Genomic DNA, 265,959 nt, shown 5'->3' on the forward strand with positions numbered 1-265,959 from the left:
GCAATGCAAATCCGCACTACAAAGTACTCTCACTTCCCACCAGTCAAAAGGGACATCCGAAAAATGTGTAAAAACCAGAAAGGCAGGACAGGCAGTGGAGAACAGGGAGCGTTGTTACGCTGATGGGCGGGATGTAAATTGCCAACAGCCACTCCGGAGAAGTGCATGGTGTTTCCTAAAACAGCTAAACATCAGAGCTACAGAGCCTAGGGCACTTCCACTCATGGGCGTATACTTTGGGAAAACTGAAACTCCACAAAACACAGCCACCCCAAAGTTTAGGGCTGCTCTGTTTACAAGAACCTCGACTTCGGTACACTTTACATATCCCAGGAAACAGAAAAGTGGATAAAGAAGTTGTGGCACAATGGAATATCACTCAGCCTTGAAATCAATGTCATAAGGCCAGTAGCAGCAGAATGAGTTGATTTAGGTTCGATGATTCTAAATGAAATAAGTCACACAGAAAAAGAAACTATTCATAAGGTATCACTTATAAAGGGAATGTAAACATGGCTACACATGAACTGAAATACAAAACAGGACAGAGTCTCACATTTAGAAAACACACATATCTGCTTAAGGGGAAAGGTGGAGTGGGGTTATGCATACAACCAGAGTTTGAAATTAGAACAGGTACCGTTCCATAAACCAAATATGTAATAGACAAGACGTACTTCTTGCTCAATGAACTGGACTCAACACCCCCTATTCACCGCAGAAGAATATATCTCACTAGTGAGTATCTTAAAACCTATGTATTGATACGTCTCCGTAAGGGAAACAACTGTGTGTAGAGTGGCATAAACACGGCAGTGAAAATCAGCTAAACCCAATTATAAAAATAAATTTCAAAAACAAAGCACAAACACAGCGAAATTCTTACAAAATTCGTTCAGGGGCTCTAATGAAACCTTCATTGACGTCATCTACATCCACAGCTGGATGAGACATAAGGCTGGACACTTGGGGCTGAGAGGATTGGTGAGGTTGCGTGAGCAAATGCAGACCCTTTAAAGCAATACTGCGTGCTACCCATTCCATGGGTCCCAACTCTCCAGGTTTAAGGGAATCTTACTACAGCTAAAACATGCGTGGCCACCCAGTGGATGGTACACCGTGTGATCGGGAAAGGTTTCTAAAACGCACCTTAGTTTTCCTCTCCTGGTGCTTGGGTTCATCATTGCAGCCTCCTTAATCTCAATCTCCCCACTTGGGGAGTCAGAGCCTTTAACTTCCTGTTTCGCACCGTTTGCAAATTCTGCAGAGGATGAACGGGAAGAGGGGGAACCAACGAGAGACCAGCTGTTGGCATTTGGACGGGTACATGTCACTCTAATTTCCCACCAGGAAGAAGAATTAATCAAAGGCTAAGCCTGGCGCCCCGGAACAAGAATAGGGCCTGAAGCAATCCTGCGGTTTTGTGGACAGCTCACAAAAAAGCGAGTTGAGAAATGAAGCTCAGGGCCACTGCAATTCACAAACCTGCAGAGTTATAAAGGACAACTAACGTCCAAAAATATATTGAGGGAAGGCAAGGAGGAGGACTTGGAACGAGGCAGAATTGCAAGAAACAGATTTGAACACGTAGATTGAAGTCGCCTTTAAAGCACATGAAAAGGGGCAGAACTTCGAGAATGATGCACTTGGCTAAAAAGGGCGTATGCGTTTTTTCCTGAATATATTCAGGAATAAACGCATACGCACTTTTTGCCCAACCAAGCAAGCAGGCAATGCAAATCCGCACTACAAACAAGTCTCACTTGCCACCGGTACAAAGGGACATCCGAAAAAAGTGTAAAAACTAGAAAGGCAGGACAGGCCGTGGAGAACAGGGAGCCTTGTTATGCTGATAGGCGGGATGTAAATTACCAAGTCACTCGGGAGAACTGCATGATGTTTCCTAAAACATCTAAACAACAGAACTACAGAGCCCAGGACACTTCCACTCATAGGCGTATACCTTTGGAAAACTGAAAATCAACAAGAAACAGCCACCTCAAAATTTAGGGCTGATCTGTTCACAAGAACCTCAACTTCAGTACACCTTAAATATCCCAGGAAACAGAAAAGTGGATAAAGAAGTAGTGGTACTTACGTACGATGGAATATCACTCAGCCATGAAATCCATGTCATAAGGCCAGTAGCAGCAGAATGAGTTGATATAGGTACGCTGATTCTAAGTGAAATAAGTCACACAGAAGAAGAAACTTACCATAAATAACACTTATAAAGGGAATGTAAACATGGCTACACATGAACTGAATCACAAAACAGGACAGAGTCTCACATTTAGAAAACACTCTTCTGCCTTCTTAAGGGGAAAGGTGAGGTGGGGTGATGCATAAAACCAGAGTTTGAAATTTTTCCTGAATATATTCAGGAAAAAACGCATACGCCCTTTTTGTCCAAGTGCATCATTGTCGAAGTTCTACAGCTTTTCATGTGCTTTAAAGGCGATTCCAATCTTCCTCTTGAAATCTGATTCCTGCAATTCTGCCTCGCTTTCAAGTCCTCCTCGTTGCCTTACCTCAATATATTTTTGGACGTTAGTTGTTCTTTATAACTCTGCAGGCTTGTGAATTGCAGTGCCCCTGAGCTCCATTTCTCAACTCGTTTTTTTGTGAGCTTGCCGCAAAACCGCAGGATTGCTTCAGTCCCTCTTCTGGTTCCAGGGCAGCAGGCTGTGCCTTTGATTAATTCTTCTTCCTGATGGGAAATTAAAGTGACATGTGCCTGTCCAAATGCAAACAGGTAGTCTCTCATTTGTTACCCCTCTTCCCGTGCATCCTCTGCACAAATTGCAAACTGTGCGAAACTGGAGGTTAAAGGCACTGACTCCCCAAGTGGGGAGATTGATAATAAAGCGGCTGCAATGGTGAACCCGAGCACCAGGAGAGGAAAAATGAGGTGCGTTTTAGAAACCTTTCCCGATCACACGGTGTACCATCCACTGGGTTTCCCACGCATGTTTTAGCTGTAGTAAGATTCCCTTAAACCTGGAGAGTTGGGACCCATGGAATGGGTAGCACACAGTATTGCTTTAAAGGGTCTGCATTTGCTCACGCAACCTCACCAATCCTCTCAGCCCCAAGTGTCCAGTCTTATGTCTCATCCAGCTGTGGGTGTAGATGTGGTCAATCCAGGTTGCATCAGAGCCCCTGAACAAATTTTGTAAGATTTTCAATATTTTTGTGCTTTGTTTTTGAAGTTTATTTTTATAATGGGGTTTAGCTGATTTTCACTGCTGTGTTTATGCCGCTCTACACACACTTGATTCCCTTACAGATACATATCAATACGTAGGTTTTCAGATTCTTATTAGTCAGATATGTTCCTCTGCGGTGAATAGGGGTGTTGAGTCCAGTTCATTGAGCAAGGAGTAGGTCTTGTGTATTACATATTTGGTTTATGGAACGGTACCTGTGCTCATTTCAAACTTTTTTTTTCTTTTTTTTTTACATCTTGATTCGAGTATAATTGCTTAACCATGGTGAGTTAGTTTCTGCTTTATAACAAAGTGAATCAGTTATACATATACATATATTCCTATATCCCCTCCCTCCTGCATCTCCCTCCCACCCTCCCTATGACACCCCTCCAGGCGGGCACAAAGCCCCGATCTGATCTCCGTGTGCTATGCGGCTGCTTCCCACTAGCTATCTACCTTACATTTGGTAGTGTATATATGTCCATGCCTCTCTCTCGCTTTGTCACAGCTTACCATTCCCCCTTCCCCATATCCTCAAGTCCATTCTTTAGTAGGTCTGTGTCTTTATTCCTGTCTTACCCCTAGGTTCTTCATGACATTTTTTTTCTTTAATTCCATATATATGTGTTAGCATACGGTATTTGTCTTTCTCTTTCTGACTTCACTCTGTATGACAGACTCTAGATCTATCCACCTCATTATAGCTCAATTTCGTTTCTTTTTATGGCTGAGTAATATTCCATTGTATATACGTGCCACATCTTCTTTATCCATTCATCCGATGGTGAACACTTTGCTTGCTTCCATGTCCTGGCTATTGTAAATAGGGCTGCAATGAACATTTTGGTACATGACTCTTTTTGAATTATGGTTTTCTCAGGGTATATGCCCAGTAGTGGGATTGCTGGGTCATATGGTAGTTCTATTTTTAGTTTTTTAAGGAACCTCCATACTGTTCTCCAGTGGCTGTACCAATTCACATTCCCACCAGCAGTGCAAGAGTGTTCCCCTTTCTCCACACCCTCTCCAGCATTTATTGTTTCTAGATTTTTTGATGATGGCCATTCTGACTGGTGTGAGATGATATCTCATTCTAGTTTTGATTTGCATTTCTCTAATGATTAAACATGTTGAACATTCTTTCATGTGTTTGTTGGCAGTCTGTATATCTTCTGTGGAGAAATGTCTATTTAGGTCTTCTGCCCATTTTTGGATTGGGTTGTTTGTTTTTTTGTTATTGAGCTGCATATGCTGCTTATAAATATTGGAGATTAATCCTTTGTCATTTGCTTCATTTGAAAATATTTTCTCCCATTCTGAGGGTTGTCTTTTGGTCTTGTTTATGGTTTCCTTTGCTGTGCAAAAGCTTTTAAGTTTCATTAGGTCCCATGTGTTTATTTTTGCCTTTATTTCCATTTCTCTAGGAGGTGGGTCAAAAAGGATCTTGCTGTGATTTATGTCATAGAGTGTTCTGCCTATGTTTTCCTCTAAGAGTTTGATAGTTTCTGGCCTTACATTTAGGTCTTTAATCCATTTTGAGCTTATTTTTGTGTATGGTGTTAGGGAGTGATCTAATCTCATACTTTTACATGTCCCTGTCCAGTTTTCCCAGCACCACTTATTGAAGAGGTTGTCCTTTCTCCACTGTACATTCCTGCCTCCTTTATCAAAGATAAGGTGACCACATGTGCGTGGGTTTATCTCTGGACTTTCTATCCTGTTACATTGATCTATCTTTCTGTATTTGTGCCAGTACCATACTGCTTTGATCACTGTAGCTTTGTAGTATAGTCTGAAGTCAGGGAGCCTGATTCCTCCAGCTCCATTTTACGTTCTCAAGATTGCTTCGTCTATTCGGGGTCTTTTGTGTTACCATACAAATTGTGAAAATTTTCTATTTCTGTGAAAAATGCCAGTGTTAGTTTGATAGGGATTGCATTGAATCTGTAGATTGCTCTGGGTAGTAGAGTCATTTTCACAATGTTGATTCTTCCAATCCAAGAACATGGTGTATCTCTCCATCTATTTGTATCATCTTTGATTTCTTTCATCAGTGTCTTATAATTTTCTGCATACAGGTCTTTTGTCTCCTTAGGTAGGTTTATTCCTAGATAATTTATTCTTTTTGTTGCAGTGGTAAATGGGAGTGTTTTCTTGATTTCACTTTCAGATTTTTCATCATTAGTATATAGAAATGCCAGAGATTTCTGTGCATTAATTTTGTATCCAGCTACTTTACCAAATTCATTGATTAGCTCTAGTAGTTTTCTGGTAGCATCTTTAGGATTCTCTATGTATAGTATCATGTCATCTGCAAACAGTGACAGCTTTACTTCTTCTTTTCCAATTTGGATTCCTTTTATTTCCTTTTCTTCTCTGATTGCTGTGGCTAAAACTTCCAAAACTAGGTTGAATAAGAGTGGTGAGAGTGGGCAACCTTGTCTTGTTCCTGATCTTAGTGGAAATGGTTTCAGTTTTTCACCATTGAGGATGATGTTGGCTGTGGGTTTGTCATATATGGCCTTTATTATGTTGAGGAAAGTTCCCTCTATGCCTACTTTCTGCAGGGTTTTTATCATAAATGGGTGTTGAATTTTGTCAAAAGCTTTCTCTGCATCTATTGAGATTATCATATGGTTTTTCTCCTTCAATTTGTTAATATGGTGTATCACACTGATTGATTTGTGTATATAGAAGAATCCTTGCATTCCTGGAATAAACCCCACTTGATCATGGTGTATGATCCTTTTAATGTGTTGTTGGATTCTGTTTGCTAGTATTTTGTTGGGGATTTTTCATCTATGTTCATCAGTGATATTGGCCTGTAGTTTTCTTTCTTTGTGACATCCTTGTCTGGTTTTGGTATCAAGGTGATGGTGACCTCGTAGAATGAGTTTGGGAGTGTTCCTCCCTCTGCTATATTTGGAAGAGTTTGAGAAGGATAGGTGTTAACTCTTCTCTCAGTGTTTGATAGAATTCACCTGTGAAGCCATCTGGTCCTGGGCTTTTGTTTGTTGGAAGATTTTTTTATCACAGTTTCAATTTCAGTGCTTGTGATTGGTCTGTTCATATTTTCTATTTCTTCCTGGTTCAGTCTTGGGAAGTTGTGCATTTCTAAGAATTTGTCCATTTCTTCCAGGTTGTCCATTTTATTGGCATAGAGTTGCTTGTAGTAATCTCTTGTGACCTTTTGTATTTCTGCAGTGTCAGTTGTTACTTCTCCTTTTTCATTTCTAATTCTATTGATTTGAGTCTTCTCCCTTTTTTTCTTGATGAGTCTGGCTAATGGTTTATCAATTTTGTTTATCTTCTCAAAGAACCAGCTTTTAGTTTTATTGATCTTTGCTATCGTTTCCTTCATTTCTTTTTCATTTATTTCTGATCTGATTTTTATGATTTCTTTCCTTCTGCTAACTTTGGGATGTTTTTGTTCTTCTCTCTCTAATTGCTTTAGGTGCAAGGTTAGGTTGTTTATTCGAGATGTTTCCTGTTTCTTAAGGTGGGATTGTATTGCCATAAACTTCCCTCTTAGAACTGCTTTTGCTGCATCCCATAGGTTTTGGGTCGTCGTGTCTCCATTGTCATTTGTTTCTAGGTATTTTTTGATTTCCTCTTTGATTTCTTCAGTGATCACTTTGTTATTAAGTAGTGTATTGTGTAGCCTCCATGTGTTTGTATTTTTTACAGCTCTTTTCCTGTAATTGATATCTAGTCTCATAGCATTGTGGTCGGAAAAGATACTTGATACAATTTCAATTTTCTTAAATTTACCAAGGCTTGATTTGTGACCCAGGATATGATCTATCCTGGAGAATGTTCCATGAGCACTTGAGAAAAATGTGTATTCTGTTGTTTTTGGATGGAATGTCCTATAAATATCAATTAAGTCCATCTTGTTTAATGTATCATTTAAAGCTTGTGTTTCCTTATTTATTTCCATTTTGGATGATCTGTCTGTTGGTGAAAGTGGGGCGTTAAAGTCCCTTACTATGAATGTGTTATTGTCGATTTCCCCTTCTATGGCTGTTAGTATTTGCCTTATGTATTGAGGTGCTCCTATGTTGGGTGCATAAATATTTACAATTGTTATATCTTCTTCTTGGATTGATCCCTTGATCATTATGTAGTGACATTCTTTGTCTCTTCTAGTAGTCTTTATTTTAAAGTATATTTTGTCTGATATGAGAATTGCGACTCCAGCTTTCTTTTGGTTTCCATTTGTATGGAATATCTTTTTCCATCCCCTTACTTTCAGTCTGTATGTGTCTCTAGGTCTGAAGTAGGTCTCTTGTAGACAGCATATATATGGGTCTTGTTTTTGTATCCATTCAGCCAATCTGTGTCTTTTGGTGGGATCATTTACTCCATTTGCATTTAAGGTAATTATTGATATGTATGTTCCTATTTCCATTTTCTTAATTGTTTTGTGTTCGTTATTGTAGGTCTTTTCCTTCCGTTGTGTTTCTTGCCTAGAGAAGTTCCTTTAGCATTTGTTGTAAAGCTGGTTTGGTGGTGCTAACTCTCTCAGCTTTTGCTTGTCTGTAAAGGTTTTAATTTCTCCATTAAGTCTGAATGAGATCCTTGCTGGGTAGAGTAATCTTGGTTGCAGGTTTTTCTCCTTCATCACTTTAAATATGTCCTACCAGTCCCTTCTGCCTTGCAGAGTTTCTGCTGAAAGGTCAGCTCTTAACCTTATGGGGATTCCCTTGTATGTTATTTGTTGTTTTTCCCTTGATGCTTTTAATATTTTTCTTTGTATTTAATTTTTGATAGTTTGATTAATATGTGTCTTGGTGTGTTGCTCCTTGGATTTATGCCATATGGAACTCTCTGTGCTTCCTGGACTTGATGGACTATTTCCTTTCCCATGTTGGGGAACTTTTTAACTATAATCTCTTCAGATATTTTCTCAGTCCTTTTGTTTTCCTCTTCTTCTTCTGGGACCCCTATAATTCAAATTTTATTGCGTTTAATATTGTTCCAGAGGTCTCTGAAACTGTCCTCAATTCTTTTCATTCTTTTTTCTTTATTCTGCTCTGTGGTAGTTATTTCCACTATTTTATCTTCCAGGTCACTTATCCGTTCTTCTGCCTCAGTTATTCTGCTATTGATTGCATCTAGAGTATTTTTAATTGCATTTATTTTGTTGTTCATCATTGCTTGTTTCATCTTTAGTTCTTCTAGGTCCTTGTTAACTGTTTCTTGCATTTTGTCTATTCTATTTCCAAGATTTTGGATCATCTTTACTATCATTATTCTGAATTCTTTTTCAGGTAGACTGCCTATTTCCTCTTCATTTGTTAGGTCTGGTGGATTTTTATCTTGCTCCTTCACCTGCTGTGTGTTTTTCTGTCTTCTCATTTTGCTTATCTTACTGTGTTTGGGGTCTCCTTTTTGCAGGCTGCAGGTTCGTCGTTCCCGTTGTTTTTGGTGTCTGTCCCCAGTGGCTAAGGTTGGTTCAGTGGGTTGTGTAGGCTTCCTGGTGGAGGGGACTAGTGCCTGTGTTCTGGTGGATGAGGCTGGATCTTGTCTTTCTGGTGGGCAGGTCCACGTCTGGTGGTGTGTTTTGGGGTGTCTGTAGACTTTTTATGATTTTAGGCAGCCTCTCTGCTAATGGGTGGGGTTGTGTTCCAGTCTTGCTAGTTGTTTGGCATAGGGTGTCCAGCACTGTAGCTTGCTGGTCGTTGAGAGAAGTTGGGTGCTGGTGTTGAGATGGAGATCTTTGGAAGATTTTCACTGTTTGATATTATGTGGAGCTGGGAGGTCTCTTGTGGACCAGTGTCCTGAAGTTGGCTCTCCCACCTCAGAGGCACAGCACTGACTCCTGGCTGCAGCACCAAGAGCCTTTCATCCACTAGGCTCAGAATAAAAAGGAGAAAAAGTAGAAAGAAAGAATTAGTAGAAGTAGAAAGAGAAAGAAAGAATGAATTAAGGGAGGGAGGAATGGAGGGAGGGAGGAAGGAGGGACAGAAGGAGGGAAGAAAAGAATAAAGAAGATAAAGTAAAATAAAATAAAGTATGATAAAATATAATAAATTTATTAAAATAAAAAATAATTATTAAGAAAGAAAAACGGACAGATAGAATCCTGGGACAAATGGTGGAAGCAAAGCTATACAGACAAAATCTCACACAGAAGCATACACATACACACTCAGAAAAAGTGGGAAAGGGGAAAAATATCATAAATCTTGCTCTCAAAGTCCACCTCCTCAATTTGGGATGATTTGTTGTCTAAAGGAGGGAAGGAAGGAAAGAAAGAAAGAAAGAAGATAAAGTAAAGTAAGATGGAATAAAATAAAGTTATTAAAATAATAAATAATTATTAAGAGAAAAAATAAACCAAAAAACGGACAGACAGAAGCCTAGGACAAATGCTGGAAGCAAAGCTGTACAGACAAAAATCTCACACAGAAGCATACACATACACACAAAAAGAGGAAAAGGGGAAAAAAATCATAAATCTTGCTCATAAAGCCCACCTTCTCAATTTGGGATGATTTGTTGTCTATTCATGTATTCCACAGATGCAGGGTACATCAAGTTGATTCTGAAGCTTTAATCCGCTGTGTCTGAGCCTGCTGGGAGAGATTTCCCTTTCTCTTCTTTGTTCTCACAGCTCCCGGGTCCCAACTTTGGATTTGGCCCCGCCTCTGCGTGTAGGTCGCTGGAGGGCGTCTGTTCTCCGATCAGACAGGACAGGATTAAAGAAGCAGCCACTTCGGGGACTCTGGCTCACTCAGGCCAGGGGGGAGGAAGGGGCACAGAATGCGGGGCGAGCCTGCTGTGGCAGAGGCCGGCCTGACGTTGCACCAGCCCGAGGCGTGCCGTGCGCTCTCCCGGGGAAGCCGTCCCTGGATCCTGGGATCCCGGCAGTGGCGGGCTGCACAGGCTCCCCGGAAGGAGGGCATGGACAGTGACCTGCGCTCGTACACAGTCCTCTTGGTGGCGGCAGCAGCAGCCCCAGCGTCCCACACCCGTCTCTGGGGTCCGCACTTTCAGCCGTGGCTCGTGCCCGTCTCTGGAGCTCCCTTAAGCAGCATTCTTAATCCCCTCTCCTCGCGCACCAGGAAACAAAGAGGGAAGAAAAACGTCTCCTGCCTCTTCGGCAGGTCCACACTTTTTACCAGACTCCCTCCCGGCTAGCTGTGGCGCATTAGCCCCTTCAGGCTGTGTTCATGCTGCCAGCCCCAGTCCTCTCCCTGCGCTTGGACTGAAGCCTGAGCCTCGCCCCAGCAGGCGAGCAGACAAGCCTCTCGGGCTGGTGAGTGCTGGTTGGCACTGATCCTCTGTGCGAGAATCTCTCCGCTTTGCCCTCTGCAACCCTGTTGCTGTGCTCTCCTCCACGACTCGGAAGCTTTCCCCCTCCACCACCTGCAGTCTCTGCCCGTGAAGGGGTTTCCTAGTGTGTGGAAACATTTCCTCCTTCACAGCTCCCTCCCACTGGTGCAGGTCCTGTCCCTATCCTTTTGTCTCCGTTTATTCTTTTTTCTTTTGCCCTACCCAGGTACGTGGGGAGTTTCTTTCCTTTTGGGAGGTCTGAGGTCTTCTGCCAGCGTTCAGTAGGTGTTCTGTAGGAGGTGTTCCACGTGTAGATGTATTTCTGGTGTATCTGTGGGGAGGAAGGTGATCTCCGCGTCTTACTCTTCCGCCATCTTCGAGAATCGTCCCAAACTCTGGTTTTATGCATCACCCCACCTCACCTTTCCCCTTAAGCAGGCAGAAGAGTGTTTTCTAAATGTGAGACTCTGTCCTGTTTTGTAATGCTGTTCATGTGTAGCCATGTTTACATTCCCTTTATAAGTGATATCTTATGATCAGTTTCTTTTTCTGTGTGACTTATTTCACTTAGAATCATTGTACCTAAATCAACTCATTATGTTGCTACTGGCCTTATGACACTGATTTCATGGCTGAGTGATATTCCATCGTACGTAAGTACCACAACTTCTTTATCCACTTTTGTTTCCTGGGATATGTAAGGTGTACCGAAGTCGAGGTTCTTGTAAACAGATCAGCCCTAAATTTTGGGGTGGCTGTGTCTTGTTGATTTTCAGTTTTCCAAAGGTATACGCCCATGAGTGGAAGTGCCCTAGGCTCTGTAGCTCTGTTGTTTAGATGTTTTAGGAAACACCATGCACTTCTTCAGAGTGGCTGTTGGCAATTTACATCCCACCTATCACATTCCTGTGAGGATGCTTAGCATACACAGTGCTATTTTCCCCTCCCTGTTGGCTTCATCTGTTCTCTCTGCTGCTGTAACAATAAGAGCCCAGTGTTGTTAGCACGCGAAGAACTTTGTCTCTGAAAGGCTCTGTTGGCATGGACAAATGAGTGCCAATTTTCGAGTCGTTTAATCCTGAATCCCAAGTTTGAACCTGAGCCTGTTTCATCAAGTGAACATGAGATAGTGCCCATCCCCGCCACCGTAAGGCTGCCATAAGGATTAACTATGTAGGAAGTCCTCAGTAGTGCAAAAGGTGCTAACAAGCTTTCTTATAACATTAGTCCTAGCTATGGAGGAATTCAAAGTACAAGGGCAAAATATTCTTTGTTCACCTTCAGGCAAGGTCCCATTGACAACCCAGCCTTAAAGAAAAGCATTGGCCCAGAGGAGGCAGGTGACCTAGGCAGAGCTGGGAAAGGGCTGCTGGGACCAGACAGGAAACAAAACATACGAGCCCTATTTTCCTACTGTTAGATGGAGCCTGAATGTGCTTCTGCAGGCGATGCTGCACTGCTGTACTGTGGGATGTAGGAGAAAAGGGCAAATGTGAACTGTGGGTGGGGTTGGGCTGAAAATACCGTTTGTTGCCAAGAAAACATCAGGAAGAATTCATAAGGCTACGGTACTGATTTCAGGAACTCTGAGAATGAAGCCTGTTCTCTCCTTGAGTTTCCTACGGCCTCCACTGTGCTTAGACTATTCATTACACACCAGCACCACCAATACAGAAGAAAACTTGTGCACATGTGTCAATGCCACTCACTGTAAACAAGCAAGGAGGATACAAGCCATGTGGCTTCCAACCATGCAATGCTGCAACACTGTGATTTTATCTGCTGAATAAAGAAACCTAGAAAGTTTGGCCACCCAAGGAAGAGATGTTACAAGAGTGGCAGCCACAGATACCACTTCTCTTTGAAAAGCTCAGTGCTCAAACAGAAGGCTGCCAGCATTCAACAGTAGTCTTAGAACACTGATGAAGATGAGCAGACACCTCTAATCCTAATCAGTAAGACTAGAAGAGTAAAATCCTCAGCTGACATGGCTTCTATACACAACTCATTCATAACCCTTGGAGTCAGAGGGGTTTCTTCCATTAACTTTAGGCTTGGATATTCCTAAAGCCAATTTAAACCAAAAATCAGGTTTGATTTTACCACAGTATTTTTAGGTAGAAAGACTCCATTTCCTTAGAGATAATAAAGCAGAAAAATACAAATTGACCACAAAGAATGCAGCCCTGAAGAGTGACCCATAATGTGTGGTAAAGCTAAGTGTTCAATTTGGTGGTGGCTGATTTTGAAATAATTTATTTGTTCTTTTACCACATACACTATTATAGCTCTAACTTTTAAAGTGAACAGAAAGTCTGTTAAAATAAAAAGTGAAGACACACACACACACACACAGACACACACACACACTTTGCTGTGTCTCTTGGAAATCCAACAGCCTGGAGTGGGTCCTTGGGTTACTCAGTAAACCTTTTGGAATAAAGGCCAAGCGACTGCCTTTTTTGTAGGTAGCTAACCCCAGGAGGAAGCCCTTTTGTGGCATGGGGGTTAAAGACTCACCTGACAAAGTGGGTCTCTATGGAGCCTTGACAAATCAGGAATCTAATGAGATTCCAGACATAGCCCAACAGAAATGGAGCTATGTGTTTCTCCAGACTGCATTCCACTATGAAAAAGACCATATTTAATACCAAATAAATGTGCTAACCCAGGGACAGCAGATTCATTTTACGTAAGTTATAAAATTATAAAATTGGGTAAAGGTTTTCCATGTCTCGGGGCATTTGTCTTGAATGGATTTTCAAGGTTTAACAAGGGTACTTGTCTTTAGCTTAGGAGAATTCTCATGGGAACAAAATCCTCTATTAACCACACAATAAAACCCCTTGAAATGAAAGCCTTTGAAAGCTGGTACAAAGTTGAGGATCCAAGGCACAATCGTAATACAGAAATGTGTGTAAAATAATTGAGGATTTTGTTCATTTTAGCATTTCACAGGACCCCCAACAGCAAACATTTTTACCTGAATTCATCATGAAGACGTCTCCTCTAAGAAACATGCTTTGACTTATGGAATATAGATCAAGGATATAGATCATTCCTTCTTCTAGCCTTGACTTCCAAGAAGTTCAAGAATCAAATTTTATACTAACAGCAATTTGTTCACCCTTCCTTCCAGTTTCATTGTTCTTGCTTTTCTCCCCTTAAAGTTCAAATTTTGTTAACATTATAGGGTATGTCTTTTCTGGGTATGCTGCTTCGAATTCTCTGGGGAAAGAGCCCAGGTATAAATACACTGCGAATACAGACCAAAAAAAGCAAGCAACTATTGCACTTACTTTTAGGATATAAAAGGAGTATCTTTGCCCTCATAGCACACCTCAACCAAAAGCAGTATTTCAGCATTACCTTAAGGAAGAAAATATACACCTAGATTTGACAGTAGCAGGCTAAATCTCACTATTTTAAGAAGTCCCCAGTACCTCAATTTTATCAAGGACATATTCCCTGAATATAATCTTAGTTATCTTTATCTTCATTACTTTCCACTCTAGTGGAAAAACCCTGGGCTAAGAGATTAGAAATTGTGTGTGTTTTGCTCTTGACCCTAGGTAAGTCATTACCATCTGATTACCTTAGTGTCCTCCTTCCTAATAGGAGAGCAAATACTATTCCCCGACACTACAAAACCCATTATGATTAGGTAGGTAAATGCTGACTTGCTCTTAGAAGTAAAATTGCAATATAAACACAACGTATTACCATCATACACATTAGAAACCTAAGTGATTCTCTCTCAAGAGCTTAAAAACTTCTTTACATTCATGGCAAAAATTTATCTTTCCAAATTCATAGTTTCTTTGGCAACAACATGATAAGAGGCAGGGAAGTTGTATAAACACTGAGAGATGCAGGCACCAAATAATGAAAGAAAGCATTTCTATACATAAAACATTATTTATACCTGTTTTCATTTTTTACATTAAAATGTAAACATCCCCTTATCCAAAATAGCTGGTGAAAAGGCAAAAAAATGCAAAAAACAAATTAAGCCTTTAAAGATAGCTGGTGAGTTTTCAAGTGTCCTTGCTCAATGTATCCAAATACCAAATATTACAATTCAATAATAAGGAGAACCAAATTGGTAAAAGAGCTATAAAATATCAATATACAGCAAAATCACAATGACCAGAATACTCCAATCTCCTGGTTAATTAACTACTTACAAGGAAACTCTTCTTGCTTTAACCATTAGTTTAGAAAAAAAACTTTCTAAATTGAACCACTTTACTTTCCTGGCTCAGTAACTACAAAACGCCAAACATAAATCAATTTTATTTTGATGATATAGGATCATGTGGTACCTTGGGATATCTCTCAGAATATTCATAATTTCTGTGTAGTTTTGTTAGAGGCAGAAAATTGGAGGGAACTTGAGTTTCTTGCATTAAATAAATCCTAGAAATCGTTAAGCTTACTGTCTTCTTTTGTCTCATTCTCCTGAAAGAAGAGTGTAGCAAAAAGGTTCTAGTTAAGCAAGATTTCTCACTGTAGACATACCTATGTATACTGGTTCTGGAAACAGTGCAGTTCAGTGACTTTATCTCTCTGGACAATTTCTTCTGCAAAATTAATATATCCAGAACATGAATTATATGTAATGGGTCCACTGTTTTTCTGGATATAAAATTTCAGTACCTATGAATTCCTTAATTGGAATCTTTTCTCAAGAAAATCACTCATGAAGATGACTTCAAAACCAGAAGAGCTGTAGATTTTGCTAATGGAAACAAACTATGCTTCCTCTATTATTAATTCAAAGCTGCTTAAACAATCTTTATAAAGTTATCAAAAAGCAAGCAAGTTCTCTAAGATAGTAGGTGCTTAGCTCCTCAAAGCCATAAAATAATAAGAGGAATAATAAGAAGTGCTGAGAGAAGAGTCACCTGATTCTTTTAGAACAGCTCAGTGTCTCCATAGTGCAGGACGCATGCCACTTGGTGGCATGCAAGATGATTTTAGGTGATACACAACACAGAATTAAATAATGCTGAATCACAGTGAGAATGGCATTCCCTTTATAATTTTCTTTTAAACTTCTGATAATTCCACAGAGAGAGCGAGCCCCATTTTGGTGCTGGGTAACATCTCTCTCACTGCTACAAAGAAAGAACAGGCTTTTTGGATTCAGAGCCTTGGCAGGCATTAGTATCCAGCTAGAATTTAATAACATCTTTGTTTTATTTTTATTTATTTTGTAGTTATCTTTTTTTATGGCAAACTGATGCTGGTTTTCTACTTGGAATAGAGGTTAGTTTCTTTTTAAATATTTTAAAATTTAAAAGATAAATATTAAGTAAATAATAGCATATGTAATACTCAAGTGATTGAAGTTTGGCAAACAATGGCTATAGCCTAACAAATATTTTTAAAAAGTGATTTCAAAAGAAAGTATAAACATGGCCTAGGAAAGAAACATGTGTCACTGTGTTTTCAATACTTGCGATGCTCCAGGGATGAGCTCACCAGAGCCTTCTCCTACATCGGGTGATTTCCAGAGTTAAGATTCAAGCAAAAATATAAAAGGAAAAAGAACCCATTCCACACCAATCTGGATTTCACAAACTCATGGTACCATAAATGTGCAAAATCTAATATTTAGTAAGTAATTTGTTTTACACATAAACTTCCCAATTCACTGCAGCATCTTTTTATTTGGTCTACACTAATGCCTCACAAAGGCAAACCCAGGTTGTAGAGCTACTGCTTAGTTCTCAGAGCAAATACCACACATAATTTTTGACTGAACTCTCCAGCCAGGATTCAGGGCTGCTGGCCAAGTCTTGCAACGGCATCTGACTGTTCTTCCACTGCCATGGACCTGCAGAGAGGGTTCCTCATCTTCTTCTGATTGATCATCTCATGGCCAACATTCTGCTGAGAGGAGTTTGTGTAGCAGGTATGGCATGCTCATAGGCATGCCACGCTGACTTAAAACGAAAAGGACAGCTGGAGAGAAAGACAGCAGAGCTTCTCATTTGTGGTGAACAGTTTCTTCATCACAGTGGTAGTTAAGATATGGTCCCTCCTTTTTCCCCTGAAGCCAAGGCAACAAGTCTGAAGGATGGTGTCAGACATCGTAATCAGGAGCCTTGCCCTGGGCTTGCCTCAGCCAAATCTGGAGTGTAACAAATGCTCCCACAGTCACGTGAAAGAAAAGTTGCCAGAGGTTGCGCAGTTCATAGAGATACATGTTGCATAGACAGATTAAGCCAAACGTCAAAAAAGATTTGACATTCCGCCAGCCGGTGTAGTAGACAAATAAATAACACTGTTGAAAATATAAAAATGAAAGATGATTAGGGTTACAGGAAAAGAAATAGATGTTTCTACTATAAAGCTGTAACAGGTCACAGGGTAAAATGTGAGAGTGGAAAATGGTATTTTTCAACTACGGCTAAGACAGTGTAATATCTTTAATACACTCAGCTATACACTCAATGTATCTTTAACACACTCCCTATTTAAAAGGGAAATAGGTTTAAGAAATAGGTTTGCATAATCTGGAATCAGAGGAAAAGAGCTATAGAGAACATTTTGGAGACAACACAATCTGAATATGAATCCTCTATTAGATAATACTGTATCAATGTTAAATTTCTTGGGTGTGATAAAGGTATCATGGCTATGTAGAACGATGTCTTTGTTCTCAAAAGACACATGTTCAAGTTTTTAGAGGTGAAATATCTTGATGTTTGTAACTTATTTTAAAAACAACTGTGCAGGAACTTCTGCTTCTGGGATGATGGAGTTGATGCACTTTCCTCTATTCTTCCCACTAAGTACAACTAAAAGCCCTGGACATTATATATCAAGCAAAAGATGACTCTGGATGATGAAGAGAAGAAGGCAGAGAGGCTAAGGACCTTGAGACCCAGGGAATGACACAGTGGTAAATTACCTTTTTTTTTTTTTTTTTTGCCTCATATATCCCAAACTTGGAGCTGAAGCAGCTGGCAACTAGAAACACCAATGGATGCACACAAACAAAACAAACAAAAAAACACTCAGTAAAATCTTGTTCTCTCTAGCCAAAAGACCATGAGAGGGGCACCTTTCCAAGACAGAGAACTTTTACATAATAACTATTCTACTCCAGCCAAACACCACCAAAAGCAAAACAAAACAAAACAAAACAAAAAAACCCACAAAAAAACTGTGACCACCCACACCTACTCCATCAAAGCCTATGTGGGGAGCCTATAATGCTCTAAGGAGGTGTTCTAACACTCCAGGGCTTCAGAGAAGGCAAGTGGGAAGCCAGAACTTTGACTCCCACCCCGTGGTGTCAGTGGAGACCGAGTGGGACTCTGGACATTCACCTCCACTTGGCATTAGCAGGGCAATGGATTTCTCATCAGAAACCATAAAGTTCAGGTAAGAGTGGGACAACATTTTTCAAGTGCTGAAAGAAAAGAGTTGTCAATCCAGAATCCTATACTCAACAAAAATATCCTTTAGGAATTAAGGGAAAATAAAGACATTTATATAAAAATAAAGACATGAGAGAAGACTAAGAGAATTTGTCACCAACAAATGTACTCTAAAAGAATGGCTAAAGGAAGCTCTCTAGATAGAAAGGAAACAACAGAAGAAGGAACCTTGGAATAATGGATACAAAGTGAACTCAGCAAAAATACAGGTTAATGTAATAGGCTTGCCTTTTTAAGAACTTTCTAAATTATGTTTGATGGTTGAAGTAAAAATTGTAACACTGCCTGATGTGGTTCTCAATATATGTAGAGGAAATATTTAAGACAATTATATTATAAATAGAGAAGGACAAAGGGACATAAAGGGAGGTACAGTTCCTATGCTTCACCTGAACTGGTAAAATTGTAACACCAAAAAACTGAGATAAGAAGGTGAAATGCAATACCTAGAGCAATATTTAAAGCTATACAAAGAGACATACTCAAAAACATTAGAGATAAGCCAAAATAGAGTTCTAAAAGAATGTTGAAGTGATCCACAGGAAGACAAGAAAAAGAAAAGAGAAAAATGAAAAACAAAAAATAAGATGGCAGACTTAAGCCGTAACATATCAATAATTATACTGAATATAAATGGCTTAAATATAGCAATTAAAACATAGAGATTGGCAGGGTATATTAAAAAACATAAATGAACTCCATATTGTCTACCAGAAAATCAATCCAAATGACATAGGCAAGTTAAAAGTAAAAGGATGGAAAAAGATATAGCATGCAAACATTAATCAAAGGCAAGCAGGAGTAGCTATCTTCCTATTAGGTAAATATAAAAATATTTCGGGACTTCCCCGGTGGTCCAGTGGTTAAGACTCCGGGCTTCCACTGCAGGGGGCATGGGTTCTATCCCTGATCAGGGAACTAAGATCCCACATGCTGCACGGCACCACCAAAAAATAAAAACTTTAAATAAATAAATAAAAATATTTCAAAGAAAGTAAAAAAAAAAACAGGGACAGAGAGGGATATAATGATAGATTGGAGAGAGACCTTCAAGACAGTGGAAGAGTAAGACGGGGAGGTCACCTTCCCCCCCCACAAATACATCAAAAATACATCTACATGTGGAACAACTCCTACAGAACACTTACTGAACGCTGGAAGAAGACCTCAGACTTCCCAAAAGGCAAGAAACTCCCCACGTACCTGGGTAGGGCAAAAGAAAAAAGAAAAAACAGAGACAAAAAATAGGGACAGAACCTGCACATATGGGAGGGAGCTGTGAAGGAGGAAAAGTTTCCACACGCTAGCAAGCCCCTTCACCCCCCAGAGATGGGGGGTGGCGGGGAGGAAGCTTCAGAGCCACAGAGAAGAGCGCAGCAATAGGGGTGCAGAGGGCAAAGCAGAGAGATTCCCGCACAGAGGATGGGTGCCGACCAGCACTCACCAGCCCAAGAGGCTTGTCTGCTCACCCCTTGGGACAGGGAGAAGCTGGGAGCTGAGGCTTGGGCTTCGGAGGTCAGAGCCCAGGGAGAGGACTGGGGTTGGATGCGTGAACACAGCCTGAAGGGGGCTAGTGCGCCACAGCTAGCCAGGAGGGAGTCCAGGAAAATGTCTGGAACTGCATAAGAGTCAAGAGACCACTGTTTCGGGGTGTGCAAGGAGAGGGGAGTCAGAGCACTGCCTAAACGAGATCCAGAGACAGAAGCGAGATGCGGCTATCAGCGCGGACCCCAGAGATGGGCATGAGACGCTAAGGCTGCTGCTGCAGCCACCAAGAAACCTATGTGCAAGCACAGGTCACTATCCACACCACCCCTCCCGGGAGCCTGTGCAGCCCACCCCTGCCAGGGTCCCGTGATCCAGGGACAACTTCCCTGGGAGAACACATGGTGCGCCTCAGGCTGTTGCAATGTCATGCTGGCCTCTGCTACCGCAGGCTGGCCCTGCATTCCATACCCCTCCCTCTCCCCAGCCTGAGTGAGCCAGAGCCCCCTAATCAGCTGCTCCTTTAACCCTGTCTTGTCTGAGCAAAGAACAGACACCATAAGGTGACCTACATGCAGAGGCAGGGACAAATCCAAAGCTGAACCCCAGGAGATATGCGAACAAAGAAGAGAAAGGGAAATCTCTCCCAGCAGCCTCAGGAGCAGTGGATTAAATTTTCACAATCAACTTGATGCACCCTGCACCTCTGGAATACCTGTATAGACAACGAATCATCGCAAAATTGAGGCAGTGGACTTTGGGAGCAACTACAGACTTGGGGTTTGCTTTCTGCATCTATTTTGTTTCTGGTCTTATGTTTATCTTAGTTTAGAATTTAGAGTTTATGATCATTGGTAGATTTCTTTATTGATTTGGTTGCTCTCGTCCTTTTTTTATATATAGATATATATACTTTTTTCCTTTTTCTCTTTTTGTGTGTATGTGTATGCTTCTTTGTGTGATTCTGTCTGTATAGCTTTGCTTTTACCATTTGTCCTAGGGTTCTGTCTGTCTTTTTTTTTTTACTTTTAATATAGTTTTTAGTTCTTGTTATCATTGGTGGCTTTGTTTTTTGGTTTGGTTGCGCTCTTATTTCTTCCTTTTTCTTTTCATTATTTTAACTTTTAAAATTTTCAATAATTTTTTTATTTTAATAATTTAAGTTTTTCCTTTCTTTCTTTTTTCTCCATTTTCTTGAGCCATGTGGCTGACAGGGTCTTTGTGCTCTGGCCAGGTGTCAGGACTATGTCTCTTGAGGTGGGAGAGCCGAGTTCAGGACCCTGGTCCACCAGAGACCTCCCCGCTCCACGTAACATCAAATGGCGAAAGCTCTCCCAGAGATCCTCGTCTCAACACTAAGACCCAGCTCCACTCAACGACCAGCAAGCTACAGTGCTGGACACCCTATGCCAAACAACTAGCAAGACTGGAACACAACCCCACCCATTAGCAGAGAGGCTGCCTAAAATCATAATAAGGTCACAGACACCCCAAACACACCACCGGACATGATCCTGCCCAGCAGAAAGACAAGATCAAGCCTCATTCACCAGAAGACAGGCACCAGTCACCTCCACCAGGAAGCCTAAACAACCCACTGAACCAACCTCACCCACTGGGGGCAGACACCAAAAACAACGGGAACTACGTACCCGCAGCTTGCGAAAAGGAGACCCCAAACACAGCAAGTTAAGCAAAATGAGAAGACAGAGAAACACACAGCAGATGAAGGAGCAAGGCAAAAACCCACCAGACCAAACAAATGAAGAGGAAATAGGCAGACTATCTGAAAAAGAATTCAGAGTAATGACAGTAAAGATGATCCAAAATCTTGGAAACAGAATGGAGAAAATACAAGAAACGTTTAACAAGGACCTAGAAGAAAGAACTAAAGAGCAAACAAACAATGATGAACAACACAATAAATGAAATTTAAAATTCTCTAGAAGGAAGCAATAGCAGAATAACTGAAGCAGAAGAACGGATAAGTGACCTGGAAGATAAAATAGTGGAAATAACTACCGCAGAACAGAATAAAGAAAAAAGAATGAAAAGAATTGAGGACAGTTTCAGAGACCTCTGGAACAACATTAAACACACCAAAATTTGAATTATAGGGGTCCCAGAAGAAGAAGGGGAAAACAAAAGGACTGAGAAAATATCTGAAGAGATTATAGTTAAAAACTTCCCCAACATGGGAAAGGAAATAGTCCATCAAGTCCAGGAAGCACAGAGAGTTCCATACAGCATAAATCCAAGGAGAAACATGCCAAGACACATATTAATCAAACTACCAAAAATTAAATACAAAGAAAAATATTAAAAGCAGCAAGGGAAAAACAACAAATAACATACAAGGGAATCCCCATAAGGTTAAGAGCTGACCTTTCAGCAGAAACTCTGCAAGCCAAAAGGGAGTGGCAGGACATATTTACAGTGATGAAAGGGAAAAACCTACAACCAAGATTACTCTATCCAGCAAGGATCTCATTCAGATTCAGTGGAGAAATTAAAACCTTTACAGACAAGCAAAAGCTAAGAGAATTCAGCACCACCAAACCAGCTTTACAACAAGTGCTAAAGGAACTTCTCTAGGCAGGAAACACAAGAGAAGGAAAAGACCTACAGTAACAAACCCAAAACAATTAAGAAAATGGTAATGGGAACATATATATCGATAACTACCTTAAATGTAAATGGATTAAATGCTCCCACCAAAACATACAGACTGATTGAATGGATACAAAAACAAAACCCGTACATATGCTGTCTACAAGAGACCCACTTCAGACCTAGGGACACATACAGAATGAAAGTGAGGGGATGGAAAAAGGTATTCCATGCAAAAGGAAATCAAAAGAAAGCTGGAGTAGCAATTCTCATATCAGACAAAATAGACTTTAAAATAAAGACTATTACAAGAGACAAAGAAGGATACTGCATAATGGTCAAGAGATTAATCCAAGAAGAAGATATAACAATTGTAAATATTTATGCACCCAACACAGGGGCACCTCAATACATAAGGCAAATGCTAACAGCCATAAAAGGGGAAATCGACAGTAACACAATCATAGTAGGGGACTTTAACACCCCACTTTCACCAACACACAGATCATCCAAAATGAAAATAAATAAGAAAACACAAGCTTTAAATGATACATTAAACAAGATGGACGTAACTGATATTTATAGGACATTTCGTACAAAAACAACAGAATACACTTTCTTCTCAAGTGCTCATGGAACATTCTCCAGGATAGATCATATGTTGGGTCAAAAATCAAGCCTTGGTAAAGTTAAGAAAATTGAAATCGTATCATGTATCTTTTCCGACCACAAAGCTATGAGACTAGATATCAATTACAGGAAAAAATCTGTAAAAAATACAAATACAAGGAGGCTAAACAATACACTACTAAATAACCAAGAGATCACTGTAGAAATCTAAGAGGAAATAAAAAATACCTAGAAACAAATGACAATGAAAACACGACGACCCAAAACCTACAGGATGCAGCAGAAGCAGTTCTAAGAGGGAAGTTTATAGCAATACAATCCTACCTCAAAAAACAAGAAACATGGGCTTCCCTGGTGGCGCAGTGGTTGAGAGTCCGCCTGCCAGTGCAGGGGACATGGGTTCGTGCCCCAGTCTGGGAAGATCCCACATGCTGCGGAGCAGCTGGGCCCGTGAGCCATGGCCGTTAAGCCTGCACGTCCGGAGCCTGTGCTCCGCAATGGGAGAGGCCAAAACAGTGAGAGGCCCACATACCGCAAAAAAAAAAACAAAAAAAACAAAAAAAAAAAACAAGAAACATCTCAAATAAACAACCTAAACTTACACCTAAAGCAATCAGGGAAAGAAGAACAAAAAACCCCCCAAAGTTAGCAGAAGGAAAGAAATCATAAAGATTAACTAGATCAGAAATAAATGAAAAAGAAATGAAGTAAACAATAGCAAAGATCAATAACTCTAAAAGCTGGTTCCTTGAGAAGATAGACATTAATTGATAAACCATTAGCCAGACTCATCAAGAAAAAAAGGGAGGGGGCTTCCCTGGTGGCACAGTGGTTGAGAGTCTGCCTGCCGATGCAGGGGACACGGGTTCGTGCCCCAGTCCGGGAAGATCCCACATGCTGCGGAGTGGCTGGGCCAGTGAGCCATGGCCGGTGAGCCTGCGCGTCCGGAGCCTGTGCCCCGCAACGGGAGAGGCCACAACAGTGAAAGGCTCGCATACCGCAAAAAAAAAAAAAGGGGGTGAAGACTCAAATCAATAGAATTAGAAATGAAAAAGGAGAAGTAACAACTGACACTGCAGGAATACAAAGGATAATGAGAGATTACTACAAGCAACTATTTGCCAATAAAATGGACAACCTGGAAGAAATGGACACATTCTTAGAAAAGCACAACCTTCCCAGACTGAATGAGGAAGAAATAGAAAATATAAACAGACCAATCACAAGCACTGAAATTGAGACTGTGATTAAAAATCTTCCAACAAACAAAAGCCCAGGACCAGATGGCTTCACAGGCGAATTCTATCAAACATTTAGAGAAGAGCTAACACCTATCCTTCTCAAACTCTTCCAAAATATAAGGGAGGAACATTCCCAAACTCATTCTACGAGGCCACCATCACCCTGATATCAAAACCAGACAAAGATGTCACAAAGAATATCACTGATGAACACAGATGCAAAAATCCTCAACAAAAATACTAGCAAACAGAATCCAACAGTACATTACAAGGATCATACACCATGATCAAGTGGGGTTTATTCCAGGAATGCAAGGATTCTTCAATATATGCAAATCAATCAATGTGATACACCATATTAACTAACTGAAGGAGAAAAACCATACGATCATCTCAATAGATGCAGAGAAAGCTTTCGACAAAATTCAACACCCGTTTATGATAAAAACCCTCCAGAAAGTAAGCATAGAGGGAATTTACCTCAACATAATAAAGGCCATATATGACAAACCCACAGCCAACATCATTCCCAATGTTGAAAAAATGAAACCATGTCCTCTAAGATCAGGAACAAGACAAGGTTGTGCACTCTCACCACTATTATTCAACATAGCTTTAGAAGTTTTAGCCACAACAGTCAGAGAAGAAAAAGAAATAAAAGGAATCCAAATCGGAAAAGAAGAAGCAAAGCTGCCACTGTTTGAAGGTGACATGATACTATACATAGAGAATCCTAAAGATGCTCCCAGAAAACTACTAGAGCTAATCAATGAATTTGGTAAAGCAGCAAGATAAAAAATTAATGCACAGAAATCTCTTGCATTCCTATACACTAATGATGAAAAATCTGAAAGAGAAATTAAGGAAACACTCCGATCTACCACTGCAACAAAAAGAATAAAATACCTAGGGGTAAACCTACCTAAGGAGACAAAAGACTTGTATGCAGAAAACTATAAGACACTGATGAAAGAAATTAAAGATGATACAAACAGATGGAGAGATATACCATGTTCTTGGATTGGAAGAATCAACATTGTGAAAATGACTCTACTAACCAAAGCAATGTACAGATTTAATGCAATCCCTATCAAATTACCAATGGCATTTTTCACAGAATTAGAAAAAAAATTTCACAATTTGTATGGAAACACAAAAGACCCCGAATAGCCAAAGCAATCTTGAGAACGAAAAATGGAGCTGGAGGAATCAGGCTCCCTGACTTCAGACTATACTACAAAGCTACAGTAACCAAGACTATATGGTACTGGCACAAAAACGGAAAGATAGATCAATGGAACAGGATAGAAAGTCCAGAGATAAACCCACGCACATATGGTCACCTTATCTTTGATAAAGGAGGCAGGAATGTACAGTGGAGAAAGGACAGCCTCTTCAATAAGTGGTGCTGGGAAAACTGGACAGGGACATGTAAAAGTATGAGATTACAACACTCCCTAACACCATACACAAAAATAAACTCAAAATGGGTTAAAGACCTAAATGTAAGGCCAGACAGTATCAAATTCTTAGAGTAAAACATAGGCAGAACACTCTGTAGCATAAATCACAGCAAGATCCTTTTTGACCCACCTCTTAGAGTAATGGAAATAAAAACAAAAATAAACAAATGGGACCTAGTGAAACTTAAAAGCTTTTGCACAGCAAAGGAAACCATAAACAAGACGAAAAGACAGCCCTCAGAATGGGAGAAGATATTTGCAAATGAAGCAACTGACAAAGGATTAATCTCCAAAATTTACAAGCAGCTCATGCAGCTCAATATCAAAAAAACAAACAACCCAATCCAAAAATGGGCAGAAGACCTAAATAGACATTTCTCCAAAGAGTATATACAGATTGCCAACAAACACATGAAAGAACACTCAACATCATTAATCATTAGAGAAATGCAAATCAAAACTACAATGAGATAACATCTCACACCGGTCAGAATGGCCATCATCAAAAAATCTAGAAACAATAAATGCTGGAGAGGGTGTGGAGAAAAGGGAACCCTCCTGCACTGTTGGTGGGAATGTAAATTGATACAGCCACTATGGAGAACAGTATGGAGGTTCCTTAAAAAACTAAAAATAGAACTATCATATGACCCAGCAATCCCACTACTGGGCATATACCCTGAGAAAGCCATAATTCAAAAGATATATATGTACCACAACGTTCACTGCAGCACTATTTACAATAGCCAGGACATGAAAGCAACCTAAATGTCCATCAAGAGATGAATGGATAAAGAAGATGTAGCACATATATACAATGGAATATTACTCAGCCATCAAAAGAAATGAAATTGAGTTATTTGTAGTGAGGTGGATGGACCTAGAGTCTGTCATAGAGTAAAGTAAGTCAGAAAGAGAAAAACAAATACTGTATGCTAACACATATATATGGAATCTAAAAAAAATGGTTATGAAGAACCTAGGGGCAGGGCAGGAATAAAGACGCAGACACAGAGAATGGACTTGAGGACACAGGGTGGGGGAAGGGTAAGCTGGGACTAAGTGAGAGAGTGTCATGGACATATATACACTACCAAATGTAAAACAGATAGCTAGTAGGAAGCAGCTGCGTAGTACAGGGAGATCAGCTTGGTGCTTTGTGACCACCTAGAGGGATGGGATAGGGAGGAAGGGAGGGATACACAAGAGGGAGGAGATCTGGGGATATATGTATATGTATAGCTGAGTCACTTTGTTATAAAACAGAAACTAACACACCATTGTAAAGCAATTATACTGCAATAAAGATGTTTAAAAAATGATAAATGGATCAATCAACCAAGAAGATACAGCAATCCTTTATGTCTATGAACCAAACAACAGAACTGCAAAAACTGATAGAACTCAAATGAGAAATACACAATTACAGTTGAAAAATTCAATACTCCTCTCTCAAAAATTGACAGAACTAGCCAGAAAATCAGCAAGGATACAAAAAAACTGAACAACGCCATCAACCAACAGAACCTAATCAAAATTTATAGAACACCCACTCAAAAATAGCAGAATACACATTCTGTTCAAGTGCCCAAGGAACATATACCAAGACAGACCATATTCTGGGCCACAGAACAAACCTCAACAAATGTAAAATAACTGAAATCACACAGAATATGTTCTCAAACTACAATGGAATCAAACTAGAAATCAATAATGGAAAGAAAACCAGAAAATATCCAAACACTTGGAAACTAAGCAACACAATTCTAAATAATCCATAGGCCAAAGAGGAAATCCCAGGGAAAAATTTTTTAAATACACTGAATTAAATGAAAATGAAAATACAGCAGCTCAAAATTTATGGAACACAGCTAATGAAGTGCTAAGAGGGAAATTTTTAACACTAAATGTATACATTACAAAAGAGAAAATTCTCAAATCAAATCATCTAAGCTCCCATCTCAAGAACCTAGAAAAAGAGCCAAATAGACGCAAAGCAAGCATGAGGAAAGAAATAATAAAATAAAATAGAAAATAGGAAAAAAACAATAAAAACAAAGAGCAGGCTCTATGAAAAGATCAATGAAATTAACAAGAAAGACCGATAAAGAAAAAGAGAAGATACAAATGATGAATATGAGGACTGAAACAGGAAATATCACTACATAGCCTACAGACATCAAAAGGATAGTAAGGGAATACTATAACCATTCGACACACAAATTTGATAACGTAAGTGAAATGGACCACTTCTTCATAAAACACAAACCACCATAATTCACCCATTATAAAACATTATTTGAATAGCTCTATAACTATTAAGAAAATTGAATTTAAGACTTATTAAATAGCTGAAGTAATCAAAACTATATGGTACTGGCAGAGGGACAGACACATAGATCAATGGAACAGATACACAGCCCAGAAGAAGATCCACATAAACATGCCCAACCGATTTTTTTTAATGCAAAATCAATTCAGTACAGAAAAAAAAAGGAATAACTGAAAAATTAAACTTCATAAAAATTTTAAATGCTTGTTCTGCGGAAGACTGTTAAAAGGATGAAAAGACAAGCTAAGACTGGGAGAAGATATTTGCAAACTACGTATCTGACAAAGGACTAATATCTGGAATATATAAAGAACTCTCAAACTCAACAGTTTAAGACAAACAATCTCATTAGAAAATAGGCAAAAGACATGAACAGACATTTCACCCAAGATGATACAAAGATGACAAATAAGCACATAAAATTATTTTCAACATCATTAGCCACTAGGAAAATGCAAATTAAAACCACAATGAGATATCATTACACATCTATCAGAATGGATGAAGTATTAATAAAAAATAGAGACGACACCAAATGCCGATAAGGATGCAGAAAAACTGGATCACTCACACAATCCTGGTGGGAATGTAAAATGGTACACTATTCTGGAAGACAGTTTGTCTCTTAATAAGCATGCAACTACTATGCACTACCACATGACCCAGCAACTGCACTCCTGGGCATTTATCTCAGAGAAATGAATACTTTTTTGTTCACACAAAAGCCTGTGCATGAAGGTTTATAGCAGCTTTATTTGTAACAGCCAAAAACTAGAAACAACTCAGATGTCCTTCAAATGAGTGACTGATCAAACTGTGGTACAGCCATACCATGGAATATAATTCAGCAATAAAAAGGAACAAACAATTGATACATCCAACAACTTGGATAAATCTCCAGAGAATTATGCTGAGTAAAAAATGCCAATCACAAAAGGTTACATACTATATGATTCCATTCATATAACATACTCAAAATGAGAAAATTATATCAATGGAGAACACACTAGTTGTTGCCAGAGATTAAGGAGGGGTTAGGGCAGGAGGGAACTACAAAAGGCAACATGAGGAGTCTTTATGGTGATAGGACTGTTATATATCTTAACTGCATCAATATCCATATCCTGTTGTGACATTGTATTATAGCTTTGCAAGATGGAAGGAACATTGCGGGGAAGCAGGTAAACATTATACAGGCGCTCTCTTATGACTCCACATGAGTCTAATTATCTCAAAATTAAAAGTTTAGTAAGAAAAACAACTTTATACATTCATTTTATCTGCAACTTACATTATAAACAACAAATATACACACTATATGCACAAACATACAAAGAGAGAATGAGATAAAGCAAGTGCTGCAAAATGTTAACAATTGGTGATTCTAGGTATACCAGTTTCTCAACTTTTCTGTAAGTCTGAAGGTTTTCAAAATAAAACACTGAAGGAAAATAGTCTCTAGTTTCTTCAGACTTCCTCTGATTTCCTATATTATCTTTTTTTTTTAGGTCATGCCACGTGGCTTGCAGGATGCTGGTTTCCCGACCAGGGATCGAATCCATGCCCCCTGCAGTGGAAGCGTGGAGTCCTAACCACTGGACCACCAGGGAATTCCCTGAATTTCCTATTTTAAATGCTCCATATCAAGATTATCTCTATCTGGCTGAACACTGTGATTCCCTAAATACCCATGGCCTGGAGGAAAAGGCAACAAACCATGTAGTAGTGGCCTTTGAGGTCTGATCTGACGGAGATGAAAAAATATCCTGACAATTGGAGATAGATAGAGCATGTTATATGGTAAAATGTAATCACTTAGTTTTTACTGTGGGAAAAACAACATTATTATCACTCTGCTCAGCATATTTGGAAAGCATGCAGTTTCATGCCTGTCAATATGAAGGAAATTGGTTTTTTGATTTTCTTTTTTAAAGCATGAATTTGTTTATTTTTCTCAAGTTAAAAGGTCACCTGGGTGACACTGCTCCACCATGAGGCAACTCTAAAAACTACTTTTAGCTGTTCTGAGAAAGGTAACAGAGGTGTGCCTATCTATAGGCAAGAGCACTGGTTCTGGAGTCGCCTGGGTTCAAGTCACTGACTGGCTGTAAGAACTGTCTGGGCCTCAGTGAAAAATGGTGATAATAATAGGATTAGTGTGGGGCTTTCCTTGAGGATTTAATGGTACAAGGAAAGCAAAGGGCTTAGCACAAAGCAAGAGCTCAACATATTTTTGAATTATTATTAGAATTTAAAATTATTTCACTAAGGCAAAACAGCTAAAAGTATATTTTATAAAAACAACCATTCAGGAAATTTTAAAGTTAATATTTACCTCACACTGTTTTAGAATCATATGAAATAATGCATATAAAAGTTATTAAATTATAACATTATAGCATTATAAAAATCATGTAAATATAGGAATTTTGCTTAGAGGCAGCATGATATAGTGGAATGAATATGACACTGAAAATCAGAAGACTCAGAGTTCTGACTCTACCACTTACTGGCTTGTAACCTCAGGATAGTACTGAAACTGTCTCAGATTTTTCCTTTTCAAAAATGAGGATATATACCCTGCGTGATAGGACTGTAGAGATTAAAGTAGAAAATCTACATAAGAATATTTCATAAAATTAAAGTACTTGTGACATCAACAAATACAAGCTTTCACATTTCCTGCATGAAATGTCATTAATTAAATTCAATCTGCCAAATTTACAGGAAAAATTTCTGAAGCTAATATAAGTGATTAAGAAAAATTAGGGGAGATTGAAAAAAAAATGGTGCTGGGACTTCTCCGGCAGCCCAGTGGTTAAGACTCTGAGCTCCCAATGCAGGGGGCCCAGGTTCAATCCTTGGTCAGGGAACTAGATCCCGCATGCTGCAACTAAGAGACAGCATGCTGCAACTTTAAAGAGCCTGCATGCCGCAATTAAGACCTGGAGCAGCCAATAAATAAATAAATAAATTATTTTTAAATGTGGCCACTGAAACTAAAATTTCTAATATGTCTTTACATAAAAGTCAAATGCATATATTTAAAATATTTCCCAGGACTTCCCTGGTGGTCCAGTGGTTAAGAAAGACTCTGCGCTCCCAACGCAGGGGCCATGTGTTCGATCCCTGGTCGGGAAAGTAAGATCCTGCATGCCGCACAGCGTGGTCAAAAAAAAGTGTACATGTATTTTATATATATATATATATATATATATATATATATATATATATATATATATACACATATATTTATTTCCCTAAAGACTTCTACCGAGTTTTAGGTAGCCTTTTATTTGCAGTCCTGAATCTTTCTAATGTTTTTCTATGCAAGACAGAGAAATGTGTCACTTATAAAAGTTAAGTCAAAATGCCTTGCTTGCTCTAACGTGTTTTAGCAAAGACATTCTTGAATCTGGGTAATTGGCATGGTTACCTCTCCCTTCCCTAACACATCTGTGCTTCCTCTGTTCTTGGAAATGGGAGTACGTATCTCCCTATCACTCAGGTACAAAACCTCCTCCCTCCTAAAGTCTCAGATCTATTCTGTCTTTCAGTCCTAGTGAGTCTTCCTTCTCAGCGTCCTTCCTTTTCTTATCCCTACTGCCATTACCATTAGTTTAGGCTTTCATTACGTTCTGCCTCTCAACTCATTTCCTTGCTTCTAGTCTCTCCGCTCTGACAATCCATCCTACTCATCAGTGCTAAATTAAATATCCTAAAAGCCTGCTTTTACTGTTCCCTCTTCAAAGACTTTCCCTAAAGTACAAAATCCTCAACCTGGAGTAAAAGCAGAGCCTGGAAGCTGAATAATATGTCACCAGAATATCTAGAAGTATAGGCTTTACTGCCATAGGCTGAGGACCTGCCACCAATGAAGCCCCAGCACAGGAGAGGGCTAACACTGAGTTCACTGGGATCTATGTCCGTTCAAAAGGGTCACAAAGCTAACAGAGGCTCAAATTTTAAAAAGGGGCAAAGAACTCAGACATTATTTTTATTTATTTAAAGTGCACAAGAAATTTTTAGAATTGATGCCTGAAACAAGCAATAATGGGAAAGTGTTTCTTAAAATCGGAGAGAACCTACCTGGTAAAGGCAGGCTGCTGTTCCAAGGAAAAATGCAACAATGTAATTAAAATCCTCACCATCACTCTGCAAAAACAAAATAAAAATTACTTTTTTTTCCCAGTGCAAGCCCATTTCCAAAACAATCCATTGGGATAGGATATGACAACATTTACGCACAATGGTCAAAATTTTCAAAAGTGGCAAATAAAAATTCTCAAGAGTCTTAAAATAGTAACATAAAATACATTATAAGAACCAGGGAGTGTGAGGTAGAGGAAGGCTACCAGTCTTCCTCTATGTCTGGGCCTCCCCATCAATTATATCTTATCCAAGAGAAGATGAAAGCCAATGGAAAACAAATTTCCATGTAATGTAAAAAGCGTCTCTTCTTGCTACTAAAGAAACCAAATAAAAATGTACAACACCCCAGGGACTTCCCTGGTGGGGCAGTGGTTTAAGAATCCGCCTGCCAGTGCAGGGGACATGGGTTTGATCCCTGGTCCGGGAAGATCCCACATGCTGCGGAGCAACTAAGCCCATATGCCACAACTACTGAGCCTGTGCTCTAGAGCCTGTGAGCCACGACTATTGAGCCCACGTGCCACAACTACTGAAGCCCGTGTGCCTACAGCCCGTGCTCCGCAACAAAAGAAGCCACTGCAATGAGAAGCCCATGCACCACAATGAAGAGTAGTCCCCGCTCGCCACAGCTGGAAAAAGCCTGCATGCAGCAACAGAGACCCAACACAGCCAAAAATAAATAAATTAATTTTTTAAAAAAGTACAACACCCCAGTAGCCTATAAAGTTAAGCCTGCTTGCTAGGATTACTATTTGGCTCAAATAAATATTGACAAACTTTACCATCTAGTAAGCACATTACTGAACTGTCCAATAAAGTCTTTGGCATGATTTAAAAAAAAATTTTTTTTAAAAAGACAACCAAAACTGAAAAGCTACTGTCCACTAGAGTGTGCTAAATCCCAATGAGGAAATTCAGTTGTACACGCTATGCTAGAAAAAAAAACCACCCAGAGGAAAAACAGAGATAGATTATTCATAGAATATTTCTTTTAAAAGAAAACGAATAGAGACATGTAACAAACCCTTTTCTTCTATTCCTTTCTGATTCCTCTTATATATCTATATTTATCATTTCTTTCAATGTTTTTATGAAGTAGAACATAAAGCCCAGGCAGGAGCATCAAATTTCTTTCTTCTAGGTAGAAATATTAAATTTGGCCCTTATTTTAGAAAAAAAATCTCTTTATACAATAAAAATTTCCAGAAGACATGGGAGTGTCTCTCACGACCATGTCTTCAGGAAATAATATAAAGAGAAAATTGCTTTTCCATTTGCTATTGGACAACAGAAGTGCCTGTAAGGCAGAGGGAGAGGGGCTTATCCTAGTGAGAGGATCTTAAAATAGAAACCATTAATCTGTCCGGGATGGTTAGGCCAGTTCAATCCCAAAGGCAGGGAAGGTCAACACAAAACCCTTCTACTTTAATAATTCTAAGACTTTTAAATAAGTTGTTTGATTGTTTTTTTCTTCAGTCCATTAAATGATCTTTTTTGATTATAAAAGTTCATGTTCACTGTAGAGAATCTGAAACAGAATGTTTCAAATAAGAAACTCGTATAATCCATAATATTACAACTTTGGGAGAATTACTGTTAACATTTAGGTACTTCCTTCCAATCCTTTCTGTACAAAAATATATGTACATTAAAAAAATGGAATCATACTTTTACATACTGCTTTCTAGTACTTCACACTATATCATAAACATGTTCTCAAGATACTAAATATTTCTCAACTACTTAGTTTGTAATAATTATATAACCTTTAATTGTGGGACTATATAATAATTTAATTACTGCCTTACAATTGAATACTGTATTTTCCCTAAATTTACACTATCACTTTATAACTCTCTTAATTGCCTTTGGAACACTTAAAAGCATGTTTCTGGACTCAATCAGATCTGGGTTCAAATCTTATTAGCTGTATGATCATGGACTATTTATTTAACTTCAATTCCCTTTTTTGAAAATAAAAGTTGTAGAGATTCAATGAAATAACATTGGCAAAAATATAGAACAGTAACTGACACACAGTAAGTATTCAAAAACATTCTCTAACTTCTCTTTCCCAGAGGTTACTGTCTGCATCATTCATCAGATAATTAGGATTACCTCTCAATATTGTTTAAATGTCTAATGTACTGGCCTTCTCTTCTCAATGAGATCCTAACCTTCCTTCAGGGCAGAAACTAAATCTTACTACTTGCATGAAACCGTGCACATAGTAGGAATTCAACAAACCCATGCCAAATTGAGTTCAGCTTTGAAAAATCTTTATTTCCCCTTGCTAAAGAGAATATCTATAAACATATTCTTCCATTCAATAAATAGTCATTCATTAAACACTTATGGGCCAAGTACTGTGTTACTAGACCAAGGACAGAAAACAAGTTAACACCAACTCAAGAAGCTCAACTCTAAACAGGAAGGCAGATACAAAGAGCAACAATTCCCACCTGAAGTGGTAACTGATGGGATAGGAGTGTGTACAGGGTACTAAGGGAGCCTACTGGAGACACATTTAATTCTACCTGGAGAAAAAAAGGATCAGGGAAGGTTTGGCACAGAAAATAAAGCTTAATTTGCATCTTGAAGGATGGACTGGTAGACAAGGTAGGAAGAGAATTCCAGGCAAAGGGAGTAGCTTGTGCAGTTTCAAGAAGGAAGAGGCTAGGATGACTCCAAGCTCTCCCATTCAGGCAACATTTAAATGATACCATTCACCAAGTTGGGGATATAGGAGGAAAAGTAGGTCTGAGAGCAGAAAAAACTTGAGTTCATTTTGGACAAGGTATTTTGGAGTTGCTAGTGACATATCCAAATAATTATGTTTAATAGACATTTAAGTCAGCTTCAGGGAACAGTTTAACCTAGAGCTCTAGTTTAGTTGTCATATATTTAAATAGTAGTTAAATGAAATAAAGGACTATGACAACAGAATGCAAAGCTTAATTCTTGATTGGCTGATAGACTGGAGAGAGAAAAAAGTATATATAAAGGATATTCGGGGTCAATTTTTAATTGCGAAATTTGAATACAGATTTTATATTAGCTAATACTGCACTGGTCTTCAACGTCTTTGGTGTAAGAATGGTATTGTGATTATGCAGGAGAATGTCCTAGTCCTTAAGACAGACATATTGAATAATTTTGGAATAAAATGTCATAATACCTACAATTTTACTTTCCAATGATTCAGAAAAAAAAGAAAATAAAGAGATAAAAGGAGAAAGAAAGGTAGGTATGTGTACAGGTGGATGTTAATTGTATTGTTTTTTTTAAACCTTTCTATAGGCTTAAATTCTTTCAAAATAAAATGTTGTGTGGTGGGGGAAAACAGGGATACAAATGAAAATAAAAATGCTATGCAGTCACTAAAAAGAATCTCTATATACTGCTATGAAATGATCTACACATTGTCAGGTGGAAAAAGATGCAAATCACTATGAACAGTATACTGCCATTTATAAAGGAATAATTTTATAAGTAAATATAGAAATACATATGTATTAGCATATGTACATAATCGCTCTAGAAGGATACACCAGTGGTTGATTGACTCTGGGGAGGAGAAATGGGAAGAGAATTACTTACTGTGAAAATTAAAGGCTTTGAAATTTACCATCTACACATTTTACTGTGTGTATGCGTGACTGTGGATATTTGTGGATATACATGTATTAACTCTTTAAGTTATGAAAATATCCAAGGAGAAGGTATAGAGTTAGAAGAATATAAAGCCCAGGACATGACACAAACGCTACTATTTAAAGGAGAGGTGGAGGAAGAAAGTTTACCAAATAAACTGAGGAACAAGAAGAGATAGGAAAAAAATACAACAGGAGAAAATTCTGTCACAGAACTGAAGGAATGAGATAATGTCGAGAAGAATAAAGTAACACATCAAACTATTAACAGTGATGTTTCATTTGCTTCTAAGTTTTCTAAAATAAACATTATTTTTGAATTTAAACAATGAGTTATTTTCAAAAGGAAGAACTGAACAGTGTGTGAGATGAGACAGAGAGGACACATCAAACAAGGCCTCAAGAGTGGCTGCAATATTTGGCAACCAGAAGGACACTGGTGAACTTAATGGTGGATGTTTGAAAGAATTATGAGGGCGGAAAGAGATCACAGTAAACTAAGAGAACAGAGGTAAGGGAACGGGGGCAACAGGCATAGTCTATGCTTTCAAAATATTAGAAGGGAACATTTATCAAGAGGTTTTTTGTTCATTTTTTAAAGATCAGCAGGCTATAACATATTTATGAGCTGAGAGAACAGAGCCAGTAGAGAGGAAGCAGATGAAAAACAGATGAATAGCTAGAGGTTGAGGAAACATGGGGCAGAGGTTTAGAGAATGGACAGAAGTCAGAGTGGGGTGGGTGCAGGGTGGACACGAGAAGGGATAAAGGTGGGGTGGGGAAGAAAGGGCTGAGGTAAGGAGTTCAAATCTTTAAAAATCACATTCACCTTCAGAGGATGCTAGATTACCAACATTGCTTGAAAAATAACAGATAAAGGGAAAGAATTTTTTTTAAGGCGATGATAAAGAGGTAAGCAGAAGCTTCATATAATAGCCATAAATATGTACTAGAATGATACTATTTAAATGTTTGTAATAATTGGGAAAAATTCACTTTTTAATCTTAGGTGAAAAAAAAGGACACAAAGTTACATAATGGATATGATATGTATATATATGGTATATATTAATAAAATAAGAAAATTTGGGATTTTTCTTTTCTTCTTTATACATTTTCCCCCAATTCTTTAACAATGAGCATAGAACTCAGGAAAAATACATTAGTTTTTTTAGAAGAAAGCAAGCAATGCATCTTAGCACAGATATTACGCTACTAAATAAATCCAAACTTCCAGTGAGCTTTAATAGGTATGTAATTTCTTTAAAAGGTAGTAACAAATCTACTGGAAATAAAGAACTCAAGGAATAAAAGCAAGTTGATTACTTTAAGTTGTAGTATCCATTACAAACAATTTTAGAATCGGAGAGTCTTAGCACCTTAGTACTGAAGTGGTCCTTGAGCCTATGTAGTCTAAAACTTTCCTCTTGCAGAATAGGAAAATGAGATCCAAGAAGGTAAAATAACCAATCCAAGGTCACAAAGTTAGTTAACTGGCAGATGGGATCCAGGTATTCTGACTTCCAGGTCAGCATTTCTACTGCTGTATCAGAATACTCATATTTTTTCCTAATGTACCACATGCGAATTACTTCTAGGTTGGCATCAGCTTAATTAAATCATTGCTTCAAGGCTGATCCTCAAAGGAACACAGGAAAAATAAACCCAATGTGATAAAAGCTCATACATTTGTGAGGTGTCAATTCACAATAAACTTATTAACATCTCTAAACTCAGAACAAAGTATGGAAAAGAGTGAAAATAATCTAATTTACACATTACTGTGAACACTAAATCAAATTCACCAACTTAATAAAAAAAACCTGTATTCATCCTAAACCTCCTCAGTCTGAACTCAAGATACCAAAGAAAAACTTCAGTACTACACATTTTAATAAATCCCTCCTTATCACCCTAAGAGGCAGTTATTAATCTAGAGGAAACAAACTTGTGCTGAATCTTCAAACAACGTTATACAGGAATGTTGGTTCACAGTGGGTTCTGAAATTTAAATGTGCCTCAGGCACCAAGCTACATACTAGAAGATAAACGGGGCAATCATTTTTAGCATTCAAGAAGAGTATTTAGAATTCACAGCCTTAAGAAAGCAAACTTTAAATTAGTATGATATATTGCTCACACTCAGGAAATACACTACACATTTTCAGCTAGATCTAAAAATATGATCCCCAAATAAATCCTTTGCTCTTAAATCAAGTATTAAAGAAATGTTGAGGCCACTTAATTTAGGTACTGTCTTTCCGCCTCCTCTATCACCACCCTGATCTATCTGAGTTAACACCAATACAGGTAACTTCAGAACAGATAAAAGTTTAAGCCCCATGTCCTGGATTTTGCATTCAACTCTACACAGCAGACTACCTCAAAAAGATCTACTTTACTGACCAAAAATTATCTATAGGTCTAGAGATTATTCCTAACACAAAGCACAATGATGAACCAGAGAGAAGGCTAAGAGTATGTCTTAAGTTCAATGTCTTTAGTGAGACTAAAAAGGACCTTTTAACCAGTACAAGTCATGAACAATGATAAAATAGGTGCTAATGCGGGAAAATTAAAAGGGAGAGAACTCAGGTCCCTAATTTTGTGTATATTTTTTTTCAGGTTAATTCAAGCTATAAAGGATGTACTCACTGAAATTAATCTAGTTTGCACCCCTAATCCTATCCTGCTAAGAGGTCTAAGTTTATCACAGTGCCCTCTGCATTCTGACATTCATCTCCATTTGTTTGCCTATGGTCCATTCCATCTTTTAGGACACGGAATCCAACACTACATAGTACTCCCTCATTATTCTCATAACAAGACAAGGAAACATATCTCCAAGCACCAGTCACTTACCAGAACATTCTCTCTATGCAGATGTAAAATCCCCAATAACTGGAACAATGGGATCTCTACTTTTGGTCCAGTGAATTTCCAAAAGCAGTATTTCTCATTTAGGTGAGAGGATCAGAATTTGCCGGAAAATACCTTAAAACTACCTATGAGTGACAAAGGACCTGTGGACTACATTCCCCCAACTTTGCACTCTTGTTTCCTCACTGCTCTCTTAAAGCATCACTGTTTTAGGAACCTCAACTGTTGATGAGTTGATGAGTGTATGTGGGTTATGGCAGAACAAAGATTTAAAACAATGCTAAGAGAACAGCATAACCAGGTGTCCCTAGTTCCCAGATAGCTAAAAATCCCATATGGACCAATTTACAGTTCCCTGGGTCAAGTGAGAAAGCAGTGCTGTTGGGGTGAATTTAGTCTAGGACGACAGTGAAAAAGAAAGAATTCCGTATCAACCATCAGAAAGACACATCTTCAAAGATACAAGCATCCAGAGAGTGCCCAAATTATAAATGATCTACTACTTTTACTATGAAAAAGACCACTCTAACCTCTTCCCCATTCATAATGTACCCCATGCTGCTTTCATGCCCTACCACCACAGTTTTAAGGAACTATTTAAAACAAACAAAAAAACGCTTGAAGCTTCTAGAGAAATTGTAGACTCTAAGACAGAGGCAAGAAGCATGTGTGTGTGTGTGTGTGTGTGTGTACGTACATACGTGTGAATAGACTGTTATCTTTAGAGCAGTTTTAGGTTTACAGAAAATGAAGCAGATAGTACAGAGTTCCCATATAACCATTTTTTCCCCTACCCAGTTTCCTCTATCATTAACATCTTGCATTAAGGGGGTACAACTGATGAGCCAATAGTGACATACTATTATTAATTAAAGTCCATGGTTTACATTAGGGCCCACTCTTTGTGTTGTACATTCTATCGGTTTTGACAAATGTATAATGACATAACCATCATTACAGTAACGTACAGAACAGATCCACTGCCCTAAAAATCTCATGCTCCTACTGTATTTATCCCTTTCTCTCTCCCTCCAAATCTTTTCATTTACTGTCTTTAGAGCTTTGCCTTTTTCAAAACGTCATACAGTTGGAATCATATAGCATATAGTTTTTTCAAACTGGCTTCTTTCATTAAGCAATATGAACTTACGGTTTAGCCATGTCTTTTTCTGGCTTGATAGCTCACTTCTTTTTATATATTACTGAATAATATTCCATTGTATGGATTGCTGAAGTTTGTTTATCCATTCACTTTTTTTTTTAATGATGGATTTATTTGGGTGTATTCTGCCTTTTTTTTTTTCTGGCCACACCACACGGAGTGTGGGACCTTAGTTCCCCGACCAGGGATTGAACCCATGCCCCCTACATTGGAAGCACAGAGTCTTAACCACTGGACCATCAGGGAAGTCCCTATCCATTCACCTTTTAAGGGCACCTTAATTGCGTCCAGCTTTTTGAAATTACAAATAAAGCTGATATAAACATTCATGCACAAGTTTTTGTGTGGATTTAAGTTTTCTACTCGTTTGGGTATATAATACCTAGAAGCATGACTGCTAGATCATATGATAAGTCTATGTTCAGCTTTGTGTGAAACAGCCAAACTGTCTTCCAAAGTGACTGTACCATTTTGATTTCCCATCAGCAATGAATGAGAGTTCCTATTGTTCCATTTCCTCATCAGCATTTGGTATTGTCAGTTTTTTGGATTTTGCCATCCTAATAGATGTTTAGTGGTATGCCACTGCTGTTTCGATGTTCATTTTCTTTTTTTTTTTCCTAGTTATTCTGGGCTTTTATTTTATTTTTTTTTATTTTTTATTTTTTTACAAAGAAACATTTTATTTTTTGATGTCGTACAATTCAAGCCTAAATGACAATTGGAAATTGTCTCTTTTCTCATATTGGTACAGCAATCAAATTATTTATTTATTTATTTATTTATTTATTTTTCTTTTTTTTTTATTAGTTTCTGCTTTATAACAAAGTGAATCAGTCATACATATACATCTGTTCCCACATCCCTTCCCTCATGCTCGATGTTCATTTTCTTAATGACATATGATGTTGAGCATTTTTGTATATGCTTATTTGCCTCTTGTATATCTACTTTATTAAGGTGTCTGTTCAGTTCTTTAGCCCATTTTTTAATTGGGTTGTTTGCTTTCTTCAGTTTTAGAGTTCTTTGTATATTTTAGATACAAGCCCTTGTCAGATGTGTTTTGCAAATATTTTAATATTTTCTTCTAGCTTATGGCTTATCTTTTTCATTCCCTTAAAAATGTCTTTTGCAGTTTTAAAATTGAGTCCAACTTACCAATTTTTTCTCTCATGGATCATGCTTTTGTTATTGATCTAAAAATTCATCACCACACCCATGGTCACCTAGGTTTTCTCCTGTTACCTTTTATAAGTTTTATACTTTTGGGCTTCCCTGGTGGCGCAGTGGTTGAGAGTCCGCCTGCCGATGCAGGGGACACGGGTTCGTGCCCCGGTCCGGGAAGATCCCACATGCCGTGGAGTGGCTGGGCCCGCGACCCATGGCCGCTGAGCCTGCGCGTCCGGAGCCTGTGCTCCACAATGGGAGAGGCCACAACAGTGAGAGGCCCGCATACCACACACACACAAAAAAAGTAAGTTTTATAGTTTTGTGGTTTTTTTGTTTGTTTGTTTTTTGTTTTTTTGTGGTTTTTTTTTTGCGGTACGCAGGCCTCTTAACAGTAAGTCTTGAGATTGGATGGCATCAGTCCTCTTGTTTTCTTCAGTATTGTGTTGGTTATTCTGGGTCTTTTGCCTTTCCATATAAACTTTAAAATCACTTTGTCAATATCCACAAAATAAATTGCTGGGATTTTGATTGGGATTGTGTTGAATCTACAGATCAAGTTGAGAAGAACCAACAGCCTAACAATTTTGAGTCTTCCTATCCATGAACATGGTAGACCTTCTTTTATTTCTTTTATCAGAGTTTCATGGTTTCCCCATATAGATCTTCTATGTATTTTGCTAGATTTATTCTTAAGTGTCTCATTTGGGGAGGGGGGTGCCAATATAAATGGAATTGTAATTTTAATTTCAAATTTCAATTGTTCCTTGCTGATATATAAGAAAGCAATTGACATTTATGCATTAACTTTGGATCCTGTGGCCTTGCTACAATCACTTATTAGTTCTAGGAGTTTGTTGATTCTTTGGGGATTTTCTGTATAAATAATCATGCCATCTATGAATAAAGGCAGCTGTATTTCCTCCTTCCCAAACTGTATACTTTTTGTTTTCTTTGTCTTATTGCATTCACTAGGTCTTCCAATGTTGAATAGGAATGGTGATAGGGGACATCCTTGTCTTGTTCCTGATCTTAAGAAGACAACATGTACTTTCTCATCATTCATGATGTTAGCTGTAGGGTTTCTGTAGATATTCCTTACCAAGTTAAGGAAGTTCCCCCTTATTCCTAGTTTGCTGTGAGTTTTATCATGATTTTGTCAAATGCTTTTTCTTTTTTTTTAAATTTATTTTATTTTATTTATTTATTTTTGGCTGCATTGGGTCTTCGTTGCTGCGTGTGGGCCTTCTCCAGTTGCAGTGAGCGGGGTCCACTCCTCGCTGTGGTGCGCAGGCCTCTCACTGTGGCAGCCTCTCTTGCTGCAGAGCACAGGCTCCAGGAGCACGGGCCTCAGTAGCTGTGGCATGCGGGCTCCAGAGGACAGGCTCAGTAGTTATGGTGCATGGACTTAGTTGCTCTGCGGCATGTGGGAATCCTCCTGGACCAAGGCCCGAACCCGTGTCTCCTGCATTGGCAGGCGGATTTTTAACCACTGCGCCACCGGGGAAGCCCCCAAATGTTTTTTCTGACAAAAAAGCATGATATGACCATATGATTTTTCTTCTTTAGCCTGTTGATGTGATAGGTTGTATTAACTGATTTTCAAATGTTGAATCAGCCTTGCAAAACTGGAACAAAACCCACTTGGTTGTAGTGTATAATACTTTTTACACATTGTTGGATTCAATGTGCTAATATTTTGTTGAGGGTTTTTGCATCTATGTTCATGAGAGATACTGGTTTGTAACGTTGCCTTTTTAAAATATAAGTAGGCTGAGAAATCTCAGAGCTATCAGTCAGTTACACATAAGCAGTAGTTTAATCAGATTACTATTCTTCTGAAAACCTCAACTGTGATGAGGCAAAGACATTACTGATCAGAGGGAGAACATGAAACACTTAGGAATCAAGGCAGGCATTAGTCGGGGATAGCAGCTCAAAAGCCATGAAAAGCTGTAGTTTATATTACTTGCTTAGTTTTTTTTAAAATTTATTTTACTGAAGTATAGTTGATTTACCATGTTGCATTAATTTCTGCTGTACAGCTAAGTGATTCAGATATACATATACATACATTTTAAAAATATTCTTTTCCACTATGGTTTATCACAGGATATTGAATATAGTTCCCTGTGCTATACAGTAGGACCTTGTTGTTCATCCGTTCTATACTACTTGCTTAGTTTTGAAGTTGTGAATCAGAGGAAAGACTCAGTCCAGGAAGAGGAGGGATAGGATATGAGTGCCTGAAAAAATTATGAGATATGACAGCCTTGCCTGAATTTTAACTTAAAAATCATGAGGACTAAACCCCAGGTTCTGCAACTTATGTACTGTCTTCTAAGTCAGGGATGGTAAGGCTCTCCTTTCCTCTACCCAGGCCTGCTCCCTCCCTTTATTAGTTTGCCAATTTCAAACAACTAGAGAATTATTTTAACAATAAAATTTTAACCTCACAGAACCACCTTCATAATTTTTGGCAACTCTAAACACTAATTATACCATTATTTATTAAGATATGTCATAAAGATGACTTTTATTAAAATTAATTTCTTTTAAAAGGAAATTTTCATATCTCTACCATTAACAGAAACTAGTATCCCTTACCAAACACAGACACTATACATTAATATACATTAAATACATAACTCTTAAAATTAAAAATGTTTACCTCTCTACCACTTAAAGTCATCTATTGTGTAACCAGGTGTAAATGTGTCCTATACTTAGAGAAATACTCATCAAATCCACCTTTCTCCTTCATTTTATAAGCAATAAAACTGAGGACCAGAAAGTAAGGTGAGCTACTCAAGGTCACGGAGCTGATCAGTAGCTCAGCTGGAGCCAACCCTCTCTCTCGCTCTCTCTCTTCCACAAACAAAAATCAACTCTTCACACTCCTATGCTACTGTTCTTTCCACTACATCAAGTTAAAAAAAAAAAGGCAAGAGAGGATCTTATTTATTAGTATTTTCAGTCAGCAGTCTCCAAATTGCCTTTGTTTCTTTTTGGCAGGTTGTTTAACTAGCTCGAAATTGAAATACTGCTGGAATAAAGCTAACTGGCTAAGGAACAGGGGCAGGAATGACAAGAGACAATAGCCAGCTGTCCTGTGCCTGAAAGGGAAGAGGGACTTTACCTGCAGGCCCAGGATGTTTGGGAGAGGAATTCGGAAGTCATGAAAAGACCCCCAACCCCCTGGAGGCAAAGCTCAGCTGTCTGGAACCTGTGATGTCCTCTGCTATTGGCTTCATATGGCTGAGGACGTTCAGAAGGTACTCAAAATGGCACTCTCTTGAGTATTCCCCCAAACTAACAGCTATTTAAAAACAGAATAGAAGGTGTCTTGATTGGATTTTTACAAATGATATTCTTGGCTTAATACTGGCCACAGAAAGAGAACTAATTTACAACGTGAGAGTGTCAAAAAAATCTTCAGGGAAAGTGAGTAGAAACAGGGAAAGGAAGGCTGAGATGTGCTTAACTTTAAGAAAAGGAGTTTCAGAAGTTTACAAAAAGAATAAGAGAAAAAGTATACTCTGATACCTTTAATCTCTGGAAGAAACTCCTCTGGAAAACAAAATAGTTGGCAATATCTCAAGAAATTAGTGATTTCACAGGCAGCCACCAGTAAAAAAGGAAAAGGAGCAGATAACTAGGTAGGAATACCCTGCGGTAGGACAAAAACCTGCCCATGAATGCCCTCTTTTTTCTACTACTCCTCTCTGTCCACTCAGATCCTTCTAGGTCCCGCTCACCCCTCCCAGAGTTTCCCTCACAACAGAGCTTCCTTCTCCTAACCTGACTCACATTGACCACTCCTCTTCCAAACTTTCTGTACTTGACATTTGTTTGTGGACTTCTTTGCCTCCCCAATTCAACTCTAGGGTCTGAGACTGCAGGGCCCTCGTCACACGTATCTTGGTGTCCCCAGAATACCTCTAAACAGTACCTCCTGGGAGAGTAGATAATAAATAGATATGTGTTAATTAGGTCAAAGAAGTCAACTAGAAATCAGTGTTTTTAGAGGAAGGGGAAACTAGAGTAGGTATGAAGAATACAAAATCTGAGCATGCATTTTAAGTTGTACTAATACCCAGATCAATTTAAATCAATTGTGTAACAAGTAGAATCAAAAGGCATAGTCACCTGAAATTGCAAAAATAGCACAGTACCTGCAGGAGACTTTCTATGGCATGAAAGCCTCGAATTAAATTCAGAGCTGCGCATAAAAGACTAAGGATAAATGCCACAATCCCTGACAGAGTTGCTGGTTCCAGTCGCTGGTGAGCTGGAAAATAAAAGAAATGATTAGGAATAAACATCAATATCTCACGTCAATACCTACACGTATGTAAAATGAAATTCACTGCTCAATTTAAAGGGGTCAAATACTGATGAATCTTCATAAAATTATTTAATAATGCACCTTAGAAATTAAATATATTTTAAAATGCAAAATGTCTGACATGACAGCTTAATTTCCCTGAACTCAAATTAACTTCTTTTTCTCTACACTTTTAACAAAGACACCTAATTTGCATTTGGGGTATACAGTGCTAAGGTATCCTCATATCTGGCAGTAAATCATATAGGAAAAACCCTTATGCCTAAATATGTCTACCATTTACAAGGAGCTGCAAATATTTGCAAAGGTGAGTCTGCTCAGAAATTCACTACATAATTCCTACTTTTTCTGAAAATGCTTAGAAAACATTTTTAAGGACAAACATAGCTTGCTTTTAAGCAAAGCTCTTCCTTATTTGGGTTCCAGGTCTATAAATACCACAGGATATATGCGAAAGCTCATCTATAATCACCTATCTGAACTCTACAGTAGAATGGATTCTTACAGTTATGAGGTTCCTGGTCTCTGAAGACCACTTGAAAGTAAAAAAGCTAAAACAACAGTTGAAGAAGTTGCAGCATAAGATATTTAGATATACAATAGCTTTCCTTCATCATCTTGCAGTTAACAGAATTAACTATAGAGTCTAAATGAAAACACAAAACTAAATAATCATCTAGACCTCAAAAGGGAGAGAGAAAGAGAGGACAACAGAACTACATTTAGACCATTTTATTTAAATCACTGAAGTGTAAAAGCCCTAACAATGAAGTTAATGAGGTGGAACATTAATATAAGGAAGGGCTTAAATCTTTGCAACTTATATTCAGCCATTACAGCAGAAAAGCTTCCCTAAACAATTCATAAAAACACAAAAACCCACATGTCCCAAAAAAGTATTTATTCCTCAGGTTCAGCAGAAAATCCACCTAATACAGGATGAGTTTTCTTAAATTTCTTCTGTGCCCAAGCTGACTGCTTGGTCTCCCAATCAATTTCCTTGAGATTTTAATATGAAAACAAGAAACTAAATGCCTTTGTAAAGTATTGATACTAAATTTTCTATCACTACAGAAAAAAATCTCGCAATTTGAAAATCTATCCAGCTGGTCTATCAATTAGTCATGTTTTACATCCCTCCCTCCATGCTTCCTCACTCCCTCTGAGTAGTAATGGGGAACTGGGCTCTAAGTAAAAAAGAGATCCTTAACAAGGGCCTCAAGCATAAAGCCACCTGATAACTAAATAGATTATAGAAATAATATTTCTAAAGTATACAAAGCAAGTTTACCTTACAAAAAAACCAAACAATATTCTGTATTGTAATTAAGAACCATAGCTTTTTTTTTTTTTTTTTCTTTTTGCGGTACACAGGCCTCTCACTGCCACGGCCTCTCCCGTCGCGGAGCACAGGCTCCGGAGGCGCAGGCTCAGTGGCCATGGCTCACAGGCCCAGCCGCTCCGCGGCATGTGGGATCTTCCCGGACCGGGGCATGAACCCATGTCCCCTGCATCGGCAGGAGGACTCTCAACCACTGTGCCACCAGGGAAGCCCCCATACCTTTTTTAAAAAAAAAATTTTAATGAGAATTCAGATAGCACTCCATCCTTATCGTTCTTTAATATAACTTGGAAGTTAACCATAGTTTTCATTTGCATTTTCATTACAATTAATGTAGTTATCATGAGTTTTTTTTTAAACATACTTATTTATAGTATATATATTTGTGTGTATGGTATAATGTCACTTTTATATGTATATAAACACACATACATGCATACATAGAAACAGACAAAAAACTGAACAGATATACATCAAGATGTAAAACACTATTACAATAAAGCTGCAATAAAGTTTCAATCAAAAATTTTTTCATACCAAAAACTGAGATATGAATAACATATAACACTGTGTAGTTTAAGGTGTACAATGTGTTTTGATACATTTGTATATTACAATATGACCATCATAGTGTTAGCTAACACCTCTATCATGTCACATAATTATAATTTTTGTTTTGTTTTTTAACATCTTTATTAGAGTATAATTGCTTTACAATGGTGTGTCAGTTTCTGCTCTATAACAAAGTGAATCAGTTATACATATACATATGTCCCCATATCTCTTCCCTCTTGCATCTCCCTCCCTCCCACCATCCCTATGCCACCCCTCTAGGTGGTCACAAAGCACAGAGCTGATCTCCCTGTGCTCTGTGGCTGCTTCCCACTAGTTATCTATTTTACATTTGAAGAACCATAGCCTTTTGTGGTCAAGTAAGGAATGGCCATTCTTTTTTTTTTTTTTTACATCTTTATTGGAGTATAATTGCTTTACAATGGTGTGTTAGTTTCTGCTTTATAACAAAGTGAATCAGTTATACATATACATATGTTCCCATATCTCTTCCCTCTTGCGTCTCCCTCCCTCCCACCCTCCCTATCGCACCCCTCTAGGTGGTCACAAAGCACCGAGCTGATCTCCCTGTGCTATGCGGCTGCTTCCCACTAGCTATCTATTTTACGTTTGGTAGTGTATATATGTCCATGCCACTCTCTCGCTTTGTCACAGCTTACCCTTCCCCCTCCCCATATCCTCAAGTCCATTCTCTAGTAGGTCTGTGTCTTTATTCCTGTCTTACCCCTAGGTTCTTCATGACATTTTTTTTTCTTAAATTCCATATATATGTGTCAGCATACGGTATTTGTCTTTCTCTTTCTGACTTACTTTACTCTGTATGACAGACTCTAGGTGGCCATTCTTGAACAGAAAAATATTACCATTGTAATGTGTTGATCAATACCTATTTAAAAAATAAATAATATGTCTATACAAATTAAATATTTACTCAGTTGCTAACACTTGCCTCTTGCCCTTGGAGCATTCTCTTTATAATGATAGTATACCATTTATAAATTAATTATTTCAAATGACCAGAAATATTTTTAAAGACATGAAAGCAAATGACAAGCCTCCTTTAACAAGGACAAGGCACACATCATGATGAAGGATAGGCTGGAGAAGCGCCAAATCACCGTGAGAAAGGAAATCCTCAAGTGGAGATTCCCCCACTCTCACCCTACCCCCTTCCTAAGACCCGTGGGAATGCTTACTAAGAAAAAACTCCATCTGCACAGAATGTGAGGGTGACACTTTCTCATTTTAACAAATTGAACAAGATATTTAATCACATTTTAATGTATTGTTGAATGATATTCTTTATTTCATAAAACAGATTTTATATCAATTGTTATCCACAAATGCTTACTTCACACCTCAATCTGGCACCATGATAGGTACAGAGCAGATTTGGAACAGTAAGAAATGAAGAAATAAGAGGCGATGTAGAAAAAAATAATTTTGTTGAATTCAAAAGAGTGTCACCTGGTCAGTTTTTGTTTTGTTTTGCTATTATTGTCTTCTGCTACAATGCTTTTTCTTTAATTAGTCTCCTTGAGCCCAATAATTGCATTTTCATGACAAAATTAAAATTTTTATGTACCAACGATTAATGGAGAGTTTACAAAAATTCCTAAAGAAATAAGAGTAAATCCTTTGGAACAAAAGGGCTATTGGTTATAGTGAATTAATATATTTATTAAGCAAATACTTTTTGTCATGATTCTGTGTAAGATGCTGTGTTTTAGAGGATAAAAGAAATGAATTACACAATCTGCCCTCATGGCACTTCTAGTCTTTTAAAGGGAAATGGACTGATAAGCACATGAAAGTAATAAGTATTCTAAACTAAAAGAGTTAAAGAATTCTGAAAAGGAAAGATAACTAGGGGAAAGGTGGTGACACAAGACTGGTAAGAGAACCAAGGGAGATCTTTAAAGATGGTTAAAATTTAGACAGGTACAAATGGGAAGAACTGCATTCCATGCAGAGAAAAGAATATGAGGAGCCTGGAGATGGAAATGGGAGAAGCAAATAATAACAGCATCAACAAAAACTATTGCTGCTACTCCTTCTACTAATCCTTCTAAAAGTGGCTGCTTTCAATGTGCCAGGCACCAACTGCTTTATATACATAATCTCATTTTATCCTTCCAAGAACCCAATGCAGTAGGCAGGATAGTTATCCTAGTTTTTTCAGACAGGAGACTAAGGTTTAGGGAAATTGAGAAATGTGCCCAAATTGGGTAAAGGAACTGGGATTTAAATCCAGGTAGCCTGACTCTAGAACTCATGCTCTTAACCACTTTGCTATTGGGCATTGCTACTGGTTTTGCTTTGCTCAAAAAGATGTTTATAAGAGTAGGAAGAGGGGCTTCCCTGGTGGCGCAGTGGTTGAGAGTCCACTTGCCAATGCAGGGGACACGGGTTCGTGCCCCAGTTCGGGAAGATCCCACATGCCGCGGAGCGGCTGCGCCCGTGAGCCATGGCCGCTGAGCCTGCGCGTGCGGAGCCTGTGCTCCGCAACGGGAGAGGCCACAACAGTGAGAGGCCCGCGTACTGCAAAAAAAAAAAAAAAAAAAAAAAAGAGTAGGAAGAAATAAGGTCAGAAAGGGAGGCTGAAGCAAATTAACAGTCTGAAACACTAGGCTAAAAATTATGGGCAAATTAGACAATGGGGAAACACCGAAGAGCAAGAGATTGATGATTAAAGCTGTGCTTAAAGAATATTAATCTGTTAATGGGTTGTAAAGAGATTAAAAGTAGGGAGAGATAAATAATATTTTTTTAGTGCCTTCTCACTAGGTATACACTATCCCATTTATCCTTCAAAACAGAGTACTTCATGAGGTTAAGAATGACTAACTTCTCTGTGTCTGAATCTTCTCATCTATAAATTGAGGTTAAATAATTTGCTCTAAGCCAGACAGCTAGTAAGTGCCATCTTCAAAATTAGCACAATTAGCACTTGCTAATTGTGAAGATGGGTCTGAAAAGCCCATGCTCTTTCTACAAGTTTGTATTAGGAAATTCATGAGAGAGTCACTGCAAAAGACTTACTGAAATGAGGACCTAAATTAGGATAGTGACAGTAGAAGTGGAGAAGAAAGAGGGGAGAGAGATCACAGAGGCTAAAACTATTAGGCTTGGCAACTAACTAGATGTGGGAAACAAATGAGAAAAAATCAAGGAAAATGCCAAGGTTTGAAGTGTGGGTGATTGGAAAGATAAGGGTGCTATTAACAGACCCAGTGGAAGAAACTCAGGTTTGATCAAGTATGGAGACATTTTAAACATATCAAACTTGAAGTGATGGTGAGGCATGTTTAATAAGCAACTGAAGAATGTAAAAGCAGTGAGCTGGAGAAACAGATGAGGTCTGCGTATGATGGGATGGGTTTGGATGAGATTACCAATGAAAGAAGTGGGCCAAGGGCAAATCCTTGGTAAACACTACCTTTACAGGGAGGAAGAGGAGGCAGGGAAGACAGATGTAGAACAACCGGAAGAGGAAAGAGCCACAGAAGCCTAAGAAGGGGAGACCATCAAGAAGAAAGACATGGCTTACAAAGCCTGTAGACAGGCCAAAGACAATCTGAACTGAAAAAGAAAAAAAAAAAAAAAGATTAGATTTATTGACTAAGAGATGGTTTCGACCCTTCATAAAATAGTTTCAGAAGAGTGGCTGAAGGCAAAATTCAGACAGCAAAAGGTTAAATAACTGGTGAAGGTAAGAGATAGAAGCAGTAAGTGAACACTTCTGCAGTTACAGGAGAGGAAAACAGGATGACAGCTTGACAGATACAATAGGATTGAAAAATAGTTATTTTTCCCCTGTAATGGTGTGGAGGAGGGAGATTTTAATACATTTATAGGTGTAACAACAAAATTCAGTGAAGATGAAATAGAAGAATCAAGAGAAAGGAAAAATAACTGGTGAAACAGAGTACCAGAACAGTGAGAATGAGGATTCAAAAAGATGGTACCATTCTAACCCTCAAACCTCATCCTAATAACAGTGTCTATGCTCTGAGTCAAAGATAAAGTTCAGAAGGTGCAGTTATTCAGTGATGCCCAAAATATCTGGAGAAAAAGGTTTTTGAACATTAGAGAGAGATTTCAAGTCAGTTCTATCTAAATGAACATAATTTATTACTATATTATGACTAAATGGACTAATTGTATGGTACAAAAACACACTATTCTTTTCACTATGAGGCCCTTTCTTATCATCACCACCTGTCAAAACCTGCATGTCCTTCAAGGCTCCAAGGTCTAAAAGTGTTACTTCCTTTTTATCTCTTTTAGAGCATGTATTGCATTCTACCTTGTATTTTACTTATTGACTTTTAGTTGCTTTTTCCATCTTGAAAGCAGATAATGTGCTTATTATCTTTATAAAATGCCCTACAATACTTAGTATAATACTTTGGAGAAAATTAAGCAATAAATACTTGTTAGATAAATACTTGTTAGGGGTGTGTGTGTGTGTGTGTGTAAGAGAAAGAGATTGGGAAATCTACTTGCCTTGTGGGGTACCAGCCAAATACAGCAGCATTTGCAGGCAATTGACAAATTGTCTAGAAAATTATATAGATTGAAAAAAAGACTGATTAACCAAGTATTTATCTTAAAAATAGAGGTGTCAAAGAAACTGAGAAAAGTGTATTAAGTTTAGGGTTTCAGGAAGTGTTTTTTTTTTAATTTTAAAGGATATAAAATTTAAAAGAATAACAACATTAAATGTTGATGAGGATACAGGGCAATCAAAACTCTCATACGTTGCTTGTGGGAATGTAAAATGGCACAACTATTTCAAAAAACTGGCAGTTTCATAAAGAGTTAAAACATGCACCGAACCCCTGACCTAGCAATTCCACTCCTAATACTTACTCAAGAGAAATGAAAACATATGTCAACAAAAGATGAATGTTTATAACAGGTTTATTTACAATAACCAAAAACTGGAAACAAGCTAACGTCCAATGTTTATCCACTCTGGATAAACAAATTGTAGTATGTTCACACAGTGACTACTACTCAGCAATAAAGAGCAACAAACTATAGAGACAAGCAACATATACATATGATGTGTTGAGCAAAAGCAGCGGAACACAAGAATTACATGATATAATCTTGTTTATATCAGGTTCTAGAACAAATAAAACTAATTTAAAGTAAAAAAATCTGAACATTGGTTGTCTGGAGTGGGGCAGAGACTGACTGGGAAGGGACACAAAGGAACTTTTGGTGAGATGGAAATGGTCTACACTGTGATAGGGGAATGTACTAATCATGGTTTTTTACTCTGTATTGTTGGTACTTTGACATCTTGGGGCCTTGCTGACATCAGAGGACTGCCCGTTCCAGGACTATCTAATTCCTAGAGATAGCAAACAACTCGCCTGCAAGAGTGCCTTTCATAAGCAAACCTCTAATCTGTAGCCGACACTCCTAACTATCTGCTCTATGGGGTTCTCACACTCAGGGCCACTATTCCCCTGCCCAAATCACAGCACGGTCAGGTATCAGATAAAGACCCCTATGTCCCACAGCTCACTAAAAGTATTCAAACTAGCCAATCCTAAACCTGCTTACTCTGCCTCTCCAGTTCCTTCCTGGGGAAATCACACTAAAGGCTCTTGCCCACATTTCCCTCCTGCTCCTTTGCCTCCTGACCCTCACTGACACTTCCCCATGTGGCTGCTGGTGCTGTACTCCCTTCTCTTGGGATCCATGAGAACTATCTTTTCAACAGCTGTTGCCTCCTAATCTGTTGGCCTTGTCATACTTGAGTAACAGTAAAATCTACATTTTGAAACAGGGTGTGGTTTATATAACTGTATCCATTTGTTGAAACCATATAGCAAATATTTATACATTTCAATATGTGCAAATTTCCCTTAAAAAAGAAAGAACTGTGGGAGGTACAAACTATTGGGTGTAAGACAGGCTCAGTGATGTATTATACAACATGGGAAATATAGCCAATATTTTGTAATAACTGCAAATGGAAAGTAACTTTTATAAATTATATAAAAAATTAATTAAAAAAGAAAAATAGAAAGAACTGTAGAAATTATCAAGTAGGTAAGTGGGGAGGGAATGGAGGTATAGATGAAACAAGAATGTCAAAATGCTGATATAGTTATTATAGTTGGGTGATGTGTTAGTTATAATATTCTATTTACTTGATATATGTTTAAATTTTTCTAAAATAAAATGTTTAAAAAAGAAAACAAGTAAAAGAGGACATAGTATTTAACATACTGACCCCAGCAGAACATCTGTAGACTTCAGAAAATAATAATATGGTAAAAAAATATATATATATGCCTGACTGTGGAGAGACAGGTCACAAGGTTAGGAAGAGGAAAAAAAAAAAAAGTTAAGAAATACAAGAAAAAAGAAATCAAAAGTAAGATATTGTAATAGAGAAAAAGGTCTGCAAAATAAGGTTTATCAAATACCTATTAACCCGATTCCAAAATAAAGTAAATTTATTTAGGAAATAAAATCGTAAAACAGGAAAGTATATTTAAATTGGAAGACTACAGAAAATATTAAGCAGGCCTGGTCTGAATTAAAAACAAATTTAAAGTTAATATTAAAATAATTTCTAATTGTGAATTACTTTAAAAACTTCTCTTCCTTTAGACTTTTCTCTCTTTCTCTTTCTTAAAACCACAACAACTCCCAAATTCTCCCAATTTTTCAAGTATCTCGTATTTGGTTATCCAAGCTACCACTGCAGTCTACAAGTCAGAGTGGAGACTTACGGAAGTCAAGTAATACAAGGAGTTTCTAGTAGAGTCTGCCTCCTAGTAGGTCAAGTTGGACCCCTACCTTAAATTAAGGTAATTCTCCTGGATCCTGAGTGTGTATGTTAATGGACATATATTCTTAGCAACTGCCAAGCCTATGGAATTAAAAATATTTGAGAAGGAAAGGCCAATGGAAGTCTTGGAGCTCCCCCAACCCAAATATCATAAAAATATTAATCCCTAGGGTAAGTGCAGAGATCAGTGCCACCATCCAAGGCTTGTTTAAAAAGACACATGGGGCCTCCCTGGTGGCGCAGTGGTTGAGAGTCCGCCTGCCGATGCAGGGGATGCGGGTTCGTGCCCCGGTCTGGGAGGATCCCATATGCCGCGGAGCGGCTGGGCCCGTGAGCCATGGCCGCTGGGCCTGCGCGTCCGGAGCCTGTGCTCCGCAACGGGAGAGGCCACAACAGTGAGAGGCCCGCATACCGCAAAAAGAAAAAAAAAATAAAAAATAAAAAAAATAAAAAGACACATGTATGGCGATTCCTATTACACTCCTTTTTAACTCTCTAGTTTGTCTCCAAAATGGGTGCATCTTAGAGGATGACAAAAGATTACTGTAGGTTCCAATTGCACATGCTTTTCCAGATGTGGTCTCCATGTGGAACAAATCAATTAATCCCCTGGCACATAGGTACTAATTTTTGAACACTTTTTTTTCCCTCTATCCTAATAAACAGAGAAAATCAGAAGCATTTTGCTTTTACTTAGTAGAGATATCAGTACATTTATGATATTGCCACCAGGTTATATCAACTATGTGCCACTGATTAGTCGATAGCAGGGGTTGCCAGACATGACCCATAGGCCAAATCCAGCCTAGCACAAATTTTTGTAAATAAAGTTTTACTGCAACACAGCTCCACCTATTCTTTTCCATACTGTATATGGTTGTTTTCATACTACACCAGCAGAGTTGAGTAGTTGAAAGACAGACCATATGGCCTGTAAAACCTTTACTACCTGGCCTTTTACAGAAAAAGTTTGCTAACTCTTGGCTTACAAAGGACCTAACATCTTAACACCTCATAGGACATTATATTAATCTACTTTACTGGTGACCTCATGCTGATAGTACCTGAAGAACAGACAGTATATGCCTTAGATTAGATACCTTGGGATGACATGTATATGCCAGAGGGTAAAAAATAATCACAGGGCTTCCCTGGTGGCGCAGTGGTTGAGAGTCCGCCTGCCGATTCAGGGGACATGGGTTCGCGCCCCAGTCCAGGAAGATCCCACATGCCGTGGGACAGCTAGGCCCGTGAGCCATGGCCGCTGAGCCTGCGCGTCCAGAGCCTGTGCTCCGCAACGGGAGAGGCAACAACAGTGAGAGGCCCACGTACCGCAAAAAAAAAAAAAAAATCACAAAATTAGAAAAGTCTACAACCTCCGTCAAGTTTCAGGTAGTTAAAGATCTAGAGTACACTGAGAGTAAAGATCAAGTTGCACCTTTCAACCCATACCACTAAGAAAACATATACTTCTAGAAACATATGCCTTTCTAGATTTCAGTACGACACTCCAACTTGTTTACTACATGACAATAGTTGAGGAGGGCCCAGAGCAACAGAAGGATCCAGACTTCAATACAGGACATTCTGCCACTCAGCGCTTAGGACCCATGGATCCAGTGGTGCTCAAAGTATCTGTGGAAAACAGGGATGATGTTTTGAGCCTGTTGCAAACCTGGAAAGAAGAATTATAAAAGAGGCTCCAGGTATTCTGAAGCAATGACACGGCCCTTAGGCAAAACCTGTTTTCATTTTGAGAACTAATTCTTGGCTTGCTTGTTAGCCATGGCAGAACCTAGTGGCCCTACCACAAAATATTAGATATATACTATAAAACCCAAAGCAACCACAAAAACAAACAAATGAAATAAGGAGGTAAAGTAAGCCAACAAAGAACAGAAAACAGATCAAAAGTAACCAATACAAAAAGAGGCAGGAAAAGAGAAAAGTGATCAAAACCAGAAAGGACAAAAAGAAAACAAATAGCCAAGATGGTGGGTTTCAACCCAACCATATCCATAATCACATTAAATATAAATGATCTAAACACCTAAATAAAATGGCAGATATTGTCAAATTGGATTTTTTTTTCAAAAGACCCAACTACCTGATACCTAAAAGAAACCTCTTTAAATATAAAGACACAACAGTCTCCCAAGGCAACAGAAATAAAAGCAAAAGTAAACAAATGGGACCTAACCAAACTTACAAGCTTTTGTACAGCAAAGGAAACCATAAGTGAAACAAATAGACAACCTATGGACTGGGAGAAAATATTTGCAAATGATGCAACCAACAAAGGCTTAATTTCCAAAATATACAAACAGCTCATACAACTGAATAACAAAAAACAAACAACCCAATCAAAAAATGGACAGAAGACCTAAATAGACATTTCTCCAAAGAGACATACAGATGGTCAACAGGCACATAAAAAGATGCTCAACATCGCCAATTATTAGAGAAATGCAAATCAAAACTACAATGACGTACCACCTCACACGGGTCCGGATGGCCATCATTAAAAAGTCTACAAGTAACAAATGCTGGAAAGGGTATGGAGAAAAGGGAACCCTCCTACACTGTTGGTGGGAATGTAAATTGGTGCAGTATGCACCAATGTAAATTGGAGAACAGTATGGAGGTTCCTCAGAAAACTAAAAATAGAGTTGCCATATGATCCAGCAATCCCACTCCTGGGCATATATCCGGACAAAACTATAATTTGAAAAGATACATGCACCCCAACATTCACTGCAGCACTATTTAATCCTTTTACATTTATTGAGACTTGTTTTATTCCCTCAGAATATAGTCTGTCTTAGTCATTTTTCTGTGTTCATTTGAAAAGAATGTGTATTCTACTGTTATGGGGTAGCTGATCACCCAATATAATATCAGTGATTAATATCAATAGCCAAGACATGGAAGCAACTTAAATATCCACTGACAGATGAAAGGATAAAGATGATGTGGTACATATATACAATGGAATACTCAGTTTTAAAATGAATGAAATAATGCCATTTACAGCAATTATCATACTAAGTGAAGTAAGTCAGAAAGAGAAAGACAAATACCGTATGATATCACTTATATGTGGATTCTAAAATATGACACAAATGAACATATCTATGAAACAGAAACAGACCCACAGACATAGAGAACAGACTTGTGGTAGCCAAGGTGGAAGGAGGGTGGGGGAGGGATGGACTGGGAGTTTGGGATTAGTAGATGCAAACTATTATACATAGAATGGATGAACAACAAGGTCCTACTGTACAGCACAGGGAAGTATATTCAATATCCTGTGATAAACCTTAATGGAAAAGAATATGAAAAACAATGTGTGTGTGTGTGTGTGTGTGTGTGTGTGTATATATATAACTCAATCACTTTGCTGTACAGTAGAAATTAACATAACATTGTAAATCAACTATACTTCAATAGAATAAATTTAAAAATATATATATAAAGCACAAAAATGGTAAAAGAAAGATGGTAAAGACATACCATTCCAACATTAATTTAAAAAAAAGAAGATACCATGGCTATATTAATAAAGTAGACTGCAGAGCTAAGAATGCTACTAGGTATGAAGAAAGTAATTTCAAAGTGACAAAGGTGTGCATGCACCAAGAGAACAAAACAATACTAAATATTTAACAAGATTTAAAATATACAAAATGAAAACAACAGACCTAAAAGTAGAAAAATATAAATTCACAAATATAGTCAGAAATTTCAACACCCCTTTCTCAATAATTAATGAAGTAGACAGAAAAATCAGAAAGATATAAAAGACTTGAACATCATCAACCAACCTGGTCTAAATGATATTAATCACTGATATTATATTGGGTGATCAGCTACCCAATAACAGTAGAATACACATTCTTTTCAAATGAACACAGAAAAATGACTAAGACAGACTATACTCTGAGGGAATAAAACAAGTCTCAATAAATGTAAAAGGATTAAAATCATACAAACTTTGGTATCTGGCTACAATGAAACTAAATTTGAAATCAGCTAACAGAAAGACATCTGGAAAATCTCTAAATATTTAAAGCTGTGTAACACATTCCTAACAAATCCACGGATAGCAAAAGAAATCAAAAGGGAAATTAAAAAGCATTCTGAAAGTGAAAATACAATTCATTTAAATGTATGAAATCTAGCTAAAACAATGTTTAGAGGGAAATACATACTACTAAATGCCTGTATTAGAAAAGAAAGTTCTGAAATAAATGACCTCAACTTCTACCTTCATAACCTAGAAAAAGAAAAGCAAACTAAACCCTAAGGAAGCAAAAGACAGGAAGTAATAAACATCAGAACATAAATCATGAAACAGAAAACAAAAACAATAAAATGTCAAAGAAAGCAAAAGCTGGTTCTTTAAGAAAATCAATAAAAATTATAAACTCTAGTAAGACTGATGCCAAACTTTATGCCAAACAATTCAATAACTTAGGTGAAACAGACAGAATCCTTAAAAGAAACAAACTACTAAAACTCAATCAAGAAGAAACAGATAACCTGAATAACCCTACATTCACCAAAGAAACTGATTGGTGGTTAAAAACCTTATCACAAAGAAAACCAGAAGCTCGAAAGGCTTCACTTACTAAACACCTAAAGAAGAAGAAATAAAAATTCTACAGAAAGGTTTCTCAGATTTTGAAGTAGAGGGAATACTTCCCAATTTATTCTATGAGTCCAGTTTTTTCCTGATAGCAAAACCAGACAAAAAACATCACAAACGAGGAAAACTACAAACCAATTCCCTCATGAATACAGATACAATATCTTAACAAAATTTCAGCAAATTGGATCTGACGATATATAAACAGGATAATACATCATGACCCAGTGGGGTTTATCACAGAACTGCAAGGTTTATTTAACATTTGAAAAGCTAACAATGTAATTTACCACATAAAGACTTTAAAAAGAAAAATCATACAATCATCTCAATAAATGCAGACAAAAAACATGCTGACAAAGCATTTGACAGAATTCAACTTCGGTTCCTGATAAAAACCTAATTCATCAAACCGGGAATATAATGGAATTTTCTCAACCTGGTAAAAAGGCATCAATATAAACCCTAAGTTAACATCATATTATGTTTAACTCTTTAAGACTGAGCTTTCCCTGGTAACATCAAAATCAGGAACAATGCAAGAATATCCATCCTTGCTACTTCATTCTTTCAGGATATTTTTGTTAGGCACAGAATTCTACATTTGCAGTTATTTTCTTTTGTCCTTTAGAAGATATCATTGTCTTCTGGCTTCCATGGTTCCTGAGACCATGTGTGTGTGCACGCACGTGCATATGTGTTCCTAATAGTTTGCATTCACAGTCTAGTCTCTTCAGGAGCCTGGTTATTTATAATTGTTTGCCATTCTATTTTCAAAATCTTGTTGTAGACATAATTTGAAGCTTGTGAGACTATTTCTTCCAGGAAATTTATTTGTTTGCTTCTGCCAGGATCTCTGGAACAAAGCACTGTGTAATCAGCTCAACCCAATTTTAGAGACCAATATGATTCAAAACTAAGCTGTAGTCCCGGTAAAAGCCTGTCTACTTCGTATTCCTGTCTACCCATACTCCTAGAGTGCAAACATGCAAAATCGTAACCCAAAGCTGAAGGGTTGCTCATGAGGTTCACCACTTTGGTGGGCTCTGCTCTAATCCCTGTCTCCCAAGTCTTGAGAGGCTGTCAGCAGTTCCCTTCAGAACTGGTAAAAGCCCCCAAAGGAAAAGTAGCTCCAAACATTGGGCTCATCTCCCTGAGCCTCCATTCTCCCCTGTATCCTAGTAATTCTTAGTAATCTTGTTGGATCTCCAAAGACTTCAGGAAGATTATATTTTAGATTAATTCTATATTATATTAGACCTATATATTCTATATAATATATACATTCCATTTAGCTTTTCTACATGTATTTAGCGGGACTGTTGGTCTGAATTACCTATTCCATCATTACTGGAAGTCTTCAAAGTAATAACCCCTTCATTTATTACTGATTTTAAAAACTGAAATATAATCCAAATACAATAAAATTCACCCTTTTAAAGTGTACAATTCAGAAGTTTTTAGTATATTCACAGACTTGTACAATCATCATCTAATTCCATAACATTTTTATCACCTTAAAAAGAAACCTCATAACCATTAATAGTTATCACTGCCTATTTCCCTCCAGCTCCCATCAACTGCGAATATACTTTCTGTCTCTATGGATTTGCCTATTCTGGACATTTTGTATAAATGAATTATAATTATGTGACCTTTTGTATCTGGCTTCTTTCATGTTTTTAATTTCACCCATATTGTACCATGTATCAATACTTCATTCCTTTTTTATTGCTTAGTAATATTTCATTGCTTGAATATGTCATATTTTGTTTATCCATCCATTCAGTTGATGTACATTTGGGTTATTTCCACTTTTTAGCTGCTATGAATATTCGTGTACCCATTTTTGTTTAGACATACATTTTCAATTTCTGGGGTATGTACCCATAAGTAGAATTGCTGGGTCATATGGTAACACTATGTTTACCCTTTTGAGAACTTCCAAACTGTTTTCCAAAGCAGCTGCACCACTTTACAACCCCATCAACAACGTAAGAAGGTTCCAATTTCTCCACATCCTTGCCCACACTTGTTATTGACTGTCTTTTTTATTATAGTCATCCCAGCGGGTGTGAAGTGGTATCTCCTTATCACTTTGCTTTGCATTTTACTAATGACCAATAATGTTCAGCATCTTTTCATGTGCTAGTTGCACATTTTCTTTGTAGAAATGTGTATTCAAATTCTTTTCTCATTTTAATATTGAATTGTTGTATTGTTACTTGAGTTATGTTACTTGTATATTCTGGACACAAGTGCCTTAGAAGATATATGATTTGCAAATATTTTCTCTGTGTCTGTGAATTGTCTTTTCAAATTCTTGAGTGTCTTTTGAAGAACAAAATTTCTAATTTTGATGAGGTCTATCTTGTCTATTTTTTCTTTTTTCATTGTGTTTTTGGTGTCAAATCTAAAAAAAAAAAAATTGCCTAATACAAAATCGCAAAGATTTACACCTAAGTTTTCTCCTAAGAATCTTATACTTTTAGCTGTTAAATTTAGATCTTCGATTCATTCTGAGTTAGTTTTAACACATTTTGTAAAGTAGGGGTCTAACTTCATTCTTTTGCACGTAGATATCCACTTGTCCCAGCATCATTTGTTGAAAAGACTATTCTTCCACCATTGTCTTGGCATTCTTCTTAAAAATGAATTGACCATAATGTAAGGCTTTCTTTCTGTATTCTCAGCTCTATTCTGTTGATCTATATGTCTATCCTTACACCAGAACTACATAGTCTTGATTATCTAGCCTGGTAGCAAGTTTGGAAGTGTGAGTCCTCCAACTTTGTTCTTTTTCAAGATTATTTTGACTATTCTTGGCTCCTTGCATTTCCATATGATTTTAGGATCAGCTTGTCAATTTCTGCACAAAAAAAATAGCGCTGGACTTTTCACAGAGTTTCATTGTATCTGTGTATCAATTTAGGGGTATAGCTATCATAACAATACTGTCTTCTAATCCATGAACACAGGACTACTTTACTTTCCATTAATTTAGGTCTTCTTTAATTTGTTCCTATGTTTTATAGTTTTCAGTGTATGAGATTTTCTTTCTTTCTTTTTAGTTGCAAACAACAGAAAGCATAATCTGTCTTGTTTTGGCCAGTAGTTGCTAGGATTTTCTTAATTTTCAGATCGTCCATTGATAGTAGTTAGAATACGACTGATTTTTATATTTTGACCTTGTATCCTACAACCTTACTGGATGCATTAGTTTAATAGTGTTTTAGTTGATTCTTTAGGATTTTTTATATACAAGACCATATCATATGTGAACAGAGCTATTTTCTTTCTCCCTTTGCAATCCAGATGACTTTTTTTCTTTTCCTTGCTTAACTGCACTGTCTAGAACCTCCAGTACAGTGCTGAATAGAAGTAGTGAAAGCAGACATCCTTGTCTTACAGGAGAACATCTGGTCTTTCGTCATTAAGTATGAGGTTAGCTGTGGGTTTTCATGGATACTTTTCATCAAGTTGAGAAAGTTCCTTTCTATTCCTAGTTTGTTGAGTGTTTTTATCATGAAAGGCTGCTGAATTGGCCAAATGTTTTTTCTTCATCTATTGAAATGATCATGTGGTTTTTATTTTTTACTTTATTGATATCATGTATTACAATAATTGGTTTTCAGAAGTTAAACCAATCTTGCAGCACTGGAATAAATCCCACTTGGTCCTGGTGTACAATGGCTTTTATATGCTGCTGTATTTGGTTTGCTAGTACTATATTGAGGATTTTGGTATCTGTGTTCATAAAAGATATTGGTCTGTAGTTTTCTTTTCTTGTGATGTGTTAATCTGGTTTGGGTATTAGAATAATACTGGCCTCATAAAATGAGGTGAAAAGTATTCCCTCTCTTCTATTTTTTGGAACATTCTGTAAAGAATTGGTTAACTCTTTAACTGTTTGATAAAATTCACCAGTAGAACCACTTGGGTCTGGAATTTGTGAATAGTTTTTTTTGTTTTTTTTTTTTTTCTTTTTTTTTTTTTTTTTTGCTGTATGCGGGCCTCTCACTGTTGTGGCCTCTCCCGTTGCGGAGCACAGGCTCCGGATGCGCAGGCCCAGCGGCCACGGCTCACGGGCCCAGCCGCTCCGCGGCATATGGGATCCTCCCAGACCGGGGCACGAACCCGCATCCCCTGCATCGGCAGGCGGACTCTCAACCACTGCGCCACCAGGGAGGCCCGTGAATAGTTTTTTATTACTAATTTAATCTCTATTCTTGTTATAGGTCTATTAAGATTATTTATTTCTTCTTGAGTCAGTTTCTGTAGTTTGCATATTTCTAAGAATTTGTCCATTTCGTCAAAGTTGCCTAACTCATTTGCATACAGTTTTTCATAGTTTTCCTTTAAAATCCTTTATTCTGTAAGGTCAGTAGAAATGGCCCCTCTTTCATGTCTGTATCTAGTAAATTTCTCTTTTTCTTGGTCAGTCTAACTAAAGGTTTGTCAATTTTGTTAACCTTTTCAAAGAACCAGCTTTAGATTTCATTGATTTTTCTCTATTGTTTTTGTTTCCTATTTCATTTTTGTTTATTTCTGCTTCAACTTTTACTATGCCCTTCTTTTTGACTGCTTTAGGTTTAATTTGCTTTTCTTTTTCCAGTGTCTTTAGGTGGAAGGTTAAGTTATTCATTTGAGATCTTTCTTAATATTGATATTTACAGCTAAAAATTTTCTTCTAAGCACAGCTTGAGCTGCATCTCATAAGTTTTGGTATGATGTGTCTTCATCTTCACTCATCTCAAAGTCTAAATTCCCCTTCTGATTTCTTTTTTTTTAATGTGATGGATATTTTATTTCATTTTTTATATTATTTATTTATTTAGTTTGGGCTGTGTAGGGTCTTTGTTGCTGTGTGCATGCTTTCTCTAATTTCGGTGAGCGGGGGCTACTCTTCATGGCGGTGTGCGGGCTTCTCATTGCAGTGGCTTCTCTTGTTGCAGAGCACGGGCTCTAGGCATGTGGGCTTCAGTATTTGTGGCACACGGGTTCAGCCATTGTGACTCGTGGGCCCTAGAGTGCAGGCTCAGTAGTTGTGGCGCATAGGTTTAGCTGCTCCACAGCATGTGGGATCTTCCCAGACCAGGGATTGAACCCATGTCCTCTGCATTGGCAGGCGGATTCTTAACCACTGCACCACCAGGGAAGTCCCCTGGTTTCTTCTTTGAAGAAAAAGAAGTGTATTATTATTATTATAGGAGCATATATTTATTTAGGAGTGTATTGTTTAATTTCCACGTATTTGTGAGGCTTTCCAATTTTTTTTCCTGTTAATTTCTAATTTCTTTTCATTGTGGATAAAGAACTTTGTGTTATTTCTATCCTGTTAAATTTATGAAGTGTTTTGTTTTAATGGCTTAGCATAAGGAGAATGCTCCATGTGTACTTGAGAAAAATGTATTTTCTAATAATGAATGGAGTGTTCTATTGATGTTTGTTAAATCTAGCTGCTTTATGGTGTTAAGTCTTCTATTTCCTTGTTTATCTTCTACCCATTTATACCCATTACTGAAAGTTAGGTATTTAAGTCTTCAACTGTTACTGCTTAATTGCCCATTGTGCTCTTACTTCTGACAGGTTTTACTTCCTGTATTTTGGGGCTCTGTTGATAAATGCATATATATTTATAATTGTTATACCTTATTATATTGATTCTCTTATCATTATAAAATGTCCACTGTCTCTAGTAGGAATTTTTATCTTAAAGTCCATTTTGTCTGATATCAAAATAGCCACTCAGGCTCTCTTTTGGTTGCTGTTTGCATTATATAACTTTTTTCTTCCTTTTACTTTCAATCTATCTGTATCTTTGGGTTTTTTTTAATCCACTTTTAAAATCCCTAACTTTTGACTAGAATGTTTCATCCATTCACATTTTTAAAATCCATTCACATATGATGTGATTTTTGAGACAGTAGATTTATATCTGCTATTCTTACTTATTTTGATATCTCTCATACCTTTTTGCTCTATTCCTCCTTTACTGCTATAATTGCAATAAGTGAATATTTCATACTGCAGTATTTTTCTTTAATGATTTTTCACTATTTTTGAGTTATTTGCTTAGTGGCTGCTCTAGGATTTACCATCTATCAATACATCTTAATTTATCAGAAACAGATTCAGATTTATACTAACTTAAGTGAGCTATAGACACATTACTCTTATATAGCTCTATTTCCTTTCTCCCATTTTTGTGGCATTGCTGAATATATATATGTGTGATATATATATATATTACATTTATAAATATTATAAACCCTAAAATACATTGTTATAATTATTACTTTACATAATTTTATGTCTTTTAAAGAAACTAAGAGAAAAAAGAACAATTATATTTTTGTAGGTTTTGTTAATATGAATTCTTATCATTTCTGGCTTTCTTCATTTGTTCATTTGTGGAATCAAATTACTGTATGGAGTCATTTCTTTAACCCAATGCAACTTTTCTACCATCCACCTCCCTTGTACTGTTGTTAGAAAATGTATTACATTTCTATATGTCACAGGCACCAAAATACACTATATACATTGCTTTTTAAAATTAATTTTCATTGGAATATAGTTGCTTTACAACGTTGTGTTAGTTTCTTGCTGTACAGAAAAGTGAATCAGTCATACGTATATATATATCCACTCTTTTTTAAGACATCCTTCCCATTTAGGTCACCACAGAGCATTCAGTAGAGTTCCCTGTGCTAAACAGTAGGTTCTCATTAGTTATCCATTTTATACATAGTAGTGTATATAGTATATATGTCAGTCCCAATCTCCCAATTCATCCCACCCCCCTTCCCCCCTTGGTAACCATAAGTTTGTTCTCTACATCTGTGACTCTATTTCTGTTTTGCAAGTAAGTTCATTGCTACCATTTTTCTACATTCCACACATAAGCAATATCATGCGATATTTTTTTTTCTCTTTCTGACTTACTTCACTCTGTATGACAATCTCTAGGTCCATCCATGTCTCTGCAAATGGCACTATTTTGTTCCTTTTTATGGCTGAATAATATTCCACTGTATATATGTACCACATTCTTCTTTATCCATTCCTCTGTCGATGGACATTTAGGTTGTTTCCATGTCCTGGCTATTGTAAACAGTGCTGCAATGAACATCGGGGTGCATGCATCCTTTCAAATTATGGTTTTCTCTGGATATATGCCCAGGAGTGGGATTGCTGGGTCATATGATAGCCCTATTTTTAGTTTTTTAAGGAACCTCCATACTGTTCTCCATAGTGGCTGTACCAACTTACAATCCCACCAACAGTGTAGGAAGGTTCCCTTTTCTCCACACCCTTTCCAGCATTTATTGTTCATAGAATTTTTGATGATGGCCATTCTGACTGGTGTGAGACAATACCTCACTGTAGTTTTGATTTGCATTTCTCTAATAATTAGTGATGTTGAGCATCTTTTCATTTGTTTGTTGACCATCTATATGTCTTCTTTGGAGATATGTCTATTTAGATATTCTGCCCATTTTTTGATTGGTCGGGTTTTTTTTTTATACTGAGGTGCATGAGCTGTTTGTATATTTTGGAGATTGATCCCTTGTCACTTGCTTCGTTTGCAAATATTTCCTCCCATTCTGAGGGTTGTCTTTTTGTCTTGTTTATGGTTTCCTTTGTTGTGCAAAAGCTTTAATTAGGTCTCATTTGTTTATTTTTGTCTTTATTTTCATTACTCTAGGCGGTAGATCGAAAAAGATCTTGCTGTGACATGTCAGAGAGTGTTCTGCCTACATTTTCCTCTAAGAGTTTTTTATAGTATCCGGCCTTACATTTAGGTCTTTAATCCTTTTTGAGTTTATTTTTGTGTACGGTGTTAGGGAGTGTTCTAATTTCATTCTTCTACATGTAGTTTTCCAGTTTTCCCAGCACCACTTACTGAAGAGGCTGTCTTTTCTCCATTGTATATTCTTGCCTCCTATGTCATAGATTTGGTGGCCATAGATGCATAGGTTCATCTCTGGACTTTCTATCCTGTTCCATTGATCTATATTTCTGTTTTTGTGCCAGTACCATACTGTTTTGATTACTGTAGCTTTGTAGTATAGTCAAGTCAGGGAGCCTGATTCCTCCAGCTCTGTTCTTCTTTCTCAAGATTGCTTTAGCTATTCGGGGTCTTTTGTGCTTCCATACAAAGTGTAAAATGTTTTCTTCTAATTCTGTGAAAAATGCAATTGGTAATTTGATAGAAATTGCACTGAATCTGTAGATTGCTTTGGGTAGTATAGTCACGTTCACAATATCGATTCTTCCAATCCAAGAACACGGTATGTTTCTCCATCTGTTTGTGTCATCTTTGATTTCTTTCATCAGTATCTTATAGCTTTCTGAGTACAAGTGTTTTGCCTCCTTAGGTAGGTTTATTCCTAGGTATTTTATTCTTTTCGATGTGATGGTAAATGGGATTGTTTCCTTAATCTCTTTTGATCTTTCATTGTTATTGTTTATTAATTTTGTATCCTGCAACTTTACCAGATTCATTGATGAACTCTAGCAGTTTTCTATTAGCATTTTTAGGATTTTCTATGTATAGTATCATGTCATCTGCAAACAGTGACAGTTTTACTTCTTCTTTTCTGATTTTGATTCCTTTTATCTTCTTCTTCTCTGATAGCCATGGCCAGGACTTCCAAAACTATGATGAATAAAAGTGGTGAGTGGATATCCTTGTCTTGTTCCTGATCTTAGAGGAAATGCTTTCCGTTTTTCACCACTAAGTATGATGTTAGCTGTAGGTCTGTTGAATGTGGCCTTTATTATGTTGAGGTAGGTTCCCTCTAAGCCCACTTTCTGGAGAGTTTTTATCATAAGTGAGTGTTGAACTTTGTCCAAAGCTTTTTCTGCATCTATTGAGATGATATATATACACTGTTTTATATGATTGCTTTTTAAATCACTTAGCAGAAGGAAGAAAATGCATTCTTCCCGTCTTTTATAATTACCTTTACCATTGTTCTTTGATTTTTCTTTTTTTTTGGTATGGATTCAAATTATTGTCTAGGTCTGGCTTTCAAATATGAAGAACTACTGTCAGTATTTTTTTAAGGTGAGTCTGCCAGCAACAAATTCTCTCATCTTCTGCTTATCTGCAAATATCTTTATTTTACCTTCATTTTTGAAAGATAGTTTTGCTGAATACAAGATTCTTGGTTGAGGTTTTTTTTCTTCCTTTGAGTATTTTGAACATGTTATCCCACCACCTTCTTGTCTCCATTGTTTCTGTTGAGAAGCCAGTTGTTAATTTTGTTGTGGTAAACCTTGTAAATGACAAGCTGTTTTTCTCTTGCTGCTTTAACGATTTTCTCCTTGTCTTTGTCTTTCAGGATTTTTAGTATAATTCATCTATTTGTGGATCTCTTGCATGTATCCTATTTGGAATTCTTTGAGCTTCCTGGAATAGATTAACATTTTTTGAGTAAGTGGAAACTTTTCAGCCATTACTTCTTCAAATACTTTTTCTGCTCCCCTCTCTTCTTCTTTCCTTCTGGTTCTCCCATCATGCATATGTTAGTGTGTTTAATAGTGCCCCATATTTTTCTGAAGTTCTGTTCATTTTTCTTCATCTTCCTCTCTGCTCTTTGACTTGCATAATCTCTCTCAATCTATCAAGTTTACTAACTCTTTCTTCTGCCAGTTCAAATCTACTGTTGAGCCCAACTAGTGAATTTTTTATTTCAGTTGTATTTTTCAATTCCAGAATTTCCATTTGGCTTTCTTTATAATTTCTATCTTTTATTAATACTGCCTATTTAATGTGACATCACCATCATACCTTCCTTACTTCTTTAATCATGTTTTTCTCTAGCTCTTTGAAGAAAATTATAATGGCTACTTTGAACACTTTGTTAAATCTGACATCAGATCACTCTCAGGCAGTTTCTATTGCCTGCCTTCCCCACCATACCCCGTCACCAGTGTATGAATTATACTTTCCTTTTCTTCTGCATGTCTTGTAATTTTTTTTAATTGGAAACTGGACATTTTAGATAACATATTTTAACAACTCTAAGTACTGATTCACCTCCTCTCCCCCAGGGTTTGTTACTGTTATTTGCTTGTTTACTTGTTTCCTGACTAGCTGGATCATTTTAGTGAAATCTGCTTCCCTTTTCTCCCATAATTTGTATGAATCAAACCAAATATGAAGTGTTCTGTTCAGCCTTAAATGCCACTTTTAAAGAATACCAATAAACAAAAGCATATAAAGAGGAAGCTTCCAGGATGAGGAGGGTTTCAAATTACCAAAGGCTAAGGAAACTGGGGATATTTTATATGAAGTCAATCAGACTAATACACTAGAAAGGACACAGAGTTGCTGACATCAAAGTTCTGGTGCAGCTTAAGTCAGGGAGGGAGAGGTCACAGAACTTAGACAAGTGTAGGCATTATAGGGAACAGATTTTAGCTCAAACTACAAGAAAGAATTTTTAAAATAAGCAATTCAACAACAGCATATGCTACCTTATAAAATAACAAGGGTTCCACTTTTAAGCAGAAATTTTCAACATGTCCCAACTGTTGAGAACTGTATTCCTTGTTTGGGAGGGGATGTCTGAATAGATGATCATATGTGCTGTGACAGTCAAGAACCCTAACCTTGAATGTAGTCATTTTTACATAATGCAAAGCAGTTTACATGCTATAGGTATATATTACAAACAAATTATTATTCTTTTCTAGAAGAATGTGTACCAAGAAATCTTCTTGAATGTTTCCCTAGCAGAGTTCCTTTGAGATTGCTGTTTAAAAGCAATTGAGATTGCTGATTAGTCACATATCTGAGAGATGACTATATAAAACACTGGGAGAAATGATTACTTTGAACTTCTACATTCTCTCATGTACTTACTTTAAAGTTTTAGAATAAATTAATTCATTTTTAAGAGTTCCTCGGTTCTTAGACAATATTTTTTTAATGAAGTAATTGAGATCCAGAACTCACCAGAAGAAATCTTACCAGCACCTTTATAGTCAACAGAAAATGCAGATGTGACTCCATTGGCTGACCCCAGTTCACCCATGGAAATTTGATAAGGGGGCCTCAGCTTGATTTCCATCTGCATGTCAGACAGATTTATCTTTGTTGAAAGAGACCTGGGATTATTATATCGCTGCTTGGTCCTCTGAATGAAGTTATCTATGTAAAATAAAAAATAAATTTCCTTGCAGTCATTTGTTAATTAAATCATTTGAAAGTTTGATGTTTATGGACAGTAAATTTTGCGATAAACGGTTTAATTTGCTATCCCAAACTGTTCAATCTGTCATGGAATGTCCTAATACTATTTGTGTTTATGGTTAATATATCATGGCATCATCAGTTTTTCTCACTAGAAATTATACTCTAGAAATTAATAACTATAAATATACTAAGGATTTAACATTACATGACTGTGAGAATATTTCTACTATTATATCTGCTTCAAGGAATTACTTTGAGCTTCTACAAAAAAACCAAAAACAGCTCCCTTTAAATTTAAACCAGTCTTCATTTTTATAGGGATCCAGATCTCATAAAATATTAAGTCTGTCAGTATTTACCAGTTGTAATTACATTAAAACATACACTGTAAATTGTATGTTCATATAAATCTGTTTTATTTATTGCTTACACCATTAGAACAGATTTTTAAAGAATAAATTTAATGAAAACAAAAGACATTTCCTAAATTTCTTCCAATTTTATTTTCACTATTTACACCTTGAATTTACTTTTTTTCCCCTCTTCTACATCAGGAGTCAAGCAAACTAATGTCCATAGGCCAAATCTAGCCTGCTGATTTTTTTGTGTGTGGATAAAATGTTATTAGAATATAACTATACTCATTCATTTATGTATTGCCTATGGCTGTTTTCAAGCTATAATAGCAAGGGCTGAGTAGCTGTGACAGTGATCAAATGATCCTTAAAGCCTAAAATTTTGTACTATCTGGTCCTTTCCAACAAATGTTTGCCAACCTCTGTTCTACATTAAGCAGCCTAAAAATACTATCACATAAACACAAAACTCTGAACCTCTAGCTTATAATTTTCTCACTGAAAAATCATCCTCTGGAATTAATTCTTTGAACCAATCATCAGGATCCTCTACACAGCTCAAACAGAATTTTTTAAGAGGCACCTAAATGAAGAAGTTGCCATAATTTATAGACCATTTGTCAAATTATTCTGTCAAAAGCAAGCTAGCAGAATTTTCTGAGTTTTCCCTCTGCCCCTCAGTATTAGATGAAAAATCATTTATGACTGAATGGAGACAGGATAATGAAAAAGAAAAAAAAAATCAGGCCCTTACCAAATTCAATGAAACAGTATGGTCTGACAGCAGTATTTGTCTTCATCATGTTATAAGTAGTAATGAACTCCTTCTGAAGCTCATCCAGGAAAGAGAAGGCCAGAACATTTGGGTAATTTTCAGTGCACAACATCATGTAGCTCACTCCCATAGAGCTAATAAAACTACAGTGTAAAAAACATTGGATTTAAAATTTCAAATTAAATCAAGGTAATCTGTTACTTCAGAAGACTGGCTCTATACACCATAAACTGCCGCTACAGAGGCAATGACGATATTAACATTTATTACATATTTCAGCAAAAAAAAGGAACCAAAATATGATACTAGTTTCAGTTGTAATTTAAAAACAGTAGACAACAAATTGGAATGTATTCACTCTGCCGTATAGCAGAAACTAACACAACATTGTAAATCAACTATATTCCAATAAAAATTAATTTTAAAAAAAGTGAAACGTATCTATAGAGAGGGACACATATTTTGATTCTAACACTTCAGTTACTTATCACTTGGGGTAGAAATCAGGAAAGACTATTCAAACAGATAAGGGTAACAGTTTAACATTTCAACCCTTCAACCTAGTGGAACTTAACACTGTTTGAATCAAGAACTTTTTAGAGGTTCTGATGAAAGTTATGGACACTCTCCCCAGAAACAACCCAGAACTTGGCACACAATTTCAAGGTCAGGTGATTACTGACCTCCTAAAGTCATCCACTGACCCCAGCATCAAATCCTCTACTCACATAATAATTGAATTATGAATCATTAGGGGGAAAGAAGAGAATTTATGAGTTCATAACAACAAACAAAAGGGAAGAAAGGAAGACTCTTGTTCACAGCAGAATGCTGAGTGACACCTGGTAAATGTGGAAATAGTGTTAGAACTGGAAAAATCAGCGTTTTGCAACCCACAGAGCAAAAATTGGATCAAGCAAGTATAATCAATGGATGCTAAATCTAGGTGGATATTTTGGTGAGGAACAGGAAATTTTGCATGGCTTTAAAGTGTCTTCCCATGGATTGTTTATTGGCTGCAAGGGAATTCTACTGTATTTATTATACAGTAGAAACTAGACAACACCTTGACCAAGTACTTTAACATCTCTAACGAGGGGAAGATGGGTTTCCTGTGCCTCAGTAAGACATGTCAGCTACATAGTATTCTGGCTAAGAATGCATAACCTGAATCTAACCATGAAGGAACATCAGAATAATCAACATTCTGTTTTCTTTAAAGAGGGATGGAGGTGCTGTATTCTTTAAAAACCTCAATGTTGTAAACAAAGAAATAAAGGCTTTGGAAATGTTTCTGATCACAGGAGGCTAAAGAGACACAACTAAATGTAATACCTAACCCTAGTCTGGATCCTGTGCCAGAGAGGGGGAAAAATGCTGTAAAGGATATTCCTGGGTCAACTGACAAAACGGAAAACAGGCAGTACAGTAGTTTAGGTAAAAGTATGGTATCAATATTAAATTTAATAGACCTGATAACTGTACTATAGTTAAGTAAGAGAATATCCCTAATCTTAGAAAATACACTTCGAAGTAGTTAGGAATAAAGGGGCATGGTATTTGTAAGTTTCTCTCAAATGGTTCAGACAAAAATAAATCAGACAGATAGATAGGTAGACAGATAAAACAATAAAGCAAATGGGGTAAAATGTTAACAAAAGGTGAGTCTGGGAACAAGTATGATTTGTAATTTTCTTATTTGTACAACTTTTCTGAAAGTTTGAAAGTATTTCTAAATAACAAGTTAAAAATTAAAAACAAAAATGTTTAAATTAACCATCTTCTATTAAAAAATTTTTCTAAAATAAAGTATACACTCCCCTGTAACAAGCAGAGTATGGGACAAAAATTAACCCTTTTTAATGAGTCACTTAAACATTCTTTCATGGTACTATCAACATAGCTCTGATCTAGATCAAGGGGAGCAAACAGCATACAGGCTGTAACTCCCACTCCCATGCCAGACACTGCTAATCTATCAAAGCAATTTTTACTGCCAAACCCTGATCCATGTTGGAGTCCCCCTCTCCCCTCTTTTCTCTAATACTGTAGTAGCAGAATTTATTTATTATTTTTAATTTAACTTTTAAAATAAATATATTCACATGACTCAAATTTTAAAAGAATGAAAAATGAAAGGAAATACTATACTTGAAGTCTTATTTCCACCTCTGCTCACAGATAGCCAGTTCTCTGTCCCTCTAGCAACTCATGTTATTAATTTCATATGTATCCTTCCAGTGAGAGTTTGTGCATATGCAAGCAAATGTACATATATCTTTCTTTCTTAAAAGACCACCCAAGGCAGCCAAATGATGTGGGGTTCGCACCTATTAATCATCTATTATTAACAGTGTGGGATATACTACTAGTGAAATTGTGCTGATCTTATGCTTCTGGAATAACCTGGAATTCCTTTCTGAAGTTCCACTTAACACATAGTCATTTCATGCAATGTTTTTCAAACTGCAAGTTGTGTCCCACTAGCAGATCATAAAATTAGTTCAGTGAATTACACACAGCATTTTCTTAAAAATGGAAATAGAATATAACAGAAAATACCAGAATGCTTATTGTTTCATAAAACTTTTGTTTATCCTATTTGTATGTTAAGTAATGGTCACAAAGTAAAATGCATCTCTTCTTATGGGTCACAGTCAAAAAAGTTTAGCCATAACATACTGTATTTTCCTACAAAATTGACAACTAAATCAAAAATCAAAGTATGATTTTCCCAAGTACTTTTCCCTTTCCAAAATAATCTTCCCTGTCGTTATCAAAATTCTTTGACATGTCATTAGCATTCAAATATATCTTACAATAACTTGAATTGGGATAAAACACAATTGGTGATTGGCTTCTACACATTTGGAACTTCCAAGTGGCTAGCTAGGAGTTATTTCACTATGCTTCAATAAGATGACTGAAGCTTTTAGACTCCATTTCTTGTGCTATAACAGGGTTTTACTTTACTTCCATATTAATAAGTGAACCACAGACACCTACGTGAGTTTATCCCAAATGGTTTTTCTTGCTTGAGCTCAATCTAACTGGAGAATTTTTTGTGAAATTTAAAAAAAAGAAATCCTATGTTTTTAAGGTTGTATGTTAACGTTTTCAGAGAGTCTTTATTCCAAAGTCTTTATTTTAATTTTATTTTTTTTATAAATTTATTTTATTTATTTATTTATTTATTTTTGGCTGCGTTGGGTCTTCGTTGCTGCGTGCAGGCTTTTTCTAGTTGCGGCAAGCGGGGGCCACTCTTCATTGCAGTGCGCGGGCTTCTCATCAGTGGCCCCTCTTGCTGGGGAGCACAGGCTCTAGGCGCGAGGGTTTTAGTAGTTGTGGTGCACCAGCTCAGTAGCTGTGGCTCACGGGCCTAGCTGCTCCACGGCATGTGGGATCCTTCCAGACCAGGGCCCGAACCCGTGTCCCCTGCATTAGCAGGCATATTCTCAACCACTGCGCCACCAGGGAAGCCCCAAAGTCTTTATTTTTCTATAAATGCATGATATTCTCTGAAAATGCTATATTCTATAATATTGTGACTTTTCATAGTGAATTTACCTTTACAATGCTGTATTTATTTGAAATGCAAAGCCAGTTTTCCAAAAGTACATACAGCTCTGTCGATTTACCTTTGTTATCAAAAGTTCTGCTTTTTCATATCACTGGTACAAACTGAAAGACTCCTACCATCACACTGAGGACTACTCACATGAAATAGTCTAACGTCACTAGAGGCATGCCAGTTTGTGCAGCCTTTAGCCTGTCCATCAGGTTCATTTAGCTCACTTGTTATAGACAATCTGGCTGTTATCCTTCTGCCTTGATGAGGAGGAAGAAAAGTAGTAGTAATAATAGTAACAGTAGCAGGTACGGTTTACTGACCACTTAGTATGAACTAGGCCCTTTGCTAAATATATTACATATTTTATCTAATTTCATTCTTACTTTATTGTAAACAAAGCACCTGTTATTTTTCTTCATGTAACTAACCCAGCTCGTACTTATATATTTGTATGTTTGTTGTAATGTCTCTCACTAATATCTATGCTCCATGAGAGCAGGGATGATTTCTTTATGGTTCACCACTGTATTCTTAGCATCTAGAATATTATGTCTAGTACGCAATAAGTGCTCAGTAAGTTAGTAAATAAATGAGTGCATAGATGGCATCATTCATTTACTCATTTATACCTAATTTGTTTAGTATATTGTGCACAGATAATTGCACAGCTCAGTGGTATCTACACAAAGAAGAAGGTCAATAAATACTTGACAAATGACAGAAGGGAGCAGAACTTCGCCTGCTCTTCCAGGTCAGTGTTACCAGAAGGCTTCAGTTCAGATCACTGAGTCTTCAACATCCCCCTACTTAAAACACAGGGCTGTTCTCAGGGACCATGTAGAATTACTCACCTCTGCAGTGAGTACCTCCAGATGGTTGTAAAGGTCTAACAAGTATGTCTGCTTTCCTTTTATCACTGTCATTACTAATCTCACAACAACACAAAGTCTTCTTTTCTCCACCTTGAGCACAATTCTTAAATTGCCATTGTTTTCTTCCTACTTTGCTCTAATTTCCTTTTTCTTTTTTATTTCCTTCCACTTCTGTGCTTTGGGACCAATGGGATTTGATCTCTATAGCTACTGCCTTTCTTCTGGCCAAGGAATTTATCCAACCTCATTACATCTTTGGTTCCTCTCCACAGCACACATACTAGGAACTTCTTTGGGGCCTTCCAAGATCAAGTATGTCTTGAACAGGTAAGGCTGGTGGAAGTTCAAACTCCAGGTAGAAGGATTTACCTCTTTCAATCACTTTGTTCAAAAGCTAATTTTATCATGTATCCAAGCAGGCCATACCTCAAGTGATTCCTAAAGTCCAACAAAACGAATAAGTGGTTTTAGACATTAAACTTTTCCTGGTATCTAATTTTATTTATGAAATGTCAAAAAAATTTTAGACATCACCAATTAAACACCGACATTATTAGGACGTGGCTTGCTGTACCAAACTAAATAATAAGTGAAAACGATGATCTTCCCCACAGCAAATAACAGAGCACCTAGCATATGTCCAGCATTCTACTCTATAGGCTCTGATGTCAAAGACCAAGTCCCTGCCTGCCAGGCGCCTGCAATTAGGTACTGGGAATACACTTAAAACGATATACAAAACAAGATTAAAGAAACAAAACTGAATTTTTTAGCATGCCAAATGACAAAGTATATAGCAAACTATTTATAAATTGAAACAGCAATAATATTTGTATTACATATAGTTTTCATTCTGCTATTGTATCATTGCACACAGGAAATCTGCTTATCCTTTGTAGTCATATTTACCCAGTAAATAGCTTTCCTGGGTGAAGAAAAGTTCTCCAGTAGGACATGAACTCTCTAATCTACTCTTAAAATTGCTAAGCATAAGAAAAATTTTATTTTCGAAAGAGAACCTTCCATACTGAACTCCATTCCCTAAAATAAAGCGTTTACACTTTTAAATATACAAAAGGGTTTGATGTTATGAAAGTCAGTATACCTTATGAATTTATTATCACCAAATACATCTGATGAGAAACAAGGTGAAAACAAGACTTCGTCATCAGTAGGACAGTAAGGTGATAAGAACCAGAAAGAGAACTCAGTAACACTGTCTACCATGAGCAGCATTCTACCAGGAACTTCGTATTTTCTCACTTATTCCTCTCTTAGGTAGCCAACCTTTAATTACCCTCCAATGGTGAAGAGCTAAATACATTATCCCATAAATAAAAGACCCATTTTAGTCACTAATTTAAACCTCATTAAATAAGAAAATATGTATTAATATGTAATATGCCAGGTGATAGCAACTTACAACAGTAAGCTAAAGGAGAATCAAATGATTTTAAGCAGCCAAAGGTGATTACACCATCAGAACCTTGGATACAAAATTTGCCTTTAACACCTTTCATTTTCTTTTTCTGCAGAGTTAATCTCCTGATTCACCCTTTCCCACTAACCCTAATACCTTCACACCTTCACACACCAGAGAATAAAGATCCTGACTTTTTTCAGATAACCAATCGTAGATAGTCCCTCATTTGCCTGTTAGTTGTATTCCAGAAGTTTACTGCACCTACAGAAACTGTACTGTAAGAGTAATTAGATTCCTAGACCAGTTCATAAGAGCCTATTTAACATATGTGGTGCTGAAAAGCTGTGGATTTTACCATAATAAACGGTAGAAAAGTGATATGATGCTAATAATGAGACAAAACACAGGTTACATTCTTCCCCCAAGTGGTCTGGTAGCTACTGGTGGGTTGCATTCCCCTGTCACACCCCCTCCCCACCAAACACCTTGTCTTCAATGAGACAATGCTATCTCATCAATTTTAGACTTCGCATATACTCTGTTCCTCATCATTACTGAACCAAAAGGGGAGGGGTAGTTTCACTTAATTCTCTTCCCTGGTTAATTCTGCTGTCCATAAAATGAAAAGAATTAGGAGAATTAGGAATGCACCCTGTCAAGAAAGAGGTTAAGGGTAAAAGGAGGTAACTCCATCTTTTACCAGAGAATAATGTGATTGCTGAAGCAAAAAGACGGTATGGGGCTTCCCTGCTGGCTCAGTGGTTAAGAATCCGCCTGCCAATACAGGGGACACAGGTTCGAGCCCTGGTCTGGGAAGATCCCACATGCTGCAGAGCAACTAAGCCCGTGAGCCACACTACTGAGCCTGCGCTCTAGGGCCCATCAGCCACAACTACTGAGCCTGCGTGCCACAACTACTGAAGCCCACATGCCTAGAGCCCGTGCTCTGCAACAAGAAAAGCCACCGCAATGAGAAGCCCACGCACAGCAAGGGAGAGGAGCCCCCGCTCGCCGCAACTAGAGAAAGCCTGCACACAGCAACGAAGACCCAACGCAGCCATAAATAAATAAATAAATAATTTTTTTTTTTTTAAAAAGGACTGTATGTCAGATATACCATTTATTAGCTTTGTGACTTTGAACAAGTTTCTTTACATCCCTAAGTCTCAGTTCCCTCATCTGAAAATAGGGGTGGTAGTACTACAATGGCTATCTGCCCAGCGTCCCTTCTCCCCTTCCCTTTGGAGAACTATTTCCAGCCCCACCACCTATTCTATATGGCTTTGATAAAGCTGCCCATCAAACGGGTGGGCATGTAATCCAGGCCAGGCCAACTAAGAGTACCTTAGCCCTCCAACCACAATGTTAGTCCAGAAATGGGCCATGACACAGCAAGGCCAATTGAAATCCTTTTCTTGAAACATGGAGGCAGTGGGGTTGCCAGCTGGAATGAAGTAAGCCTGGAGCTACCTGTGCAGTGTTTTCCAATATGTGCAGAATATCTATCTGCAAACGGAAAGACTGGAGAAATGAGACAAAGATTCCTGATAACATCTGATTCCCTGGCTCCAGCCAACCAGGTAACTGGCTTATCCTTCACAATACCCTTTTTTTGCTTAAGCTAGTGTGAGTTGTGTTTTTGCCCTTGGCAATGGGGGAAAGTTCTATTTAAAAGCCATTCACAGAGCTGTTGCAAAATTTAATGAAAAGTAAGTAAATTGCCTAGCAATTGCAGGTACTTAATAACTGGGTCCTTGTTGAAGCTCTTACTCCCGTAATCAGAAAATACCACCAAAGAGTGAAAGGAAAGCCAGAAACAAAAACCAAAAGGCAGGTAAGTCTAAAACAGCATTCCTGGCTGCAGGTAGCAGTCTGGGGACAAATATGAAGAAAGCGACTCCTCAGTTAAGGAGAGAACCTATGAAGCTCACAGCCATTATCAGACTTCAAATGAATTTACTGTGAAAGAACTAAGGAATTTCACTTCTTGCACTAAAGCTCACAACAGAGTATGACTGACCTCCCAAAGTGTTTGTCTTTTCATAAGATCAGTGTCTCAACGTTTATCAAAATGTACAACTATGGGGCTTCCCTGGTGGCGCAGTGGTTGAGAGTCCGCCTGCCGATGCAGGGGACACGGGTTCGTGCCCCGGTCTGGGAAGATCCCACATGCTGCGGAGTGGCTTGGCCCATGAGCCATGGCCGTTGAGCCTGCGTGTCCGGAGCCTGTGCTCCGGAATGGGAGAGGCCACAACAGTGAGAGGCCCACATACCGCAAAAAAAAAAAAAAAAAAAAAAAAAGTACAACTATGATTTTTAAGCACCTAAAACCAATCTCAAAGTTTTAAGGTCTCATAAGACACAATTTTCATGTGGTTCATAATTATTGCTTCAGTCACTGTTGTTTCCTAAGTAGTAACATAAGTTTATCTATTAAACAGTTATTGCAATTTAACTATCCTTCAACTAATAAAACAGATGAATTCCTTAAAATTTTATACAGAGAATTATAATATCACTATGTAATGTGAAAAGAAATCACAAACCTGGATTACCCACCCACACCCACACCCACCCCCAATCAATGAGTCAAGGTGAAGAATATTGGAGAAAATGAAGACTTAACTTTAACTCCATTGCACTCAGAATCCTGCCATAACCCACAAACAACCACCCCTCATGTAACAGCTACTATGATACATGCAAGGCATTGTGTCAGCACAAGCCAGGCTCCACAGAATGTGCTCCATTAGCTGAACTGAATTATTCAGCTACTACAATCTGATGAAATTCACCTTTTTCCCAATACATAGGGGGATAAAATTAAAGGAATTTTCACAATTTTAAATGTTACCTATTTCTTTTCCTTAAAACTTTGGACTTCCTTTACCTATTCAACTAGAATCTAATGTGAGGTACCATCTGATTTAGCATATAATTAGACACTTAGCTTTGCTTCTCAGAGGTATTCTGCAAAGAGCACTTCAGTTTCTGTACAAATTTGAAAACCACAATGTTAAGAGATGAGGAATCAAAAATAATATAAGCCAGGGCACATCAACTATCTCAATGAGTTACAACCTAGTTGTAGAGAGTGGATATAGAAATTTTTAAAAATATTATTAAGAAAAAAATGATGAAAAAGTCAGTCAACAAGTTCTACAGGCAACCTGTGAAGGGAGTAAGATCACTAAAGAAATTATGGGGTTGGCCAAAAGGTCCATTCGTTTTTTTCCATAAGATGGCTCTAGTAGCACTTAGTTGTCTTTAACTTCATTCTAAACAATTTTGTTAGGTTGTATGTGACAGCTGTCATATCAGCGTACATTTAAAAAAAGACTTATCAAAGTTGGTGAATTTTTGTGTAGCCATTTTAATATTGAAGATGGAAGAAAAAAGCAACACTTTCAGCATATTTTGCTTTATTATTTCAAGAAGGGTAATAACGCAACCGAAATGCAAAAAAAGATTTGTGCAATGTACGGAAAAGGTGCTGTGACTGATCAAATGTATCAAAAGTAGTTTGCGAAGTTTTGTGCTAGAGATTTCTCACTGGACGATGCTCCACGGTCAGGTAGACCAGTTGAAGTTGATAGCAATCCAATTGACACATTAATTGAGAACAATCAACGTTATACCATGCAGGAGGTAGCCGACAGACTCAAAAATATCCAAATCAAGTGCTGAAAAGCATTTGCACCAGCTTGGTTATGTTCATCACTTTGATGTTTGGGTTCCACAAAAGTTAAGTGAAAAAAACTTTCTTGACTGTCTTTCTGCATACAATTCTCTACTTAAACATCATGAAAACGTTCTGTTTTGAAAACAAATTGTGATGGGTGATGAAAAGTGGATACTGTACAATAATGTGGAATGGAACAGATCGCAGGGCAAGCGAAATGAACTGCCACCAACCACACCAAAGGCCAGTCTTCATCCAAAGAAGGTGATGTTGTATATATATGGTGGGATTGGAAGGGAGTCCTCTATCACGAGCTCCTTCTGGAAAACCAAACTATTAATTCCAACAAGTACTGCTCCCAGTTAGACCAACGGTAAGCAGCACTCCACAAAAAGTGTCCAGAATTAGTCAACAGAAAACACGTAACCTTCCATCAGGATAATGCAAGACCGCATGTTTCTTTGATGACCAGGCAAAAACTGTTATGGCTTGGCTGGGAAATTCTGATTCATCCGCCGTAGTCACCAGACGTTGCATCTTCGGGATTTCCATTTATTTAGGTCTTTACAAAATTCCCTTAATGGAAAAAATTTCAATTCCCTGGAAGGCTGTAAAAGGCACCTGGAACAGTTCTTTGCTCAAAAAGATAAAAAGTTTTGTGAAGATGGAATTATGAAGTTGCCTGAAAAATGGCAGAAGGTAGTGGAACAAAAGGGTGAATACATTGTTCAATAAAGTTCTTGGTGAAAATGAGTCTTTTATTTTTACTTAAAAAACTGAAGGCACTTTTTGGCCAACCCAATAAATAGTAGTAATGAGGCAGAAGGTGATTCAAAAGACACAAGCTATAAGCTGGGCTTTGAAAGAAAGAGAAGCATTTAAAAACACGGCGGAGAAAGCAGACTGGTGCCAGCTTCATGCTGTGCTACAACTACTGCAGATCTGTGAGTTTTATCTGGCAAACTCATGGTGGTTAAAAAAAGAGGTGTCCTATGAGAATTTTAAATAAGTCAGGTAACACATAAATTCCCAATTTTATATATTTCAGGCTAAATTTATTTTCATATAGCATAAAAACCTCAATAAACTAGAAACCAACTAACAAGCCTTCCAATCAATAATAGAAAATATATGAAATCCAGGTTCTTGTCAGGAACTAGAACTGAAAATTCTGTTATTCAATCCTTTTTTAAAACTTGTCTACAAAAATACACAAAGAGGCTTTTCTATGTGTGGTTCTGGGGGCCATGTAATCTATTTAATCCTTTAGACATTTCTAAATTGTATTCTATGATCAGGCTGATTAGACCTCTGCTGATTCACCCCACTCCTAAACTCACTAATAAATTGCTTTTTGCATCATGCTATTTGTTTACACTAAGGAATACTACAAGAAAAATCATAAAAAGCTCATTATTATGGTTCCTGGAAGAATGCTATCCGAATTCTGTCTCTCTTTATGTATATCAGGTTTCAGTAACATGAAAAGCAACATTTTTATCCAATGGATACTGTGAATCCTATAAATGATCCATTATCCCCCTTTGTTTTGGCCCCAAGGAAGTTCAGAACAATGTTTGTAGCCCTTTTCTAAAAAATGAACAAACTACATAGTTTGCATCTCCAGAAAAAAATGTTACTTCAGTTTATTATTCTATGTTTATTTTTTCGCTCATACGATTCTCTTACCTGTACTCTTGAATTTTTTTTTTAATTGCCTCACATCCCTTGTGGAATAACATGGGGTGCAAATAAATAATACAAAATCTAGAATTCACAACAATTAAACAGCATTGGGCACTGGAGGGGTGTTAACATTCTACTCTACTTTTAAGACAATAGGTAGAGGAACAAAAAAATTTGCAAAGAAGTTTTTTGTTTTTTTTTTAAAGTCCAGGATATCTGCCAGAATTAATACACATTCAAGCCAATCTTCTGTAATGCTGGTTATCTGTCTACAACACTATACAATAACTGAAACTCAGAACACTACACCCAGAGCACTAAAAGAGCCTATTAAATATTAGAATGCTTCAGGCTTTTTCTTCAAAAAATAGAAGTACACTAAGACATCGTTTTACATATATTTTAACTACCATGACCACCACCACATTTTCTAGTTAAAACTCTCAGAAAACCCAATTAAAGATAATACCTCATTATCCCAGGTAATCCAAGTAAATATGGACCTTCTCTAAGGTTCTATTCTGGGCCTCTCTGAAACTCAGTGGGCATATCTACCCTTACAGTTTCAATTTCTATGTGAATGATTCCAAAATCTCTATCCCACCTCAACTGGACACCTTGTCATAACCTCAATTAAAATGCTCAAAATGGAGCTTCACTGTCTTCCTCTTCTCCCTCACCCCATAAGTAACCCTTTCCAAAGATATCATTCTGTCCAATTCCAATTCCAAGTCATCTTTGTCCCTTCCTTCTCCTCACCTCTGGTATTCTATCTTATCAGGCTCAACCGTTTCTTCTTCTGAAGTATCTTTCTGGTTGGCATTTTCTTTTTCATTTGCACTTGTATGTTACTAGTTCAGGCCCTAATTATAAGTTGACACCTCTCCTCTCCTCAGACTTTCCATTTCACCCTCTATTTCACTGTCTCAGCATTGTTTTTTATCAAGTCATTTCCCTCAATCCTGCAGTAGGAGTTTCCTATAACCTATTATATCATCAAAGTGACATCTCTCAACCTGAACTTGCAGGGAAATCTGGGATCTGGCCCCACACTAAGTATCTCACATTTCCCATAACTATCCCTAAATCACCATTCACTACACCAGGCCAAGCAGGTTAATGCACCTACCATGCTAAGTCACAGTCTTTACTTTTTCTGCCTCCTCTCTACACCTGGAATTGTCCTCCTCTCTGCCTTAGCCAAATCTTACTAATTCTCCAGGACATGGCTCATGTCTCATCTCAGTAACAAAGCCCTCTCCTTATTATATCACATATGGACTTTGTTCTTATCTGATTTCCCACTGTATGCACAATCAGTATCAAATTGCTTGGGTTAATTGTTCTCTAATTGTTTCATGTGTATGCTCTCCCACTCGGTCTCATCTATTCCCATGGTTTTAATTATAAACTGTAAGCTGACTTCCAAATCTAAATCTCCACACTTGTCCTTCTCTTCACTAAATTTAAGACTTATACATCCAACTGCCTACCTGAAGTCCCGTTTGGATGTTTAAAGGACATCTCAAACGTAACAGTCCAAACAGAACTCTTGATTTTTACCACTGAAACACATATCCTCCAGTCTTGCTCATTTCAGTCCCATTATCCAAGTAATTATGGACATTGTTTAGGCCAAAAATCTAGAGGTAACTCTGATTATTCTCTTTCCCTCACATTCCACTTCAATCCATTAGGAAGATTTGTTGGTACTGCTCCCAAAATACAGCCCAAATCCAACCCCTTCTCATCCTTATCACTCTTATTCAAGTTATAAGCATCACCTCTACCTGAACTTCTCTAAGAGTCTCCTAAATGATCTCGCTGCTTCCACTTCTAGAGCCCATTCTTCATATAGCAGCCAGGATGATCTACTCAAAGCCAAAATTAGATTTTATATAACTCTCCAGCTTAAAACTCTCCAATGCCTTCCTATTACATTAAACTCAATCCAAACTCCTTATCATAGCCTAGAAGGCCCTACGTAACCTATCCCATTCCTACCTTTCTAACCTCACTTTCCACCACTCTATTAATTGTCCGTATTGCTTCATTGTCTTGGTTTTCTTTCCATCCCTTGATCTGTAGTGAAGGCTTTCTGCACTGGCTATCAGCTCTGCCTTGATCTTCATCCACCGCATTCTTAAGACTGCCGTCTTTCACATCTTTTAGGTCTCTGTTCAAATGTAACCCTCTCAGAGAGGTCCTTGACCACCATAAAGTCACTATTCCATTGCCCAGTTTTACTTTCTTTATATACAATAAATAGTGATGAGCACTATCCCCTCTCACTAGGATGTAAACTTCTTAAGTTCATTGAGGCAGATATCAGGTATGATTTTTTATATTTCCCATGACAGTTTTCCTGGGCATGTAAGAACACCAATAAATATCTAATGATCAATTATAAGATACAATATCTGTAATCTGCAAAACTATAAAATTTTCTAAAGCCACACATAAACACAGAGAAACTATAAAAAGGGGGATGACATGATGAATACTATTTAGTATAAGTTCAGAACCACATGATTCTTGACTTGAAAAGTTCTCCTAAACTAATCAAACACTAATTTCTATTTAGACCACTTAAATTTCATTAAAATGACAACCACTAAGCAAATGATTCTAATGGAGCAAACCAATGTCTTACTTAATGTTATAATGTCCAGTTTTCAGTGTACATCTATCAGGAAGCTGAGCCAGTTTTCTCGAGAGCATTTTAAAGTACTTTCTGCACTCTTGCATGCCTGTGCCTTGTTCATAGTCAGTAGAAGCAGAAAGTGGCAGTCCATCTCTGACACGAATGACTGAGGCAGATAAAATCATAGACATTTCAACTGACAGAGAAGACCTGAAACAAAACGAACAATTTGGGTTAGGTAAGAAATTAAAGCCAAAGCTGATAAACACAGTGCAAAAATGTGCAACTCACTAATAATCAAAGACATTAATTAAAGCAATGATCTATCATACTTTCCTTCACAAATTAGCTGTTAAAAAATACTTCTTTCTGGCATTTCCATAAGTATATGTGGGAGTACATATTGGAATAAAAACCATTCTCAAAACAATTTGTTGATATTCAACAAGAGTTTAAAAATATTTATGCCCTTTGACCACAATTTATTTACATAACCCTATCTTAAAGAAAATAATAAGAATTAGACAAGATTTTAAACAGAAAGACATTCTTCTCATAGAAATAACTGAAAACAACCTAAACGTTCAACAATAGGGGGATGGTTAAACAAATTATGGTACACCCCTATGATGGAATATGATGCAACTAAAAGTTATGTTTGTTAAAAATAATTTAGTAATGTGATAAAATGCTTATATGTTAGGTAGAAAAAAAGCAGGATCAAAACTGCATACGGGGCTTCCCTGGTGGCGCAGTGGTTGAGAGTCCGCCTGCCGATGCAGGGGGACACGGGTTCGTGCCCCGGTCCGGGAAGATCCCACATGCCGTGGAGCGGCTAGGCCCGTGAGCCATGGCCGTTGAGCCTGCGCGTCCGGAGCCTGTGCTCCACAATGGGAGAGGCCACAACAGTGAGAGGCCCACATACCACAAAAAAAAAATGCATATGTTGTTTTCCATAAAGACACAGAGGAGGAAGAAGGGAGGGATAAATAGAGAAATAGATATTGGAAGGAAACATGACAAAATTAGAATGCTTATCTCCAGGAAATAGTATTATGGGTGATTGTTATCATTTTATAATTTCCTAAATTTCTGTAATGTTCCACAATGAGCACATATTACTTTCCACAATGGGCACATATTACTTTTATAATCAGAACAAATGTTTTTATTTAAAATAAATTTTAAAGCTAAAGGAATACTACTTTTTTTTTTTTTTTTTTTTTGGCCATGCCATTAGGCACACAGGATCTTCCCCCACCAGGGATCAAAACTGTGCCTCCTGCATTGGGAGCACGGAGTCTTAACCACTGGACCGCTAGGGAAGTCCTAAAGGAATACTACTTTTAATGTTGTTCTCAATCTTTTTATCAGAAAGCAAATCATAATGACCTTTTTTTATTATATTCTAATCATGCTTTACAAAAATAGATAAAAGGACTGCACAGGCCTATGCAGTTCTGAAAGAAATCAGGTAAATAGCCAAACTTTGATAAAATACATACACACAGACACACACACAGTGGTCCCGTGTAAAAACCATTGGAATTTTGATTAGAAATGCAGATTTCTGGGTCCACCCTCCCCCAAAAAATTCTGATCCATTAACTATGGGGTGGGGCTTGAGAATTTTCCATTTTCAGCAAATTCCCTAAGTAATTACTATGCTTATTATCTAAGAGTCATACTTTGAAAAACACTGAATTAAAACATGTTCACAGTCTGAAACTAAGTGATAACTCTTTCCTGCCAGGCAGGAAAGAGCACAATGCCACTAAATACTTCTCCTTCACTAACAGGAGGCACAACTGGTAAAAAACTGAAAAATCTGGTAACAATTTCATAGGCTTTTTTCAAGATATTGTATCTCAGAAACTAAATTAATCCTTACCTGCCCAGCTCAGCTAGGTCAATATTATCTCACTCCAAAAATGAAAAACTTAGTAATACATCAAAAAAATGACAAAGAAAATCAACTGCTACCAGTTTTGGAAACCAGCAGTCCCTAGTTTTTGTTGCTATGTCAAGTTAAAATCTGAGTGCCCATTCATGATGGTAACTGACTGACATTAAAATCAATACAAATAATAAAGCTAATGCTTTAAATTTACTTCCCCCTTTTCCTCTGAGGAAAAGCTAGGTATTAATATGTCATTACCTTTTAATATTTTTCTCCTCCATTTATTTAAAAGGAAAAAAACCCAGCAGGAATTAAATTAGCCTTTACCATAATGGAAACTTCGAACAAAAGTTCCAACATGACATATCCAAACCATTTTTTTTCCTATTCAACCAGTTTCTTTTTTCTTCTAAAAGCAGTAGCAAAAGAAAGCAGAGATCCCTCAAGGGATATTGTCTATACTATAAATCTCTTTTAAAAATTGTTACCACATTTTTTTATTTATTAAACCACAACTGAACATTTAGCCTAAGTGTAAGATATTAGGAAAATGTCTTACTTCATACCCTTACAAAGTTATGATTTAAATATAAAACTTTGTCTTTCCAGAAGTATACTGCAACACAATGACCACTCTGGGAATTAACATGAGAGCAGGGTTGTGTCTTGTAGTTTCCAAACATCCATGTTCTTAGTAGTATTTAAAAGCAGACTGCCTTCTTTATGCCTGATCTTTCTAGGATCCCAACAGAAATATTAGGAATAATCTTTATTATAGGGTGCCAACTTTCATATAATCGTCAAAGTTACTCTTTTTTATGACTTAAAACACAGAAAGATATGATTCATACTTCCTAAAACATATACTGAAAAAAGAATAACAACCTGGTTAAGTTCCATTCATTTAACAAATATTTATTGAGTACATACTGTATGTCAGGGGCTATTTCAGACATTAGGAATAGATAGTTCCTACCACCGAGAAGCATTGGACCAGAATTAAAGAAATTCAGATGGAAAGAGCAAATACAACACAAGCTATGTTGCCCACCGCTTTAACTGGAAAACTATAGTTAGACAAACTTGCCTTTCAGATATTCCTATTACACACTTTTAGGCTTGTCATGGAAAGCACAACACAGCAGTGATATTCCCTTCCTAAATTCTTGAAAGGTTTTCAGAGAATTGTTTGTATTTATCAGTAGATAGGATTTTTCTGAGGAGAAAAAATTAAATCTCTTCCTTCCAGAGTCATTTAACCTAGCATCCAAACCAGTGAACTAACAGGGATGACTGTCCAATGAACAATGTGAGGCTTGACTACTTTGCAGATAGACTTCAATCACCTTAGGATAAGCAATCTCTCTTTTATCAACTCAATAAATATACCCCCCTTTTTTTCTTTTTACCTCAAATTCTCAATACAGTTCCTTAAAAAAACAAACACACACTCCAATCTTATCTGGACTGTGGTAGTAGAACAAGGAATCTGTCAACATCAAGGCCAAGCTAGGGTTAGGATACCCTTAGAGAGTAGGCAAGGTGGTGGCTGGAAAAACCAAGGAAGAGCCAGTAGGAATTGAGGAAAGGAAGAGGTCAAAACACTTGCATGGGAAGATTCAAGAGCAGTAGTAGTTTTATTGGGGCCACAGATACATTTTTAGGCCACTGGTCCATTTTCCCTCACCTTTAACAGAAAAAAATATAACATATGCCTTTAGACAGCAGCAGAAAACTCACAGGGAAATCTGAGTGCTGGCTTATATATTCTTTGCCCAATAGCAACTGCTAGAGGGAAGAGCCCAAAGCAGATTCTAGGTAGGTCTGGGTAAACATTTACGTAAAGGCTGAGGAAAATAAACTTCCACAACACCAAACACCTATAGCAGTGGTTACCAGCCTTTTAGACCCAAGATAACAAGATGCTGACCTGTCTTCTTCAGAACCTTGTGGGGTGATGACTGTAGACCCAAGGTTCCAGGAAGGTAATCTCTCAAAAAGTAATAAACAAAACCCAACATATAAGTACATTTTATATCTACTTTCCAGCAAGATGCTTTCATAAATGCCTCTTTTAAGATAAAAACCATTTCATAATAGGTTAATCATTCATATTTTATTTTAGTCCATTATTTCCCAAACTTCAGTCACCCAAGTACCATTTTCAGAAGTCTTACCATATCTGCATCTCACCTGTACTATTTTTTACCTAATACAGGTCTTTCAATTGATTTATTTTTTTGCCCTATGCTTAGTAATAGTATCTGTGAAATCAGTTTTAAGGTGTTAGGTCCTTCTCCTAATTTAAATTAAAATATATAAAGAACTTTTGTTTCATTCAAATGTGTGTGTAAATTTTTGGAGAATGTTTGTTTAAGTTCATCTGCTTATCATTCAAATTATATTACCTATCTGATGTTACCAAAGTTTGGGAAATACTACCTTGGTACATACTATTTTATAAAAGTGCTAGCTGAGATCTGGGACTTGGGGTTACTTGTGGAGAAAGCTACACTAATTGTGATGCACAGGGTTGGGGCAAGATTGAGTGAAAAGGGAAGGATTTTATAGAGCCACAGGTTAGCAGGAAGGCACTTGGGAGACAGAGCTTGAAAAGAGAGGGAAAGGGTACCAAGAACAACCAGAGTTTATTTTGCAGCTTGGCCTGTGCTCCCCATCTTACCAGCAGCCTTTGGTATTCCTGTTACAGGTGCTTGTACTGCACAGTATGTATAAGACCTCGAGTTCCAGAGTAGATTATACCTACATCTACGAAGAGGGCCTCCAACACATACACAAATACATCAATCATTTGTGTAACACCTCACAGTTCACAAAGAGTGAGGTAGGTAAAACCTCCATTTTACAGATGAGGAAACTGAGGTGCCCTTTCTCAATGTCCCACTGCTAATATATGACAGTGCTTAAACCTAAGTCTCTTGTATCTCTACATCACTGTGCTCCTCCTATAACCAACAAGGGGCAAGAACCCAGTGATACAGAAACTATCTAGCTACTCATTTTGAAATAATAATAACAATTTTAAACAACAGCTTATGTTTTCTTTAAGAGGCAGTATAGTATTATAGATAACAGGATGAACTCTAGAACCAGATTGCCTTGGTTCAAAAACTGGCTCCAGGGGCTTCCCTGGTGGCGCAGTGGGTGAGAGTCCGCCTGCCGATGCAGGGGACACGGGTTCGTTCTCCGGTCTGGGAAGATCCCACATACCGCGGAGCGGCTGGGTCCGTGCGCCATGGCCGCTGAGCCTGCGCATCTGGAGCCTGTGCTCCGCAACGGGAGAGGCCACAGCAGTGAGAAGCCCGCGTACCGCCAAAAAAAACAAAAAAACAAAAAAAACAAAAAAACTGGCTCCACCATGTAGTAACTGTGTAAACTTGGGCAAGCTTTGTCTTTTTATGCTCAATATCCTCATCTGTCAATTGTGGCTACGAACAGTATCTATCTCATAGGGTTATTTTTAAAATGCTAATGGTATCTACCTCATAGGAACATATAAGGAACCTGAAACATCGCCTTGCAGACTGAAAGTGCAATATTAAGTGTTTGCTATTATTATTTATTGACTGCCCTCTATTTACCAGACACTTTATACACATTACCTCATTTAAGCCTTCCAATAATCTGTGAGGTAGGTATTATCAGTTCCACTTTACCTTTGAGGAAATTCAAGCCCAGAAAAGTAATTTATTCAATCCCTAAACTATCAAGTGACAGATTTACAGTCAAGCCTAATTCTAACCACCCTATGAGACACTGCCTCTCAACATATTCAAGCTTCTTACTCAACTACATGGACTGGAAGGTCACAGGCACCCCTCTGAAAAGACCTAGGCTCTGTTCACACACCAGTATAAAATATACTTAGATTTTTAAGAACAGTCATACACACACACACACACACACACGCACACACACAAAGGCACTAAACTGATCATGGTTCTCAACATAGGAAATGCCCAGATATCCCTTAAGTTAGGGCATGGTCACAGATGTCATATTCAGATACTGAACTACAACCTTCATACACCAGAAACTGTAGGTACTGTTTAAGGTATTGCTTAATTCCTTATTATCTTAGAACGTGAGCAAATGCCAGTAACCCAAAATGTGATTCAGAGTTTCAAAAAGTGGCTGTTCCACCTGTTAGCTGAGATCCCAACATCTCCCGCCTGGTCGCTGACACTTTGGCCCTGACCTTTGCCTTGGCTGAAGAGGCATAGGAGGAACTGGATCTCAAGCTCTCCCACTGCCTCAGGTGGATGATCCAGGAAACTAAATAGGAGGAAAAGCCAAAGCTGTTTTCACTTTCAGAGAGATTTAAGCCAGCTGGGGCTCAGCCTCCTATTTCGAAACCTTCTTCCACCTGTCGAGCTAATTGCTCAGGTCTCCTTTACGCCACATCGTTCACAAAGTGTCATTAACAGGGCCTTAAGAGGTTTCCGTGAACCAACGGGGCAAAATTCTGGGTTCAGTGCTCATTCAACCCCACAAAAGGCAAAGTAACCCTACCTAAAAAATAGGAAGTACCACGTCAAGCTCTCTAGGCCACCTAAACAGCCTAGGAGGATCACCGTGTTTCTGACACCTGGGCGCCAGGAAATGCTGCCCCACCGCTGGCAGCCCAGAGCGACTGTCCTCCTCCTCGGGCCCCCTATAACCACCCTATGAGTTGCCCCATATCCGGGCAGGTCAGCCGAAGGGCAACCGCCGTTCGCGCGGCCCACAGACCCCTCAAGTCGTAGGAGACGAAGTCCCCGCAATCCCACCCCTCCAAAGCTCCGCGACTCCGACGACTCCCCGCTCCCGCCCCCACGCCACGAGCTTAGTTCCCGCCCGGGGTAGGGAGGTCTGTAGTCCCGAGGGCGAGGGTCGGGGGCCGTGGCGGGGGACGAGAAGAGCGAGGGAAGCGGCCAGCCAGGGGTTCGAACGACACGGAGAAGGGACGAACGAGGACTGGGAGGGGCCGAGCCATACCTGTCTAGCCAGAAACCGCCGCTACGAGTGACGCGGCCCGCAGTGCATTGTGGGGCCGGGGAGTGGCTGTTCTGCCGGGCAGCACCATGTGAGACGTGGCTGGCGCCCGGCGGGATCAAGCCCCGCCCCCGTTCCCTTGGCTAGTCCAGGCCAATCCGGTTCTGGAGGAAAGACACACCGACTCGCCCCCTCCAAGGGAGTTGGCAGCTTTTCCCTCTTGTACGTCAAGAGAGTGCAAAATCCTCGGGTGACAGATTATGCTGTCCTTCACACATAAGGCTGATCTCTCCCGCCTGCCGCCTGTATCTGGAGGCAGTTTGTTTCTTACGCGGCCCTACAGCAAACACTTACCGAACAAGCAGGGGGAAAAGCTCCCTCTGAATAAACAAGAAGACCTGCCCCACCTACCACTACACACTGGGAGGCACCTATCCTTGGCAAAGAAATGCCAGATGCAGAAATTCCTGCAGCCGCTTCCAGCTTTTGCATCGGTCAGGCGTTATTAAACAAGGACTTACTGACTGCATACTATGTGCCAAGCACAGTGTTAGGCAATGGGTTACAGGAGTGAACATAACACTCGATGGATCTAAAGTGTGATAGGAGCAAGAGATGTTAAAGCATAAATTATTACATAATTATACATCGTAATCAGTTCTACGAAGGAAAATTAGTGGATGCGATGATAGATTAATCAGGACTATCACGGAAGAACTCTCTGAAGAAGTGCCTTTTAAGCTCCAGGCATATGAAAGAGCCTTAAAGAATGTTGCAGGCCAAGGGAACATTATGTTTGAGGTTGTTGGGGCATGAAAGAAATTGATGTGTTCTAGGAACTGAAAGGAAGTCAGTGTGGTTGAGGTGTAGGGAGCAACTTGAGCTGAGATGAGGAAGAGAGGCCAGACTATGCAGGCTCTTACTGGCCACATTATAGATTTTGGACTGTATTTTGGAATGTATCTTAAGGTCAATGGGTAGCTAATAGAGTGTTAAGTAGGATCAGATTTACATATTTAAAGGGTCATTTAAGCTGTTTGTGGGGAATAGTTTGGAAGAGGACAGGAGGGCTTGCTGGAAGTCCAGTCTGGAGACAGTTACATTAGTCAAGGCCAGAGATGATGGTGGCTTCAACTAAGGTAATGACAGTAGAGACAGAAAGATTTGGATAATTTTGAGACATATATAAATCAGAGGTTGAATCCAAGGGACTTAATAATGGATTAGTTTGCCAAGAAGGATAAAGAAAATACGGGAATTAAGGATGAGTCCATTAGTAACTAGATGAATTAAGCCAACCTAGAAGGAGGAGAAAATGGTTTTGTATATGTTAAGTTTGAGATGCTTATAAATGGAGGTGTCAAACAGATTTGGATGTGTAAGTCTGGACTAATTATATAAATTTGGTGGGTTTTGGAGTGGGTTAACCCAGCAATTACACTCGTAGGTATATATGCAACAGCAATGTATTCATATGTTTGCTACAAGACATATATAAGAATGTTCATAGGATAAATAAATTTTAGACTATCCACATAGTGGACTAGTTTTCAGGAAAGAGAATGAACAATCAACAAGTACATGCAAAACATGAATGAATCTCACAATCATAAAATCGACTGGTATAAGCCAGACACAAAAATTGTCTATTACTTGATTCCACTTATATAATGTTCAAAAACATACAAAAGTAATATATGGTAATATAAATCAGACTATTGGTTACCCTTAGGTAGTATTAATGTTTGGAAAGGGCCCCTAGGGGGCTTATGGAGTTTTAATAATGTTTGATCTGGGTGTTAATTACATGTGTGTTCAATTAATGAAAATTAATCAAGTTGGGAATTCCCTGGCTATCCAGTGGTTAAGACTCCATGCTTCTACTGCAGAGGGCACAGGTCCAATCCCTGGTAAGGGAACGAAGATCCCACATGCCTCACAGGGCAGACAAAAAAAAAAGAAAAGGAAAAAAAAGAAAAGAAAATTCAACAAATTGTACACTTAAGATATATGCAATTTTTCAGTATGCATTTTATTATTCAGTAGAAAGTTTACATTTTAAAAATGTTATGGTGATCCAGCCGTGAATAAATAACTGGTCCCAAACTAACATTCCTACCACAAACAATAGAAAACTGAACCAAATCTATGAAACAAGTGTCTTCAGACATTGGACAATAGGCACAGTAGAACTGTGATCCAGGAAAGAAGAAAAACAATTAAGGTGAGCCCAAAGTTTTCCCCAGATTTCTTTCTGGCGGTATTTGCCAAAGCACAAGATAGAGGAAAGCTAAGCAGAATACAGTACTCTCACTGACTGAAGAGAGAGAAATTGGAAATATGAGAGATGGAGGCAACTGAAATTTGCAGGACAGAGAACCAGATTAAGAGCTCCAGAAATATGCATGAGTCTCCTTGAATCTTAGGTGTAGGTTTAATGAAACCCCAGGAGGCTGGTTAAATAACAACTACTGTGGGAACTGTAAGCTGAACAACTGCTAGATCTTAAATAAAGTTTGGAAACATTCAAGTTCTGACCAGCTGGAATGGAAAAACCCTATTAAACAGATGGGGAATTTGGTAAAAAGACCTCAGAAAGGCCACACTTTAGAGATAAGGCTAAACTAGCCCAAGAGTAAAGGCTATTCTAGATTCACTCAAACAAAGCCAAAAAAAGCTTATCTGCAAGTAAATTAACTGCTTCCTTGAATGAAACTTAACAGTCTTTTTTTTTTTTTTTTTTTTTTTGCGGTACGTGGGCCTCCCACAGCAGTGGCCTCTCCCTTTGCGGAGCAACAGGCTCCAGATACGCAGGCTCAGCAGCCATGGCTCACAGGCCCAGCCGCTCCAAGGCATGTGGGATCCTCCCGGACCGGGGCACGAACCCGTATCCCCTGCATCGGCAGGCAGACTCCCAACTACTGCGCCACCAGGGAAGCCCAAAACTTAACAGTCTTTAAAGAGAAAATCCAGGCACTAAACAATGTAACACCCACAATGTCCAGTATCCAATTAAAATTATTATATATGTGAAGAAGCAGGAAAGTGTGAACTATGAACAAGAAAAAAATTAGTCAATGGACACAGAAATGACAGTGATGATGAAATTATCAGAGGACTTAAAGCAGCTGTTAAAAATGTGGTCAAGAATTTAAAGGAAAACGTAAATATAATGAAAAAAATGAAAACTATAAAAATAACCAAACAGAACTTCTAGGGCAGAAAAATACAATATCCGAAATGAAAACTTCATTGGATGGGCTTAAAAGCAGCTTAGACACTACAGAAAAAAGATCTGAGAATGAGGAAACAGTACAAAAGAAATACCTACACCAAAGCACAAGTAGAAGAAAAGTTGAAAAGAAAATGAACAGAGGAATTCCCTGGCAGTCCAGTGGTTAGGATTCTGTGCTTCCACTGCAGGGAGCACGGATTTGATCCCTGGTCGGGGACCTAAGATCCGACAAGCATGCAGTGTGGCAAAAAAAAAAAAAGAAAGAAAGAAAATGAACAGAGCCTTAGTGACCTGAAGGACAATACTAAGTTACATATCACCTGTATAAACAGAGACCCAGAAAGAGAGGCGTGATGATTTTTAAATATTTGAAGAAATAATAGCCAAAACTTTTCTAAATTTAATGAAAAATATAAATCTACAGAGCCAAGAAATAAAACCAAGCCCAAACAGGATAAACACAAAGAATCCTCAACACGGCACATTACACAAAAACTGCTGAAAACCAATAATTAAAAGAAAATACTAGAAACAACCAGAGAAAAATCCACATTGTATACAGAGAACAAAGACAAGAAGTACTGCTGACTCCACATCAGAAAGAAAGCCAGAATTTAATGAAGTAAAATCTGAAGGAAAAAGCTCTGTCAATCTAGAACTTTATATCCAGCAAAAATTCTTTCAAAGTATGAAGGTGAAATAAAGGCAAACAACAGCAAGATATACCTTCCTTTCAAGTAAACATGCAATATTCACTAAGCTACACCATATTCTGGGCCATGAAAATAATTTTTAAAATATTATGTGGAGTAAAAGAAACCAGACACTGAAAAGTACATTCTCTATTTTTCCATTTAAATAAAAGTCTAAACAAGTAAAACTAATCTGTAGTGGAAAAGAAAATCATAAAAATGGTTGCCTCTAGTGGTTGGATTGACTAGAAAGGGGCATGAGGGACATTTTTAGGGTGGTGATAATGTTGTGTCATCTTGATAGGGGTTTGGGTTTCACAGGTGTGTCAATTTTTCAGAACTCTTTAAATGGTACACTTAAGATTTTTACACTTCATTGTATGTAAATTTTACCTCAAAAGAAAAAAGTGTCATACAAATAGTAAAGTCTAATTAGCAATTCTGAAACTATTTCTGTGTTTTCTGGGTTTGAGCAAAGAAGTCAATACACTGAGAATGATGTAAGACAGGTTTCTCAAGTCAGGGAAGAGATTTAAAAATAAGGAGTTATCTGAAAATAAGAGAGCAAAATGCCACTTCCAATAAAAGGGACCAGAAATCTTTGGAAAAAAAGGTTGACCTCAGGCCTGGGGCAGAGAAAGAACAATAGGAGCCTGGGCCATCTTATGCCAGAAAGCAAAGATGTGCCAAAGAATGACAGAGATGTATCCAAAGGACATAAGAGCTAGCTTGAAGGAATTCCCACTGATCCAATCTGCGACAATATCACAGTATCAAACTAAACAATAATTGTAATTTTTTATAACCCCCCCTTGAATGGAATAAAAATGAGTGAAACAAATAATTCATGAGCCCATACTGATATAAATTTAAAAGATAGATAGATAAATAGGTAGATAGATAAATATAAATAGATAGATGAGGAGGAAAAGCTTTTCCTTAAGGTAGAATGCCAAGTAATAAATGCAGGAAGAACGATGGACTTAGAAAATTATTAATGGATGCCAATGCCAACATAACTAGACAAAAGTATAATGAGGGTCAAGGTATTTATATATTCTCAAAATATCTCCCCAAATTGCCTAATAAACAAAGGGAAAATCAGGAACTTTACAGTGGAGAAGCCTGGCAGACACCACCAACTCACCAAGGTTAATATCGCTATTTTAGAACAAACTGACTAGGACTTCCCTGGTGGTGCAGTGGTTAAGAATCCGCCTGCCAATGCAAAGGACACGGGTTCGAGCCCTGGTCCGGGAAGATCCCACATGCCGCGGAACAACTAAGCCCGTGCGCCACAAATACTGAGCCCGTGCTCTAGAACCCGCGAGCCACAACTACTGAAGCCTGAGCTCCACAAGAAAAACAACCTCAAGGAGAAGCCTGTGCACTGCAACAAACAGTAGCCCCCGCTCGCCGCAACTAGAGAAAGTCCACGCGAAGCAATGGAAGACCCAATGCAGCCCAAAATAAATAAACAAATAAATAAATAGAACAAACTGACTTTATGTGTTTCCTAATGTGATGCACTGAAAAGGACACTGTCACAGACTGAGTTCTCTGGAGGCAGATTTGGAGTGCAAAATGTGTATGAGTGATTAACACCTATGAAGGGAAATGGAGTGGAAACAGGATTGAGAAGAGCTCAAACTGCAATTCAGACCTGACAAAGCTTTCCCTGATCCAGTGGGCGCTCTGAAGTGAGTATTGCCTCTCAGAGTGTCCTATGTGAGACAAAATGACCAGTCTTTTATAGTCCCACCTCATTCAGTGACCAGATGCAGGCTGCCCTGGGAAGGGTGTAACCCCAGATGAGGCAGTACTCTGCAGCTGATATGGACCCTGAAGGGTCTTCACGCATTGAAGCTGGGCAGCAATTTCTTCACTGGCAGGGTGGGGGATGGGAGGGGAGGTCTAGGCAGCTTAGCTCCATGTCTACCACAGCCAATGCCTGTGTTGCTTAGACCCACTTCTCCAGGAATATGGTGGACCTCTTCCGGAGGGAAAACTTAGAGGAAGGAAGGGAGGGAGATGAGCTACAGTTGATGCCATTGGTCTCAAGGCTACCATTGATGTAATCATCATCCCCCTCCATCACTATCCATTCTAATTGCCCTCATCTTCAATTTCCAATTCAGCTGGCCTCAGTGCCTTATCAGTGGCATGACCCAGACTCTCATCCCCTGGTCAACATGCCCTGCTCCAGCTGTGGTTACTGTTCCTGATTTTTTACAGTCACAATTGGGCAGGGGATTGAGGCTCCCAAGTGGGTCATCTGCATTCCACATGTGCTCCTCCCTGCCCCAATTGGGTAAAAGCAGCTCAACCTCTTCCTGATTCTCCATAACCCCTGGCAAGACAGTGACCCTCTTCTTGCCTGGTCGCTGGACACAGGAGTCCAAAGTGCTCAGGCAGCAGCCATAGCTCATAATCCAATGGGATTCTTGTATCACCTGCCAAACGTGTGGCACTTTTGGAGACCAGGAACTCAAACCCCTCAGAGCCCACGGTTGTGGAGACAAGAAATATGAAGTCCCTCTATTAGTCTTTAAGAGTCATAGTAAGAGATGCCAATCTGCTTCTACCCCTTGGTACCAAGACTCATGTATTTGTCCTACTAGGGATACAAGGAATCATGATACTGGTGATCAAGAATCATGAGTTTTTTGGGCTTCCCTGGTGGTGCAGTGGTTGAGAGTCCGCCTGCCGATGCACGGGACACAGGTTCGTGCCCCAGTGCGGGAAGATCCCACATGCCGCGGAGAGGCTGGGCCCGTGAGCCGTGGCCGCTGAGCCTGCACGTCCGGAGCCTGTGCTCTGCAACGGGAGAGGCCACAACAGTGAGAGGCCCGCGTACCGCAAAAAAAAAAAAAAAAAAAAAAAACAAGGATACTAATTTCCCAGACTCTTGTTTTGAATGTTTGCCTGTTTGGATCCAAAAGTCCAAAAATCTTTTTGATGTTCTATGTTTATAAAAAATAGACTCTTACGCCATACTTTCCGGATAGGTATATTACCATAATCTTCCAGGTGGAGACTCAGAGCACGAAGTGTAGTATTTAGAGTCATAAAATGATTCAGTGGCAGACATGCATCTCAAGTTCATCATTCCATCTTATTTTTCAATTACATGCCCCACATTTTCCTTCTTCAGTTCACTCCCCATCAGTCTCGTTTGCAGGAATAAAGAGGCAGTTAGTATTCATAGGTTTTATTCAAATACATAAATATGTAAGTTCATGAGAGAATGAAACGATCGCACATAAGCTATAAATTATTTCTTGTTCCTGTTTACGTATAGTGTTTTAATTACTGTATACTTCTTGGCTAAAGGGAAAAATGACTTAGAAATAATTTTCACTCCAACCAAAATTCAGTAAGAAATATGTTTTAGTACAGCGGTGCTTGCTCAGAGAGAGAGACCTCAATGTGACATTGCTGCTGAGGTTTAAGAAAAAAATAAGCTGCAAGGAAAGAACTTTAAACTTTTATTACAGGAGAGGGTTTTAGGTGGGGGAAGTTCTCAAAATCTAAAATACGGTTTCCCTAACTGCTATAAATACATCTGTCATTTCTTCACCGCCCCCATATGGCAGTGACCTTGTAGGATAGACGGAGTGGAGGGAAAAGCCTATTTCAGAAATGAGGAGTTGCCTGTGTGCTATAGTAATCCCTCCTTTTTAACCGTTTCCTGGGGACTAGGAAATGTTCTATAAACACTGATAATATGATTAAAAATAACTATTACCATTTCTTTATTTTGTGTTAATTCCTTTGCACCCATCTCATTTAGTTTTTCTAGCAAACCTGTGCCTTGAATATTGTAATTATTATTATTTTACAGGAGTAAGTCTCAGAAAACTTGGCCAAGGTCCCACAGTTAGTGAATGTAAGAGCCAGGATTCAAATCCAGGCTTGCTGACTCACATGCTGGTTCTTTTCACTGTGATGCTTTGCTGCCACTTGCAGCTGGTAGTTCTGTAACAGGGAAGACAGACCAGCTATGCTAGGCCTGTCATCTTAGGACACTTCACATGTCTTAGGGATCCAGCCATGTCAGGGTTTGCCTCTCAGCTCTGCAAGTTCAGAAAGCCAATGTAATCTATGTGTTGGTTTATCCTGGAGTGGAGTAAACCACTGGGCCATGAGCATCCCAAGAGAAGAAATCTAAGATCACGCAAGGGGAGTGTGAATACACTCAAAATCTGCAGGTCTGTGGAGGGAAGAGGAGGCAAGGACCAGGGAAGCCACGGAGACTGCAGACAGGGATATAAAAGCAGGACAAGAGATGTCCAGTCCATGCCAGGGATCATAGCAGTCTATCGGGAGCCACATAATGTAGTGGATAAGCTTTTCCAGTGGCCAGACAATTGGCAGCCAGGGGCAGAAAGGCCTATGGGAGCCTTGGCTTCTCTCACTTGGGGAGAAGGCAGCCTGTGCAAGTCTGGAAGCCTGCTGTGAGTTAAAGGCAAACTGAGCTGAGGATACAGGAGCAGAAGGCAGGCACAGCTCTTTGAGGTGCATTGATTGACCCAGCTAGGAAACCCTACTAGAGACTAAGTTGTAGGTTACTCTCAACTTTCCCTTTCAGCTTAAGTTTTGGACTCATATTTCTGGAAGGATTAGTCTGTCAATTACATGATTCATTCCCACTTAGCCACAGCTGATTGGACCATGTGACCAAAGGAGCTAGCTAGCAATCACTCTCTGAATTTGACCTAATAAACACAAAGAATGGGTTGGTCGGATGCCACGTGCATGGAGCTAGCTGCAAGGTCTTTTAGAGGGTGGGCCAGAGAGTCTATGAAGTACCACAGGGGAGCAGACATTTAGAACATAACAAAGGAAGCCCAAGAGAAGTGAACAAGACTATATCTCCTCAGAGAGAGATGGGGCAGGTAACTCATTTTATGGTTCCCAATGGGGATAGGTTATTTCTTGCAATTAAGTCTCTGTCAAGGCACTTTTCCTTTTGGGCACTCTATCTCCCAGGGACCAAAATACTAGCAGCCACCCATGACAGCCCTGTCCTCTTGGGGCAGTGTGATGGCTAATGTTATGTGTCAACTTAGTTAGGCCACAGTGTTTGGTGGTTGATCAAACATTATTCTGTGATGGTGTTTTTTGCATGAGATTTACATTTAAATCTGTGGGCTTTGAGAAAAGCAGGTGTCCTCCATGATGTGGGTGGGCCTCATCCAGTTACTGGAAGGTTTAAATAGAACAAAGACTGACCTTCTCTGAGCAAAAAGGAATTCTGCCAGCAGACAGTCTTCAGACTTGAACTACAGAATTGGCTCTTTCTTGGGTCTCCAGCCTGCCAGCCCACCTTAAAGATATATCTTTATCTATCTATCTATCTATCTGTCTATCTATCCATCCATCCACCAATCTATCTCTCCTATTGGTTCTGTATCTCTGGACAACCCTAGGTAACACAGGCAGTGATGGATAACCACTGCTAGATTCCCTTTTTAGTCTGTATGAGTTAGGGGTATTACTTCTAACATCTTGGGCTCATAGAAAAGAGCACTTGAAACCACAAAATAGGATATGTTACAAAAACTCCCTTCCCTTATATATTAAGCCTCATTAGGTTCCATATTAGAGAGTGACTTACCTGACCTTGCCTTCAGATTCCAGCTTAGCTCAGTGTTTCTAACAGTGGGAATATATAAATTCACCAGGATATTGCTTGTCATACTTTAACACCAGCAATAAGAAGTATTGATTCTGGACCTATATTCTTCAGCACCATCACAAATCTCCATAACCTCTAACCACACACAAATGTCATTTATACCTGCAGGTGCCAGAGAAGAGATGCTAATTTGAAAACTTTTATTGGCTATCATTTGTTTGAGGATGATGAACTGAATCACAAATCAAGCTAAAGGTGTGTTTCACTCTTCATGAGTATACAAAATTGTTGGAAAGGTGTGGGGAGGGTGAGCTGATCTGAACTTTTAGGTCAGTCAGTTATATATACTCTATTTTGAAACATTATTGGCTTTGTTATTTTGAAACATTATTTCCTAATTTCAATCAACCAATAACTGTTTTGAAGGGAAGATGGACCAGCAGATGGACAGTATTTATTAAAATTATATTGTGAGCCTTGTGGCAAATGACAGTGATATTATTTAGACTACAAGAATGCCTATGGGGGCTTCCCTGGTGGCGCAGTGGTTGAGAGTCCGCCTGCCGATGAAGGGGACATGGGTTCGTGCCCTGGTCCGGGAGGATCCCACATGCCACGGAGCGGCTGGGCCCGTGAGCCATGGCCGCTGAGCCTGCGCGTCCGGAGCCTGTGCTCTGCAACGGGAGAGGCCACAATAGTGAGAGGCCCGCATACCGCAAAAAAAAAAAAAAAAAAAAAAAAAAAGGAATGCCTATGTTTTAATAAGATAAAATTAGTATTAGTAATAATTATTATTCCATATATTTCAAGCTAAAAGGCAACTTATAAATAATCCAAAGGTTAAAGGAAAAATTATAACATAAATTATGACCATTAAAATTGTACAACAATGAAAACACTCCTTATGAAAACTTGAGTGAGGCAGTCAAATAGAACTAGAAGAAATACTATACTGTCTGATGGTTTACGCTGGGAAAAAAAAGAGGGGTGGTAAGTTAATGAGCAAAGCGTTCAATTCAAGAAGTAAGAAAAAGGGTAATAGAATGAACACCAAAAAAATGGAAGGAAGAAAAAAATTAAGACAAAACCAGAAATTACTGAAAATAGTAAACATACAATAGAATGATCAACAAAACCAAAACAGATTCTTTGAAAGGCAAATAAAAGACAGAACTCTTGCCATCCTGTTCAAAGAGGAAAACAGAATAAGAAAAATCACAAATGAATATTGTCATAAATGAATTAATGGAAAGGGTGGAATATAAACCCAATATAGATTTCAAAACACATTGGGGAATAATACAAATTAATATCCTATCAATAATCCTGAAAACACCCTTGAAATGGAAAATTTTTCAGAAAAAAATACCAAGATTGTCTAGAGAAGGAACATAAATCCTAGATAGACCAATAACTAATTTCAAAAATTGTGTCAATAATCAAAAATTGACCCCCCCAAGGCATGGGGCCTAGATTTTTTAACTTTTTATTTTGAAATAATCATGGATTACAGAAAAGTTGTAAAAGTAGTACAGAGAGTTCCTGCATAATCTTCACTCACCTTCCCCTACTGCTAACAAATTACATCACTACAGTATAATTATCAAAACACAGAATTTAACATTGGTGCAATAACTAAAAAACTGTAGACTTACAGAGAATTTTACATTTTCCTACAAATGTCTTTCTGTCTTGGGATTCAATCTAGCATCCCACATTACATTTAGTAACCCTATCTCCTTAGTCTCCTCCATCTGTGACATTTCCTCAATCTTTTCTTGTTTTTCATGACATTGATACTTTTGAAAAATAACAGCAAGTTATTTTGTAAAATGTCCCTCTCTTTTCTTGATCAGATTGAGCTTATGCATTTTGGGCAAGTATATCCCAGAAGTCATGTTGTGTCTTTCTCAGTCTACCATACACTGAGGGGTACGTGATGTCAATACGTCTTATTAGTGGTGACTTACTACTGCTGCTGGGACAGTTCTGGCCCTTGAGGCCTTCTTGTTGGCTGCAGGACATGGCATTCATCACTTTCCTTTGCTCTGGGAAGAAGGAAGCCTTGTGGTTGCGGGAATGCCTATCTCCAGGCTCTGCCAGGACCAGAGTTCTTCCTTGTCCTAACCCTCCTTCCATGTGTGACGTGCACACCCAAGCCTCAGTTTCTTCTCAGGATCAGGCCCATGACAGTCATGCACGCCTGAGCTTCAGCATCCCCACCGCCCATAAAGACAGCTCTAGTTTCTACTGGGCCTGGCTTGGTGCAGAAGCTGACACTGACTTGGCTTTTTGAAAGGCATCTTCTTGCCTCCTGCCTTTTTCCCTGGAATAAAGCCACTGTAAAAAGTGCTCCAACCTTTCCCCCAATTTTCTTTCTGCAGGAATCTGTTCATTCTGTGCCAGGAGTTGTGGGGTCTTGCTTACAAGAATCTCTGTTCTGACCTGGGCATGTTGGCTCTTCCTTCTGGCTGGGGAGGTCCTCAATTCTGCCTGCCCTCCTCCTTGCTCCCCTGTATTAGATCTCTTAGAGTCCTCTCACTATTCCATTGGGGATAAACAATTGTTTTGGCTTTTCACTGGGGCCAGAAGCTCAGAAACAGTGTTCCCACTGTCCCAGGCAGCTCTCTGTGGCCTCCATAGGACACCCAGTTCCTGAGAAGCTGCTGTGTCCCCACTGGGCACACTCTGGCCAGTGAGATCTGAGAAGCCAAACTGACCAAGAGGCAGACCTGGGACTGGTTCTGTGACTTCATCTCAAATGAGCTTCAAATCACCAGCAAGCTGCTCTGTAAGGCATGACAACAGCATTCCTTATGGTGGAGGGCATTCCTGGGTATAAATACCCCGATACCCATTTTCCTTTAGGGAGTTTCCCAGTTCACTGGATCCAGGGACATCTCCTGATTGTAGCTGAGGAGCTCATCCTTCATCATTTTCTTGGAGTCTTTGACCCTTGAAGGAATTCCTAAATTAATTTCTCACATTGTTTTCCTAATGTGGAAATCAGCATAGAGGAGCCCACCTTCTTAGGCAATTGACCTTGAGGGGTCAATGTCTGAGATTCTGGGGACAGAAAAGGCCAAGCCACAAACAGGGATTCCATGGAGATGAGCTCTGTGGGACAATATTCAGTGGGATTGTATTAGAGTTAAAGTGATGTGTCAATGTATTGAGTCAGATTGAATCAGAGTTAAAGTGATGTGTATTGGGGGCCAGAAGACAGGGAAGGGCCCAGTGACAGAAAGTGAGGTCTAATTGGTGACGAAGATTTCAGGTCTGAGCATGCCCCAAGGAGAAAGAAGAAAAGGCAAATGATGGGGGTGGAAGACTACCTGTTAAGAATGTGGGATCCAGGGCATCCCTGGTGGCGCAGTGGTTGAGAGTCCGCCTGCCGGTGCAGGGGATGCGGGTTCGTGCCCTGGTCTGGGAGGATCCCACATGCCATGGAGCGGCTGGGCCCGTGAGCCATGGCCGCTGGGCCTGCACATCCGGAGCCTGTGCTCTGCAACGGGAGAGGCCACGGCAGTGAGAGGCCCACATACCGCAAAAAAAAAAAAAAAAAAAAAAGAATGTGGGATCCACCCACTCCTGGGTATATATCCGGAGAAAAACATGGTTCGAAAGGTTGCATGCACCCCAGTGTTCACTGCAGCACTGTTTACAATAGCCAAGACATGGACGCAACCTAAACGTCCATTGACAGAGGAATGGATAAAGATGTGGTATATATATATACAATGGAATATATATATACAATGGAATATTACTCAGCCATTAAAAAGAATGAAATAATGCCATTTGCAGCAACGTGGATGGACCTGGAGATTATCGTACTAAGTGAAGTAAGTCAGACAGAGGAAGACAAATATCATATGATATCACTCATATGTGGAATCTAAAAAAATGATACAAATAAACTTATTTACAAAACAGAAACAGACTCACAGACTTAGAGAATGAACTTATGGTTACCAGAGGGGAAGGGTTGTGGGGAGGGATAGATTGGGAGTTTGGGATTGACATGTACACAGTTCTATATTTAAAATAGATAACCAACAATGACCTACTTTATAGCACAGGGAACTCTGTTTAATATTCTGTAATAACTTAAATGAGAAAAGAATTTTAAAAAAGAATAGATGTATATCTATATCTATATATATATACATGTATATGTATAACTGAATCACTTTTCTGTACACCTGAAACTAACACAACATTGTTAATCAACTATACTCCAATATAAAAAAGAAAAAAGAATGTAGGATCCAAAGGAATTAAGTAATTTAGTGGCAGAGATGTGCCAGTGGTGAAGGGTGAAAGAAAGGAAAGAAAAAAAGTTGATTGGAACTGGTGGCAAAAAGGTTCCTGGTGACAGAGAGAAGGCCTATATTGAGTGGGAGAGAAAGAAAAAGTTGGGGGGAGTAGAAAGGACTCTGGTGGTAAAGATGAGAAAGCTGGTGATGGGATAAGAAAATGATAAACCCAGTGGCAAGGAGGGTTTTGAGACAGAGGAAATAAGACCATTGGTAGGAGTGGAAAAAAGGTAAGTGAGGACAGGAGAGCAATGGCAGAGTGGTGGCAGAGAGAAGACAGTGACAGGGGAAAGGAGTGAATGGAGGTGGTGTTAGGGTACACCCAGAGGGAGTGAGACAATGAGTATATAAAGGTCAGAGCCAAGATGGGGTGCAATGCCGAGAGGCTGCTGATAGGCAGTGATCCAGGGGGCTCACACAGAAGGGTTACCAACTGGTCTTCTAGAGGCTACAGTGAGAGTCTGGGTGCCAGGGCTAGAGATGGGTCAGTCAGAGTAACTGTTGCAGCCAAGGGGAACCAGAGGCAGTGTCACCTTCCATATTCTCAGCCACCAACACAATGCTGCCTTCATCAGGGTACTTGCCCAGGTGGCTGCAAGAGACAGAAGAGGAAACTGCACTGGTAACAGGATGAGCAAGGAAGTCCAGGCAGGCCTGCCAGGGAGGGGCACCGGAAGCTATAATCCCCTCACTCCCCAGCATCAATTCTCAAGAAATTCCCTCACATGTACGCAAGAGGACATGCTCAAGAATATCCGTCTCAGCGCTGTTCGTCATAGCAAAAATAAACTTCAGTCGTGTGTGTAATAAAACAGATGGCAGTGGTATTTGAATGAATTAGAACTGCACACATTAACAAGAAAAAAATCTCCAAAAAATTAAAAAGTTACGAAAGGATACTAAGAGTATGATATCAATTATATAAAGTTTAAAATCTGTAAAATAATACTTCTGTTTTAGATGCATATATGATTTGTAAAAGCATAAAGACTTACCTGGGAATGATAAGCATGAAATTCAGGATGATGGTGTTTTGGCAGTGGAAGAATGGAGGGGAATGGGGTCAGGAAGTTGCCTTCAACTGTGTTTGTAAGATGTAATCAAGGAATGGACACAGTGATGCTCTTCATATTCTTTTAATGCCTTTATAAATATATATATGAAATAAATTATTTTTCAAAAAAGAAATTTAGAGGCTTGAAGTTTATTATATTATTCTCTCTACTGTTCTGGAATTTGAAGTTTCTTCAAATTAATAAAATACCATTTTGTTTCCAAAAAAAGTCAGTTGTCAATATTCTTTTTAATGATAAAATATATACTCTTTAAAATAAAATAAGCTTAGAGACAAAGAAATGAATTTCAGTGACTATCAGTATATTCCTAAGAAACGAAAGCTGGAGTTTTATTCCAATTCCTATGGTGTACTGAGTTATTATGATAATATATAATATCAAGAAAAGAAAAGCTTTTGATACCTCAGAACTGCAACATAAAATGAATTTAATTTGGGAAATTAAATTCAGGATTAAAGGATAATAAACTTCTTGGGACTTTTCATCTTAGTCATCTGATTTTTAATATAGAACCTCACACAGAGACGATTCGGTCTTATACTGTGTGTTGCTTTATTTATTTATTAATTTTGGCCAAAATACCACACTTTTTTTAATCCAAGGAAATGTACCATTATTTTAAGACATATTAGAAAATACCATATTTTAATATAAACTCTACATGCATAACTTCCCCTTTCTTGTCACCTGTATTTTTCTACTCATATGAATTGAAGGGAAGATGAAATTATTTCAAAAGTAGTGAACCAAGGCCTCCTCTGCTAAGAACCAGAACTTGAAATAAATTAGGTTTGGTTCAGTCTGGAATATTAATTGGATTTAATTATTTATAAGCTAAGTGTCATATGGGTCCCTGATCCTTAAAAGAACTAATCACATTTCAAAGGGCATTGAAAAGCATATAAATGTAATAAAGTTGCACAGTCTAATTATCAGCACATTATCTGAGAGTCTGTGGAGAAAGTGGCCTATTTGACATTCTAGAAACTAGCCTAGACTTTTGTATCAGACTTTGTACAATGTCGTTTAATACCCATGGAGAAGAAACAAAGATTTTACACACACACACACACACACACACACACAACACAACACAACACATACTTCATAAGGATACATGCATATTTAAAAACATATATCAGGTGCATTGGTGGATGACTATCTGGGGGAGAGTAGAGATGAATGGGTAAAAATAAAATTATATAAAACTAGAAAGGGACCTTATATGGACTGACAATAATTTGCTATGAATTGAAGAATAAGATTAATCCAGCTCTCAGCACTCGAGATTACAAAAAAATTCAAAATACAAAAAAACAAAAACAAAACAACCTGGACCTTCCCTTGACCTTAAGGTGCTTATAAATTAGAGGAAAAAAGATTTTGTAATATAAATGTGATAGCTTGTAAGGTACTAAGAACTTCTGGATTCTTAGCCAAAGAAATAGTTCAGTAATCTTTCACTTAATGAGTTACCCTAATGCATTAGTAATTTGGTTACCAAAACAATTTTTTTCCGAAAAGGGGGAAAGACTATCATAATGCATTCAGTGGAAGATATCTCATAGTTTACACCATTCTTCGTGCATTCATCTCTTTTGAACTGTCAAATTTGGCTACAAGTGAAGAACTAAGGCACACAGGTTAGAGAGAAGCCGTAGGGAGAACAGTGAGCCTGGTGAAAGATGTTACAGCCCTGGCATGGGTAAACAGGAGCCCCTCTTTTGTTTTGGAGTGAAAAGAATGTAAAGGCAAATATCCAAGTGATGCTACACATAACATGTAAGGATGCAGACTGCGTGAACATCTGATCCTAGCTACATTACTAAAGCAGAATATATAAACCAAAATTATTCACAGTTACTGTGATATGACACCAACCGTCTAATGGGAGAATTCGGAGTTTCTGTGTTAAAATGCAAGTTTGTTTTAGATAAGTCGAGGTAGGCTCAACACAATAAAATTTTACGTATCACTCATGTCATGGTCCAGTGTCTTGGGCTGCTCCCTTAGCAGCTCTTCTCCAAAGGGGGACCCAGGGATCTTGGTTCCTTCATCTAGAACACATGGCATCCAAGGGAAGAGAGAGCTGGAGGATCATTACAGGATGTTTTAAGAGTCAGACTGAAGGCTGTTTCCACAGCTCCCCCTGCATTTCACTGCAGAGAAGCCAGTAATAGACCCCACAGCATAACTATAAGGAAAGCTGGGAAATGCAGAACCCCCCGCTCCCCAGCATCCAAAAACAAACAGAATGAGGACATTTCACTGCAGAGAAGCCAGTAATAGACCCCACAGCATAACTATAAGGAAAGCTGGGAAATGCAGAACCCCCCGCTCCCCAGCATCCAAAAACAAACAGAATGAGGAACACCCTGTGTTGCCTCTGCCAGACAATTGGTATCAGGAAAATTATTGAAGAAATCAGAAATTGCTACCTTCTGATGCTTGTGACAATACACAATATGTGACCACTTATTTATAGACACAATATGCTAGTCATTAAAACAACTAATCTCAATTTTTCAGGTTGATCTGGACAGCAAGTCTCAGAATAAAAAGAGCAAAAATCCAGCCCAATTTTTCCCTAGTTGTGCAGAAGCTCAGTTAAATGGTAGAATTTATGGTGCTCCTGTTGAGACAGATCTGTTAGTAGTAAATAAACCTGTATTTCATTAAGGTTCATTACTCTGTATCTCTTGAAGTGTAGTCTTGAACCCAACAAGGTAATTTTATTTAGTTGAAAAAATTCAAAATTCAACCATTTATTTGGATGTGAATTTTAAAAAGAAAGAAAAGGAGCAAATTAATTGTACATAGCAGCAAAACTGAAAAAAATACCATTGCCTGGCCTCCCTTTGGATTCCACAAAGCCCACAGAAAAAAAAATAACCAGTATTAGGAATTCAAAATGTCCAGGACACCAAAAGAATGCTCTTCTCAACATAATCTGCAAAAGCCCTGTGAGTCAGGGAGGTACCCTCCTTGCCCTCCTCACTTACAACGAATGACCAACTGGCAGACAGAGGGCCTTGCCACTGAGGGTGGTGGTTCTGAACACTTTTTGGCATTGTGGATCCCTTGGTACTAATACCACTACTATTACGACTCCCGTCCCTAACTTACATTTATTGAGATTGCCATACTCCATGCACTCTGTTCTGCACTTACACAAACTCTTCTATGTTAATGCTCAAAACAACCCAGTATGGAGAAATCATCATAATGTCCTTTGTGCAGAAGACGAAACTAAGGCACAGAGAGGTCCAGGTGACTTGCCCAAAGTTGCATAAATAGTTATCGGCAGCCTGGAGCAAGGACTGTGACCCAGGTCTGTCTGCTCCAGAGCTTGCTTAAGTTCTTTTTTTTTTTTTTTTTTTCAGTACGTGGGCCTCTCACTGTGGTGGTCTCTCCCGTTGCGGTGCACAGGGTCCGGACGCGCAGGCTCATCGGCCATGGCTCAAGGGCCCAGCCGCTCCGCGACAGGTGGGATTTTCGCGGGCTGGGGCACGAACCCGTGTCCCTTGCATCGGCAGGCGGACTCTCAACCACTGCGCCACCAGGGAAGCCCTGCTTAAGTTCTTAACAGCACTGCCTCGCTGGACCTCTGATATTACATAACAGTTGTTACTGATATACTTTATAAGACAATGTGCATTATGAATACTGGTTAACACCAAAATATAGGAAGCAAATGAAAATCAACCTGTCATCCTACTATCAAGAGGTAATGGCTACTAATTTATTGCTCTATTTCCTTCAACCATTTTTTTAAAATTTATTTTATTTATTTATTTGGCTGTGTTGGGTCTTTGTTTCTGTGCGAGGGCTTTCTCTAGTTGCGGAGAGTGGGGGCCACTCTTCATCGCACTGCGCGGGCCTCTCACTGTCGCGGCCTCTCCTGTTGCGGAGCACAGGCTCCAGACGCGCAGGCTCAGTAGTTGTGGCTCATGGGCCCAGTTGCTCCGCGGCATGTGGGATCTTCCCAGACCAGGGCTCGAACCCGTGTCCCCTGCATTGGCAGGCAGATTCTCAACCACTGCGCCACCAGGGAAGCCCTCCTTCAACCATTTTTAAAACAGCTTTGCGTCAAAATAAAGGTGTCATTCTTTTTTCTGTTTAACTGCTTTGTTGAAATATAATTCACATACCACATAATTCACCCCTTTAAAGCCTATGGATTCAGTGGTTTTAGTACCTGCACAGAGTTGTACAATCATTACCACCATCTAATTTTAGATTATTTTTGTCTCCAAAAAATGCTCCGCATCCATTCCCCCACCCTCCTACCTCCCAGCTCTGGCAACCACTAATCTACTTTCTGTCCCTATTGATTTGCCTATTCTGGACATTTCATATAAATGGAATCACACAGTATGTGGTCCTTTGTGACTGGCTTCTTTCACTTAGCATCATGTATCTAAACAGGTATCAGAACCTCATTTCATTGGATAGCATGTATGAGAACCTCATTTCATTGGATAATATTCCACAGTATGCATATACCACATTTTGTTTCTCTAGTCATCTGTTGTGGACATTTGGGTTGTTTGTACTTTTGGGCTATTATTAACAATGCTGCTTTGAACATCCATGTATAGGTGTTTTGTGTGGGCATACATTTTCATTTCTCCTAGGAATGGAATTTTTGGCTTATAAGGTAACTCTATGTTTAATCTTTTGAGGAACTTCCAAACTATCTTTCAAAGCAGGTGCACCATTTTACACTCCCACCACAATGAATGAGAGTTCTAATTGTTCCACATCCTCTCCAACGCTAGTTGTTGTCTGTCTTTTGATTATAGCCAACCTACTGAGAGTGACTTTGTAGCTCAGTGTGGTTTTGATTTGCATTTCCCTAATAATAAGTAAGGTTGAGCACCTTTTCATATCTTCTTTGGAGAAGAAGTCTATTTAAATCCCTTGTCTATTTTTAAAATTGGGTTATTTCTTTTATTGTTGAGTTATAAGAGTTCCTCAAATATTCTGGATACAAATCTCTTATCAGATATCTGATTAGTAAATATTTTCTCCCATTCTGTGGTAGTTTTTTCACCTTCTTAATGGTATCCTTTGAAGAACAGAAGTTTTTTTTTTTTTTTTTAAAGAAGATGTTGGGGGTAGGAGTTTATTAATTTACTTATTTTTGCTGTGTTGGGTCTTCGTTTCTGTGCGAGGGCTTTCTCTTGTTGCGGCAAGCGGGGGCCATTCTTCATCATGGTGCGCGGGCCTCTCACTGTCGCGGCCTCTCTTTTTGCGGAGCACAGGCTCCACATGCGCAGGCTTAGTAGTTGTGGCTCATGGGCCTAGTTGCTCCACGGCATGTGGGATCTTCCCGGACCAGGGCTCGAACCCGTGTCCCCTGCATTAGCAGGCAGATTCTCAACCACTGCGCCACCAGGGAAGCCCAGAAGTTTTTAATTTCCATGAAGTCCAATTTATTTTTTTTCTTTGGTTGCTTGTGCTTTTGATATCATATATAAGAAGGTCATGCCTTATTTTTAAATAAACCAGAATCATATTAGATGAAACATTTTGTATCTAGATTTTTTCACATCATATTTCATCATGTGCATTTTCACCTGTAATTTACCTAAAAAATTTCCCCCACATTTTACTTTAAGGTTATGCTACTTAGTTTTTTGTTTTGTTTTGTTTTTTGAGGTACACGGGCCTCTCACTGTTGTGGCTTCTCCGCTGCAGAGCACAGGCTCCGGACGCGCAGGCTCAGCGGTCATGGCTCACGGGCCCAGCCGCCCTGCGGCATGTGAGATCTTCCTGGACCGGGGCACGAACCCGACACGGGTGTCCCCTGCATTGGCAGGCAGACTCTCAACCACTGCGCCACCAGAGAAGCCCTGCTATTTAGTTTTATCAAGGCTTCAGAGATATAGTGGGATTGGAGAAGATGCTGGAAAACATCGCCAAAAAAAAAAAAAAAAAAATCCCAAACTAGCAAATCAAATCTCCAATCCAAAAATTTAATAACATTCATATTTAAAGTAATATAATTACATTACAAAAATGTAGAAAGAAGAGAAAACAAAAATACCCATAATCTCATCACCATAACAGCCCCATCATTATCATTTTAATGTATTTTCTTCTGGTACTTTTTTTTAAAGCATATCTTTGAAAAATTGCAATCATACAGTATATACAAATTTGCATTCTGCTGTTAAAATTTAACACACCATAAGAGTTCTTCCATGTTTCTCCCTAGTTTTCATAACTATCATTTTTACCAGCTGTAGAATATATCAAATGAATGTACTATAATTTACATAACTATTCTTTTATTAGATATTTGGTATTTTTTCTGGAACCTTTCTCTCTTCCTTTTTTTCTTTTTTCCTATTATGAGTAATGCATAGATTAATGTTTTATTGTTTATAACTGTTTCCATGCTTGGGATTATTTCCTTAAGATACATTCCTAGAACTGGAATTGCTAAATTGAAAGTTATAATTTTTTTCATGTCTCTCAATATTATATTGCCTGATTACTTTCCAAAAGATTTGAATCACTCTGAAATGCTATTGATGATGATTGATGATGATGCTTTGGGTACTATCATTTTAAAAATACTTTGTTAATTTAAGTTTTTAAAAAAGCTTCTTGTTTTAATTTGCATTTCATTTTATTACTCCTTAAACAGCCCACATAGATGGGATGTTCTGGTTTCATTTCCTTTTAAGTTAAGTATTAATGTGAGGAACACAGTTAAGCCTCTCATATATTAAATACGTAGCTATCTATATTTATAGATATATGAATACAAATATATATTTCAGGGGATCCACTACTTTCAAGTTTTATTTCAATGGTAAATCTATGTTTATAACTTTGCCATAGAGATATAATTCTAGTAAATTTCTTCTGTACTTGTTGAATCAGGGTCTGTATATTAGTGAGACTTTTTTTCCCTAAGCAGAAGGGCAAGTGGGGTGAAAAGATAAATTAGTAAAAAAAAAAATTCATTTAGATAAGGTATTATTATGTCTTGATATTGCTCCTGTTAAAATTTTATAGCCAAGTTCCCATCATTTTGTAGACATCTTTTAGTATGTATTATTTTAAATATAGCTTATTATTTTAATTATCTCCAATTAAAAGCACTTTTACATATCAATGTGTATTCTAGTAAAAAGGAGCTTTGAATTCTTTCCATTTTGTAATACGGCCTCTATTTCTCTCTTTAAAGTAATTTTAAATATAGCCAATAAATCCCAAGGAGTTCCTTTAGATAAGCTATGAATTTTAAAACTAACCCACATTTTATTTTATTGTGCTACAGAATAAATGTTAAAGGACTTTCATTAAGTGTTTTTCTGCCTTCACTAAGTACTTTTCTTTTATCCGATTATTCACACACTGCTTTCAATGAATACTACTTCTATTTGGCATTCTATTTCTTAGTGAGAAGGTGGATTCACCACATCCTAATTATCATTATGATTCCATTACTCAGGTAGTCCTTGGTCAGGAGACCACAAGAATTTGGTCCAGTTACTTGCAGTTAAGGTCAATCATCGCCACCTGAAATTAATGCACAATTAAGTCAAGTCATGAATGTCCCAATTCAGATGTCTACCTTGAAAAAACGAAGTTAAGAAGGCATTTTGGGCAATTTCAGAATACATTTTTTCTTCACTGCTTTTTAAAAGAGCCCATCAAAAGTTTACAAAATGGGGCTTCCCTCGTGGTACAGTGGTTAAGAATCCGCCTGCCAATGCAGGGGACACGGGTTCGAGCCCTGGTCCATAAAGATCCCACATGCAGCTGAGCAACTAAGCCCGTGTGCCACACCTACTGAGCCTGCGTTCTAGGGCCTGCGAGCCACAACTACTGAGCCCTCATGCCACAACTACTGAAGCCTGCGTGCCTAGAGCCTGTGCTCCGCAACAAGAGAAGCCACATCAATGAGAAGCCCCTGCTCATAGCAACTAGAGAAAGCCCATGGGCAGCAACAAAGACCCAATGCAGCCAAAAATAAATTAAAAAAAAATTTTTACAAAATGATATCCATTTGCTTTCCACTTAACTTTGGATTTTTTAGAAATTTAGGAAGCTCTGAGGGTGGGCACTTATTTGAATCAAAACGAGGGCATTTTTCTGTTCCACTTCTCTTCCTCCATTATTATTTTCATCCCTCCCTGTGGTTGGTTCCTTCTTTCTTTCCCTATTACTCTTTTAACTTTATCTAATCCAGGTCCGTATTCCCACTTTATTCCCTCCTTCTGGGTGCCCCTCCTTTTGTCTTGCCCTGCCCTTTCTTTGAACACCACCAAATATCTAGCTGTGTCTCTAGTTATCTCATTTTTCATAACTCCTATTCTTCTGTTATATTAATATTTGTTGTCCTAATTTTCATAGAGTATCACAGTAATTCATGCCCATTACAAAGACTGCCAAAACACAAAATGTAGGAAGAATTGAAAACCACCAGTTATTCCAAGAGGTAACTACTATTAACGCATCCCTGTATGTCTTTTGTCTTCTTTTCATTTAAAAAAAAACAACAACAAAAACTTAAATCAGGATCTTATTAGATACATTTTGTATCTAACTTTTCTCACTTCATATTTCATCACAAGCATTTCACCTCTAATTTATCTAAAATGTGTAATACCTCATTGAAAAGAAATTGGAATATCTATAAAAGCAAGATGAAGAAAATGAAAATCACCCAGAGATAATCACTTTTAACATTTTGATCTGTTTATTTCTGGTCTTTATTCCTATGCATATTGTTACAAAAGTTGGATCATACTCTACATATATTTTATAAAATACTGAATTTTGTGTAAAAATTTTCAACATTTCCTCAACATTCATTGAGCACTTAGTATGTTCTGGGTGTTGGGAAATATAGAGAAGGAGATGGAAAATGCCTTCACTTTCATACAGCTTACTTTCTAGTGAGGAAGAAAGACAATAAGCAAACAAATAAGAAGAGATATGATATCCTGAGGGACAGGTGCTAGGGAAAAAGAAAGCAGAGCAAGGGGATGGAGAACAATGTAAAGGGTGTTGGCTCCTTTGTATGGGGTGGTGAGAGAAGGAGGGGCACCCAAGGAGATGATATCTGAGCAGACATCTAAAGAAACAAATTTTAAAAATACAGTATATTTTTTCTGGATTTTGTGTTATTTGTAGTGGATTTCCACTTTTTAAGTGTTTAACTTGAAACTTCTCCATTTTATCCTTTTTTTAAAAGATTTTTTGATGTGGACCATTTTTAAAGTCTTTATTGAATGTGTTATAATACTGCTTCTGTTTTGTGTTTTGGTTTTTTGCCCATGAGGCATGTGGGATCTTAGCTCCCCGACCAAGGATCGAAATGCACCCCCTGCATTGGAAGGCAAAGTCTCACCCACTGGACCACCAGGGAAGTCTCTCTCTTTTCATTCTAAATAAATATCTGCCTTTATCTCAAATTTTGTATTCTTTTTCTTAAAGAGGGCCCCTAAATGGAATAGGCATCAGTGCTCACAAATCGCAAATCTGTGGCTGGCAGTGCTCTCTGCGATGGGGGCTGGCAGACAAAGGGAGAATGATGTTGGGCGTCAGTCCTTAGACTCCACCATACTGATGGGTGGTCACTGGCTTAGCAGATCAGAAGACCAATCTGGCAGTGGAAAAGTCCAGAAGCAGATTCACATTACATAATTCTGGGCAGGTTTAAGATTTGGGTCAGGAATTCCCTGGAGGTCCAGTGGTTAGGACACGGCACTTTCACTGCCATGGCCCGGGTTTGATCCCTGGTCAGGGAACAAAGATCCCACTAGCTGCGGGGGCGTGGCAAAAAAGATTTGGGGCCCCAAGTACATCTGAAAGTGATGCTGGAAACAAGAGGATGGGTTGAATACACATATAGCAAAAAGTTATGTGCCCAGATTCCACCGCCACCTCATGCATCACCCTGGCTGATGGAGCTTGGTTTACTCCAATTCATTCTCTAAGCTATTGCTATCAGCAATTTACCTTCTTCAGACACCTCTGTTTTTCTTTAACATGTCAAACTCTTCTGAAAACCCAGGGTCTGCTTGCACTCAGATAAGCCCCCCTATGCCTTTACGGGTTCGTTTATTTCTTGACAGAAGAATTTTGAAACCCAGACCAATTTGTTTCCACGCTGCAGAAAGTGGAAGGTTTTAAAGCAGTCAGATGATGAAGGAATTAAAGTCTGTGTCTGCTGAGGTTCTAACATCCTGTGAGAGGAGACATTTGCTCGGCACACTCCCACCCTCGATGCCACGCAGAACACTCAGTGATGTGGCAGCGTTTGAAATGCCATGTTCCACACGTGCTGCTTATTCTATGGTCTGGAAAAGTAGAGGGAGGTATTATTACTGTCACTTACTTTGCTGCCTTTTGAGTATTAGAGCCAAGATTATTTCAGCTCCATAGATCCTGTATTGCAATGATAATGTGGATGGATTTACATATATAGCTCCCTAGCGAATGTTTTTTAGAAACAATTTTCAGGAGAGTTAAAGGTAGCATTAGATGAAAAGCAATTTAATTACTTAATCATAATGAAAAATTACCAACCTTTCAGAGGATAAAGTTGTTGGAAAAACGTCTTTCCCTTCAATTTTTCCATTTTCCCAGCTTTGGTTCCATATATACAAGTAAGCACTGCACTCTGGTGAAGCCTGCTGTACTCAGCCCACCGTTTCTGAACTCCAGCTGCACTTCATAACAACCTGGAGATCTTTTGAAACATATCAGTGCCAGGATCCCATCCCCAGAGACTCAGGTTCAGTTGTTTTGGGGGTGGGGCCCTGGCTCTGATAGCTTTTCAAGCTCCCCAGGTGGTTAATCATGCAGCCAGGATTGAGAACCGTTGCACCTGGGAAAAGATGGGCAGGAATGTGATCTATCCTGTTCCCAAAGAGCAAAGAAGCAGACTATACTGGTGACTGCAGGGAACTCAGCCCCTGGGGTTACCAGTTTCCAGTGACAACATGCTGATGTCACCTCTTCCTTCCTTTTCCTCATCATGAGGTACTTAGGGCTTGAAATAGGAGGGTACCTGGGGTCTGTGGGGCACAACTCTCAGCTCAGGCTGTGAAGGTAACTGTCATAGAAAGGATGCCCTCCCTCTCAGCTAAATACTCAGAGTCGGAGATGTGGGCCAAGAGGATGAGGACATTCTCAAAGTGATTGAGACTTTATTGCTGGAAGTGGTTCAGTGAAAAGAAAAGGAGGATCTACATAAAAGAATCCAGTGGCGGTTGCACTTGGGAGGAGCACAGATCACAAAGCACAGGGAGCAAGGAGGGCACACGTAAGAGGCCTTGAGGAGCGTTCCTGGAAAGCCTAGCTACTGAGGCTCGCAACAAAAAGCTATGACAACAGAAAGGGCTGTTTTAATTAAGTCTAGAGTAAGAGGTTCAGGGAGGGACATCTGGGCTCACTATTTGGAGCTAACTGCATAATTTTGATGGATGAGAAAAGAAAGTGAAACTCCACAACTTTTTATTTCTGTTTACTCTGTCAAAGAACATGATCACTGTACTGAAAAAGATAGGATGGTCTTTGGTTAGAAAGAACTGAGATCCAAGATAGAAATTTTAACTGAAAAAAAAAAAAAAAGCCAAAACAGCTAAGAAAATTCTATATAAAAAGAAAGTAATTAAAATGGGGTTTAAAAATAAACTAAAATAGGAATAGATAGATTAGTGGAACAGGGCAGAAAAGTAAGGCATCTGAACACATTTTGAAATTTACCATATGATAAAAGTGGCATTTCAGTGGGGAAAAGGTAAATTAATCAAAATGATGATGGGCAAGTGGCTAGCCATTTTGAAAAACAAAAAGCTGGATTCCTACCTCACTCCTTATATCAAAATAAATTTGAGGTATATTTTTAGATACCAGAAAAGCACCAGTAAATATACATATATATATGATCTTGGAGTAGAAAAGAATTTTCTGAATCTATATATCTATATACACATACACATATACATGTACGCACATATATACACACACATAAAAAGCACACTACAGGGACTTTCCCGGTGTCCAGTGGTTAAGACTCTGCACTCCCAAGGCAGGGGGCCCGGGTTCGATCCTTGGTCAGGGAACTAGATCCCTCATGCTGCAACTAAAAATCCCGTATTCGGCAACGAAAATCCCACGTGCTGCAACTAAGACCCGGCGCAGCCAAATAAATAAATAAATAAATAAATAAATAAATGAAATATATAAAAGAAAAAGCACACTACATGTTTGTTTATGAACCAAAAAAATAAATAAATAAATAAAAGCCCCAGACAAAATGCTTGGCAGGATACACACCACACTTAACAGAAGTTATTTCTGGGGCAGGAAACTGGAGGGCAATAAAATGAGACAGTTTCTCTGTCCTCTCTCTCCATTTATATTCTCTCTCTATATATATAAAGATACACATGTAGATGTAGATATATATACACTAAGTTAATAACTAAATACATATTTTATATATAATATATATTTAATATGTATTTAGGTATTAGTTTATTTAGTTTTATAGAGAAGATACATAGAATTTTAAAAACTGTAAAAAATCAACACTGGTTAAGAGTTTGAAGAAAAGCACTTGCATGCTCTAAATAATTTCAGATTTTTTTGACCCAGACAAATCTCCCCTCAGGGTCCTGAAAGAATGTGAGACATGGCTAAGTCATAGTCCAGGAAAGGGAAGACTTACTGAGCTGGCGTTATGCTGGGTAGCTCAATACTGACTAGTGGGGCTTGGAAAGGAAGCAGTAATTACTAGAAGCAAGCATCACCAACAGAAAGTTTTGTTGGTCATGGCAGTAAGGAAAGAAACCTGCATTGCATCTGAGCTCTGCTACTTACCACCTCTGTCGACTTTTGTGAGTTACCTAAACTCCCGGAGCCTTGGCCTCCTCATGGCAACATCATGGAGTTGTGTGAGCATTGTATGAAAGGGTCCTAAAAATGATTCCCAACTGTAAGGGGCTGTGCACAGGTAAAGGATTATTATTTTTTCACAGGGTTATTAGATTGGTTCATCAGAGGAGTGTGGTAAACACAGTATATCCAGACCTCAACAGAACATCTGACAATATCTTCCACTGTATCTTTTAGGAAAGTTTGGAAAATATGAGTTAGATGCTGGGACAAGTGAGGAACTTGTGGAATGACTGTGCCTAGGGAAGCTGAACTAGTAGACTGACAGGAAATTTCTATTGGCCTTATACAGGAGTCTAGGTTACACTCTATCTTTTGCAATGTTTTAATTCTCATCAAATTTGCAAGGGACATGAATTTAAAGACAGAAAACTTGTCAGAGACAGAAACCGAATCTAAAACATCCTGGCAGGCTAAAGCAAAGAATTTTCAAGATAAAAGGTAACTAGAATAACTGTGTTTTACAATTACAGTTGACCTTTAAACAACTTGGGCATTAGGGGCACCAATCTTTTGCGTGGTCAAAAATAGCGTGTAACGTAGAATTGGCCCACCACATCCTCCAATCCTCTGTATCCATGGTTCTGTAGCCATGGATTCAAGGAACCGTGGATCAATTGTGTAGTATTATAATATTTAATACTGAAAACAATCCAGATATAAGTGGACCTGCAAAGTTCAAATCCGTGTTGTCAAAGGGTCAACTGTATATCAAAAATAAAATGTGCAAAGATCTTAACAAAAATATAAATCCCAGAGCTAGCAAGGGCTAGGAAAACAGGTTACTTCATAAACTCTTGGTAAGAGTATAAATAGGTACACTGCTGAAGGAAAATTGACAATATATATCACTGGCCTTAAAAAAACAGGCCTTAAAAACAAGTATATTCTTTGACCCAGAAAGCCACTTTTGAAAATGTGTAAGATGCATAAAATAACAAAACCAGAGCTGGCCATCCAGCATTATTTATGATAGAGAATAACTATATATAACATATATATCTAATGGTATGAATTTATAACTAAAGGATAGTATTTACATAGGATAAAGTACTATAAAGCAGTGATTCTCAGCTGGGGATAATTTTGCTCCCATGGGACATTTCGCAAAGTCTGGAGATATTTTTGGTTGTCACAACCTGTGGGGAAGGGGAGATGCTGCTGACATTTAGGGGGTAGAGACCAGAGATACTAAAAATTCTACAGTGTGTAGAAAAGTTCCCCACAACAAAGAATTATCTGTTCCAAAATGTCAATAGTGCCCAGAAATAGTGTTGAGAAACTCTGCTGTATCGTCTTAAAAATTATGTGGAGAAAGAATAATGACAGGAAATGATACAGGAGAGTGTTTAAACATTTTGTTAATTTTTTAAGTTATAAAATACTAAGAGGGCTTCCCTGGTGGCACGGTGGTTGACAGTCTGCCTGACGATGCAGGGGACACAGGTTCATGCCCCGGTCCGGGAAGATCCCACATGCCGTGGAATGGCGGGGCCCGTGGGCCATGGCCACTGGGCCTGCGCATCCGGAGCCTGTGCTCCGCAACGGGAAAGGCCACAACAGTGAGAGGCCCGCGTACCGCAAAAAAAAAAAAAAAAAAAAAAAAAAAGTACTAAGAGATTTTATTGTGTGTGATTTTTAAAAATTGGAAGATGATACGCTAATCAATAGTAATTGATGAGTAGCAGGGCTATGAATGATTTAAATTTTCTTTTGCATGCTTTTCTGCATTTTTCAAAGTTTCTTATAACACATGTATTACCTTGAAAATAAGTAAAGAAAAATATTCCATGAAAATTAATTATCAAGGATTGGTCTTTTCTGTGAGCAGTGTGAAAAAGTTTTGATGGTTTTTGCTGACAGTGAGCCTGTAATCTTAGACTAGACTAATGGAGATATATCCTACAAGATCTGGAAAGAGGGATTCATGGTCCTCTCCCCCTTGTGCTGGCCAGGTCTCACCTGGACTCTTATGTTCAGGACTGGCCATCACATTTTATCAGGAAGGTAGAAGATGTATGTTTACACTCTGCCTATTTATACAGAGAAAAGTGTGTGTGTGTGTGTGTATTTTCCTATTAATTGATTTAGTAGAAGTGGTTACCTCAGTCTGATCCAATAAACTGAAAGTTCTCTTTAGGTAACTCTAGGATGGCTCCCTAGGTAAAGGTCCAGTCTTAGTCTTTCAAAGCCCCTCTTCTCCACGAGGTGTGGACAAAGTGAAACTGACAGTCAGAGAGGGACCTAGATTCACACCAGGCTCTGCAGATCCTAGCGCCCCCTGCTGGTCAAGGCTGACCTGGCGTGGTGGCTGCTGAGGGTCACAGGGTCCTCCTGCTTCTGGGGTGTTCTGTCGCCGCCGTCTGCTCCTAAAGCTTGAGCTCATGCACTTCCTTCCTTCTCTAGACCTGGCTGGGGCACCACCTCATTCCCGCTGGTGCTGTGGACCCCCGAGGTTGGCCTGTGATCTCACTGAGGTGACAGCTTCTGGTAAGCACATTACCTAGATTATCAGCCCATTTCTGCACCCCTCTGTGCGGGCACAGAGGAACTCTGGGTCCTGGCCAGAGAAGCAGGGCTGCCTAGAGAGAGTTAAAACTCAGGCCTTCTTTGCTAAATTGGGTCACTTAGTTTATATTTAGGGCATGCTCTTTTTAGGGCATGTGTAATTTTTTGGGGGGGTGTGGGGGTTTGGGGAGAAGCACTTTTTATTTTGATGTAATTTCACATGTAAAAAGTCACATATGCCCTTTACCTAGATTCACCAGTTATTTACATTTTCTCTTTAGCCTTATCTATGTGTGTGTTTGCACATATATATATATTTTTCTGAATCATTTGAAAGGATATTAGAATCCCAGAAAAAATTATTATATAGATAAGATTATTCTAAAATTTATATGGAAAGGCAAAGGAACTCCAATAGCTAAAACAATTCTGAAAAAGAAAGGTAGTGGGAGAAATCAGTCTACTTGATTTCAAGGCTTACTATACAGATACAAGTAATTAAGATTGTATGGTGTTGGTGGAGGGATAGATATAGATCAATGGAATAGAACAGAGAACCCCAAAATAGACCTCTGTAAGTACAGCCAACTGATTTTTGACAGAAATGTAAAAGCAATGCAGTGGAGGAAAGACAGTCTTCAACAAATGGTTCTGGAGCTATTGGACATTGACAGGTCAAAATATTAACCCTGACTTGAGTCTCACATCTTATATAAAAATTAATTCAAAATGGATCATATATTTAAATGTAAAACTTTAGGAAAAAAACAGAAGAAAATCTTTGGGAACTAGAGCTTGATGATTTGTGACTAGCGTGCCAAGACTGTTCAATGAAGAAAAGATAGTCTTTTCTACAACTGGTGTTGGGGAAACTGGATATCCACATGCAAAACAATGAAGCTGGACCCTTACCTTATACTTAACTCAAACTGGATCACAGTCCTAAATGTAAGACCTAAAACTATAAAACTCTTAGAAGAAAACATAGTAGAAAAACTTCCAACATTGGATTTAGCAATGATTTGTTAGAAATCATACCAAAAGCACAGGAGACAAAAGAAAAAATAGAAATATCAGAGTTCATCAAAATTAAAAACTTTTTTGTGCATCAAAAGACATTATCAAGGAAGTGAAAAGACAACCCACAGAATGGAAGGAAATATTTGCATATCATATATCTGATAAGGGATTGATATCAAGAATGCATAAAGAACTCCTCCATGGGACCAATAACAACAACAAAAGAACCACACAATCCATTTCAAAAATGGACAAAGGACTTGAATACACATTTCTCCAAAGGAGATATACATATGGCTAAAAAGCACATGAAAATATGCTCAACATCATTAATCATTAAGGAAATGTAAATCAAGACCACAATGAGATACCACTTCACATCCATTAGGATGGCTATTATTAAAACACACACACACACACACACACACACACACACACAAACCCAGAAAACAACTTTTGGCAAGGATGTAGAGAAATCAGAAATCATGTACATTACTGGTAGGAATGTAAAATGGTGCAGCCACTATTGAAAATAGTATTATGATTCCTCAAAAAACTAGACATAGGGCTTCCCTGGTGGCGCAGTGGTTGAGAGTCCGCCTGCCGATGCAGGGGACACGGGTTTGTGCCCCGGTCCGGGAAGATCCCACATGCCGCGGAGCGGCTGGGCCCGTGAGCCATGGCCGCTGAGTCTGTGCGTCCAGAGCCTGTGCTCCGCAGCGGGAGAGGCCACAACAGTGAGAGGCCCACATACCGCCAAAAAAAAAAAAAAAACTAGACATAGAATTATTATATGATCCAGCAATTCCACTTTCAAAAGAATTGAAAGCAGGGACTCGAACAGATGATTTGCACAATTTTGTTCACAGCTGCATTATTCACAATAGCCAAAAGGCACAAACAGCCCAAATGTCCATTGACAGATGAAAGGATAAACAAAATGTGGTGTATCCAAACAATGGAATATTATTCAGTCTTAAAAGGAAGGAAATTCTGACACATTCTATAACATGATGAACCTTGTTCATCATGCTAAGTGAAATAAACCAGACACAAAAGGGTAAATACATGCTTTCACTTATATGAGGTACCTAGAATAGGCACATTTATAGAGACAGAAAGTAGAATGGTGGTTACCAGAGGCAGGGAGGAGGGGGGTATGGGGAGTTGTTGTTTAATGCATACAGAGTTTCAATTTAGGATGATGAAAAAGTCCTGGAGGTGGATATTAATGATGGTTGTATAACAATATGAATGTACTTAGTGCCACTGAACTGTATACTTGAAAATGGTAAATTTTATGTTATGTGTATTTTACAACACAAAAAGACACACACACACACACACTCTCTTCAGTTGTAGTAGTTACATTTCAAATACTTAATAGCCACATGTGGCTAATGGCCACTGTGCTGGATATTCTAGGCCTAAAATAAAGGATTTGGGGGGAGGCATATATTTGGTGGGCTCATAACAGTAATTTGATTTTCACATGTAGCTCAAGGATATCAGTTTCATCTTTCCAGCCTTAACATAATAAAATAATGGTAAACAGTAAGAGCATACCGGCAGGGAGCTCAGTTCTGACCAGCAATGCCCAGTCACTCTAACTGGGAGCCTCTTGGGAACAGGACTGGCCCCTCCTCCATTCTGTGTGATTTGGGCAAGTCACGTGAGCCACAGGCTCCACCTCTGATACATAAGAGGGCCCAGTGCTTTCCAGATGAGATTCCACATCTTTTTACATTGGTGGAGCAAATCAGTTCCTGAACCCAGAGCATCACCTTTCTGTGCCTGGCACAGAAGTTTCTGGAAGCCAAACATCTCTAAAAAGGGAGGGCACCATGTGGGGAAGAGGAGAAGGGTTGGGGGGCCAGCTCTGGTTAGTGGTGATGGGGAATCACTGGTGGGTGAGAGGCATGCGGGATGCAGAGTAAGGCAGACCCATGGGGAATGGAAACAGAATCAATGACCCAAAGCGGGGAAATTGAGGTTATGCCAAAGCCACCAGAACGAAGACTGGGAATCAGTTCTCTCCTAACTTTACACTTGCTTCTTACAGAGAAATCAGCCTGCAGAGGTAAGACCTAGGGGAACCGAGAGGATAATGGCAGGTCCTCGAGTGAGGGCTAGGGAGGGGTCTGCACTGAAGATCAGTGAACCCCAAATGAAACAAGCGAGGCCACTGGGAATGGAACTAACCAAGGGCCATGATCTAACCAATCTGCAGAGCTCCAGAATTGGGGCACGGGGTTGAGGGGTGGGGGTCGGGGGGAGTGGAGCTCTGTCTGCAGAGGCAGCTGCCCAGAGCTGGGATGAACTTGCTCAGGTCATGCCCAAAGTCATGGTAAACACTAGACCTTCTGACAAAGGCCCCATAATTAACAAATCCTGCATATAAACAGTGAAAAGGATGCCATTTCCTGATGCTTTCAAGTCCTCACACAGAAGCCAACCCAGGCTATGGAACAGATGGAAAGAAAGTCCTGTGCCTTGAATGTGAGCGCCCATGGTCCTCTGCCAGGAAGTGGATTTTGTCAGGTATTAAATAAAGATGCAGTTAAAAAACAGCAACGTTTTTGGAGGCACAAATAAATATGTTCCTCCACAAATACTCCAAGTGTCCATTAAGTGTGCCCATGTGCACACACACTCCCTCATGAGCCCCTTGCAGGAGAGGATACATGATATTCAGTGTCAGGATTAAATGGCTCTGTCTGACAGCGTACAGCACCAGCTGAGCTCAGTAAATGAGACATTTAAACGCGTGATTCTTTCATACCCATGCACCTGGGGGGAGACCAGGGGCCACTTAAAAAAGTGGGTGCTTAGGGATAAGAAAAGGCTGACCTTAGGGAAGCTGGGACACGGCACCAGAACAAGGGCTTTCAAAACCTTTGATCTCACTTAACAGAGCTGTGTGCAGTGGCACTTCATCAGGGGCGCCATGGGAAACTCTGCGGCTCGCACCCCCTCTGGGGGACACATCAGAAAGAAGGCAGGGGCTGCAAGGGACGGGTCGGTCCAGGAAATAGGGCTGTGCCCACAGGCCAACTCCCCTGTAAGGCCACCAAAGTGTGCTGCCCAGTGCTGCAGCTCTGGCAATGCTACCTCTGAACTACCCCGAGGAGCCCAAGGCTAGGACTGCCGCTTACCATGAAGTCAAGACAGGGGAGTGAAGCTGTTCTACTCCCTTCCTCTCCCCATGAAGAAGGACCACAGCTCTGGCAGCAGCACTGGGCACAGGCCTGGTGTTAGTCATGCAGGGATGCAGAAAGCAGACCTAGTGGGAAAGACAGTCAGGAGAGAGACGTGACAGAGATAGAGTGAGGCCTGGGTGGCGCCCATCCATGAGAACGCAGTGCGAAGATGTGGAGGTTCCTGTGGCAGGGCGAGGGGAGCTGGTTTACAGACCGGCATCTGCACACGGAGAACAGGCCACCACGTCCCACATACCGTCCCTTCCAGCCAGTGTGCCGAGCAAGCAGCTGCACAGAGGCCCCTCCCCAAGTCCACCTGAGCTGCTCCTTCCAGCCTGGGCTTGACAGCTGCACTCATCCCTAAGTGGAGACTTACTTTTCTTTAAAGGGAGAGCTGGGAGGGAATGGAGAGAGCAAGAGAAGACAGAAATAGCCGGAGAAAGAGAAATATGTAAATGCATTCCAGGAAAACACACCAAAACTGAAACCGCAATGATCCAGAAAAAGCTAATGCTTGGTTCCCGTCAGCTTCACAATCCCATTTTCCCTGATCATCTTAACATATTTCCCCTCAAAATCAGTCATTTTCCAACAGGATATTTTGTGGTCCGATTCCCCTGTTCTGCTCTCCAGTGGCTGATAGGGGCCCGTATCCCATGCCTCCCTCCTCACCCACCTGCCCCCCAGTCCCTTCCGGGCAGACGTGACTATGGCATGGGGCTCTCCACCTCCCAGGAGAGGACGTGGAAGGAGGGAGAACACGGGTATCTATCTGTTAGAACAGGCTCCCTGGAAATAACCCCCACCACCAAACAATTGGTTTAGTTTTATTTCAAAATAGTACAAAACGGCCGTAAGCGGCTATAAAAAACTTCATCTTCAGAACACGTGGAAATCAGAAACAACAACAAAACAGGTGTCCTTCACAGTGTAATGGAAAAGCTTTCTCTGAGGCAGAAATTACAACTCCTCCTTCTTCTTTCCTAGTCTCTCATGGTCTCCCTCCCGGAGTGTTCGAATAAAACTAGTAAATCCCAACTCCTGTAGGGGAGGGAAAGAGAAAAAAAAGGAACTTTAACCTGATGCGGATGTGTGCGCCCCGCCTCCTTACTCCCCTTCCCTGACCCGCCGCCTCCTGCTCACTCCTCCGGACACAGAGAGGCGGCCAGCGGGTGGGGGAGCAGGGCGGCGGGGGAGAGGGCGGAGGTGGGGGCACGGGGGAGCGGGTAGGGGGGCGGCGGGGGAGCGGGTGGAGGTGGGGTCGGGGGGAGCCGGTGGGGGGTTGGCGGCGGCTGGCCATGTGGGGAGGGTCTGCTTGGCTACAGAGAAGCCCTGAAAAGTGGGTGAGGAAACTGTCCCGCACCCTGGAATACGCACCGCACCCCCGCACCCCCTGGTTCTGGGGCCAGGACTTGTGTGAAAATCCATTGGGATTTTCTTTCAGCCCGGCCAGAGCCTTGCCTTCTCAGCTCTGAGCATTGCAGCTGACCTCCGTGCTGTCCGGGAAGCCTCCTCAGCGGCTGTTTCCCTGCCCGTCAGCAGACAGAGCTTGGGGCAGGTGCCTCCCTGCAACTCACCGTCGGATTGGTGTCGTACTTTTCTGCAAACTTCCCGTAGTGGTAGTAGTGGAAAGTGGGGTAGGCCTTGATGGCCTCCTGCTGACACAGGTCCTGGTTCTTCTCTTTGATGCAGTCAACAGCGGCACAGGCAATCTGCGGGGCCGAAGAAAGGGAGGGTCAGCCCTGGGGTCTCCAGTCTGAGAGCTGAGGCCTGGACCAGGCTGTACTTGAGGCCCACATCATTTGCTTTTTGATCTCCTCCCCAAAAGCAGGGATACGCTGAAGCAAAGCATCCCCAGCCCAGAGCTCCACTGAGACTGAGAGTGCCTGTTTTCAATTCCCCAGGCAGACAGGTGAGGTTAGGGGACTTAGCTTGGAATGCCCTCAGACTACCCTTTAAAATCAAGAGTATAATGACTGTAAAGGAAATTATGACTTGAAAGCATCTGTAAACACAAGTTTTGTGATGCTTTCTGTGAGGCACTGTGGGACTCATTCGTTCATCAACTAATATTTCCTGAACATCTTTTGGGGGAGACGGGGTAGTACCAAGGTTAAGAATAAGAGCTTTAAAGTCAAGTTTCCCATGTGCAACTCTTGGCTTGGCTGCATATTAAGACTTAAGAAAAATTACCTAGCCTCTTGGTGCCTCAATGTCTCGTCTATAAAATGGAGATAACAGTACCTAGACTATCAGGACATTATGGAGACTAAGTGAGAGAAGTCAGGTGAGGTGAAAGGGCACAGGCCCTGGCACATGGTTAATGGTCAGTACATGTGAGCTGCTGTTATAATGGCTCCTACTGGCCCCGGACACAAGCTCTGTCCCCAGTAGGAGCTCAGCAGCTGGTCAGGGAGTTGGATAAACAGGTGAATCCAAGGCATGACAGGAGGTGTGTGGAGGTGGTCCAGGGTGCCAAGACGGCCCAGGGAGTGGCACAGAGGCGCTCTGCAAAGTTTGCCGCCTGGGCCAAGGCCTGATGGCGGAGGAGAAGCAGGTTCCAGCCAGGGGAACACATTCCAGAAACCGGGACAGAGTTCAGCATGACTAAAGCAAAGTTTTTGGTCAGAAGGAGGTTAACTGGCCGTTGGCCTATTCTTGCCCATTGAACAAATTCCACATGCAGGGTAGTTTTTCCTTATTTATTGTTCTTTCCCAATAAGAGGGTAAAAAGCAGACATGGGAAACTTTTCTCCTGTTGAGGGTCACAGAGCAGGGAAGGAGGGGAGAGGGTCAATTAATGGCAACAGCAATCCACAAGCATTACAGAAGAGGGGCCGGCAGCTTCTCATGAGAAGAGGCTTTGATGGAAGTCCTGCTATGGGCCAAGCCTGTTCTAGATGCTACGAGGACAGTGGTGACCTTGACAAAGTCCATCCTCAAGCGACTGACATTCTTACTGCAGGAAGGCAGTTAACAGACACATAACAAGCGAGATCACTGCAAAGTCCAAGGGACGCTCTGAAGAAATCAAAAGAGGGTGCTTGGATAAGACCATGGCCAGAGGGGTTGCTTTCGCCACTATGGCCAAGGAGGCCTTTCCAAGGAGATAACATTTGATCTGAGACCTGAGTGACGAGGAGGCAGCCAGCTGCGTGAAGGCCCGAGGGAAGAGCACCCAGCTAGGACCAGCCCATGCTGGGACCTGCCTGGGAGAGGAATGGGCGCGGTGCCTCCGAGGGCTGGAACCCATGCAGGAACCCTGGCAGAACTACTGCCATGCTGGAGGTTTAAAACTACTGAACAGCCGTGTCTCACAGAGTTCTCTGGCTGCTGGTTATTTCCATTTGGATGGAGGCCCCCTTTCCAGGTAGGAGAGCCCTGCAGGCCGCCAACAGTCAATGCTTACCGGTCTCTTACCTGTGCCCAGGTGAGCGGGGCTACCATTCCGCAGGCAGCAGCGCTGACAGGCAGTGAAGAGTGAGTTATGGCCTGCCCTCTGGTTACCAGTCACTCATCCTCCCTCACCCGCCCTCACGCCCCCGCTTCTACCGCTTCGGCTACGTTACGTTCTACATGATGAGACTTCTCAGAGCAGAGTCTGCAAACTCTGCACACAGTCCCTATCTGGCTCTCAGTCCTGTTCTATTTGGCCCACGCAGAATATTTTAAAAACATAAATCTGAATTAGCTGCCAACCTAGAAAAAGAGCCAGAAGATTTTATGTAAAGTTTGGCTCTCCAGCTTCTCTTTAAAAGCCAAATCTGAGGGCACTTACCCTGCCTTCCCATAGGCAACATGTGGCTGGAAAAGAAGGGCGGCTGTCTCCTTCAGGCAGGGTCCACTTGCTGTGTGCCTGCGTCCATGCACACCAGCAGGCTAGCCCCTGCAGGCTTCTGAGAACCCCAGCTTGCCCTCCAAAGCCCCTCCTGAATTATTCAGAAGTGTGAGGCAGAGCCTCCCCTGGCCGTCCTCAGGCTTCCATTTCTCGGGGCAGGTGCTGAGTGGCCGGCCCAGGGGGGACCATGCACATGGGGCAGCCTCTGTGTCCGGCCCTCGGCTAGGGGCTGTCACTCCCCTGCTAGGCTGTGGAAGTGTTTGATGAGCACTGCTCCAGGCCGCTGCTCTCCCTGCATCCAGTTTAAATTATGAATTTAATTTGTATACATGCCCAGGAGCAGTGGGAAATGTCGCGTATAGTTTTACAAATCGACTAAAATAAAAACGGGTCCTTATTCTGAATCCCCTCAAATAGCTGCCAGCCACATATACAAAATGCTACTTCTGGCTGCAAAGGCTCCTTTGCTCTCAGTCTCTGTAGGAAGAGGGGAGACAAGCACAGGCCCCTCTACAGGAAGTGACTGAGACTCTTTGGAAAGAAGGCAGCAAAAAAACCTCTTCGCATCTATCCCAATTTCACCTGTCTAAGCGCCTGCCCCCCTTATACCCACTCAAGATCTGCAATGACTCACCTACGGCACCAAACGTACACTGACTTCTAGATTTGTTCCATGGTAGGTGGCTGTCGTGCCCTGCAATGTGCCCTCCGCCCAGCACTTGCCACTGGCACCTGCAACTCTTGGCTGAAGGGAGCTAGAAGGCCCACAATGGATGGGGCTTGCGGACATGTCCCCTGGCTTTCTCGCCTCTGAGGGGGATGGCTCTGTCCCTGCTGAGGTCTCCAGGGACTGAGCCTAGTTACCCATGCGGTAATTTGCTCATTAACGCACCTGCTCTGGCTTCCCTTCCTCCATCCCCTCAACTGCTTCCTAAGACCACCTCCCTCAAAATCCCCTGCACGAGAGTCCCAGGCCCTGAGTCCACATCTGGGAGACCTCTGACGATGCCTATTCTTTCAGTTCTGATGCTGCCCCTTTCCAGCTGGGTAACTTTGGGCTAATCATTTAACCTCTCTGAGAGTCAATCTCCTCATCTGTAAAATGAGTAATAATACCTAGCTGACTAAATGACTGTGAGGACAACACAACATAAGGCTTTAAGAGTACTAGCAGAAGAGGCGCTCGCAGGAAACATCAAACATGTCATCTGGTTCCTTCATCCAGTCAACGTTTACAGAGGTTTCAGGCGTCAAGACTGGGGTGGGGGGACAAACGAGGTCCCTGCCCTCAGGGAGCTTTCCCTTCTGATGGCACTCGGGGGACCATACACAGCACACGCAACACGGCCAGAGCCTCATCAGCCAATCACAGAGGGGCTCCTGCTGCCCCAGAGCCCACTCCTGGGACGACCTTGCACCTGGCCGGGAGCTGTGCTGCACTGCTGTTCCCTCAGCCCCTACCCCCAGGCTGGGACACCCTGAGGTACAGGGAGAGACAGGCCCCACTTTGCCAGCCCGGTGATCCCGACCCCCACCTGCACCCACCAGCCTTCCACCTGAGACCCTTGTCCTCCATGGCCACGTCCAGAAAGCTTCTGTTCCAACACTAACAGTGTGCAGCCCTTTCTCCCCCCGAGCATGTCAACTGCTAAAGTCCCCAGTAACCTCCTGGGAGGGGGAGGCTCCCCAGTTAAAATATGAGCTGCCTCATGCGGCTTTATTGATTCAGTAAAATAAATCTCTGCAGGAGCTAATATTGGCTTTGGCTATGAAAATGGAAGTGAATAACCAACCGCATATTGATTGGGGAAGGAACAGGGACCAGCTTCTGGGTGGGGAAAAAAAAATGCAGTTCTGGCTCAGAGGCAGCAGCATGGGGTGTCAGGAAGGAGTCAGGAGCCCCAGTTCTGGCTGTCAGTGACCCACTGCGCGTCCCTGGGCAAGAGACGCAGCTCCTCTCTGGGCCTTGATCTGCTTGAGGAGGAGGAGAGGGCTGGACAGGCCAGTGGTCCCCAAACACCAGCAGAAGAGCCAGCTCTTAAAAATCACACATTCCTGGAACCATCCCCCAGAAGCTCTGAGCTGATACTTCTAGGATAGCACCCAGCCATCATGGCACCAGTACCCCAGACCAGAGACAGAATGCTTCCCTGCTATTACTGAGAGCCGCCTCTAGGAACCCCAGGCCTGCCTGCTGCCTGGGACAGAGAAGTTAAGTGTGTTTCTGAAAATGAGTGAGAGTGATGCCTGGCTTGGAATAAAGGAAGTTGGAAGGAGGGACAGAGGGAATAACAGGGGGAATGACTCCAGGAAAAGGTCAGCAACATTACTGGCCCAAGTTAAGACGATTAAGCAAAGGCATATCAGTATCTCAGAGAAGGAGGGGGTCACCATGGAAATGGGACCCCTCTGCATCAGCAGAGGGGACAGGGAAGAGGAGGAATGGCCCTCAGCTGCCTACCGTGGGCATGGCCAGCCTGGCCTCGTTGGGACTGATGTGATCCCTTCACAGACCCTGAAGCGCAGAGACCTGAGCATCTGGTGGGGCAGGGAGCCCCCACACCTGTCACTCTCCTGTGTGTCCAGAGCACCAAGTGTTCTGGGTAAAGAATGATGGGAGTTGATATGGAGAGACTGCCAGTCTAGTCCTGGCCCCGGGGAGTAAAGGCCTCCCCACACCAACCAACACCCAGCCCCGCAGGGACGAGCAGCCTGGGCTGTGCCGGAGCTCCCAGACCGGAGGCAGCCACTCTGCTCAGGCCCCAGGTGGCAGAATCGGGTGGAATGGTGAGGGAGACAGAAGACAGGAAGTCCCTTCTTGTGTGCCCCTCTCAATGCAGGCCAAGTGGCAGGGAGAGGAGAAAAATTTTTCTGGTCCTTGTATTCCCTCCTGATGGTGAAGGGTGCCTCAAGGGCACAGGCAGGACTTCTGGGTGACAACGGGACTCTCCGAGTTCAGGGAAGGGGCTTGAGTCTAAGTCTTCACATACGTGCCTGTGGCCTATCCTGACTTCCTCTGACTCGCTGTCCCTGTACAGCTCTCATCATCCCATCTCCACCACCGTAGGGCTGATGCAAGGTGATCTCAGCATCTCTATCCCACATGCCCTGGCTGCACCTGACAATTCCACCCGGGAAAATAAGGCAGCAGGCAGAGATGCATCGGACTTTGGCCTTGGGTGTGCTTGAGCACATTTTGGGGGCCTTTCAGGGGACAGGTTCCTATGATGGAGCCCCAGGCTGAGAAGAGCCTTTGAGACCATCTAGACCAGCACCCTGACTTTAGAAGAGGGGAACTCGAGGCCTGGAGAGTCTTCCAGCTCACATAGTTTAGCAGCAGCCCAGATGCACCAGTCTGAGCTCCGGGGTCTTCTCCCTGCCATACACTCCCTCAGCCTTGGAGGCTGCCCTGGCTGCTGGAGTGGCCTGGGGGAATGTGCCTGGGGCCCCCTCCCCGCTCTCTAATCCAATCTGCAGCTCTAGCTTGTTAATTTTATGCTTCATCAGTCAGCAGCTGCAGGAGCCTTTCACTTAGGCGGGATGAGGCTCTGCACACACGGCCGTGCTCTCCTCCACCATGGCCGCCTCCAGTTGACTTTTGTTGGATTTTTTAAATTTGTACTTTTAATTATACAAGTAATGCATGACTACAAATCCTACCGTAAAAAGATTTGAACACTAAAGAAGAATAAACAAAATGACCCCTTTACCACCCCCTCCTCCAAGGAAGGGCTGTAACAGTTCAGTGTATCCCTTTTAGTTGATTTTGCAGCGTAAATGCAGCCTGCTCTATCCTGCCTTGTGAAAAGGATGTCCTGGTTGCCAGGAATCCTCGGGTCTCAGCAGAACCTGTCTGGGGAGGGAGGGCACCTGAACAGAAGGGAGGAAGGTGTGGGCACTGGTGGCAGGGGGAAGCTGGAGGCAGGGCGAGAGGTGAAGAGGAAGGGGGTCCTTACCTTTCGGTCATCTTTGAAGGCATCAGCAGTGGCAGTAAAGTGTGGAATGACCTTCTTACAGTGCGGGCACCCTGCGTTAGAGGGGAGGAGAGAGTTACACATGTGAGGGAGGCTGCAGAGCCAGGGGCCCTGCCTGGAACCTCCAGAGAAGCCTTTCCAGGAGTTTCTCTCCACCCAACAGACTTTGGGGTTCATCTGATTCCCACCCCCTGCACACCCCACTGTGAGGGTTCACGTATCAACCCCACCACTCAGACCCTCCACTGCGCGTCTGCCATTGGCAAGAGGGCTCTGCAGAAGGCCTGTGCCAGCGTCAGTTCCATTCCTGCCCAGGACCTCCCACCCCACACTCTCCCATCACACACCCACCCACGAAGCTGGGGGTCGGGGAGACAGACACTGTGGTCTTTCTCTGCAAGCTCCTTCCACACAGGGCTGCCCTCAGGGTCCAGAAGAGCCTGATCCAGGGTGCAGCGGGAGCTTTGGGCTTAGAAAGGAGGACGCATGCTCGAGATTCTCTGAGCCTGTCACAAGGTCCCTTCTCTCGCCCCAGTGACAGTAGCAAATCTCTCCACGTCATGACTGAGAAAGTGGGGCTGGGGAAGTAGGGGGCTGGGAGCCGCCCCTCTGCCTGACCCCGGTAGCTCATGCTTTGCCACTGATTCCCACATTCCAGCAGCCCTCACCCCAGACTGAGCAGCCAAACCAGGCCCCTGGTCCTCAGGCTGTCCTTCCTCCCTGCTCCACAATCCACCCGAACCCCAGATCCAGGAAAGGGAGACTCAGGGTCAGGCTAAGAGGAGGATAAGCTGCCAGGAGTCCCTGCCGTTTCTCAGGGCCTGGGTTCCCAACCCAGGGGTGAGGATCCGTAGTTTCGGAGGCCCTGGATGGGACAGTGGTGTATGTGGTGTCCTGAGCCCCTCCAGCTCCAGTGACAGGTCTCAGGCCCGGGGCTGGGACCTGTGTGGGACCACTTTCTCCTCCTGTTTCAGCAAGCCTGGGGCAGCATCCACTGAGCAGAAAGCCCAGGAAGCTGCAGGCCACTCTGTCCCAGACCCGCTTTCCTGGCCCTTCCCTCAGTGTTCGCCAATTAAAACCCAAGCCCACCCCTCCCAACCACTCTCCAGACACTGAACGCAACTGCCAAGAGAACAGAACCGCTTTGAGGGCAGGAGTTCCCTGACTGTGGTGATTAATTCTGATCAAAACACAGGTGGGAGAGGCCAGATGCCCCATGCGCAGACCGGGTTCCAGCCAGCTTCCAGACAAACAGCCCTCCCACGGCGGGGAGGGGACTGAGACACCTTGGCTCATCTGCTCTTTCCCTTTCTAAAGTAAGATAATAATGACTGGCATTTCAAAGGGCTTTGTGAATCCAAATTAAGGCTGAGCCACATGTGAATTTAGCACTTGAGCCGGTTCCTGAGATGGGTGGGACCACCCATGTGGCCTGGCTGGCAGAGTGGCCAGCTGGCCCCAGAGCAGTGTGGATGGTGATGGGGAGGTGGCTTAAGGGGATTTTCCCAGCATCCATCACAGGAGTAGAGAAGAAAGCTAGGCTGGTTACGTGTTACACCAGAACTGAGATAAAGTACCTAGCAGAGCCGAACTCATGGCAGGTGCTAATGGCAATTACAAGAACACTGTATTAATTTGACCCAACAGAGGGAAGAACGGCTCAAATTCATGAAAACATCATACTACAAAGGAATGATGGTATATAGCTTTCAAAACGTGTAAAGAGCACAACGTGCTGGTTAAGAGCGCGTCAAAGTGTGCCCTGTGGCACCTAGAGGTCCCCTGTGAGCGGCACATGGACTCCCATTAAGACATCAGGCTGGCCGGAAATAAGCTACTCCCTTCCCCCAAATCTGGTGTCACTACTCATTTCTCCTTTCTAACCTCTCTGCTTACTGAAAGTATAAAGGTCACTGTCAGCCTAGTGCAAATTCCTGCTGCCATCAATTTAAAGCACCTAGGTCTCAGAATAATGGCCTTCTGGTACATCTCATTTTCTCATTATCCAAAAGAAAGAGCATGGCAGATGAATAACTAGAGGGGAGGCTGTTTTAGAAAGGGCATGAAGATGTTTCCCAGACGTGTCAGTTGGGCCAGAAGAGGCATGATTTGTTAATTTGGGCTCTTTAAAAAGGTACCACCTCTGTGTAACTGGAAACGAAAGCAGCCTCCCAGAGTGGGGAAAGAGGAACAAAGACCAAGGACAGGACAGAAAATTCCAATTCTAGAGACTCAGCCAAGCTGGCCTAAGAAGGGCAGTCACCATGACCAGACCATGATTCAGAGCAATGGGGGGAGGGGGGGGCTGGAACAGAAGAGAACAGTGAAACAGCAGGAGGAAGAGCTGTGTAGAAACTGGGCAGGTAGGAAGTGGGGGGAGAGGAGAAATGGGGGTTGGTGTTTGCTTTTTTACTTTATACCTACCTTTATCTGGTGTGCGACCTTTCTGTAGGATTTAGGTTCTTTATATATAAGTATATGTTATATACTACATAAATTATAAATCAGGATATATTATTTTTATCATTGAAAACATTTTAAAGATTTTTTCTGTCTTTAGCTAGTTTCCTCTTTCCCTGCCTCTGTCCACTGATGAACACACACGTCTCAGGAGCCTGGAGCAGAGCTCAGGACAGGAAAGTGCAGCAGGGGAGATGGGAGGCTCCAGGCACCAAGCCCTCTGCCAACAGCTGAGTCGCTCAGTGACGGGGACCCGTGTGGACTGTGTTTAGTTATTTTTGTCAGGGCAGTCTGTGAGGCCCTTGAAGCCGGCAGGGACCAGGCCTCCTTCCCTTGTATCCTGGGTCCCTGAAAACATCCAGCACACAGTGGTTACTTGAGGCAGGTCATTAGCACCCCAGCAGGGTAGGCATCCCCTGAGGTCTGGCGGGGAGTGGGGAGCATTTCTAGGGAAAGTATTTAGTCTGGACTTTCTCAAATCCACCCAGCGGCTGGTCAAGGACTCCTACTTCTCTGGCCAGGTTCCCGCAGGGAAAGTAATCACCCTCTGAATCGGAACTGTCACTAAAAGAGAGCACCAGCCCAGGCTGCAGGAAGGGCTCTGTCACTGACTTGCTGCCATGCCTTGGGCAAGTCAGGCATCCCCTGAGTCTCAGTCCTGCACCCCCAACTCTGCCCAGAAGGAAGACAACTTCTTAAAATCCACTCAGTCTTCCAGGCTTACTCTAAGGACAAAGGAGGACAGCAAGAAGCTCTATAAGGAACCGACAGGGCACAAGGCCCACTTGCGGAAGAAAAGGCAAAAACAGAGGGAAGTGTCAGCGGCCTGAGGGCGGGGTCTGAGGCTGGGCCAGGAGGCGACCTGCCCAGACAGTGAGAACTGAGGAGAGACTTTACAGATTATTGACACTGGAGAGGTAGGGGCAGGAGGTTAGGACTCGACTGAGCTGCCTGCTTCTCTGTGGAGCCCAGCTTTATTATCCCCATTCTATTACACGAAGCTGTAACCTGGGGGAGAGAGAGGGCAACAGAAGAGTGAGAAATTCAAGAGCCTTTCCTTTATGTATCAATGAACAACTTTAAAATGGGAATACACAAAATATGAGATCACGAACACCAACATTAGCAGACGTGTCGTTCCCTCCACTTAGGCTTGGATTAAAGTGGGGATCACGGTGAGGAGCTCGGAGTGACTATGACGGTACTTTTACCACAGTTTCAAATCCATGGCTTCAGAGCCACTTGGGAAGGTCAGGGAAAGGAGGCTGGGCTGGGAGTGCTCAGCAAGATGAGGGAAGCAGAGGCCTAACCGGGCTGGCTGAATGCCCAGCTGCTAAGTTCCAGGGTTCAAAGGTGAAGTCAGTGCCTGCAGGGATGGAGGGAGGAAGCGGCCGGGTGGCAGTTTCCAGGCAGTTGAGGGGACTTAATAATCACAAGGCAAGCCCCTGGCACAGACCGAAGCAGAGGGCTTCAGGACTGATGTGAGGACAGAACCTGACAGAGCTGGACCTGGATTCTGAAGGACCTCAGCCTGGAATGAAACCTGCTCACAGCAGACAGCCCAGAGTCGGCCTGTGGCTGCCCTGGTCCCTGGGGAAATCTCAGTTCCGTCAGGCCCACCCCTCTCCCTCGCCCCTCAGCGAGCGCCCCAGCTACTTACAAGGTGCGTAGAACATGACCAAGGCGTGCTTCTTCCTCTTCAGGGTCTCCCGGAAATTGTCCCCAGCCAGATGCACCACGCTGGTCTGCTGCTCTGCCCAGGCAGGCTCCGGGGGTGGAGGGGACTCAGGACTGCAAGAACCGGGGGTGGAGGGGAGACAGTCATTAGGAGAAGCTCGTGTACAGGCAAGCGCTTCCGCCGCCCCCAACTGCTCAGGGGAGCACGTGAGAAAAAAAATCACTTTGCATCCTTTCTAAAACTGAATTTAAAACCTCAGTTTAAACATGAAGAAGTGTGAACCATCCACAAAGATTCCCTCTAAGGAGCCTATTAAGAAGCCATTTTGTGAAGGTGTGGAAGACCTGAATCGCTTTTAGGACCTCTCCAGTCATCTCCTTGCCATGGGGAGAAGCCCCTACACCTGGGTTCCCTTCCCCTCCCTCCTGCCTCTTCTGGGGCCCTGAAGCACCCTCCATTATCTTCTGCTCCTGAGCCTTTGTTCTGGTGGACAGAGCATGCGTCACGAAGTGAGGTGGGTCTGGGTTCAAATCCAGATTACTGATCACCTGTGTGACCTTAGGTAAGTTACCAAACCCCTCTGGGCTTCCATTTTCTTTTCTGCTAAATGAGTACAATTGAGACCTACTTCCTGGGCTCCTTACGAAGAGCAGAGACAGTGTATATATAAAGCACCTAGTCGGTCAAGCAACTAACAGTTGCTAAGAGCTTATATGCTCTCATAAATGACAGGCATTCGATAAGGGTTTATAATTTTTCAGTCTCCTTCTGTTCACTGGTTCCCTCCACTCTGCCTCACAAAAGTATAGATCTCCAGGGTCTTTTAAAGCCTTTGCTGCCCTTGTCCCCCTCCCTACAACCACACTTCTCTCTCCCTTCTCTGAGAAGTGTCTCTGGGGAGTGGTCCAGACCCCGTGCTGCCACACGCACCCCCTGCACTCCCTCCTTCACGCCAGCACCACCTGGCTTCTGACCACCAGGCCTTGTACCCAGTGAGGGCAGCATGAGCGCAGCACCAGGCACCCCATGGCCTCTCTCACCTTTCAGAAGCCCTCCTACCAGAGACCCCTTCCCTACCTTCCCGACAGCCTTCTCTCTTCTTCTGGTTCTATCTCCGTGCCCCTGCAATTCTCATCAGATCTCATCCATCTGCGTGGCTTCCATAATCCCCTAGGCTGAGGATGACTCGAGCCCTGGCCTCTCACCCAAGCCCCCTATTTCCAGGTGTTCTTCAGGTATTTCCACCTGGAGGTCCCCCTGTCACCCCAATCCCAACAAGACTTAGAACTCTTCCCTCTCATCCACACTTCCCAAAACAGTTTTCTTCCCCAACTTCTTCGTTTTGGTTAATGGCACCCCTGCTCTCGTGACCAAGACCGGCCCCTCCCACCCTTCCTGTCTTCCCCACTTCTTTGCCCTCCAGGTGCCCTGGCAAACACCCTGGACTCTTCGGCTGACACCAACCTTCTGCTCTGCCCTGTCCCTGCATCCTGCCTCCCCAGGCTGGCCTGCTGGTGGGCACATCTCAGTCACCCAAGCGCGGCCACTTGTGCACAAGCCTGGAAGTGCCATCAGCCTCCCCCGACACTGTCTGCTTGCCCTCCTGCTGGTGACCTCAACCCTTCATCTCAGAGCATCTGCTGTTTATGCTCTGCCTGGAGGATTCCTTCCAAGCTCCCCAAAGAACCACTATTTGTCCCTAGGCAAGGCCCTTCGCCTCTCTGAACCTAAGTTTCTTCACCAAGGAAATAGGAATAAAAACTCTGGCCTCAGTAGGATCTGAGTATGCAATGGGGCAACAGCTATCAAAGCACTCTGCAAAGGCTGGGAAGGTTCTAGCACTTAGGGGGTGGTGCTGTCAGTTACAGTGCTGCATGAGAGCTGCAGTCAATAATAAACACAGCTTCCTTTGAGTATTTCCACACACCATGCACTGTGCTAAAGCACAATAATCCAATGTAATTCTCTGGACAAGTCTATGGGAAAAGTATTGTCTCCACTTCACAAATGGGAAACTGGGGCTTAGCAGGGTCAAGTAAATGGCTTGGGGTCATGATCTGAGAGCAGGGCTCTTAGACTCCAAAGTCCATGCTCTTACCCTAGTGCTTTTCAGGCACTCAGCAGTGGTGACTATGGACAGGAAGGACAGAGACCCTCCATGCTCGCTATTTGTGTCCAGGCTTCTGGAGCGGGGATTAGCAACGATTAATGCTCTGGTTCCCCAGCTCTCTAACCACAGTGCAAGCACTAGGGACCTCACCTGAGGCCCCACCCTGCTCAGTCCTTCCCAGTAAACCAGCACTGGCACCAGAGCGAGGCCAGAGAGGCGGGTGTGAAGAGCAACCTGCCTCCTGCAACAAAGGCCCGGAGGAGAGAACACCTCGTCCCTCTTGGAGATGAACCACTGCTCCATTCTGGTCCCTAAGACAAGGCCTGGCTACTCTTAGAATCTACCCCCAGTGATCAGTAGGAAGCTGAGACCTGGACCTGGCCAGCCCACTCACCTCCTGCCAGGGCCTCTCCTGAACCTAGCGGTTCATCCCATTCCATAAGCTGGCGTTTCTCAAAACCCCATGGCTGAGGGTTTCATTCACACCTCCTGAATCAAAGCTTCAGGGACAGCAGCCCTAGCATGTGCACTTTAAGAAGCACCTCAACACCTGTAACGCTTACGTCCACCCAGGTTTGAGAACCGATGTCCTAACAAAGTAACTCCTTCTGGATGCTGCTATTTTGCACAGTTCTTGCGTCACTTTGTGACCCTAAAGTCTTGGTTCTCACGTGGACATCATTATGCCATGTACCAGGGGCCTCTGCAAAGGCTGGAGTATGTCTTCTTTTACTTCATGCTCCCCCCAGTGCTGAAGTAAGGCAGTATTCTCAAATATCCAAGTTATGTGTGGATGCGCGCGCGTGTGTGTGTCTGTGTCTGTGTGTGTCTCGGGAGAGGGGTGTGGACAGGAGAAAGCACTTATGTGGTGGCCCAGTTAGTCCCCTCACAGGAGGGGGAAATGCTAAGAACTGCGGGTTCCACGGTCCTTGGATGAGCAATTGCAAGGCTCCTTGTGTTCTTTGGACTTGTAGGCTGTCGTGGGCTGAACTGTGTCCCCCGCCCCAAATTCATATGTTGAAGTTCCAATGCCAACTACCCTAGAATGTGACTGTATTTGGAGATAGGGTCTTTAGAGAGGTAATTAAGTTAAAATTAGGTCATTAGGGTAGACCCTAACCCAACCTCACACTGGTGTCCTTTTTAGAAGAGGAGATTAGGACACAGACACTGAGGGAAGACCGTGTGAAAACACAGGGAGAAGATGGACATGGAGAGGCCTCAGAGAAAGCAACCCTCCTGACATCTTATCTTGGACTTCTGGTCTCCAGAATTGTGAAAAAAAAAATAAACTTCTGCTGTTAAGCCACCGGCTCTGTGTTCCCATTTGTGGCAGCCCTAGCAAACTAATACCTAGGCTGAGGGAGCTCTTCAAACCTTTATTTTCAACCCCAAACCACCACAGGCTGCACTGTGGACACTACTGAAGGCCCAGACTTGGGCAACTGTGAGTCCAGCTCTGGATGTGAAGAGCTGTGTGTTTCCTTCGTTCACTCAAAGGGAATGGAATAAAATGTAGATGATGAAATCTGGGGCCAGGACACTGGGGAAGGAGTCCTAAAAATAGAAATACATGGTTTACTGGAGCTGATGAAACCGCACCCAGAAAGGCTACCCGTGACCTGCTGGACGAGTACACGTGATCAACACACCAGAGGTGGCGTCAGGATTGGGAAGTCATAGCTGTCTTGGCTCTTAGGCCCTGAGTCAAGGTCAGCGGCTCCTAAGGTTTACTTCATCTCCTCAAGGCCTTCCCCAGTGGCCGACAGCCAGGGGCCAAGATGTGCTATCAAGACCAGCAGACTTACTTTTGCATCCACTCAATAAAGCTCTTCTTTGTTCTGAGCGCGGGCACTGCATACTTCTCTCCATTCTTAAAATACTTGAGTGTAGGAAACTCGGAGATGTGGAATCTTTCTGCCAGGGCCTTGTTGACTGTGGCATCAACAGCTGCAAGGACACCAGAGCTCTGGGACAGGGGAGAGGCCAACCATGCATGACAGCCTCAGATGTGGTGCTGGCGGAAGAGGAGCCCGGACGCCAGCCGCCAACCCACCGAGGGCCTGCCGAAACCTCACAGGGCGGGAACTTCATACATCACGGGAACAACTGGACACGGGCATGTCCATCATTCTCATTTGTGGGCTGAGATGAAGCCTTTTAATCTCCCCCACCAACCAGGCTGTGTAGACTGTGGCTGCTCCCAATCGGCAGGCTCCCACAGAAAAGAGGGAGAAACTTGGGGCTTCACCCCAGAGCCATGACCTGGCAGAGGTCACCTGGAAGGGTATGGGAATGTGACCCTAATCTCTCTGTACCCCTCCATCCCTGGTAGACACCTCACCTATCTGACTAAGACACATCTACTCAGGGACACAGAAGTCCCGCAGGCCTCCAGGACCAGGAGAGCCGCTACAGAGCTTGCAGGGGAAAGTCACTGTAATCATTCTTATCACCGACTCTTTAGGAGAGAGTGGTGCAGGAGTTAAGGAAAGGAAGCTTACGTCTGCTTCTCCGTGGAGGACTTCTGCTGCATTCTCAAACTCTGGTTTCATTTTCTTACAGTGTCCACACCCTGCAGGAAGAAATCAAGAGAAACCATGTCCATGGCATAGAGGCTCCAGGGATGTCCCCTGCCTCCGTAAGAGAGCTGGGTCCTAGTCCCAGATACCAGGGGTACCCAGGAGAAAAGAAGAAGAGCACCAGCTCAGAGAAAAGAAATCTTTTGCCTGATCCACTGGGGGTGGGGGTGTGGGAGGGGCACAAGAGGCAAAAATGAAATAATTACATCAACAACACTGGTGATATGCATAGAGCTCCTGTGTGCCAGGCATGGCTCTAAGTGCTTTATACCCTCGCGACAGCCCTACAAGGTATGAACTACATTATCTCCATTTTACAGATGAGAAAACTGAGGCACTGAGCGGGTGGATGACCGCCCAAGGCTACATACACAGCCACAGGTCACAGAGCTGGGCTGAAAACCCAAGCAATCTGGTTGGAGGCCACAGCCACTGGCAGCGTGTGCTTCCCGGCACCATGCTACTGTCACCACTATCGTCTTCTCCAGGGCAGAAGGGATTCAGGGCCTTGAACTGGGAATAAGAATTCGCATAGGGCTTCCCTGGTGGCGCAGTGGTTGAGAGTCTGCCTGCTAATGCAGGGGACGCGGGTTCGAGCCCTGGTCTGGGAAGATCCCACATGCCACGGAGCAACTGGACCCGTGAGCCACAACTACTGAGCCTGTGCATCTGGAGCCTGTGCTCCGCAACAGGAGAGGCCACAACACTGAGAGGCCTGCACACTGCGATGAAGAGTGGACCCCACTCGCCACAACTAGAGAAAGCCCTCACACAGAAACGAAGACCCAACACAGCCAAAGATAATAAATAAAATGTGACACCTTTAAAAAAAAAAAAAAAAGAATTCGCATAAGCAAGAGTATGGGAAAACATCAAGTTCCAATTGTCCCAATAAGGGAAGAGGTATGACATGACAGGCACAGTGATCTGACTTGTCTTTCCCAAATAAATGGTATTTTCTTGGGATAAAGACTGCTTTGCCCTCCTCTCCTTACAACACTTGAATGCAGTAGTATGTTATGAATAATGACATTTGATACATTATAAAGGAAGCAAGCACTTTGTGTCAGTGATGACAGGACATTTGTAAATTGCTTTCATTTTAGTAGAAAGAGTACTCTCTGGCATCTACGCTGAAGGGGCTGTGAGGCGAGTAGGACCAGACTGGCTCAGGCTGGAGATGACTCTAAAGGGAAACCTGGCTTGGAGTGTGGGGTAGGGGGGCACAGACAAGGTTAAATGGATGGCAGACATGTGACTTGGCCTTCTCATGGGGTGTGCTACTGCTTGGGAGCTTAGAGCATCACAATTCTACTACTGATTATTGGGGAAAAGAAAGACAAGAAAGGAAGACACGTGGAAACCAAGCAACATGCTACTAAAAAACCAACAGGTCAATGAAGAAATCAAAGAGAATGTCAGAAAATACCTCGAGACAAATGACAATGGAAACACAACTTTCCAAAATCTATGGGATGCAGCTAAGAGGTAGGTTTATAGTGATACAGGTCTTCTTCAAGAAATAGGAAAAATCTCAAATGAACAACCTAATCTACCATCTAAAGGAGTGAGAAAAAGAAGAACAAGCAAACCCCAAGATCAGCAGAATGAAGGAAACAATAAAGATCAGAGAGGAAATAAATAAAACAGAGACCAAGAAAACAATACAAAAGATCAATGAAACCAAGAGCTGGTTTTTTGCAAAGATAAACAGAATTGATAAACCTTTAGCCAGGCTCATCAGGAAAAAAGAGGACCCAAATAAATGAAAGAGGAGAAATAACAACCGCTAACAGAGATACAAAAAATCATAAGAGAATACTATAGTCATATACCAACAAATTGGACAACCTAGAAGAAATGGACAAATTTCTAGAAACATACAACCTTCCAAGACTGAATCAGGAAGACATAGGCAATCTGAACAGACTGATCACTAGTAGTGAAGTTGAATTTGTAATAGAATTATACACCATGATCAAGTGGAATTTATTCCAGGGATGCAAGGATGGTTCAGTATCCGCCAATCAATCAACATGATATAACACATTAACAGAAGGAAGGATAAAAATCACATGATCATCTCAATAGATGTAGAAAAAGCATTTGACAAAATTTAACATATATTCATGACAAAAACTCTCATCAAAGTTGGTATAGAGGGAACACAGCTCAACATAATAAAGGCCATTCATGACAAACTCACAGCTAACATCATACTCAGTGGTGAAATGCTGAAAGCCTTTCTTTTATAAATTTATTTATTTTTTAATTTATTTTTGGCTGTGTTGGGTCTTCGTTGCTGTGCGCGGGCTTTCTCTAGTTGTGGTGAGCAGGGGCTACTCTTCGTTGTGGTGCATGGGCTTCTCATTGTGGCGGATTCTCTTGTTGTGGAACATGGGATCTAGGTGCTTCAGTAGTTGTGGCACGCGGGCTCAGTAGTTGTGGATTGAGGGCTCTAGAGCTCAGGCTCAGTAGTTGTGGCGCACGGGCTTAGCTGCTCCACGGTATGTGGGATCTTCCTGGGCCAGGGCTTGAACCCATGTCCCCTGCATTGGCAGGCGGATTCTTAACCACTGCACCACCAGGGAAGCCCTGAAAGCCTTTCTTCTAAAATCAGGAACAAGACAAGGATGCCCACTCTTGCCCTTTTCATTCAACATAGTATTGAAAGTCCTATCCACAGCAATCAGACAGAAATAAAAGACATCACATCTAAATTGGAGAGGAAATAAAATTGTCACTATTTTCAGATGACATGATACTATATATAGAAAACACTAACACCTCCATCAAAAAACTATTAGAATAAATGAATTCAGTAAAGTTGCAGGATAGAAGCTTAGTATACAGAAATCTGTTGTTTTCTTTACACTAATAATGAACTCTTAGAAAAAGAAAGCAAGAAAACAATCCTGTTTAAAAACTGCATCAAAAAGGAAAAAATACCTAGGAATAAACTTAACAAAGGAGGTTAAAGACCTATATTCTGGAAACTATAAAACAATGATAAAGGAAACTGAAGATGATACAGAGAAATGGAAAGATAACCTGTGCTCATGGATTAGAAGAATTAATATTGTTAAAATGTCCATACAGGGACTTCCCTGGTGGTGCAGAGGTTAAGAATCTGCCTGCCAATGCAGGGGACAAGGGTTCGAGCCCTGGTCTGGGAAGATCCCACATGCCGTGGAGCAACTAAGCCCATGCCCCACAACTACTGAGCCTACACTCTAGAGCCTGCGAGCCACAACTACTGAGCCTGCGTGCCACAACTACTGAAGCCTGTGCACCTAGAGCCCGTGCTTCAGAACAAGAGAAGCCACCGCAATGAGAAGCCCTCCTCCCGCAATGAAGAGTAGCCCCCACTCGCCGCAACTAGAGAAAGCCTGCATGTAACAACGAAGACCCAACACAGCCAAAGATAAATAAATAAATAAAAATTTTTAAAAAGTCCATACTACCCAAAGCAATCTACACAGATTTAATACAATCCCTATCAAAATACCCATGACATTTTTCACAGAGCTAGAATAAATAATCATAAAATTTATATGGAACCACAAAAGACCCTGAATTGCCAAAGTAATCTTGAGAAAAAAGAACAAAGCAGCTGGAGGTATCACCCCCTCTGACTTCAGACTATACTACAAAGCTACAGTAATCAAAACAGTATGGTACTGGCACAAAAACAGACACAATGGATCAATGGAACAGAATAGAGATCCCAGAAATAAACCCACACACTTATGGTCAATTAATCTATGACAAAGGAGGCAAAATATACAAAGAAGAAAAGATAGTCTCTTCAAGCAGTGGTGCAGGGAAAACTGAACAGCTAAATGTAAAAGAATGAAATTAAATTACATTTTCTGACACCATATATGAAAATAAACTCAAAACAGATTCAAGACCTAAATGTAAAACCTGAAACTGTAAAACTCCTAGAAGTGAACACAAGCAGAACACTGACAAATTGTAGCAAAATTTGTTTGGATCTGTCTCCTAAGGCAAAAGAAACAAAAGCAAAAATAATCAAATGGGACCTAAGTAAACTTAAAAGCTTTTGTACAGTAAAGGAAACCACTGACAAACTGAAAAGACATCCTACTGAATGGGAGAAAATATTTGCAAATGATATGACTGGTAAGGGGTTAATATAAAAAATATATAAACAGTTCATAAAACTCAATATCAACCCCCCCAAAAAAACAAAAACAAAAACAAAAAACCCATAAAAAAAAACCCTAACAAAAAAACAACCCGATTAAAAAATGGGCAAAAGACCTGAACAGACATTTTCCCAAAGACATCGCTAATCATCAGAGAAATGCAAATCAAAACCACAATGAGTTATCACCTCACACCTTTCAGAATGGCTCTCATCAAAGTCTGCAAATAACAAATGTTGACAAGGATGTGGAGAAAAGGGAAACCTGGTACACTGTTGGTGGGAATGTAAATTGGTGCAGCCACTATGGAAAACAGTATGGAGGTTCCTCAAAAAACTAAAAATAGAATTACCATATGACCCAGAAATTCCACTCCTGGGTATATACTTGAAAGAAACAAAAACACTAATTTGAAAGGATACATGCACCCCAATGTTCACAGAAGCATTATTTACAATTGCCAAGATACAGAAGCAACCTAAGTGTCCATGAACAGATGAATGGATAAAGAAGACAGATACACATATACAATGGTATATTACCCCGCCATAAAAAATAATAAAATTCTGCCATTTGTAACAATGTGGATGGACCTACAGGGTATTAAGCTTAGTGAAATAAGTCAGACAGAGACAGACAAATACTCTACATTATCACTTACATATGGAATCTAAAAGAGTAAAACAAGCAAATGTATATAACAAAACAGTAACAGACTCACAGATATAGAGCACAAACTGGTGGTTACCAGTGGGGAGAGTGAAGGGGGAAGGAGCCAGACAGGGGTATGGGATGAAGAGATACAAACTACTATGTATATAATAAATAAACAAAAAGGATACAGCACAGGGAAATATAGCCATTGTTTTGTAATAGCTTTAAATGGAGTACAATCTATAAAAATATTGAATCACTATGTTGTATACCTGAAACTAATATAATATTGTAAATCAACTCTACTTTACTTTTTTTTTTGTTTTGTTTTGTTTTGTTTTTTTGTTTTTGCGTACACGGGCCTCTCACTGTTGCGGCCTCTCCCGTTGCAGAGCACAGGCTCCGGACACGCAGGCTCAGCGGCCATGGCTCACGGGCCCAGCTGCTCTGCGGCATGTGGGATCTTCCTGGACCAGGGCACGAACCCGTGTCCCCTGCATCAGCAGGCGGACTCTCAACCACTGCGCCACCAGGGAAGCCCAACTCTACTTTACTTTTAAAAAAAAGAATCTGGACCAAAAAGAGAAAGAAACAAAGGAAGGCAGACAGACACATACCAGTATTATCAGAGAACACCTCCCACACCCTCCAGGAGCCACTGAGCCACGTGAACAGCTTTCCTGCCTCCATCTGAGCACTTGGCTGGGACAAAAGTTCCTCTCTCCTCCAAGGTCATTCCTGCAGAGCTCAGCTCCACATGGTACTGAGACACAAACAGGTCCGTTCCATTCCTGCCTGTTCCAACTTCCTTAGTCCATTCTCAACTTGTTCCTCCCAGGGACAGGGGGCCCCACAGTGGCTACCCTAACTGCCCCGCTCAACACACACACGCGCTGATAACAGAAAACCCAGGCCAGTGTTATCAAGCCCTCCTCTGGACAGAGTGCTCTGGGGGAGCCATGAGATGACTCGGTGGAGGAAACTCACTGATGGAATCCAGCCCAGGGAGTGGTTACAATTCTCAGCCGTACCAACATGTTGGTTCTTCTCAAATGGGCCCAAGCAAGGGGGATGGACACCTGTGGGCTCATGGTCTGACTAGAGCCCACTTGGGACCCCCATGAACCATACAGGTATCAAAGTCATCATGATATTAAAATGTAAGAACATTATTTTCCAGAAATGAACACTTAGTGTTATCACAACCCATTTGCACTTTCTAAACAACTGAGTTACAAAAGCATTTTTTGTTTTGTTTTGGTAAATTGTTTGTTTGGAACTGAAAATGTGATTTCCTCACAGAACCAACCTTATACACAGATTCTATGCAGAGTCTCGAGAGTGACCACAAAAGCCCATTTAACAGGATGTACCTGAAGCATGTAGAGCACACAGTGCTATTTTTATTTCACTGAGCCGTGCCCCAGATGGAAAGCACACAGACCATGGTCCAGCTCGGGACTCCCAGCGGGTCTCTCTCCCTGCAGGCAGCAGCCGCCCACAACAGCAAAAGGGAGAGCATCCTCCTCAGCTCAGGGCAGACTCTGGGGCTTTTCTGGGTCACTGACATTGTTGAGAATTTAAGCTTCTCCCCAACTTCTCCCGTACTGATGCATATATGTTCCATACTTATGAATAACTTCAGAGGGCTCCGAATGCCCTGACCGGCTCATGGACCCCAGGTTAAGAGGCCAAGGCAACGAAGGGCTGACTACAAGACAGTCATTTTCCTGGCGTGGGGGCCGTAGAAGAACAACGAGTTGTCCCCACAGGTGTCCAGGCTCAGGTATCCTTCCACAAAGATCCGCATGTCTGGAGTAAATCAGATATCCTAAGGAGGATTCTACTGACTTAACATGACATATATTAAGACTTAAACTTTGTGTTTTTTTTTTGATTCTCACTAAAATAAAAAGAATAAATCACTCTTTGGGGCTTACAGTCAGGAGGCTCTACAACTCTCAAAGGAACCCCCAGGCCTGCCTCCAGGCTGACCGCTCGCTGCACCCTGCCTCGAGGTGACCTCCCCTGACAGGGGCAGAAGGAGCTCACCCTGCATGAAGAGACACGGAGAAAAGGAAGCTCAGAGGCTCTCCTGCTGATGGAGGGTCTGTCACCCAAGAGTTCGGTCTCCCCTGGAGAGTAGGAAGTGAGCGGCCTGAGTAAGAGCCACTCAGCCCAGCAGAGCACAAGGGAGGACACCGGGGCAGGCCTCGGGAGACCCGGGCTTCAGGCTCCAAGTGGTGTCCATGGCAGGCGGGAGGGGCAGGAAGGGGATGCTCCCCTGACCACCCTCTCCTCTACCACGTTATGATTGGTGCTGTCAGGCCAGTGCTAGCAGGCCCCACGGTCAAGGTGGGTGGTGGGACTGGGTGGGAGTGGGGGGAAAGAAGACAAAAAAAGACAAACCCACTCATAGAAAACCACTGTTTCTTTCCAAAATGTTCCAGTCAATGAGGCAGGACCCCTGAAGATGAGAGAGTTCACCTTCATACCTTTGCCAGGCTCAGCCCTTTGATGCCACTGGCCACTGGGGAAGCAAATAGACTCCACATCGCCTGCCAGCTTCTATTAGTGGCGGGCCGGAGAGGGACTCTTAAGACAGAGAATTGGCTCACTGGGAAGAAGAGCTGTGACTGACCCATGATCTCTGCACTGGACACAGGAGGGGTGGCTGCAGGACATGCCAGGAGGCGCCAGATTCTTTGGCTTGTACTCACAGCTCTCTCCTGAACCTCTGGCCCCATCTCCCGGGACTCTGCCAAGTAATAAAAGCGCTCGCTCTCTGCACTGGCCTTCCACACACTATCTCAGCAGCCCCACGAGACACAGGGCAGGGATCATCAGAAATGACGGCTCTGGGAGATAGTGATAAACTGGGGATCCCAGGGCCACCATTAAACAAGATGGGATTAGAAGGTGGATCTTCTGGCTGGAGCTGTGACCACATGAGCTGACCTTTTCCCTGAAGTTCTGTCCCCCAGCACCCAGCTCACTTCATCACAGCCCCTGCCCTGATGGATGAGACCTCTCCATGCAGAGTCTCCACCTGGGCTCTGCCCCCTACTTTGAGTCTCCAGTTCACTCCAGCCCCACCGAACCACCTATTTCTCTTCTACTCACAAAACACATCTTATTCATATCCTCCTATGGCATTTCATTTTGTAGGGCCCTGTGACTATATTGCTGTCTCTTGGTATTTAGGGGTGGCCAGGGCATCTTTTCAAATCATAAATCATATCAAATTCCCTTGGTCAAAACTTTCCAATGGGGCTTCCCCGGTGGCGCAGTGGTTGAGAATCTGCCTGCCAATGCAGGGGACACGGGTTCGATCCCTGGCCCGGGAAGATCCCACATGCCGCGGAGCAACTAAGCTTGCGTGCCACAACTACTAAGCCTGTGCTCTAGAGCCCGTGAGCCACAACTATTGAGCCCACATGCCGCAACTACTGAAGCCCGCACGCCTAGAGCCCGTGCTCCACAATGAGAGAAGCCATAGCAATGAAGAGTAGCTCCTGCTCGCCGCAACTAGAGAAAGCTGGCGTGCAGCAACAAAGACCCAACACAGCCAAAAATAAATAAATAAATAAAATTTAAAAAAAAAAACCTTTCCAATGGCTCCCATCACAAGTGGATCGAAATCCAAACTCATTCTCACAGCCACAAGTCCCACACCATCGGACTTTCCTACCCTCCAACCTCAACCCAGGCCATCTTCCTTCTGTCCTCTACTCTGCAGCCTGTGGCCTCTTTCTGCTTTCCTATCTCACCAAGCTCATTTCTACCCCCATGGCTCTTATCGGGCTGTTCGCCTGGAACACGATCTTCCCTCAGGTCTCTGTGTGGCTGATCACTTCACATCACGCAGGCTTTAGTTCAAATTTCACTTCTTCAGAGAAATTCCCTGACCACCTGACCACCTAACCCCAAGAAGCCTCAACCCATCACACTCACTTCCAATAGCCTGCTTATTTTCTTGACTGTACTCAAAACAGCTGGAGTAATCTGCTTACTTGAAACTTCCAATCCCCCAAGTGGATGTAAGCTCTCTAAAGGCTTGGATGTCCGTCTCACTCACCACTGAGGATGGCATCCCACACACTTTGTGAATGAATGAACCTCATGGCTGTGCTGTTCAGGTTATAACTGTGGATGGCATCCCACGCACTTTGTGAATGAATGAACCTCATGGCTGTGTTGTTCAGGTTATACCTGTGCACACAAGGTTTAACTGAACTAAATCCTTTTGGGGCAAAAGTCACACACTAGCAACAAAAGTTGCTAGTTTAACTAAACACCTCTACTTAGTGAAACTAGCAGCCAAGCCAGTTACTATGTGCATACCCTCCTCTCCACACCACCATTTATACACTTCCCCTGATCCTTACTAGGTCTGGAAAACATCTTTGGAAATCTCCAACATCTCTGGATGTTGTCCTGAAGTTACCATACATTCCCAAGAGTTCTCTTGATAGCGTTATGGTTTTCACTACTATCATCAATTCCCTCTGCTCCCTAGACAAGATACTAAGGCTAAGCAATAAACCTCTGTAAACAGAGTTTGTGACGAGGAGACCAGCCAGGCCCCAAGGAGGAGAGAGGTCTGGCGGAGCAAACGTCCCCCTCGCTGGCACCTGCCTGGCCTGGGGAACTGTGGGTCATGAGCAGTGACTGCCTTGACCCCAGCCTCCGGGCCTGGCCTTCAGGCTGTCCTGGCAGTGTGGGCTTCAGGAGAGCCAGAGGAGGATGGTCAGAAGCAGGAGCAGAACTCCAGCCCACTGCGTTTTACTGTTCTGATTGCGATTTGATGGGCCATTAAGTTTTACTGCCAAACTTCCTTGTTGGGTTTTTATCAGCTGTGTAAGTACACTTACACTGACTTTCATGACCTGGCAAAGAGGCTGCCCGTCAGTTCCTTGACCACACTCTTTTCTGGCTGTGGGAATGTTGGCTTCCCGTCAATCCCAAACCTCCAGATCCCTCTGGATTCCGTTAACTTCAGTTACACCTATGATTTTATTGCAGGTCAGCTATGGAGACTCTCCTGGCTCCTGGAACCAGAATTTTCCAGGAGACCAGATTACTTTTTGTGTGTGTGTGTGTGGTACGCGGGCCTCTCACTGTTGTGGCCTCTCCCGTTGCGGAGCACAGGCTCCGGACGCGCAGGCTCAGCGGTCATGGCTCACGGGCCCAGCCACTCCACGGCATGTGGGATCTTCCCCTACCGGGGCATGAACCCGTGTCCCCTGCATCGGCAGGCGGACTCTCAACCACTGCGCCACCAGGGAAGCCCAGAGACCAGATTACTTTGGAAAGCTCCCTAGTACCTGGTTCTCAAGAGGAGCCTGGATTTTCCTACCCACATTCCTACTGCCTTGCCTGGACCTTGGCTTGGGCGTGCCAGGGAGGTGGGGCTCCTACAGATGCTAGCAGAAACAATGATGCTGTAACATTGTGATGGCCCCCCAGAAACCTCTGGGCTCTTTCGAGGTTTCCCACTGTATACGCACCAAAGCTGACTTGTAGACACTCAGACACTCTGGGGCAGACACACACTGATGAATGCCTCATCTACCACGCAGCCCTCTTCTAGCACAAAGAGAAAGTTGGGATTTTTTTCTTCCTTTACATTAGTGTAAAATGTAGATAACAAGCTTTAAAATTTTTTCTTCCAGGCTTCTACCCTAAGGAAGTAATCTGACATGTGGACAAATATTTATGCATGAAAATGCTCTCTGCAGCCTGATTTATAGTGGGGAAATACAGTAAACAACTCAAACCTTCAACGTTATGGTGCTGGTTAGGTAATTTATGGTGCCATTATATAATGGAATATTATGTGACCACAAAAAGTATGTACAAATAAGCATTTTTAATAACATAAGAAAATACTTACAAGATAATGTTAAGAAAAATGTAAAGGAAAAAACAAGGAAAAAAGAACTTAACGAATGAAATGAAATCCCTTCCTCCCACGTGGCACAACAAACAAATGAAAAATCCAGATGAATTGGTGCTTCCCTGGTGGCACAGTGGTTGAGAGTCCACCTGCTGATGCAGGGGACACGGGTTCGTGCCCCGGTCCGGAAAGATCCCACATGCCACAGGGCGGCTGGGCCCATGAGCCATGGCCGCTGAGCCTGCGCATCCGGAGCCTGTGCTCCGCAACGGGAGAGGCCACAACAGTGAGAGGCCTGCGTACCGCAAAAAAAAAAAAAAAGAAAAAGAAAAATCCAGATGAATTAAACAAAATGAGAAAAACAAAAATATTATCACAAAATGCAGGGCACTATTTTTAAATCCCGGATGTCAGGATGGGAAAAGGCAGGCTCGCAGAGGGCTTGGTGATGAGGCTGTGGCCTCTAGAACTTGGGTTTTAATCCTGGCTCTATCTTTTTGGCTATGTGACCTTTTGCAACCTTCTCAACCTCTTGGTGCCTCCCTTTCCTAACCTGTAAAATGGGGATAATCACGATATCCACTTCACAGGATTTGTTCTGAAGATTAAACGAGTTAATATATGGAAAGTGCTTCAGACAATGCCTGATCCACAGTAAGTGCTCATTAACCATTCTAGCTTTTATTTGACTACCAAAATGTAGTGCTTTTTTTTAAGTTTTTTTTTTTGATGTGACCATTTTTAAAGTCTTTATTGAATTTGTTACAATATTGTTTCGGTTTTATGTTTTTGGTGTTTTGGCCATGAGGCACACGGGATCTTAGCTCCCTGACCAGGGCTCAAACCCACACACCCCTGCGTTGGAAGGTGAGGTCTCAACCACTGGACCGCCAGGGAAGTCCCAAAAATGTAATGCTTTTGTACACTGAAAGGCAGCATAAAGAAAGTTAAAGTAAGCAACAGACTAACAGAGAACATCTGGAACACAGAAAATAGAAAAAAGATTAATATCCATAAGTATGGAGCTCTAGGTCAAGAAGAAAAAGACAACCCAGTAGAAAAATGGGCAAAGGGAATGAACAGGTGGTTCACAGAAGAAACATGGAAGGTTGATTACCACACGAAGAGATGCTCACCTCCCCTGGAAGCCAGGGAGCTGTGCACAAGTTGCCCCTTTGCCCTTTTTAGCAGGAGTGTAGACAGCTGATAGCATCCCCGACTGGCGGGGATGCAGGCTCCGCCATGCACTGCCAGGTGTGGTGAGCCCTTTCTGGAGGGAAGTCGGCAGGTATCTATCAAGGCTCAAGCACACTTGCCCCAGGGCCCAGCACCTTCCCTTCTGGGAGGCTAACATGCCTAAACGTTTAGACACGCTCCCAGATACATATGTTTACAAATGTTCACTGCATTGTTTGAACAAAGACTGGAAATAGATGTCTATGATGGGGATGGTTTAAAATCTATGGCATATGTAAATTATAAAATACTATTTGTTAGTTTAAAAGATTGAGGTAGATTTATATGCTAACATCTATATTTACACAAAATTATCTTTAAGACTTACTGGTAAGTGAAAAAAATGCAAATCACAGAAAAATGGATAAGAAATGATCCCTGTTGTTTAGGTAGAAGCACATGAGGAGAAGGATAACCAACTGTCAGCACCGGTCAAACCTGGGAAGGGAGACCGGGTGCGGAGGGGACCTTCACTGTTTACACCATATTCTTATGCATCCCTTGAACCTTGCACTGCCAGTAACAGGAATGTTGTTAATATTGTTCGTAAATTATTTGCGTAATTAAAAAATAAAAGTGGTAGCACAAAGGAGTTTTATAGCAAGATGGTTACACAGATCTACATGTGTTAGGAAAACAAATCAATTTAACTTCATGGTAATTTAAAAAAATAAAAGTTAAAGACGAGGGAATAATAAAAGAAAATGCAACTAGGAAGAATGATGACAAAAAATGGAAAGTGGTTCCTACCTATGGGGTTATAGGTAGTTTTTTTCCTTAATCATTTATATTTCTCTGTACTGTCTACATTTTCTACAGAGATCACATATTACTTGGGAATAAGACATAAATGAAGTAAGAAGCAGAAATTCTGGAGTCTGACAGGGACCTGCTGCTGAATCCAGAGGCAGCCCAGCCCTGGAAGGCAGGCCAGGCCCTGTGGCCTCCAGCACACACCTGCTGCTGGGAGTTATGGCAAAGGAAACATCTCATCCCAGGCGGCCCGTTGCCAAGGAAAGGGGCAGAGCTGTGGACGGGTCGCCGTAGCGCTGGGGAAGGGGCAGCAGGGGTGCCCTGGTGCCCCAGCAGCCTCTTCTCAGGCCCCTGTCTGCCCCGTCAGCACCCGCATGGGAGAGACAGGCTGCTCCTCAGGGTACCCCTTCCTGGGAGCCCCACTGTGTCCCTTCTACCTCCCCATGTGAGTTGACACTCACTCGGTGAGGTGGGGGGTCGTTACAGCACTATGTCCTTCCGGGCCTAACGCAGGGCTGCAGGTACAGGAGAGGGAGAAGCAGGTAGACATTACTGCAGCAAAATGTACAGTGACAAGAGAAGACGAGTAACAATGTACGGTGACTCTTCTCATTCAGAACGCTGCGGAAAGAACCAAAAGTCACCGCGGGGCGGTGGCTGCTGGTGTCCTGCTGCCTCGCCCTCTTCGGACACCACTTAGTGCTCTGTGGGGTCAGGGGGCCAGGCCTGGTGCCGCGGCCTCCCCCATCCACTCAGGGCCCCGCGCCAAGGGCCAGATGGACGGCAGAGGGGCCCGGGCTCTGTCCTCGCACCGCATGGTGCCCACACCCCTCTAGGAGGTCACTGCTCACATCACACTGTCCTTCCCAGGAGGCCCAAGATCCTGGACAGTGGGCTCTGGAGGGCACACCTGCCTGCGAATCTTGGCTCTCCCTGCTCCCTTGGTGTGAGCGGGGCCGGGACTGGAGCTCACGTACGTGGAGGGCCCCGCACTGTGCTGGGGGGCTGAGCTTATCTGTTCAATGACAACTCAGGCACCAGGAGTACAGGCTGCAGAAGAATCTGTGTGGGGTTTCTAAGGGACTCCAGCTGGGAGGGGAAGGGAGGAAAGGCTGAGATGGGAATTAAAGTGGCAGGAAAGCTGGAAAAGAGGGTAAAGAAGCAGGGAGCCAATGGAGATGTTTACTAATATGCAACAACCAGCGGCCCAGGTGCCTTTCCTGCCAAGAACCGAGGAGTACGGCTCCTCCGAAGGCACCCAAAGAAGGTTCCAGGCAAGTGGGACCTGGAAAGAAATGAACACTGAGCATTTCCTCTGTACAGAAATAACACTGCAAAGAGAGACCATGGCTCTTTCTGGGAGTCTGTATCAGGAATAATGTTAATCCTCTTCTCTATATTTTCCTATATTATCCCTTTATAAAACATACACACACTCCTTTTTAATTATCAAAAGTCATCAAGATAAATTCAGCTTTTTAGTTTGAGCTCCACTATTTCAGTCTGTGGGGATCTTTTAAAATCTTAATACAATTGTTCAATATTTTAACTAGCTCCCTTTTCCCAACTCTAACCCTTGCAGATTTGAAAGCTTGCCTTGCTTTTTATAGTTTCAACAAAACTGCTTATAAAAAAAACAAGTACCACCCTCTAGACAGAACCAGGCCAGACTGACAGTCACAGAGCACCAAGGGGATGGTCCCTTAATGGTGGCCTCATACTGCCCGGTTCTCCCTACTGCACTTAGGAAAACAACAACTCATTTTTGATAAAAGAAAGACACACTAATTCATCAACTTAGCAATCCTATCCCAAGAAACAAACCAAGCACATCCTTAGTAGAATCTACGGGAATAAGACATAATTGGCAATCCTTAGTAGAATCTATGGTCTTCTATGTTGATAGATCCCAACTTGTTTTCCTAGGTCTCCAAAATGGTCTGTTTCTTAACCACTCCCTATTTGGTCTGGGATGGGCACCTGTAACACTGTAATTTCCGGAATTCACATTTTATTAGCTTGGGAAACATGAGCCAGCACTGCCAATCTCTGGCCTCCTGACATTTGTCCTTTTCTCTAGGTCCCTCAAACACCACAAAAGTGGTTTTCTGATCACTGTGGGCTCTCGGGAACACTCCGGCACGAGATGCCCAGCTAGGCAGCTAAGAGGGCCCTGCTGTCAGTTCACCCCTCCTGGGCTCAGATTCCTCTCTAAACCATGTACAGTCCATCCCTTCTAAAGCCCGCACTCCTAGATAAAGGAGGAGGACTGTGTAGAGAGATTATTTAATGCAAAGCCACTCCCATCGGGTGGGAATTTAAAAAGGCAGTTCTTCAGGGAGCTTCACCTCGGGCTTTTGCCCTGATCCCTCTCACTCTGCCAGTCCAGCAGAAATACACACACACACACACACACACACACACACACACACACACACACACGCACGCAAAGCCAGGGGGCTGACAGACACCTCATCAGAGAATGTAGGGTCCCTAACAGGCAGACACCCACCAATAGAAGCCTCAGATATTTCCATTTCCTAAATTTGAATCGGAACCCTCTCAACAAGGGTAGTGTATTCATTAATAATGACTAATAGGGAAAACAAAAGCTGCCATCTGGTTTCTAGTTCTCATTCCCTAATTTAACTCTCAACAACCTCATTTGTTCGTTTTCTCATTCATTAAGCCCTTACTCTATACCCATAGGTGACTTGGATTGGGGGAGTGACGATCATTCTGGTTCAGAGAACGAGGAGGGTGCATTATAAGGGGAGGGGGCGGGGAAGAACTCTATAGCCAGGTTCTGGGGCCCAGACCCTGCAAGCATCAGGTACTACAATGGATTGCTAACAACCTAAGAGCACAAGAAAGAACACAGACCAAAATTTTTGCGGGTCTGCAACCAGGGTTCTATAAAGAAAGGGCTTAATAAACAATTATTAAACAATTCCAATCTATCAGGTACATGTTGTTAGGATTCATCAAAGGGGATACGTACTCTTCATGCTGTGATGCATAAACCACAAAGCACTGCTCAAACCACTCTGCGCTCTTCCAGGAGCCAGACGGCTCTCTCAACACAGACTGGAAGCACTGACACACGGGGGGAAGTTCCCAGGGGGGAACTGAAAACAGTGAACTGGTATCTGCTTCTACTGCTGGGACAGGGACGCAGGCAGGGTGAGTTCAGCTCTGGATGCAGCATGACTCCCTGCGAGACTTGCTTCCATCAGCAACTCTGAGACTGGCCAGCACACCTCAGCAGGGAGAGCACGGCAGTGCTGCCTGGCGGGCATTCATCAGGTACCTTCAACCACAGGGATGCCCGCACTGAGCCCTTGCAGGGCTGGGCGTGAAGTGCTCCTAAGGCCCTCTCTGTCATTGCCCCTAATTAGGAGGCCCTTTGAAACTTCGTGTTTTGGGGTTTTTTAAGGTTTTTTGTGGTCATTTTTCTAGAAATTCAGAAGAAGAAAGGCCAAAAATAATTTTCCTTTGGATTCTCTTAAGAATTTGGCACTTATAAGAAAGGAGGACTTGGGGAAATCCCCAGTAGTTGTCTGTATATGAACAATTCCTGATTAACCAAACCCATGTGATACTACAGGGGAAGCGGAAGACAGGAAGTCCAGGGCTCAGCAGTACAGGACTCACAGAGCAGTGCCATTTCTCCGCGCAATAGTCTCCTTGTCTGTAAAGTGGGGCTAATCATATTCGCTTTGCAGCACTGTGGGTAAGATAAAAGGAGATGACCCTGCAGGCAGCCACTTGGCCACCGTAAGGCAATACACAATGAATAGCGTAAGGATCTCTATGACAAAGATGATTAATGAAGTATTCTCTCACTAAAGATGCCTCTGTGGACTGGGCAATTATGACACTGATCCATGAAGTAGTTCTTTTTGCTTTTTTTTCCTCTTACCCACCATCACTGGGCCCAAGAGCTAGCAAGAAGCTATGAGAGGAGCACCCCACACACATGCACTCTGTCCCAGGGTGCTGACCCACCTTCTTCACCCATCAGGATGGGCCCACCTTTCCCAGGAGCTGCTCCCTGGAACTCTGTGCCCAGGGGCTGTCACTCCCTTGCTCACCTTTCCAGAAGCAGCCTTCTCCCTCTCAGAAACGAATTACAATCAATTTTCCATTCTCCACGGGAATGGGGAGGACACTGGCCTAGAAAACTCCTGAGCCACAGGGCTTTTCAGCCAATATGGCAAACACATTTTACAGCATTCACATGTTTTCCTTCCTTGATCCACAAAGGCTGCTTCAGGCTGTGATGGATGTCAGCTGAAGCAGAAAGAAGCTGTTCTAGATGCTGCGGGGTCTGAGGCTCCAGCCCTGGCCTCACTGTGCCCTTGCAACTACTGGGCAAGATTCGGGCCCTCTTGGGGCCTCAGTTTCCCCACCTGTAAGCTGAGGGATGATTGCCGTCCTAGGTAATAACTAAAGGCTCAGAGCGGCGCCCGCCCTGCAGCGCCCGAGGGAGGGAGGCGGTGGCAGAGAGGAGCAAGGTTCCACTCACATGGGGCGTGGAACAGGACGAGCACAGAGGAGTGTTCCTTCACAAACTGGTCAAAGTCTTCATCGGTCAGGTGATAAACGGAGCCGCCCTCATCTGCCCAGGGAGTCTCGGGGACCTGGGGCTGTGGCGGCTGTGGACTGGAAGACCAAAAACAGGCAGAGCTCAGAGCACGCGCCGGGGCCCGCACAGCCCTTAGCCCCAGCGGCTCGCATGGCCTGCTTCAGGGGCGCACCGCGACCCCCCGGAGGAGCGGAGCAGGACTCCTCGGCCCTGCCCACCTCCACCGTCCCCTCAGAGCCCAGAGGTGCTCAGCTGATAGCCTGTGGCAAACAGTCGCTTCAGCTGCAGCCCTCTGGGCAGATCAAGAAACCTCACTTCCTCCCTAGAATCGGGGGCATTTGTTAGCATCTCAAGGTCTTTCAAACTTTCAGCCAACTGGCAAGAATAAACAGCAACAGCAAAGAGTGACCTTTGGCAAAGTTAACTGTTGTGCTGCGTGGTGCCCACAGGGCGGGGAGCGGGGAGAGGGAGTTAGAGGGGAGGGGTGGTGGTGAGGAGGAAAGGCAGAGTGTCTGAGAAAGACCAAATACCTGGGAAGGGCTGGGGGCTGGGGAGGCGGGTGCAGGGTGTTCACCAACCAGGGTGGGAGGAGGGACGTAATGAGAAAGAGTGGGGCCCAGGGGAACAAGGCACCCTAACTATGACAGCATCCAGGCTACATCACAAACCCTTCCTAGAGACTGGAACAAAGCTATCTGGTTCTCCAGAGGCAGTATGCTGGAGAAGAAAGGGCCAGGCTCAGAGGTCAGTCCAAATCCATGCTCTGCCACCACGAGCTGCAAAACCTCAGGCTGGTGCTTAACCTCCCTGGAGCCTGCCTCCACCTGGGACAGCCATGTGCTGACATCTGTGTCACCAGCTGTTGTGATGGGGGAGGCTCATAGCTGCCCTCTCTTGCTCCAAAGTTGAGGATAATAAGGCTGCTAGTGACAAAAACTCCCTGATGCTTTATGAATACCTTTGCCAGAGCACCTTAATCGCTACTTTGGAAAAACGCTTTAGGATGACAAATGTGAAAAGACAGCCATTGTTTCCTGCCTTTGAGAGCTTACAGTAGAAAAAAAGTGTAAAGTTCCAGCAGCCAGGGCTGAGAATTCATGAGACCAATGTTGCCCACGCAATGGAATCTGCAGCCCTCCCATGCAGCTGACACAGTGGAACCTGCCAGCCCCACCCTACGGCACAGCCTGGGTCTGACGGCACCTTCAGAAGCCCTCTCTGGTGCTTTGGCTCGGTGCTTTGTGACCGCCTGGAGGGGTGGGATAGGGAGGGTGGGAGGGAGACGCAAAAGGGAGGGGATATGGGAACATATGTATATATATAACTGATTAAATTTGTTATAAAGCAAAAAAAAAAAAATTAATTAATTAATTAATTAATTTTTAAAAAAAAAAGAAGAAGCCCTCTCTGGTGCTTTGGACGAGGCCCCACCGGCGGCTTCAGCCACCCTGGTCTGAAGCAATGGGAAGTGGCAGGGAGAGGGCAAACCACTCTGAGCCCATGCACATCCAATGTCAGGTAGCGCTGATGGCAAAATCAAGCTTTAGAATGAGTCACCAGCCAGACAACGGTCCCAGACAAACACCAAGAAACCTAAGTTCCAAAACCTGGGCTCAAAACACCAATCCCTGAAAACATCACCAACTCCACTTCGGGGAATCTATCTTTCCAGTACACCTGGACACATGCAAAATTACGTACATTCCAAGGTATTCATTGTAGATGACTTGTCATAGCAAAGACTAGAAGAACCCAGTGTCCCTTGGTAGGTAAACTGCACGATGGAGGGCTAAGCGTGGTAAAGAAGGACAAGGAAGCTCCCCTACACTCTGATGTGGGTGGACTGCTGGGATATACACAACAGGCCATAATGTGCTAACTTCTGCATAAAATAGAGAGAGATAAAAAATACTTATTCATGTTTGCGTGTTATCTGCATAAGGACTGATTAAAGTTGTTACCTCTAAGGGGTAGGAGGGAGAATAGGATGGAGGAACCAGATAAAAGGAAAACTTCAATGTATAATTTTTAAGTATCTTTTAAAAAATTATTTTAATTATGTGAAGGGAATCTATTCTAAAATTAAAATAATTTTTAAAAATCCAGCAAGACTATACACACAGAATGGAGAAGCCATGCCTCAGCAGCAGTACAAGCATATGAAAGTGCCTGAGAAATTTCTAGTTAAACATGGAGGACATACTCCAAAACCACTAAAATAACAGTACAAGAGTTTAAAAAAAAAAAGGATGAACCCACCAGAGCAAAAAGAACAGGGAAGACAACAGCAAAGAGAGAAAAAGAGGTCAGTGCAAATTTAGAAGCTAGAAAACCGACTTAGCAAAAAACTTCTGCCTTTCTTAGAGGGTGGAAACTTGAGGTGCTGGGTGTTCAGAGGGGGCAGGGGCCCAAGAACCACCCTAATATGCAAAGGCTCTGAAGGACCAGGAGGACGCCCTTAAAGCAGGGCTGTGGCCTGGGGCTGAATGGGAGGCCCTCAGATCCTGTCCGTCTCCCCAGCAGCCAGGTGGGTGCCCCTCTCCCACTCAGTGGACAGCAGGAAGTTTGCTTTCTGGAGAGGCCTGCAGAGCTGGGCACAGCAGTAAGAGGGCACTATGAACTATGCTTTTTACTGTCTCTCTCCTTAAAGAATGGGGCTCCCTCTAGATTATCTCTCTACCTCCTACGCCTAACACAAAGCAGATACCCAATAAACTCTTTCTGAATCAACAAGGGAATGAGACAAGAATAGTTGAAGGAACTGGAGGTGTCTAACCAGGAGAAGAGGAGACATGGGGAACACAACAGTTGTCTTCAAACATTTCAGACTGCACTGGGAAGAGAAACTAAGATTTATTTTCTATGGCTCCATAAAGGAGAACGAACACCAAGTGGAAGCTCCAGAGAAAGAAACTTTAGCTCAACAGAACTAAGAATGTTCTATCTACAACAGAAAAGAGAGACAAAGCTGGACTGGGAGTCAGAAGACCTGGCTTTGCGTCCTGTTTCCTCCACTTTCCAGCTCTAGGGGCTTAGGCAACCAGCCTGACTTAAAACATCTACAAGGCAGTATATTTGTAGGCCCTTCTTCATCTGCCTTGCAGGTACATCTAGACAGATAATGGACGTGAATGTATGAAGTACTACCCAAATGTTTCTAGATATCATTCATAACCTCAATAAGAATCATTCAAACATGAGTGGACACCCTCAAAACGAGTCGAGGCCCTGTCCTCTGAGGTGTTTAAGCGGGATGGAGTAACTACATCTGTCCTAGAGGTAACACAACACTGAAAGGGAATTGCTGGGGGCAGATTCACTGACTTTCACATTCCCTTCCAATCCTGCAACTCTGACTTCCCAGGTTCTCCAGGACTGGGAAGTTCACACAAAGCACGTCCTTGTCTGAGGCAGGTGCACATGCCATTGATAAGAAGATGCAACTCAAAACATGACAAGTCAAGAAGGCTTTGTGTTTGTTTTCAGTCCACTTCTGGTTAGTATAAAAATACACAGGCAGAAATGGGTAGCTAGGTCAAAATGGATTGCCACTTCTGCACCCTCTACCAGCCAAGCCCAAGTGAGTAGCAGGAAATCTGCAGAGAGTGGAATGAGAAACGCAGCTGCCAGAAGCACAAAAGGGCACACTGCCAGGATCATCGCATCTACCCCACAGCCCTGGGGCACTCCTGACACCAGGGATGCCCTGCCTGGCCCAGGATTTGGCTCTTCTCTCCTGGGCTTCTGAAAGTCATCTAGAGCAGCGGCCCCAACCTTTTTGGCACCAGGGAGTGGTTTTGTGGAAGACAATTTTTCCATGATGGGGGTGGGGGTGGGGGATGGTTCAGGCAGTAACGCAAGCGATGGGGAGCCGCAGATGAAGCTTCGCTCGCTGGCCCGCCACTCACCTCCTGCTGTGTGGCCCGGTTCCTAACAGGCCATGGACCACTACCGATCCATGGCCCAGGGGTTGGGGACCCCTGATCTAGAGAATTAGCAAGGCTGGATCCACCCTCATCCTTCTACATTTGGTGACCATAAGCCATGAGCAGCCAATGGAGAGGCCCAAGGAAGAAGTGCAGGGCAGCAGGAAAGGTAGGATCACTGCTACCCACTCAAACACCTGGCACCAGAAACACACACACACACACACACACACACACACACACACACACACACACACACACACACACACACACACACACACACACACACACACACACACACACACACACACACACACACACACACACACACACACACACACACACCGGGGTATATGTTGGGGGGAACCTAGAAGGAAATATCACCACACATTATCTTTGGGTAGTGGAGTAAGGGGGCCACTTTGCCCCTTATTTAACTAAATATTTAGGTTTTTCAATAATGATATAGCTCACTGAATAGCCTTAAAATCAGAAAAGACTTTTTAAAAACTTAAGCTAGCTGGCAGCACAGTAACATTGCTAGATCTTTTTTTTTTTTTTTTGCAGTATGCGGGCCTCTCACTGTTGTGGCCTCTCCCGTTGCGGAGCACAGGCTCCAGACGTGCAGGCTCAGCGGCCTTGGCTCACGGGCCCAGCCGCTCCGCGGCATGTGGGATCCTCCCGGACCGGGGCACAAACCTGTGTCCCCTGCATTGGCAGGCAGACTCTCAACCACTGCGCCACCAGGGAAGCCCACATTGCTAGATCTTGCTGAGGCATGAGATGAGGCAGCTCACTGGGGGTCCTTAAGGAAGTCGCCTCCCTGCCCCCGGCTGTGCTGGGGGAGTGGGTTATGGTCATGCCTTTGGAGGAGCTGCCCCCATGTGTGCACCTCCAGCATAGGGACCACAGGTGGTTGGGTGGCTCTGGAGGTGCTGCCCAGGGGGACCCGGATGCTGTCTTCCCTTCCCCGGCGTTACCCCACCAACCTCAGCTGCCTGGAGACTAGAGACCCAGGGTGAACCAAAAGCTGCTAACAAGGTCTCCTGACCATGGGGGTGAGGAGAGGGAGGAAGGCGGAGGTGGGAAGTGGGGAGGGCCAGCCCAGGACAGGGATCAGGAGGCAGCCCTGGGGGTAGGAGTGGGGCCCGGGACAGGGTCTGGTGGAGGAGCTGCGGTGGGCCTGGGTGGGGTGGGGGACGGAGTGGCGGAGTCCAGCGGGGAGATAATACCCCGTCTCAGAAAAGCCCCTGACGTGTTCCCCTGGTCCAGGGCTAGAAAGCAATTCTGAACACTTTCTAAAAAAAATAATAAACCTTATCCTTCCAAGAAGATACGAGTGTATTTTGAAGCCAGAAAAGGTTAGAGAAGGGGGAGGGAAACAGATTTTATGCTCTGGTGACAAATGAGACTGCCATTTGTTGAAACCTTCTCCCAAAGCAGAGCGAGATATGTCTGGCTGGAGGAGAGGACATGCTTATTATCAAGTGAACAATGAAAACAGGGGTGCGAAGGCCCAAGTTAAGACAATGAGTACAGGATAATGGGGAGCTGCCTTCCTGGGCAGGGGCTGGAAATAAGGTAATAGATGGAGACAGAGATGTGAAAATGCTTCCAAGAAATAAAGGACACCATGCAAACATGGTTCTGCCACGGTGTTTTATCTCCTGGGCCCCCGGGAACCCATGGAACAGAAGATTGAGAGTTTCAACCTTTAGAATCAAATAGTTTGTTGTGGGTTTGGGGTTTTTTTTTTTTTTTTTTTTTTTGGTACAAAATTTATCTTCCTTTCCCATTCTGAAAATACACATTTTCAACCTCATTGCTTTGGATAACTAATTCTTTAACCCTGTGCCCCTGCGGTAATGATGTCAATAAATATCCACCGTGCTGGCAGCTGGGGAAAGGGCAGAGGCTCCAGCCAGAACTCGGGGGAGCTGCTGCCAGGGGCCAACCCTAGCCCTTCTGTTTGTCAGCTGCAGGAGCTTGGACGAGCTACTTCATCACTCTGCTTAGTTACCTCCTTCATGAAATAAGGGTAATAATAATATCTTCCTTACGGGGCTGTCCTGAGGATTCCATGAGACATAAAGTGCTTAGAACAGGGTCAGCCACAAAGTGGAGCTCCCAAAATGCTCCAAAATGCTGTTCTTATTCTAAGCACTGTGTACAAATAACCACACACTGGCAGTGACTGGCAAGTGCCAGGCTGGTGACAGGCAGAGCCCAGAGCAGGTGAGTGTTCCGGGGCGGGCTTCAGGAGAGCTCCGGCCACGGAGAAGGTGTTGGGGAGACAGACTCCCCATCCAACACACCAGTAAGGGTCCAAGCATCATGCCAAAGTCACACACCTAGCATGGGGGGCGGGGGACTCCAGGTGCATGGGCGGTTTGGGTTATAAGGATCTAATCACATTATAAACAGGACCACAGGTTGCTATGAAGCAGCTCCGCGGGGCTGCACGGTGAACGACAAAGCAGTCTGCAAATCTAAGGCATGAGGACACTTCTTAGCTTCATGGCACATAATACAATGTGTTATGTTTGAAATGAGTGTTCGAGTGACAACTCTATTTTCAGAGAGACTTGCAGCGGAACCTCTCTCACACCTGCCGTCCTGGGTGAGAAATACTTCTAGCCATCGGGTAGATTGAGGGGAAAAAACCTATCTGAAATGCAGTCATCACGGCCAGTCACACGAAATCCTCCTGACTTGCACATTCTGCACGCACAGATCCCCACCCTCACCTAGATGCAGCCCACAGACAGTTGCGTGGGCAGCACAAAATGGTCCTTTCTTTCCTCATTCTCTTCCCAACCACCAGCCGGAGCCCTGTGACCAGGGACACCCTGGGGCCCGGCAGATGCCCCTCCCCCTCTGGGTACCCTCCCCCCCACCCCCCCTCCACCAAGGCAAACGCCAACTTACTTCTTCAGCCACTCCACAATGTCCTCAGCTGTGGACCCATAGCTGTCGTACTGGAACAGAAACCGTCCTTTCCTGTGAAACATGAGGAGACAACGTGGGCTCAGCCAGGGAGGCAAACGCCATCATGGAGGGGAGCGAGCGTCAGCAGAGAAGCAGGGGACTTACTCGAAATAGCAGATGGTGGGGTAGCCGCGCACGCTGTACTCCTCCTTGATGTTTTCAAATTCCGAGGAGTAGACGTTCATCCCGGCCAGCACCTGGGAGCAAAGGGAGAACAGACCTGTCCACTCTCTGCCCACAGACGCCCTCATCTTGTCCATGCCTGCCCAGCTGTCCCACCAGAAACAGATGATGGGGACGAAGGCTCACAGTCTGACGCACAGCCCAGGGCAGCGGGGGAGCAAGGCTAGCCAAGCCAGCTGGGAACGATGCCCGAGTGCTCTGGAAGAAGCAGTCATCTGGGCCCAAGGGCTGCCCCCCATACAGGCATTCCCTCCTGCCTGCCCTGTGGGAAAAACCATCCCAGAGCAAAACAAAGTTCTGAGGGTTGAAGAAGAAACCTGGCCTTGTTACCAAGGTCAACCAGGTCCTAGAGTGGGTTCACTGCCACCCAAGTACATATTATGCCTTTTCTCTGCCCATGTCAACTAAGGTTGTACTCTTCTCCCAAGTTATGGAATCACCACTGAGCCACTCTACCACTCTAAGGCACCCTTGGACACCTTCCTGGATACCTCAGTCTGTCCGCCCCAGCTTCATGTGCAACATTCTCAGATCTCAGTTAATGTGGCCAAGGAGGTTGCATGGTTCTCATGACCATCCACCTGCCTAACTCTCCTCCCTCCAAACCCTGTTAGGCCTCCTGTGGGTGACCATCACCTACAGCATCATTTGACCATCATCTCTGGAGTCTGAACATGTTCTGGTTGCAGGGGTCCACATATCCAACACCGCTGAATGGGAAAGGAAAACTGTAGTAGCTGTATTACTGATGACAAGCCTATGTACTAAGAACAACCCAGAATGAGTCCCCTAGAACTCCTTTCCTGAAGCAGGAACTTTTTTCTATATGGCAGGATCAGGTGCCCGGAAAAAGGACTTTGAATCTGTTCTCACGAGAGAACAGTGTGGCCAGATGCAAGAAGACTGTTCCACAACGCCAGGTGGCATAGAGGGGCAGGGAGAGGAAGTTCAAAAAAGCCAGCAGCAGTTACAGAAGCAGAAAGAAGAAACCAGGAAGCGGAATTTTGCTGAATAATATGTAAGGAGGCATAGGGAGAGAAAACGGGAAAGAGCAGTCTCAGTGGACAATGAACTTGATTCAGAGGACTGTTTCTACTTGGCAGTTGCGTGACCTTGGACAAGTCACTCACCTTCCCTGAGGTTCCCTGTTTGGAAGATGTGGGTGAGGAGACTATCACAGGGCTCTTAAGAGAACTGTATGGGATGACCCAAGTCAGAGGTTTTAGCACAAAACTGGTGCTCAAGTTCTTTATTTCCTACCAAATCCTGGGTGATGGGAGCTACCTGTGCCTCTGGCAGCTCCATCCCTAGAGGCATCTAAACATATCTTATGAACCATTTTAAGTACCTAGCACAGTGCCTGGCATACAGCGGACACACAATAAATGCTTGTTAAATCTGTTTTATTTTTCTCCCACCCCCTTGTGGGATGCTACAAGGAATACAGGGAAAATAAGCCTGAGACAGAACTTACTAGAAGCCCTGGAACACTCTAAAAGCCCGTCTGCTCACTTCCCCAGACTGATTCAGCAGCCTGTTCCAGTAATAATTGTCTACTTTAGAGTTCTTTTTTAATGTCTAATTGATCTCCCCAGTGTCAGTGCACATTCACCACAAGATTAATCTTCCACATCCTCCTCTTTCATTACATCACTTCCCGGTGCAAAACCTTTCAATTCCACTGAATGCAGGCTAAAGTCTAACTCCACACTCAAAGACCATGTGGTCCCTGTCTCGTTTTTTAATTCTTCTTTCCTACAAAACCCTTAATTGTGCACCTGCTAGGGTCTAGGTTTTTAATTCTCCCAGGAATGAGACAGTCTGAGATTTCTGCACAGGGAGGAAGTTGGACTGTTTGCCGTCTGGGGCCCCTTGCAGATGGGAATATACCACAGTGGCTACGAGCCTGGGCTCAGGAGTTAGGATGCTAGGTCTAAATCCTAACTCCTCTCTCAGTAGATGTTTTCCTTGAGCAAGTCACAGTTACCTCTGTGCCTCAGTCTCCTCATCTGCAGCCCCCTCCTCTGGCTGCTGTGAAGACTAAATGAGATGGTACAAGTAAAGTATCTACAACACTCAAAATCTGTTAGCCGTCTTCACTAATACCACTAAGAAGCTCTGCAGATCTGCTCACACTCCCAGAACCCATGCTGTATTCTCCTGGCCCTGACTTCGAGTATTCTACCCCCTTTGCTCATGTTGCCCACTCCCCCTCTCTCGGCTACCACCGAAGACTCATCCATCTTTTAAGGCAAATCAAATCCCACTCCCCTAGGTGGCCTTTCTAAACCACCTTTGCTTGTGATGAACTCTTAATTCTCTGAGTTTCTACAGCACTTCTGACTACTTTGGGGTCATTTATTAGTTAATGAGATAACTGCTTTTTGAACAACTACTTACACACACTTTTTGGGGTTTGTGAATCCAAATGAGGCAAAACTGGTCTCAACCGAAGGAGAAGTTAGGGTCACCGTGCCTGACACCGAGCCACGTGTGCTTGGGGGGCCAGTCGGCTGACACAACATGATCTTCCCATGTCCAGCCCATATTGTGACAGGAACCATCAAGGAAACTCCACAGAGCAGGAGCGTGTGAGCTAGTGGTCAAGGAGGGTAAGATTTCCACAGACATTCCAGGAAGAGAAAATGGAGACAAGACAAAACAAGGTTTGGCTCAAGAACCGAGACCATGTTGGTTTAACTGTAGGACACACAGAAGGGAGTAGGGAGAGAAGGCTGGGCGAGTTCACTGAGGTCGCTGTGGACCAGGCTTTAATGTCTAAGAAACCAGGACTTTATTTAGGAGGTGCCAGAGAGCTATCGGGGGTTGTGAGGGGAAAGTCACAGCTCAGGGAGACAAGTCAGCAGTCTTTGGCAACCACCCTGTATGGGCTAACCAGGGTCTGACTTGGGCTGGTGGGCAGGGAGAGGATGCAGGATGTGAGGGGGAGAGATGGATGACAATGGCTTGGCAAAAGGGCACACTGACAGAAGAGCCTGCGGTGCTCGGGAGGAGTCGTGAAGGAAAGCTGGCCACCTGCCAGATGGAAAGACACTGAATTTTATTTTAGACATCCTGCGTCTGGGACCCAGGGAGAAGAATCCGGACCAAGATGGGAAGCAAGCAGTCTGACATGTGGTACTGGAGCTTAGAGACTCAGGCTCCATGGAGCTACATTTTGTTGAGCTATAGATGTAGATAAAAATCACTGAGGGAGGGCTTCCCTGGTGGCGCAGTGGTTGAGAATCCGCCTGCCGATGCAGGGGACGCGGGTTTATGCCCCGGTCCGGGAGGATCCCACATGCCACGGAGTGGCTGGGCCCGTGAGCCATGGCCGCTGAGCCTGCGCGTCCGGAGCCTGTGCTCCGCAATGGGAGAGGCCACACAGTGAGAGGCCCACATACCGCAAAAAAAAAAAAAAAAATCACTGAGGGACAGTCCATAGGAGACAAGGAGAGTACAGTGCCAGGCCCTTGTTCCAGTGTGTTAATAAGAAAGGAAAGAGGGTGAAAAGCAGACCCTTGGCAGCACCCCGTTCGGTGAGTGGAAGGAACAGTAAGCACAGAGCAGTGGGAGCTGCGTGGAGGTGTCAGTCATCTGTACCTGTGAAGTGTCTGCAGGTTATAGAGCAGTCTCCACGCACCAGCCCATTCGCTCTTCCAACAGCCCAGTGAAGTGGGCAGGGTTGGTGTTATCATCCCCATTTTAAGGATGGGGGAAGTGAAGGCTCCAAGGCAACTTGCCCAAGATCTCCCGGTCGGTTAGTAACAGCCAGCACCACAGTCAGATCTGCACAAATCTGGCACCAAGACCGACACATTTCACTGTTTACACCCAGATGGCCCATCATGGCCAAGGTTAACAAAAGACTCAGTGTGAACGTCAATAACTAGCATGGCTGGGAAGAGCAGACAGACGAGGATGGGCTCTGCTCTGAGACGGGGAGCGGCTGCTGATGAGGATGTCAGTTAGTAGGAGTAGGTGGGACAGATGCCGATGACTCACCAGATGTCAGTGACAGCAAAAAAAAAGAGGCAGATCTGAGTCTGGAAAATGGCAAAGGCTGTGCATCCCTGACCCAGCCTCGCTTCCAACTTAATGACATCATTAGGTTGGACACCTCCCAAGAAACCTGTAGAGGAGGAAGGTTTCTAACCCCTGCCACAGACACGGCCAGCCAAAAAGGGCCCAAAGATGACAGAGATGAAGAGGAAACAGGAGGTGCTAACCCAGCTGGATTTCAGCAGCGCGGTGGGGAGCAAGCTTTTGATTTCAGGGGACCAGCAGCCCATCTCTGCCCCGTGTGCAAGGACGAAAAGGAATCCACACCTCTGGCTGCCCTGTTCCTGGGAAGCTGTGGCTGCACCATGAGCCCTGGCCTCTAGAGGCCTCCTGAAGTAGGTGATGTCCCCGGTGGCTCGGACCCTTCCTCCTTTATGGAGCTGGGAAAGGGTGAGAACTTTTCAAAAGGTGCTTTCCTAAGAAACTAAGGGGAAAGCAGAACAAAACAAACCCCAAGTAAGAAAATACAGAAGCAAAGTAATGGATGAGTTCACATAACACAGAGGTAACTAACACCTGGCCAAAGCTGGGCTTGACTGGCCAGCCTCATTGGGTACCTGAACAATACCACTGACTTTTCTATAACGTTGTCTAGGGAACTGGGAGGGTCACCTTTTTCTATTTCTTGACCTGGGCCCAAGCAGGAGAAGCAGGCACTGGGTTTTGTTTTCTTTTTCCATTTTTGGAAGCAGGTACCCTTAACAAGTAATCTTCAGGGCTAACCTTGCAAGTGAGCCTATTGTGAACCCAGGGCCCTTGTCCCACAAACGTCCTCCCACTTTGCCTTTGTCCTTAGGAACTGATGCTCTGAATTCCTTTCAAAAAGGAGAAATCGCTTTTAATGTAAATGTAGAGCTTAAAATAAAATGTACCCAGTAAGCCACATGCTCATTCATTCATTCATCAGCATGTGTTGGGCACTAACTCTGAGCTTAGCCTGTGCTCTGTGCTGAAGATATACTCAAGAACTCACATCTCAGTGAGAAAACCTTATTATAATTAGTATCAACTGGTGGACAAAGCGATCCAGAACAAAAGCAAAGATGAGCAGACACAACCATGCAAGGCAGGGACAGGCTCTGGGGGAGCACAGGAGGGGCCTGGAGGAATGCTGAGTTTGGCAGGTAGAGGCAGCATTGGCTGAGAATCTTCCAGAAAGTGCACGAGACTGGCACCAAGACCTCACCTGCTTTGACGGAGCTGGCCAGCTTATTTGTCATCTGATTGGGGCTGGAGTTCTTTACCCTCCACTGCACTACAGAGTTTGGAGGGTGAGCTGAACGGTTGTCTAAGTGTATATGGGTGCAGCAGAAAGAACTCTGTGGGTAATTAAGTCTCTTCTCCAGGCGAAATAATCTTAAAATATGGTATCTATTGAGGCCCCAAAATGTGAAGTGAAACTTCCCCAGAGTGATATATGTGTGCCCCAGGGCCAAACGTCTCTAGGCAAGTTGCTAAAAGTTTATTAGTGAGAAACAAGCAGGACATTGGTGTCTCCCCAGAAATGAGGTCAAAAGAGAAAGCACCTGGTTCTTTGCAACCCAATCCTGGGGCCAGCTAGCAGGGCTGTCACCATGTTCAGGGGCTGCCATTTAAACTTTTTTTAATTGACTCTGAACTAATCAGCAACTTAATTTGATCCATAAAAATCATGATGCAGTTTTAAGATCTCAGGACTCCCTTGGTGGGACTCTGGCCCACCCCACTGAGATGGCACCTGATGACCTTTCATGAAAGGAATATGGATTTTGCCATGCTCTCAGAGGAGCTAGCAGTTATTTTTCTGTTGCTACCAAAAAGAAAAAAAAAGAACAAACACCCAAAACTAACAAAACAAAAACCCCCAAACCTCTGTGGCTCGGGCTAAGTGCAAAAATGGACAGACCTATGGCACAGAAGAGACAAGCCTGGCAAGGCGAAGGACACACAGAGACGACCAGGCCCGTCAGTGACTGATGCTCCGCCCTGGGTGAGGTCTGACTGCCCCGGCCTCCCCTCCTGCCTCACTGACCATCCTGGTTGCTCCTACTTCTCTGAAGGCCCGTTTCCTCAGTGGCTCCCCTTCCCCTCCTGTTCCTAAAGGCAGGCATCCCTGAGACAAACCTGTCTTCCGCCTGCTCCCCGGCACACTCTCCTTCCGAGAACCCGTGGGCTCAGGTTTCCAGCTCCCCACTGCCTCTCCCTGCTGTGGTTCCAACGTTCTTCCTGCCCCACAGGAACCACAGAGCCCTGCAAGCCTGGGCAGGAGGCTGCCTCATGGACCCTCTCGTGCTTTGGGCCCACCCTTGGTGTCACCGTGCCCCCCTTTCTTTGCCACTGGGCTCCCCGGCACCGAGAGAGCCTCGGCCTGCTTTGGAGCCCAGCCCCCATCCTTCTAGACCCCTGACGGTCTGTTGTTGGCCCCTGGGTGTTTCGCTGGTTTCCTGGCTATGTCGTTACTGGTCTTTGACAGGCGCCAAATTCTCCTGGTCCCAGCAATTCTGGTGAGTTCTCAGCATCCACTGAGAACAGGTCTCTGAACCACACGCCTGGGGCGGCAGGGGTGCAGTAATAGAATAAGTCCTTCCCGTGATTTCAAAACCTGCCCTCTCCCCTCGCGCTGTACCCGTCCTCCGCCATCTCCCAGGGAGAGAGGGAGAAGTAGGGAGCTGGCAGGCAGCCCCGCCTGGCCCATGGTGCCTCACTTACGAACTGGCCCCGCAGCTGGGTCGCAGCCTTCTGGAAATGCGGCATTATCCTCTTGCAAACGCTGCACCCTAGTCACGGGCAGGAGAAAAACCAAACGGTTACAATTGGCCCCATGCTCCGCCCTCTCTCCCCTCAGGCCAACCTCCACCAACAAGCATTTATCCCACCTCCAGAAGCCAGGACTGCCCCAGGCTCTGGGAGCACATGGGGACAGAGGCAGAGGCCCCAGACCCCCAAGAGCTGACAAACCCCAGCCCAGCAGTCACTCAATAAACGCGGGACTGACAAGCAAGTGTGACGCAGCTGGGGGAGGGCAAAGCACTGAATAACTTAGAGCTGAGGATGAGTTCAACGGGAATTCAGGGAGCCAGAGCAGGTGCCAGGAAAGCACCCACTGTGTGCGCAACTAAAAGCCTCCCCTCGCTGCCCAGCCAGGGGCTGCAGATGAACCTGAATCAAATGCTATTAGGAGAAAAACTGTGCAACCATACATATAATGGCTTTGAGGATTTTCTGCCTCTTTTCCTTCATTAACAATGAATCACACCACGGCTAGAGGCAGCCGAGTGCTGGCCAGGATCAGACACTCAAGTTCTTATCTTCCCTCGACCTGCTGGATGGCCCCGACAGGTCACCTCTTTGGGCTGCTGCCCCTTCCAGCAAATGAGGGGTGTTGGACCAGATGGCCTCAGGCCCCTTCCAGCACTGACACTGGGGAACTCTGTGATGTCTTTGACTCAACCCTCTCTGGTCCACCACGGTCACACTCCTCTCCTGGGTGGTGAGACCTCCAAATTTGGGGGGCTCAGGGCCCAGACAGCCAGGCCCCAAACACCCACTACTACTTCAGAGAGACTCTTGATTTAAACCCACCCCTTCCCTTCAACCAGAACAAGCCACACATAGGCACTGACCCCGCAGGACACGAGCCCCAGTTTCCTCAGACAGGAGGAATTCTGACACACAAGGCTGTTACTCTTTCTGACAGCCGCTCTGCTGCAAAACAGGCTCTGAGATGCTTCTGAAGGGCACAGACACCAAAGCTGCCTGGAACCCACGTCAGTCTGGATGTCATCTTGACAGGGCACAGTGGGGACAGGGCCATGCAGTGGCAGACGAACAAGCTCTAATCCACGTTTAGCTAATGCCTTGGCAGGCCGTGGGCAGAGTAACGCAGGTAGAGAGCTGCTCTCAGCCACTGGGCCAGATATAGACACTGGAGAACCGTGAGCAGGTCAAAACTCCCCGGAGACCACCTGAACCTCCCCAGCACCAAGTCTACTAGACAAGATGCAATGTAGGATATTTTGACATAAAACTCTCAAAATGCCCACAGCCCCCTCCTTGACGTTCCTGCCTGGCAAACAGATGGACACACACACACACACATCAGCGCATTACGCCTGGGCTTAAGTACATGCCGTTAGTTCAGGCTCAGACTCAAGGAGACACAGGAGCTGCTGTGAGGTCAGCCTGCAGCGCAATCCCATAGCATCTGCCCTCAGAAGACAAGAGGCACCTCTCCCCAGCAGCTGCCACCACAGCCTGGTCCCCACAAGCACTGGAAGGGAGGAATATGACACTTGTCAGGGGGCCTTGTTCCCTCTGTGGGGATTCGGAGAGGAGAATGGAAACAGAGACAGCAATGCCAACTCCCTGGGGGTGCCCAAGCTCCGCCAGGTGGACGCCACGAGGTAGGGGTGGGAGGCCGCACGGCAGAGGCAGAGGAGGGAGCTCAGCTCTGGGGAGAATGAGACCCAGGTGTGCATCACCCCTTGACCACTGCTGCCTGTGTGACCCCGGGCTAGCAATGTAAGCGGTCTGAGCCTCAGCCTCCCCATCTGTAAGGTGGAGACAACACCTGCCCTGCAGGCTGAGGGTAGAGCCAACACCTGGGAGGGCAGGCAGAACTAGGCACCAGCAGGGGGGCCTCTACCAGCACAAGGCCTGAGAGCCTGCCTCCCCGTCCATGGTGGGGTGACACTTCCACCGGGAATGGGGATGTCACTCCACTCCCCAGGAGAGAGGATGAAGGGGGCACACATGAAGCCCTTCACCACTCCCCCTTTAGTCAGTGACTTCATGAGATGGGGGAAGTTGGACACCCACTGGGTCACACTCAGGAGTTTACTGCCTGTCCTCACAGGTGTGGCCTCTCTCCCCCAGCTCTGCCGGTCTACAGCCTGCAACAACATTATCCCCCGTGACTCCTAAACAAGTGTCAGTCAGCCAGCTGTCCCCATGGGTGGAGTACCGGTTGAAGAAGTTATTGAGGCAAAGAAGAGATGGAAGAGTAACAGGAAGCTCTGGGCCAAGCCAGTTGCCACTTGAGCTTTACCAAAAATAGAGCTGGTACTGTGATCCCTATTTGAGTTTATCTTTCAACTGATTCATTCGGGAGGAAGGGGAAGAGAGAAGACTAATTATCACTCTCAAACCCCAAAAGTTAGAGCACCAGCCCTTTTATTTTCTCATTAATTCAGTCAACAAACATTCACTGAATAATCAGTAGGTCCTCGGGACCCAGACTTGTCACAACTAAAGCCTTCCACTGCCTTTAGGTTCCTTCATCCCAATCTTTGATCCTTTAAGATCAAAGAATCCTAAAGGACTTCCCAGTTAGGGAATTGGTGTTTCCCAGGGATAAGCTGAATTACGAGGCCATGACTGCTTGGTTGGACTAGTATAATAAAAGCACAAGCTTGTTTCATTAAAAACAACAGCAACAACACAATCTGGGGACACCTGGGACCCAGGAGGCCAACCAATCTGATCCCACACAAGTGTAAACTTAACAGCCCCGAGTTTTCTCCCTCCCTCTCCACTACTCATTGACACCTACAAGGATCCTAGCTTCTTCTGTCCCAGCTTGCTATTCTACAAAGATAATAAGCCTGCTCGCAGCTCTGCCTGCTGTGATGAGGAGGATGGTCGCCCTTCCAGACAGCCTGGGGAGTCGGGGTGAGGCAGGGGGAAAGGCACACACACTTCGGTACACATTGCTAGTGGACCTCTCCCTGTGATTACCTACTGACATTACGCTGAAACCTGCACGGTTATACCATGACCCTGCCTTGTGACACGTACTGTATACTGACATCACTGTTTTAGTCTCATTTAACCAATGTGTTGAGACCTGAAGGGTTCTAAGATAAACGAAGGGAGGCCCGTCCTCAAGGGACTACGCAGGCAGGATAATTCCTGAAGCAACTCACAGCTGGGCAGGTAGTAAGATCCCTCCAAGGAGAAACAAAAAGGGGTGAAACCGACAAGTGACTATTAATAGAGAGACTGACCCGGGGTTACAGAGCAGACCGCCTGGGCAGAGCCGGCTCTAATAGGAAGTGGGACTCCAGGGCCTCTTTCCATGGGCAGGCACACCCCTGGGGCAGGGAGTGGTGGGGGAGGCTGGGTGGGGGTCACCCAGCCATCAACATGGGCTGGGGAGAGGCTGCTGTCATAGTGAACAAGCCACAGGCCCAAGTCAGGCAGAACCCACAGAAGGGTATCCAGCCTGGGGAGGCATGGTCAGCAGGGTTGAGATGGGAGGAACCTGTGCTGGGAGAACTTCTCAGGAAGGGGGACTGGAGGCAGGCTTTTAAGAGGAAACAGAACCCTGTGCCACAGCCTGTGGTACCCACTCGAGCCACAGACATGCCTGGACACACCCACCTCCCATCACACACAACCCGCCCTCGCTCCGGCCTTTAGTCCTTTGGCTTCCTGAAGGCACGTATAGCTCACAGAGATAGAGCTCTAAGGCTGCACACAGGCTCTAAACCGAGGTTTTTCAGTCTGTCGGGGGGGACCAGTTAGACTTCAGAGGTGGCCCAGATGGGGGAACATCTGTGGCTTTGAGGACATACTGTCAACCACTCTACTCCACAGTTGTAGCTTGAAAGCAGCCACAGATAACATGCAAATGAACAGAGGTGGCTGTGTTCCAACAAAAATTAATTTACAAAAAAGGCAGCTGGCCCACAGGCCATGATTTGCTGACCGTTTATTAGAGGGTTACAAAGTAGTAGGAAAAACCAATTAATGTTTAAATAAAACAATGAAAAAGAAAATATCAACGTGCTCTACATCTGGTGGAGTGGATGGCAAGTAGTAAGGGTAATATGGTTTAGTGAAATTTTTCAGCTTACTTATATACACTTTATGTACCTATAGTACTGGGCTGCAATGTAAAATATGTTTAATACTACAAATACAGTCAAAAAGTTTGAAAGCCACTGCACTGATCCAACCCCTTCCTTCCCTTACAGAAATGGGAACTGAGGCACAGAGTGGTGAAGGACTTGACCAAGGTCACCCAGCCTGCTGGTGGCACGCACAGCTGGAATTAGAACTCAGGTCTTCTGGTCGTCATCTCAATGATCCTACTGCTGTTCCCACAACCTCTTGCCTCATATAGAGACTGAACCCCAATAGTGGGCCCCTTTCTCCCTGGTCCTGGTCCCTTGGCCCTCCCAGGTGGCTCTGCAGGAGCCAGAGTTGGACGTGCAGCCGCCCTGAGGCCGGCCAGGCTCCGGGCGGTCAGCAGCAGCAGCCAAGGAGAGCGAGCCAGAGCCGAGGTACGGCTCCACCGGGCACACGGCTGCCAGAAAAGGGCTACAGGCCCGCAGGAGGCAAAGGGCGGGGAAGGTGGAGGGACCTGGAGCAGAGACCCATGTTGCTGCTGGGGGAAGAGGGCAGAAGGATGCGGAAGCTAGTGAGAGAAAAACTGATGTGGACCACAGGAGAGGCGGAGCCAGACGAAAAGGCAAAGACAAAGGAAAAGAGGTGCAGGCAGAGACGGTGTGAGCACCGTGACTGGGCGTTCTAAGTGGAGGCCCGGGGCTAGTTCCCGGTCCCCCTCGCGCCCCCAGCGGCCCCACCCAGAGTCTGAATGTCTGACTTGAACCCGAAGGAGAAAGTCACTCACAGGAAGCATAAAACATCATCAAGATCGGCTTCTCTTCCTTCTTCAGGAGCCGTCGGAAGTCCTGAGGCACAGAGAACACTGCAGGTTACAGACAACGCAGGAATGGAGACGACATTCCCGGGGAACCACAGTGGCGGGTGGAGTGCAGCGGGGGTTGGAAATCCCATGGTCTGACTTGGGAGCTGGGGGTGCAGTGCAGAGTCCTGGCACATGAGGGGCTGAAAGACCCTCAGAGACCATCTATTCTAGCCATGTTACAGATGGGGAAACTGAGCGCCCGAGGGGACAGATGGCTTTCCAAAGGCCACCTGGTGGGATGAAGTAGTCGGTACCAGGTTACCAGCGTTACTTTCAGCTCCCACTGAACAATGAAGACGGCAAGGAGCTAACTGGGTCCCATGAGGCTGTCTCTTCTTATGCGATCTATGAAGTGGCTCTGTTGTGGTGGTGCTTGTATTCATGGAGGCCCAACTTGGCCAGGTGCGGATCTGCTCATCACATAACACGGGGTTAACCCACCGCTATGAATCTTCCCCAGCCCAGCCCTACAGCCACCATCCACGGCCCGAGGAGACCATGGTGCGCACAGGAGCGTAAGGATGAGATGCGCCCCCATCCCCAGGAGGCTACAAGCTAAAGGGATCATTTGTGTTTGTAAAACCCTTAGAACAGCACCTGGCTCGTTATCAGACCAATGTATAACCATTTGTTAAATGAATATAATAAATGTAAAAAGACAAATGGTCACAACAGTGCTAATGGAGATACTTCAGTGTAAAGCAGGGCAGGAGACTTTTCTTCCAACCAGAGTCAATGATGGTTGGGAAAAAGCAAATCTGTCAAGGACTGCAGAGTAGCACCATGACAGAGCATATTTTGATTAAAATAAGCTCCTCTAACCAGTTTCCATGGAAGAAAATTAGAGGTTTTTCTCTCTTGAATAATAAGGAAAATAAGAGGAAATTTCAAAATGCAGCTTTCTGGCAGCAACAAGGCATTAGGTAAATAGATGATGGTACATCCCGCACAATGGAATACGACTGCATTATTATAAATGATGAAGAGGAATATTTAATGTTATAATAAGATGTGCATGTTACATTAAGTAAGGGTGAAAAGCAAGTTACAAAACAGCATATAAAATGTGATGACACTTTTGTGAGTAACAGTATTTATGTATGCATTAAGCAGAAAGCCTGGAAGGCTACAGAAAATACTGGCAGTGGGTATCTCTCAGTGGGGAGGGATGGGATGATTTCTTTTCTTTTCTTCTATGCTTAAGCTGAATTTTCTAAATTTTCAACAATGAACATATAGTACTTATAATTTTTCAGTTAGATAAAAAAGGTTACAAATATTTTGTGGGAATTTATAACACTGTATAACAAATTCTGAAAATGTTTACTCTTATTTACATAACTAGAGGGTTAAGGCACTCATTTTAAGACAGAATTAGTAACAAAGATCTGTGACCCTGACTAGGGGTGGAGGATGCTTTGAAAATGATCTTCTGAAATCCCTGGAGCTAAAACCGGTAAAAGATCCGAGAAGAAAAGGTTTTTCTGAGCCTGTAGCAATTTGGTTTCACACCCTGAACGGTAACAATATCACATTACATTCATAGATCCTTAATTACCTTCAAATTAAGTGTGGAACTCTAAGCTTACAAAGAGAAATCGGCAATTCAAACTTGAATTTGGAACTTGTTATTTTATGTGGGGATTCTATTAGCAGAAAAGCAGCAGCATGCAGTGTAACAAGAGGATTGCCTACAGGTGTGGAAAAAATATTTCTGCTTAATATTTCTAGTTACAGAAGAACAATTTCAGGAGTTTCAGGACATGAACATTTTGGGGGAGGGAGGCAATCACTTTCCAGAGAGGTTGAAAAACACGTATTACCACAAAATCCACCCGGGAGAAACCATCAGTTTAGGCTGTTTGTCTTTTCTTGGCTATAGGCACAGGTGCCGCCACCTCCTGACACCTGCCCCTCCTCCTTTCCCCCAACATGCCTATTAAAAAGGCTTTATCTTCAAGCTGAGGGCACTGGCACTTTCTATCCCAGCAACGTTGATGCCCATCCCCTAAATCGAATCACCCCTCAAATGAAAGGCCCACTTGGTTAGCCCACGATGATCACACATGATCTCTCCTGCAGAAAGTACAAATGGCATCACTTTCTTCTGAGCTAACAAGCGTCAAGAGTCAGTAATTTTAAATGAAAAGGGGAGGCAGAGGAAGATAAAAGGCACATTTTATGTTATCAAGAGAAAAACGAACATTCTCCTTCCATCTACAGAAAAGCACTGCTTGTCTCACAGGCCATTTGAAGTGTGACAAAGAAGTTCTTGCCCATCCTAGTGTAAAGGCACAGCCAAGCAAGTAAGGCACACATGTGTGCATGATACAAACACAGGTACACATGGATAAAGAGGCACATGCAGGTCAGGCGGGCAGGCTTTTTTTTTTTTTTTTTTTTTTTTTTTTTTTTGCGGTACGCGGGCCTCTCACTGTTGTGGCCTCTCCCATTGCGGAGCACAGGCTCCGGACGCGCAGGCTCAGCGGCCATGGCTCAAGGGCGCAGCCGCTCCGCGGCATGTGGGATCTTCCCGGACCGGGGCATGAACCCGTGTCCCCTGCATCGGCAGGCGGACTCTCAACCACTGCGCCACCAGGGAAGCCCCGGGGCAGGCTTTGAAAGGAGAAGGGTCAGGGTTGTATGGAGACTTTACATCAGAACCACCCTTCTGACCCCAGCCCCCCACACCAGCCAAATCCAGAAACTGAAGTAAATAACTTGTTCAGAGTTAACACAGTGACCCAGAATTGTGAAGACCTGACCCAAATCTCCGGCAATCCAACCCAAACCTCACAGATTATTCTTAAAACAAACAAAAAAGCAAAACCCACTTTAAAGTAAAACCCAAAAAACACAAAGGCAGACCCAACAACTGAATAACCTAATGAGGAGAAAACATTTAAACAATATTCCTATAAGGAAAATCTAAACACGTTAAAATACATTATATAAGGCAGCAAAGAACAGGGGAGGGGCTCAGGCAGTCAGCCTGTAATCTCCTGTTAGTTCCGTCACAGAGCTGGGAAGGGGAACCAAATGTTAGGGCCCTGGCCCAGCTCCCTTGGAGGTCTCAAAATACTCCCACTTCTCAGTTCCTTGGGCATCTCTCCTGGGAGACCCTGGTTAGGGGGGAAGCTTCCAGAGCCCATCAGAACTGATACGGAAAAATTACCTTTTCATTGTCAATGTGGACAACATCCTTCGCTCCAGGATCTTCTTCCCACAGTGGGGGCCCTTTTGGATCCTTCAGAAATGCCACTACGGACTGACGAAAAGAGAGAAGGGAAAACTCGTTTTAGCCAGGAAAAGAGGGAGGTGGGGGAATCAGGAACCTGCCCTATTCCCTACCTGGAGACCCAAGTGCCTGGAACGGGATGCCTTGTGCCCTATGGGCAAACGACTGGGGGTGTGCCATACTATCACCCACTGACAGCTTACTAAGGGCCCTAAAAATGCACCCCACCAGGATTCTTCAGCAACATAACACCTAACTCTGGTCCACTGACACCTATGATGCTTCTTCATGGACAAGAGAGGAAATTTGAGACAATTAGTTGGCTTATTCAAAACAAAGGCACATGCTTCTAATAAATCTCACCTCCTCCAGAAAGTCTCCCTGATCAATTTGAATAAAGGTCTTCAATCCTGTGCAAAGTAAGATACTTACACATCAGGCAGCCACTAAAACTGTCAATCGCATAAGCAAGTAATCACAGCTGCTTGTAACCGGCTTGGTATTTCATGATCTAAACTGGTTTGGGAGTGTGTTAAGTCCTGATCATCCTGTGAGGCTCAGGTGGGAAGCCCCCAGGGCAGGGTGCTCATCGCTGTGGCCCCCTGGTTGCCGGATTTCTCTCCTTAAGGACCCCCTTCTAGACGGACCAAGACCTTCAGGATAAAGGGCTTACTTAGCCTTTGTCATGTGGACAAGTGAGCAAATTCAAACCTCTGCTCCCCTCGGGCAGGACACACTTGCAGCAGGAACAGGGGGCACATCCCTCTGCTCCCCTCCCCACTTGCCACAGTTCACTGATCCAGGACAGAAGCTGCATTCCCTTCCCTCTCAGACAGTCATGTGGGAAATGCTGCTCAAAGCCTGTGAGAGCCAGAAACGGGTAACAGAAACCAGCCAAGGCTCCATCCCTCCAACCCTGGAAGGGATTGCTGGCCGTCCATGTCAACAGATGAGCCCTCAGTGTCCCCCAGTTTGATGCAAGATTCTGCTACTTCTGCCCACTCTGACCAAGCTCCAGGGAGCAGATGAGGAACCGGGTGTGCTGGGGTGGAGGAGGGAGGGAGGTCTGCGGTGAGAAAGGAAACACCCCGGTAGTGAGCCTGTGCATGCAGCCTACCCACCGGTCACACACAGAGGACCTGGGAGGCTTGTTATTTCTGGAAATTCCTATTTGGAAAGAGCACTATGGGAGAGTGGGAGACAGCCAGGACTTCGCAGAATTTCATTCAGGTAATGCTGTCTGTCTGTCCAAACAGAGCTGTGAAACGCCTGCTGGCAAGAGAAGTGGGCCATTTCCACCAGGCAGAGGCAGACCGGCCTTCTCTCAGTCCCTAGTGAGAGCTTCTCCGTGACAATACAAGCCAAAGTGGAAGCAGCAGGGCCGTCCCGAAACCCATACTCACAGCCACGAGCCATGTGAGACAGACGCTTGTAAGTGCCCACCCGCCTGCTGTTCCAGAAGATCCAGCGCTGGTACCTCAATCTGGGGTACACAGCGGACTTTAGGAGTCTGTGAAGCCCTAGACTCACAGGAAAACACTTCCTTCAATGTATGCACACACTGTTTCTAGGGAGAAGGCCCACGGCTTTCAGGGTATTCTCAGTGGGATTAGGAACCCAAAACAGGTAGGACCTACTGCTCTGGGAGGCTCCTGTCCCATTCCAGCACGAGCTAAGTTAAAGGGCTACCACCCCCACCCCTGCCTCAGCATCAAGGAAAAAAGACGAATGTGGATGGAAAAAGGAAAAAAAAAAATCACTTCTTTTAATGTAATAATTGAAACATTCATACTACCAATCTTTTGCTTTTCAGGTGATTATTCTTCTTTAATTGAAGTTGAATAATTCCATCCATAGGTTCTTAGTCTCCAAATCAGTCTAACCAACAAGACCTTGGGTAGAAAGGTCTGCAGGGAGGGGCGCCTGGGACACTGCCGTCAGCTGTCCTATTCTGGGTGCTCTGAATCCCAGGGAAATTGCCCAACACCCTGCATCTTGGTCTGCATGGCTGGGAAACCACACCCACAGCCACAGGCCTTGGGAGAAGGTCACCCGAGGGCCCCCCGAATTTCACCTTCCAGGCACCTCTGGTCCTCACCACTCATATACAGTAAGGATCTTGCTGGACAGTCGGCTGACAAGCAAAAGGCCGCTTATACAGGAAGGCCCCCTCTTTGAGTTCCCCGCTCTTTACACTCTCACTTATCTGGCCTCTGGACTCTAGGGACCCTGGCCTAGTCCCTGTGACCTGGCCCCCGCAGAACCATACAGGGTGACAGCAACAACAGCCAGACCATGAGCCTGAGCCTGTGCACCCACCCTGCTGGGGGTCTCCTTCATCTTTCCGGGGTTAGAGGCTCAGGAGAAACCCTGAAAGGAAAACTGATCCGTAACCAAGGAGGGCTTTGTTCGTGGCTGCTCCCTGTAAGCAGCAGGAGCCATCAGGCAGTCACGGGGAGCTCCGCCATCGCCCCCCACCCTGGAGAACCCCAGGGACTCTACCCCAGTCCTTGATGGTCCCACACGCTTAGGGGACCCTGGGACCAAGGATGCCCTCTCTCTGCCCAAGACCCTGACCCCATACAATGCTCAGCCCACTTCTCCAGCTTCTTGATGCTGAAATCACAGGAAGGATGGGAGCAAGCAGGTCCCACACACCTGGTCTTTGTAAGGAGGTAGACAGAGGCCAGGACTTGGCCTCCCTCACCCAGGCAAGTCCAGACCACCCGGGCTCCTCTCCTGCTACTGCAGTTCTGAGCAGCTGCCGTTCTCTGCTCCACAAGCCCAGGACAGACAGACAGCTAAATATAAACTGAACACAACCTCCAAAAACAAAACGAAAAGCCTCCGCCCCCTCTCTCCATCAGCACCTCCCTCACCCCACCCAGCGAAGTCTGATTCCTGCGGAGTACCTGTTCCCTCCAAGGACTTCAGCTGACGTCTTAACACAGAATAAGAGGGGTTAAGTAACTCTAGTTGGGAGAATTTTCTCTAAGTGGCTAAGTGGGTGTTAAGATGATGAGTAATCAGGCTGAGCCTGTGTAAGGTAAAAGCTGCAGCAACTTAAAAAAGAACAAGCATTAGTGGATAAACAAGAAATGACCAGGGAGGTAGGGGGGAGAGAGGCAGAGGGAGAGGGGCACAGCTGCACAGACAGATGGACAGACAGAAAAGAATGGAAGGAAACAGATGGAAAGAGAGAGACAATGAGAGAGGAGCCCAGGGTCTAACACAGTCTGAGAAGCAGGAGAGTCAGAGAGGGTGGATGTAGCATATGCTGGAACAGAAGAAACACATGGCCCCAGCCAGGGCACGGGGATGCTGCCTGGACCAGAGGCAAAAGAAGACTGATTTGAGGAAGGAAATGCACATGTTGAAGGAGGAGAATCCAAGGGCAGTGGAAGGACTCAGGGCTGGGGGAGCTACTTTGTGATTAACAGGACAGCACCTGCAGGTCAGAGGAACTCCATATTTATTTTCACTGATGCATTTCCATCTCCTTCTGAATTGCATTTGTAGCAGGGAACGATCTCACTGACATGGGCATCTCATCTGCAATGAGCTGCAGCAGCCCCAAAGGTGCTGCTTTGCCCGGGTTCTACAACACTGTGCTCACCTGGGCACAGCTGGCCCCCTCCAGCCTGTGGGCGGCCCCCATGGACACCACTGCAGAGGTGAGGGAGGGCTCTGAAGCCACAGCGAAGGGAGACTCAGGCCTTTGCAGGGGAGGGCATGATGTCATACATATCACTGGACAACTGCTGATAGAGTCACAAACTGTCTACAAGGTCGGTTATCCCCACTCGTTTAACAGTTACAAACTTTTCCAGGCATTCTGCTGATCTTTGTTCTAGAGATGAGAATCCCTCAGATCATTCAGAAGGGCATTTGTACACTCTGCCCTTCCTCCTCTGCTGAGAATGAGGGAGGGAAATTTACCTTAAATGTCACAGCTCGGTTATATTCAGTATGAAATGCACCATCCCTGTCAAGTAAGGAGAAAAACGTGTTAACTTTAGGTATGGTTGTGAAGACACCTCTGGTTTCCTGCAGCATCTTAATAACATTCAGTTATTGAACACAGGTCAATTTTTTTTTAAGAAATAATTGTAAACACAGAAAAAAATCATTCTGAAATAAAATTAATCTCATTAAAAATCGCGGTTTGCTGAGAATACCAATGAAAGCTTTCAGCATTTACTTGGAAATTGGAAATGCCCACATGTACTTACTGGTAATGGAATAATTCGACCTTTTTGTCCTTTGAGCTTAGGTCAACTTTCATCTTCTTGCACAATTTTCTACTCTCTGTGTCACTGAAAGACACAAATGTCAGGAAAAAGACACTTGTTACCTGAAGCCCTCACGAAGGTGCTAACGGAGTAAAATTTGCTGGTGGCCCAAGAATAAGGCAGGTAGCTTGGAATTCTCAGTAGCAAGTGAGGCCCTCACTACCCATGGGTTCTCAGAGAACAGGAAGAAATAGAGAAACCAACAGGATCTGGACTGATTTGGAAAGACAGGGGCAAGCAGATGGGGAGGACACATCACTACTTGTAAGAGGCAACGTGATGGATCCAGATAAAGGAAGTGCCCCAAAAGCTTAGAAGGCAGATGGCCCATTCTAAGAAGGAAAATAAGCTCAGGATAGTGGTTCCCAGTCCTGGATGCTCATTAGAATCACCTGGGGAAGTTTTTCAGCATACTGATCCCCTGACCCTCCTGCAGATCACGACTTCAGAAGCTCTACCTGCAGCCCCAGCAAGTTTTTGTTTTTAAACCTCTGATGTGTGCCATATGCCACCTTCTATATACCATCAAACCAGAGTAGGAGGGAAATGTTCTGCGATGTTGAAGGAGTTATGAAATCTGACCAGGTATGACAAAAGCCGAAAAGAGAAAGGGCAAAGGTTTGGTGAAGTGCTAGCGTCTGCAGTATCACACTCCTGCAACTCTTCTCATAAGAAGAGTCTGCCGGGCGCCATTCACCGTTTACCGAGTGCTCAATCACGACTTCCTCTAATCTTGGCTCCCTTTCCGTTAGACCATGGATCTCAAGGTGTGGTCCCTAGACCAGCAGCATCACCACCACCCAGGAACCTGTCAGAAGTGCAAATTCTCAGCCCCATCCCACACCTGCTCAGTCCAAACTCCCCGCAGGTCCTCGAGCGACTGTGTTTTAAGGAGCCTCCCAGGTGATTCTGACATCTGCCCCTGCCCCGCCCTCCTCCTCCTCCTCTCCCCGACATCTCTGCGCCCTCCACGAGGTTCGGCTTCCCCTGTGCCCTATGCTGGCGCCCCAGAGACCTCACCTGCTCTCACGGCCTCCCCACCACACCTCACCACATTCAGCCAGGTCTGCCCAACAGCCAGCCAGAGGCAGCAGCTACCGTGCCCGCAGGGCCCTGCTCCTCACTGCAGGACCCTTCCCCACATCTCAATGGACTCAGTGAGGGCATCTCCGCCCACACCCACCCCCACTGGTCCCCGGTGACTACACCACATGAGAAACCTTGTTCTGCCAGGGATGACAGCCACCTGAGGGAAGTCCTGTCGGCTCCCACCTGTTTACCTACCTCAGCACCTTCGACAGCCACCAGCTTCACACAGCTGAGCACCAGCCCCACAGCAGATGGACTAATTACACCATTCAGCTCAATTCTAAAAGCCACACTCATCGATGGACAAGCAAAATGATGGGACCTCATTTTAAGTGTAAATGTGCAATTTGCAGTTCAAGAAGCATGTCTTGTGGGACAGGTGTGTGGGTCGGAGAGGGAGAGTGTCAGCCACTCCCAGGGGCCCCCCAGCCCAGCCCAGGCCCAGAGCCTTCCCTCCCTGCGTAGTCCTACCTGTGGTGGCCATCACTGCAGCCGCTGCAGCTTCCAGCACCCCCATCGGCACCCCCAGCAAACAGGGGACTAAAGAAACACACAAAAGGGCTTCCCTGGTGGCGCAGTGGTTGAGAGTCCGCCTGCCGATGCAGGGGGCGCAGGTTCGTGCCCCGGTCCGGGAAGATCCCACATGCCGCGGAGCAGCTGGGCCCGTGAGCCATGGCCACTGGGCCTGCGCGTCCAGAGCCTGTGCTCCGCAACGGGAGAGGCCGTAGCAGTGAGAGGCCCGCGTACCACAAAAAAAAAAAAAGAAAAGAAAAAGAAACACACGAAGAACTTAGAAAGGAAAGGCTGTGACCTCTCCCTCAGGCTGGAAAGGGCCTTCTGAGATAGGGAGTCCAGAGAGAAGGGATAAGCTGGGCTGCGGAGGGGACCCAGAGGGCTGAGAGCGTGCATCAGGAGGCCCTATAAGGGCAGCCCACGCAGCCAGTGGCTGAACTCTTACCCTAGAGCCCTGTGGGGTTGCCGGGCTCACCTCCACTGACGGTGGCGATTACAATTCGGTCTGCCCTGTCCTGAGGGCACTCTGTGGAGAAGCCACACTGACAGGCAGAGGGTCTGTGTGTGACAACTGCATCTGAGGCGCCATTTCCCTGCCCCAGGGGAGACAGGAGGGCTCGACTTGGATGTTTATAACTGTTCCCTTGGCACTTTCCCTGTCCGGCTTTGTTCTGCTGCGTGCAACTGTTTCTGTGACCACCCACCATCCACCCAAATGTGAAAACAAATAGTGGCTGCAGCAGGAACCAGGTCCAGGTGCCCACGGCCCCCCTCGCCCCATGCCAGCATCCAGCAGGGGCACCCAGACTGCAAGGCAGCCCCATGCCAGCTCTCTCCTCCGTTGAGCCTGGCTGGCAGCCTCTGCCTATGACTTTACAAAGCAGAGAGAGGAGCGATGGGGCCCATCATTGCAACCCCAATCCCTGCCGGCTGTGCGGGAACCCACTCCATGGAAAAGTCTCACTATCCCGGTGAGCCCAGGCCAGGATTAGGAGCAACATTCCAAAGAGACTGGGTGAAGCTGGAGGGGCACGGAGGCTCCCCGAGAGCACATCCAGCCCGCAGCCTACGGCCCCCACAGCTGTCCAGTGACCACATCTCTGTCTCTGCCACAGGATTCCTTGTGGCAGACTCTGTGCAACCCTCTCCCCTCCTTAAGTTATAGGACACTCTCCGAGGATTCTCTCCTCTTCCCTGCCCCCTACACACACACACACACACACACACACACACGCACACACACACGCACACACCCTCAGAGGGGTAGGTGGGGAGCCAGCTTCCGGTCCTCTCCGAGCATCTCTGGCACAGACCTCAGAGCCTCAGCCCCCCTCATCCAACACAGTCACACGCCCTTCCCCGCTGTCTCCACACCTGACCAGCACGTCCACTGTCATCCCCCATCAGAAAGGTTTGCTCCACCAAGCCGAGGGCTTTGTTTTGTTCATAGCTGGTTCCCCAGGGTTACAACAGCTGCCGGCACATAGCAGGCGCTCTATAAATAGCCTGAGTGAGTGAGTGAATGATGCCGGCTGTTGCGCTGGGATGAGGCGCTCACTGCTGGCTCTCTGGGCTCTGCCTATTGAGCTCCAGGAGTCCTGCCAGGTGAAAATTCCTGACAGTGCGCTCTCAGATTGGCTCTCCCTCCTACGATTCTGTCGGGGGGTGGGGGGGAGAGAGAGAGGGAGATCGAGAGAGACGAGAGAGAGAGAGAGAGAGGGGAGAGAGAGAGAGAGAGAGAGAGAGAGGGGGGGGGGGAGGGAGGGAGGGAGGGAGCGCACTAATCGCACAGGACAATAAAAGTCATGAGTTCAGGAAGGGGAGAAATTACCCAAGCTCAGGGACTTAAAAGGATCTGGGTTGACAGATTCTGCACAATTAATTGTGCTGCCGCCCTTCCCTAGCCAGTGACCGAGGCTCTGGGGGGAAAAGACAAAGGCAGTGAGCAGGAAAATGAGCTGCTCTGCCGGGGATGGAGAGGGAAGGGACAACCACAGAGAGTGGACTGGCCATGCAGAGGCCCTCGTCTGCCACCCCCGACTGTCCTGCAGGAACCAGCCTTCTCTGCTGGGGAGGCTGGAGCCTCAACACCCTCTGCCCGTTTACTCACCCATGACCTGCTACATCCCCTCCTCCCCCACCTCCCTGGGCTCTCCTCTACAGAGAACATGAAAGGTCACGGAGGCCTTTTCACACTTCCCTCCCCATCCCTGGCCCAGACAGACACATACACATGGGCGTTTTCGTCTGACTTTGTTGTGGGTTGCCGGCCAGCAGTGCAGAGTGGCTGCAGGTACGTGGTGCTGTTTACTAGATGTACACGTGCCGTGACGATCACTCAAGAGACTGGCAACTCACACTCCTGGGAGTCAGACCCAGGGATGGAAGGTGGGGGGTGAGAGTAGGAAGAAGAGAAGAAATAAGGTGCTGGAGGCTCGGGAAGGGGAGGTACTCGACTTTGAGAAGTCGCAGCCTAAGTATCAAACCCTCCCTGGAGTCGCTGTCAACTGGAGTGACTGATGGCTTCTAGATCTGGCTCTGCCGCTAGCCAGCCTGTGACCTCTGGCAGGGCCCTTGGTTCCCCGAGCTGCAAAATGCGGGAGTTGTCCATATGAGCTGGATGGAGCTTTCTATTCCCTTACAGGGTCAAGTCTTTCTAAAATATCAAGGCAGGCTGCCTGTATCCTGACGGATGGACCAGGAGCCAGAAGCCAGGACAGGTGGTGGAGACTGGGCCGCCTCCGGCAGCGGGTAAAAAGCAGACTACACTGAGGACCAGAGGCAAGGCCCCCAGCCTGTCTGGGACACTGTGTGCCTTGGCCAACTCAGCCTTCCTGGGGTCCCTTTCCCCATCAAAGAAGGGGTAAATCCCTTTCTTCCATCTGCTCGGGTCTAACACAGGATTCTGAGTGGATGACCTGTGACCCCAGAGGGTGGGTAGCAGAGGAGAGTTGGGACGTGCCCCCACTTCAGAGACATGAAGAAAATGCAAGATAAGGAGCGAGTGAGCAAAACAACACCGTCAGCATGCCTGCAAGGTGCCCCATGCAGAGGACAATGTGGAAGGAGGTAGCTGGAGGACAAAGGCAGGAGACAGAGAACAGCCTAGAACAGCTGGGCCTTCAACTTGCCCAGACCTGGATGGCTGGTCACAGCCCTGATGATGAAGGGACTCCCACAACAGGAGTCTGGCTGTCTTCTTGGTGCCAACCTCATGAAGGCACATGATCAAGCATGAATTATGTAGCAGAGTTCATGAAAGTGATGGGAATACGAGAAAGAAGAGCGTGCCTTCTCATCCTCCACCTGCCTCTCCGGCCCAGCAGTTCTAGGGGGACACGTCACCCCCACGAGGGCACAGCAGTGTGCCACAAGGGGTCTGAAGCCACGACACAAAACATGGCGCCTCTTCTGGAAGCCTGCTTTATCCCATGGTAATTTCAACACGCTTACATGTAAAGGAGCAAATGCTAAGTTCAAATAATTTTTGGAAGAAAACATGGGCTTCAAAATACGTTATGCCTGCCCTGGCAGGCCCCACATCTTGGATCTGGGAAGCCAGCACTGCTCCAGGGGAAAGAAAGCAGATGGGAGAATGAGAGCAGGTGGTAAGGTAATGACCTTAAACCCTCAGGAAAAGAAGGCAGCAGGCGCCCCATCAGGCAGCCTCAGCCCCATGAGAACCAGCCCCAGGAATTAGCACCCCGGGCACGGCTCCCGCCTGCTGGCTCCTGCTCCGCCGCCCAGAAAGCAGCCCTCCATGCCAAGGCCGAGCCCCGATGCCAGGCTGCAGGGCACGTGGGGAATACCAACTCCCTCACACTCAACCCACTTAAGAGCTGGACAACTACCACCAGCCAACCCAAGCATGGCTGCTGAGATCTGAGCCAGGAGGTGGAGTGAGGGGAAGGGAGAGCTGACAAATCCTGGGACAGAAGCCAAAAACCCTACGGACACTTCAGAGCAACAGGTTACGGAGGCCCGGGGCCCAACAGAGAGGGGTGTGTGTGCCTGCCGGCACGCAGGCAGGAGCTGGGAGGAAAGCGCCAGAAAAGCAAGAAAAAGAGAAGAAATATCCACACACAGAAGAGAGGAGGAAAAAGACCAAAAGAATGGGGGAGGCAGGGACCCGAGAAGGGAAGGAGCAACAGAAACTATTAAGGGAGAAGGAGCAAAGGGGGAGAGAGGAGAGATGCTGAGAGGGAGGGACCGGAGAGACGTACGAGGCAGACACCCAGGGTGGGGAGAGACACAAAGACTGGAAGACACACCCCTCCCACACATTTACATGAATACATGGGTCTGTATACACATGCATACACACGAGCACGTATGTGTACACACGTATGAGCCTGGCAGCTTCTGGAACACTCTGAACCAGGCTATGCAGGGGTGAGAGCAACTTGGAAGATTCAACTCCATATTTCACACAGGAGCAAACTGAAGCCCAGAGAGGGGCAGTGACTTGCCAAAGGTCCCACAGCTATTTGCTGTCAGAGCCTGGACTCAGAGCCAGGCCTCCTGACCTGCAGTCCTACAAGTTCCACAGCACTGCATAGTTCTTAAGGGCCAAAGCAAAACACCCTGTGCACTGGGGCTGACTCTCACACCCAAAAGTTTCTTCAGGAGCATCCTCACAATGACCAAGGGGTCCTCACCCAAGGAAAAGCTCTTGAAGACAAACACACCATTTCCCTCCCTCCAGCTTCTTGGAATGTCCTGACAATCTGGCCCAGATGAAAAACAACAAGAGTAGAATGGGATCTCACATTAAATTCTATTCTACAAAGATCTTCAACACAGACCCGGTAAGAAGGCAGAATATGTATTATTGTTCCATTTCACAGATGAGGAAACAGACTCAGGGTAACCGACCTGTCCAGGGTCATGGGGCTAGTAAGTAGTGGAGCTGACCCCTCAACTGGGGCCTGTGTTTACTGCACACACCTCTACAGACGCCTCACCCCGGAGCACTGTCTTCTCTCCCCCTAGGATGCCCTCTGCCCCCTTCACCTGCCTTTTAAGGGGGGAAAGCAGAGGGGCCATCACCCACCCTAAGCCCTGGCATGCCCATTCCCACCTCTGACCCTTCACTGGCAGGGCAGGAAGCAGAGGTGGGGAACCATACACAGCAGGGCCTACTCGAGGGCAGCTGTGCTCTGGCCGCCCACCTGCCATTTCCCTGCTCACTCTCCCGCAGAGAGCACCCACCAGAGCGCTTCTGCCCATCCCAGGGCGTCTCATTCAGACTCATAAACACAGACTGAGCGCGTTTAGGACAACAGCTGAGGGTTGTCATCACAGGGCCCGGAGTGCACACGGTGGGTTCCCTTAATTAACGGGGCACATTCAGAAGTCTCAGAGCAGGAGTGGCTGAGCAGACGGGCAGAACCAGCTCACGTCCTTGGGGATCTCTCTGTGCAACGGTGATCCGTGAACTGCCACCCAGGGTGGCCTGCATGGACCAGAGCTCCGAGTTCTATCCCTTTGGCTGTTCTGGGAAGATTTAGCTGTATCCTGCCTCTGACTTCAAACTTGAACCCAGGTATTCCTGCTTCCAACATCATCCATGATAGCTCCATAATCCACCTACCCATCTAAACTTTTAAAAGCTATTTAATATTGCAGTTTATACTTCCTCTTAGAGGCATAAATTGAGTAGCAATTATGTGAACAGTCAATCCTTTTGTCTTAAGATTGCCGCTTTTAAGCTCTAAGGTGGCCCCCTAGATTTTCATTTTAGAACATCAAAAGTCACAGGATTGGGGCTTCCCTAGTGGTGCAGTGGTTTAGAGTCCTCCTGCCGATGCAGGGGACACGGGTTCATGCCCCGGTCCGGGAAGATCCCACATGCCACGGAGCAGCTGGGCCCGTGAGCCATGGCCGCTGAGCCTGTGCGTCCGGAGCCTGTGCTCCACGGCGGGAGAGGCAACAACAGTGAGAGGCCCGCGTACCGCAAAAAAAAAAAAAAAAAAAAAAAAAAAAGTCACAGGATTATTTCTCCCATTTGCACTTTTATTGATTCCAGACAGCATGTCTCCAAATGAGTCCTGAATTCTTTTCTTCTTGGTCTGTCTTCACATACTAACCCCGGCCCCATAAAGTCCTGCCTGTCCAGGGAGCAGAACGGGACTATCATCTCCATACCCATCGGCCAGATGACCCGAGGGGCCCACACCACAGGGAACTGCCTGCAGGGAAAGCCAGGGCACTTTAAAGACCTGCTACTCTGAGGTCTTTGCCCCAGATTTGAATTCGACCTCCTCTGTGAAGTTTTCCTCAACCTTTCCAGGCAGAACGACGTGACTGTAATCAGCTGGCTAGGTGTCTGCTTCCTCTCCTCCTTGCACACTGCGCTCCTCGAGGACACTTAGCCATGTGTGTACCTCAGAGCACAGAGTGAGTGCTCGGGAATGTCTGCTGAACGGACCCAGATGGATGGCGCAGCTAAACGAAGCTCTTCTGCCCACTTCTGCCACCTACAAGCCTGATGAGAACTCCCTGTGATGTGGCTCTGTCAGCTTGGCAGGACTGATGTCGTCTTCGGGTATGGAGATTCCAAAGCACCCTGTCCCCTCTGATAGGCTTTAGTACTTTGCCAGTCACACAGATCATGCCTGGTAAAATATGGGAGACAGAGACACAGCTGGAAGATAAGAACACTTCCAGACCAACTATGAACTAGAAGTAACCAACAGCCACAATCTCGCCAACTGTCTAGTGAGCCGTCTGTTCCATTTCGCTGGTGTTTGAATCAGTTGGGAGGCGTGAGGCCAGACAGGCACGTGTGTGTGTACATGCGTGCGCGCACGCGTGCGCGCACACACACGCGCGCGCGCGCGCGCGCACACACACACACACCCTACAGCAAACACCGACTGGCTAAGACTTCTTCTCCTGGTCTCATTCAGTGCTTTGTCAAAATATGAAGCTCCTTCAATTCTCTCCAACGATGGGCAGGACCAGCTTGAGGCTATCAACTTATAAAACTGTGTGTCCCAGAAGTTCATTTGCAAAATAGCCACTTAGAACTCAGAATGAAGAGGAAGAAGATTGCACTGGAGTGGAGCCCATAAAAGCTCACTGAACCCACAGGGTAGTAGCAGGGCTTGTGACTCGGGCAAGGACAGAGACAGTAAAGGTTACAAAGACCTTTATGGGCCATGCAGGAAAAGAACTGCCTCTTTTCCCAGGAGAGCCCACCTCATCCCCGTACTAACAAGACTGAAATACCGCCTATGCTCCTCTCCTCTCCTCTTCCCAAGCCCAAGCTCCCGATAAAGCCCAAGTCCAGGTGAGGAGTGGCTGCACTCAGCAGCTCTGGAAACACCTCCTGTCCTTGGTCAAAAGGACATGTAAATACTGGCATCCACCAAGTGCCGCGCAGTGCCTTGCATGCAGCCAGTGCTCAACAAACATGCAAAGAATAAACCTGTTCTTCTCGACCTTTTCCGTATGTTTCACTGTCTGTGTGTCTTTGCTCTGTTTTTGCCGATCTATGCCCAACTGGGAGCTAATTATGTGACAAAAGGTGTGTGTATAGAAATCCCAGCAGCAAAATCACTGAACACAGGGAGATGTAGCAATTACTCCTAATGACTGAAAGGAAAGGGAAGCTGAGCACACCGTGGACGCAAAGCTCCCAAACTCAAAAGCATCAGAGGAATTCGAGCAAGAGCCCCCTTCGCCACACTCAGAAGCAGCTCTCCCTCCTGCGGGCCGGCGCTTGATTCTGCCACCGCAACACCGACAAGGAAGTCTCTGGGAGGGGCAGGCGAGGCAGGAGGAGAAGTAGCTCACAGCATCATCATCAGGACACGTGGGGGTAGGGACACAGGCCAGAGGAGAGAGCCGGAAGGACTGAGCCACCTGTCCAGGACTGACACATCTAATGGAGCCACCTTGGGAGCCAAGGCAACAGACAGGTCATCAGCTGGCTCCACCGCTTTTGCACCGTGGGCACTGGAGACCTCTATTAGGACCTGGGCTACAGGCAAAGCCCGCAGTTCTTGCTGCAGACCCCCCACCCAATAAGCAAGCCCCCCGAGTGGCCCTGAAAATCATCTTGGCTCTTTGGGCACCAAGGCCCCCTCTGCCACCCACTGAGAAGGCAAAATCAAGTGACACATGACAACAGAGTAAAAGGTAAAAGCACTACGGAAGAGGGAAGAAGAGGGGTGGGGCCGGAAAGACAGAAGCGGGAGCCACACCTGCCCCTCCTCCAGCCCACAGCAGTCCTGCAGCATTGCTGGGCCAGCGGGGGTCCTTCTGCAGCCATCTCTCCATCACATCCCCTCTCCCAGAGTATCAATCAGGAACAGTTCCCACCCCACCCACCAAAGCCCACACCCGGCCCTACAGCCACCATACCCCACATCCCCAGGACATACCCACAGTCCACCCAGCAGATGGTGCCTTGTCCTTTCACTGCCTGGGCCACAGTAGACAATAACCTGAGATGACTTTCAGCTGCAGCCTCTGTGAAAAAACAAAAAATTAAACATCTGTACCCAAGTGCACCATGGCCTCCCCTACCATCTTCCCCTCAGGGGCAGGGAAGGACGGAGACCAGTCCTAGAGGTGAGGTCCTGAGCACCAGTTAGAACGCTGTCCCTGTGGCAACGGTTCTGTAAGAACAGCCCAGCTCTTCTCAGAAAGTTCTGCTCCCGGAATCCTCACAGACGCAGAACTCTAACTCTAACTCTAACCCTAACCCTAACCCGCCTTCTAGCCACACCTCACGTCTCACTCTTCCAAGAATCTCTCGGCCCTGAACTTCCAGTAGAATCTCTGACTCATTACCATTCTGGGACACATTTTAAAAATTCTATAACTGAACAATTACAATTCTATAACTAAGCGGGGACCGAGTCTGCTGATTCCACGCTGGTCTGCCCTGGTGCCCAACCTGGGAGCTGACAAGGGAGGGACCAGACCCTTCCTTCACTTGTGCATCACACACTCACCTAGGGACTTGGTACAACGTGGTGATTTAATGAGGTTTACGTATGACACTAGTCTCTGATGGACCGATACTAAATGTACCCAAGTCACTTTCACGGCCCTCTTTCCCAGCACTGGCAGTACCTTGGGGGACAACTGCAGGACCGTGGACTATGCCTTGGGGCCGGGCGGATGAACATGAGAAAGGAAGAGGCTTTGGGCAAAGCCCCTGGAAACTAGGAGGGCGGGCGCTTAGAAACGGAGCCTCTGTGGCCAGGATTTCCCTGCTGCCAGCCTGCAGTGGTCCACTGTTGGGTGGCTGTGGCCAGGCTGTCCCCTTGCCCCATCACCCCTGTGAGCTCCCTGGAAAGGTCCTCCACGCAGACACTATGGAGAGCGCAGGCTGCCTGCCGCCTTCCCCCAGCAGAAACCACAGGAGACGTTCCAAAGCCAAGCAGAAATGATATGTGAACTATCTGCTTCCTCAGATCTCCTTTTCTAGTGTGGCTAACGGAAGCTGTTTGTGAACACAAAGCATGCTGAGCCTTTCATGCAGCCAACAGAAAGCATGCTGCAAGAGCCGTGCACGGAGCCACCTGCAGGAGGCCCTCCCAGGAACCGCCCCCCCCAGGCCCACAGGAGGAGGGGGCGCAGCCGAGGTGGGAAAAGCCGCCCCCCACCCTTCCAGCTGGGCTCTGGGAGGCAGGGGAGGGAATGTAGAGCCATGTGAAGGCCGTCCCAACCCTGCCTTTCAGCCTTGGAAGGGGAGGCACTGGTTGGAAGGGGTGGCGGGGGGAGAGAAGCCAGTTACTGGCGCTGCTCCCAAAGCCCCTGGAGGTCCCCAGTCTCAGGGGCAGGGCTGGGCAAGAGGCAGGGAGGCAAAATCACCCGGCCTGCGACCAGCGGTCCAAAGCAGGGAGGAGCCAGGCACACGGGCAGCACTGAGAGTTCCACCTCCAAGAGGCAGAGACAGAGGCTGGGTGAGGGCCCAGGAGAAAACAAGAGTGCCCCCAGCCCTGCCTCCGGCCCCTGCAAGCCCTGGTCTGGACCCCTCGCCTTCCCACTCTCTCCTTTCCGAATCCTTTCCTGGTGGCGAGCCTCCTGTCGCTGCAGACTCAGAACATTTCTCCACGCGCTCCAGCAGAGGAAGCGAGGCGGAGGCAGCAGCGGGACCAGCTCTACCGCCCACTGGCTGGTAGACCTCAGATCAGGCAGCTATTCTCCCTCAACTCCAATTCCTCCCTCGACTGGACATTACCCGCAACCTCACAGCAAAGCAGCAAATGAGAGCGTGTCACACAAGTTCCTGTCAGTCCTTCTAAGAAGATGAGCTTATGTGAGAGGACCTACCCAGGGAAGGAAGTGAGTGAGTCCCTGGAGGGCACTGACGACCCCCCAGCTCCGGGAGCAGCCAAGGGGGCTGAGCCATGCTTGTCCAGGGCCCTAGACCCCAGGCCTCAGGAGCAACTCTGCTTTTCCCCTGCCTCAGAAGGAATGCTAGTCACACGCTGGGCTCCCAACAACCACCCCAGGGAGTGTGTGCCAGGCTCTCAGAAGGGCAAAGAGCAGCATGTGCCCGGGTGCTTGGAGGATGCAGGCTTCAGGAGCGACACGTCCAAAACATCCATCAGTCCCCCATGCCAATGGGAGTTGAGGAAGAGCTGCCAGGGAGAGCTCTGCCCGGAACCAGCCCAGCCACTGGCTACTATTTCTTCAGGGCACAGAATACTTGGCATCCTTAGGAGCAGCGAAAACACTTAACTCTGCTGGAACAGCATCAACAGTCAGACACTCAAAGTCGCGGCCAAGAGCTGAGCAAACCTCTCTCCATCTGTGATGCCCTCGCCAGCTTCAAGGTCAGAAGAGGCAAACCACTAGTCCTACCCCCATTGAAGCCACCCTGTCCGGAGGGTGGAGCCCACTCCAAACTCAGTCTCTCGTTCTGACCCCAGAGCGGGACAGACTGGGGCCAGGCAGGGCCAGGGTTGCCAGCCTGGGTGTGTGCCCCCAACCCTGGGACCAATTCAGCTGGCGACAGGTTGGCCCAGTCAATTAATCAACAGCTCTGGAGAAGCACGCCCTGGCAGGGCTGGCCGTGCTGTCCAGAGAGCCAGAGCGTCCATGCCGGGTGGTCACTGTCCTCTGTCTCCTTCACACACACGTCCTCTCCCTCCTGAGGTACTGAGGGACTCCAGAGGGCTTTTCCTAAGAAACACTGGTAAAAGGGAACTGAAACGCCCTCTTAGGGATCCAAAAGCAGCAGAACTAACACCCCTGCATCTTCTGACGGACCTTCCCTGAGCGGTTTTTAGTCCCGGGGTCTCTGCCTTCCACTTCTGTCCCCGCTCCTTCCTTTCTATCCCGCCGCATCCCTGACGATGGCCCTAAGGCCAGGAGGGGCACTCACCAGATTTGGAGTAAAGCACCAGTACGTTATTCCGGGTCCTGAGAAGTTTTTTCAAGTCCTTGGGGTCAGAGATTCTCTCGACGAGTGAGGAGAACTTTGTAGAGGACAGCCACGTCGGCAGGACCACCTGGGGATCAAGGAGCCAAGGACCGTGAGTCTCAGGTCCCGGCTGGGCCTGAGCAAGAAGGGGTGCCCCAGATGTGCTGCCTCTAGGCACAGTTGCCTTGGGAGGGATAAGGCTCACCCCTCCTTCTCTCAACTCTACACCTGCCTTTTGCCTCATCCCCTCTCCAAATTGCCCCCCTCCCACAGGGACTCCTCCGGATCACTCCCAGTCGCCAGCTCACCCTTCATCTTTTTTATGAAGCCGTATGGACTGCACAGGTACATAAGCATGCTGCGTGGACATTCTTGCCACCCTTTCAATCAAGACCTCTCTGGGAGGTCAATGTCTGTACCCTACACTGCACCCAAACACCACACACTGGAGCAATGTGAAAACTCCATCCCACCTAGAAGCACCAAAGCCCCAAGTCCACAGAGAAGTACGATCACCTCTTAATGTGATCCCATTTAGGATGGGAATGGATGGGTGAGGGGTTTTCCACTTTCCCCACTTAGCCAATGATCTCAGGAGATCAGCCAACAAGAAACAAGCCAATTCTCCCAGAGAAAACCCTAAAAACCTTGGGCCCTAGAAGTACCAGGCACCTCCGCAGGCATGAAGAGAGGTGGGCTGAAAGCAGGGGAAGGGGAGGTTGTTACATGTTTGAACAAAGAGCTGTCACACAGCAGATCCCCTCACCCAGACCAAACAGCCCCCTGCCTAGCCAGCAGAAAACAAAGATTGAATAGGAAAAGCTCTGCCAGGAGACACCAGGCAAAGGTGGGAGGGAGTATGGACAAACTGAAACTTGAGATCACCCATCTCCCCTAAGCCCCTACCCACCAGCATCTCCCTTCCCTTTTCCAGAATGTTGCCAATCTGATCCCCCCAAGCAGGTTAGAGAATTTTTCTCTAGGTTAACTGAGGAGCATAAGAAAAACAACCAAAAGATAGTGATTTGGAGACTCTTCCAATGAAACAGCTGAATTCCCATTCAAATACCCACTGTGAGGCCCTCCCAGTAAACAAGTGCCCTCCACCCCCTCCCCACACTCAAGAGTCTGCAACCCACAGCCTATATCTTGATCTTCATTACACACAGATAACCAAGATTCACCAGATGTCTGAGGGAGGCCCTCAACACAAAGACAGAGATGAGAACAAAACAATGGAAAGATGAAACTTAAAAAGAACAGAAGGAAACAACTAAAATTATTATTCTCAGAGAAATAAAATGGTGTATCCATAAGACAAGAATAGAATGTTATGAAAAAGGAATAGTCAAAGAGAATGATGAAAACCTCTTAGAAAATAAAATCCTCTCAGAAATAAAAAAGTTCAATAGGGCTGAAGGTAGAACTGAAAAAACTCCTATGAAATAAAACAAAAAGATCAAGAAATAAAAAGCAGAAGAACAAGATAAGACAAATAATAGGTATTCACTAAGTGCAAGAGCCAAATTAAAGGGACTAAAGAAAAAGAAGAAAACAGAGGAAAAGAAATTATCCAGGAAAATAATTCAAGAAAATATCCCAGAACTGAAGGATGTTGAGTTTCCAGGTGAGAGAGCCCAACATCACCAATAAAAAAAACTCTCACCAAGTACATCACTGAAAATTTTCAGAACTCTGCTGACAAAGAGGAGATTCTGAAAGTTCCAAAGGGAAACAAAAAAAAAAACAAAACAAGAAAACCACCACACACAAAAGATCAGGGGTCAGAACTGGCATAGGACATTTCATCAGCACACCAAAAGACAATGAAGCATTGCCTCCACAATTCCCAAGTAACATGATTTCCAACTGGAATTCTATAACCAGCCAAACTACCTGTCAATTGTGAGTAGAGATTGACTCAGACAGACTTAAGGTCTCAGATGTGAAAAATTTACCACCAAATTCCCCATTCTCAGGAAGTGACTGGAACTCATGCTCTACCAAAACAAGAAATAAATAAAAAATGAGAAAGACATGGAACCTAGGAAACAAAGGATCCAACAGAGGAGAGAGACAAGAAGTACCATGTTGATGGTGAAGAGAAGTCCCAGAACGAATGTCCTGACCCCACGGAGCAACCAGCCCAGAATGGAGCAAGGACAGAGGACAGAGGAACATGGTCAATAAGAAGAGGCAACTACAGATTATCTATATGCTTGATCTTATAGATCAGTTAAATAATCTGATGAAAGTCACACAGCTAATAAGAAGCAGGTCCAGCATCTGAACCCCAGTCTCTCTGTTTGACCCCAGGCCCTCTCATGCCACTGCCTCTTTGTAGCCAGAAGTCTCGCATTGAGTCTGAGCTCTACCACTCAATAGCTAAGATGCCCGGGCAACATCACTCAATCTTTTAGACGCTTAGTGCTTCGCATCTGACGTGGAGAAAATGATACCTCCCTCATGGGACAGCTGTGAGGATGAAATGGGGTAACTTATCGAAAATGCTTTATAAATCATAAAGCACTCTAATAGGATCAGTTACCGTAATATATAATACAAATTTCCATCTCAGCAGAGTAAAAGATGGAAATGTGGCCATATTTTAGTGTTTCTAAATATAATCTGCCATTGGATGCAACTTTACTCTTCTCCCCAGGGTAAAACCATCAGGAGGAGTTGTCCAGGAATGATTTCTCCCTTATTCTGCCCCAGCAGGGCAGCGCATGATGCCTGAGGACCCCCTGCCCTCATGCGGCGACCTTGAGAGCTCACCAAAAAGTTCATTCCACCTTATTATCACGTTATTCCATTGCTCCCAGGGAGCTAATGCACTTCAGACTAAAAGGTCCATAACACAGTGCACATGGTTAAAGGAAAAAAACAAAAGAATCTGTTGGAAAAACATGTTGACACTGCTGTTTTAAATCCTCAAATAACCTGGCCAGTCAAGAAAAACAATTACCCTTGCCCAGTGCCTCAGGACTCTGACCCGAAAACCAGCTCTCCTGAGACTGGCCGGCACCTGCACTTCTGGACTGGGGAGCGGGAAAGGGAGGGCAGGCCCAGTGCCCACCTGCCTGGGTAGCACAGCAGGGTGCAGCTGGGCCAAGCGACAGCAAAGTGTCCACAGCAAAAACCACAAGAGCACCAAGTTTCAAGGCTTATCCACAGCTTCCTTCCTAGAAAGCCCGGCAAATCCCTCAGGTCATCTAACCAACAGCCACTCTCAGAGTAAACAACCACTTTTCAGCCAGCCACCAAAGCCTCTGAGCCAGTGTTTACCCTCACACAGCAGAGAACTTCAGCTCTCAGAAATACAATGATGCTGGGGCTTAAACTCACGGTCTGCGGCCGGCCTGGTTAAGAACCCTTTATGGAGGGTCCATCTCCTCCTCATCTCGTCTCATCCCTATTCCACCCCCTAGACTAGGAGCACCTGGCCCCTTGAAAGCCCTTAGGAGATGTCTGTCCAGCATAATAGACGTGACAAACACACTGGCTGCCACACTCTTGAGCTTTGCAGAGGTACCCTGCTGGGAGCATGTTACAAGGTGAGTCCATGACAGCTCTCAGGAGACCCAGAGGGACCACAGAAACCAGACAGACCCAGGGCAGGCAGAGAGGGTCTGTGCTGGAGAGTGGTGGGAGAGGGCAGATGGGGCCAGGCTGGGGTGGAGGGTGGGGTCTTGAAAGCCTGGCTCAAGAGCCCCTTCTGGCCCCATCTCAGACTGGACAGTCATCAGAAGGCTGGAGGTGAAGGGACCTGCTGGGTGGCTGCCCAAGTGGAGAGAAATGGGTCAATCCAAGAACCTCAAGGGAAAAACAACAGAACTCAATGACTATTCATATGTAAGCAAGGAAGGAAGAGAGTAGAGGCTAAAATGACCCAAGGATTCTGTGCTCAGAAATGGAACAAGAACCAAAACTGGAAGAACTGGGAAGCAGCAGCAGCAGAAGAGGCTTCTGTCTTATGTTGAGGAAGGTGATAAGCTTAGGTGCAGACATGTGGACAAGACGCCCCAATGCAGGTGTCCTCCAGGCTGGAGAGTGAGCCTCTATGTCAATGAAGTCTCAGGGGTCGGGGTCCAGAGGGAGAAGGCAGGAAACCCCTCAGCTGAGGAGGAGGAGGAAGGACCAGGAGAAAGGTGGGAAGAAGGTAGGAGGTACCACAGACCTGGTACCTGGTCAACACAGACCAGGGAGGAGACACACAGGAAATCAGGTGTGATTTGCAGGCAAAGGTCAGGGCCAAGTCCCCAGGGATGTTCCGAGAGCATTCTGGTGATGGGAGGGCGGCCGGAAGCCAGGCTGCAGAAAGAAGCACACCCCACGCAGGGGGCAGCACAGGCAGCCGCAGGGTCGGGAGAAGGATGGGTTGTCTCCACCTAAGATGGGGAGCTGCATGGATATTTGTGGGCACTGGAGAGGCAGGATTTGCAGGGAGAGGATTTGAAACTTTGGGAACAAGAGGAAAATAGGATAGGTAGATCCAGGGGGAACCAGGGGACTTTGGTGTGCAAAGAGCTACAATGCTCAGTGTAAGATCCCTGAGAGAGGAGGGGGAAAGGCCCTTGTGTCTGGCCTTAGACAGACCCTCACCTTAGCAAGCAACCACAGGGGCAAAGGGAGCGAGGCCCTTTCCTCCCTCCCCTAACCCCAAGGGGACTCTCCTCCAGCCACTTAACATTCTCCTTTCTCCTCCACTTCAATCGATTTTAACCTTTCCAGTGTGTGCGCTCCTTCCTTTCCTTAAGATACAGCTCCAGTAAGCCTTGGGTCTCCTTGCCAAGAGCCTTCCTGCAGACTTCATAAGGCACAACCCACAAACGTTGATAACAACAATAACTAAGGCAACTATAACAACGTTAATAATGCACAAACTCTCTGCTTTGTCAAGCCCTCAAGGGGGATAGGGCAATGTTTGAGAAGGAAGCCAGCCACCTTCGGAGCCAGCCATGGAACTGTTCCCGGGTTCCGCAGGCTCCTTACATTCTAAGGCTTTCCCTTTGGAGGTAGAGGAGAGAAAAAAAATCCCCTTTGTGCCCTATGCAAACTCCTTCTGACTTTCCCCCAATAATTGTTTTCCTTCTGCCCCAGCCTTAACAGCATTTACATCAGGGCTGAGCTACCCCATGGGCTGGGCTGAGATCCATAAAACCTTTGCCTGGGTGCAGGGCAGAACACTGCCAGGAAGGACGGCTCCCTTCCTCTACTGCTGGGGAATACAGGCCCCCAAAGCCAGGTCCTGCCTGCATCAGAGTCAGTGCCCCCCTCTGCCGTCAAAGTACCGGTCCCCCCAGCCTCCAGCCCCTGTCATAGTACTACACCCGCCTCAGAACACTGGGCCCTTCCATCAGAGAAGCAGCCCCCTCCACCCCGAGCCCCTTCCCCCATCAGAGTGCAAGGCGCTCTGCAGAGCCCACTCAGGGTGCCTGGCACGGAAGTCCTCACCTCCACCCTCCACCACGGTTGCGGGCAATGAGGTCGAGGACACTGGTTTCTCCCCCTCACCTGCCAGACTCCCTGCAGTGCTCTCCTAACAGGTGTCTGCCCTGTTCAGGGCCCACCAGACAAATGGCCCTGCAGCCTGGAGGCTCGTGCTCCTCTCCTCCCTTTGTGGTTTCCCCACACCCCTCTGACACCACAGAAAGAGCACTGCTTCTGGAGTCAGACAGACCTGGGGTCAAAGCCAGGCACTATCACTTATAGCTAAATGATCTCAGATGTTACGAGTGTCATTTCCCTGCCTATAAAGTGGAGAAGATAATACTGATATCCGCCTTGCGGGGCTGGCTGAGGATTAAAGGAGGGGGAGAAAAGTACATAGAGAACCTAACATAATGCTTGGCACACAGTACACAATCATGATAATTATCTGTATTAGCACCATTAGCGAGACAAATCGCAGAGCAAGGGCAACAGAAGAAACGGCACCACCTCTTCCTCTCCAGTGCCCTGCCGGCAATCAGGCAAAACAGCACATGCAGGCAGGAAGAAATGTGCACGTACACACATCCAGCATCAAAACCTCGAATGATCACCCAACAGCACAGCAACCAACGGGCCACACAGCACATGGAGGACGGTCCTTCCGGGTTTTGTGCCCATCTGCCCCTCACAATAACCTGATGAGTGGGCACTAGCCTCATCCTACAGATGAGGAAACTGAGGCTCAGAGAAGTTACCTTACTTACCAAGGTCACACACAGTAGGTCAAGTTGCAGAGCTCGGGCCTCTCAGGTCCTGGCCAGAGGTGTTTGCTTCCCTCCACCCCACAAGCTCCCTGGACTCGCAGCGACCCAAGTGGACCACCTTCCCAGAAGTACCTCCTTCCCAGGAGCACCTCCTTCCCCAGCCAGGCCCATCAAAGCAGCCAGGAAAAGCCCAAATCTTCCAGAATCCCCTGGCAAGGAGAGTCCCAGCAGGGATTTACACTAACCCTCTGCTTCCCGCAAGCCTAGAGCACCCTGTTGTTGACCACCCTTCTTGGGACCCTGGGGCAGTCAGCCCAGATCTACCATTAATCAGAGGTGTGTACAGGGGTCCGGGCTCCCTTCTGCCTCGCTGTCCCTCTAACACACCACACTCACAAGCTCCTCTCTTCACTTAACCTCACCCAGCATCACCAGCAGCCTAGACATAAAGAGTCATACAGGGCTTCCCTGGTGGCGCAGTGGTTGAGAGTCCGCCTGCCGATGCAGGGGACGTGGGTTCGTGCCCTGGTCCGGGAGGATCCCACGTGCCGCGGAGCGACTGGGCCTGTGAGCCATGGCCACTGGGCCTGCGCATCCGGAGCCTGTGCTCCGCGATGGGAGAGGCCACAACAGTGAGAGGCCCGCGTACCGCAAAAAAAAAAAAAAAAAAAAAAAAAAAAAAAGAGTCATACAATTCTGGAAAATAACAGGGAGAACAGTCCTTGCCACATTACACCCTCAGCTTTAAAAAGCTCCAGATCTCTGGGGCGCATGCCAGCACCCTCACATTCTCTATAGCCCGGGAGGCTGTCTGTCGTTATAGATTCACTATTCAATGCAGATCATGAAGCCAGAGGTATTCTATTATGTAAAAGCAACTTGCTAAAGGAAGAAGAGCTGAAGACAGAAAGTTAACATTAAGGAAAAAGGGTGGAGGTGGGACTTGACCTTTTTTGCTCTGTCACCTGAAAAAAGATACCCTTATGTTGGGAGCTGTGAAGAAACTGGTTTAATTTAGTGTAGCCCACATTTTGCTCAAAATAGTTTTGAAATGTCAGAATCTAAGTCTAGACTCTTAGGAAGCTAGTGGTAAAGGGATCCAGGAATAAGGTTAAAAACAGATGACTTGAACCCAAGGTCAGAGAACTCCAGCTGGCTAAGTATTTGAGAGCTAGAGGTTTGGTAGAAAGAGTCAGAGACCCAAGTTTTGTGCTGGCTTTGATATTTACTGACTATGTGACCTTGGACAAGCCATGTCTCCTTCTCTGCTCCTTTTTCTGTAAAATGAAGGGGTTGAAAGTGATTTCCAAAGTCCCTTCCAATTGTGATATTCTGCAGACCTAGCTTCATGACCACTAGCAGAGAAGTACGGTGAGGTAATTACACCTCATGAAGGAACTGCTGAGTTGCCCTGGGCATGTGGCCACCCACATTAAAAGTCAAACCTCTCAGTCTTCCTTGCAGCAAGTGCCCCTGGCATGTAAACAGAAGTGTTATGTGGCAACTTTTAGGAACTGTCCCTCATAGACACCTGGTATGAGTCTTCTTAGCCTTTTCCCCCTTCCTGCTTGCTAGAATTTGGAAAGATGGCTGGAACTCAAGCAGCCACCTTGAGACAATGAGGTAGAAGGACTTGCTAAAAATGTGGAGTCATCAAGATAGAAGGTACCTGGGACCCTGATAACACAGAGGGATATACTGGCCCTAGAACACCCCTTTCCAGCTTCTATGTGAGTGAAATAAACAGCTGCTTTAAAGCACTATCATTCTGGGTTTTCTGGCACACATGCAAATAGATCTTGTGTGCCTATTGAAACAAAAGCTTTAACTAGAAAGAAATACTAACATCTGCTCCAGTTGGGATATTTCAAATCATTGAATCATGCATTATACTTCAGATAAACTGTTACAAAGAAGGAGACAGCGAGACTATCAAAGATCTGATTTACTGTGTTCCTCCTAATTACCCGAGTTGCACTATGCCTGTTCCTAACAGTATCTTGGTCACCTGGTGACAGCTACCCACAAATGAGAGGAAAATTAGCTAGTAACTCTCCAGTTTCCCCACAACCTCAGCCCTTTACTAGTAAGGGGACCACTGCAGGCCACCAGAAGGCCAGGACATTCCTTGTAGTTCACAGGCTTGAGCTGGGCTGGTTGGTTTCCCAGATACAAGACTCCTCTCAACATTCCTCACGTGCCATCTCCAGCCTCCAGGTAGCCCTCCAGAGCCAAGGCCTCAAAATCTCCTGAGGCTGCACAGTACAGAGGAGCCCGGAAGGCTGTGGAAACTAAACATGTTAATACATAGAAATCCATGTCCTACCATTTCATTTTGGATGGCTCCAGTCATTACAAAGTCAAATCCCTCCCCCTCCCAAGCCATTCTGCCAGCCTATCACACTCTGAAGACAGCAAACACATTCCCTCTTAGTATTCTGTAGGTGAAATTCCCCGATTCCTCATGTGCCCCCAAGCCCCTCACTGTCCTGAATGATCTGCCCTAGACACCACCACGTTCCTGGTTCCCAGAGTGACCGACCCCAAGGCTGGGAGCACGGTGGCAGAGCCTGAAGAGGGTAACGTGCCATATTACACTATAATTTACTTTTGGAAATAAATACCTATGCTTTCATAATTCAAAATACAGGAAATTAATCTCAACACAAATCTTGATTTTTGGATCATGGTTTTTTTAAAAAAATTGAGAAACACCATTAGTGAATCTCTTAAAATATGGCACCCAACTGTCATACAGTGCTGGCAAAAGCCTAAACCAGTACAATTCTTTTGGAAAGCTATTTGGCACAATTAATCAAGTATCTTAAAAGTATTTACGCTCCTCGACTTGGTAACTCCACTTCTGGGAATGTGTCCCGAGGAAATTAGCAGAGATTCTGACACATACATGATTTGCTCGGTCCTACTCATAAGAGTCAAAAATTGTAAACAACCTAAATATTCAACAACGGGGGAATGGTTACTTAGAGTAAACCACTCAACAGAATAAAACGTGCATTTAAACGATGTTTTCAAAGATTGTGCAATGAAAAGATATTTTTTTAATGTTAAGTTTTTAAAAAAAGAATTCAAAATGTACATGGTATGATTACAACTATACACAAAATTATGCTCAGAAAATAACTGGAAGAAAAAATGCACCAAAGTAAGGCTTCGTCCTTGTACGTATCTTTCTAACTTACCGTAATAGGCATGTCCAATAGAAATATTTAAAGAAAAAAATTTACCATCATTTGACTACCATCATGGAAATAATTAACAATCTCAAAGTATTTCCCCACCACAAGAAAGTAAAACTTTACAGTTGAGAAACCTGGCAGAAACCTCCTCAACTAAGGGACCAACAATAACACCATCAGTAATGGGTCAAATCAACTTATGTCTCCTGATACAATGCACTGAAGGGAAACATCATCCAAAACCAAATTGAGGGACATTCTTCAAAAATGTCAAGGTCCTGAAAGACAAAGACTGAGAAACTGGCCCAGATTAAAGGAGACTAAAGAGATATGGCAATTAAATTCAACATGTGATTCTGGATTAAGTCCCGGGCCAAGCGCTACATTCCTGACTTTGATCATTGTACTCTGGTTATGTAAGAGAATGGAAACACTGAAGTGTTTATGGGGCAAAGGAGAGTCATGTCTGTAAAGTTTATATACGCAGAGGGAGAATATGATAAAACAAGTGTGATAAAATGTTAATATTTGTGGAATCTGGCCGAAGGGCAGATGGAAATCTTTTATTTTCTTGCAGCTCTTCTCTAAGGCTATTTCAAACTTAGAGTTAGGGGGAAAACACCTAAAATAAGTCAGAAAAAAAAGAGATGCCTAGAATACAACCAAATACTGCCCCCACCTCTTCCACAGGCTGCCTGAAATCCTCGGCCATCTATCCAGTGTCACTGGCACTTTCCCACGCAAGAGCAGTGCTTACCTGCCCTTCTTCACTTCCAGCTGACTGCTCCCTCCTCTGCTCACCTGACGTTGTGTAGTTTTTTAATACGAACTATTATACAGAATCTGCAAAGAACTTTGCATGCAACACATACCTAGAATGGCTTTGATGTGTGTGTGGGGGGGAGAAATGCTAATTTTTAAATATAGGTAATTTATGCCCCTTAAATGGGCAAATTTTAAGCGTCTGTCACCGAGCACTACGGCTAAATACCCTCTTCACAAGGAGCTAAGGCTAACCTCAAACCTAGTTTGAAGATTTCACCACTGATATTTCCCAATGTTCAAATAAATGTCCACCACCCAGCAGGCTTTGAAATAAAAACGAGTACCGCCTGGATGGCAAGTGTGTGTGTGTGTGTGTGTGTGTGTGTGTGTGTGTGAGTGTGAGAGAGAGAGAGAGAGAGAGAGAGAGAGAGAGAGAGAGAGAGAGAGAGAGAGACAGAAAGACAGAAGCCTGGCCCTGGGATGTGGACCCCTGACTAGCTACAGCTGAGGAGCTAAATGTGCTTAAGAAAGAGAGAGAAGTAGGAAAGCGCCTGGCTGGCACAGAACCCAAGAGAGGATTCTTTAATCCCTACATCGAGGGCCTAGGGATGCGGCCATGATAATGATAAGAGCTGCAAGTACAGAGTGCTTGCTGCGTGACCAGGAGCCAACTAAGCTGCTCATATGACTATCTAGTTCATCATCTTGGCAAGTGAATTAAGTAGGTACTTTCATTATACCTATTCTATAGATAAAGAAGCCGAGACAAAGAACAGTTAGAAACTTGCTCAACGTCACTGGCAAGTAGGTAAGAGAGCTGTGACTCAGACTCAAGACAAAGTGGAGAGACCGATTCCTAGAGCCACACACGTCTCACCGCTTGCTCCTCTAAATGCACAGCCAGCTGCGCGTCTTATATTTTGCTTCCTTTAAAAGCCACACCTTATACATGGGCTACACAGTTTTCCCACCTGTTTCCACAGCACAAACGTGGCTGTCAACAAGGGACAGTTCAAGGCAGGACAACTGATCTGAGAGCTTATGAAAACAGGTTTTCTTATCCTGAAATTGCAACTGCAGTGCATTTAACCAGGACTTAAGTCCTAAAGCTATTAATGTTGTGGAAAACCTCTTCTAGAGCCAAGGGGGCTCTGGGTTGCTGCCAGCCTGGTGTGCCAGGCCTGCTAACGAGGAAGAGCTGGTGGAGGGAGCAGAGAATGAGGTAGCAGGGACGACAGAAGAGCAGGTGAATTCCCACCCCGGAAACCCAGCCCTGCCTCAAAGCTCCATTAATTGAAAAGAAAATAACAATTCAAGTGCTCATGACTCATGAGGCACATCTGTGCTTTGACATACCGTATCTCATTCAATCCCCTAAAGCTGAGTGTCTAAACCGGCATTTTCTACCCCTCTGGCCTTAACCCAAGAGCCAAGTCATAAAATCACTTCAGTGGGTTACCACCAGCATTTTTTAAAATAACATTAAAAAGGAAACATCCATGCTTCCCTGGTGGCACAGTGGCTAAGAATGCAAGGGACATGGGTTTGAGCCCTGGCCTGGGAAGATCCCACATGCCACGGAGCAACTAAGCCCGGGCGCCACAAATACTGAGCCTGCGCTCTAGAGCCCGCAAGCCACAACTACTGAAGCCCGCATGCCTAGAGCCCGTGCTCCGCAACAAGAGAAGCCACCGCAATGAGAAGCCCACGCACCGCAACGAAGAGTAGCCCCTGCTCGCCGCAACTAGAGAAAGCCCGCGTGCAGCAATGAAGACCCAACGCAGACAAAAATTAATTAACTATTTTTTTTTAATTAAAGAAAAAAGGAAACATCAGTCTGTACCTTAAGCAGCAAGACTGTTTTTGGTGAAAAATCTGCATCTGTTATGTTCATATAGACATACATGTACTTGGTTATAATGTAAAATGCAAAATTGTTCTTCCAGGAGTTGCAGTAAAAATGTTTGAAAAACTGCTGTAAACAATCTGTGTGGGAGGTGGTACCATCCCCACTTAAGAGATGTGAAAACTGATGTTCAAAGAACTTAAGGAATTCAACTTGGGTGAAGCCTAAAACGGCAGAGCCGGGACTCAGAGGTCTTCTGGGCACAGATTAGAAGCTCTTCTCTTTGCCCATCAATGTGCACACTTCCCACTGGTATCCCTCGAGGTCTCTCCACTCCCCAGAGCTCCACCCAGAACAAGACCCGAAAGCCCATCAAGTCTGCTTTCCCTTCCAATCTAGCTACTGAGCACAACCAACGAGAAAGAGCTTCGATGACTGCCTGAGCCATCTTCTCTGCTACCTGCTTGTGCACACTTCCCTAAACGCCTGCAGAGAAACGCAAAAACGGCACATGCTCCAGCCAAGTGACGCCTCACAGTGTCACTAGTGTATGTGGCTTGTAACATGGGCAGAAGTTACTCGGCCCAAAGCTGCAACCTTGGCTGGCAAAATACTGTCCACCACGTAAAATTAATGTTAACTTGTAAAGGCCTCTGGTTTGTAGTTGCACAACAGCAATAAGTATAAGCTTTTTGGAAATACAGATTCCTGGGCCTTCCCCTTGAAGAAAATCATCTCGTGGATCTGGAGAGCCCAGGAGTCCATTTTTACGCATACCTCCCTAAGGTGGTTGGATTCACAGCCAGGTTGGAAGGCCATTATTCCATCTTTTAAAAACCCCCTCCCTGGACCCCATACCACTCCCCTCTCCCTCACAGCCAGAAGGTTCCATCTCCCTCCCCGCCTTCTACCCACTCCTCAGCATTGTCAGAGCTGTCCTCCCACCATCAAAGAGGCTCTTGGTGGAGGTTCAGCAATGACCTCCACATGGATAACCCAACGGGCACCTCCATTCCTCGTTTTGCTCAGCCTCTTGAACCCAGGCAGAACTCGCTTGGTCTCCCTTCTACCTCTCCAGCCACCCTTCTTATCTTCTTTGTAAATCCACCTCCACCATCCTGCAAATGCGGGAGTTCCTCGGGGCGCACTCAGCCCATCTTCTCTTCCTGCCCCACACCCTCCCCTGGGGTCCCCCACCTGAGCAGCACCCCTAAATTAACATCCTCAGCCCAGACCTCCTTTCTGAGCACCACACCCTCACATCCTGCTCACTCAGCGGCTCTTAAACCGGGGTCGAGTATAATTCTCAAATGTTAAAAACCCAATTCTCATACAAACAAAGACTGAGCATATTTCAAAGGGTTATTAACTCATTAATAAGGGACCCACTAAAATGACAAAGCTTGGTCAAAAGGGGATATAAGAAAAAAAGGTTAATAAAAAGATTTTTAAAAGAGGTTATAGGGAATTCCCTGGCGGTCCAGTGGTTAAGACTCCATGCTTCCACTGCCGGGGGGCCTGGGTTCAATCCCTAGTCGGGAAACTAAGATCCCGCAAGCCGTGCAGCACGGCCAAAAAAAAAAAAAAAAAAAAAGTAGTTATAAGAAACTTACAAGTGGTCGATGAAAAAAAGGTATGATATGATTGCTAAATGAGATACCAAGCCGGTTAATGTCCTGAAGGATCTCTCTTCTCTACCAAACAGAAATCATTTGCATCCTTTCTAACTTTACAGAGTATGGGTCCTAAGGAATAATAAACAAAGTGACATTCCCTAAAGTACTGGATGCCGCCGAGGTGGGCTTCCTAGACAATGCTCCAATGTGACATTAGAAAGTCACTAGATCATCTTTTATTTCCAAGTTTGGCGATAATTTTTCTTACACTGGGGTCTATGAATTTGGATGGGGAAATATCACATCTTTATTTTCACTAATTTCACTGAAGTTTAGCCTTCCCTTTATTATGAATGTAGGCAACTAATTACAGTAGCACTTACAGTGTCTGTGACTTTGTGACTTTGCCACTAACAGAAATCACATTTTCTCATCACAAGAGGATTGCTGCAGATATCCTGAAACACTGTCTATGCTTATCACCACTTAAAATTACAGAAATTATCAAACTTGCCACTAGATCTTCTTATATGACGCATTAAAAAAATACATACTATTTTGTCACAATTTATTATATTTTAATAACTATATTTCAATATCACTGGTTTCTTTTGTAATCCTATGCATTCTGTTTTATACATTTAAAAACATTTTTCTAAGAAAGGGTCCATAAGTCTTCAGAGAGGCCTTTCCTGACTCCCTGCAGTAGGACAGGGACCCCTGTTACACATTCTCTTACCACCTTATCTTCCTCCTTCCAGCACTTACTACCTGAATTAAATAATAAATTAGTGGCTCTCTCACTAGGCAATGGGAGGAAGGGATGGTGTCCATCTTAGTTATATTTTGTCCCCAATGCCTTGGCATAGTATGTCTGGCTCATAAAATACTCTCAAGAAGTATCTGTTAAAAAAAAAAAAAAAGGGGGGGTCCCTGTTGGCACAGTGGTTAAGAATCTGTCTGCCAATGCAGGGGACACAGGTTGGAGCCCTGGTCCGGGAGGATCCCACATGCAGTGGAGCAACTAAGCCCATGCACCACAGCTACTGAGCCTGCGCTCTTGAGCCTGTGAGCCACAACTACTGAGCCCACATGCCACAAGTACTGAAGCCAGCGCACCTAGAACCCATGCTCCGCGATAAGAGAAGCCAGTGCAATGAGAAGCCTGCGCACCGCAAGGAAGAGTAGCCCCCACTCGCCACAACTAGAGAAAGCCCGCACGTAGCAACAAGGATCCAACGCGGCCAAAAATAAATAAATAAATAAATTAATTAATTACAAACAAAACACCAGCAAAAAAGAAAGACCTGTTGAATAAATGAACATCTGTGACATGTGTAACATGCAGACGGTGGTCCATGTTTCTTTGAAATGAGGAGCATGTACAACACTCTACCCAGGACCCAGCTGGTCAGACCCTTTGATGACAGCAAACCTGCTTGTTCCTCGGGAGCCTGCCCTACTTGGCCCTATAACAGAGCTTTCCAGCCAAGCCCACATCTTGGCTCAGAAGCTGGATCACCCTAATGTTTTAAGCCCCAATGTAAGGCCCTCGACCTAGATCTCCATTAATATCTTCCATGGCAAGGATTAAAGGATCTGCTCACGAATTAAAGACATCTGCTCAAGCCAAGGGGTTAGAGAAATGGTGGGATTCTTTGGGGCGATGGATTCTCTACCCCTGCCCCAGCCAGCCATGAGGAGTGGGGAACTCTGAAGCGGGGCACAGGCTCACCATCAGGCCATCTGGGAACAGAGCGCACATCCGCCTGGGGCCTCAGTATGACCCTGGGGGATAAAAAGACGCAAAAAGGCTATTCTAATCCCAAACTCCTTCTGAGTGTTTAACCCCGACTCCCCCCCCGACCACTGCATGACTGCAAAGCTAATTATTTAGAAGTGGTCATAAACTGGTGTGTGGAAAGAGGCCCTGTTGGACGTAGGTGGTCAGAGGGGACAGCTATCTAGAGCCATGCGGGAGGGTGATGAGAAGGGCAGGAAGGATGGTCAGTGAGGGCCTGGCTATGGCCCCTACTCAGGCCATCAGGGAGCTAAAGAGCAAGGTTCACGGGCTCCCCAGGTAAATGGCTGGTGCTGCGATTTCAGAAAATAGCACCTGCCAAGGAGGCTGCTCAAACATTCAGATGACCCACTCACCTGTGTATGTCCTCCCCTTCCAGGCCATGACCATCAATGGTCTCTCTCTTCCTGCTCTGTCAACCTACTCATCCCTCTTTCGGGGTAACAGTACTCAACCAGCTTACCTCACCCAGCTCATGGGGGACTCAAAACTACACAGGTGTGAAATATGGGGAAATGCTTTGCAAACTCTAAAGCCCTCTACAAATGTACCAGGTGTCTTCTAATTCTCGTTGCCAGGTCAAATGGGTGGTAGCCAGAGGCCTGGGTCAGGGACGCAGGATGGGCCAGGCAGGAGGAACAGAGCAGCCCAGTGAGGACAGTGCTTCTTCCCTCTCCCACTGAGACCTAGGACACCAGGTGTGGGGGAAAAGGAAGCGGGGGGCAAGTAAACCAAGTCCGGCAACGTAGGAGAACTTAGGCTCTCCTACACCCCATGCGCACTCTGTGGTCCACTGTCATTTAGCCTCCAAAACCTACCACAATCACCAAGGGAGACACAAGAGCCCCATAGAACAAAACCACAAAGCTGGGCGTACCTTCCAGGGAGGCGGTGTGGTTGGTATCTCCATTCTCAAGAGAGGATCCACTTTCAGAAGAAAGGGGAAACACAGAGCACTGAAATCCTCAGTTCTTCTGTCCACATGCACGCGTGCCCGTGTGCGCACACACACACACACCCCCACCCCATCCAGAGGCTCTGCAGCGGCCCAGTGCAGAGGGGCAAGGAGCCATCAGGAGCTCAGCTCCAGGGGACTGTGATGGGGAGAGTCCTGGCTGCACAGGCCCCCCAGCCATGTCTCGCAGCCTCCGCTCACACCCGCTCTGGCCCTCCACTGGCTTCCGGGCGCCCCTTCTCCAACGATCTGAGGTGACTGCTGTGGCTCCTATTTATTAGGCACGTCCACGTGCCACACAGTGTGCTGGGTGCTTCCTGTATTATTTCTGATCCTTTCAGCTTTGCAAGATGGATATCATTACCACCACTGACAACAAGAAAATAGGCAGGGCCCAAGGTCACATAGCTCCTGAGTGTCTAGCTGGCTAAAAGCCCATGTTCTTTCTATAACATCACACTGGACTACATCTTGTAGATAACAGAGAAGAAAGTAAGAGGAAGAAAGTGTTGTTTTGGGAAAATTAATCCAGTCTCTCCCGCTCCAACCCAACCCTCCACTGTGGCGTAACTGCTCTTGTTATTAAAAGGGCCGGTTTCATCATGTCTCTCCATTGCCTAAAGAATCAAGTCCCAAAAGCTTTGTCAGGCATTTAAGATTCTTTCCAATTCACTTTTCCAGCCTCATTTCCCCAACCCCACACTCAAATCCTCGCTTCCATCCAGCCCGGCCCATCACTCCTCATTGCCCACGTTTCTGTCTTGGATTCCCTGCCTGCAACACTAATTCCTTCAACCAAACACAGACTGCGGGTGACTGCATGCCAGGTCTGGGCGAGGTGCTGGGAGAGGGAGGATCCCTGCTGTCACAGAGCTCAGAGTCTGCCTTCCTTGTGAGGCATGAGCTGCAGCCCTTCTCTGGTCCCTTGATGCCCCAGAGCGTGACCCTGGTCCGAATCCACAACACTGTGTGTTTGCCACTCCTACGGCACTCAGCCATTCCCCCAACTCGTGTGCCAGTTCTGTTTTAAAACTTCCTCTGTAATGTGTTTACTTCTGTGGAAAAAGTGCACTCCAGGTTCCAAGCAGCATTATCAATGGCAATTAGGCTCTCAGGCCAGCCCACAAAAGCCTATTAAATGTATAGAGGTGTAGAACCTAAATACATGTACATTAAAAGCTCTGCAGGAGAGACCAGGGCAAACGTCTGCTGCTTCCTGCACCCCTACCCACTATGCCATCAAGTTCTGAGCTTCACGCCACCCTCTGGGGCAGAGGCCTGAGCAGTGGCTTGGGAGGAGGGAAGCAGGTGGGAGCTGGCACGACAGAGATGGAGGGGGAAGAACGCTGATGTGTAATTCAGGGGCCTGGCTCCCATCTCCACTCTGTCTTTACAAACTGGCATCCTCAAGTGGGTGAGTCCCTTCCCTCTCAAAGCCTCACTTTTCTCTTTTAAAATCAGGGAGCTGAGTTAGGTCAGTAGCTCTCAGACCTCTGAAGCTCACAGATTGGCAGGATATATTTTTAAACATGTATTTAAAGTATATGTTTAAAAATATATAGTGTGTATTACATATATATTTTAAAATAAATTTTATCAATTAAAGGCTTTTTTAAAAAATCACAATATACTATCACTGCTTTCATTTTTTTCAAAAGGACACTATAAACCACCCCTCCACCCCCCCACATGCACTCCCTCAATATGGACACCGTATAATAGAAATGAAGTTTTTAAACCGGAAATATTTGGAATCGTGAAAAAAAAAAAGCCATTCACCATTGTTATTTTTCCAATTTGTCTGTGAACCAGTGGAAACTTCATCACAGCCCAGCTCCAGGCCTCAGCCTGATGATGGAACCCTTGAGCTGGGTGAGGCTGAGTCCTCTCCAGCTCTGACATTACTCCACTCTGAGCGAGCTCTGGATGGAGACTATACAACAATCAGCATGGATGGCCCTGGGGAAGGGTCAGCAGCAGGAAGGAACTGAGTGGGAAAGCAGGAAAGGGCAGTCGGCTGCAGGGGTAGGGACAGGACAGCCTGGCCTCCCCAGCTGCAGGCCCAGGTTCGAGACACCAGCCTGGGAGGGCTGGAACTAACCTGTCCCAAGTGTTGACTGCCGCTCTCTCCACCCCAGAGTGTGGAAGGCTGGGAGTCCCCAAAGAAACTTTTTTAAAAGTTCCTTTACTAACTTTTTCTGATCAAAAACTAATGCACATTGATATAGAAAACTTGGGAAGTACCAAAAAAGCATAAGCAAAGAAGTAAGCAAAAGTCACCCACAACTCCACCTTCCAGAACAATCACTGTAAACATGTTGATGCACTGCTAATCCCTCAAACACTTCTGTAGCTATCTTCAGCCACCCTGGGATTCAGTTTTGTATCCTGCTTTTCCCCTAATTATCACACTCAAATACTTTTCCATGTCCTTAGATATTCTTCATAAGCATCATAACATATTTTGATAATAAACCCAGCATTCTAGTAAATACCAATATTCTTTATAAACATTACTTTCCATGGCATGGATAGGGCCAGAAATCATTTAAACATGCTGCTATTGTTAAGCATTTAAGCCACTACCATATTTTTGCTATTGTAAAAAACGTGGTGGGTGTACACCCCTGTCCATGAATCTCTGTAGACCCCTTTACACTTCTCTGTATCTCTTGGGTCACAGCCCAGTGCTCTGCGCGTATCTGCCCCCAGTAAATACTGAGTGGACAAAGAAACCCAATCCACTCCCAGGAGCTGCAGAACCCTTATCAGATGGACGTAGAGTTTATATTTACAGAGGCCCACCCTGGTGTCCACCCGCCACTCATCACTGACCCTACACCTCAGGCTCACACCTGCTAAGTCAATCTTGGGCTTGGGGAAAGGAGAAAATGTCAATTCCTTGTTGAGGCCTCCCAGGTTCTAGGGCTCTCAGCAAACCTACCCACCCTCCACACCTCCAGGTGGAAAGCATCAGCAGACCTCAATTGCCTAGAGGACTCCCGCACCCCCTCCTGAGGACTCAACCCACCCCTCAGGAAAGTCATGGCTGACCTCCCTCTAAATTAATGTATGGCTCCCCTTCAGGGGTGCTCCCAGAACTTCAAGTATCAGCACTCACTGTTCTGTCTTTATCTGCTCACAGGACTGACTCCCCTGCCCGACAGGGCAACACCAGAGGGCAGGAACAATGTGTGTTTTGCTCCCTGCCCAAAATCCAACCCAGTGCCAGCCAAACAATGGGGTTGATAAATAAATGTTTGCTGAATGAAACTTCTTTCTGGTCTGAGTCTCAAGCCTTTTATTTTCACAGGAGGGAGAGGAAAGGGGAAGAAGAGAGGAAAGTAGGACCTCCTAAAACAGCCCAAGTGCAAAGACCTGATAGGGGGTGGCACTGGAGATGGCCCCCTCAACACAGTCCAGCAGTCCTGCCTGGCCTAGAAACCAGCCCAGACCAACCGGCAGCAGGAACAGAATACAAACAGATCAAAGACACCTAGATTTGGGGAAGTGACACTGCCCCACTCCAGCCTCGCTTCTCTCCAAGAGAATGGTCAGATCTAGAGGGGCAAGGACCTTCCTTTCCCACCCATTTTCATACAACTAGAAAATACAGGGCCACTCCTCACTGGTGAACCCAGAAGGGCAGGGTATTGAGAGATGGAAGTATTTAAAGCAACTCAAGCCACACTCCATTTTTTCTCCTCACGTTTCGTCCGGCATCCTTGCCACACCCAAAAGAAAAAAACTGGAAAATCTGGGTTGGAGAGAGTACCAGCAGCAGGAGGTTCCCTTCAGGAACTTCAGGAAAAAAAGGAGCCAAGATTGTCCTAAAATAAGGCAGACCAGAAGTTATACTAGAGGTGTGGAAGGAGGCCGTATTATCCTATCACACACCCACAGCAACACCAAGGCCAAACCAGGGGCCCTGGGTGCCGTGGACACACCCATTCCAACCCCTCTCAGGGATGCCCTGCGGCATTCCTCCCCCACCCCACAAGGGTAGCAAACTCCTCCAGAGAGCCTGCACTCCCATCACCTTGGCCCACCCCTTCTCCACTCCTGTACGGTTTTGCAGTTTAGAGCTACGTCCTCTGATTTCTCATCCGACCCTCCTGGCAACCTTGTTAGAGTGGTATTTAAAGCGTCCCCATTTCGCGGATGAGAAGATTAAGTCAGGTGCATTAAATGATAGGCCGCATCACAAGCCAGAAAGTGGCTGAGGTTCCAGCCAGCCTCAGTTGGGTGAAGGAGCTGAACTCCCCCGCGGTGACCCCCACCCGGCCCCGCCAAGCCTGGCCGGCGGGCGGAGATCCACGTGGTGACTGGAGGTTCGCGGCTGCTCAGAGCCGAAACCAAGAACTAGGTGGCTGGCTCTAAAACAAGGTTTCCGGCAGTGCTGGTGGCAAGCACCCGCTTCTTACCCCGTACTCACACAGGTGCAGGGCCCGGAGTCTGGGGTGCAGCACCCCCGCAAGCCGCCGGCGTCCGGCCCTAGCCCGCGGCCGCCCCCTGACCTGCGCCCCTGCAAAGTTGTGTCCGCGGCGCAAGCCCCCCACTCCCGCGAGGGATCGCCCAGCGCCCCCGGGGTCCCCCACCCCGGGCTCCTTTCGACCTTTGAGCCCCGGAGCACCCTGCTGGGAGTGCACGGCGACCGCCCCTCTGCCTCCCCCGCAGCCACCGAGTCCCCGCCTGCTCGGCACGCACGCCCCCCACCCAGGCGCCCGGAGACATCTATCTCCCCGCACGTCCCGGGAGGGCCGGGAGCAGGGAACTCGGACCCTCGCCGGGCGCACGTGCCGTCCTGGCCCGGACCCCGGCGCCACAGCCTCACCCAGACCGCCAGCAGCAGCCACGCCGGCACGACCCGCGCCATCCCCGCCGCAGCTGCCCACGGCCGGCTCTGGTCCCCACTCGGGCTCCCGCGACCGCAGCTCCGCCGGGGGCAGCCACCGCCGCCACTTCCCAGCCGCTCCCCGCCTCCGAGTTCCCGGTGCCACGTCTGCCAAAGCATGCGCACCGCGCTGGCAGAGCCTGCCGGGGAGAAGTGCGTGCTGGGAGTTGTAGTTTGCAGCATGGCTGAGCAGGGGTCCGCGGGTGTGAACTTGGCCCCCAGGCCAGGTAGAAGCCTGAGTGGAGTGCGACATGGTCAGGGTCAAAGAGTAAGGGAAAGCAGTTAATTTGGGGGGCTTGCTCTGTGCCTAGAGCTTTAGAAACAAGATCTCCTTCAGCTCAGGTAAGTTTTATTTTCCCCACTTTGAGGATGAGGTGGCGGCCCAGAGAACTTAATATGACCCAGATCACACAGCCTGGAAATGGCAGAGTCCAGTGCTGCTTGTAGAGGATAGGAAAAGCCGTCGTCCCTGCCTCCCTCCTACTGTTTCTTTTTTTCATTCAGAAAACTTTATTGAGCTATTGGAAAACAGTTTGACATTTCCTCAAAAAGTTGAACAGAGATTACCTTATAACCCAACAATTCCATTCCTGGGCATGTACCCAAAAGACTTGAAAACAGGTATTCAAACAAATACTTGTACACAAATGTTCATAGCAGCATTATTCACAATAGCCAAGAGGTAGAAACAACCCAAGTGTCTATTGAGGGATAAATGGATAAACAAAATGTGATATATTCATACAGTGAGATATTATTCAGTCATTAAAAGGAATGAACTACTGATATATGCAACAATGTGGATGAAACTCGAAAATATTATGCTAAGAACGGAGCCAGGCACAAAAGTATGCATATTGTATGATTACATTTATATGAACCATCCAGAAATAGGAAAATTCATAGTGACAGAAAGCAGATTAGTGATTGCCTGGGGCTGGGGGGAGGAGGAATTGGGGAGTGACTGCTTAGTGGGTACAAGATCTCCTTGGGGAGGATGAAAATATTTTGGAAAAAGAAACGATGATTGCACAACATTGTGAATATACCAAGTGCCACTGAATTGTACACTTTAAAATGGTTACTTTTATGTTATGTGAATTTTATCGCAATAAAAAAATTTTTAAAGAAAAAAAACCTTCATTGAATCCATTCCTTGTGCTAAAACATTCATGTGTGGAATCAGTTATTCATCCAAGAATTTTTATTAAATACCTACTATATCCTGAGGCTCAAGATATATAGTAGTGAGATGGACAAGGAAGTGCACAGTCTAGGATTGATAGGTTATAGCTGAAAGATCTTTGCTCACTGTCTGGAGGTTCCAAGCTCAAAACCTAGAAGTCATCCTTGATTCATCCTCACTTCTCAACAGGCCCATCCAACCCATTACCACATCCTGTCAGTTCTACCTCCAAAATATAACTCTTCTGCCACCTCCCAAGTCTAAGTCACTGACATGTCTCACCCACTCAAGGGCAAGACTGCTCCTTCCATTTGCCTGGTGCTTCCTCCTTGTACCCCCTACAATGCAGTTGTTAATGTCAGTCAGATTTTGTTAGCCATTTCCTTGAAACCCTCCAATGGTTTCCCATTGCCCATAAAATGAAATCCAAACACTTCCCCATGACCTGTGAGCCATGCATGGTCTGGGCCTGGCCTCTAGACTTCATCTCCTGCCTCTCCCCTATGCTGTCCACTTGGCTCCAGTTACACAAACCATCATTTCCTGCCCATCCCCCACCATCAGAGCTGTTCCTACTTCAGGGCTAGTACTTTTCCTGTTCTCTCTGCCTTAACACTCTCCCTGGTCCTTGGTCTGACTACCACCTTCTAATCCCTTCAGGACTCTCCTACATGTACATCCTCAGAAAGGCCCTTGGAGCAGCCCATCTAAAGGATCTCCACCCCCAAGCCCCTTATCCTCTAGCTCAGGTTCTGCTCATTCCTTGCCAGCACTTGCCACAGTCTGCCACTACTCATTTAGTTGGTGTGTTCATGGTCTCTTGCTACAAGTGGAACATAGGTTCATGTCTCTCTTGTTAGCCACCTAACTGCAGAGCCTAGCATAGGACCTGAGCCTCAGGTGGTTCTCAGAGTTCTTTTTGATAAATAACTGATTGAATGAAGTAATGTGTTGGAGAGTTTCAGAAATTCCTGAATCAGGCGGGAGACAGGGCTTCCTCTGCATGCTCCGCATCCTCAAGCTCATGATCTGCATATGGGAAAGTGGGCCTTTCAGCTCCTCCTCTGTTTTTTTTGGTGACTGCGCCAGGCCAGGAATGGAACCCCAGCCCTCGGCAGTGAAAGCGCAGAGTCCCAACCATTGGACCGCCAGGGAATTCCTGGTCTCTGTTTCTCATCTGTAAAATGAAGTGGCTGGTGAGGATATAGAGCACCTGTACTCCCATGCATTGACGATGGGAGTGTAAATTGGTTCGTCCACTTTGGATAACAGTATATGTATAAAATATGTACCAAAATGTTCATAGCAGCTTTATTCATAGTAGGGCTGAATTGTGCCTACTCCCCCACAAGTTCATATATTGATGTCCTAACCCCCAGTACCTTAGAATGTGACTACATTTGGAGATAAGGCCTTAAGAAGTAATTAAGTTGAATGAAGCCGTTGGGATGAACCCTAATCCAATATGACTAGTGTCCTTATAAAAAGAGGACATTATGACACACAAAGAAAAGGAAAGACTGTGTGAAGACACAAAGAGAAGATGGCCAGCTACAAGTCAAGGAGAGAGGTCCTCAGAAGAAATCAACCCTGCTTGTTGCAGTTGTTCAGTCAGGGACAAAAATGAGTCCAACACATGAGATGTATGCGTTAAAGCACAGTGGTAGAGGGCTGTTGCTCGCTCAGGCAAAACAGCAAAGCCCTCAGTCCTATGGCGTATTTATTTAAGCTTTATCTAATACAAAAAGGTTCTTTTTAGCACAGGCTGTGTCGTCCTTGAACATCTAAGCAATGCACCTCCTTACTTTCTTATGTTCCCAATTATACCAAGGACATGCGTGGATCAGTGCCCAGAGCAATCAGTACTGCCTGCAGTCCCGAAACATTCTCACGCACCCAGCTTGTCAGGTGAGCCGATTCTTGGGTCACGTCTTTTCCCATGTCCTCAGTTACCCTGCTACACTGCTGATACTTTGATCTTGGACTTCTAGCCTCCAGAATTGTGAGAAAGTAAATTTCTGTTGTCTAAACCACTCCTCCTATGGTACTTTGTGATGACAGTCCTAGCAAACTAATACAGTGGCTAAACTGAAAACAATCCAAATGTCCTTGAAAAAGTAGATAAGTAAATGATATCCTATTCTGCAACAAAAAAGAACAAACTACAGATATATACAAGAACATGGATGAATCTCAAAACCCTGATGTTGAACAAAAGTAGCCAGACACAAAAAAGCACATACTGTAAGATTCCATTTACCTGAAGTTCAAGAACAGGTAAGCGTAATCTATGGTGATAGAAGGAAAATAGGGGTTCCCATGGTGGGGGCGGGGAGGAGGAGAGATCAACTGGGAAAAAATATGAGCAAACCTCTGGGTACGAGAAATGTTCTAGATCTTGATTAAATGATGGTTACATGAGTCTACATGTATGAAAATTAATTTATTAATTGAGCCGAATTAGTTGAGCTGTATGCTAAGATTTGTACACTTTACTGTATGTAAATCATATCTTGATTTTTTAAAAGTTCAAAAAATGAAGGGTAGAGTGAACCAGCTAATCTTCAGAATCCCTTGTAACTCTTGTATGTATCTCCTGAGTCCAAGACTGGCTAAAAGCTCCTGGGTCCAGACGAGGGCTGAGCTCTGCAGAAATTAACTGCCAAAAGGGAAGGAGTCCAGGAGAGGAAGGAAGGAAGGAAGCCATGCGTCTATGAGCCAGAGAACCAGAGGGCAGGGGACTGAGAGGGAAAAATAAAAATTGCCAAGAAAACAAGCCATTTCATCCTGCAATTGAAACTAGCTAAAATGAGATTTATGGCCCTTCTGGGAATGTTTAACAATTCTAAGCTTTACTCTCTTTGAAATATTAGGAGAATAGCACAGGGCAAGTGCTGTCCCTCCTCCATTACAGCCCTCAATGGGAACCATCCATTCTCCAGCAGCAGCCCCACGGGGCCCGGTCAGAGAAACTTCTCGTCCTGCGGTTTATTGTGAATTGTGACGCCACCTTATATTTGTGTAGCCAGTTCCTCTCCATCATCTGAGTTGAGATGAGGACTAGCACAATGACCGTTTTCTGACATTCAAGCATGGAGGAGAATTGGCCAGAACAAAATGGAAGGAATGTTATGTCCAAACACAAAAGAATATATTCTGTATAATTCCACTTATATAAGCTACAAAAAGGGCAAAAAGTCTCTGTTTTGTTAGAAGTCAGGATCGTGGTTACCTCCGAGGGAAGGGTGTAGGCACTCACAGGAAGGGGTCTCTTGTGGTGCTGAGGTTCTTCTCCTCCACCTGAGTACAGGGTACCTGGGTATGTTAACTCTGTAAAAATTCATCACACACATTCATGGGTTATGCTGTCTGTAACTTACATTTGAATAAGAAGTTCACAGTTTTTTTAAAAAAATAGGAGGAATGAGATGGAAAGAAAGAGAAGTCAGCTCTGAGTAGGGAAGGTGGAAGGAGAGGGGAATTCTAAAGAAGAGACAGCTGGGAAATCATTAGTAATCCCTACACCTGGGCGAGCAACTAGTCCCACCAGAACACCCCATGCTGCTCACAAGCCTCTGCCTCTGTTCATCAAGTCTGCTGGCATGCCGCTACACCCGTACTCCCACTTGGCTGATACCCACCCGGCTTGGGCACCCCCTCCTCCAAAAGCTTCTTCTGATACTCATCATTTTCCCACCAACACCCGCAGCAGTCCGGGGCTAAGTGTACCTTCTCTGTGCTCCCACACTTTCCTGTGTGGAATGTGGTCCTTAAGATCATGGACCGTGACAAATTCATAGAGACAGAAAGTAGAACAGTGGTTTCCAGGGCTTGAGGGGAGAGGGAAATGAGGAGTTTGTGTTTAATAGTTATAGAATTTCAGCAGGATGATGAAAAAGTTCTGGAGATGGATAGTGGGGTAGTTGCCCTACCATATGAATGTACTTAGTACCACTGAACTGTGGACTTTAAAATGTTTTAAGATGGAGGATAATCTTCTCAACAAATGGTGCTGAGAAAATCAGATATCCACACACAAAAGATTGAAGTTGGACGCTTACCTCACACCATACACAAAAATTAACTCGAATCGGTCGCAGACCTAAATGTAAGAGCCCTAACTATAAAACTCTTAGAAGAAAACATAGAGGGAAAGCTTCATGACGTTGGATTTGGCAATGATGTCTTGGATATGAAACCAAAAGCACAGGCAACAAAAGTAAAAATAGATTAACTGGACTATATCAAAATTAAAAACTTTTATGCATCAAAGGACACAATTAACAGAGTGAAAAGGCAGCCCACACAATAGGAGAAAATATTTGCAAATCATATATCCAATAAGAGGCACTGAAGAAAACCAAAACAGAGACCACAGTTTGAATATACTCAGAGACACAACACTCATAGTCACATAACCAAAACTTAAGACTGTCCTGATTTTCCCCAAAACAAAGCTTAAACTTTCTTCATGTCAGTGTGATCTTATGGCTTCCTAGCCAATTAGTTGCAAATAAACAAGCTAATGCAATGAAAAGGAACATGAGTTTCCAGGAACCAGTCAAAAACAGAAAACAACGTATCCCTCATTCATGCTTTATAAACTGAGCCATAACTGCTGAAAGCAAGCTTCTAAAGTCTCCCTGTTCCTGAGCAGTTTATTTCTCCCTCAAAAAAATATTCATATCAAGTAAAGCTTTCTGGATTTTTTTGACAGGGGTAAATATCCAGAATATAAAAAGAACTCCTACAACTCAACAACAACAAAAACCAACCTTTTTTAAAAATGGGCAAAGAACTTCGATACACATTTCTCCAAAGAAGATATGCAAATGGCCAAAAGGCATATGAAAAGATGTTCAACATTACTAATCATCAGGGAAATGCAAATCAAAACCACAATGAGTTACTGCCTCACACCCATTAGGGTGGCTACTATAAAAAAACAAACAAACAAACCCAGAAAAAATCAAGTGTTGGCGAGGATGTGGAGAAACTTGAACACTTACGCACACTTGGTGGGAATGCAAAATGGTTCATCAGCTGTGGAAAACAGTATAATAATTCCTCAAAAAATTAAAAATAAAACTACCATATGAACCAGCAATACCACTTCTGGGTATATACCCGAAAGAATTGAAAGTAGGGTCTCAAAGAGATATTTGTATGCTCATGTTCAGAGCAGCACAGTAGCCAAAGGTGGAAGCCACCCAAGTGTCCCTCAACAGATGAATGGATAAATAAAATGCAGTATATACATACATTCGACCTTAAACAATAAGGAAATTCTGACACGTGCTACAATATAGATGAATCTTGAGAACATTATAATAAGTGAAATAAACCAGTCTCCAAGATGACAAATACTGTATGAGACCTCTTATATGAGATAGCTAGAGTAGTCAAATTCATGGAAACAGAAAGCAGAGTGATAGTTGCCAGGAGTCCGGCTGCAGGGTGGGGATGGGGAGTTGTTATTTAATGGATACAGAGTTTCAGTTTTAAAAGAGGAAAAGAGTTGTAGAGATTGATTGCACAACAATCAATCAATTGGTTGAAAATGTACTTAACACTCTAGAACGTACATTTAAAAATAGTTAAGATGGTAAATTTTGTTATGTATATTTTACCACAATTTTTAAAAATTTTAAATTATAAAAAAGAAAATGAAAATTTCAAAATAAAGTAAAAAAAAGACTTCAGTTTAAAAAAAAAAGATGGTTAAAATGGTAAATTTTATGTTGTATATATTTTACCACACACACACACACACACACACACACACACACACACACACAAAAGAATATGAGCTGTGACCTTAGGAAGGTGTGGGTTTGAGTCCTGTCTCTGCCACTTACTAGCTGTGTGGCCTTAGAGAAGTCACATGACTTCAGATCCCCATTCTGTAAAATGGGGATAATAATAGTACTTTCCCCATTCGGCTATATTGAGGATTAAATGAGATTATATATGCAAAATACCTAGCTAGCATTTGTACTGGATAAATATGTCTCTCTTCTTTGATAGCCCTGTTCATAATATAATTTCCTCTAGTGTCTAGTTCCTCAACCACCCTAACCCCTGCATCTCAACACACACACACTAGATGTGAACTCTTTTTACTTTTTAATTAATTTTTACTGGAGTATAGTTGATTTACAATGTTGTGTTATTTTCTGCTGTACAACAAAGTGAATCAGTTACACATATATCCACTCTTTCTTTAGATTCTTTTCCCATATACAGTACTGAGTAGAGTTCCCTGTGCTATACAGTAGGTCCTTATTAGTTATCTATTTTATATATAGTAGTGTGTATATGTCAGTCCGAATCTCCCAGTTTATCCCCCTCCCTTCCCCCTCTGGTAACTGTAAGTTTGTTTTCTACATGTGACTCTATTTCTGTTCTGTAAATAAGTTCATTTGTACCATTTTTTTAGATTCCTAGATATGAACTCTTAAGAACAAAGACTGCATCTGGTTTACCTTGTTTGTCTTTGTGTCCCCCAGTGGTCAGGCCAGTGCCCAGCACATAGTAAGAGATCCTTAAATGTTTAAAATAAACTTTAACAACAGGGCTTGACAAGGCAGAAGGGAAACCTTTTCAACATTAGTATGGACAAACAGCAGAACAGGCCAAGTCATTTTAAGACCAAAGAAAGAATCCTCAGAGACCTGGGTTAGAGTACATCCTTCTAAAAACAGGGGTATAGGGCTTCCCTGGTGGCACAGTGGTTAAGAATCCACCTGCCAATGCAGGGGACATGGGTTCGAGCCCTGGTCTGGGAAGATCCCACATGCCACAGAGCAACTAAGCCCGTGCACCACAACTACTGAGTACACATGCCACAGCTACTGAAGCCCGCGCGCCTAGAGCCTGTGCCCCGCAACAAGAGAAGTCACTGCAATGAGAAGCCTGCGCACCACAACCAAGAGTAGCCCCGGCTCGCAGCAACTAGTGAAAGCCCACAGCACAGCAGCGCACAGCAACGAAGATCCAACGCAGCCAAAAATAAATAAATAAATAAAATTTATTAAAAATAAACAAATAAATGAAAATAAAAACAGGGGTATAGAATAGACAGCTTAAGGGTGTCTCTGTCCACCCCTTGTTTCTACGGCAGGCCTGGAAAGAGTATGCTTGGTTATTGAATAAAAATTAATAACTCATTATTGAGCATTTATTGAACATTCATCATAGACTCATTTCAGGGCCTCCCTCTGACATTTCATTAAGAAAATATCACGTTAAAAAGCCCAGTCCTCAACTCAGTAAGAGCACTTCCTGTTTATCCTCTCAGGCATTGATCCTTAGCTCTTCCACCTGTCTCACACCCCCCCTTTCCACCTGTCTGTCCTGGCTCCAGCTAGCAGGATGCTTAAACCTGAGGCCCCCCAAGCCAACCCCTTGGCCCTCACTTAGAACAGTCATCTTCCCCATGTGACTGTGTTCCCCCTAAGCCTCCTGCACTCTACTTAGCCATGTCCCCCTGGCCTGGACCCCTGGGGTGAGACCATGGCAGCCTGAAGTTGTGCTTTTCATTTCTTTGTTCTGGTCAGGTCTCCTAGAGGGCCATATCCCTGATGTCTCTGTATGTTTTTCATCTTCTCTTTTTTTCTCAGGATTTAGCTCTCTAAATGGCTTCAACTACAGGGCCCCAGGCTCAAGCTCATTAAAAAAAATTTTGGCTTGCTAAAACTAAATCCAGAGTTGACCTTAGATAATACCATTTTCTCCCTTAACAATAGTATTCACATTACTAACGACTTCAAGTTTGTATTTAAAGCCAAGTGTCAAAGGCCAGGATGCCCTCTCATCCTCTACCTTGTGGGCTCACCCTTCTGTTGATAGTCACACGTAAATGACTCAAAACCTCGTCCCACATGTGATGGGAAACCCAACACCTTCCTCCTCCAAATACCTCTGAAGAGCCCCTGGAACAATCCAGGATGGGATTCTGGGAAGTGTCAGGGATAAGAGCTCCAATATCTGGTTTCCACTGAAGCATCTGAATCTCACTGGCACTTTGGTTTCTTTCCACGCTGTGCTGACACGAACATGATGCAGCCCCCTTACCTTTGATTCTCCAAGGCAAGCACAAACACAAGGACATAGCAGAGTTTTATTGAAGGGTTTATTGATTACAGAGGAGAGTTACATCACCACGCAACTACTAGGCAACACCACAGATGGCAAATGACCTAAATGGAATAAATGCTAAAAGCCCGCAGCACTCCTTCCCAGGGAACTCCTCTGACTAAGGCTTCCCCTCAGAGTCCCTGCCCACCCACCCCCACCCCACCCCCATCCCACCACCTCACCAATCTGTTGCATCACCTGTCTTGGGTTTCTGGCACAGAGCTCCTGAAACTCTTGGAATTTCCTAAGTGGTGACAGGAGTGCATTTTGTTATTCCCAAAGAGCCTCTTCGGACTACACCTGAGTTTATGCTAATGAGTGACTCAGGGTGGAGCCCTTAGAAAGCTTCTGAATAGGACCTGTCCCTAGAAAGACCAAACACCTGATTAACTCCAGGGAGGGGTAGCGAGATGGAGACTGAGATATAAAAACTCTTGAACAATGAGATTTCCGAATTGGCAAACACATTGATGTGCTGGGAGGTTGGTGTGCCTGGAGAGGACATGGAAGCTCTGTGCCCTCCCCATAAATACCTTGCCCATTAGGCTGTGCCAGAGTGGTATCCTTTATAATAAGCTAGTAAATGTAAGTACAGTGTTTTCCTGCATTCCAGTGAATTAGCAAACCTGGGGGTGATTGTGGGAACCCCCAAATTTTTAGTCAGCCAGGCAGAATTGTGGGTCTCCTGGGGACTCCAATTTTGGCTGGCATCTGAAATGGGGGCAGTCTTATGAGACTGAACCCTTAACCTATGGGGTTTATGCTAACTCTGAGAGCTGGTGTCAGAATTGAATTATTAGACCCCTATCAAAGAATCAGACAGGAGTCTTTCTGTGATGGGCATTGCTCTTATGGGGTGTGTGTGTTTGGGGGATCTGCAACTACGTAGGTCTTGGTGAGAGTCAGGTCCTGCATCATATTACAGAAGCCCCAGAGGCTGTATTGCAGGCAGGGTGTGGTCTCTGTGATCCAAATCAGCCAATCAGCTGCTTAAGCCAGTGACTTTGTCTTTGGAGCAAGTGCTACAAAAAAGCAAGGAATATTTATAAGAGGAGGACCCATGCTTGGGCAGCAGGTCCCACAGTATCCACCCCTAACCAGTTGTTCCTTGGTGTGACCTTGGCTGGGGTCCTGGATATCCAGCTTCCAGCCTGTTTTTCAAGTCTAATCCTCCAACTGTCCACAGGGCTTCCCTGGTGGCACAGTGGTTGAGAGTCTGCCTGTCGATGCAGGGGACATGGGTTCGTGCCCCGATCCGGGAGGATCCCACATGCGGAGCGGCTGGGCCCGTGAGCCATGGCCACTGAGCCTGCGTGTCCGGAGCCTGTGCTCCACAACGGGAGAGGCCACAACAGTGAGAGGTCCATGTACCAAAAAAAAAAAAAATACGTCCACAAATTTTTGGATACTCTGCTCTTCAAGAGCTGGGACTTAATTCCCCTTCCCCTGAGGATGGGCTAGACTTAGTGACTCTCTTCTCATGAATAGAATATGGTAGAAGTGACAATGTGTGATCTGCAAGACTAGGTCATGAAAGGCATCACAGCTTCCTCCTTACACTCTTGCTTGGATCCCTCACTCTGGGGGAGGCCAGCTCCAATGCCATAAGGTCATTCAGGCAGTCTCATGGAAAAGCCCATATATAAGGGAAAAAAGCTTCCTACTAATAGCCAATGAAGTACTGAGTTTTCCTGCCAACATCCAAGCAAGTGAGCCATCTTGAAAGCAGCTCCCCAGACCCAGTCAAACTTCAGCTAACGGAAGCCCCACCTGAGCTGCTCCCAAATGCCTGATCCATAGAAACTAGGAGATAATAAATATGCATTGATTTCTGGGGGCATAATTTGTTATGGAGCATAAATAGCTATTATACTTCCAGATTCTGTGAGCCACCGAAAAGCCTTCCAGCAATTTCTATTTCTACATAAATTAGCCAGTTTCTGTTGTTTACAACCAAGAGCCATGACTGGAACCACTTCTTCACATCTTCGCCCTCAACCCCAATCCACAGCCCCAGCCTCTCACCCTCCCCCTTTATCAGGCAGGGTAGTTCAGATTTGGGTTTCTCATGATCTCACCAGCCTACCCAGGTTATTTCCTGGAGTTTCCACCTTCCTCACTCAAGCAGGCTGTCCAAACATCTTCCTAGCTGCAAAATCAGCCTCACCAATCCCTGAGAAGGCAAACGCAGCTGCAGACTGCAGTGGCACTAAATTACTTCCAGCCCACCTCTCCTGCAAGCCTTGCCGTCCGCCTTCTCCCCTCATCATCCACTCCCTGCTCCCTTACAGGTTTCCTGTGATCTCGTCCTCCTTTCTGGAAACCATATCCTTCCTCAGTTTCCTCAACTTTGCCCGTGCTGTGTTTCTGCCCTACCTCCTGACTGCTCTTTCTCTGGTTTTCATTCTCTCACTTCCTGAGTAAGGAGCCTGCTGCCTTTTCTTCCTCTGTGCTCTCCTTCAGCTGCTTTGGCATCTCTGGCGGCTCCAGCCTTCAGCTGAGAGTGATCCACCCCCAGTCTCTGCTTCTACAGCTGGCTCCTCTCCTAAACCTAATTATTATTTCTGTCACTGGCACCTCAGCTCAATGTCAATGTTTGAGATCCACTCATCTTCTCTCCTGACTGCCCTCCTTCTATTAATGGTACCATCCTTCCTTCTGGAAACCAGGCTTAAACTCCCATCCTCTTTGACAGGTCCTTCTCCTTTACTGCCCCATCCCCTCAGAGGCTGAGTCCACCACATCCCTTCCCTTGGTATTCCCCACATCTCTCTCCAGTCACTCAGGCTCTACTCACCTCTCAGACTGGCCTCTGTGGGCACCTCTCTATTATTATCTCTGCTTCCCATCCATGTTCCCCAAAAGGAATTGTTCCTACATACAGCCTGCAGAGCAATATTCCTAAGGAATAGTCCTTATCCCATCTATCATCTCACTTAGAAACCTTCTATTATATTCAACAGTATTAAGTACCAGCTGCATGTGAATTATTTATGAGTCTTTGCATACAACCTACTGAAACCAACATGTGTCGGTTTAAACTGAAAATGGGAGCTGATGACAGGACTACAGGGAGATCTCACAGAACCCACAGGCAGGAATGCAGCCAAGCCTCAGACCTGAAAAACTCTTAGGACTCCATGGTGCTCTCTCTCCATCCCCACTCTGCCTTTCTCAGCATCTGCTCCTCCATCTCCCCTGCAGACCCCAGCTCTCCTGGGTACTCAGCCCCTTGCAGAAGATGCCTGCCTCACAGGAGCCAAGGCACTAAAGAGACCACTCCCCAGTGGAAATGGAGTCTTTCAGTCCCGGTTTCCAGTTTGCCGGTGTGCCAGTCAGGAATAGTCTGCTTGCAGATAATGGACACCCAACACAACTAGCTTGGGCAAAAGTGTAATTTATGGGCTCTGATAAACAAGCCTTGGAAAGGGCAGGCTGGGGCAAGGCCTTCTGGACAGAAGGTTACAGGGACTGAATGTCATTTATCTCTCCATTTCCCATGTCTGCCTGTGAGTGTTCTTTGCTTAAGGTAGACCCACTCCTTCCACATGTTAAAGGATACTAACGACACCTGATTAATCTTGCCACCTGAGAAGGTTGGCTCTTCTCCACAAATTCTAATTTAAGAAAAATTCTTAGAGTGGGCTCTAACTGATCCAGCTTGGGGCATGTCTCCATCCGTGGGTTAGGTGGGAGGGGCACTAGATAAGGATAGAGGAGAAAGCATAGACATACCATATGCTAACACATATATATGGAATTAAAAAAAAATGTCATGAAGAACCTAGGGGTAAAACAGGAATAAAGACACAGACCTACTTGAGAATGGACTTGAGGATACGGGGAGGGGGAAGGGTAAGCTGTGACAAAGCGAGAGAGAGGCATGGACATATATACACTACCAAACGTAAGGTAGATAGCTAGTGGGAAGCAGCCGCATAGCACAGGAAGATCAGCTCGGTGCTTTGTGACCAACTGGAGGGGTGGGAGAGGGAGGGTGGGAGGGAGGGAGACGCAAGAGGGAAGGGATATGGGAACAGATGTATATGTATAACCGATTCACTTTGTTATAAAGCAGAAACTAACACACCATTGTGAAGCAATTATACTCCAATAAAGTTGTAAAAAAAAAAAAAAAAGACTGCCTGGGCTTAAATCCTGGCTCTGTTTCATATTAGCTGTGTGACTCTTGGCACTTAACCTCTCTGTGCCTCAGTTTCTTTGTCTGTAAAATAAGGATAACAATAGGACCCATCTCAGAGATTGTTATTAAGATTAAATTTAGTGTGCTTAGAATAGTGCCTACGCAAAGTAGGCTTGTGTCAGCAGTAATGATGATGATGATGATGATGATGATGTTGATGACAACCACAGCAAGGGAGGATGAGAGGAGATTCACTCTTCTTGAACCATATGCTTGAGACAGGAGCAGAAGTTCAACCAAAGGAGTGTATGTTAGTTTTCTAGGGCTGCCTTAACGAAGTCCCGCAGACTGGGTGACTTCGAACAGAAGTTAATTGTCTCAGCTCTGGAGTGTAGAAGTCTGAAGTCAAGATGTAGGCAGGGTGGCTTCTCCTGTGGGCTGCATGGGAGAATCTGTTCCACGCTTCCCTCCTCACTTTTGGTAGCCTTAGGCATTCCTTGGCTTGTAGATGCAGGTTCTCCTGTGTCTTCACATCTTTCCTTTGTATGTATCTGTCTCTGTGTCTTGATTTCCTCTTCTTATAAGGACGCCAGTTGTTTTTTTTTTCAATTTCCCTTTATTTATTTAGTTATTTTATTGGCCACGCAGCATGTGGGATCTTAGTTCCCTGACCAGGGATTGAACCCGCACCCCCTGCACTGGAAGCGTGCAGTCTTAACCACTGGACCGCCAGCAAAGTCCCAGGACACCAGTGTTTTAGATTAGGGTCCACACCAATGACCTCATCTTAATCATCTGCATAGACTCTACTTTCAAATAAGGTCACTTTCACAGGTACTGGGGATTGGGTCTTCGACATTAGTTTTTAGTAGGGGTGGGGTGGGAACACACAATTCAACTCATAACAGATTTGGGGCAGTACTGGGGCAGACCAACAGTAAATGTCCCCTCCATTTCTAACTCCTAGGACCAAACATTCTGATCAGCCCAGCTTGGGTCAGTTGCTCATCCCTGGTCCTATCAACAGCTGCTGGAGGGGACAGTGGGGACAAGGAGTCACACTGCCCAAAATAACTGCTGGGGACAGTGGGCATGCCTCAGAGAAAGGGCTGGGATGTTGGCTCACCTGCTGGACAAACATCTCAGACATTGTCCACTCCAACACTCAGAGTGCCAGTCGCTGGGAGGTTCCTGGAGATGAGCAAGAAGATGTTTACACTAGAGCAAGGGAGAAGGTCCCCACTGAAAACACTGATGGCAGGTGCCACAGAATTAGTGCTCTAGTAGAAGCACAGACAAAGCATCATGAGAGTGTGAGAGAGGATTGAGAAGTCCCCCACTGGAAGTAGGATGGAGGGGGCCAGAAGGAGCCCCACTGGAGGAGTGACAGCTGAGCTATTCTTCAGGGAGGAGAACTGGGATAAGTAAAGAAAATTTAGGGGTGGTGAGAGAGGAATAAGGAATCAGAGAATAGTGGGGAAATAACCTACTGTGTCTGGGTAGTCCAGTGAAAAATGAGAAGTGATAGCAAACATTCACCAAGTAGTAATTGGGAGCCCGACACTGTTTTATGCATTCCACATGCATAATCTCTGCTATCTTCACCATGATCTCTGTACACTACCATAACTCTTGTTTTACAGATAAGGTTCAGTGACTTGCCCAAGTCACATAGCCAGGAGATGGTAGAACCCAGGGTCTTATGCCTTGTCTCCTCTGAAAGATTAGATTGGAAAGTTGGTTAGGCACAGAACACGGCCAGTTTTGCCAAGGAATCTGAGGTTTATTCTGGAGGACACAAGAAGCTAATGAGGAACTGTAGGCAGAGGAGGACCTGATTGGACCTTTATTTCAGGATGACAGCTCGGTGACAGTGTGGAGGATGCTGAGAAGCAGGGAGAGGTTCCAGAAAAGCCAACACCTGCCATCTCCCACCCCACGGGGGAGAAGAATTAACCAGTCATCCTTCTGTATAAGACAGCACCAGGAGCACCAGGGACTGTTTGCTGGCTCATTCGTTTCAATTTAATTTTTATCGAAGCATAACCTACATACAAAAAAGTGCACAACTCATAAGTGTGGCTTGATTGATTTTTCATCAGATGAACACACCCCTTAGGTTCATTCTTCACATAATGAGCCTGCATCCTTCCCTATCAAAGCCACCTCTGAAACCATCACTCTAACTACCCCATCCTGCAGTAGGAAATCTCCTACTGCTTAACTATGATTCAACATGTTCTCTAAGAATTGTGCTGCTCTTGGAAAGTGGTATGGGCAGTGGCAGAGCTGGAGGACTCTGAGTCACCCTGTCCACCTGGGCCTGGCTCCCCTTACTCTTGGTGTGGCTTCAGGCAAGTTCCCTTACCTCTGTTGGGCTCAGAGTCTTCATCTGTAAAATGGAGTCAATAATGGTTAGCTTCTTTCATAATTTCTAGAACTTCTATAATTTATAGAAATTTATAAAATTGATACAATATAACATTATTATATATATCTAATTTATACAATGTATAAAATTAATAAATTGATTAATAAAATGGAGTAAATATTGGCCATCACCATCTTTGTTGGTGTCCATTCCATTTTACTTTGATATACATTTTTAGAGGAGTTTTATTATTTTTTATATTTATTTATATTTTATTTATTTATTTTTTTTGGCTGCGTTGGGTCTTCGTTGCTGCACGCGGGCTTTCTCTAGTTGCAGTGAGCAGGGGCTACTCTTCATTTTGGTACACAGGCTTCTCATTGTGGTGGCTTCTCTTGTTGCAGAGCACAGGCTCTAGGGCATGCGGGCTTCCGTAGTTGTGGCACGCGGGCTCAGTAGTTGTGGCTCGCAGGCTCTAGAGTGCAGGCTCAGTAGTTGTGGCGCACGGGCTTAGTTGCTCCACGGCATGTGGGATCTTCCTGAACCAGGGCTCGAACCAGTGTCCCCTGCATTGGCAGGCGGATTCTTAACCACTGCACCACCAGGGAAGTCCCTATAGAGGAGTTTTATACAACCAGCTGACAAGGTGCCGCAGAGGACACAGAGGTTAGGAAGATGCATCTCTCCCACCTCCCCAAGCACTCCAGATATAGTGGGGAGAGGTGAAGAAGGTACAGTGTGGAAGCCAGGTACACAGATGATCCTTAGAAGATTCTCTCTTAGGTGTGGTGTTTTATGGGACTCTGATGGAATTTGTGACCTATTTTCTCTCTCTTTATCTCTGTCTCTCTCCCCTGCTCTGAAGGGCTCTACCCCTGGCCTAAGGGAATCCAGGCCCAGACTCAGGTGGTTCTTGGATGGGGTTGTGCTGGAAGCTGGGTCGTGGTTCCCTGAAGTGCTACCAGTAAGCTTCATGGTTCGTGTTGCATTTTCAGTCCTCAGTGATTGTATTTCCTCCTTTCCCCGCGTGCACTTCCAGCCAGTTCACCTTCAGACTGCCTCTCTCCTGTGTTCAACCCACACCCTTGGAAGTAGAGGAGCTGTAATGGTAAAACCTCCAGGGCAGAGCCCTGCTTGCCTCTTAGACCTCATCTCTGCCACTGGCCTCCTGGAAGGTGAGCTCCCCAGCTCTTCTTGACTTCCCATCTCCTCTGGGAGATGGGTCCTCAGGCACACTTAGATACCTACTCTGGGCTTCACTATGTATAGGGTGGGAGCAGGAAAAACCATGGCCAATGGAAATTAGTGGTTTCTGGGACAGCAGAATCCTGCTCCTCTGGGATTTATTTCTGAAGTATGGAAATGTAAAAAGGATGCTGGGGGTTCAGAGACTGGAAGTCCAGAGCCCTGGACATCAGTCCACTTCTTGACAGGCCCTGATGATTTTGCTATTTCTTTACTTCTTTGAGCTTTAGTTTCCTTGTCTATAAAATGGGAATAATACTGACCCAACTCATCTCAAAAGGGTTAGTGGTAGCACTTTTAAAAGTGTGCTTTGCTATGAGGAATGTATGAGATTATTATTCTTTACTATTGTCTCTCTTTCTTGCCACCTTGCTATTCAAAGGCCTTGTAATATTTTTAAAATATAAAATTAAAAGTGATACATGCTTGAAGCACACAATCCAAGCAGTAGAGAAGGGCCTAAGGTGAACAGTTCAATTCCCCTTCATTCTCCCTCTCCCAATGCCCCAATCCCATCCTCCTAAGACCACCACTCCTGTTCATTTCTTATCTATCTTAGACACCTTCTGTGTTCATGCAAGTGAATATGCATGCAATAGTTTCTTTTTATCTCCAAATCAGAACATATTGTACATCTCTTCTGTACCTGGCTTTTTTCCTTTAGTATTTTGAAGATCTTTGCATTTAGCACAAATCTACTCTTTAATGGCTGTGTGATACTCCACGCTGTGAATGTACTATGACACGTTTACCAATCCCTTAAAGTTAGACATTCGAGATTCCCATCCATTTAAGGCCCTTCAGGCTGGCAGATTGGAGACTCTACAATTGTCCCTAACATTGTGTTCTTCTGAGTTCCCTCCTCACCGGAATTCCTGGGCCTCCAAAGTCAGAGCTTGTGGGAGCTGAATGCAGCCAGGCACATCCACCCTCAGGATGGGAGGAGCAGTGGCTTGGGTTGAGGTCTCCCTAGGGCACAGGAAGCAGAGAAGGAAGTAGGTCTGGGGACATCTCTCAGGGTCATTGCCTCTGTTGACCTCCTCAGCCTCCCTGCCTGTCTCTGGGTCTATGCAGGGAAGCTCACTCTCCTATTAGAATCACCTAGGTAACTTTACAATCTCAGAGCTGGACCACACCCCAGATCAATTAAACCAAAATCTCTGCGATCTGGCCCAGGACATCCAGTATGATAATTATTTCAAGTGATTCCACTGTGCAGTCACAAAAACTACAGCCCAGAAGCCTGGAGATAAAAATGGCATGACAAACCTGAGGGCCTTTACTTTCTTCCTCTTGTTTTAACCCTATGAGAGAGGTAGGATTATCCCACAGCAAACAACCTAGAATTCATTTACCCAGCATGCATGCATGATGCATACAGGAAGTGGTTCTTATTCATTCCTTGCTAAGTATTTATTTGGTCACTGTTTTGACTCATTCAAAGTCATTTATGTAAACTGGTAAGAATCTTTTAGCAGGCAATTTGGTAATATGTATCAAGAGCCATAAAGCTGTTCAAAATCCTTGGCCTACTTATTCCACTTTCAGGATCCATCCTAGAGAAGTAACATAAATATGGGGGAAAGGCTATATGCATAAGATGTTCATTGAAGCATTATTTATATTAATAGAAAACTGGAAAAACCTAAATGTCCAGTGATACAGGTATGGGTGAGTAAACTGTGGTACAACTATTTGCTAGAATATTAAGTAATCATTAAAATTATTGCTATGAAGACAAAGAAATAATATGGAAACTGCTTGTGCCATAAGGTTAAATGAAAACAGAAGATACAAGTTTGTGGATACACTTTGATCACAACTGCATGAAGAGAAAACTGAATGTAAAGGAAAAAATTATAAAGGAAAAGAACAAAATGCCAGCATAGATTGTGTTAGGATGACAACTTCCCTACTTTCGAAGTTTTTACATTGCTACTTAGATGGAAACAAATTGTAAGAAAATTCTGCCTTGTGTATTTGTTCATGTCTGTCTGAGACTTGGGGCATCCTAATGTTCAGGTCTTCACCTACCATCCTGAGGCCAAAATCTAGTGCTTCAGGCTTCACCCAGCACTTCACCCAACACAAAAGCCTGATAGTAGTGGATAAGAAGTCAGAAGATCTGGTTTTTAGCCCCTGCCCCAGTTTCACAGTTTGATCTTGAGCAAATCATTCCTCTTTTCTTTACCTCAGTTCCTTTATCTGTGAAACAACAGATTCAACTAGAAGGATGCTCAGAACCTTCCAGTTCTGAAACATGGTGAGCATGATATTGATGACAATGAAGACGATGTTAATGAATCCTAAGTGCATTCAGCAGCATTAAATGGCAGACTAAGAGGCAGAAAAGTATCTCCCCTAAAACGTCTGCAGGCAGGCTACCTCTGTTCCTTATTTCCACATTCAGAATCACTCCCCTTCCCTGCCCCACATTTAAATCCTGAAAAGCATAACTGAATAAATGTAAGGCAAATCACACACCTCTCTTCAATATTTGGTAATTTCTCTCCACATCACTCACATATAGTCCTGATGACTTGTAAGTGTAAGTGCCCCTGGAATATGCAGGAGAGTGCATGAAGCCAAACAGGAAGCCCTGTTCCACACCCGCCCCAGGACTTTTCATCTTGATAAAGTGATTTTCCTCAACAGGCAGAGGACGGGGAGCCATAAATCAGTGACAACACAGCTCACTGGGGCTGCACAGCCCTCTGCTCGGGAGAGGTGTCTCTCTTATATGATGCGGATGCACCAGCCTGGGGCTACAGAATAACAGGGAGAAAGGTCTGGAGTTGTTAAAAGCAGAATCGTTCTGAGGGGAAGAGAAATTGAAATCCCAGGATTTAAAGAGAGCAATAAAGGTGATGATGGGAAATGTGAGGCCCAGGGATACACAGTGAGGCTTGACTCATCTGGTAGGAAGGAATATGCTGCTGGGATTAGTACATTTTCCACATGACTGAAGTTTAACTGTCCAAGTGCCGGGACTTGACCCTTAACCCCATTAGAATGCTTCTCGATCTTCTTAAGTGTCTGTATGGAACATAATTTAGACTTTTTCTAATAACACAGGGAATGGAACCAGGAGTTATATATTTGGGGGGTGATTATTTGTGAATGCCTGTATTCCCCCACTGGACTGTCTAGGACATGTCTGGCCCAGAGCAGGCACTCAAGACATATGTGTTGAATGAGAGAGAACCCTTGTTGTATAATACGTTGTATTATGAAGAACTCTGTTGGTCATAAGTATCAGAAAAGGACTCATGCTAAGCTAGGCAAAAATGGAGATAGTCACAGGGATTTATGGGGTCTCTAACTGGAGTCTGAGCACTAAGCATTCACTGGGACTAGGCTGGAGTCCTGGGGGCTGGGGGGTACCCAAGGAAAGTTCCTTCTTCTCTTTGCTTATCTTTGGGCTCCTCCTTTCATATCCTCTCTCATTGTTGACCATCTTTTTCTGCTCTGCAGAACAGAGCTACTTTCATCTTCAAGTTTATAGGTCCTCAGTTTCAGAAAGAGACTAGCCCTTCTTTTCGGTTGTTTCAGTTCCTAAACTTCGGGGGATAGGACTCCATTTGGCCCAGCTTGGTTGGTGTGTATCTCAGAACAATAGGATGACCACCCTGGAAACTTTATAGGTGGAGTTGGAGGGATTCCCAGATAAAGGAGTATGGATTCACAAAACAGTAGGCACTGACAACATTCTCATTATCTCCATTAATCTTTACAATAACCTTTAACGTGGGTGAGCCTGTTATCTGCACTTTTTTAAAAAATAAATTTATTTATTTTTACTTTTATTTGTTTTTGGCTGCGTTGGGTCTCCACTGCTGTGCGTGGGCTTTCTTTAGTTGGGGCGAGCGGGAGCTACTTTTTGTTGTGATGTGCAGGCTTCTCATTGCGGTGGCTTCTCTTGTTGCGGAGCACGGGATCTAGGCGCGCGGGCTTCAGTGGTTGTGGTACATGGGCTCAGTGGTTGTGGATCACGGGCTCTAGAGCACAGACTCAGTAGTTGTGGCTCACGGGCTTTGTTGATCTGTGGCATGTGGAATCTTCCCAGACCAGGGCTTGAACCCGTGTCCTCTGCATTGGCAGGCAGATTCTTAACCACTGTGCCACCAGGGGAAGCCCTATCTGCACTTTTTAAGTGAAAAACCTAAGGTTGAAAAAAGATACAGAATTTGCTCAAGGTCACACAACTAGGTAAAGGTGGAGGAGACTGGAGGCAGGGTGGTAGGAGCTAGGTGCCTTCAAAGCCTGGGCGTCTCTCCACGCCGTGCAGTCTCTGGTCAGCCACCCAAACTGTGGCCATCACCCTGCACTGCGGTAAATGTGGCAGACGGGATGGCCCATAGGGGTGAATGATCACTGACCCCAGGAAACGCCCTGTAAATTGCTCTCTTGGAAAAGCCCCAAAGCCAGCTTGCTTTTTGACTATTTGTTTCTCTCTCATAAAGCTAGGTGAAGGTTGTATCCTGCCTGCTCTTGGGGGCAATGTACTGCAAGTTGCCTTTCTGCAAAATTAATTAACAAATCAAAGGTCAGAGCTGCCTTCTCCCCAGTGATTGCTCTGGCCTCCAGGATAGCTTTTTCCTCTTCACTGTGGCCATCCATGTCTTTTAACCCTTCAGCAGCTGTGGAAACCATATCAGTTATTTCTGCATCTCTACCATCGTGAACTAGATTGGGACCCACTGTGCCTTCACGTGTAGGAGGTTTGTGTTTGGATGTGAAGGAAGATTATCTTTCACCATTGCCAAGAAATGTGCAGAAGTGTTTTGACACAAATTTATTCAAAACATCACTATTATCATCCTCCTCTTCATCGGATGTCACTTTTCTCCAGATATGCCATTGCTCACAATTTCCTCAAGTTCTTTTTTCTTTTAAATACTGCTAAAGTACTTTTTTAAATATACTATTTTTGCTAAAGTACCTTTATTTATTTATTTTTATTTATTTATTTTTAGTTGTGTTGGGTCTTCATTGCTGCACGCGGGCTTTCTCCAGTTGTGAGCGGGGGCTACTCTTCATTGTGGTGCGCGGACTTCTCATTGCGGCAGCTTCTCTTGTTGCGGAGCACAGGCTCTAGGCACACAGGCTTCAGTATTTGTGGCACGCAGCCTCAGTAGTTGTGGCTCGCGGGGTCTAGAGCGTAGGCTCAGTAGTTGTGGCGCATGGGCTTAGTTGCTCCACAGCAGGTGGGCTCTTCTCGGACCAGGGATCGAACCATGTTCCCTGCATTGGCAGGAGGATTCTTAACCACTGCACTACCAGGGAAGCCCTCCTCAAGTTCTTTTTAATGTTTGACTTTCAGCAGACTCTTAGGCACAAGCAATACAAAAGCCATAACTTTAATATTGTCACAAGGCTGAAGAAATCCTCTATAGTGTCTACTTGTTAGAGCAGCTTGCTCATGACATTTGTTTTGTAATAATACTTCATATTCAGAATATTCCCCTGGTCCATAGGTTAGATCAGGGAAGTAACATGGAGGGGGTGACAGATAGGGCAGGCAGCTGGTAAAAATATCATCAGACAATAACCTCAGAGAGCATTTTATAATTATCTAGTAATAAGATAGTTTTGCTTACCTAGAGAGCTCTGTGGTTCTCAAGTAATCTTTCATATAAGGTTCAGAAGGATATTAGTACTGTTTAAAAAAAAAAAAGAAACAGGTCAAAAATGGAGGCACCTGTGCTAAGCCCATGTCACCAGATCAGGACAATACTTAATCTAATCACAGTTTCAACCTTTTCCAGGAATGTAATCTTAATTGCTCAGCCTGGAATTTCCCTGTCAGCACCAGTGAGGCAATGCACCTAATAGATCCTTTTGTCCCCCAAAGAGGGGTGACATTGCCTGAAATAATTCTTTTTTTTTTCTTTGTGACTTCCTTGTCCCACCCCCTCTCTGCCTTTAAAAGCTTTTCCTTTTCTGTAGCTCTTTGGAGCTCCTTTTTGTTGCTAGATGGGTTGCTGCCTGATTCATGAATCACTGAATAAAGACAATTAGATTTTTAAAATGTACTCTGTTGAATTTTGTTTTTTAGCAAAAATTTGGTGGCAGCAAAGTGAACATCTGACGGTGTTCAGAGATACTGAGAAACACAGGTGTGATACCCTCAAACCTCTTTTTGAGGTCCCTGTCTTTCTTGACATTTCTGAGAGCTAGGGGTAAGTTCCTCTCGGTTCTGAGCTCCACTGTCTTTGCACTGAGCTCCTGATCTAACTAACTGGTTTTCCTTTGTAGAGCATGTCAGCTTGAGCTGGTAGACAGTTCTACCTGGAGCTCAGACCCTACCCTTTATTTCGGACCACAGTTCCCAGGTTTTTGAGTAGAAACCCCAGCCCTTAATTCTGCCCCAAGATCCACATAAGAACTGTTAATGACAGTGCACAGCTCCCCATTTATGCGGCGCTTCTAGTCTGCAGTTCCCATTTGTTGAAATCTGCTGGTTCAGTCCTTTCCCCAGTCCAAGGTTCCAAGGGGGGGAATTGGTAGTGGTACCCGCAGGTCCTTTTCTTGACCAGGATGTAGTAACATCTCTCGGTTACTGCCAATATATTAAGGTGCACACGTTTGTTTGTCGTTTTACGTAGGTAAAGGCTAATTGCTAATGGGAATCTCAGAAGTCAAAGAAGCTGCAAAAATTCATGGGCACAGGTCAAGCATTTAAGAGCTGTTAGAGCACTTGCCACCTTGCCCAAAGACTCCTGTGTTAGGATAAGTGGTCATGGAACAGGTTAGATTGACGCTAAGTCACCTGCCAATCTCAAAAAAATGTCCCTGCAAGAAGTACACTGTAAAATACAACATAATCCCCAACCCCTCAGCACACCCCTCTTAGGTATAAGTTTGGATCAAGAGATGCAAAGGCTTAGCTTAAATAAATACATAAACAAATAAATAAATAAATAAATAAATAAATAAATTTAAGAAATGGAATCTTTAAATCCAAAGAGCTAAGTGAGCCACCTTTCAGCACACCTGCTTATTTTATGTCTAAGAGCTGCAGTCCTGGAATCTATAAATAACTACAGAAAATGGCTAAAATCTTACTAAAGACAACCTAGAATTTTGTGTCCTAAGAACTTGGCTTGGTAACCATCAGGTTGGGGGCCCCAAAATATGGCTGGCAGAAATGTGGGCTGTGGGGACTTTCCTGGTAGCGCAGTGGATAAGACTCCACGCTCCCAATGCAGGGGACCTGGGTTCAATCCCTGGTCAGGGAACTAGATCCCACATGCATGCCGCAACTAAGAGTTTGCACACCACAACTAAGGAGCCCGCCTGCTGCAACTAAGACCCAGCAAGACCAAATAAATAAATTTAAAAAAAAAAAAAGAAACGTGGGCTGCACCCCATTTGCAGCTAGATATGGCTGACAGAAATGTGGGTTGACCTTCATTTGTGGCTAAGGGTCCTACCAAATTGCTGCCAGCCCTCAGGGGAATTACAACCTAGAACTACAGTGACTATTATGAGGAATGTTCCAAGTAGGTAAGATCATTTAAGAAGTACATTTTAAAGCAAGGGCCTACAAATCAAACTAACAGAATGGGATCCATGTTTTAATTTGTATACAGAAGGCTCCAAAAGGCTTCAAAATTTCAAAATAGCTTCATTGAAAGATTTGTTGCAAAAGGCTAATAAAAAATTAAAGATACAAGAAGTACCTAAAGTAAAAGACTATAAGATTGTTGCAACTCCTACTGCTTCCCTCTATCATCCTTTACTTGAGTATTCATTCTAGCAATCTCTGTCCGGATTGTCTTTCCTCTCTGAAGAGACTACAAGACCATAAACAAAAGTCAGCCAAGTTAATGGTCTTACAGATATCCTCATATCTTCCTTTAAAGGAGGGCCCTTGTATTGGCCTCTCCCAGAGTTCACAAGACTCTGAGGGATTTTGCTGATAAATTACTATGATATTCCCTTTAAACAGCCAAGGGGAAACTAAAGTTAAAATTAATAAAAAACCTTTCCAAATTCTGGTAAACATCAGAGTTGCACACTCCACTTAAACCCCACTCAGAATGTGTAGATGGGATCCTGCAAGAACTGGTAGAAGCTGGCTAAGGATAAGAATTCTTAGCAGAGTCAGCTCTCCTGAAACACTGTCTGTAGTACCCGATAAAGAGAAAAATAAAATCTCTTTTGCACCCTCTTTGGGGACCCCTCTTTAATCCAAGGGGTTATTCAATACTGCCAGAAATATTTACTGTTTATCCTGGTTGAAAACCGACAAGATTAAACTTAAAAGGATTTTTAAGTAGCTCTGCAGTCAGAAATTAGCTGGATATTGGAAGCTGATATTGAGTCTGATAAGATTATTTTTTTAAGGTCTCCTCCACTAAGGTAAAATGAAACTATGTACCTGTAGGGAAACAAAAAAATTTTAAAGCCCTTGTAAAAGGATTTATGAATGGAATCCCCTATGATGTCATTTAAGTTACAACCTAATTCCTTGAGGAATTAAAAGCAACTGTCCTTACCTTACAAATCTTTACAAAAATAGAAATGCAACTCTAGAAGCAATTCAAAGTTCATTTTTACCAGTCCCCAAACCTCCCCTATTTATCCTTTTTTTAATATAAATTTATTTATTTATTTTTGGCTGCGTTGGGTCTTCGTCGCAGCATGCAGGCTACTCTTCGTTGCAGGGTGTGGGCTTCTCATTGCGATGGCTTCTCTTGTTGTGGAGCATGGGCTCTAGGCGCACGGGCTTCAGTAGTTGTGGCTCACAGGCTCTAGAGTGCAGGCTCAGTAGTTGTGGAGCATGGGCTTAGCTGCTCTGTGGCATGTGGGATCTTCCCAGACCAGGGCTCAAACCCATGTCCCTTGCATTGGCAGGCGGATTCTTAACCACTGCGCCACCACGGAAGTCCTGGGCAAGTATTTTAAAACTTTTGATATTTTTGACAAACTTCCCAAAATCAAATTCCAGGTGAAATCTTTTTGACCTTGAACTGACTTTGGGATTTTCCAGAGGGTCCCAGAACATCTCAAAAGATTTGTTCTCTCCTTATAGGAAAGGAGATGTTAAACTTACTTGATAATTTGAATTCAGCTTATTTGTTATCTAAAATTACATGGGAAGCATTGCCAAATAAGATGTAATACTAAGCCTTCTTTTTTTTTTTTTTTTTTTTTTTGCGGTATGCGGGCCTCTCACTGTTGTGGCCTCCCCCGTTGCGGAGCACAGGCTCCGGATGCACAGGCCCAGCGGCCATGGCTCACGGGCCCAGCCGCTCCGCGGCATATGGGATCCTCCCAGACCGGGGCACGAACCCGTGTCCCCTGCATCGGCAGGCGGACTCTCAACCACTGCGCCACCAGGGAGGCCCTAAGCCTTCTTTATGTTGTATTTGTATAGGTATATGCTATGAGTGTTCCAGACATTGTGTAAAACTCCAAAAGTCTGATATGACCTGGTATGATGTTATCAACATAATTCCAGTTATCATTTTAAAGCGTTGTGTGTCACAGAAACAACAAATTTCCTCATCAATTCCATTATAATTAACTCTCATCAGATCTTTAACAATGGGCATTTTTAAAAAATCTTTTGTCAATTACAGACATTTATTGTTTTACTCTGATGCCTTTACAAAAGTATTCCTACAAAAATACTTCATCTTCATGGAAATTTAAGGAAAGGATTTTTGACAAGTACAAGTTTATGATAAATTTAAGATCATAAAACAGAGCTGGGTAAAAATTTCCAGAACTAATGGGAAAAATGGATTCAAGCAGAACTAGAATTAATAACATGGACTGAATAAACTGAGGAGGATTATCATAATTTTTAATGACTTTTTTTTTTTTTTTTTTTTTTTTTTTTGCGGTATGCGGGCCTCTCACTGTTGTGGCCCCTCCCCCTGCGGAGCACAGGCTCTGGACGCGCAGGCTCAGCGGCCATGGCTCACGGGCCCAGCCGCTCCGCGGCATGTGGGATCTTCCCAGACCGGGGCACGAACCCGTGTCCCCTGCATCGGCAGGCGGACTCTAAACCACTGCGCCACCAGGGAAGCCCTTTAATGACTTTTTGTTTGAAACATTGCTGATTCTTTTACATTTTATTTTTCCAGGTTTAACAAAACCTTTTTCTATTTTCTCTTAAAGCTTAGCAACAATTTGATAAGACATACCTCTGTGAACAATGATGAAACATTTACTATTTTCCCCTACCTGATCTTGCCAAAATTTGGAAACTCTTACATATTTTTTTCATGGCAAAACAGTCATTTGCATAAGTTCAATAAAAATCTATTCTCCTTGTAACAGAACGCAATTTGAAACATTGGCTATATTACCAAGGCTTTGACTGGATTGTGATATTTGACAGAGACATGCATAGACTCAGATATGGTCAATTCAGCTTTAAGGAATTAAAGTTGACTTTTTGGAGCCAATAAAGTCTCTTGGAAGACCAACCTGGTACCTTGCTTACAAGGTTCCAGCAAAGCCGTCTTAAAAATAACCTATATGGTCAATAAATATTCTTGCTGTATTTATGTAAATAATCAAGTCAAATTTAATGCATACAAATTGTTTTATTATTATTGTCCTTGGAAAAAAGAAATGGGGATAATTGTAGAGAGAAAAATTGTGTTTGCATCTTTGTCTATATTAGATTCTAGTCCTGTTAATTGTCTTTGAGGTTTTGTTATATATCTATAAATTGGACTGGATTCTGACATCCAGTTTCCTCAAATATCAGGCTATGACTCTCCAAACTAATGATTCCAATTTTCTCCCACCCTTCTGATTTGTAATCAGTAAAAACAAAGACTGCCCTTGAATTTTCTTGGAAGGGTCTAAGCCAGATTATCCTCACTTCTCAGATGGCAGCTAGACTTCAGGGACTTGAACCTTGGATGTACATCTCACAGCTGAAGAAGGCTCTCCCTGTCATCTGTCCTGCACAAATGTTAAGAGACATCCATATCAAATCAACTAGGAAGAGAAATAACCGAGGTAGACTGCTTCCTCCCAAGATGCCAGATCAAGACTTCATACCTAAACTAAACATGAAATCATTTTTTCTTCCCTTTCTTTCCTTTACTCTGGTATTGGCCTGGAAAGATAATGCCATCATCCATATCTAAGGGGATATGGGTCAGTTAGGTTTTTCCTAACCTGAAATAAAAAGTTGCTCTAAATTCCATAGGTTACCCCCTTTAGCAATAAAAATAATAATAATAATAATGGGGGATAACCTATGGAATTTAGAACAACTTTTTATTTCAGGTTAGGAAAAACCTAACTGACCTTTGGTTTGAATAGGCAAATATAACAGTCTCTGCAAATGAATCTATTAACAGTGCCATCTTAGTGAAAGTGGTTTGTACCCTGACAGGATTTATCCTTGTCTGTGGTGGTTATCATTCTCCTTGGGTCTATGAATGCCTCAATGGCTGGTGCATAACCAGGCAATGCCTCTTAGGTTATCTGATTATGCCCCTGTTTACACAGAGACACATCATTGGTCAACTCCCCTGAATTTACATCATCAAATTAGAAAGGACCTACTAGGAGACTTCTATAATTCAGAATTCACTTCCTTTGACAGGTCCCTACTTCCCTGTTTAAGAATGACTACACATGAGGCTATGATCGGAAACATCTCCTTAATTCTTAAAGATATTGCAGAATCCACTGTTAAAGCAATAGCTGCCTCCCCACCATCCTAAATCCTTAGACTCTGTGGCCAAGCTGTTCCTGATAATAGAATAGCCCTTGATTATCTTTGAGCTGAGCAAGGAGGTATCTGTGCTGTGGCCACCACCACCTGCTGTACCTGGGTTAACTCTTCTGGGGAAGTTAAGGCTCAGTTACATAAGAGCACTGACCAAGCCACTTGGCTGTAAAAGGTGACTCCTTCAGTGGGGGCTTTCTTTGACTTATTTAATTTTGATTGGTTTGGATGATGGGGATCTTGTCTCCAAAGAACACTCTAAACATTGATTATTATCCTGCTTATAATAAATAATCATAGGATTCTCTCCAGCGCTTTGTATTCTCTCAAAGGCTTTGAATGCATGTTTGCAACCACTGACCACCCAGGAAATGATCTCCCTAAGACTAGAGCATTAGAAAAGAAGCCAAGAGAATGACCTACTTAAGGACTGTAAACCCGGAGCCATGACCTGTGAATGTCACAGAGATTAAGCAAAGACGTCATGACCTATAGATAACACACAAAGGATCAACAAAAGCTGTGACTAGTAGCTGGGAGTGATGCCAATAGCTTAAATTTTGTTCACATCTCTCACTTAAGGTGAGAGTTTGATTGCAAAGGGGGAATTGTTAAAAAAGAAAGAAAGAAAGAAAGAAACAACAGGTCCCAAAATGGAATCACTTGTGCTAAGCTCATGTCACTACACCAAAGCTTAATACCTAACCTAACTGCAGTCCCTACTTTCCCCGGGAATGTAATCTTAACCCGTCAGTCAGAAATTTCCTGGTCAGCACCAGTGAGTGAGGTACTCTGCTTAATAGATCCTTTTGTACCCCCAAGGAAGGTGACCTTGCGCGAAATAATCCTTTTTTCATTTATGACTTCCTTATCCCACCCCCTCTCTGATGTTAAAAACTTTTCCTTTTCTGTAACTCTTCAGAGCTTTCTATTTGCTAGATGGGATGCTGCCTGCTTCATGAATCATTGAATAAAGCCAATTAGAAAAAATTTACTTAGTTGAATTTAGTTTTTTAACAGTACCAGTTAGGAAAAATATCTTTGAGAGCAACTGTTGCCATATATTTTAAAGATCCAGTCTGTGACATTTTTAAAAGAGATTGCAAACTCCCCAAGGTAATAGGCTTTCAAATAACAGAAAACAACTCAAAATGATTGAAACAATAAAGAGATTTAACAAGCAGCCTAGAGGTAAGGCAGTTTTAGGGTTGGTCAGTTAATTAGCTTAAATTATCAATGATCCAACTTCTATCTTTCCTTTTTGCCATGAGCTTTCCTCATGGTCACAAGATAGTTGCACTCTCTCCAGGCATCACATCCTCACATATCATCATTTAGAGGTAGAAAAGGGGAAATCTCTTTCTTGTGCCTCTGTTTAAGACTAAGAAACTTCTCTTGGAATATTCTCCTCAGCAAATGGATACTAATATCTCACTGGACAGAAATTCAGTCACATGTCCTTTACAAGACCAATCACTAACAAAATAAATAGAATCATTTTGAATGACTAAAGCTGCTTGTTGGATTGGGGTTGGGGTGACCTATCCCTAAAAATACATGACTGCCTGATATCCAAACTGAAGTGGGGGTGGGGGGATGGCTATTGGGGAGGGCACCAACAGTGTCTGCTACAGGGCTCAATACATGTTTCTTGATTTTAATCTATTTTATTCTCTTAAACCCCAGGACATTTGATTCACTGTCATGTACCGGGAGGGAGATCATTAAGCCTCACACAAAAAACTGGTTTCAGAAACACTATAAAACTGCTCAACAGAGACAGTATTCAGAAAAGAGTTCCTTGAAAAAGCCACAGAATTGGTCTATAGCTTCAGGACAGTGGTTACTTTTCACTAACGTGGTATAACCTTCTAATTCTGTGTCTCATTTTGAAATGCTAAAGCAGCCTCTCAAAAAATACATGACTCCGTCAACAACACTAGCTCATTCAAATCCATTTGCTGTTTCAGTTAGCACTGGGCCAGAGACAGGATGACTATATGATACATAAAATAAAAAGTTTATCCATATCTACCTGTATGCCTGGCTATCTACCTACCTACCTACCTGCCACCTTTTAAACTCTCCACATTCCACAAAAGCTGAGATGTGCTCTGTGACATTTTCATTAGAGGAACTTGGGAATCCTTCATAGGATGACACTTGTCACATCGCCAGCTCTGTTCTGGCACATGTGGTTTCCCTCCAGTTTGACACTTAGGATTTTTCCATTGCAAGCAGCAGAAGCTGGCAATGGCTAATTTATGTGGAAAGGAATTTATCTGACAGACATGGGGAAGCTCAAACAGTCAAGGGAAGTTCCAGAGATCTGGGTAGAGGAACTAATCACAGCTGCTGGGATGAATTAACTCCAGCATGCCAGTTCTGTCCTCAAGGTCCATGAGTCTGGAGAGAAAGTCCAATTGGCTTAGCTTGGATACGTGCCCTTCTCTTAGCCGGGGGGAGTGGGCACCTTGATTAACATGTCTACCAAAACTGCAGCAAGGGAGCAAAGTCACTCCCTACAGGGAAATCAGGGTGCTGATACCAGAGGGAGCTGGACAGTGGGCAGGCCGGTGCAGCCATCCACAGCACCACGGGAGCACTGCCGGAAAACAATGCACCATCAGTAAACAGGACTCATTGGATGTAATGAGAAAACAATTTTTTTCCTGCTCCGCATGTCTCATTAAACTTGCTTAGTAGAGGAAATCTATTCCCCGTGTCTGAATGTACAAACTCTACTCACTTTTAAATAATAAAACAGCCTCTGATCACTTTAAGATGCAAACACAACCTTAAAGTCAGTAATGGAATGTTAATTCTCGTAGCACTTTCATCTTCATTCAAAGATAAGACTTCCCCCCATTCCCCCAGCTGGGATTGGTTGCAAGCAAGCTGCCTGTCTTTGGCAATGAGAGTGGTCAGCCTATTTTCTCTTCTCACTACCTGCTGCTTCTCATCCCTTCGTGGTCGCAGCAGAGCAAGGAGTGCGAAGGAGGAAAAGAAAGTTTTTCTTTAACGGGTACTGTCATAAGATGGCTTTGTGCTCTCATAGCACAGCACGTATTTAAAACTGACTCTCTTGTGGGCACTTCCATGTACTCTTCGAGACTTCCCTGCTGGGTCTCTTTGCAACTCTCCTGCTCTCAGCCTCCCAAGCAGCCAGCCCCCCTCTCTTGCCCTCTAGGTTCATGGGAGCAGATACCAGTCTCCCGTGCTCCCCTCCTCCAACTGTAGGGGTCCCATATTTAGTTTTCTGTGTGGTCCTGAGGCAGGAGACAGATGGGCCCCTGGCTGAACAGCTGGAGTTTGTCCCCTGTGGACAGATACTCCAAGATGAAGAAGAGGAGGAGCTGAGCTCTGCCCAGATAAGAGAAAAAAGACCACATAGTCCTCATTCTCGAAGTCAAGGAGACCTTCCTGACTACACATGTGCAGAAAGACTCCTAGGAGGTCAGAAAGGGAGTGATGTGAACCTACCCACAGGCCTTTTCGCTAGAATCCACCTTGGCTAAGAGATGCACGTGCACACACAAGAGGACCCTGAGATAAACCAAATATGAACTCAGAACCAGGCGAAGCAAGATGATTGGCCAAAAGAAACCCAGAAGAAATGTCCCATATAATAGCGATTCAAACTACCACGAGGGCAAGACTCTCTCTCTGAGCTCACCCGTGTGTCTATCCACACATACACTTTTCCTCCAAATAAACACTTTACTTGTTTCATTACTTTCCACCTCTCTGTGGAAATTCATTTCTACACAGCTGATGGGCCAGGGCCTTGTCACTGGCCACTGGTCTGGTGGCTAGGATTCAGCACTCTCACTGCCACGACCTGACTTCAATCTCTGGCTGGGAACTAAAATCCTGCTTTAAGCTGCTGCAGGCCAAGGCCCCCTGAGATCAGTCCTGTGGTATGCCCCTTCACCAGGCTTGAGTTGAGGAATAGGCACTGGCATTCTACCCTTGATGATGTGTGTGAGTGTGCACGTGCATGTGTGTGTGTGTGTGTGTGTGTGTGTGATTCTCAGCACAGTTCTCTCCCAAGAAATCCTCTTAATCTTTCCTCCCCAGTCGCCATCCCCCAATTTCTTTTATATCTTCATAGAATGTGAAGAGTTCAAGAACTGCAAATAATTTTGGTTTTTTGTTTGTTTGTTTGTTTTTTGCGGTACACGGGCCTCTCACTGTTGTGGCGTCTCCCGTTGTGGAGCACAGGCTCCAGATGCACAGGCCCAGTGGCCATGGCTCACGAGCCTAGCCGCTGTGCAGCATGTGGGATCTTCCCGGACCGGGGCACGAACCCATGTCCCCCGCATCGGCAGGTGGACTCTCAACCATTGCGCCACCAGGGAAGCCCTGCAAATAATTTTTTTAAAAATGCTTTCCCAACAGGTGATAATGGTACCTTGTCTTCATTTGCATTAGTGAGAGTACCCATTTTTCTTATTCCCTATGACACATCGAATAATAGAAATAATTAACATGAAGCTCTTCCCATGCACCAGCTACATCACTTATGCTAACTCATTTAATCCTCACATGGACCCTATGCAGTAGGTGCTATTATTATCCCCACTTGGCAGATGAGGTCCAGAACGAAGGGTTAACTTTCCCAAGGTCACACAGCCAGTGGGTCTGGCTCTGGAGTGCTTCTGCCTGGCTTTCCCCCTTTTCCCTGCTCTGTTTGTTCTGCTCTGGATCCTGACTTTTTTATTCTCCTTTCTCTCCTTGTCCCTCTTCTTCCAGTCATTTTTCTAGGGAGCATTTTGACCTCTCCAGCTGTTGTCAGCCCATTCAGTTCAGTTCAACACACATAGAACGAACACTTAGCACATGCTGAACACTGTCTTAGGGACTGAGAGGCAAATACAACCCAGCATGACCAGAAGTAATCATCTAATAAGGGAATCACGTGTTGTATATGTGCAGCTCATCATGGTTTCCAAGCACATTCACCACTCTCTCTCCACAGTTCTTGGTCTCAAAGAGGTTAAATGACTTGCCCAAGCTCATACAACTCAGAAGTGATGGAAGAGAGAAGAAAATATAAGGGTTTCTGGCATACAAATCAACCAGTCTCTGTGTGAGCTCTGTAGACCTTTTCTACTTTTAAGGTTGTCATTGTCATTCCATGTCCAGGGACTATTTGTCATTAGAAATAGCTTTCATCTCCATGTAGAGGTTATTCCTGAAGCTTACATCTCCTGGAACGATGCTCTCTGGTTAATTGATATGTTACTATAGCAACAGTGCCAATAAAAACCAGAATAACAGGTACAAATTTCACATCCACAGATTAGGGTGTGCAAACATGTAACTACATTTTCTTATAACTCAAGTTCATTTCTGACCTCAGGCCCCTATTCTGCTCGATGCAAGAAATGTATTCTAGTCACTTTCAAGTAAATTCAATAAGACTCAATATTTCTTAGCCATTTTTTTATTTAATACTCAGTTAATTCAACATGATTTTTCCTTTCCATTTGGGGATGGTGTTGAGTTCCTGGAGGAAAATGGGATCCTGCAAATGTTCCCCCGACAGTGGGGTGGTGAGGTGGAAGTCAGTGTCTGCATCTTCTACAGGCCTCAGAGTTGGGTTGGCTAGGGTAATGTTTAGTTCTCCTCTGAATGGAGACTGCATGGTGCAGGTGCTGGGGTTCCCTGAGTTGTGGTCACATCCCCGTCAGATTTGCTTTGCGAACAGTGCAGGCCACATCCCTTTGATGTATGTCCCCTCAGCCTACAGAGACACCACTTCCAGTGCTGAGGCTAGGTCTGGCGCTCTTTCTCAGCTAACTTGCCCCACTCATAGGACCTAGACGTGCCCTCTCATGCCATTCCCAAGGTCTAGAAAATACAGGAGCCTTTCTCTTCCTTTGCCTTGGGCCAGAATGAGATGGAGGAAAAAGAGAAGAAAAGAACAGTCGTTAACATCTCAAATATCATTCTGTCGCATCTGTACAAGCTGCCTCCTTCAAAGCACTACTATTTTTCATTTCCAGGTTAAAATCTACCAATATATCTCTTTTAATCAGGTTTCTACTTCTTTGAATGATTAAAGAAACACCAATCACTTCCCCCTCACCCAGAAACTCCCACAGATGTACCTCTTTGGTTTCCAACCCAAACACACAAACCTGTGCACGTTGATCCACTGACAACCATCTCTGCCCTCCCCAGCCACTGGTTCCTGCCCCTGGGACCTGTCACTCTGCTCATATGGACAGTTGCAGCCTCCACCCATCTTCACTTTTCACTGTCCATTCTTTTATCACAGGTACCCGAGCAGCTGGTTGATATATTGATTTTTCTATTCTTTCTTTTTCTTATATGTGTTTGTTTTCTAACTTTTTTTTACCTGCCTTCAATCCTCTTTGGAAATAGATGAGGTTTAGAAAGTTTTTGTTTTTTTTTTTTTTCCTTCTTTGAGGTACGCGGGCCTCTCACTGCTGTGGCCTCTCCCGCTGCGGAGCACAGGCTCCGGACGCGCAGGCCCAGCGGCCACGGCCCACAGGCCCAGCCGCTCCGCGGCACGCGGGATCCTCCCGGACCGGGGCACGAACCCGTGTCCCCTGCATCGGCAGGCGGACTCCCAACCACTGCGCCACCAGGGAAGCCCATAGATGAGGTTTAAAGTAAAACTGTAATAAATAAAATCCTCGTAGTCCTTTTAATGTTCAGTGAGTAGAACAACCCACATCATGCCAGATGTGGTTACACCGTAATCTTCCTGACTCCAAATTGCTTTCATTTTGAATCAGTTTCTTTGTGTGAAGCCTTTGATGTTTTCCCTCCTTCTGAGCCAGTGATCCTAGTTAAGCAAAAGAAAGAAAAGACAAAATGGTATTGACTAATCTATGATATCACAGGTTCTATGCTGGACACGTTTATCTACATTGTCTCATTGCATGCATCCTAGATTTATAGGATCCTAGCTGGAGCCTAAGCCATGTTTACCCTATCATTCAGACAAAACCATCCAAAAGCTTCCGGGAGAATGACACGGACAAGGATGCAAGGACTGGTTTGAGCCTCCTGGGAAAAAAATAATCTTCTAAGTCTGAAGAAAGCATCCACTGGAAGAGAGAAATCTGTCCACTCTTCATTCAACAAACCTTTATCAAGCACCTGCAATGTATCCAACACTGTGCTAGGCGCCAGGGATACAGCTATGAAAAACCCAAGGGCAATGAACCAGTTTTAGGAGTGAGGGCCAGCTCTCAGGGCAACAGCAAGTGTGCCACTCAGACCATCCTCTGTCCCTCACCTCGGTCCTAAGGCATGATGGCTGCAGTACAAAGCAAACACCAAATGTTGCTTCAGTTCCGCGTTCAAGAAACAATAGAAAAGAACAGTGAGAGGAAAACCAAGGCCCGTGGTTTCTGCACCATGGGAGCCCATGCCTTCTACACAAACACCAGAACACTTGACTTGGAGACATTGTTGGACACCAGAAGGGCACTCAAATGGGACAACAGGAGAGGCAGGGAACATTATCCCCAAACAATTGAAGCAAGGAGGAGGGATGAAGCAAGGGCAGCCGACAGAACTTGGGTCTAGGACTCGACTGAGATCTATGCTGGGGCTTGTAAGGATTAACTGGGAGGAATTTGGAGAAAACTAAATTCCCACAGAACTAATGGACGTGGAGCTCGAGAATTACAGCTTGACTTCTGCCAAGTCTCTACTTCTACACCCAGGCTAATGTGGCCTGGAGAGGAGTTGTTCCACAGCAGCTCCAATGAGTTAAGACACTTGCTCAAGGTTATTGATTTAGGAATGGTCTTTCTGCAAAGTCCTTCCCAGACCTAGTCCCCCACATGGTTAGTGGAAAACCTCAGGATTCCATCTCTGCTCTGCTGTTAATGTATTCATTATAGGATATTGGAAGAGTTAACTTACTTCCCTGAGTGGGAGTTTATCATCTTTTAAAAGAAGGGCTTGGACTAGAAAAGCTACAACATTCTGTGATTTTGCTTTTTTTATAAATTTATTTATTTATTTATTTATTGGCTGCGTTGGGTCTTTGTTGCTGGGCACGGGCTTTCTCTAGTTGCGGCGAGCAGGGGCTACTCTTCACCACGGTGCGTGAGCTTCTCATTGCGGTGGCTTCTCTTGTTGCGGAGCACGGGCTGCACGCACATGGGCTCAGTAGTTGTGGCGCACGGGCTTAGTTGCTCCGCGGCATGTGGGATCTTCCCGGACCAGGGCTCGAAGCCATGTCCCCTGCATTGGCAGGTAGATTCTTAACCACTGTGCCACCAGGGAAGTCCCCATTCTGTGATTTTTGGACTAGTTTCAGCCCCTCAGCACTGGTTCTGGGTACCCTTGACAATCTAACCCAGCCTTACATATCCAGACAAAACTCTCTCACTTCCTAACACGGCTCATTTACTTCAGCCAAGCCAGTTTTTCTTTTTTTAATGTCCCTGAACACAGCACGCTCATATTCATTCCTGACCCTCTGCCAAATCCCTCCCTAGCGGCACTAAGAAAATTGGAATGAATGCACATGCTGGTCAGACCATGATCTCTCCAGTCGGCTATTGGAAAGGACACGCCCACTGCCTTCTCTGAGGCCGACCTTCAAGGTGGGTATATATCAGCTCCCCTGGGCATCCATTTACATTTCTGACATTAATTTGTCCAGACCTTCTGTGGATTCATTTATATTTCCTTCATGTACTACATCTTGGCATAATATGTTTCGTGAGTTTATTACCCATTTCTTTTATTTGTTCTAAGTGTTCCTCACTCATCTCCCCCTCCAGCAAGTGTTTGGGTTGAATGAGTCCTTGTTCACCTTCTCCTGGTTATTGATGAGTTTACTGCTTTCCATCGTGTCCTTTTCCAGGCTGGAGAATCTCAACCTCTATGGCCTGTCTTCCCTCTGTAGCCCTTGATTTTTCTGTCTCCATTCCTTCTTCACTGTCAGTCAGAACAGTCCTTCAGAGGTTCAGGGACTAGAACCTATCTCCACACATCAAGGAGGGGAGGATGTACGGTGTTGAGAGAAATGCAAAGGCATGGGTTCAGTTATTTTCAGTCTCTCCCTACCCCTTGCTGATGCCCGGTATGTGTTTTCTTGGCCTCTGGAGCGAAGCAATACTACAAACTCATGCACTGGAAGTCAAAAATGCCTCCAAAGATACAGGCCCTTTCCTGGTTTTTGACAGAGAGGCCAGAGTCTGGATTTGTTTATTTTTAAGCATATCTGCATACGCCAGGTTAAACCCATCTGCTCCTTTTCTGCCAATTTAAACAAACTCAGTTGCTAACAACGATAATTAACATTTAGTGAGCTCTTAAAAGGCCCCAGGCACTGTGCTAAGTGCGCAGTGTCTTTCTTAATCCTCTCTGCAACCCTCTGAGGTTGGGGCTACTATTACCCAGTTTTGAAGACAAGAATATTAAGAAACAGGGAGATTAAGTCACTTGATCATCACACAGATGGCAGACCCTAGACTCAAGCCCAGGGAGGCTGAGATTTTCAACCTTACTGTTCTCTGCAGTTAACCCTGGCTGTCGATTAGAATCACCTGGGAGCTTGGGAAAAACACCAGTTCCCCAGACCCCACCCCAGGGCAGCTAAATATGATGCTCTGGGGGCTGGGGTCCAGATACAGATAGCTTTCAAAGCTCCCCCAGGCAAGTCTATTATCCACCCAGGATTGAGGACCACAGCTCTGATGTCTCCTACTGTCAAAGCCTGTCAGTTTATTTCTACTGTAACCGGAATACATTTGGTCATCTGCAACGTGGAGGCTTGTCAGGGGACTTTCCCCTCCAGAACATTTCAAAAGATGTTAAATCTGATCAGTTCTTGAAGTAGATCCTTTTGTTGTGGTGGTGGTAAAGTATACATAATAGAACATTTTGCATGTTAACTATTTTTAATATTACTTTTTAATATATAAAATGGATCTTTCTACATATATTGGTTTTTTTTCTTTGTGGTGAAATACATATACATAACATTTTCCATCTTCACGATCTTTTTAAGTGTACAGTGGCATTGATTACATTCACATTGTGTGCAGCCATCACCACCACCCAACTCCAGAACTTTCCATCATTCCAAACTGAAACTCTATATGTATTAAACACTAACTCCCCATTTCCTCATCACCCTAGTCCCTGACAACTACCATTCTCCTCTCTATCTCTATGAATTTGACTATTCCAGGCACCTCATGTAAGTGGAATCATACGGTATTTGTCCTTTTGTGTCTGATTTATTTCACTTCGCATAATGTCTTCCAGGTTCATCCATATTGTAGCATGTGTCGGAATTTCCTTCCTTTTTAAGGTTGAATAATATTCTGCTGTATGTCTACACCACATTTTGTTTACCCACTCCTTGCACAGATTCTTTAGGAGGGAGTTTTAAATGTGCACCATCTAGGGAAGTCAAAATTTGCTCCTACCTTTCTTATTCTGTATCTAAACCATTTGTTAATCTTGATAAAAGAGACATCATTCCCTCCTTTAGCCCCATGGTGACTTAACCTTTTAAAAAAGCGCTCCTTAAAGAAATTTGTCAAAAGACTTAAAAAGCCTAGGTAGATTATAGCTGTTTCTCCCTTATCTACTTTTTTACTTTCACAAAGAACTCCACTGTGTGTCTCTTCCTTCCCCTGTGCCTTTCCACACCTACATTTTCTGTGTGGTCCAGGTCAATTCCCACCTCCTGCAAGAAACCTTCCTGGACCCAGCTCCAGTGGGCTCTCTCTTTCCCCAGAACTTTTCTGGTGTTTATTGCCTGAAGCGGCCAATCTGGCATTTACCTGATATTTACTTCTTACATGCACCTCGCATTCCTAATATGATGACCATCCCTTAAGCATTGCTCATCCTCTATGTCCTCTCCAGCTTCAGGGCAGAACAGAGCCAATACCAGAGGTGGGAAAATTAGTATTTAATTGAAATGAAGGAGCATACTGCCTCTTCCTGGGAATCGGTGGTGCTTCTCACCTAACATCTGAGATCTGAGCTGCCTGCGGCATCACCAGGATGTGTTAAGGACACATCCCAACACCCTTACCTAACATCTGAGATCTGAGCTGCCTGCAGCATCACCAGGATGTGTTAAGGACACATCCCAACACCCTTCATTTCTCAGACTTGGGGCAGAGCCAGCACTAAGCCGTATTGACAGGGACAAAGTTCTCTTCATCATGTCTTCCCTTATTATTCACTTGGCTCACAGCCCCAACTTTTCTGGGCATCCATATCCCTGCTCTTATTATTATTTATTTTACTTCTCTCCATCTCAGCCCCCTATTCTGTATTCCAATCCCTTAGATTCCTACCTAAGGGTTTTCATTATTTTTGTCATGTCTGCCCTAATGAAGGTCTCAGGGAGTTGCAGGGACTGTTGTAATGGTCTCTTACTGGCCTCCCTCACTCAAGCCCACCCACTGTCTCCCATCTCACCATGTCAGGCTCCTTCTCCAAACCTCAGATGATTCTCTTTGCCTGGCCTGTAGGATTTTTTTTTTTTTTTTTTTTTTTGGCTGCGCTAGGTCTTAGCTGCAGTATGCGGGATCTTCGTTGCAGCATGTGGGATCTTCAGATGCGGCATGCATGCGGGATCTAGATCCCCGACCAGGGATCGAACCCGGGCCCCCTGCATTGGAAGCGCAGAGTCTTACCCACTGGACCACCAGGGAAGTCCCTGGCCTGTAGGATTAAATCCAAACCCCTTCCATGGCATTCAAGGCCTCCCTAATCTGGCTCTGCTCACAGTTCAGCATCATCTCCCACTATCCCTCCATACTTTCAATCAATAATAAAGTATTGAATGACTGCTCTCCATGGGCCAGGATTCTGGATGCATTATATGGTGCCAGCACAGTGGTATGCTTGGTAGGTAATTTGGAGGGAATTACTGTTTACCGCCCATTCCTGCTAAGGGGTTGTTAATTTATAGGTCAGCTTACGGCATTATGCCAACCTAGTTTTTCCCCACCATGGATTTCACAGGCCATGGAACCCCAGAGGAGAGACATTTTGGCCAGAGTAAAGGAGTCTTTTTGGACCTCTCAACCATGTTAGTGGTTTTCTACCCCAACTCAGGCAGCAGGTTCTCCTTCAGATGCCTCCCTACATCCTGTCTAGAGGTCTGGCCCTGCTGGGGTCCTCTAAGTGCCAGGCTTGGGCCTCTTCTTGGTTACAACCTGGGATTCTCTTCTTAACAAGATTCAGATCCCCTTCTGGGGACATTGGTGTAGGTTTTCTTGGCCAACACCCATCCTTTCTGATCCATCTGGGACTTTTGTGACCTCACCATGGTCCTCAGACATAATCACAGACACAGATCTCTTGTTTCAAATGTCTTCAAGAAGGGTGGCCACACCTTGTATTCTTCCTTGCGTCCAAATGTCCGGAGAGTGACCCCTGCCCCCTGCCTGGGGTTGAGCACTTGACTTAGCCCTTTATCTGGAGCATCTACCAGGAAGCCTGGTGTCATCCGGGGGACCAGCCGCGCCTCTGTCCTTCCTTCTGATCTTCACACCACTCCCATACCTCACTTCCTCCTGACTCATCCTCAGCCCCAGTCTGACATGTTTGTCAGAAAAGCAGGAAAGAGGAAGGTGAAGAGGTGCTCTTGACCACCTGGGGAGCCAGATGTGATCACCCCTGGGTGTCATCCCAAGGGCAAACTACAAAGTCAGCCTGCTTTCTCTCACCACACCCCTGACTTAGGAGACGTGAAAATGGTGTATGTGTGCGTGTGTGTGCATGTACACACTGATCTTCATGCTGCCTGAGAGAATGTGTGAGAGTAAATATGTGAAGGCCTGGAAGGGAATTTATTTTCTCAAGAAATGAGAAGAAAAATTAGCACTATAACACAAGAAACAAAAATGACGCCAGAATGAATGTGCTCATGTCAGGTTGGTGACCGTTTAGAGGTTTGGGTTTTCAGAGCTCACGCTCCACTGTGCTGTGACTTGGAGAGCTGCTGTGTGGGTCAATGGACACATGTGGTGAACTGGGTGGAAAACAATTAGTATATGTTTTACTCTAATATGCATCTTCTATTGTAAGGTTTTTGTTTTTTTTTTTTTTTTGCGGTACGCGGGCCTCTCACTGTTGCAGCCTCTCCAGTTGCGGAGCACAGGCTCCGGACGCGCAGGCTCAGTGGCCATGGCTCACGGGCCCAGCCGTGGAGCGGCATGTGGGATCCTCCCGGACCGGGGCACGAACCCGTGTCCCCTGCATCGGCAAGCGGACTCTCAACCACTGCGCCACCAGGGAAGCCCCTACTGCAAGTTTTTAAGTGCAAATACAGATGTTAACTGATAATCAATTGGAGAGAACACTGATACGGAGAAATCTAAGTTCAAACCTCGGCTCTGAAAACTGTAACATTGCGCCTCAGTTTCCTTATCTGTAAAATGGGGATAATAATAATGATTCACTCTTAAATCATTATTGTGCACTTGTTTTTACCTAGTACCATTCTGTGGGCTAGGATTGCAGCAATGAACAAAGTGGGCAATGCCTCCGCTGTCGTGGAATTTATGTTCTGGTTAGGGCAGATGGATAATAAATATGTACAATGTCAGGTGATGATAAACGGTGACAGGGGGTTGTCATTTTTGAAAGGATAGTAATGCATTGCTAATGAACTGATATTTGAGCAGACTCTGAAGGAAGAGAGGGAACGACCATGTGGACATTGACAGAAGAGCTTTCCAGGCGGAGAGAACAACAAGTGCGAAGGCCTGGAGGTGGGAGCTTCGGGTGTTCCAGAAACAGTGGAGAGGCTGGGGAGGCTGACGAGAAGTGAAGGAGGGGAGAGCAGTAGGAGATGACGTCAGAAAGGGCCTCGTGGGCTTGGAGAGGATGTGGCTTTTCCTCTAGGGAGCTGGTGAGCCATGGAAGGGGTTTTTTTTGGCAGAGGAGGGCGAGGATCTGACTGCGGATGGCTACTGCGTGGAGAACAGACTGTAGGCACAAAGGTGGAAGCAGGCAGAGCAGACATCCAGGTGAGAGAAGAGAGTGGTTTGAATTGGGGTGCTAGAGGAGGAAGTGGTAAGAAGTAGCCAGATTCTGAAAATATTTCAATGGGATTTATTGACGGTTTACAGGTGGAGTGTGGGATGAACTCAAGATTTTGGCCTTGAGGAATTCAAAGACTGGAGGTTTAATTTACTAGGTTGGAAGGGTCTGAGGGAGGAGCTGGTTTGGGGAAAGAAAATCAGAAGTTAAGTCTGAGATGCCTATTAGATGTTCACGCGGAGGAGGGCAGCAGGCAGTTGGTTCTCTGCATCTGGGTTTCAGGAGAAAGGTCAGAGCTGCTAATGGAAACTTAGATGTCATCAGCAGAGAGATGGTGTTTACAGCCCCGGGGCTGGACAAGACCATCGCAGGCGGCAGTGTGACTATCTCCTTCACATGGCGTGAAGGCCAAAAGCTATTGCATGGAAAAGACTTTTGTAAACTGTGAAGTGCTAAACACATGGAAAAGACTCAGTGCATCAACATAGTAAAGGACATAGTTTAAAGAAGTGTCTGCAGGGAGAGTTAGAATCATAGAATGTTGGACCAGGAGGACCTTAGAAAGCAGCCAATCGACCCCTCTCATTTTAGCCACGCGGAACTGAGGTTGGAGAAGTTAAGAGGCTTGTGCAAGGACACCCAGCTCGTTAGTGGCCAGCAGTTCTCAGAACTGAGGAGCCCTAACTGCGGGTGCGGTGCTCTTTCCTCCAACAGTGCACCTGCTCACATTTACTGCTTCAGCTCTCTCTGAATCTGTTAAGCAGGGCCAAGTAATTCTTCCAAAACAGAAATCTAATTATATCGCCTTATGCTTTCATACATGCTATTCCCTCTGCCTGGAATACTCTGCTTCCTCCCGCTTCTCTGTCTGGCAAGTTCCTGCCCCGTCTCCATTCCCAGCTAGAAGGGCCCTTTGCTGTGAATCCCTCCTTGCCCTGCTGGGTGGAGCTGGTTGTTGGCTTTCCACTTGCCCGCAGTGCTCTGGTCCTGTATTTGCTGTGACTAGGGCTGCCTCTCTGGCTGACTGTGAGGCTCTGGCTCTCTCCTCTTATGACCTCTCCAACGAGCGCACTGAGTGGCACTTAAGTGTTTGGGGAGGAAGGAAGGAAGGAAGGAAGGAAGGCCTCTTCTCTCACATCAGCTCAGGACAATGGCAAAGCTGTCATTTAGTGACACTTCAGTTCCTCTAACCTAAGTGCGCTTTTGGTTCACAAACTGACAATGATTTCTAGGGTGGGAATTTTCCTTTTTCTTTTCCATCCCCAGGCACAATGAGCAGGTGATTCCGGGAACAAATAGAAAACTATTTGGACATTATAAGTGATTGCTGCCTTCATTTTTTCAATTCTCTCTCTCTTGTTGATATATGAGTGGCTGTGGCTTGTTTGCCTTTTGCTGCAAGGCCGGATTTGTGTTTGTGCCTGGGCTATGCACAGGTGGGTATACACACACACACACACACACACCCCTACATAAACTCCTGGGAGAGGCTGCACTCTTGTTTTTCAGAGGCAGCTAGGTCTCCCAGAAAATGCCCTCAGGTGGGCTCCCAGGTTTGTCACCTTTGAGCATGAGAATTTGGACTTCTTAATCTCTTGGTACCTTAGCTGAAGGTAAGTTTGGAATTTCTAGATCAAGAGTAAATTCCAAGAACTTCTTCCCACCCTCTAGGTTTGCTGCTCTTTAGCATGTTTGTTTTGGATAATTCTGTATTAATTACTGTATTTACATTCTGCTTAATTAACACTGTTCTGGTAGGTGAAGAATTCCTCCTAATAGAAGTAATTATTGTACAGGTTATTGCAGAGGTTTAAGGAAAGTGACAGAAGGTGGTGGTGACACTGTGGTGATGGGGTCAACGCTCCAGGTTTTGTTCCTAGTAAACGATTCAGGGTTTGCCAAACTCTGGGGACGCCTGAAGCAGGTGATAAGCCAGGCTAGTAAAATAACTGTCCCTTCCTGAGGTTTGGACTTCTGAAGCTCTCTTGTATTGAGAGCTCTTGAGTAATCACTGTTAGTCAATAGAATACTGTAGGATGCAATTAGGTTGAATTAGTCTAGCATCCAAGCATGCCTGCTCCTCTGTCTGTGTCTCTTTGGGTGTCTCCCCTTCTTGGCTCCTGCTTCCCCTGAAAAGGAAGCGTTCCTGGGCTGTGTCCCCAGACTGGGGTCTCCCCTCTTCTCTTCCTGCACTGAGCTCTCTCCCACACTCATTCATAATGTGGAGGAGGAGAGCCAGGAAGGGGCATGAAGTGATGGTGGAAAGAGAAGGAAAAAACAATCAAAACATAGTGGAAAAAGAGAGGGAGGGTGAGAGAATATGGTGAAGGACGGAAAAGATTTTTATAGCCTTTCAAG

General features: G+C 43.8%; 2 protein-coding genes across 4 annotated transcripts; both read right to left on the minus strand.

Annotated features, from left to right (window-relative positions):
• Positions 1-16,148: 16,148 nt before the first annotated feature.
• On the minus strand, positions 16,149-126,860 carry SEC22A (SEC22 homolog A, vesicle trafficking protein). Of its 3 annotated transcripts, XM_082624903.1 has the most exons (8): positions 126,149-126,860; positions 84,684-84,884; positions 70,776-70,939; positions 69,426-69,620; positions 44,898-45,013; positions 31,798-31,863; positions 19,096-19,150; positions 16,761-16,785 (listed from the first exon to the last, which is right to left on the minus strand). In XM_082624903.1, exons 1-7 carry the CDS (start codon positions 126,253-126,255, stop codon positions 19,115-19,117), a joined length of 885 nt encoding a protein of 294 aa, XP_082481029.1. In that variant the 5' UTR covers positions 126,256-126,860; the 3' UTR covers positions 16,761-16,785; positions 19,096-19,114. The 3 variants fall into 3 exon arrangements, with proteins under 3 accessions (XP_082481028.1, XP_082481030.1, XP_082481029.1); XM_082624902.1 differs by lacking the exons at positions 19,096-19,150; positions 126,149-126,860 and adding an exon at positions 91,573-91,639 and having other exon boundaries at positions 16,149-16,785; XM_082624904.1 differs by lacking the exons at positions 19,096-19,150; positions 126,149-126,860 and adding an exon at positions 90,739-90,854 and having other exon boundaries at positions 16,149-16,785.
• A 143-nt stretch (positions 126,861-127,003) lies between these two features.
• Positions 127,004-220,900, minus strand: PDIA5 (protein disulfide isomerase family A member 5). The gene is made up of 17 exons (XM_082624897.1): positions 220,728-220,900; positions 199,472-199,598; positions 196,512-196,599; positions 186,460-186,543; positions 186,167-186,212; positions 182,165-182,257; positions 178,912-178,972; positions 173,985-174,052; positions 167,157-167,248; positions 166,992-167,063; positions 160,078-160,214; positions 142,758-142,828; positions 142,062-142,222; positions 138,126-138,256; positions 133,988-134,058; positions 127,771-127,905; positions 127,004-127,234 (listed from the first exon to the last, which is right to left on the minus strand). The coding sequence occupies exons 1-17, from the start codon at positions 220,767-220,769 to the stop codon at positions 127,154-127,156; spliced, it is 1,560 nt and encodes a 519-aa protein (XP_082481023.1). The 5' UTR covers positions 220,770-220,900; the 3' UTR covers positions 127,004-127,153.
• Positions 220,901-265,959: the final 45,059 nt, after the last annotated feature.

This window comes from Mesoplodon mirus (assembly GCF_964341445.2).
Source record: "Mesoplodon mirus genome assembly, chromosome: 6".
Lineage (NCBI taxonomy): Eukaryota > Metazoa > Chordata > Mammalia > Artiodactyla > Ziphiidae > Mesoplodon > Mesoplodon mirus.

What these genes read in the sequence shown, in the direction of transcription:
- SEC22A (XM_082624902.1), bottom strand. Translation starts at nt 84,865, where the DNA reads ATGTCTATGATTTTATCTGCCTCAGTCATTCGTGTCAGAGATGGACTG. An exon ending in ATACTGTTTCATTGAATTTG is followed by an intron (nt 69,621 to 70,775) that starts GTAAGGGCCTGA and finishes TATTTTACATAG; the next exon opens with ATAACTTCATTCAGAGGACC. An exon ending in TGCTGGTAAGATTTCTTCTG is followed by an intron (nt 45,014 to 69,425) that starts GTGAGTTCTGGA and finishes TTTATTTTCCAG; the next exon opens with CTCACCAGCGACTGGAACCA.
- PDIA5 (XM_082624897.1), bottom strand. Translation starts at nt 220,769, where the DNA reads ATGGCGCGGGTCGTGCCGGCGTGGCTGCTGCTGGCGGTCTGG. An exon ending in GGTGCTTTACTCCAAATCTG is followed by an intron (nt 196,600 to 199,471) that starts GTGAGTGCCCCT and finishes GTTTTTTCACAG; the next exon opens with AGGCTGCAGCTGAAAGTCAT. An exon ending in ATCTGCTGGGTGGACTGTGG is followed by an intron (nt 186,544 to 196,511) that starts GTATGTCCTGGG and finishes TGTGTCTTTCAG; the next exon opens with TGACACAGAGAGTAGAAAAT.